Consider the following 288,358-nt stretch of genomic DNA (forward strand, 5'->3'; position numbering starts at 1 on the left):
CAGGTTGGACATCAGCAGGAATTTCTTCACAGAAAGGGTGATTAGACTGTGGAACGGGCTGCCCAGGGACGTGATGGAATCCCTTTCCCTGCAGGTGTTCAAGAAAGAGCTGGACATGGCACTTGGTGCTATGGCCAAGTGGACATGGTGTGTTCAAAGGCTGGAATGGACAATCTCAGAGGTATTTTCCAACCTCAGTGCTTCTGTGACTCATGGTTGTTAGTTATGTGAATGCCATTGCACGTCTCTGTGCTCAACACTAATTCACTCTCCTTGGGAGACTGCAGTGGCCATGTGCAGCTGAGGTTTGCTGCAGTTGGTGCTTTGATGAGCAGTCTTTGCAAAGCAATGAAAAATGAGGAGTCCTGTGTGACCTAAATGAACTGGTGATTACTAAAAATGTTATAAAGGGCGATGTTTAACAGAACTAGTGTAAATGTAGATGTGGTGACTTTTAAATGAGGAATGGAAAAGGTGACAGGGAATAATAGCAAAGGGACAGAGCAGATATGGACCCAAAGAAGGCAAGAGAGAGACAAAGAAAAAATGCCAGAGGAATAAGGATGGTGAAAATGTGTTGTTATGTTCCAGCATAACAAGGAAAAGTAGTTTTTGTTTTTCTCTTTTCTTCCTCCATCCTACTTTTCTTTCATTCAGTTTTTTTCTGATTTTTTTCCTTTCTTTTTTTTTTTTTCATTCAGTTCCTATTCATTATATTACAACATCCACTTACCAAATCCCTTACTCCAAAACCCAGCTCCAGAAAATGCAAATGCATCTTTGCAATTCCTGCATATGTCTTTTTATGGTTTAATAGAAGTTTAAGATCGGTTTAAAATTAGTGTTAGTGATGACTAGGGACAATAGATTCCAAAGATCATCAGATCACTTCCTGGGAACTGAACACCTGGCCTTTATCTTCAAAATAGAGAAAGCTGCCTTTTTTGAGGAGCTAAAACCCCAGTTTTATATTTTGAATTGTTGGGAAGATCTCATCTGCAGAAGGGGTAATCTCTGCTTCAGATGTACAGGTCTTGATTTGTGTGTGCAGGCTCAGACATCAGAGCTTCTAAAAAAATTACCTTCTCAGAGTAATTCAGACTTTCCTAAATTTATTTAGTCATCTCTCTCCACAATGAAAAATACTGTGTTGCTTAGTGAGTGTCTTTGGAATTTTTTATCACCTTTCTAAACAAAAGATGTGATAATCATGGGTGAGAGGGAAGAAATAATAGAAGAAAATCTCCTGAGACCAGATAATAATGAAGATTATATCTCCACAAACTAATAGGATTTCAGCTAAGAATATGAATAGAATGTGATAAAAATAAAGTTTAAAAGTTAAGCTTTTCCAGTGATTTCTAACGAGGTGTAAGAAACTTGTTCTTATAAAATGGGGTAAGTATTTTTGGTTCTGATGTTTCAAGCACCATCTTACACGTAAAAATGTTTTATCTTGCATCAAAATGTTGCAATAAAAATACAGTTCTTAAACATTTCACTTCCATGAACTGTAATGATAAGTAAGAAATGCTAACTGAATTGCTTAGGTCATTTTACAGCTGCCACTTATCTTGCATTATTTACTAGATTGTGAGGTTAATATTTCCTCAGCACCGTTTGAAATGGTGCACTATTACAGCAGTGTTGTTGGGGGAAATCTGCATTAAAGCCTGTAATACATACCTGTTTTAAGAAATGTGAAATAATTATGTGAAATAATTTGCATGGCATGACATAGCACAGTAGTATCAGGACAAGGATAAAATCAAGACACATATTTTAATAACCTGCACAGTAGATTGTACTGCCTCAAGCTTAAATACCTGAAGCAGAAAACACCACTTTCATTTAAGCGAAAATATTTCATAGACTTTGTATTCTCCTATAATTTAAATGTTCAAAAAAGAAACATTTCAAGGTTTTACCACCTAATTTTCTCCCTGACTATAACGTGAGGCTGGCAGCACTTCTATTCTCCTATTGTTCCTTTTCCTGTTTTTATTCCCATTAAATTATTAAAGTGGACTGCTTATGTATTTATGTAATATGTCACACAAAAGGGTCTCATCTGGATTGTAATACTAAACAATAAATCAAAATTATAGAACCAACCAATTTCTAAATGGCATACACTTAGATACCTCCAACTTTGTACAAACCCATAAAAGAAGACTTTTAAAGAGACCTGACTAGAATATTATTACCAGAGGCATGAAAGCAAGTGCTTTTTTTTTTTTTTTTTTTTTTTTTTTTTTTTGTGTATCAAAGCATCTGGAGGTCTTGCTATGAAGTCAGTTTTAAGAGTAGCTTCAGTAAAATCAAGGCTCAAGTTAAGAGACAGGAGTGCAGCTTTGGCAGTAGAAGAATGTGGTTATAAATGAAAACATATTTAAAACCTGATCAGAGAGCTGATGGGAACAAAAGGCTAATGAACTATTAATAGCTACTGTAGGTTAATCAATTATCTGCTGTTACAAGCAACCTATTAAGCCTGTGAGACACATTATCCATCTTTTTCCAAATGCTTGTATCATTTATGGATGTGCTTACAGTCATTAGTAACAAGTACTGTTCATATTTGTTTATAAAAGCAGTTAGTGCTTAGTTTTTTATACATTTCCATGGTAATTATGACTTATTAATGCTTGTTACTCATCCATTACCTGGACTGATTTCTGATAAATTGTGCTTTAAATTGAGAAGTCCCAGGCTAAGTCCTGGATTCTGCCTAAATTGCTGAAGAATTTGTAGTTTGTGACGGCAGGCAGGGTTTACAAAGATTAAGGGAAGTCTAGGTAACACTATTATTAAAGGCTTCAGCCATAGCACTCAGTTGCTACTACAAGCAAAGCTGTAACACTGAAGTGTTACACAAAGATAGGAAATAGGAAAATAAATGTTGGTGTAGACAAACATTTATTGCAGACCAAGTGGATTAACTGACTTACAGGGTAGAACTGTTCTAATATATTCTGTCAGTGTTTTGTCTTTTACAAAGTTTGAACTTGTTCATTGACTGCTTTGTCCAGTACACTTCCCTGTATTATTGACAATATTTTTCCTTAAAATGTAAATATTGTTTTCTCATTCAAATATCTTATGTTATATATTCTAATTTCTAAGGGAGTTCTCTTAGGCTCATCTCTTCTAGTGTTACCACAGTGGAAGTACTTTTAAACTGGCCAAAATTTCAGCTAGTTTTCAGAGAGGCTCAGAAGACTGAGCGGGCAGTTTGTTTTTTCAGCTTTGTTGGCAGAGTCGACTGCAGCTTCTGTTGGTGCTGGTTTGTATGTGTCTGAGTACTTTTCATTTTTACTGTTTCTATGGAGTACCAACTGATGGAAAGGAAGAATTCATTCTGCCGTTTGGCAGGACAGCTCCTGCCTTCTCTCTTGAATACTGGCTCTTGCTTGCAATTTATTAAAAAATAACAACCCGAAGACCTAAGACAAATCATCTGCTTCTGCTTCTCTTAAGATGTTGCTATGTACATTGGAGCTGTTGGAGGGTTTGAACACTCACATGTTTATGCTTCAGAGCAGTAAGCACCAGGGCAAACCTGGTGGCACGATCAGTTCTGGAGCGTGACTACAGAGTGCAGTTAATCCACAACATTTGATACTCTTGCTTTCTTTGGATAAGTATTTAAAATAATTTTAGAATGTTAATTAACACATGCCTCATTGTTTCTAATACTGGATATGCCGGTTACATTTCTGTCTTGAAACTATCAAAAGAAAATGATCTCATACAGTACAAAAGTCCCTATTTAATAGGAATGGAAAAGATTCATCATGTGCCTTCTCTCAAATCCGTGAGATTTCATATTGAGAGGAATTTGCCTTTTTAATGTGTTTTCAAAAATAATGTAAAATGTGAGGTGAAGAGAGGAAAGCAGCGCGGGTATGCTGAGCTAAATTGTGAGTTACTGATCCTGCCCCTGATACTGAACTAATTCTGGATGTTCTCGGATAGAGCGCATCCCTACGGAGGTGGGGGAGGCGATGAACGGATGGATGCGGGGCTCGCCGCTGCGGATGCGAGCAACCATTCGGTATTCGCAGCCCAACCTCGGCGGGGAGCGGGCACGCCAAGAGGCTCAAAGCCAAACACATCGCAGCGGTGGGTGGTCGCCGGGAGCCGAGATCTCCGCTGAGCCCAAGGCACGTCTCCGGTTTCACCCCTCGGGCAAATGGACGCCTCTGGGTGCGAGCGGCGGCACCGCTGCTCTCGCAGCCCCGCCGCCCAGCGAACGGCACCGCCGGCTGCCGCCTCTGTTTTTCCATGCTGGAGATCGTTCGCAGCCAGCCCCGGGCACGGCAGGGAGGGAGGCGGGCAGGGAGGGAGGCGCCCGGCCGGCCCCCGGCGCCGCTCGGTGCGGAGCGAGGAGCAGGTGGGTCCCGCCGCATCCCCGCCCCGCGCCCCCGCGCAGCGCCGCTGCCATTGGAGCCGGGCGCTGTCAGTCCCGGGCGAGCCCCGCTCCCCGGCAGGCTGCTCCCAGCGCTGGGGCTCCGCCGAGGCCGGTCGCGATGGGAAGCGGCGTCGGAGGGAAGAAAGTTTGCCACGCTCGGGCGCTGGGCTGCCCGCGTCCGTGATGCCCGGGGCGGGGGGCGGTGCCTGAAGGCAGCGGGCAGCCGGGCGGCTAGCACGCCTCGCTGTCTGCTGTCGGCACTGCCAGCGCAAACTTTCAGCGATTTTCATGTGCTCAAAGCCAGGATTCTAATTCTCAGCCCTCCCCGCCCCCACTTCTCCTTCTAGGTAGGCGACAAGTATTTTTTATTCTGTGGATTAGAGAACTTTCTGCATGGAAATTTACTGACTTCGGAGTGGTCTCCGTTTCGGGGAAAGGGGGAAAAGGATTTATATTCATCGCAGCTTATTTTTGTTTTCTGGATCACAGGATTTCTGGAGCTATATGGAGGGATCTCAGGATGGTGTGCACCAGGAAAACCAAAACTTTAGTGTCCACTTGCGTGATTTTGAGTGGAATGACTAACATCGTCTGCCTGCTGTACGTGGGCTGGGTCACCAACTACATTGCCAGTGTTTATGTGAAAGTGCAGGAACCGATCTCAGAAAAAAAGTTAGAGGAAGACAAAGGGGACACTTTAAGGATTATAGAAAGGCTGGACCATTTGGAAAATGTCATCAAGCAGCACATCCAAGGTACCACCTCAGCCCCGCTTGCTCGCCCTCCTCTCCCCTCTCCGCCCGCCGCTCGCCGTGTGCTGCTCCATCCCCTCCCGCAGCGTGTGTGCTCTGTGTGTTTGTCGTGTCTGTCGTGTCTGTCGCGATCGCGGAGCCATCGGCAGCCCGGAAGAGCCGGGGCTGCGCGGAGCGTGCGGGATCGCCGGAGGAGCCCTCCCGGAGCCCTGCCGGGCAGCGGCGGAGCCGGGGGCCCTGCGGGAGCCGCCCCCGCCCGCGGGGCTGGGCCTGGGGCTGGAGCGAACCTCAGCTCCCTGCCTTGCATTCGCCAAATAGGGGTCCGCGGGGAGGGCTCGGACCTGTGGGTGTTTTTTTTGTTTTTTTTTTTTTTTTTTTTTTTTTTTTTTTTAATCCTATTTGTTGTTTTTCAAAATGGTTTGCTGCTAGTGGAATTCTTGTTCTCCTCCCCCTTTAAGCCTGACTCTGCTAATCCGTGCTGAGTCTCTGTGTTCCTTGGGATGATGAAGGTTTTCCCTTAGTGCCGCTGTAGTGCCGGGAGCCTCTTGGGATTATAACTGGGGCAATCTCTATGTAATGCCTTTTAATGGGTGCCCTGGGAGAAGGGTTGAAGTGGGGAGGCACTGGGAGAGAATATGATGATTTCCTGGGAGTTTGGGTTTTTACATGACTTATGCTTTACTGGGGGATCTTCAGTGTCTTCCTTTACACTTTCATCATCTCCACGGCATCATACCATCACTCTCTCAGCCTGCCAAGTGAATTGGATGGTAAGGAGGCTTCGGGGTAGGTGAGAACCTGTACAAAATCTAGAGGAACGATCTTTCTCTACTTCTGCATAACCTCCACCAAATACTCAAACCCCAGTTCTAGTCTCTCCTAAACCTGAAAAAGAAGAGTAGACATGTGATAAAGGATACCTATCACCAGTGCAAAAAATCTTGCTCACTTCCAAGCAGCTTGACCAACGGGTCTTCTGGGAATGTGAAGCAAATGGAGCGAGCAGGCTAGGTAGCCCCTAGGTAGCCCCATATTGACAAGCTTCCCTGCTTGTCAATACACATAACTTTGTAGTGCTACTAAAGCCCAGCTACTTTGTTTTGACTTGTGTTAATATCTTTCTAAATATGGCGTATCATCATTCATTTTGTATATGCACTCATTTCTCAGATAGTCTTGTCATCTTACTCAAAGGAGTAAAATGCTGCTTTTTATAATTTTTTGCCCCTTTCTTCTCTGGAGAATGGGTTACAGCAGCTTCTTCAAGTTTTAAGTTCTATCATACAGTCCTTAAGTTTTTCTTGATTCCTGAAATGGATTTTTAAAAGCAAATGTATTCTTGTCTGTGTGCCAGTGGAGTGCACTGTGGAAGCATATATGAAGGCAGGGATGTTCCAAAAGGCTCTGGCTAAGAGCGAGATACACAAAGATAGTCGACTTCCCTTATGAGGCTGGAGCATAGCTCCTTCAGGTTTGTTGGTGTGAAACTCAAATGGCCTTGTTTGTTTTCAAGGAAACAAACTGTTTTCAAGGAAACTAACTAGTGCCTTTGGTCACTAGTTCTTAGAGTAGTAGAGAAAAGGTTCACTTAAATCAGGGGAGAGTATAGCATGGATTAGAGCATAAGCTTTTTTTTGGTGACTATCCATAAGCCAAACCAGATGTTTTTTCCTCAAAATAATGCTTCTTTTAAAGTTGAAGAGGGTCTTTCAAAATTAACTAAGTGAACAGTTTGGTGATAAGTACTAAAATATTAGGGCATTAAAATAAAAGCCTTACAAGCTTCTCATGCCTTATTGAAACTACTTAAAGATAAATAAATGTATAAAATAAAAATCACAGATCCTTAACTCCAAGTGGATTTTCCATACTTTTATTTGCCAAATAGTTATAACTGGGGTTCTCACAGGAATTCCTGTGGCAGATACTGCAGAATAGGGTGTTACTTTAATCAGATTTTGTTTAGAACTGTGAGATACTGTGAATTCTAGGTGATGGTGCAAAACTCACTGAAGTTAGTGAAAGAAATATTCCAAGCTTGACTGGGTTTGATTTGAACTTGAAGGCCAGACTTTAAGAAATTATATGTTTGAGAGTTGTTGCCAAAAATTGTGTAAACCAGCTGCTGTAATGGTTCTGGACATGGTTATAAGGGTTATCAGTAGTTTGCTATTAAACTTTTCCTTGGACCATTTCTTTTTTGTGTTGGACAGAGGTCTCAATAGCTCAGATGTTCTGCAATGCTCAACAGGAATGAAGTTAGCGCAGGTAATAGAATTATATTCCATAGGATATCCTGCAAATGCCAGAGAGCTTTAGCTGCTGCATTTTATACACGGGGTTACGCTAATACTTCATTTTAATTTGCTTTCTGATTGTTTGATTAGATGCCATCTGGGAATTCCTTTAGTATATAAATTGCAATCTTGTAATACTTTATCAAGTGTCCTCGAAATGAGAAGAAATAAGATATGCCTTCAGATAAAACCCTTTTTAAGGTATGTATTTTAAAAAGACATTTTCATGACAAGAAAAGTATCAGACTGAAAAGAGATTTCCAGATAAGAGAGGTTCAGAGGGAATCAAAGGTGGTATGCCTTGTGTTTGGAAAGAACAGTATGGACAGGGAAATCCCAGGCCACAGAAAGAAGAAGCTTGTGGAGCTAAAACTCGATGCTGAAACTTGATCTGACTGAAACATGGGAATCCTGAGTTCCTGGCTTGTGGCCAGACAGGGCTCACAAGATGGTGTTGGTCAAGTGACTTCACCTTTTTGCAGTGATGGTGAGACCTGCAGGATTTTCTGTGGCAGTGTGTTGTGGGATTGTGGTGTTAATTACATCTGAATGCTCCACAACCAGTACCAAGGAGATTCTCTTCCCGCACCAGCCCAGATCTTCAGTAGGAGGCATATGCTCCATGCTAGCAGGCAGCCCACTGAGAGAAACTTTGAGTTCCCACCTCCTTTGGAGGTTGCAGACAGGATGGTGTCTTCGTGGAGATTAATTGTGTGTATGTGTTTATGTGTTTGAAAGAAACTGAGTGAAGGACCAGATGGGTAGCTTGATGCAAAATGCAGCCCTTTTAGTGCCTGACAGAGGTGTGTGGCACATGGACTGCGTAGTAGCACTAAGCTTTATTCCCAGAAAGTACACTTTAGAGGGCTGAGGTTAACAAGTGTTAAATGGGGTAGAAAACTGTGTTCTGTGAGTTCACAAACACCAAAGTGGTTAAAGAAACCCCAGACACTCTCAGGTTATTAAAATCAATACGAGAGTGCTTCAGACAGATCACAACATATCCTTCATTTTAATAATGCATCATGCATTGGCTCTGACACCAAAAACTCGCCCTAAGTCATATGTGCAGCTGGAAGATCAGGGGAGTGGGCAGGCTGCTCTTTATCTGATACTTAGTTTGTATCAGTGACAAAGTGAAAAACACCAGCCAAAAGGGAGAAATGTGTTGTTTTCTGCAGCCTCACTTTAGGCCATCATAGTTCATAGTTTAATTTTCCTTGGAAAAACTAAACTATTATTAAATCCATATCACTCAAAACACCACTGCACATCATCCTGCCTGTCTTATTACTCAATGTCATTTTAGTATTTTTCAGCCTTCCTAGTTTTAATCAGATGATGTTTTTGTTGCGGAATTATCTTAAAAGGTTATAGACTGTGAAGTCTATGACATGAACTTGCTTCCTTGCCCTCACCCATTCTTCTTCCCAACCCCTTGGACCTAAACAGATTTACTTAACAGTTACAGTTCATTTCTGGACTAGCTGAATTTTTAGTTAAGGTTGATGGATGGTTACTAAGATGTCTGTGTCCTAGTAGGACTTTGGTTCTCCGTCCTTGCAAGCTGCTGCATCTGTTCTTATCAGTGGAATATCAGGCACTGTGTGGACTTGGGAAAATTTGTGAGAGAAGAGCTGTTTACATTCTCTTTCATTCTGCTGCTTAGAATTATTTGCTGTGTAGATTTACTTGAGCTAATATTAGCTATCCCACAGTTGGATATATGATCGCTGTCTGTGGTCAGCTGGGCGAGGGAGAGGTCTCCAGTGTGTGATTCACTCTGTCCCTGTGTCAGGTGTTAGGGTGAAATGATTTGCTCTCAGAAACTGCATATTTTGAGCTTGGGAACTAGGTCAACCCACATTCTTAATTTTAGCCTGGGAAAAATTTGAGTAAGTAAGTGTCGTGTTTCTTATCTACCCTTTATTTCTTGACCTCAAACACAAAGAAGGATATCTTCTGTCTTTTGCAGCCTGGCTAACTGTAGCTGGGTTCCATAAAGTCAGCTCACCAGGATTCAAATGGCCACTCCACCATGTCTGTTACTCCTGAGGTACTTCCCTTTTGGGAATAATTAATGGCTAAATCCCCTCCGTTTATTTCCCTCAAGCTCAAAAGCAATTAAGCATGTTTATCACTCGTTGCAGCATATTTATTCTACTAAGAAACAAATGAGCACCAGGCAGCAACCCTGGGAACACTCAGCTCTTGCTCCACTGCAGAGGGCTCTGTATTCCCTGTCTCTGTACAAGCACAGAGATGTGCTGTCCCAATGCACTTAATTGCAATGGAAGCAACTGCTTGCATATGCAAGTGAGACAGGATTAATCCCATTATTTTTCCTCTTTAGACTCTGACTTCTCAAGTCATTCTAGATGGCTGCATGTCAGTGCAGATTAATTGGGATTTAACTTTCATGTTCTTCCATGCTTAGGGATGAGCACACTAAAGAAACCTTAATATAGTTATTTCAACTGGAAGACTTAATTTGCTGTAAATTTTCAAGCAACACTGGAGTTGTAGGTATTTCAAGGACAATCTACTGAAGACTTAATGTTGTTGATTCTGTTGACTACTTGATAGTATATCATTACTATTATTAAAATTAACTTTTTTGTGCTTTGAATATCTTTAGCTCCCTTCTAATTATATTCTTGCCAGTTCTTCCACTGAGGATTTATGTCACTGGATGCAGTGGGCAAAATTGAGGAGTGCTAGTAAAGTAACTGGATTTCATTGCTGGATATTGAATGATTGTTTTCTTCAGAATAAGGTTTCTTTTTTAAAATTTATTTTCCATTTTCCTGATTGTCATCTAGATTGCTCTGTTTCTTCAGGTTTATACAATGGGAATGGCATGGCAGATTTGAGATTGTTTCTTTTGACATAAACAAGGAAAATTTTATTTGGCCACGGAGTGAGAGTGAATGATAGTTTTGTAGTTGGGAAGGGAATTGACATGGATTCTGTTTCCTTCAATCATGACAATTTCTGTAGTTCACATGAATGAAGTCTTCAACAGAAGGTTAAAAAAATTAATCAGGAGCGGAACTGTGACTTCCATGCCCTCCAAAAATTCCCTCACTGCTTAGCTAGAAAAGTTTGCCTTTTTCTCTGAAAAAGATCATTTTTGTTGACATTTGTTATCTTTGCATGATGGCACAGCCTTTGTGGAAGGAGGGGGTTTTTAGTGCAGTGTTTTAGCAGAGGATGTATGGGCTGAGCAGGGATGGAGAGAGCTGTTCTGCTTCAGGTTCTGCACTCAGTGCTTCATTTGTGCCACTCTGGTGTCACTTTGGGCTGTGTTGCTCAGGTTGGTACGAGCAGCCTGCAGCTGTGCAGGGGTTCCAGCTGAGGTCTTTCCTGCCAGCTTGTTACGCCCACTTCAGTACTAACGAGTGATTTTTATCTGTATGGCCAGAATAGAGGCAAATACATCTGAAAAGAAACATAAAGCAAGACGTACACCCAGCTGCTGGGAATTGTGTGTAATGTGTGAGATCAGCCTGGTGCTGGACTCTCGCTCTCTCTGGCATCACATAAGGCAGTTCTTGCCTGTCTCCACCTAACATTGCTCTCCTGCCTGTGACAAGACACAGAAGCAGTTTACTTTAATTCTACCTTCAACAGAAAGGTCTTGTCATCAATGTTACACTGTGAAAGTGTACATAAGTCTGGGGAGTGGTGGGATAAACTGCTGTTACCTATCTGAATGTTAGACATGATGTGCAAAGAAAATCTATGGTGATTTAAAAAAGCAAATATTGGGCTCAAATCTTGAGACAGCGGTGGCGTTTTGAAGATGGCTTAGCTGCCTCTTGAGGGTCCTTTTCTGTCTTTGGAACAGCCCAGGAACTTGATTATCAGCTGTTAATACATTATGGAGTGTGAAAAGGGACACAAAGGGACATGAATCCTCTGTCGCTGGTTAATGGCTGTCCTCGTTACATGCAGCCATAAGATTATGTTGTCATCCACACTCGGCCTGGACATTGGAGACTGGGCTCTGTGGTGTCTTGGGATTGTCCCTGAGTCCAGAGCAGTGAGGTGATTTACTGGCCCACAATTAACAAAATTAATGAAATTTAATTTCTGACTAATGCAAAAGTGACAACTAACTTCATATTGTGAAAACTAACTTCATTCCTCTGAGGCAAATCCCTTTTCATTCAGCTGCTGTATTATTTTCCATTTAACTATCTCCAGAGGTATCTTTCTGTGCTGCCCTTGGCCTTGCAGTGCTAGCTCTACAGCCTCTTTAGAAGCTTCTGGGCTCCTTCCTTTTAGGAACTTGATAAACAGCTCACTAACAAGCTGTTGGATTAGTGTGGACAGATACTCTGCATAGACACTGAAATTCTCAGGTACATGAAGCTTAATGCTTTGACTTCATGGTGCTCTTATATATACCTAAATCTATTCTATGGTTGCGCAATGCAGATGTATTCTCTGTGAAACAACATTTTGTGTCTGTTTTCTACACAGTTTTTCTCTGCTCAACTGCTGTTTTGTACTTAAGGTTCTGTTTTTAACACGATATCCGCAGTTTTCTGAGGGAAAGGCAGAGATGTTCAGGAGCTGAAACCCTGATGGTTGTTATTACAGTTCTCCAGCGTCTCCTTTGCTTGGCTTTGAAAACTAACAAATGAGAATATTCTGATGTCTGTTTTAGAATATGAAGGTGGAAGATCCAAGCTCCTACCCTGAAGTGCTCTGTCTTTAAAATGCCAATGTCTCTTCTCAAGTTTGTGAGGGATTCTTGTTATATTTGCTACTTCAGTTGTGTTTTAAACACATGAGCTTTTAAAAATGTATTATTTCTATGACAACAACACTGTGGCAGCTGGCAGGATCCCAGCTGTCCTGTGATCAGTGCCATGTGAATGTGTAGTGGAAGCCTTGACTTGGAAGCCTTCATCCCTATGGATAAGGTCTGCAGGAGCAGGGTGGAGGAGGGGGATAGAGAGAACTGCTGTGGCCCCACCTTTACAGACTGTTGGTGGCAGATTTGACTGCTGGAGTTGCTCAGAAGAATCAGACACAAGGTCCCTTCTTCCCCCAGGAAGAGGCCAGGGAGTGTGTGAGTCCTGCAGTAGCCAGATGTTGAGGTGTGCTGCAGTAGCCACATCTGTTGGCCAGAGACATCAATTTGAGACTGACATCAACCCCGAAGTATGAGCTTAGATAGCTCTCCCAACATGCAGGTTTTAATTAGCCCATTTTAAATACCACACGACTGCCTAAATCTCTGCTTGTATGCTGAAAATTCAGGAGCTCAGTGACCTTGTGTTAGTAATGTCAGTAGGGGTATGGAAATCCTGTTGCAGTTTTGGTTTTGACATTTCCTATCTCCTAAATCAAGCCCCATATTTTAAATGTGAATGTTTGAATTTTCCTTCTATTAGAGCTGTCACAGGTGATCTCTCGGAAAATAGGATTTCTATAAGCAGCTTTCTGAAGAGTATAAGAAAAAGATAGTGTTTCTGTGGGTTTTCTTCTTCATAGATAAATGATTATTCCAGCCTTCATTTTAGGGAGATAATACAGATTTTTAGACTGTACTTGATCATATGTAATCTGAATCTAGCTAAAGATCTCTTTCATGAGTCATCCAGCTAATGCAGAGAATTACCTGTCCCTGCTTTCATGGTGGATTCCAATTGCTTTGAAGCTTTGAAGCTTTTCTTTCTGCATCAAGTCATGACTTGCCAGAGGCTTTGCAAGAAGATTTGGCATGCTGGAGGTAAAAGTAAAACTTGTCAGAAAAACTTTTCAAGCACTGCAGACTCAGTGAGTCTGTACTCATCCATTACAGGATTATCATTGCATTGAAATTATGATTGGAGAAAACATCTTCTGGGATTTCTCTGTGCACAGAATAAAAAGGGCTTGCAGAACTGAGCACAGAACCATTTTTAAAATAACTTTGTTCTGTGTATTTGTCTTTCTCTGAGGTATTTGTAATTTTACCAGCTGTACATGGAATGATCATCTTATGCCAGCCTTTCCCTCTTCTACTTGTGCTAACAGGAATATTTTAAGTTGCTCGAGTGAAGGGTGTGGGAGTTGTATGCTGTAATTTCTCTGGAATTTCTGATTAGAAGATCACATTTAACAGTTTGGAGGACAAGGAGGGCCAAGAAGGAGAAAAGTACAGCAAAAGCTACGGGCTGCACAAGAATACCTGAAGGTTTCATCATTTTTTAGTTGATATGAAATTGCAGTTATTGAGTGAAAACTCTGGATTCTCCACTGGTTTTATTGAAACTGCTGTACTGAGTTTCCATGGAGTGGAAAGAAGCAATGCACCATTTTTGATTCTCTTCTGAAAGCGTTTTGCTTTCCTGCTGCTCTCAAAACCAATTTCACATCTAGTAGATTGCTACAAATACTTGCTTGTTAATTAACCCCAAATCTTCAAAAATTGAAGACTTAAATCTATTTGCTTTAGTTTATATGGATCTTATAAAACATGTGTAGCACCGTGAATGAAGTAAGAATTTTTTTTTTTTTTTTTTGCATACAGCCAGACTATTATAAGCAAAATACTGGGCCTGGAACCAAAATTGTGATGTTATTGGTCTCCAATATTATAATTGTGTGTTGTTGTTTTGATCCTGCTTTTTCAGAGTTAGAACTCTGATTTTACAACATGATGTCAGCCATAAAGGATTATGACATCATTAAACTTAGATGTAACAGAATGAGGTATTTCAGGCTTCTGTTTAGCTAATGCTTTCACGTGGCTGTAAAGCTGTACAAATTTTAAATGAATGTAAAGCTGTTAGATGTAAACCAAACAAACCAGCAATAGAAGAACCCAAATAAAAGTTCCAAAGGGATGTGTAAACTTGTACACAATGCCAAGATCACTGGTGAATTTAGGCACTGAAAGCAGCAAGACCAGAAAAAGCTGTAACAAAATGACAACAGAAGACTTATGTTTGGATACATATCATTCCCACTTGCTCCCATTGTAACAGGAATGCTTTTGCTATAGAAATAATTAAATCTCATTGGTTCATTGTTATACTTCCTATAAGTGCAATTCTATCAACACACATGAGTTTTCAGCACAGCTGATGTCTTTCTTACGTAAAAATACATAAAATTTGTTTAAAGCACCTTCACAGTGCTGATTCTATTACTCTCATTTAAGTACTGAGACAAAATTTTGCATGCAAATGAATATGGAAACACTAAATATCTAAAATACTTTCTATATGATATTTCTCTCTAAGAATATGGCTGAGCTAAGGGTCCATATGTCTTGTCTGGAAGGTAGGAAGGGGCTTCACCATTGCCTGACAGGGGCTTACGTGGAAGAGTTTGTGGATGGTAGTGCAAGCACCAAAGCAAGAGCCTGGTTAGAGCACGTGGGGGTGTGTTTGCAAAATACCTGAGTGTGGCAGCAGCAGCAGCAGGCTCCTGCAGCCTGGCAGTGCAGAGCATGGAAGTATTGCCAGAAGAGTGTTGGAATCAGGTTTTCAGACAGTTGTCAGTGCTCTCTGCAGTAACTGAGTGATAGCTGATGGCTGGGCTGATCCCTGCCCATTTTGCGCTTTTTTCCTGGATGGCTGCAGATGCAGGTGGAATACTGAGCCCCAGAGGGAATGGGGAGCCTCACCACTGATTTCTTGTTCAAAGAAGTAAGTAGAGGTAAAGCTTTTTATGTGGGCATTGCCAGCTCTTCAGGGTAGGTTTTTAATTGCTGAGCCCTGGATTCTTTTTTTCTTAATTAAGCTGCTCTTGGAGAATTTCTAAATTTATGACAGGATAAAATTCCTTGTTATGAGGAAACCTGGAGATTTGAAAACATGTAAAAGGAAATTCAGTGTTGTAATGTGGGAAACATTCCTCAGCTCCTTGCAGTAACAACCTGTCAATATATTTTTGTCTGCTTGACAATATGTAGGAAATGCCTTTGATTTGTAAAATTGCTTGTAATTTCTCAACATTTCTTTTGATTCTATTGATTAAAGCTTTTCTGCCTGCCTAGAGACATTAAATAGCAAACCATCTGCTAAAAGTGAACTGGCAACATTCCTGAAAATTAACATTTAAAAAAAAATGTTTAGTCTAAATATATTTCAAAGACTGTTTCTATTTGTGTTCTGAGATGAAGAGGAAAACAAAAGCTTCTGTTATAATCTGGCAAAAGATTGCAATACCTGGTGAAATACCAGTGTTGTCTTCACACTATGGGGAGAGAGATGTTGTCTGGCAAAAAAGCAGAGAGGTAGGAGGAGATGTGATGCAAAAGTGTAATTACAAACACTGTCCCACGTGGCTCTGTGTTCACCACCTGTATCCCTTTTCTAGGGATTGATGGATAAGCAGCCACTCAGCCCAAAGCACCCTGTGTGTGCCTGCCAGGAGGGAAATAAATACCCTGACTGCAGTCATTAACTCCATGGGTTAAGTGTAGGTTACAGAGTAATCCCCATGCCCCAAGTTCTGCTAAAATAGTGAGGTGGTAAATACAGAGTTCTACTCACCAGTGATTTTCTGATTGCTGTTTTTTACAAAGATCCTTGTGTGAGCAGCTTTTGGCTGAGTGGCTGTCCTGAAGTTCAGAATAGAATGCTTACAGAAACAAGAGCTCTGAGTGTTTGAAGTGTTGGGTCAGCCACAGGGAATTCACAGGGTTTCTTGGCAGGTTAAGACAAAAACCTTGTGCATTTGACCTGGCTTTTGTGGCTGGTTTTGCCAGGCAAGAATGCCATGTAACTTACTTAAAGATTTTATCTGTTTAGGGATAGAAGGAACGGAGAGAAGGAATTATTCAATGTGCTCTTTGTGCCGGCACAGATTCAGTGGAAGATAATTCTGGGTATTTGCTTCTCCAGCAGTTGGATTATCATTTCTAACTGTCCAGTTAAGATCAATTTTAACTAGTAAAGTCATCTCTGAAGGCACTGTGTATTTACACCCTTTTGGTTACTAAAAAAATGATACAATGTTTTTATTTGAAAGTGACAACAAGGAAGTCCTGGGAATGACTGTTCTGTCATAAGATTTTTTTCCTTGGCTTCAAAACCTTAAGCTATTGATAGATATTAAATTATTTTTTAGACTGCATTCTTCCCACAGAAAGAATGTAACAAAGAGCCCCTGGACTGAGTTCTCAGTCAGCGTGACTGCACTCAGAGTCCTTGCTCTAAAATCTTATCTCTGTTGGGCTGCCATAAACTGCTGCTGTGGCCATGCTGCAGCAGTTCGTAGCTCTGGGGCACTGTGGGGCTGGCGAGGGAGCAGAATGATCTGTCAGAGCAGTGTGAGAAGCAGGGACTCGCTCTCCCTGTCCCCTCCGCCGCCCCAGAATTCCGCCCTGGGTTACCCACAGGCCACGCTGGGTTCATGGAGGGCGGCTCTTCCTTGCCACACATCTGTGGAGCTGCTTTTTTCTTATCACCATGTGAGCCCTGGGTCTGAAACATCAAAATGGTCAAGGGAAAGAAGAATCAAAGTATTCACTAGCAATAAAAGATAAAGTGATTATTACAGGAGTGACATAAATACTGTGTCAAATTCCAGGCAATGGCAAATATTAACCAATGTTCTCTGCTGCCTGTCTGTTTTTAAGACTTGTGCAGAGCTGGCAGCCAGGCTGTTCTTGTGTGTCAGTGAGGGCCATGGCACTGTCTGGCTGTTTATACTGTGGACGTGGTGCAGAGAATGGGAGGGGTTTAGCCACAATGGCAACTTGTGACAGTGAGAGGGATGACAGGAAAAAAAAGATTAAACAACAGCCTAGGATGCAGCAGTTTAGCTTTGCTACATCCAGCTAAGAAAAACGCGTAATTTTACTTTAAAAAATAGTTTTAATGCAGCTGTTTTGCTCTCTGTTCAATGTTTATGCTACACATTGAGTGACTTTGAATTTGCCTTTCTGCTATTTGATGAGAACAGATGTTATTTTCTCCCAACTTCTTGACACCTGTAACCATCAAAATTCCCTGTGCTCATTTAATTATCATCCAACAAGAAGGATTTATTTAAGCAAATTACCTAGAAGGGCCAATTCAAAACAAGATACCCTTTTCACTGCTATTGAAATAAACTCAAGAAGTCCTGTGTATTTCACTCACTGGAATGATTAGCTCTGTCTTTTAGATTAAAAAAAAAAAAAAAAGCAATAAAAGCAATTTTATGAAGTTGCCTAAGACAGCAGGAATAACACTGGGAGTAGAAAGCCCAACCTGAAGGAATTTACACATTTACATTTCCCATCATTCAGTTCCAGTATTTTAAGGGGAAGTCTTGCACCCCCCCTTAACTGGACAAACATAATTTTCCTACAGGTAACTATTGTTATTGATACTTGAGACCTGAGCACGGTGTTTTAGCCACATTCCTGTTCCCAGCACTGAGCAGGATGTGTTTTCAAGTCATCTCATGTCTAGCAATGTTTTTGTTTTAGCTTGCCTTTGCAGCTCCAAACCCAAAATGTGAACTAAAATGGGTTGACTAGCGATACAAAGGAGGTTGCAGTCAAGTAATTAGAATTTGGTTGAAAATTTAAATAGTTTAAAGCACTGCAGCAATGCCACGTGGCAGAATGTGCTTGAGGCCCAGTGGTGACCTTTCCCCCTTTACCAGCTTTCCCCTTTCCTTTCCTTTTTTTTTTCCTGTTAGTTAACTTAATTAATATCTTGTGTTTTCTAGGAGTTTTTCCTGCCCCTCCCATCATTACCCTGATTATTTAAAACTTGTGCACCTGTGCTGTAATAAGTTAGGAGTTTTCAGTTGGTGGACTTTGGGAACTTGCAGATAAAAGTAGTTGAGAAAAGATAATTTGGGTCACGGGATGTCTGTTACAAAATGTGCAGGGGCTCCCATGCTGCCTATCTCTTTGAAAGAGATTTTTGAGAACTAAGTGACTGCCGAAAAGGTCTTTGCTAAACTCTGTAAGCAGCCAAATTTCAGGGAGTACTTACAGTGCAAAATAGCATAAGGGGGAATGAAAGTTAATTTTTCTCTAGCAACTTGATCTGCTTTACTAAAAAGCCACAGAAGGTAGGGTTAGTCTCCTTCTGTTCTTGTTATAACTTGTCTTCCAGAAATGTGGAAGCAGCCAGTTGGCCAGCACGCTTCCTTTCTACTTTCTCAAGAATGCCATTCTTTGACTGCCTCAGCCTTGGATCCCCATAGAGAATTGTAAGAAGGGCTCCAGGGTCTGAATGCAAGTTATTTCCAGTTGTTCAGTGTGGGCAACTTCTTGAATGACTTTGTTTGTTGATATATGCATTTTAAATTGGCTCTTGATTGCCATGATGTGTTTTAGGCACCGCCTCTTACCTAACACAAAAAGTGCAGTCAAATCATTAGTGTAAAAACCTTAAAATTAGAAATGATGACAAAACACCCAGCTGTCAGAGGAGCAGAATTTCAGTAAAATGTTTTTGAAAAACTTGTAAGTTCCATTTCTATAGGTCTCTTAGATATCTTTTGAAATTTTTTTTCTGTAAGTTACTTTGAAGCCCTCCAGTGCTTAATCTCCTTCAGTGTGTATTCCCTTTCCAAGAAAAAAAATTAAATTTCTTGAGGCATACCTCAGGATTTTCCCACAGGGAACTGGAGATAAAACACCAGCTAATAGAAATTCTGAGGAATTCACACAATACATTTTAGTTATTATGTAATTGCTTAAAATATTACCAGTAATTTTGGCATTAAAAAGAGGAATCAGATACCTACTGGGTTATCTCATAAGCTTTCTGGTTTTTATTTCTGAATCTGAATTATTAAGAAAGCAATCTGTCCACCTTTCTAGTAGCTTTGGAACCTAGCAGTAAAATAATCAGAGGTTAAAAATTTTGGAAACAACTACATCCATGTAAGTCTCCTCCAGCTAATAGAGGGAGACACTGTAGGTACTCTCTTGTGCCAGTTGAAAAGCTGCATTTATTAATACTCATTGTCAGATAATGTGCATGGAAAAGAACACTCACCTGTTCCTGGTAATTTCCTGAACATTGTAAAATTTTCAAAAGTGCTTGCATTAACCCCAGAACTAAGTCCAAAGGAAAAGTGTCATTTTCTGCTCTTGTTCTCAGTGATCTGATTTATTTAATCATGTCCTTCCTAAGCTTTTGGGAAGAATTTCCAAGCAGAAATGGGACTATTCGTTCTACTAAGATGACTGCCAGGTCCTGGTCTGTACTGCAGCGTGCTTCCTTTTCCATCATCTAAACTGAATTCTGATTGCAGATGGATGAGAAACTGGGACACAGCAAAATTAGCAGCAGTATTAGTGAATGAGACAGAAAGTGTACTTTGCTATTTCCAGCTATTGTGCGGAAGATCATCTGAGCTGGCTGTCCATTTGCTCAGCTTGGTGGGATCACGTGCGCTTTCAGAGGCTGTGAGTAGGAAATAGAGCGGCTCTTGGAATTCAGCATCTCTGGGAATGGGACAGTGAAACATGAAGATGGCTCTTCACCACTCCAGTCTTAATTTCAGGAGCCAGCTGTCCCATTTGCAAGGACCAGAGAATGTAAAACTGAGTGAAAACTGGATGGAAACTTGCCAGGTTGCATGTGTGCACTTGCAGAGCTTGGGAGCCTGTCAGTGGGAAGGGCTGAGCTTTTGACACATTTTTTATTGCAAGCTTGGCAATGTCAAAACATACACCATCCCGCTGGGACAGATAAAGTTTTCAATATTTGAGGAGGATAATTTCTGTCAGTATCTGAAGATTTTTCCTGTTTGCTCAGCATCTGTGGTATCCTCCTATAAGAAATTAGCATTTTACTGCAGAGGGTGATAGTTTTGCATCCTTCAGAGCACTGACTTCACCACTTCAGTTAGCCAGTTGATTTTTACATAATCATTTGCCCTTCTGGAGGAACCTGAACTTGAAAACAAATTGTCAGTGAAGTTCTTTGCCATTGAGAAGCAGGAGGTAAGAATGTCAGTAAGATCTACTGATGGCCAAGCTGCAGTTAAGAATTTTGGTGAACTATTCCCTGACAACTGTTTTCTAGTTATTCTTAAACTAAAGGCAGATTTCCAAGACGTAAGATATTCTCAGTGTAGTGAGCACTGTCTTCACTCTGTATTAAGGTGCAGATGGGCCCCTGAGCCTGTCTGTAGGGAATTGCAGAAAGCTCTCCCAGATTTCCATTTGGGCCTCCACAGGATCATTATTGCTAATGGGATATCAGGAAAGGTGAGTGTCTGCTGGACACCTGCCTGTTGGAATAGCTGGGATCCAGAGAATTCCTTCAGTGAATGGTCCTGCCTCCTTTGGATATTGCTGGTGGCTGTTCTGCGTGGAGGTGGGGATAATTTTTCTTCCATTCTGGCACAGGTGACACATTGAACTTGCTGAGCTCATTAATATCCCTAAACAAAAGCTTCAGTGTTTACTGCTCTAGGAGGAGGCTTGTCAAATTCAATCAGTCATTATATTTACATGGCAAATTGGTTTTGGGATATATCATAATCAGCCTCTGTATTAATGTTTTTCTGAAGCAAAGCACAGAAACTTACACTGTTTGGGACCCTTTGCAATAAACAGAATGGCTAAAAGAATGTTTGCAGCAGGAAGATAAATGTTGTTACATTTTTAATAAATGTGTTTTTTTCCTTCCATAATGGAAATTCTTTTGCTGTTTTTGTTGGGAATCTTCTTTGTCAGAGGACATATTTATCTCCTCTTGTTAAGGCTCAATTTATATGCTAACTGCTTTGGTAAAATGCCAGCTGACCTTGTGACAATTTTGTACACATTGGGACTGGGGCCCTTGTGGTGTTTGTTTCTGTCACTAGTTTGGATGGAATTCCTTTTCTTGCTTTGCACTGCACAGGAAATGCTACCTTATAATTTACATTTGTAAAGAAGAAATCAAGATGTGCAAGGAGGGCACTGTGTTTGTTTTTGGGAATAGATTTTTATGGTGCAGATGTAGTTTCAACCCCCCCTTTTTAAAATTATGTGCTATTTCAAGGTGGCAGAGCAGGCACATTTGCGGGGTTACCATGTCCAGTTCAGGAAGGAAAAAAGAAAAAAAAAAGTGCAGTTTGACCTAACAAGGGAAATCCTGATAGTCCATCACTTGTTGGTGCTGTCAGCTCTGTACTTTATATTACCTTGGGAAAATTTCAGCTAGCAGGCTTTTGTAGAGTTATGGACTGTCTTGACTATGACTGAAATTTGTAAAAAAAATCTTATTTGATGACTACATCATGGTTTCTTTGTAAAGCATGTATTTTCTGTGGTTTTCTGTAATGTAGTTTAATGCTGTAACAAATGTTGTATTCCTTGTTCGGAGAACTTTCCCCAAATGAAGTATGAAAATTTACTGTAGAGGCAGCAAAGCCATTAGGAACTGTAGCAGTGCTATACAAAAACAAGAATTCCTGTCCACTGTGGTGAACTGATACTTTCACAGTAAAACCCATTTCAATTCATTGTCTTAGTAAGAACTGCCTAGCAGCTTACTGACAGAAGCCAATTGTTTTTCTTTTAAAATTTCACTTTCATGAAATGCTTTACACATGGATTACAAAAACCGCTCAAACAACAAAACCAAACCACAACCCTCAAACCAATGTAATCACTTAAATCTTTCTGTAGAAGAACAGTAAAGACAATTCTGCTAGGTAACCAGGGATATTTTGTGAATTATTACAAGCTTTAAACACAACACTGTAAGGAACTACAGTTTAGAAATTCTCAAGTTTAGCATTAATTTGATAGAGTAATGACAGATATGAGGGATATAAATAGAAATTCTTGTGTGTGAATACAAAACCTCTGAAACCCCACATTTGCCAATTTTCTAAGGAATATCTGATCTTAATGTATGTTATTGATTGGTTTTTCAACCCAGAAGCTCTGTTTAATTATTAATACATCTCTCTCCAGGAATCTCCAGTTTCTAATGTGTGTTTAACAGCAAAACCTCTTCCCTTCCGCCCCCGGCCTCTGAAACCCTGGCCCTTGTGCCTTTGCCTGGATAAGCTGGTGTGTACCCAGATCTGCAGTACAGCCTATAGAAGAGCTGAGTTGCCATTTACTCTGTTAATATCTTAATTCCATTCAGCTTGTGCAAATGGCTTCAGTGCCATGAACACTCTCCTTCTAATGGAATGTTTCGAGCTATTGATTCTTGGGCTGACTTTATTGCATGCCTTAAGGTACAAACCAAGTTGGGGGCCAGCTCTTTGTTCTGCAGGTTTCCTCCAGAAGTGCTTCTGTACAGCTCAGAAAAAGGATTCCAAGGCAAGTTGCCTACCCCTAAGTTTCACTGAGTTTTAGGTGCTCAGCAATTTTAATAAAGAGGCTTTACTGAGACAGGAGTTTAATTAATGGAAATGCATATTTTGTACCTCCATTTCCTCTTCCACACATAGGTTTTCCCATAATGACTCTTCAGAATAGAAGCATCCAAGATTTGCATGCTTGATTTTTCTGATTTTGAGAATATATGCTGCTTTAGATTAACCTCCCAATTGCCTTCTAAAAGTTACTTAATTTTTTTTTTCCCTTATCTTGGAGCTGGAAATTTTCCAGACAAAATATTATATTTTCTGAATTGCATAGTAGTTGACTCTTTTCTTAATCCTAACGACTCCTGCAATCCTACTGGCTTGGTCTGTAAAGCCACAGTCAGTGTGAGTGACACTGGGATAATCTGCTTCACTATGCATTTTGATAGAAATTAATTCCACCATGACCCTGTTGTTTTTCCAGACCAATCTGTAGCCTGTTCCTTGACCAATTTTTGAAAACTATGGCTGGAGCAGTTACTGTTGAGTTTTCACGAGTACAGAAACACCCAGGTGGTTTATTCTGTATATTCCAGACTGATGTGAACGTTGTAGTATTTTCTTCTTGCAAGCTTTTTTTTTTGTTTTGTTTGTGGGTTTGTTTTTTTCTCAGTCATATAAGAGTAAGAAAATGTGTGCAGAACATGAAAATTTATTATGGCAGTCCAATTGATGAGTTCAGCTTATCCCTGTGTGCCAGTTAAGATGGAGAGGGCAAATGTTAGTTATTCACCTTGGGAAAAATACATTTATTCCCTTGCAAAAAAAGTCCAAGGTAAACTTTGAAAAACATTTTTATGAAATAACCATCTTGAGAGAGAATTTCAGTGCAGCTTTTCTGTATCTTTATTTACTCGTGCAGCTGAGAGGAAGAAGGGGAAACAAAGCCCCCCCCACAAATGTATTTGTACAACAAAACAGAGAAAAACATACTAGAAGCTTGCTTTCTTCCTGGTACATTTACTGATTCAGTAGCTTTACTGTGGTAACTTTTAGAATTTTGCGTGAGGTTTTTCAGTTGATTACAACTTGAGGGAAAAAATAAACCCACACCAAATACACAAACATGGCCAAGACTCTGCTCTCTGTGACTTGTCGAAGGGCAGGATTTATTTTAAAAGGCATGCTTAGCCTGGAGTTGACTTCTGAATGGAACTTCTGCCTCCAATGCGTGTGGCAGGGTCGGTGTGTGTAGCTGGGGAGCAGTGCTTAGAGCAGTGTTCTGGGCATGACATGCATTTCACATTTCCCCCTTTATTACATCTGCCTGCGGTTCACAGGGATGTGCTGTTGCAGGCAAATGTTGAATTAAGGTCATCAGCAATTAAACGGAGTAATTATCTCAATTTCTACATCTTAAGGTGTGTCCAGAAAGAGGGAGGACAAGGAAGTGTCCGTGTTGCAGAGGGTCTCCTGTTTCTCTGTTGTCTCTTGCATTTCTTTCTGGAAGTTTCTGTGAGACTGAAAACTGTCTTAGAGCCAAGTTTTGTAATAATACTCCAGTGACAATTAAATGTACTTGGGTCTCTTGCTAATTCCTTGTGCAAGTCTGCTGAATGCAGTCCTAAGTGGTTTGATTTTGCATGAAAGCATAGAAAATGAGGCAAAGTCAGAGAAATTATTAAAAAATCATTTATTGTTTTCAAAGAAAAAAGAAAAACCAAGAGACCAAGAGCTTAATTTTTCAAGGAAGTGTATTCTTAAACTTAACTGTTTAAATCTGATATCATTTGGTTGGCAGTTTGGGTGACTTTGTGCCTCACTAACATTTGAATTTTTTGCTTCACTTGGGTAGCTATCTTGCGTGATAATTTTAAATTGCTTATTTTAAATCAGTGCTTTACAGGAACTCTTCTGAAACAGCAGCAGTCTTTTTTTCTGCAGAATGACAAAGAGCAGGAGCATGAACAAAGTGCATACTTTCAATAAAGATATTCATAGGTCTAGTGTGAGCTCTGCTTATCGTTCTTCCTGCTCAGAGATGCCTGTGCTCATAATGAAAAAGGACTCTGCACTTCATTTAATTGTTTTGCCTTAAATCTTGAGCAACACTCTGGTTTTCACTTCCTTTCCCTATTGTGACCATTATAGAGAATGGGAGAGGGATTTGGCTGATGGAAAGTTTGTGTCAAGGCTCCCTGTAAAGGAAGAGGCTCTACTCTGCCCAGTCTAGATAATTTCTTTTTATTTCTCCATGGAAGCACCTGCTTCTCTCCACAAACAGTAGAGGGACTGAAGCTTAATAACCCACATGCAGGTCCCTGCTGTAAAAGGAGCTTAAGCTGACTCACCCACTTGCAGATATCCACCCTGTGAGTATTTACAGTCAGATGAGATCAGCCCCACTTTAAAGGTTTGTCAGTCTGAATCTCTTGAAATCAGTAGAGTTAATTATGTGAGTGAGGTTGGCCAGTTTTAAGCTATGTCTTTTAGCAAGCAAAAAAGCCTGTTTTTTCTTCTCTGCTAAACCAATATTTTGTTGTGTCTCATCTTAGACATTAGTTCATCTTATGAGGTGCTGTGGCCCTTTTAGGTTGGCTGTGTCAGCCATATATGGGGTTAAAATATACTGTTAAAATAAATGCAGTCCCAAGACGTTCATCAGTATTTTAGCATGAATAGCATTGTCTGTTGTATTTGTGAATGTATACATAAATACATTGACATCCTGGCTCTTTGTTCTGGTTGCATCTGTAATAATCCCTTATTTCACTGGTGGTTAAATCTTCATTGTATTGCGCTTTTTACTTAGGCTGCTCAGGCTCATTTAAATTAAACAGTAGACTTGGGATGTATTGTGCACAGTTGCAGCAATACTGCAGAATCTCAGTCAGAAACTAATAGATAAGGCAGGAGGCTAGTAAGCAAACAAGGTATTTCTGTGCAGACTGAAGATATTAATTTATATATACAAATTCAGGAAATTATTTCTGCTGCCATTTGGGAATTTTGAGTGACAAGCCATTATGAGTGCTAAAAACCAATTTATAGCAGTCCTTCATTTCTAGCTTTTCCTTTAGGCTGCTGCTTCCACTGGGGACTGGGAATATGAGACTGGGTTCTTTTGTGCAGATTTCAGTGCAGCATCACAGAGATAACACATCATGTGTAAGGCACAAGTTCTGACTTTTTTTTCTGTCTTCTTCTTTATCCTGAAGTGTTACAGTAGTGCCAGGGTCACCTCAGTATACCCTGTTACAAGCTTGCAGTTGGGTTACAGCTTATCTTAAAAAAAAAAAAAAAACAACCTAGTATTATAAAGAATCAGTCATGGACAGGAAGGATTTGTTGTGTTTTGTTTTTTCTTGTGGAAGTTATGAGAACAGGAAGGGTTTAGCCTGTGGTGCAGCAGGACCTCCTGTGCTCTGTGCTTGGAGCTGAAGGGCATTTCCCAAACCAAGGGGGTTATTTCTCCTGGTCAGGAAATTACCTTCTCTGATAGTGCTGGAAAAGTGAAAATGGAAAGCCCAAGGGATTAAGACCCTTGGCTTCAGTGGGAAGTGGATGTTGGCTTTTAGGGTACCCTCGGTGCAACTTGGGTGGTTGCCAGCCTTTGTTTGTGTAACGGGAAAAGGAAGCCACACACTCTGAAAACAATTTAATTAGACTTGGTTCTCCAGGGCTACTGGTCTGATGGCTTTCACAAACACTTAAGGATTTTTTCATTTAATTAAAAAGTGAAGGCAGGGAAATAATAAAAATGGGAGCAAAAAGAATCCTTTCAAATGCTGCCAGTTAGAAGGAATTTGTAATGTAAAGATTATGGAATGTTTTGATTTTTAAAGACTTTATCTTAAATCCAAGATTTGCAAAAAAAAAAAAAAAAAGTTGAAGTATGAACTGTTTCACACGTAACCTGAACCTCTCTTGAGGTAATTTTAATATTTTGTGTGTCATCCTTTACCCACTGGAGATCCAAAAGGGCATCTGTTCTTAAAGCCAGTGTCATGTGCCAGCATTTGGATGTGCATTTTGGTTTTTAGGGAGGATAAACCCCCACAAAACAAAGATGAACTAGAAGCAGCTGTGATAGCATAGTTTAAAATTCTTTAAATAGTCTCCAGCTCTCTTGAGATCAAGCGAGAAATAAATTTGAGTCTCCGTAGCTGAGGACACACTGTGCTCAGTGCATTCAGTACCAGGGGCTGTGCTGCTCTGTGCCTGGACTAACCAGACCCACCCTGATGGGGCTGCCAGGGCGGGGGACAATGGCTAATCACCAACCATTAACAGGCAATTGAAGAAGAACTCTTAACAATGAAGCTAACTTAACAGCAACTGGTCCAACCGGTTTTAACTCTGCAACCTTAAAAAAAATAGAGAACTTTTTATTCATAACAATCCCTGCCCCTGCTCATCCAGCCTTGCCCTGTGCTGTGCCAGCCCCTCCACAGCCAGTGCAGGCTTCTCTCTGCCGGCTTTAGATGCTCGTGGAAATCAGCGCAGTCCAGGAGGGGCGGTTCTGGTGGTTACTGTGCTAGGTCACTGCCATTTAGGGAGCCTGGGTTTAGTGCGAGTCCCTGGGTATCTGTGTGTTCCTCATCCGCACACAAAACAACCTAATGAGCTGGACTGGGTAATGACAAGATGAATATAAATAGCCCTGTGCTTTAGAATAGCATAATGTTATGCGTGGTTGTCACAACTTGTTTACCTGCCTTGGCAATGTCACATTACAGGTTTTGATGTGTTCATGACAGGAGAGAGTCTGAAGGTCATGCAGGTCTCACCTCAGTGCTTTTTTATTAAGTATTTACCTTTCATATTTTTCTTCTTATTTCTTTGAGGATACCTTTTAAAGTTTGTTTTTTTTTTCTGTGTCAAATTCATTTTATTCAGCATATTTATTTACTTCTAGAATGGCATGGCATAAAAAGGGAAGATTCAAGGCAAAGGAAAAAAAAAGGCAAACAAGCAGAAGACTCCTGCACATTGTGCATGTTGAAGTTAAAATGGATGCATAATTTGAGGCATCAGGCAAATTAAAACTGGTTGGTTCTGTCCACTTAACCATGGTTGTATACAAAGAGTAAAACAGTTGCTGCTCATTATATGTAAGATACTAATTAGGGTGCTTAAACTGTGTGTGAAACAGCATATGGTATGTTATCTCATAAAGGAGTTTTTTCTGGTTATAGGATTCATTCATTATCTGATAAGAATATTTAATTTATGAACATCACAAAATGATGTAATTCAAATTAATTTTTAGACTCTTCTACAAGCTTTTTGTATGTGGCTGAAGGGCAGGTGGTTGTCTAGTGATTGCCATCAAAAGTTCAGTCTAAAATTTTTGTGAGTTTGCAGCCTTTGACTTTTTTTTTTCTTCAGTACAGAATTAGTTCAGTTCATGGTATTCCAAACTCTTAATACCATTGGATCAGTCATGATGGTTAGGAGTGAACTACATTGTTTAAATTCTACTTCTGATAAAGAGCATTAGTTGAATTTCTTGGTTTGGTGGGGCTGGAGCAGCACAGGCTCTTCCTGAGCTCTGGGTGGAGGAAAGTGGTAGTAAAAGGTGTTTGTCCAGAAATATATTCTGCCCTTTGCCTGTGGAATTAAGGAAGAATAACTACTCTTCACCTATGTGGCCATACGTGACAGAACAAAATTGTCCAAAATGTGACAGGGACTCCTGAGAGTATTGTGATACAAGTAAACAGCTTGTGTTAAGTTAATCTGCACAGTTGGGGTTTTTCTAGGAAAATCTTGTTGAATTGCCAAATTTTGGTAGACATTTCAAGGCAACAGCTGTTTCTTGGGTTTTTTTGAGGCTGGCAACTGCAGTTGTCTGGGACTTTCCAAAAGCTGCTTATCACAAAGTGTTTTACCTTCTGCCAGCCATAAAAGTTGTTATTGAAATGAAAGATGTTACCAAGATTCATCAGGAGATTTACAGGGCTCTGACTTTATTGAATTTCTCACCTCAGGCAGACAGTGACCGATGTACTGACCTTGTCTCACGGGATTTTCTGTAGATTAATGTCTTCTGCACTTCTCCTCCTGCTTTTGTTCTTCACCCTTCCGGTAAGTCCTGCTGGCTGACTGTCAGTGCCTGGAGATATTCATGGATGATAAGCCCTTGAAATTTTTATCCCAGCAACACCTGAGAAACAAGTACAAATTCTGAGTTTTCAACTGATGTTCAAATCTAATGAATGCCCCTATGGACAAAGTAAAAGCAGTGCTAGCTTGAAACCCCTGCCCTTTCCAGACCCCTCACTTAATTAAACAAGCAGCCTGCTTGCACCTGCAAGAAGGTATGAGCTGAAAAAATCAGGTTTATTTTGATGCCACAGTTTTGGCAAACTGTAAAATCAAATCCTTCCCATTTGCAGAATGGGTTTGGGAATGGTGTGGCTTCTCTAAGGAAATAATTCAAAGGCTGAGAGGGTGAATATTTTTATGGTGTTGATTATTAATGAAGCCAAGGGGAGGAAAGGTATGACTACATATATTTTTTAAAGGAAATTTGATTGCAAAATGTCACCTCTGTTCTTAGTAACTGAATTGGCATTTTTCTTCTGGCAGCTAAGACTGTCTGCACAAAAATAAAACCTGGGTCCTAATCATGCTTGTAATAAAACAAATGTCCCCAGTTAGTGTCTGCCAAAATCTGGTATTGCTGAAGTGCAAATCAGTTAAATCTCAACATGCTGCAATATATAGATTATATCCAAGGCTCCAGGCTCTTACTTTAGTAACAGCCAGGACTTAGCAATGACAGTTTTCTTTAAACCCTGCATTTTCCTGTTCTTGTGCATGGTCTTCTTAGAGTCTGGTCTTGCAAGTCTTGTAATTAAAGTACTGCTGTCATCCCCAAAGACTGATCTTTTAATGTGTAGTTTTAAAGCAGTCTCTTTTCATGAAGCAATAGGAAATTGCATATAAATATGACTACCAACTGGGATGTTGTACAGCACTAAACCTAACAAATGCTTCCCTTTGTATAGACTACATGAATATTTTATTTAGGAACATTCAAAAAGAATGATCTTGAATTTATTAAGCAGTGAACAATTAAATGAAATACTTGCAGATTAAAGGTAGGTTAAGTGATTTGAATTGTAAAGTAGAAGAAGGAAATTCAAGGTAGTATGGAGTTTGAGTTGAGGATCCCTTCCTGTCATATGCATACATTGAATTTGGGAGCATAAGTTCATGTTAAGTCACATGTAAATTAGGGCTGACATTATATTGTCCGGTCTGGCATCTCTGAAAAATTAATGGGGGAAAAGGAGAATTGTACAGTAGATCTTTGGTTTGAAGTTCACTAAATTTAAATGTCCACTTCTGGATATATCACTGAACATTCCACTTCCTCTCAGTCTCCATACAAACCCTCTTACCTCTGCTCACCATCACATAAAATTTGTATTTTCACATAACCCTACTCGACAAGCAATAGAGTGAAACTCTCTTAAATTTAAATGCTTAGCAAATAATTTTGTTTCAGCTGGGAACCACAGAGTAAATTGCAGGGGGCGAAATTAAAAAATTAAGTTGTCTGTATTGTATAACATTAGTCCACGGAATCATTCTAAATTTTACTGTGAGTGCTGAAAGTAGTTATTCAAAATATGTTAAAGTATTTAACATATAGGTGTATAGATATATTTTCCATTGTGGTGTCATCAGGTGGGACCTTTCTGGAAGCAGCCCAGCCTGGTGGGGAAATGTACCTGGGATGTGAGAGTCTGTCCCTGGTGCAGCTGGAGTGGAGCGAAGGCTCCTCTTCCTGCTTTGGAAGTCATGACTCAAAGCTCCAGGACTAATCCACCTCTCAGTGGGAGATCTTTCTCAGCTGCAGTACAGCTTCAAATCTTACTGCAGCAAAAGTAAACTCTGAATCTCAGCAAAAGAGGCTGGAAAGTGGAGAATCCTTCTGATCTTAGGGGAGTGGAGACTTGTGAAAAAGCTACAGTGAACAGAAGCAGAGCGCATCACTCTTACTGCATCTGCTCTCCAGAATTCTTATATGAAACATGATTTTGTTTTAACATGTCCCTTAATTTGGCCAGAATAATCTGTTTAAAATAAGGACAGTTAAAGAATTAGGACTAGACAAACTTTGTTCTGCATTGCCAGTAGCTGCTGAGTTTTGTACTGCAGCCAGGAGCTGCTGACAGCTGTAGTGTCAAACATTTTAGTCATTCTTCATTCCAATTTATTAGAATTTTTTATTCAGTGAAAAATACTATTTCAGCCTAACAGTCAGTCTGGGGTGAAAACAAATTATATTTGTGAGTATAAACAGTGTTTACAGAATAAACAATTATTCTGTGAACCACGTTTAGTTATTAGTACCAACCCCATTATATGAAAGGTAGAAAGAGACAGCTTAGATGAGAAAGCTGCTCAGTATCTGAAAGAAATTTAACTTGCAAGACTCTTCGTTTTGGGATGTGTTTTCTTTTTGTTGGTCATAAAAAGCCTGCAGGCTTTACCTCTGAGAGATATGAAAGTTTTATGACAAAAATCTTCTGTAGGAATTAGCACAGAGGCCTTGAAGAAAATTTTAAGGCAGTGATGTCTTCAGTTACAAGTGATCCCTTTGTCTGGTCCTGGTTTGCTGCAAGAGAGTGTGCAGTGGAGTTTGCCAGTGCTAGGAAGATGTATTTAGTTTGTATTCAACCAGCAATCAATTTCAAGATACAGAGGGCTAAAGGACATGCTAATGCAGTGTTATTTGTCAAAAATGTGTACTGTACCATTTTTTTTAGGCCTGTCTTTGAATTTACTGAGATATTAGATCTTGAGGGAAAATGACAAAGTTGAGAAGACCTAGTGGTTTATTTCATGCAATGGGAATCTATTTAAGGCTCTTCATTTTTTCAGCCAGCTCTGGTAGAGGTGTACCTTCTTTGGACTGCATAATGCCTGTTAAATCACCAAGATTTCTGCTCCTTACAAGTGAATACATTGGAGCTTTGAAAAGAGAACTGCTCTTTGAAAATGCTGCATAGTCTCGTGCATGGGTTTTTCTGCTGCACGATCTCTGTACTCCACTTAAATTACCTTTTAAAAGTTTCTAACTTATATTGAAGTTCAATCATCAAGAATTTTTATTCAGGAATGAAAAGAATTCTGTGTCGTTCAACAAGAGCTGGATCAGATCGTAGACATGCCAATTCTGCCACTGACTTCTGGGTTGGCTACTTATTAGCAAGAAAAGCTTTTAAGTACCTGTAGGAAAGTGATAATTAGGAAAAAAAAAAAAAAAAGGTGTGGAACAATACTGTTTATAAATCAGACCCGTAGCACCTTTTGCAGTTGTTCCTGTGGTGAAGCAGATGTTTCAGCAGATGTTTTGTCATGGTTTAGTTGTGGGGTTCTTTGAGGCGAGTTGAGTCTTGAGTTCTGCCTTTTGGGGATGTTTGATTGCAGCAGTTGCATTCATACTGATGGGCAGCTCCTCTGGCAGTCACATTGACACGTTTGCAAGCACTGGCCTGAGCTGAAAGCTCAGAGGAGGGCAGGAGCTGGGGCAGAGCAGAGTTCCAAGAACTGCCTGATCTCCCTTCTGCCCTCCTGCACCTACTTGCATTTTCATTTGCCTTTGGTTTCAGGGATTACTGGGGTGACTGCTCTGTGTAATTAGGACATCACATACATGTTTTTCCAGTGTTTTGATTTGAAATGTGCTAGCTGTTAGGGAATCATCAATATATTGCCTGTGATACCTCTTCACATGCAAATTTAAATCTCGCACGTGTCTGCAGTAATTTGAAAAAGAAAAGTCAATATTTGACTTCCAAAAGTATTACCTCCTTTTCTTAATCTGTGTTGGAATTTGATGCAGTTGTTCTCTTAGTGCAGGTTTTCAATCTCTAATGAGAAAAGGTAGGTGAAAAAGGTGTTTAATGTAGTAGGCTTCATAGTAGCTATATTATCAGATATCTGTGAGTGGCTTTGAAAAAAAAGTCCTTATGTTCTATAAGTATATGAGTGGGATGTTTTTCTGGGTTGGTTTTTTGTTTCCCATTGAAATGTTGGTATTTTTCCATTGTATTTATTCCATTGTTCTACACCAGTGAAGGGTGGGAAGGAGTCATCAAAGGAAGATATCTTTCACTAGTAGGTAAGACAGGATCCTTGAAAAGGATTTTGACCTTTTTGTTCCTGTTGGGTAACTCCTAAAAAGCCTTTAACAGATATTCAGTGTGCACTCCCATAGGCTTGCAGGCTGACTGAAGGGACAATGCAGGAAGATGCGTGTCACTTCTGGGTGACAAGCTTTCCTGGCATCTGTCAGCAGCAAGTGCAGGTTAGCTGAAAGGAGGCAGGGCTGTGTTCTGGAAGGGCAGATTTGGAGGCAGTAGCTGAAGCAGTAAGGGTCCCTGACTGCTGTGGAAGTCACTCTGCCTTCGGCAGGGATGGAGGAGGGAGAGGATGAACCAGAGCTGAGAAAGGCGGGTAGCAAGTGCTGCCAGAGGAGCGTGGCAGACAGCTGGTGCTCCCGGGAGTACGCTCTGAGACTTGGTTCCAGTTCCTTGGAACTGCCCAGGTGAACTCAGGTGATGCTGGAAACTTGGACACTGTGCAGCTGTGCCCTGATTTCTAAGGCAGAGTGTTGCTCAGCTGTTAGACGTGTAGGAGGGAAAGGAGCTGTGTGTGCTCAAGCTCGGCGCTGGCTCTCCTGCCAGCGCTGGGGATGTGCTCGCTCCCGCTGCTGCGATGTCTGGCTGCCTCCCGTGTTTGCAGCGTGTTGATCCTCACAGCCTTCCCTTGGAACGGGAAGGTGCTGCTCACTGCACTCTGTGCTGGGGAGCAGAGCTGGATGGGGGCAGGCACCTGAGGGTGTCTGTAAAAGTGCTGCAAATTCAATCTGAGCCTCTGCACTCTGGGGCTGGTACATGTAATTGCTATCGCATCCCTCCGCCTTTGAGCTATCCTTGTTGTGAAACCACAGCTGTACTGAAGTGGGCTTGTTTTGCCATTGCTTTCTAAATCTTCTGCATGTATCTGAGCATTGCTGAAGTACTCTCAGTCAAAGAAATGATTAATGCCAAGGTGAGTTATCTGATTTTCCATTTTTTTCTTGAGAACCTAACCTTGAAATGCACAGTTTGCACTGAGCTGAGAAATTTTTTACTGTGAACTTCATAGATTCCTACCAAACTGCAGAACTTCTGACTGATGAAATTCCATTTTTTTTCCTAGGATGTGACTTATGTCTTCACCTGCTTTATTTTCCCAGTTGTCAATTTAGACGTGTATTTGTTTATATCAATTTATAAGAGATTTTGGGGAGATTTTTTAAAATTAGGATTTTAGCCTATCAGTGTCCTGTAAATGGAGGAAGCTTCTCAAACGAATGTCTGGGCAACCAATCTTCTGCTTGGATGTGTGAAGCTGCTTCGATATTAAACAAGAAAAAAACCCCATTTCCATAGCAACCTATTAGAAGCACAGAATGTTTTTGCTGTGTAGGGTTTTTGTAGTTGATGTTCTTACGCCCTTACAGTGGATATTTTTGATTCCTGTAACCAAGCCATAAGAAAGTAGCCAGTAATAGCACAGCAACATTTGTTTTTCTATTTAGGACTTTGTTCTGCGTATATACTTTTATAAATGAATGTAAGCTGTTATTAATGAAATTATCTCAGGTTTCTAAAACAGCTGCATATTTTGCCCACATTATCCAGCATTTCTTTTGAGTCCTGATATACCAGAATCAACAGACCTGCAGAGCAGAAGATGAGAAAGTAAAAAAAGGGGGTTACCCATCATGTACCATAGGTATGTTTAAACAGTTGGATGAGCTACTTTCTATCTCCCCAGAGAACAACCATGCTTTGGCATTTATTTTCATTCAGGGCTGGATGTGTGCCCCACTGTACCTGTGCTAGAGTACCTCAGGATAATGGAGTGAGCCTAAATATTCAGCTTCTGCTTTGGTTACGTAAGGACACATTCCCTCCCAGGGCAGCCCTGTTCAGTCCTTTTTTGGGTGGTGTTCCAGGCCATTTCCTGTCATTATGGGTGGGCAGCAACAACAAGGAAGGCTTCTGACTTTTCCAGTCATGCTTTTTTATGTTGCCAGATTAAATAAAGTCAACAACAATATTGCCCTTGCCTTCATAAGCAGAGTGACAAAACACTGCTGCCCCTTGTTTCATGGCCGTGTTGGTTAGGATTTCTGATGCATGATGAGGAATTTCTTCTGCCACCTGGTGGGCTGAAGGCTAGGAGGGAGGGAGGGTTTCAGGCTACTCAGTTGTTGGTTTTGGTTGTTGTTGTTGTTATCATCATTATTATTATTATTATTATTATTATTATTATTATTATTATTATTGACTTTTCTGCATTTAAATGTCTGTGTCATAAAGGAACCCAAGAAAACTGTTTTGGGTTTTTAAAACATCTTTCCTGAGAAATTCCGTATCTGCCCTGCCTTGTCTCTTGCTTGTTTCCACATTAAGAAATCCTTTGTTTCCTGTCTTGCACCTCTTTACAGTGTCCCAGGTCCAGTATCACTGCACTGACTGGATTTACATCTCTTTGCATCCATAGAGACATGGTTTAGTTGTGGATTTGGCAGTGTTAGGTTGGGCTCAATCTAATGGTTTTTTACAATCTAAATGATATGGGGGAATAATGAAGAAACAGAAGAGGCAGTATGTCATTTAGAAGCTTGATTTGTTTCAAGAGATACACAAAATGGCATTTATTTGGCTTAAAGACATTATTTCTTTGTACATTCATCTTACTTGGGTAGTAATTTCTGGAATACTTGAATTTTGCCCCAGGACCTTGCAGCTGACCTTTCTGCTGCCCTCTAACCCTTTTACCTTTGTAAAACTTAATAGCTTTGACTAAATATTTAAGTAGATAGTGAGTGGTGTCTCAGAAAAGAGTTGATTGAAGCAGTGAGGCCTCATTTTACCTCTAGTGAAGGAACCGATTAACAAAGAGGATTGGAGGGTCGGGACTGCTGCCCTAATCCTGTCGCTTCCACATTATGATTTTATAGAAGACTTGCTCATTTAGTTCAAACTGATTTTTCTTTTTTTTTTTTAATTTGATGTCATGATTTATTTAGTTAAAAATGCTAAGGGGAAGTTCAGAACAGTTGGATTGACTGCATGGGAGTGTGACTGTTTTGCACCAATTTACTCAGTACCACTGAAAGGTCGTTAATTTGGGCTATGCACTTCTCTGTGGATTCACAGGCTGGTATATTTTGAGACTGATACAGGAAATCCATAGCTGTCACTGCTTAGCTTGGCTGTAATGTCACAGCACTGGGATCAACCAAGTGACACCACTTCCATCTGTGTCTCTGCTTGGGAAAGCCATGGTGATTGTGGGGGTGCTGATGTAGCAGTAGTATTGTGGTGCCTGTAGCCTGACTGCTGTTTGCATACTGGTATGGCTGACAAGATGCGTGCATTCATTAAATTTAGGATGTGATTTGGAGGTTCTCGCTGAGTTTACATAAAAAATTACTTGCAAACTGCAGGAATGTGATCATAAATAATTTGCTTTCCCGAACCTTGTTGACAGTGAGCCTTCAGGCTGAGAGAGGTAGCTCTTCACTTGGTCAATTTGTGAACCTCCAGCTTAACTCAGCTGCTGTTGGCTCCTGTGGGATTGGTGTCCAGAGGCCTCTTTGAAGAGCTGTCAGTTTAGCTGGCAGGTGTTTATTCTGCAGTGGCGTTATCTCTGGGCACTGCTGATCCCTGTTTCAAAATAGCTGTGACACCAGTAAGCACTGAGGCTAACATTTCTGAGAGTAAATTCAAATAGCTTGATCCCAAAGGCTGCACTGCTTGAAGGGAAAACCTGAATGGCTGCCATGCCCCAGAACTCCATCATCCACAGTTCAGTCATCATCTCCCACTTACTTGTAAGGCTTCTTCCACCAGAAATCCTGGTATCCTAAAACTTCCATTAACATTGTGGAGTTCTGAGAAACATATTTTCTTATTTCTGAAAGAGGAGTTTACTTTCTCAACTTTTTAATCTGAAGATTTGTGGTTTTTTCTTACCAACACTTCTCTCATTGTTACTTACTACTAACATATTTCATTTATTATGCTTTTTAGTAGTAGTTTGCTACTAATAAGCTGCATCTTATAGCTGGAATATGTCCATGTGCCTGAAACCATGGGTCATAGAGGAATATTGAAATTAAAATGCAGTCAAAGCTTTGTTACTCTCTGAAGATATTTTACTCATGTTTTGAGCACATTAGTTTTTTCAAGGTGTTACTCTCCTTTTGTGCTACCTTTCAAGGCAGTGAAAATGTGTTAAAATTGAGTGGACAGTGTACAGATACAATTTCAAAAAATGGCATTGCTTTGTAGATTAAGCACCTGAACTTCATCCCATGGTGAAATGCACATTTAGTGTGATTTGATGTGAACAGAAACCAATTTTCATGGCTTTGCAGTTCAGTTAGTGTAGCATTTCATTACAGTGACTAGGAGCCCTCTCCCTTCTTTCCTCTGAGTTAAATCCTGACTCTTCTAAGGCTCAAAGTAATGTGTACTTTTTCTTGTTTTAGCTTTATTCTCAGGATTTGCTAATACTCCCACAGCTACCTTACATGTCATTCTGTTTTTCTCAGAGGTATCCAGGCAATTCCTGTTTTCTTCCCCCTTCCTCTGAAGAATTTCAAAGATCCAAAAACAGAACCCCAAAGATTGGTTCAAGAGATGATAGAGACACTGTGTTCAGGTTTGCATGTGTATTCTGCCACAAATTGAAGTCCTTGATCTTTCTGCCTGAAATCCCCACTTGTGCAACTTTGGCTTGTTTCATGAGAGAATGCTGAATTCTTATGTGATGCCCTGAAGGGACTCACTGGTGTGCCACTACTCTGTTTAGCTGCTGCCTCTTCTCTCAGTTCTGTGTTTTCACACTGCCACTCAGACCCCTCAAGTCTTGTGGCTGCTCAGAAGTCTGTTAAATCTGGCTTTGGTTTGAAAAGAGCAAGAAAGATGTAATGACTAATCAGGATTTTGCTGCATGCTGTAGGCAAATCTCTTTGTGGTTATCAGGAGCTGTGTTATGACCAGTACTGGAGAGTGAGAGAGTTTATTTATAATTACAAAGTCTACTATGTGAATACTGATTCACCTACAGTTAAAAAAAAAAAAAAAAAAAAAAGTGTCTTTTACATTTCGAGGAAGTATCCTCAAGAGCCCTGCTGTGAATGTGTTAATGGATTTTGTAAGAGTGAGTGTGTTCCTGCAGCATATCCCACCCCAAATGAGAGACATGCCAGGTTGTTTTTCATGCCTGTCAGTTATTGGAATGTAACAGATGTGAAACTCGAAGGCAAACTGCTGTGAGCAGCTCCTGTCCTGCCCAGCACTGTGTTAGTTAATGATTCCTGTGTGTTCCACAGGTGTGTGAAAATGTCTAGAGGCACCAGCAGCACTTGGAAGTACCTAGAAATAGCAATGCTGTGTGTTTCAGATGTGCCAAAGGTTGGAGGTATTTGAATCCTGATTCAGCCCCTGTAGTTTGAATGGATATAAATGATATTTTCAGGTATATTTTTTTTTTACTTTTAACCAAACCCACTTAACAAACTTCTGCTCCAGATGTCTCTTCCATCAGGCAAACCCTGTGAGTATGAGTCAATTGTACATTTCCATAAAACAGTACAATTACTCCTCTCCTAGTTCAAATAGCTTTTAAACAACCTGTGTGAGACAGAACAGAATTATGGATTTGAATATTTATATCTATTGAGTATCAAAGGTATTTGGCTTGACACTATATCTTGCCTAATTCTGAAAGGTTTATCCAAAGCTCTTGTCTGTTTTCTTGTCTGTGTAACTCAGGCAGAATCCAACTTGTGGAATAATCAGGATCTTGAACAAGTGAGAGATGGAGAACTTGACATGCTGAGTTTTGTCATACAAAGTCCAGGAACACATGCTAAAGTTGAGATCAATCCTTCTCCCATTCAGTGGTGATGAGACAGCTTTTCTGTGGGCTAGTAGACACGTGGATGTTAAAGAAGGTGAGCTGGCCAGCAGATCATAATGTCAGAGCCCAGAGCTTTTCCTCAGATGCTTTTTGCTTAGCTGCACACTCCTGAGACAGGCATACCAAGGCAAGCTGAGGATATCTCAGGGGTTCTTTGTTCTGCATGCTTTTTTAATCAATCAGTTGCTTGAAATGCTTCTGTGGTTTAAGGTGACTGGCCAGTTATTGCAGAGTTTTACAGCAGTTTTAACAAAAAAATTTACAGAGTTATGTTGCATAACCCCTTAATTTCAGTCAACAGAACAATTGTTGACATCTCCTGGGGAAGCAGCATGTGTTTTTTCTTTTCCTCATTGTGAGTTTGGGAGGATTCACTTCTTCACCATCTGTGATGTGTCAGCACCAACCCAAACTCCTCCCCATTGCTTGTCTCCTTTGGAAGCTTTGCCTGCACAGTGGGCATCGTTTGTCTCTCTCCTAATTCCTGTCTGACTGTAAATGAAACAGGAGCATTTGCAAAGAATAAATCTTTTCAGTGTATGGACAAAGCTGCTTCTGTAATTGTGTTAGCTGAAGCAGACGATGAGCTGAAATCCTTTCTGAATTAGGGTTTATGTAACTCTAACCCAATTCCTGGCTAAGCCTTGCAGCTCGATCCAGAGCAGTGAGCGCTGACAGCTCGTGGGTTTTGCTGCAGTCTGAACTGTGTGCCTAACACACTAAGGCCGGAATTGTTCAGTCTGCTTTTTCAGTCTGGGTCTGCCCTGCTTTACTGTCACGTCCCTGTGGCAGTGTGGCTGGAAAAGAAGGAGAAAAGGCTCAGCTGCAGCCAGCGGTGTAGTCGTTTCCAAGCGGAACAGGTTGGGATGCGGAGAGGAAGCCAAAGGAATGTGGTTGACTCTTGGAGCAACTTGGTTGCAGAAGCTCCATGTGGACAGGGCCAAGCTGGCCTGGAAAGGCACAGTTCACTCCAGTGTGCTTTAGTCTGGAAGCATTTCTTGTGGGCACAGGGTGGCTGCCAAAAAGGATGGAGGTGTCTCAGCTATCACAGGGTCTCTTACAGGCTTAGGAGTGAGGGAAGGCCTCCCATCCCTGGCTTTCTTTAGCTCCCCACTGCTGCATTCTTTCACCATTGTGTTGTTTGGAAAACAGTGAAAAGCAATAGAGCAGTGGCATAGGTAAAGAGCTGGAAAGTCTGTGTGTTCGTCTATAACTATTTAAGGTGTATTATGGAGTGAAGGCACGACCAAGTTCATTGGAAGCCATAATTACACCGTTTTTCAGAACAAAACTATGATCAAAAGAAATCCTCCCAGACCTGCACTGGATATTAGAAAAGAGGAATTGGTTGATGACACCAAAATCTGAATGGGAGTGAAAACCAGTAACACATATTATACAAATTATTTGAGTTTTGTGCTAGATAAAGATATGTAATAAGAGGCAAAAACAAACAAAAAAAAATTACAAAGACAATCCTGACAATGTGTTCTTTTGCATTTTATAGACTTTGACATGTGCAGGTTTTTTTTAAAGAATAGTTTTAAATTATCATACCATTTTTTAGTGTTCAACGCCTGTAAAGGAGTAGTAGTTAGGATGTTGGATTCTTCTTACTGTATTTATTTGGAAATATTACATGGTAGATTTTGAAGTTAGAGCAAAAAAGGAACTTTGTGCTAAACAGGTGATGTTTTTCTTGCCAGACATTACTGTTTAACTTTTTTCAGTGCTATATCATGAAAATTTCAGTACAAAGCAAAAAAACCACCAAAACTATTTAGCTTCTATAAAAATTTTAGTGCACATCCAGTAGCATTAGGTTTTGGACAAAATTTCTGCTAAGTAAATAGTAACATGAAAATCAGCTTATTTTTTCACTCAAATAATATTTGACTCTCAAGTAAAGATTAGAGAGCTCCCAAAAGCTGCCATAGTCTGCATTTGAAGACTAGTAGTAAACTCCCTGTTGGATTATGACTGGTGGTTTTTCAGCTTCTGAGGAAAGAGGGGATTAATTGAAAATGTCAAGATGGGTTTTTGAGGGGGTGGTGGGAAGAGTGACAGGGTCTTTTTATTTCCTTCCACAGTTCCAGAGATGAGAGTCTTCCCAGATATGATGAGCGTAAATTTGGAGCAGTGTTCAGATTGATCCTTGAGATTTACATGCATAAAAGATTTTCTCAGAAGTCATTCAGAAGTCTTTGGAGTTGAATGAGATCCTAAGGGGAATTAAACTGGCCATGCTAGGCAGCACCTACTGTCAAGATACTGCTCAGGGAGAAAATGGAATGGAAAACTCCATCTGGACTCCTGAACAGTTTTATCATGTGGTGACTGAATCTGTACTTTGAGCTTGAGGCTGATGATGTTTTGTGAAAAGTATTAGGAAAAATATTTGTAAATTCACATTGGAGGCTCAAAGAAGAGATGTGCAGTTTATTTTTTTAAATATTTTTTTATTTATTAGATATTCTGATTAATTACTCTGTAATCCTTTTCACTTGCTGAAAAGCTGACTAGCTCAGGCTTTAAGTTGCAAGAAGAGGTGCTGTGAGCATGTTTCCCAAAGGTTTACAGTGGGATTAGGTAAAATACAGCCAGTCTTTGCCAGGGCTGAGGAAGACAAGTCAATCCTTGTTTTCTGTCTCTGCTGACAGCAGAATGTCTGAGTTAATACAAGGAGCTGCAGCTCTGTTCCATAAGCCTGACACTCTGGCCTTATTGTTTTGACAAAAGGTACTGATTTCCATATTCAACCTTTTCTCTATTTGCAGTTTTTCACACTGCTAATCTAATGTGATGGTGTGAAAAGACGTACTGGTTCTTTTTTTAAGACTTCTTGGAGCTTGGTACCTTTTACCTGCTGGGCTTTTGCCTAGAAAACAACTGTTTGTAACACTGCAATTTCACATCAATTTTCATCATGTTACCTGCAGATTTTATTTATATTTAATGTATAATGCACCTATATATGGTGTATCTCTAAATATTTACATATAATTTTAATACATATATTGCATGATTGTACTATACAGATATTTGATTATATTTGTATAAACATATAATTTTTTTCCATAATATGCACATTTTGTAATGTATTTCCTTGTGTTTCTTTTCATCTGTGGAGATGTATACATAATTTCTATGAATAATGACAACTTTTATGCATCTCTACTCTTGAGTTGTTCTGTAGAGAGTATCCAGAAAAATTATAATCTAATGTAGTATTTCCCAAGAGTAATTTACTCTGTAGTATGTAGCCTGCTGGGACTTATTATGCAAATGCTATATTTGTTGGCTCAACCCCATATTTTTCTGAAAGAATGGCTTTTTCATTGCTTTGGGGGGAAAAAAAAGAAATTTTGACAAGGTCCCTATTCACTTCTTTCCTCACCTGTTATCCCTTTCAAAAAATTAAAGCAGATTACCTCCTGTTGCTTGTATAACTATGTCCTAATTGCTGCATGTCAGTACAAGCACAGAATGCCCACGTGCAGACAGAAGAAGACACTTGCTGTGGGGATGACAAAAACCCTGCAAAGGTAGCCCTGAGTTTGAAAACAACTCTGGGGTTCTCATTACAAGGTCTGATGTTTCATCCCTTAGCAGCAGTCAGCTGGAGACAGAAACATGGGAAGCTGAGGCATGCTTGGATCCCCATCCTTTGGTCATGTGCATTGTTTTGCTTTGGAGCAGCTGCAGCACAAATGTCTGAAATGCAGAAGGAGATGCTGCTGATGAAATAGGAGGCTGAGGAAAGGTGCTACCTTCCAATATTTTCAAATTACAAAATATGTGGAATAATACTGCTCAAGAATATATTGTAGGCAACAAATTAGTCTTAAAATTAGCCTAAACCATGAGAATTTTTCCTTCTGAGTTTCATAATAATTTCTTATTATCAGTTTTTAATTTCAAGCTGAGGAGCTTGACAGCAGCAGCTTCAAGGAAATGCAGTTACTGTGATCTTGGAAGTTTTTTGTGGCTTCATTATGCTCTGAATTCATTCTTGACTGCTGTATTGTCATAAGGATTTTGTATCTTGCGTATCTCATCACTCTTTTCCCAGGGTATCCACACATAGGGCTAATAGATTCTGTTTGTAAATCCACAACTCCGTAGCAGGGGCACAATTCCTGTTTGTAAAAGTGCTTTGTGCTGCCGGAGAGACGTGCAAATGCCCAGAGGATTTTTATCTCTCTGCATGGATGTGAGCGTGGCCAGCCGCCGGCAGTGGTGTCGGGGCGGCCGTGGGGTTTGACGTGCAGGTGTGGGATCTGTCACAGTGCCTGCAGAGCCCCTGCCCGGGGCACTGCAGGAGCAGGGCTGGCACAGAGCCTGGGGCCACGCTCAGTGCCAGAGGAGGTGAATCCTGCTGGCTGCAGCTCCCTGCTCAGGCGTGGCTGGGCCCTGCAGTGCCCACCGGGCGGGACACAGGGGTCCCTGGCTCCCAGCCTGGCTGCAGTGGCAGCTCAGCTTCTGCAGGGGCACAGCCAGAGGTGCCAGCTCCAGGGCTGGCACTGCTCACCCAGGGCATCCTTCCCAAGGAACAAATTCATCCTTCCCAAAAACAAAAGGGCTGTTTGCCTCTGGCTCAGTAACCAGTTACCGCTTCGGCTCCCCTGTGGCTTTTTTTTGAAGCCACAAAAAACTTCCAAGATCACAGTAACTGCATTTCCTTGAAGCTGCTGCTGTCAAGCTCCTCAGCTTGAAATTAAAAACTGATAATAAGAAATTATTATGAAACTCAGAAGGAAAAATTCTCATGGTTTAGGCTAATTTTAAGACTAATTTGTTGCCTACAATATATTCTTGAGCAGTATTATTCCACATATTTTGTAATTTGAAAATATTGGAAGGTAGCACCTTTCCTCAGCCTCCTATTTCATCAGCAGCATCTCCTTCTGCATTTCAGACATTTGTGCTGCAGCTGCTCCAAAGCAAAACAATGCACATGACCAAAGGATGGGGATCCAAGCATGCCTCAGCTTCCCATGTTTCTGTCTCCAGCTGACTGCTGCTAAGGGATGAAACATCAGACCTTGTAATGAGAACCCCAGAGTTGTTTTCAAACTCAGGGCTACCTCTGCAGGGTTTTTGTCATCCCCACAGCAAGTGTCTTATTCTGAACCCTGCCTTTGTAAAAAGGAAAGTGTAGGGATGTGCCCCCTGTTGACGGAGTGACCAAATTATCCTTTGTCTCCTTAGAAAGGAAAAAAGCCCAGAAGTTTCTCTCGTCAATTAGGTAAAAAGACACCTCGTAGGACCTTGGGACTTCACCTCAAACTTAAGGACAGCCAATTGGACAGAAGCCAAGAAGTCCCGCCTGAGCAATTCATTAGAAAAATAAGAGAATGAAGGAACTAATGGCTTTCGTAGGTGTTTTACCAGGAGCAAGAGCCTCTTGCCTCTGGCTCGGGTTTTCTCTGTAAAGAGCTTTGTTATTTTGCCTTTTAATAAAACTTTTCTGTTTCCAGCACTACCACAGAAGCCATCCTGCTGATTTGATGCCATCTGAGGCGGCTGAGCTATCTCGGGTGTGATATAAATCTCCAAGAGCTCGTAAGACCTGGCTGGAGGAGAGCCCTGTATGGGGAAGGGGAGAGGGAGGCTGAAAGCTTACTGCAAAGTCAGGTGTATTTCTTACTGCCTTTGCTCATGGGTGGCACTAGGGGAAGTGAGAGGAGGAATTCTCATTTGGAAATGCTGATGACCTTCAAGCTGTCAGTGTTACCTAGAATCCACTCACCTTTTTCTGGTTTTTAGCCTTTTGCAGTCCTTTTCCCTCTGATTGTCTGAGGCGTTCTCAGGCTTTAATAAGACAGCTTCCAAAGATTTGTGTCTGTCATTTTCTTCATGTGGCAAACAAATCTTCTCATTGTATTAGCCAGCTTTTCATAAATGAATATTACTTAGTTTGACCACGTGGGTGTTTCTTGCTTTCCAAGAACAGACATCTTTTACTTTTAAAATACTTTTTTTTTTCCTTTTGAGTGTTAAAAAATGACAGTATAGCCAGAGATCTGAAAAGGTACTAATTTTTTCCTTCTGTAGGTTCTTGCACTTACTTCAGGCAGGTGCATGGAGGATATTCAGAAAAGGAAGAACAAGTTAAAAACTGGCAATAATGGACAGGCCATGTAATATTCCCCTTTCTAATCACTTAATTATTTAAAAGTATGCTAAAAATTCCATGTATGACAGAAAAAGATGTACTCACTTTTATGCTGCTGGAAACAAAAAGTTTTGTGTGGAACTGGAGTGGGAGTAAAGAAAAACAAGAGCACATTGTGTTTTGGAGGCAAATCAGACAAGTTCTCTTTAGCCATGTTATTTTTCAGACCTTGTGTGCTGGAGGATAGGAGAATGGTTTTCTGGGGGATCTGCACCAGAGATTACTTGTACACACACCTCAGAGTTACAAAGACAAAGGGAATGTGATTTTTTTGCTGTTGTTGCACTCAGACTGCGAGCCTAATTCCCCTCTGCTATGCAACTCTCATTTGATTTTACCTGGAGAATAGGGTCAGTAACACCAGTTCTGGGAACATTTTGTGATGATACATTAATGTAAAGCTCTTGGAATCTAATTCTGCTTGATAGTATCCTAGTGATACAGCACAGATGAGATGTGAAGAAAAATAAGGTCCAGAAACTTAATGAAATGTTGAAAATATTCATAAGAAAATCTGTTCAGAAAACTGAGAGCCATATGAGAGAGCAGTAGTGAGTTGTAAGTCAAATTTAGTCAGTGTGAATTGATGTAGTTTCTCAAAGACAGACGAGGTTAAAGGAGTCCTTAATTTTTGCCCTGGTATATAAGAAATAAGGCAAATTGGCAACATCTCTAACTTTCTAAGAATATCACCAAAGCAAGCAGAGATGTGGCATCAACAGTGTTGTCAAAGTAGCTAAGTTTTGAACGGTGTTACTTTGGGTCTTTGGTATATTATGCCAAAAACCAAGACATGTAGCAGTAAGAGTTTCTTTTTCCTTAGCCCACAGCTTTGCTGTGATGTGCTTTAAGGCATACCACCATAGTGTTTCTACTGTAAATTGTCTTTTAACATTCTGATCAGAGACAAAACAACGATGTTCCCTAGCTAATATTTGTACCTATTTCTCGGGTTATAAAAATGCCAAACCAGAGTGAGATCTGAGGGAACACGAAACCTGGACTTTCCTGTGAGCAGTAAAGCAAACTGGAGAATACTGAAGTTAGAAGTGCTGTGAACACAAGGCTACCAAAAAGAAAAGAATCCTCATTTGAAGCCAGTGGCAGCAAAACTCCCCATGTGTTAGAGTGATGCCCCGTTCCTGTGCCAGTTTCACTGACTTCTGTACATTAACATGAATTAAAATGAATTAACACTGCCTCAGGTCTTCAGTTTCCTTTACAGTTGGAAATAGGAGAGCCCTTTTTGGTGGATCTCCTGTATTCAGGCTGAAGCCAAAGTGGTTCAACAAGAGACATGGAAGAGAGAAGCAAACAGGAGGAAAATGGGGATGTTGCTGGAGATGATGAGCATTCAGTTTAAAATAAAAGCCAAACTTGGGCTTTATTATGCAGCTGATATTTGTTAATATAGAATAAGTGAAGCTGTAGAGCATGAACAAATTGCCTTTAGGAGAAAGTGAATTTTAAGAAAGGACTAAAATGTGAGTGATGTAGCCACGTGTCAAAAGTAAGATGTCTCCTGCTTTGCTGGTCCTTCTGCCACTCACTGCAGGTCTAGTGCTGCTCTCAGAGAATTGACATTACTGTCATGCCACTACCCTCAGCTGCTCTCCTGTCTTACTTCCCACCGTTTCTGTTTTGGTAGAGGCAGGGGCTTGCAGGGAATGCTCCCTGCTGTGTGCACACATCAGTCAGGGCTCCCACCCTGAACGATTTGCACTGCCACAGTAGTGGTGTGCAAATGAAACAAGCAAAGGGATGGGCAGGAGGACATGAAAGAATGTAGACAAAATTAGAGACTGCTTTATTATTGGTCTGATTTATGTGCACAATTCCTTTCAGCAGTCCCTTTAGCCCACAGATCACTGTCTTATCTGTCACTTCTGTGTCACATATGTGACAGACTGAGGCCAGTTGAGGTTTGTCATGTTGCCAACCAAGTTTCATTAGATGTGAAAGTGAATTTTAATCAAATGTTGTTTTCCACATGGATTGTACTTTTAGTAGGCAGTGGTATGGTGGTCTTTGTAGCATCTCTCCAATCTGTTTTCCTGTTACACCGCTTTTTATTACCTAACAGTGCTGGATCAAATAAAAGATGTCCTGTCTTGAGCTGCAGCCATAAACAACAAGAGCAGGGCAAGCATGCATGATAATGTTTTCCATTCCCTTCTGATACTTCAAGCATTTTCACACCATGGATTTACTGAGACAGGTGAGGTCTCAGTGTTTAATGTCACCTGTGGTTTCCCATGCCCATTTCCCTCCATTTCCCCTTCCATCAGCATGATCTGCTCCTTACCATGCTGATGAACACTTCCAAAGCTAAGCATTCCTTCTGCCAGGTCTTTTTCTTGGAATCAGTGATGTATTGTACAGATTTGATAGCCTGGCTAACAGACAGTAAAAATGCACATCACTGATCTAGTTCACATCAACTTGTGAAAACAGCTGAGGTAGAAACAACTTTATCTGGGCTTTTCTGGTCACTGTTCCATCCCATGTGTCAGATGTGTGCATCTGACCTGTACCTATCCACATTTTGCTAGTTTAAATGAATTTCTTAACACTATGTCTTTCTTTATATAACCAGTGGTAGCATTGATAGCTAAGGATGGCATGCAAAATAGGGTGACTCACTCGTCAGTGTGACTTTTTTGATGATGCTTTATTTTACATTAAAATGATATTCTTGTTTCAGTGGCTCTTGAATACACACTAGGTACTCTGAATTTCTCTGTCAGAATCGTATGTCTCAAATGTCTTCAAAGCTTAGGACTGAAGAGTAAATGAAGTTAAGATGCAGACTCTCCTAGGTGTTGTTAGACTGTTTTTTAAAATGACTTTTTTATGGATTTGGTTTTTAGTGTTTTTTATTTCTCAAAGTTTCATTTCTTCACATACCGTTTTCATATAACCTGCACTGTAATACAAAGGTTGAAAATATATTTGCTAAAAAGATCAGCCAGAAAACTATTTTTTTTTTTTTTTTTTTTTTTTGTGGGTTGTTGTTTTTGTTGGGCTTTTTTTTTTGGTGAGATTTCACTACAGAGGGGAAGATAAAGCTCCATGCACCTGAAAGGTTTCCTGTAGGGAAGATGAATGCCTGTGCAAGAGGCACAGCCTGCTTGAGATTTTGCTGTGTGGTGCCTTTACACATATTTCATCTAAATGTACATTACATTTTACAAATAACAGCAAAACAAATAACAAGTAGGGTGATTGAGAAGCCAGGCAGGTCTGCAGGAGAATGCTGGTGATGTCATTCCATTTGCCTTGGGCTGATATTAATAACGTGCTGCCCCTCATCATGGAAACAACGTGGAAGCCTGGAAGCGCTGGATGTGTCATTCTGGGCGTCACAGGTGCGGTGCAGGCTCTGCATTCAGAGGTGTTTCTCACTGCTCCTGCTGCAGTGCCAGCTTTGCTCTCCTCCTGCACACTGGGGATCTGTTTTCACTCCTGTGAAGGAAGACACCGCTGGCTTTTCATGAGAGAGAGAGTAGGGCTAAGGGGGGAAGAGGAAGAGGAAGAGGAGCCTCCAGAGTCAAGGATCGCGTCTTCATAGAAGTATGACCAATGCTCTTTTAGTGTTGGGTTCAGGGTACATTTATATGGTTCCAGGGTTCAAGCACACGTGAAAGTATCTGAGTGGTTAACAAAGCACTTGTACATAAAACAAAGACTACTTCTTAAACATCTCTTGGTCACGTAGCTCGGCTTGTCAGTAATATCAGCAGAACATCTTCTCATCCTCTGTTAGAATCTTCAGACCATGTTCTTTCACATCCTCTTCCCTGGGATGCAGTTGGCAAACTTTCTCATGCTGGCTGTCCAAGGGCAGCGTGCTTCTGCTATCAGGCACCTACACAGAGTGTTGGCAAGTATGCTTCTAAATCCACAGAATGTCCATTGTTTTTTGTCTGCAGGGTTGTGCACATGGGCCACAGCGTCTGCCCAAAATGCTCTCTAACAGCTCTTGGTCTGTAGACTTGTTAGCCTGAGAGGAAGGGATGTCACAGTTCTTTGAAAAACCCCCAAACATTATTGTGTCTCTCCAGTGACTGTCATCTGATATCCCAGGTGAGATAAGTGAGATGTTGGAAAACTTTAGAAAACCTTCATACCCATATACTGGAACACCTTCAGATGAGCCTTCCAGCAAAACCTATGGCTCTTCTCCCAGAAGGGTCTGGGTAACCTGTGGTAGCAGCACTGCAGAAAGTAACTTGTTATAGAAGATTGAAATGTTTAATAATTGTTTGAATAATTAGCTTTGATCTAGGCCTGCCTTGATCTAGTAAAATATTTAATGATTTTCATTATGTGATAGAGCTGAGCGCGTGACTTTACCTGTGTGAGTAGCTTATGAAATGAGGCTTTATTGAAGAGCTTTTTGGACAGGCCTAGATGACAATGAATAAATAGCATTTATTAATTTATTGTGTAACTGCTACTCTCTGGTCTCACTGGTTACCCTTGTGCCCTACATGGTTTGCTTTGTGGCTTCCCCCCCATTATAATGAGGTTAAGAACAAATTTTCTCAACAATGCTAATTGCAGCAATGTGCACAACACTCATCCATGTCTGTCAGTGTCTGCAGGGAGGTGTCAGAGCATGGCCCAGGCTCTGTTTGGTGGTGCTGAGCAACAGCACACAGGCAGACACTGATGGCCAGGAAGTTCCACCTGACCGTGAGGAAGAGGAAGAACTTCTGACTGTGCAGTGATCACGCACTGGAAGAGGCTGCCCAGAGAGGGTGTGGAGGTTCCCTCACTGGAGCTACTCCAGAACCTCGTGTTCCCAGTGCTGTGCTCTGGGATGGCTCTGCTTGAGCAGGGAGGTTGGAGCAGATGATCCTCCCACGGTCCCTTCCAGCCTGCCCCGTTCTGTGATTCTGTGTATACCATGTGTTACTAAAAACTGGCTTCTTTTAGCAATGTAGAACAATTATTAAAGCAATTATGTGTTACTGAAGTCTTTCCTTAGTCTGGGAAGTCACAAGAAATAACATAAGATCTGGTATAACCTCAGCATATGCCTTGTTTTTTCTGTCTGTTTTGTTATCCTTTCCTGCAGGTCCTTGCCAGTGATTTGGCAGCAATGTTAGAAGTGGAAAAATCATCTAAGAGTAACTGTCACTGAGAAAAAGCAGCTTGTAACATGAAGTGCCTACTCAAAATACATGTTTTTATTATTTTTTTAATGCATTCCACATTTTTGTTGCCTTTCTGGATTAACATGTTACGTGGAATGCAGACATGAGAAACCGTGTGGGCATAACCCTAGCAAGTGATGTGAGCTGTGTGAGAAGGACACCCTGGGGACAATGACCTCTCTGAAATGCTCATGAACTGCAGAAGATGAAGTACTCAAGTGTTGTTATTCACAGCACAGGCTGATAGACCAGATTGTTTCTGCATCGGGTCCTTACTCAGCTCCTACAAAATGTACTTGAATGGGGGCTTAAGAGGGTCTTCAGGATTTATTTATGGAGCCTCTCACAATGAAACTTATTTCTAGTTTACAAAAGAGCACATTGCATTTTTCAACAATATAATTTCTCTCTTGTTAACTGTTTCTAACCAGATTAGATTAAAACAAGGATTACACTAACCTCGAGGACCAAGGAAAATTTAGCCAAAGTGCTGTGAGGAAGAGTGAACTCCTTGTAGCTTGAATATACCCTTTTTCTGCTTGTTGTTCTGAAGTTTCTACGCTTTCAGCATAAATATAGAAACTGCGTTTGTTCCTGAGGATGGAACCCAGGTAACCTCAGGTGACCAATTAGTGGTAATTGCGATGCTGGGAGCAGATTGCAGCCACCTGTGTCCAAGGCAGCCCCGCTGATTGCAGGGGGTGACTCCAGCAAGCTGAAGGGAGCAGTGCAGGAGCTGCTCTTCACCCAGCAGCACTGGGAGCTGTTAGCCTTGAAAGCTTTCCTGTTTAAATACCCACTAATCAGAATTCCCTTGCAGTTCCCTGGATATAATGCAGGCTGGGGGGTGCTTTGCTGTGATTACCAGGATGTACCCCTGCATGGAGATACCTTTCATATCAAAACTGGTTAGACCTAAAACATTGTAATAGTATTTCATGGTGATCTGTGGTAAATGGTTCAAATTCAGAGTCAAATGATGATCTAGCAGTGGCATGGCAAGTTGGAATACTTTTAATTTATTCTCTTTCCTAATAAAATATAAACAGTTTTGGATTTGGGTTGGGCTCAGTAGGTACAGGAGTTACCACTGTACAAGCAGGGATATCAAATTTAGTGTGCATATGTAGACTTGCTCATTTAATTTTGAATCCTCAATTGCCCTTCTGTAAATGCTCTTGAAAATAGAACAGTGATCACATCTCACAGGTCAGGCTATCTGCATTTATTCCCCTATTTCACACAGTCTCACAGAAATGCACACTCGCTCTTTTATTTTCTGTGTATTACAGAATTAATGCACACAGGGGCTGCAGTGGAAGCTTTGGATTTAAGCTGTTGCCAAATGGCCTTTTTAAATGGATAGAGATTCCTGTCACTGGTGGCTCTGCAACTCTCCTGTTTCCCTTTAGCACATCTATTTGCTTCCTTGTGTACTTTGTGGAGGGGAAGAAGCTGACTTTCTGCTTTTGTTATTTTGTTCTGTGTTCTCAGCACACTGTAGGCAGCTCAGGGGCTGAGCTGTGCACTTTGGTGGGGGGTCACGGGTGTGGGACCCCCATCGCTGCAGCAGAAGCCCCTCTATGTTAGAGACAGCCGGGAGCCGTCTGGAGCCGCTGGTTTTGTGGCACCTAACAGGTGTAGTGAGCCTTAAAGTTACCCTCCTGTTTATTTCAGAAGTGATTCAAAACATCTGAGCTTTTCTGTAAGTTTTATCCCTCTTTTCCTCTTGCTTTCCAGGAGTGTTGCTAATGAGTGCTCCTTCCGGCAGTTTAGTTTTGTGCTCCTCTTGGAGGTTTCTGATGCTGGGGGGTTGCTCACATGGTGAGTGTTATGTCCATGTTCTCAAGCAGCCTGCAGGAAAGATGTCTGGCAAAGCTGGAATGCAAAATGCAATAGCAAAGTATAAAATTGTAATCATTATTCCCATTAAATCATGTTATCAAAAATATCAGTTCTTTACAATTAGTTTCCCTTGACAGCTCTTCACAGGGAAAAAAAAAACCCTCAAGAATTCCTATCCACTGAACCAAATCCCAGTGTAATTATTCCCATGTGATAGTAGTGAAAGGAATATGACTGCAGAGATAAAACCTAAAAGCAAAATTTGTCTCCATGGTTTTGTTCCAGAACTGAGGAAAGTGAGGGCAATTAGTTGACCTAGAGTGGGTTTACACACAGTCCTAATCTGGTTTTTGATATCTGCTGCAAAGCAGTCCTGAAACCTGATTCATTTACAACCACAGGTAAGGAGCAGGCTGGAATTCTAAAGGTGTGCTCGTGAGAGCTCCCTGTACCAGCCTGGGTTCCTGCCCACAGGCAGGCAGTCTGGAATTAAAATGTCCTTCTACTTTCTTATTATTTATTTTTGTTTGTACTTTGAACATGGGAGAGAAATGCCACTTCTCACTTAATCTGTGTGCTAGCTGCTCTCGTATATAGCTGCTACAAAGAATCTCACTCTGTTTTTAAGATGCACAAATTGGCAAAAAGTTGTGGCTCTTACCACATCTGATGGATCTTTATAGAGGTCCCCCAGACACTTCCTATAAAAAGAAATGCTGCAGAGAGGGAAATATTTATGATGCAGTTTCAGGAGGCTCATTAACTTCCACAACATGGATGAACTTCAGGTAAAATAAACATTTAAAGGGCAGCCTAACATTTTAAGGGACAGGTGGCAAGAATAATTTGTATCTGCGGTAATGTTTATAAACATGGCATTTAAGAAACCTCTGATGCTGTACGAAAGCTTGTCACTATTTGGTTGCTTACTAAACAGGAGGAAAAATTGTTGGTAATGAAAGCATGTGAAAATAAGAGATACCTAATGTCCTACCTAAGGAGCAGGAGTGGATTGTTTGTTTCCCAGGTCAGGGTCAAACCAACAATAACAGCAAATGGGCATTTTTTTACTCTCCTTCCTTAGGTTTTGACTTTAATTTTCTCACACTTAGAATGAGAAATGCTACAAGCAAAGTGGGATATTTTAGAATTGCTAGGAAGAGATTTGGGTGGGTTTCACTGCCAGTGCTGACTGTGCAGTGGGAATATCCACATTCCTGTGTACTTAACGTGATGTTGATACTGGGTTACTTTTTAGTTTAATTTTTGCTCGAGCTAGTTCTGCATCATTACATCTGCCACTTTAAAGCAGGTACTGGGTTAATACCTTTGCAGGTGCTGCCAGTTGTTCCTTTTAGGAAGAGAAATCATCAGCTGTTAACACTGATGAGCTTGATTAAAATTAACAAGCGGCTGTTGACAAAGGCAGCAGTCTGAGTTGTTTCAGGTGAGGTGGTTCTTTATTTCTGGTTTGTGTGTCCCCCCAGTGTTAATGCTCAGTGATAAAAATCTAGTTATCAGTTTTGCTGAAGAAATATTGGTCAGTAGAGAAATTCAGTTTGTTTTATCTTTCCAACACTGGCATTGGCTTTGGAATGCTAGCAGGGAAAAATAAATCCAAGTCAGGCTTTTCATTTAATCTTGTTTTCTCCTAATCCATGCTGTCAGGCCAGTGGCACGTGAACAGCCCATGGACTTGCTGTGCAAGGTATTGTTTGTGAAGCTTTTTCTGCAGGGTGAACCTGTGATATCAAGGTTGATTTTTGTCAAATGTTTTTGTTTGCTGTGTTGATGTCCCAGGTTACCAAGGGGTTAGACACCGTGACTGGCAATGTCTCTTTGAGTCAGAAACTTGAAGCCTATTTTTTATTTAAAAAAAAAATACAAACAGCTGAAAAGATGGTCTTTCTGTCCTTTGTCTGTGTTTAAATAAGTGAGAAGTAATTGTATGTTCATTAGCTAGAAGCATAGCAAGATGCAAAGGTTTTAACCTTAGAGTAAGTAAATTCAGATTGAAAACTAATTTTTAATGATCAAAGTAAATGACAGTTAAAAGTTTTTAAAATTCAGATGTAGTCTTTAATGCTTTCTGTTCTAAAGTAGAGTCTGACATAGCTGATTCATTGAGTTTGATGCAGAATTTGCGAACCTAATCTGGATTAAATTTTGGAAAGACTTGTGAAAACTGTGAGTTACTGGTGTAAAACTGGGTGAGGTTAGAGAGCTCCTGTGTGGGAGGTGCAATGTCAAGAGCAGTGGGGTTTTCTGCCCTTAGCCTGAGATACAAAGAACTCCTAAAAAATTCCTTTGGGCATGAAATTGAAGTATAATGTATTGCAGGTATAGGAGGGGTTTGAGACAGTGTAAGGTCATCAGCTATATTGTACCAAGTATGTTAAATGTTGGAATAATATCATAAATTAAAGTTAGTGCTTTGTTGTCCTTCCATGAAGAAGATGAATGAGTAAATTAATTTGTGGTGATTTTAATGTCTGGCTAGCCATTACAATGGCTCCAGTGCAATTACTTTCATAGATCGTAATAGTCTTGAAAAGTAAATAGTTTAAAAAAGCAAAAACCTTGAAGGAAATTACAGAAGGCATAATGGCTTTTTGGGAGGCATGCCTTTGCATCCATATTTACTTTTTTTTTAAACCAACAAAATTAAATTGGTCTGTTAGTTATTTCTGCAATATTTTTTTGTCTCCTGCAATCCAGAAAATCATTAATGAGTGTTTTTCCAGTTGGAGCAGCGAGTGTCTTGATTGTCAGAATGTTAGAGGGCAGGAGGGTGTCCTCAAAGACTTTTTTTCTCTTCTTTTTTAATCTAATAAGAATTTTTAAAAGAAAAAAAAAAGATTAAACAAAAGTCATTCTCTGCTTGCAGTTGCTATGGCTGAAGGGCCCCCTCTTTTGTCATTTTTGGAAGCATCAGAACTGTCACTGGCTTGGTCCCCACTGCAGGCAGTGACAAGGGGTAAAAAGGTATCACATCCTATTTCATAGACTTGGGTGCACCGAGCTGTAGCTGCAAAAGATGCACCTCAGGTCAGTGCCTGAGATCTCCACAAGCTTTTTTTTTTTCTGTGTGCCCTCACTTTTCCTTTTTGCAGTATGATTTATGTCTCATTCACTTAAGCACCTTGTGTCTTCCCCCCGTTCTTCCGCGACTTTTTCTCTTCCCATGTTCTCCGTTCTCCCTGTGCTGTTCTGGCACACTGAATCTCACGTGCTGGGGTAGAATCATGAGTTTCCTCTCTCTTTGGGAGAAGATGATCCAGACAACTGACATGTGAAGTGTCTCTGGAAGGTGGGGTGCCCAGAACATTCACCAGCTGTGGTACTCAGAAGTTAGCCTGTCACCACCTCAGCTGACACTGAAAATCTTGTTTGATCCTGGATCCTGATTCCTCTGAGCCAGGTGTGTCTGGGTGCTGCTTCTGCACTTACCTGTCAGTCTCAAACAGCTCATGATGTCCAGAGTCACAGCTGCCCTCAAGTTTTCCCAATGCTACTGTTTTATCTGAGAAGCTGAGAGGGGCAGTGGGGGAAGGCAAATCAATTGGAGGTGCTTAAGTGTCTCTAAGAAAACTGACATGTTGCTGTCACAAAACTTTTGGGATACAATTTTTAGGCTTTGACTAATCCCAGCTGTGATATAAGATACTTCAGGGGGATTGGATGATGTGGATAGCAACATATCATACACTGTACTCTCAAAATGGCTGATTGTGGAGCATAAGACCAAAAAGAGTTTGTACATTCTGATCTTTTCCCCAGGCTTTACTTTCTTGTGACCTTCTCATGACCTGCATCTAACATTGCTCTGTGTGCCATTAGCACATGCTTTATATTCCTTGTAACAGCATATTCAGCTTGCTATGGGGAGCCTTGCATATTATAATAACAAACAGGAGTGGGTAATGGACTGCAGAAATTATTGTAGAGAATTGGCCTCACTCCACAAATCACCCACCCATTTGTGTGCTGGCTGTTGTAATATTTATGTGAAGGTGCTATATGAATGTATTTGAGCATTTTTATGTCTATTCATCTCCCTATCATCCATTCTTCAGTCCACATGGGAAAGAAGTCTTCAAACTTGGAGGTGAACTCCAAGGAAAGAGTCAGTGTATTAATTAGTTTGTTGGAGTATAAAGATTGTTAAAAACCTATCTGATTATTTTAAACTTGTAATTTGAAGACGTTTCTGTGATAAATAGGTGTGATTCGTGCTGATAAAATTAAAACAGTAATCAATATGGATATGGACGGCCTTTTATTTGTGATTGGATAATTGGGCAAACATAACATTTCCATTCGCTGTGAAGCTGGAGAGCTAAACATGGGAAGATGTTTGTAAAAGCACTGTTGAAATAATGTTGCTACAGGACAGCCAGAGGAGTGCCCTGTGAGACACCAGGTTCCTGTGAGAGGCACAGGGACACTCAGATGGTCACCAGCAGCAATATGTGTGCTGAAGCTCTTCAGTAAAATCTGTATTTCTAGACCTGTTCTGTAACTGATTTTCAGTGGGGCTTCTTGCTTGGGCCACTGGTATTGGGAAACAAAATGAAAGCAATTTTCTTTAGCACCTTGATGTAGCTTGATGTTTTGGTTCTTGATTGTATTTTTTAGATTACATCATGATTCCTCTAAGCTGTGACCTACACCAGACCTGTTAATTTCTTGAAAAGTTGCTTAACAGTATATTCAGCATTTCACTTCTGTGAGGCACATAGTATCACACTTAGGAAGAATATATGCACTAGAGTTTAGCTTTGGAGAAAGTGTGCTATTCCCAGAGTTGAGAGGGTAATTAATCTCTGAATGAGTCAATTTATCAAGTTGAAATCTTTGCAAGTTCATAATGGAGATGTTTTAGCATCCAGTATCCCCAAGGCATGCCAACAATAATGCCTTCTCAAGATTTTGGCCAATTAAATGTTTAAAATTATTGTGACTTTGGGGAAATTGTATTTTTTTTCTTACCTCTGCAAATACAAAAGATGGAACAATTCTATTTTCTTAGATGCACACAAGTTATATTTCTGTTATGTTTTTCATACTGAACAAACTGATAGTATTTCCTTGAATAACTGCAATATTTCCAGGTAGTGAGTTGGATGAATGAACAGATATTAAAAAAAAAAAAAAAGGCAAAAAATAGGCAGTCTGTTTTTCATCACTTTGGTAGGTCACAATGTTATACAAGGTCATTAACTATCACTGCAGCCAGTTTTCAGATGGCAGTTAGAGCTGTGTACAGGCATCAAATTTAAAGTTCTACTTACTCTTACAAAGGACAACTTGTATTCTTTCCCATGCAAGAAATAGATTTTATGTAAACCAATAAAAATCTGTATTCATAAAGCCTGTGAACCTCTTACTGTCGTGTTTGCTGTCCAGTCAGGAGTCACATTTAAAACCACACTACTTAAAAAGTTAGGACAGTCCTTTTTCCTGATAAGGATGTAAACAAAGCAAATGCTTATTTATTTGGTGTGCAGATAATACGGAGATGTGGTGCAATTTTTGGAAGAGAAGATGCATTTCTTCAGTGTTTTTAACTCCAACAAAATAGTGGAATAATTGATTTGTGTGTGGTTAGGGAATTCTGTGATCTGTTTGTAAATTTGAAAATAATAAAGTATTTTGGGATTGAAAACCCACAGTAAGACATGTTTAGGCAATAGAAGTAAATAGGGAGAGATACAGGACTGCCTCCATTGCAATGCATGGAATCTTTCTATAGTTTTTTATTATTTTTTTACAGTAGAAGGTGCAGCAAAAACCTCTGGAAAGCTCTTGCTTTTTTCTCTTGTGCTTTGCTGGTCTGTGTTTTGGTTGGCTTAATGCTGAGGTTGTGTGGCTGGACTTGCCTGTGTACCTGTCCCTGGCCTCTCACAGTGACTGACTTCCTTTGAAAAACAGTGTAAGTCAGTCAGAACCCTCTGGAAAAGGTGATCACACCCCCAGTTATCAGTAATGCTTCGGCAGTCTTTTCTTCCCCTTCCAAACTGTTCTGTGTGCAGGCTTCTTCAGCTGAGCACACGCTTGGAGTTCAGTGGTTCTGTTTGTTTTGTAGTCCAGCTGGTCTCTTGGTGGACAGAATAAAATTTGCCTACTGGCTTCAAGGCTGATATTCTTTGGAAATAATGCACTGTGTTCAGCCTTGATATAGGACAAGACGTCCCTTAAGAAAGGCTGGGCTTTTCTTTCTTTCCTTGTGTTTTGCCTATTTTCATTTTGAAATGCTGATATTTGCATTGTAATTTAACCATTATTAAATAATACTTAGTTATCATGAAAAGAGCAGACCTAATAATTTCTGAAAGTGTATTGATACAGCCTTGCTTCTCTTAGGTACTGACATAGATTTTGTGGTGTGAAATAAAAGCTTGCATTACTTTCTATTATACTGGTAAATTGCTTTTAGCCTCTTCATGTGTAGCTGTATTTTAATGGTTTTATCCAGGTGTAGCTCAAATACCTAACAACATCACTGTTTTACAGGCAAAAGTCTGTGGAGATCCCCCATGTGTCCCTGGGGAATGTTCTCTGTGCAAATGGGCTGCCTGGCTTGTTCCTGCAGGATGGCATTGCAGGTGTACCTGCGGAACACGCAGACCGCATTTTGGGGCTGGCGTGCAGGAGGCTCTCTGTGAGGTGTTGGAAAGATGAAAGAGGTTGTGTGAGTCCTCTCAGCCCAGGGACAGCCAGCACTTGGTGGATTTACCAGGAATGTGTGACAGTGCAGTCCTGCCACTGCTGCCTTTCCCCGTCTTTGGGCTCTGCTGTTTTCGTTGCCGATGCAGTGGCTGCCATTAGCAGAGGCAGTAATTCATTTAGTGCAGGAGTTACTTACAGTGCAGCTGTGCTGCTCTGTTGGTGCCATCTGCCATCCATGGGTGGGAGCCAGCTTCCTGCAGGCTGCACATTCCAAGAGAAACTTTCCTTAGGACGCCCAGACACCCGTGCACGGAGCCTGCATGCCCCATAAAACGTGAGCAAAGGAACCCAGGGAGCTGTCAGGAGTCACTTAGCTGAGATCTGCATCTTCAGACTGTGGTGCTAGGATCTAAAATAATTCTGTCTAATTGAGGTGGAGTCATCAGAAGCAACCCTGCTGGCCAATTTTCATTTTCTCTCCTTTTAGATGAACTGCGTAATTCAGCTTTGTAAGGTGCAGCCAGCCATGTCTGTCAGGGCACAGCTAGAAGAGTGAAATTACAAATTGCCATCTAAAAAGATCACCCTCCTAATTGTAGCAGGCCTTAATGCACATGCCATGGGTGTGTTTTTGCATTATTGCTTAATGAAAAAGCTACTGGAGCCAAATATTGTTGTGGCTGTGCCTGTGTCCCAGATCTCTCCTGGTGTTTGCTGTTGAGTTGCCTGTGAGGCTTTTCAGCTCTGCTAAACGGAGATGCTGCTGCCAGGGCCCTGTCCCTGGGGCTCAGGAGCTCCCTGTGTGCAGGGCAGGCAAAGCTGGAGAGGAATTTGCCTTTTGCTGGGCCACTGGAAGGTGATGAAGTGAAAGCATCTACTTGGTTTAGGGTGCCCTGTGCACTGGGGAGTGAAAATCTTACTGGAACCAGAGGGCAGTGCTGGTCAGAATCACACATCACGTCGGCACAGGGGGAAGCTGTGGGTTGTTACATGCTTATTTTGCAGCAGAATAGGGGATTGTGTTCCAGAGGGTAGATCTTAAAAGACCTCTTGAGCTATACAAATCAAGGGAGATGTTTAGACACAATCTAATGTATAAAACAAGTGAAAACTTGGCTGGTCTAATAAATGGGAAAATAATGGGAAAGTAAGTTTTGCTCAAGTTGATGTTTCAGATAAAGCTAATGAATGTTTTTAATAAAACTGTGCCAAGCATTACTTTAATTTATTCCTTATTTAAAAAGAAAAGATATTATTTTAAGAAAGTTATGTCTCCTTTTCCACACTTAGGGTACTGAGAGTTTTCCTCATAATTTGGCAATGCTCTCCTGGCTTTTTCTGTCAGCTGAGCAGGATTGAACTAGATATGAAAGTTTTCTCTGAAAAGAGCTGATTGATGAGTTTTGCTCCAGGTACGGTTTACTTTTTTTTTTTTTAATTTTTTAAATTAATTTTTAATGCATTTTAGCCTCTTAGCAATAACACTGCCCACTTTGCTCTTATTTTGGACGTAGTCCACCCCTGGCAGAGTGTGCAGAAGGACCACAGTGCCTGGTCTCAGGAATGATGGTATATCCTTGCACAGTAACCTACCTTCTCCAAATCACTGCCATTGCAGACTTTTCCCAGTGGAAGGAGAGTCTGTCTGTGCAGAGAAATCAGCACAGGGAGTAGTGACTGTTCAACTGGCATTTCAGATGAGCACTTCAGAAAACTTCAGATGTTTTCTTCCTAAGAGTGTCTTTGCTGTGGCTGGAGCTGTACTGAGCATGGCAACTCCTTCAGACTTTTTTTGTAATATTGAATAATAATCTTGACACTTGTGTGAGAGCCATGTCAGTTTATAGTGACAATTTAAGTCATTAACAAATGGCAGCTATTTGCCATCTGCCCCTTATATCAGAAACCATATGCAACTTAGTGTTGGTTGAGTGGATTAACTTTCTCTTAATATTTTTGCAATAGCAAGCAATTCCCTGTTACAGTTTAGTTTCATGATTCTTTTTTCTCCAGATGTGGTTCTTTCGTGAGGAAAAAAAGAAAAAGAAAAGCCTTACAAAAAAGGTAAACACTGAGCATGTGAGCTGTGTTGATGACTTCTGGGGGACTGTTCATTTTCCAAAGCAAAGGGCTGTGGTTGTCCAAGAGGATGAGGAAGGGGACAAATGAGACTCCTGTTTCCAGTCAGTTGCAGAGCCTTGCTGTCCTGTTTGACAGTAAGATGCAAATTCCCACAAAATTTGTGTGGGATGGGGGCTACTGAGGTTGCTTGCCACTGAGTGCTTCCAGAATGGCAATTCAGCTGTTACGGAACAGCTGTTGGAAATCTGAAAATAGCTCAGTGGCGTCAGACTTCTGATTTCCATAGGAAGTTTTGATTTCCTTAGGTCAGTGAGTTGCATACCTATTTTGGATGGGTGTCACCTGCCAGACTGCTCTTCCTGGAGCTCTGTACCACTTCCAGAACTGATTAGGCACTGCTGCCTCAGTAGTGTGATTACAGTGGCTCAGGATTAAGGAAAGAAGTGCAGCTGAATCCCTGCCAGAAACCCTGACACACATACCCTGGGATATCTGGGAGGTGGGCACAGCTGGCTTTGAAGTTGTGGCTGATGCCTCACCCCAGTGATCTCTCCAAAAGGAGACCAGTCCCACCTGGGCACCCAGGAACTCTCTTCAAACACGAGCAGCTTGGAGCAGAGCTCAATGTCACTGTGGGCACTTCAGGGCTGTGGGGACTCCAGCAGGCAGAAATGGATGTAAGAAGCAGTTATGATAACAGATGGAGTTCTGTTTAAACAGAGGGGAGATCATTAAGGTGTGGCTGTATTTATGCACACAGGGATATTAGAAAGCAATGTTCTGTTCAGTCTTCAGGGGCTCCAGCCTGCACTGCTGGTGTTAGCTGTTCTTCACTTGCCCAAAGCTTGGCATTGCTTAGCCTGGTGGTCTCTGAGTAGCATCAGCTAAAATAGAATTGCTGTGCTGGGTAAGTTTTAGAATAGATTTCTGTGAGAAATAAGAAGGAACAAAAATTCTGCTTTTAAAAAAGCCCCTAAACTTGCTTAGTTGCATAAATGCAAGGGACAAAGTAGTGTTTTTCATGCAAAAAATATTGTGGTATATCAGCATGTTGGCACTGATGGTGAATCAGCTGTTTTCAATATACATCCCAGAAAGAGGAAATATGCTGTGATATATGAGTCTGGGAACCTATCTTAAATGGAGGAAAAAGGACACAAAATGATAGCATGTAGCTGGAATTCTGGACTTTATTGAGAAGTAAATAAAAAGTGAACTCTCTCTATAGGCAGCTGTTAAGCAAGTAAGTTTTTAAATATTTCTAAAAAATTTTTGACTAGAAAAGCAGCACACTGTGGTAATAAGAGTTTCAATGTTAACCTTTACGCATGAATAAATGTATAGCTATATTTTAATGGCATTTCTGAGGTTGATGTAATAGTTGCCTTCATTAATGGTCTTTCAAAGGCGAGGGAAGGCACTGAGATTAACAGAGATTAAATAATTCTCTTCACAGTACAGAGGTAATACATTGCTGGTGGATTCAGAAGGCCGTTTTGGAGAGGGAGCACCAAACAGTGCAAGTTCTTGGACATGGTTGTAAAAATTTTGTAGACTTGGAAGATGATTTCCACTGCATCTGACTGCTTTCCAAGCAAGCATAAATGTCTTGTCAGAATCAACCTTGCTGGAAGCAGGAGGCTGAAAGTTAGGGGAGGAATTAATTCTGTAATATTTGTTCCTGAGAATGAAAATAGAAACAGAGAAAGTGGCCCTATCTCCTGTGAAAAACTTCCGTTTTCCAAAGTAGAAGCTGTGAACATTTGGAGGTTTTCTCCTTCTTTCTTTGTTTTTTTGTTCCTGATGCCATTCTCTTTTCCCCAATAGCACTCAGAGACTCTGAAATATGAATCATGCTATTTGTCCATAATAGCTGTGATGCCACTAACAGCATCAAGCTATTAAACAGGGAGAGAGAAGGCCTCTTCTGCTTGGCTCTTAGCTCTTGTATTTAATTCTGATTAAGAGGATGGACCAGAGTGGTGTCCAACACAACATAAATGGATGCACATTAATTTAGTCAGGGAACAGGCTTCTTGGGAAATCAAATTAATTGCCCACTAGATATTAACATCTATGATTTTGCAAAGTAATTTAGCACTTCTCTATAACTGAGATTTATCAATGGGATGTAACTCATAAACTGCACATTCCTGCCTCTTCAACAAGCACATTCTCCAGGCTGTGTTTGAGAAATATTAAAAGGAATTAAATTAGAAAGTATGATAACATAGGTCACTCTTTAAACCATTTCAAAGTTTTTATTGTAATGAATAAAAGCAAAGTCATTGTTTTTAAAGCATATTTCATTTTTGTGAGAATAGGTACTCCCATTACTCTTGTTTTAGATGGTGTAGAAATGTATTGATGTTTAATAGGAAGGGCAAAACTGTTTGAATATTTATGTTATGACTCAAATCTCCTGTCTTATGAGGAGTGAAACCTGGGCAAATTTCCTGAACAACTTCAAGAGGCACATTAAACTTTATTGAAAGAAATAATGTTCGTAAACATTGAAATTGTGAAATGCCCTAGGAGTGGTTCTCTACAACTAGTGTTGTTTTCTTTCATGTAAAAACTGCCATTGAAATACAACAATTGCATATTTTGAAATATAGAGCTTTTCCTAGTGTTGTGCCTAATACTGTCAATACTTGTGAGTTCCAGAGCAAAGAAATACAGGACGAGAGGCTGCAGTATGAACTGGATTGTCAGGCCTACTGTTTGTAGTGGGTTTTGGATAGATTTGTTTTTCTTTTCTGAAGCAAAGTTATTTCAAGCTCTGTAATTTATGCTGATTCTCATTCCTGGTGGCTCTCATCAAGCCAGTCTTTGATTGGGAAAGGATTCTACCTGTCTGATGCATCCAAGAATAAATATAAATGTGTTTTACCTTCCCACTCCCCCCTGCCAGCTATGATTTCAGTGGGAATGTAATTGATAAATTCAAGAGTAGCAGGAATGAAAATTATTTTGCAATGAAAGACAGAAGTTTTCACAGTAGTGCATTCAGAGGTGCAGTGTTTTTACAAGCATGGCTGTAAAATGGCTATGAACAAATAAACTGATTTTTTCCTCTATCATAGCAACACACATTCTCAGTAAATACCAGGAAGGAGAGCATTACCAGACAAAACTACCATGCTGAAGTTCACCCTAAGGATTTACTTATGTTGTGCTTTAATTATGGAGATTTTCAGTTTTGAAGTTGATGTTCAGTTCTCACTAGATGCATTTCTATAGATGGAATAATCCTTCCTTCATGAAATAGAATTATTAAAAAATATGTTAATAATGCAAATTTAAGTATCTTGACATGCAAATGTTCCTAATAAAAAGAACTCTGCAGAGTTTAGTTTGCAAAGAATTCAGCATCAGAGTTTAGTATTGCTCTGGAGTGCAGTTATCTGAAAGTAAAATGTATGAAAACAATCAAATATAAATATGATGTTTTAGGGTTTTTGGAGGAGTTTTTGTGAAGTCAGGCAACCTAAGTGGAAATATTTTAATTAATGTTTTGCAAAACCACTCATTAAAACTTGTAAGTGCTTAACTAAACAAAACCTTAATTGAAAGTGTCAGAAGTGATCCATGGCTGCATTACAATTTTCTTCTTTATGCATCATTTCCTTTGCCATTTGTTGGATACCAACCACTACTCTGACCTGTCAGTTCAGACACAAAATGTTCACCCTGGTTTCTTTTTCCTCTGTAAAAAGAGTTAAAATAGGCTTAGATTGAAAAAGGTAGGAACTTTATTGGTTGGGTTTTTTCCTAGAGCAACATCAGTTTTCTGAACAAGTGGCCACAGGACAGTTCCATGGGTGCAAAAGGCTGTATTCCATGTGTACTCTTTGTATCCTTGAGTCTGATTTATTATTAAAACCTCCTTTTTTGAAAGGTGAAAAGTATTTTAATGCTTCTAACAACGGCTTTGTTAAATCCAGATGTCTGTAGTAAAATGGATGGCACAGAATCCTTAACTGGCATAAAATAAAGATAGTTAACTAATCAACTGGTATTGCTTTTAATTAATTTCAACCAGTGTATCTTAACTACTGTCACATAGATTTTTGTGTCAGGATAAATATTTCTCAAAACAATAGTTAATGGGGACGTATTTTTGATGAATTTTTGAAATGCTACTTACTTTGTGAATTTATGTAGCAAGAGTCAGTTTATAAACGTTTAAAACCTTTTACTCCACAGTTATTTGCTACTCACTTGGAACAGGCTCTCACCATGCTCTGTGTAGTTTTCCAGAGTTAGGTTCTGCTCTGTGATCTTCACTCACAGAAGCAGAGCAGCCACACAGTCAAAGAGAAGGTTTTTTCCCAGAAATCCAGGCCTCTCAGAGCGCTGATGGAAGCTGACCTTCTCTCCCATTATGCTTGTGGAGAAATGGTATGTAGGAATTTAAGAAGCTGTTGAGTAATCCAGTTTATTGAATACATTCTTGGGGCTTTCCAGGCCTTGATGGCTTCCTCAGAATCATGGGTATATCTTGTGATTGTCTTGCAGCCCTCATGGCAACACCAGGGCAAAGTTGATTTTAGCAGCTCCAAAAGGAATACAAGTTCTTGTGTGCCTTAGAGGAAGTCAGGCAAGCTTGCCCTGTGTTCACCTGAGCTACTTTGCTCTGTAATGGATAAAATCAGGTTTGAAAAGTTTCTTTCTTTGAGATAATAGCAGGCAAGACAAGTCCTCATAACCCAGGAGAGGAAATTTATCTGTTGTATCCTCACCCTGCTCTGCTTATCAAAATGTTTTCAGAGACACATTCAGATATAAGGGTATTTTAAAGGGAAATCACCTGAGTCTTGGCCCCAGGTAGTCTTTCTCAGGTCAATATGGGTTCATCTGTCCTTTGAAGTTCACAGTTCTATCAGTTTACATCTTCTGTTTTAAAGTTCCTCTATGTTTTGAAGAGAAAAGTTCATTATCATCTTTCACAGAAAAAAAAAACAAAACAATCTTTCTGGTTGTCTCTGCAGTGAGAGGTAAAGAATAAGTTTTGAAAAAATATAATAATGGGAACCTAGGCTAGCAGGGAAGATGCCACTATGGTATTTTACAGGGAAGTGTGGAAATCAAAGGTTTGAACCTGAACAGAATGTGAATGAATTTCAGCCCTTTTAACCCCAGTGCTTTATCAGGTGTCTGTTCTCATCAATTAATACAATCCTCCATTGTCCTCAGAAATGGTCCTGTACCACACAAAATTCTGGACTGTCAGCTGCACTGAGAAATTAATGCCAGCCACAGTAAACACTAGATCCAGGTCTCTCTGCAAATTGTGACTCTTACAACAAATGTCATCTGGACTGAAAATAAGCCCCAGCTGGAATATGGAATCCAACAAACTTGGATCCTGGAGAAAACTGAATATAGACAAGCACTGTGTAGTTGGATTTCTTTCAGATGGAGGTTGGTGAGTGCAGGAGAAAAAAAAAAAAAGAAAGCTCAGATCAGTAATTTCACATTCTGGCAGGAAGATGTGTGTAATAAAGTCCCTGGGCTGTAAAGTGTTTGGCATGTGGAGTCCCATGAAAAAACTGATAGTCATCTCTGTTTGCCTGAGAGAAAACAACCTTTAATGTATAAACCAAGTCTAAACTGGGAAATGAAGCATATTGCAGGAATACAAACTGGGTTTTATGACTGTTTTTAATGGCACTGAATGGAAAGCTATTTATACAACTCAAGCAGCACATTTGTGTGTGTGACTGCCCTTCCTTGAGGTTTTTGGCTCTGTGTGTTTCTCAGCTCATGGCGGCACAGAAGGGTTCACTGACACGCCACCTCTGAAAGGTGCTGCTGTTCGTTCAGCAGCAGCCCTGGGATCTCACAATGAGATTTATTCATGAGAGTCCTCCAGTCGGCTCATGTTCAAGTAGGAGGTGAGAGTTCCCTTGGAAAACAAGAGGTATCTCACATTTGCATCCTTCAGAGGTTGTTACCAAACTTAGCTTTGGAACCATGGAATGTTGTGTGCAGCAAGGCACAAAAGTGAGTGGCTCCTGGGTCATGCTGAATGCGAGCACACCAAAGTGACACAGAAATTCAGTAAGATGTACTTGGCTTGGGAATCTATCTTATTTATGCTATCACTGGCACTCCTTGTGAGGTGATGAGCTGTGCTGAGTGCCTCTCCCCTGCCTCCTGTGGAAAGATTGATCTGCAGGAGCCCCACGATGACTGTTCTGGGTGTCATGTGGCCGGAGTCACTGCAGGCAGGTCACTGAGATTAACGTAATCCGTGTTGATCTCAAACACCACAGCTCATGCTGCAGATTAGTTCCTCGCTCCCAGATTACAGCTGACCTCTTTTTCTGACATGCCCTTACATTTTACCTTACAAAGAATGTAAGGTGCAAACAAGTGTTGTGTTAATTACCCTCTTTAATACCTGTCATGCTTTCACTTTTTGGCAGAGGCTCACCAAGAAAGAGATCCAAAGGAATATCTTGTGTAAAACTGGAAAGAGATCTGCTTGTTCCACTTTGTTACTAAGTCTCCCATCAATAAATATCTCACTGTTATGAATAGTTAATCCTTTCCCTCTCACTAAAATTCAGAATAACAGAGGTACTACTACATTTAATTCAATGTAGTAACTAATTTCTTCAACATTTCCCACCAATAGCTCTCCCATTTCAGATAAAATGATGAAAGCATGTGCATTTTTATTTAGCCTCTTTCAGGCCATTATGCAAAACTAGAAGGTTACTTTTCTGAATTAAGTCCTGCAAATACATACAAGTGATGTTTTCAGTTTCTGCATGACCAGCATTACATGAGAAACAAAGGGGCTTGTGTTTCTCTGGCCAGACCTTCTCTTGATGAAAATATTGTTCTGGGACTTCAGCTACAGCTTTTGCATATCTGACCCCTGGAGTCAAAAAAGTGTTGATTACCAAGCAGAAGCAGATCAAGTTTCTCGTCACAATTTTCTTTTTACTCTCTTACTTTTTCAAAACGCCTAATCACACATATTTCATAGGATCAGTTTGCTGCATGGATTTTGGTTAATAAGTTACATTGCATAATAACCTGCTTCAGGAAATGTCAGTGTGTTATATAATACACATGTTGTGTAATGAGCACTGTACTGTATAGTGCATAATTCATGGTATAATGTATTATATTATGAATATAGAGCTGCTCCTAGGAAGGTTTTTCTGCTATGTTGTCCTGTCTCTGGCAGCAGCCTGTATATGGAGGAAAGAAAAAAAAAAAAAAATGTGTTGAACATCAGGTTCCCTGAAATATGATCCTGGCTTTCAGCAATTCGTGCTTCAGGGAATTGTGGAGGTGGTTACCACATCAGAGTGAAAACAAACCGTCAGTGAACCTGGAAGTAAGTATCTTCTGCTGCTGAATCCACGTCTACTGTGTGTCTAAAACAGTCTGTGAAATGAGCTGTAGGACACAGGTTACACTGCCCTGGCACTGATGCAGTTCACTGGGCAGGAAAATAGCAATAAATAGGTAAAGCAGGGGCACCTGTTCCTTCACTGAATGATCCCACAGGACAGTGTTACCATGGAACACTTTCACCATGTGCTTTGTGTCACATGGAGTAATTTGGTCGGCATTGTCATGAATCTTGAACTTGTGCAAATTAATTTCTTCAAAATTATAGAGGGAGAAGGAAATTAAGTTTGGAAGTTTTCTCATAAAGTCTTGAGTTGCAGTTTTGAAATGGAAATAAATAAGCTGTCCAGTAGACTGGTCATGCTGCACCACGTACTGGTAAGTGTATTTCATGTGGCAGGCATGCCACTCATTGTTAGAGTCCCTTAGGATCTTCCTCACGTGGATTTAGATGTTGGGCAGAAATATAGTTGTGTGAAAGTTATGGAGTCCTCAGGCTATTGTAATAGATATCCCCAGTTCCTTGCAGAAAAACAAACAAACAAAAAAAAAAAACAAACCAAGGCAAGACTTTGTATGTTTTATTCAAAAATAGGCAGCCTCCTTCAAATGGATTACTGCAGTAATAAACAGAGGAAAATGTAAAATTTTAAGCTTTTAAATTGGTAATATTAATTATCTGCTGATGTTCTGGGAAAAGAAAATGAAGTAATAGTGTTTTCACTTTGTTTTAGTTCTAGTGTTTTCCCTTCCTTTTCAGGTCACAGATACTTTTCTTATGCTTTTAATATTTTATCTAGAAATATGTTAAAGAAAGCCTATGAGTATAATTCATGTTGTCAGCTATTCCAGTATTGTCTCTTTCTCAAGTGGTAGAGAAATCTCCCTTTTTGTTTAGACATTTGGGAAAGAGGAAGAAGAAAGAAAAAAGATTCAAAATGGGAGAAGGAAAAACACTAATGAAAGAAATATGTGATTATGCAGAAAAACAAAAGCTGTAGAAAATAAATTAATTTGTGAAAGTACCTGTCTCTCCAGGTATCATTTTATAAATATCTACTTTATCATAGAAGCAGTGTTTTGAAAATCTGTTCCCCTTTTCTTGTTTTGTCAATACTTTAAGGTTAATCCATACTAATGTATCTGTGCTGTTCATGCTGACTCAAAATGAGATTTTTTTTTTTGTCTGAAAGGTTTGGAGAACACCTTATATTCTGATTTCTTGAGATTACAGATTCCTTTAAAGCAAAATAGTTAAATTTTAGAAGAATGGAATGCAGACATTTGATTCACTTGAATGTTCACTACAAGTATCTTCCTTTTTTCCATCTTTCTAGCTGGGATTTAAGGTACGACTAGTTCCTGTGGTACAGCAGAGTCTGCATAAGTTTCTGGAATGACAGTGAAATTTCATTAGTTCTCTCCCACCTGCTGTTCCCCTGAAGTTTAATTTTGGATCTGTGTGGGGATGTTCTCTCAGACTGCAGGCAATGGGTTTGGTGTCTAACCCAGTGCAACTGGGATTTGCTTTGGCAAATCAACTGAGAGGGGCTGACTTGTGATCGTGGTCAGAGCTGTGAGATTGAAATGTTGCCCTGCTGGTAAAAAGGCTGTGTGAGTTGTGGCTGTGAATAATGGCAGTGTGGTCTGGATTAATTTATTTGATCATGCAACTGTGAAGCTGCTGGCAGAACAAACTATGTGCGTTCAGAATGCGGAAGAAGAGCTGTTGTTGTTGTTGTATTAAGCTGCAAAGGCAGCAGCCAGGCTTCCTGAATAGAAACGCATTTTTCAGATGGAAGTAAAGCCTACATTGAATGGAATCTTAAGTTCAGGGTGCTGGTTCACAGCTGGGCTGCAAGGTGCAACTCAGAATTTGCCTGAGGAGCTGAGCTTCGTAGGGCATGGCTGTGGTGCCAAATCCTGCCCTGAAGTGCCACAGGGGGTCAGCTGGTAATTCAGAGCATCCAGAGACGGCACCTGGTGGGGTTTCCCTGAAGAGAGCTCATGCCTTCACACCTTGCCTTGCTCTTAGGACTCAACACCTCCTAAGAAATTTCCTAATACTTTCAGTGGGGTTTGGATCTAGTCATCCTCTATGATTCAACACTATGATGTTCAGACCAGGGACTTTTTAACCTCTACAAATTCTTAGTGAGACAAAGGCAGTACATATCCATTACAAATTGAAAACAGTCATCCATAGATAACACATTAGAGCTATATTACAGACAAAGAATTAACCTGTCCTGGTGTGCTTAGATGAATATTTGTGTACCTTTCAAGGAGAGCCTTGCTGCTTCTCCTGGGTAATTGGAAAGGTGCTGGTGTTTAACAGACTGCCTAAATTGATTTATGCTACTCATGAGCACCCTGTAGCAGCATTTCCAATGCTTTGGAAAGTAGATAATAATTGCTAAGTAATTCTATCAAATCTGACCTGGAGGGATCAGGTTTTATGTGTTGCCTGAAAATTTACAGAAATTCTGCTTTGGGTCCTTAGAAAATTTGAGATTAGAAGAAAAGCAGGCTCTGAGCAAGAGTTCTGTGCAACTACTGTGATTTCCCTTTTGTAACTATTTCATAAAGTTAGATAGTTCCCTCTCCTCAAGCAATTAAACTTAATTTCTTTATATTAATTTTGATTCTTATTCAGAGAATTTTATCTCTTCATTACATACTCTAGCTCTAATTTAGCTTTTAAAGCATTGCTGATTAAAAAGAGATTTATTTCACTGAGTTAAACATTATTTTAAAATGGATATAGAGGTATCTGCTAACACACCTCCCTTTGAATACTGTTAATTGTATGAGCAGAGCTATCTAGAAGTCAATTTTGTCATTATCAGACGCTTTCAGGGATTTTAAAGTTTTTCATTTAATGACTTCCAAAGAGTTTTTTGCCATTTATCATTAAAAAGGGACTTGAGAATAGGATGATTCTTCCAGTGGTAACGAATCAGTAGTCAAAGTGCTCATGTGGGATGAGACTTTGAATATCTGATCATTCTTTTTCAATTCTTCCAGTTGAAGGTTTAAATATCTTTTTGGCACTGTGAAAAATTTAACTTCCTAGAGCTCAGGACTCACCCCTGACAGAGTGACATGACTGAATGTATTTCAGCAAGAGATTTAGCTCTTTCTGGTGACTCATTGTTGTCTTATAATAATTTAAAATTTTCTGATAGGCCAGAGTTACAGGTAGAATAGCAGCTTTTTCATTTGCTAGACTGCTTTAAATATTGCATGAAAAAAGAAACTCCACAGATGAACCTTTCACTTCAGGAGTATTAGTGGCTTACATTTATTTTTTATTTAAACTTTTTTTGTGTGTGTATGGTAGATTAAACAGTCTTTGTGTTTCATGTTCACATTTTGGATAGAATCAAATTAATCAGAGACTTGGCATTTGGAAAAGGGAAATGGATGCAATGTAGATGTATCCTGAAGGTTTGTTTCATTTATGTAGTCCTTGGGGAGGGTAGTCAAATCAGGAAAACCAATCCAAGATGCGTAGTCCGTTACAATTCATAAAATTAAAAAATTGAGGAATGCTGGATTTCTTTATGAATTCTGCCTCAAAAAACTGGTTGTGCAATATGAAATTTAGCACTTGGCTGTGATCCTGTGGAGAGCATCAAAACTGAGTTAAAATGAAATCTGAACTGCCAGGTATGTAGTTGAAGTTCTAGACTCTTATAGGAAAACTTTTTGATTACTTGAATATACCCAGTTTCTTACTCTTTTGATAAAATGTTGAATTTTAGCATTAAGAAATCCCCTTGCATGATAGCAAAATGAATCAGTAAAATGAGTAATGCTATTATCCATGAGAAGTGTCAATAAATATCTATTTGTATTCTTCATATCTATGATTACCATGCTTCAAATATAAATCTACCACAATGCCTTGTTATATATGCTGGAAAACTATCCGTGGAAGATTTTTTAATGAAGAATTATTTTGTCTTGTTGAAAGATATGTCTGCTGATAATTTGTTTTATAAGGGAAAATGAAAGGTAATTAAAATGAGCACTTTGACAGTATGTTATCACAGTGGTTTGGTACTTCTCTTGTGTTTTAGGGCCAGTTCTCTCTCTGAAAATGAACAAACTAAAGCATTTTATCATATCTTGAGCTAAGCTGTGTACAGGCAGGTGATTCTGGATGAATTATGCAATGACCACCTTTTTTTCCCCCCAGTTTATCTAGTCCAGAGAGAAAAAAAAAAAAAAAAAAAAAAAAAAAGGCATATTGTGTAGAACCCTGGAGAAAAGTCATGAGCTGTTGAGCGAGCTCATGGATATAAATCAGAAGTGCAAGGTGAAATACTGCCTTGTTTACAGACTGCCTTGTGTCTCTGCTGGAATGCTTGTATGACTGTCACCAAAAAGATATTACTGAAGGCTTAGGTAGCCTTTAGTGCTGCTCTCTACATCCTGGGCCAGGCGTTAGTTGCTCCCATTGCTCAGATTGGGATGCTGTGAAACATCCTGTTTTGTTGCAATGTTTGAGTTTGGGAATCACAGAACCATTAATTTCGGAAAAGAGCATTGGGTACAACCTTTGACAGAATAGCACTGTGCCCGCTCAACCACATTGTGAAGGGCCATGTCCACTCATTTTTTACACACTTCCAGGGATGGTGACTCCCCCACTTCCCTGGGGAGCTTGTTCCAATGCTCAGCCATTCTTTTAGTGAAGTACTTTGTCCTAATATCCAACCTGAATCTCCTGTGGCCCAACTTGAGACCATTTCTTCTTGCCAGTCCTGGCCGCTGGTGACTCTGTATCACGCCACATTACACAAGTGCAAGGAACTCTTTAAACCAGAAAGCTGTGCAGAATCTGGTGCAAAGCTGAAAGCCAGTGGGATACCTTTGGTTTACTTGCCAAGATGGTGTATGAGTCACTAGTAGAATGTTATCTCCTCAAAGACAGTCTGTCCTGTGTGTCTAGAAATGTTTGTCCTACTGCGCAGTGAATGACAAAGAACCAGGTGGAAAATCGTTGTGTTCTTGTCAGATGTGTTGTGAGCACACAGGTATTGACTAAAATGAAATGGAGACTGGCAGAGAGAAGAAAAAGATTATTGCAGTCTTGATCTTGCCACAGGATGCCCTCTGTGCTTACCCTGAGGTAGGAGATACGGCTAAAGAGAGGGCTGGCACTGCTGGGGAAGAGCAGGAGAGAATGAGGCAATTATGGAGACATATTGAAGTTTGGGAACATTTCTTTGAAGCAAACCTGTCCTGGACAAATGAGTAAATAGTCAAAATGACAACATGTAATGTTTGCAGTATATAGTTGGCAAAACTTGTTTGTTACATTCATGCTGTTGTTTAAAAAAAAATTAATTACAGTCTCTCAAAGGAAGAAAAGGACTGCTTCACATCCCAGTAATGGCATATCAATGCTGAGTACTGTGCTACAAGCTAGAAGTGGCTTCTGGAAGGAGTATAGTTAAATTTTATTTATTTACAACTTAGAATAAAATTTGATATTAAAGTGTAAGCACATTGTATGCCAAAATTAAATACTGTAATTAAGAAATATGGCGTTATCAAGTCTAAGCATTTTAAACTCAAATACCTGAATCACAAAATTGGCCAAGAAAGGTATAATTTTAAAATATTCAGTTTCCATGATGCATTTCAATTTTTTTAACCTCATTTTAGGACTTGCAGATTTGTTCTGCAGTCAGAGTGGTCGAAATTTTATTTTCTTAAGTAAAGCTGGAGTTGTCAATTTAAGAGTTTAAATTGCTAAAAGAAACATTGGTAAGAAACAGAAAGCTAAAACCAACAAGAATGGGTTTTGCCATGTATCATACATTGCATGCGTGTGAAGCACTCCATATGCTCCATTTCCAAGCTGGAGTGGAAGCTAACCCCAAGGAATATGTCGGCTGTCACATTTCACTCTTCATTCACTGTCATCTGCGATGTGAAAGGGTCACGTTGTCTGTAGAACTGTTGGGAATTAGGCTGTTTCTAGTGCTGGAGAAGTGGTAGTTTCCAGCAGATGAGAACCCACAAGTGTGGTTTTCCAGTTTGTAACTTTTGTATGCCTGTATTAACAAAGGGTTACCTGTAAAGATGGGGTTGTTTGACAGCCCTTGGAAGGGGTCAGATCCAGGTATCTGTGCTCTGTGGCTTCTCTGTAAATCTGCTGTAGATCAAATTACTTGGTTGTAATTAATTTGTGACACTTAGAAAATAAAACAGTTGAAGGGAATTGCTTCTGGAACATAATTCTATCAGCTGTTACCAGTAACATAAATAAAAAAGTCTTCTGGAATGAGTTGTGTGCTCCCAGTTCATGTGAGTCAACCAAATTCTCTTTTTTTTTTTCATAGTTCAGTGAATTCAAAGTGCTTTGCACTTGAGCCCTGCTGCAAATCCCTGTGAAGTCCTCTACTTGAGGGAGTTCTGCTGCCAGTTGAAAAACATCTGAACAGTTTCCCTGGGGTAAAAGGTTTCTGAGCTGGAGTGTAGAAGTCTTTTCTCTTGGAACCCTCCTAGCCATTATGCACTGGTGCTTTGCCTTTCCTACCTCACTGGGTTGATTCTGTGCAGGAATTTTAAACTGAGGAGTTCTCATAGCACCCCATTTTGAGAGAGACACTGTCAGTCAGCAGCATCCCCTGACCCTTTCCCATCAACTCTCATGATGAGCTTGTGCCAGAAGATTTAGCTGGGAGAGCTGTCGCTGCTCACTTTTCTGTGATTGTTCTTGGGGAAGTTACAAACTGCAGCTCAGTGTGATGCCACAGTTTGATTTTGTGTGTCAAGAGAAAAACAGCTGTGAAATTTTGTGGAAGACCCTTAGGAATTTTTTCCCCCTGCCCTTTCTTCTTACTTCATCTTGCCAGTGGGAAGGAGTATAAGCAAGTGGCTTGCATGATAATTAAGTGCCAGATCTAGAACTAACTCCTGGTCCCTGGAAAACCTCAAGTATCAAAGGAAAAGAAGTCTGAGTTTAGCTGTCAGGCAGAGGTCCAATGAAGGGCTGCAGATTTATTGAGTGTTAAATGTCAGTACCAATGTAATAAAGATGGTACACAGTTGGTGATGAGAACTTTTCTGAAGAAAAATCCTTTTCAATAAGTTGTCAACATGTCTGGAGTTGTGAATGGTTATTAAAAACCAGAAAGACAGGTAGGGAGACAGTGGAAGTACCTTCTGAGCTGCTCAGATTTCAGAGGCATTTCTTCAAGCTTAGTCCTACATTTGTTATTTTAGAGTGTTAATCTGTTACTAATGAACTGCTTTGGGAAGGGGCATATCTTAAATCTGTCATGCTTCACAGGTGTTTCTCTTCTTGACCACAGAGGCCTGGGTGAAGCACAGTTGGAGCAGGATGCCAGGCTGTGTGTATAATGGGGTCTTTATTAAGCAAAACTGTCTTGTTAGAGGAGTGCTCGAAGCACTATTTCTATGGTATGGTCTAAAAAAAAATCACGGCAGAAAATTCTGTGTGTTCTCCTGGGGATGGAAAGTTATTTAAATGTTACGCTTTGGATACTGAGAAGTTAAAAAAGATGTGTGTGTCATAACTGGGAAGGTATTTTAAGATGTGAGGGTGGGGTGTGCACAGTTATGCCATGAGTGGGACTGGAATCCCACTTTAGTGTAACAAGCAGCACTGTGCTGTCTCTGAGGCTGGCTGAGTATGGATTTTCAGTGGTCTAGGAGCAAGCTCAGCATTTGCTGGTCAAGGCCAGGGAATCTGGGACAGGATGCAGCTCGTAGGTGCAGTGGCTGGGTCAATATTGCAGGAATCCATTTGTAGGAAGGCTTGCTGGGCTGAGGCTGCCCATTACCATCTGTGGCTGTCAAGAAGCAGAGCCAGAGTTTCTGTTCCTTGCAGGCAAGGAATCTGATTGAGTTTATTCTTCAGTGTGTAAAATCAAAAAACACTGTAAAATTTATAACCTCCTCTACTCACAGCCCATTTTCCATTTTGTAAACTCTCTGCGATGATGTTAATCTTTCTTGAGTTTTTTTTTTTTTTTTTTATTATTATTCTATTTGATCTTCTGGAAACTACAGCTGACAACATTTAAACAAATCCAGCATTTACAAGCAATGTATAAATACACATTGTCTCAACTAAAAAATTGATTATCAAGTATGGTGGGTGCTCCTGGATTTTTCTTAAAGGTGTTAAATTTTGCTTTGACAGCCTTGCAGAGTCCAGCGGGTTGAGAAGAGAGCTTTTGGCTTGGTACTGCTGCATTATGCTTGAGGCTCTTTCATTTCAGTTGCTGTATCTCATTTACTCTTTCAGCATTTTTTCTCTATTTCTGGTCCCGGGCTAGTGTTTCATCATAAATAATAGGAACAAGAAAAAAATTAATTCAAAAAATCCCTCTTCTAGACCCTATTAAAGGCGTTATTTATTTAAAGGATTTAAATTTATTGCCTTAATGCCAATGCCACGTGCTAATTATGAGCCAGTTCAGCAGCAGCTGCAGACTTCATTTTTTGGAAGACTTTTTCTACTGCTTGAGGCTGATGACACTTCTGTGTTTTGATCATTTAGAGTGTGGGACTCACATGTCAAATGTACCTGTAGTTTAAAACAATAAATCTTGAAAAGAATAAAGAGCTCTTTTTCTTTATCTGAGCACCTGATAGATGATGCTTTAACCACTAAAAAAACCATAAGCAAAATATTACAGACATAGAGAGTTTTCTGTTGCATAAAGTGGTATTTTATACCATGGAGTGATGAGGTTAATAACTGTAAAGATGTAAATGTCTTGCTGAAGATGAAACTGGGCAAGAAGCTGAGGCAACCTACTGCTATTGCCTGAACTGGAAAATCAATGTCTTTGTTTTGCTGTAGGGAATACTGGCTGAGGCTGTGCATTCCCAGCTCCCAGTGGGTGTCATTAGGAGCACAAGTGCAGCTCAGCTGTACAGAGGTAGCAGGTGTGTACATCTGATGAAGAGAAACTAAGAACATCTGTCCTTATGCTTGAGACTATAAGAGAGCTTTGGAATCTGCTGCTCCTTAGAGCACTTGCCAAAATGCATTCCTGACAAGTCACTGAACAGTGAGGATTTAATAATGCTACAGCTAATGAGTGATTTCAGCTTTGTGTGTGAAAGTGGAAACGTTTTGGTAAAGCACTAAACTTGCATAATTATTATGGATGGATTATGGTTGAAAGGATTACAAACTGAATGCAACCCAGCAAATCTGACTTACACAGGTCGCACTCATGTCAATTAGTGATCTCCTCTGAAAACAAGGCTGCTTGTTAAATGCTTGTGCCAGGACCTCCTGCTGCTGTGCTCGCTGCTGTTGGTCCCTGTAGGAGGATTACCCAGCTATCAAAACACCTCAAAATCACTGTGGGTATTTGGTTGACCTTCAAGATTGTTTGGAAGAGGTAATAGGTTATCTGTCTGCATCGGCTGCTTCTTCCACACATCTGCCAAATTGATGTGATCAGCTTCGCGAGCCAGGTGTATCTCATGGAAAATAACTTCATCCTGCTGTCACTTTTTCTCAGCTTGTTGGTCTTTTTTTGGTTGGATAGTACCTTCTTGAAAGCTTTTGTTTGCTAGCCAGAATGATGGCTGTGCAAAAATGTAAACAGATAATAAAATATGGATAATTTCCCATCTTCTGAATCAGTAAAAGTAGTAAATTTTAAAACCTTTTGCAAGTAAGCACAATTGATAGCTGGTCTCATAAAATGCAACCAAGTGCTCTTAACACTGCATTTTATTCAATACTGGGTCTTGTTTGGCATGTCCTGCAGGATTTGGCAGAGAATTTTAACAAGCTGCACTATTTTCAGAATGGTACCCTGAAAGCTCTGTCCACGTGTGAAAACAAAATGTTCTGGTAAGCTGGGCAGAACTGGGACCCTGGCATCATATTGGCACACCTGTCCTGGTACTCATGGTACACTGCAAGGTAAGGCACTCCAGTTCCTGGAAGGAGGAGGTGCAGATGGCAGGAATCTGCAAAAAAACTGAACCCCCCCCCACCAGTGTTGTTTTCTCTGGTGGTTCCTTTGGGGAACGCAGCACTTGCAGGAGACAGAGCCTGAAGGGAAAAAGAGGCCAATGTGTCTCTCTGCCTTGATTTACACACTGAGTCTTGGCTTCTCTTTGACCTAAAATGATCTCTAAGCTGGATTAGTCTGAGAGTCCCTTTGTCCTGGGAACAAAGGATTTATCATCTCCCTGTATTGTTTTTGTGAAATCTCCTCTGACTGACTATTTCCAGATAAATTACATCTGCTGTTTTTGAGTGATGTACAAAGCAAGTACAGGTACCAAATTGAGATCCTGATCTCTTCAGGGGAGAGCAGGCATCATTCCAAAGGAGACTGGAAACCTGATGGGAGAATCAAGGAAAAGAACCCTGAGAAAGCCAGTCTAAATAGTGATATGTGCCCCAGAGAGGACTGTTGGCAGAACACTCTTTGTAAAGAGATGAGCTTCAGATGGAGGACAGAAGTTCAAATGGGAGGAGAAGGAAATTTAAAACCAAATATTGTGACTGTAAAGCATATCTGCAAACTGAAGAGTAGCTGAGGGATCAGTAGGATGAGGTTTCTGTAGCACATGTGGGAGAACAGGCTTCTTACTAACATATTCAGAGCTGGGGAGAAAATGGGGAAACTTTTCACTGAAATGTCAGGACAGCAAACGGAAACATATTTGTTTGAAACTATAGGAAAGTAACAACATTCCTTGTGTAGTGGAGCTTTGCTTGCTTACTACCATGTCAAAGCTTTAAAACAATATGAAATTTTTTTTTTCCATGTCGATCAAGTAAAATTTTCTAGTCAGAGTTGGGCTTGAGCAATATCAATTAACATTAATACTCCTTGAAAAGCCTGTTGTCATGAATTGCCCTTCAGGATAGGTAATAAATATGGTAAAGGTTTTAACTGTGCATCAAGAACATCACAGAGCTATAGAAAGATTTCTATTGGCAAAGACTTTTAAAAAGAAGCAAAGCATAGCTGCAATTGGAGAGTATGTGCTAATTAGTAAGCTGGTGTGTCAGCACCATCACCAAGTTGCTCAGTATGGGGGACCCTAGTTTCACAAGTTGCTTTATGGGCTCTTAAAAAGAAGCATAAATAGAATAGTCAAACCCAGGGAAAATGCTTTTAATACTTTTTTTTTCTCTAGATCATTTTAATTTTTATAAGGTAGAGGATAGATAATTGCACTCAGTGACTACTAAAATCAAGTAATGTTTCCCTCTGTATTCTGGGGAGTGCCGTGCGCATCTGACAGTCCAACCTTGCAGATGAAATCTCTGGCTTTGGCATGTTTTCCATCTCTCCTGGCCGTTGACATAAAACCCATTATCAGCAGTGTGTCACCAGAGAACATTCTGACTTAAAAGCTTCTTCTGAGTTACCAGTTGGTTTTCCAGGCTGGATTGCCCTCGTTAAGTACTGAGCTCGATAGTGCTGGTGGCCATTAGGAATGCAAACAGCTTCCCTAACTTGAAGACAGAATTCTCAAGGCTAATCTAAATTCTCATTCAATAGTTTCTCATTGGCTTTTCATGAAGACTTCCATTTATTAAGAGAACAGTTTGGTATTTAATTTCACAGAAAGAGTAATGATCTTTCTAAAAGTTTTAGAATTTTCATCCAAGTAATTAATCTCATCTACGCATAAGCTAAAAGCTTGCATGAATATATTTGCTTCAATGAATTTTAACTGATTAGAAAAATGTTTTCATTGTAGAAATTGTGAGAAGGCACTGCTGTAGCTACTCTTTACTATTCCAAATAACATTTTTAAAATGTAGCTAGCAAACTTTTCTGAAGTATTAGAATACCATGATAGATTATGATATACCTAATCAGTAAGGCATAAATAAATGTGTTTAAATTGGTATATAATAGACCTCCAATACATGTACCCTTAAAAATGGAGATTTTTTTTCTTCTGTAATAAGCCCCAGTATTTCTTGTGACTCTCATCTGTATCTTTTTCTGTCAGTGTCTTGGTTACAATAGTTTCTTTGCTCAGAACCAGCTCCCTGATACCTTCCTAGTGGATGACTCTTTTTTTTTACACATGCAGAACTAGCTGATGTTCAGTGTTGACGGAAACATGAATTGCCCAGAAGCTGACATTCAGTAGGTCAGGGCAGCCTGGAGGATGTAGGAAAGGCAGCCTGATTGCCTCATTTCTCCGCACATCACAGACTGGCACATGTGTAGGATGCAGTGCCACTCTCTATTGGCTCCGTACAGGTGTGGCTGGGCACTGGGACAGGCTTCCCAGGGAGGAGGCCGTGGCACCAAGCGTGCCACAGCTCGCCTGGACAACGCTCTCAGTCAGGTTTAGTTTTAATAGCCCTCCCAGGAGCAGGGAGTTGGACTTGGTGGTCCTTATGGATCTTTTCCGACGTGAGATGAAGTGTTCTATGATTCTGAGAAACAGTTTTTATCTAAAAAACCGCAATATTCTATGACTGCTATTGGAAAACATATGAGTCAATTTTTCGTTAAGCACTGAATACAAGATAAGCTGCGCAAATCATAAGTTTGCATATCAAAGACTATTTAAATGGAGATTCACGTGGCCCTCGTGATTTTGTTTTTGTTGCTAAGATGAAGACTGAGGGTCAGGTTCTTCTTTGTGAAAATAGAGAAATTGCAGACATTTTTTTGGGTTTTTTTATCATCTACAGAGTAATTTGCTTTCTTGATCTGAGGGAATAAATTATCAGGTAAGACTTTGTGTAAATAGGCATTAATCTTAATAATAATGTACAGTGGCTTCCCTGACCTTGGAAAGAGTCATGACTTTGCATAGATTTATCATGGAGAATCAACAGCAATTACAAGGAAATTGCAAATGTCCTTGTGGGGTCTTCAGTCCTCCAAAGCTAGTTTTTCACAGTCTTATAGGATAAATATTTCAGCTTCTAAAATTGACTTGTTTGGAAGCTACTCTGAGGAGGAAGAGGGGGAAAAATGAAGGGGGTGGGGGGGTGCGGGCTGAAAATGCAGCTTGATTTCTTGGCTGAGGTATCCATATGTGTTTTCATGCTCAGTTAACTGTGCTTATACTCTTGACTCTAATGTAAATACTGTTTGTATTTAATACTTGGAGTATGACCTGGGCAGTATCTGAGATAAAAGAAATACTAATGATTTTAGATGCACAGAGCTATTTCCCTTACAGGAGAAGACACTCTTTTAATATTTGAAAACATGAGAAGGAAAAAGCCCCAACAACTTAACCTGTATGGTTGTTTTTAAATAATGCACATGGAAAGTATTACTAAAAGCTGAAAACAGAAACCTATTTATGTTGGTTGGAAACATCCTCCTGAAAATTTGGGGTGTTGCTTTTTACAGTGCAGCTCTTCTGCCCTGCTGTTTTAATTTTAATATCACTTCCCCCCCCCCAATCTGCTGGAAGTGGTTAAGATGGAAGATGGGAAGAACGAGATCTTAGCAAGTGGGTGCTAACAGATGCTGAAATATAATCATTACCAGCTGTTTGAGATTCAGTGGCTGTAATATGTTAATGAACTATTAAATTATGCAGATAGAAATCACTGAAAGAGGAATGACATCAAATGGAATTATGTGACAAATATAACAAAAATCTCATTCCTCACTCTCCTTTTCTAATGGGGAATATTCAATTTAAAAATAGAATTGTATGTTTATACATTGAAATTCTGTGAAGAAGCTTGCATAAATCCAAATGATTTAATTTTCTTTGTCAACTATGGCTAAAAGACAGATGATGATGGTAAAGGTAGACCTTAGAAATCCAGTTAAGCATTGGGAAGACACGATCATCCATCAGCCAGTCACAAGTGAAACAAAGTTTTGCGTTATCCCTCCTTAGTTTGCAGTGCTGTTTTCTTCTGTCAGTATGTCTTGTTACGTCTTGAAAAGATATATTATCGTTTTGTAAGTCCTGTAGTTTTAATATCTTGTATATAAAGCTGTTCATTTAACTGATACTCGTGAAAGAATAACTCAGTTTCCTTAAATGTTAAAACAACATTGGAATTACTGTTTCAGTGTTCTTTTATGCTCTATCTTCTCCTTTAAGGACTGTTTTCTTCAAAAGTGTGGTGTAGAAATTAGTATCTAAATTAAACATTAGCAAGGGCTGAGTTAGTCCCCAGTAGGAAGATTTGAGTAGTCATTGCAGAAAACACACAAAGGAGCAACACTGTGGTATGTAAAGTGTCCTTTTATTCCAAGAGAAAAGAGATTTACATTGACTTTCCCCCCTGCATAATTTACTGCTTTCCACACAGTAGCTCTGGATTGCTGGTTGGAGGGAATGTAATGAAAGTGTTTCCTCTTTTTGCTCTTACCTGTCCTCTGTTTCTACTATTCCCTACAGTGGCAAAAATATATTGCAAGAAATATATTAAGAGATATCCTAATACTCAGAGTTATGCTGAGATTAATGTTAATAATCAGAAATTGAAGTTTTAAAGACGTTTGAAGATTTATATAGCATGGCTTATTTAAGTGTTGGAAGCTGTGAGCATCAGCATGTGAGAGGTACCAGAAGAAAATACCTTCAGTTAGAAACTCCTATGAGGCTGTTGAGTGTATTTAAATTTGGTTTCTTTTTCCTCCCAAAACACGGAAAAGGGGGCTCTTTTTGGTCAAAAGTGTGTATTTGCTCCAGTTGCAACATTTGTTTGTGGTGGAAAAGCTGCACTTGTTCTTTACATCAGTGGTAGTCCAAGTCAGATTATGTCAGTGTTTCTACTGGAGTATCACAGTGCTGTTTACTAAAGTTCTGGCTGGCGGTATGACTGTGTAAGTAGCATGTCACTTAGGTATACCCTTGTACATTTACTAATTTTATTTTAAAAGTAAGAAGAATTTAATGTAAATCTCTAAACCAGATTCCCAAAATACAAGACATCTAAGACAAAACAGTGTGAAAATTTGAAGACAGACACTTTCAGAGACTCTATAAACATGCTCTGGTGTTTTGTGGGCCAAGGATGTGGAATATTCCTCTACCTGTAAATGGAGCATGTAAATTCCCTGGAGTTTCTTTAATTATCCCCAACACTTAAATTTTACCAAAAAAAAAAAAAAAGTGATAAAATAAGCATATGTTTCTACACTGTGCAAGTGTTATGAGAATGAAATTTAAGTAGCTTTTCAGGAACACTTCAGAGAAGTCTTGAATGCTCCAGGATCCTAAGAATAAATCATAACACTTAGTAGCTGGTACTGTTTACTGTTTGGTCTCCCAGCTTTGGTAGAGTCACTTTCAGGGAACAGATTTGCAGATAGTTATTAGACCATGTTAACTGCACAGATGGTTTGCATACCTCTGAGCAAGAAAAAACAAAAATGGGAATGGGAAAAGAGAGGGGTAAAGCAGGCTGTGTAATTAAGCAAAAAAGTGCACATGTTGTTAGGGCTAAAAGGTACAATTTAAAGAAGGGATTTTGCCTGAACAAAATTATTTGCTTGCAGTATATTCTTACCTGCTGTATGATTAGGTCAGTTGGGAATGGAAATCCTCTTGGCAACAATTGTTGTTCACAGAACCAAACTTTTACCAGGCTGTAAGACAATGAATATCTGAGTCCACATGAATCTTTGCGGGGAAAATGGTACTACTGAAATGCCTAATATTCCTCACAAGCCACACTCTAAAGAGGTTGGAAACATCTAGTAAATCTCCTTACACACAAAACAAATCCTCTGGTACTAGTTAAGGAAATGGAATTGTAACGTAAACATCTGCTCCTTGTAATGCAGGCAGTTGGAGCCTGGTGGCTTGGAAACAGTGAAACCAACATTGTCAGGATTAACTTCCTTGGGACAGTGAGCAATTGAACATTGGGCTGGTGCAGCCTGTCTGCTGATGTAGAGGAATTTGTGAAAAGTGGCTGATCTTAATGTCTTTGCTGATGAGAAGAAAGAAGATTTTTATTGGTTTTGTAAGCATTTCAGTGATGGCTGGTACTGAGCAGCTCTGAAGTGTAGCTTTGTTTTAACACTCCTGCAAGGCAGGGGATGTGTTGCTATTCCTGTTTTACAATGGCAAAATGAGATCCATGGGGAAAACATTCTGGGTTTTCTGCGAGAGCTCAGCTGTGCAGATATAATCAAGGAATTATTTTAGGAAGAAAACTAAATCCTCTTTTTTCCTTTACCACTGTTGAAGGGTACTACGAGCAGCAAGAGGAGAAAAGTAGCCTAAGTCTTAGTCTAAGTTCCCAATTCAACCATCATCCTCCACAGGAGGCCAAAGGATGTGCTACTGCCTGTGGACAGTTTGGCTTATGAAGATTGTGTAAAATTAGACTGGACAGTATACAGGAAAATACCAATGACAAATCTTCCACTGGCTCTACGTGACACTGAGGACCTAAATAAGTGGAAATCTGGTATCTGTGGTTCCGCTTGGAGTATTGGAGAACTGGAGAACCTGGTGGTAAATGAAGCCAAAAAAGTGGTGATGGAAAAACAGACACCCCTTCCTTCACAGCTTGCTAGGTCTTCGGCAGGAAAGTGCATTAACAAAGAACCGTTATCAATGCAAATGTCTGAAGGGACAGAACCTTCTGTAACAACATTTATTGGAGAAGAAACCATAGAAGATTTTGCTCAATTCTCTGATTCTGATCAACCTGCTCTCATGTAAATCATGATGGATGAGCAAGATCTCATCAGTGTTTCCTTGCGTGTGATTTTTTTAGACTCGTAGATTGGCAGAGATGCAGCTGCAGAGAGATGCTAATAACAGTCAAAAACATGGCTCTGCTGAACCTTTTAGCAGGCTGCGCTTCCAAAACTAGGATGGAGCCAAACTAGTGTAGGAGTTCCCTTGGTATCAGTGTCTGTTTCTTTCAGGGGTGTTTCAATAAGCATTGGCAAGTTTTCTGGCCCTGGGTAGCCCAGCCAAAACTTGCTGGGAGCATTAAGCTCTTAATATGCAGATTATGTATTTTTCTGATGAGTGAACTTAAGATGCAAAAGCAACTTGGGAGTTAAATCTCCAACTCTTGTGCACCTGCTGACCTCTTTCACACAATGGCCATTGGCTAAACAGGGAAAGAGATTGCATGGGTGCATTTTAGTCAGGTAGACAGGGAAGCAGAGGCATTACAAAATTCCAGCCAAATTGTGGCTCTGCTCATGGAAGAAGCTGTGCCTCCTCAGAAGGCTTACCAAATCCTCTTCACTAGGGACATGAAGTAACGAAATTTCTTCTGGCTAAGGTTTGGAGTTGTTAGGACTAAGGCAATGAGCCTTAGTTCTCCTACCAGAGAAATCCCTGCCTGCTTTCTAATTTGCTTCAATTAATCTCAAAATTATTTCTTTTTATTGGATGAAAATACTCCATATTCAATTTTCCAGGTAAAACATTTAATTCTCTGACATTGCCTCAAGCTAGGATTTGTTTACAAAATTTCTGGAGCCTTTACTGCCATTACCTTTACTTGACTGCCAACTGTGTTCAAGTGTCAAAGTATTAAAGGGCAGCTTTTCTCCAGGAGCAAAGATTAATTGGAAACAAACTGTTAAGAAACTTCATTTGCTGTTAGAGAAAATTACTTGCTCTTTGAATATAGAAAATCACTGGTTTTATTGATGAACACTTATTTCAAAGGGACATCAACTTCTCCCTAGTCTTCTGTTCAGAGCTGGCTGCTTCTGGAACTTCTTTCTTCACTACTACTGTGCACTTAATATTCTGACTCTTATGGTAAAATTAATTTTTCTTTATTTTCTTTTTCAAATACAGTTTGATTAGCCCATCCTACCCCAATGACAGATCAGTAATTAATTCACAAGCCCTGCGGATTTCAAACACCTGCAGGGCAGGTGGAGCAAATGAAAAAACCGCTGCTCATTTTGGACATAACCTTGGGATTAATGAAATCTGTTATCGTGCTTAATAATTCCTAAAAGCACTATATAAATTCAAAATTTAATATCTCACAATTCTCAGCTGTTTTATCAGAATATTCTGGTATCTGTCCTAAATAGTCTCTACTACAGGTAATGATGATAAATAATAAAGCCCCTGACTGTCTAGTACTAAAGATATTCTGCAAAACTGGTGAAAGTCTGTTTTAATTACCCTTTTTTTAGGCGTTTTGCTGATGTTTGCCAACACTCCTGGATAATTCTGGTTCAGTTTAGAGCAGCTAGGGTTAGTAAGCACCTCTTTGGGATTATGTGTATATGAGCTATCTCCTAAGTGTTCTCCTGTATTTAATGCATTTTAATATACCTACAGTACAATATTTTAAATGCTCTTCTAAATCTTTACCTGGTAGAAATCAGTAGGAACTCCTTTGTTCCCACTCACTTAAGCAGCTTTGCCATGGATGCCAGTGCAGCTGTACCTCTTAGCACTGCACACAGTGACTCAGTGGTAACTCAGTGAGATGTGGATGTCTCTGTAGGTGCAGTGCAAGAGGCAGAGTGCTCCTTTGACCTGGATTAAATTGGATTGCTGTGCTGGTGAGGGCCGGAACCATTCTTAAAAAACAGTCTTGATTTTTATTTTAGACAAAATGAGCAAGTTGATTTTCTCTTCAGGATGCATGATGCACAGGGTTATTATAAAAAAATAGAAGAAATTTTTTGCACAACTCCAAAATATGTGCCAGTAAGGGACTGAGCTTTTTTTCCTCTTATCCTTTCTGATTTGTGGGTTTACCAGAAGCTCATCATCAGGTGTGGGGTGAGGACAGGAAGAAGGAAGATGTGTCTGAATTTTACCAAAGTATAACTGTGGTTTATGTTGCAGGAGAGGTAATAAATTTAAAACCATAGAAGATGTTTCTATTTTTCTTCTGTGTTGATTTAGCACATTTGCAAGAGGTTGATTTGTGAATCTCAGACCTTTTCAATAATGCCTCTCACACTAAAGTTACAGAGATCTGCAGGGAAATCTGTACTCTTTTGATGAGAAATTACTTACTAAATTGCCTATTGTATCTTGCATAATAAATTAAATTTTCCATTATTTTCATTTAGTTTCCTATTTTGGCAGTAAGTCCAGTGTTTCTTGGCTTCCTCATTTTTCCTCTTGCTTCTTATTTCTGTTTAAAATTGTATTTCTAGCTTGAAATTTGTTTCATTCACTAACTAGCTGTATTTTGGGTTTGAGGTATTTTTTGTCTTGTTTTGTTGGGGTTTTCTTGTTTCTTTCTTTTTTTTTTTTTTTAATTGTAATTCTGACTGGACTATGATGACTTAAAAAAAAATCAGACAAGAAAACCCAGAAAACCAAAACAGAAAAAACCAGCCAGCCAGATGTTCCCATTCTTCACATCACTGAAGCAGAGGAACAGTCTACCTAATGCAATTTCAAAAAGATTTTTTTTAAAGTTAATCTGCCTTTTAAATTTGTAAAGGAAATGCAGAATGCTGTAAGTTTGAAGCCATTTTTTTTCTGCAGTTCTTAAATTAAGACAAGAGAGGAAAATTCTCAGGTAATAGATATTTCTCCAAGTTCCTCATTGTAGGATAGAGAGCGAGCTGAGAATAATAGCAACAAAAGTATTTGCTGGGTGCCATCTAGAAGTTCCTCTTTGCCTTCTGTTGATTCAGACTGCTCCTTGTCCACATGATTCATTGTCTCCTTTCAGCATGTTTTTGACTCACTGTCCTATTTCCAAAATTAAGCTAAAGTATCATCTCACATAATTCACCCAAATACCTGTGAAATCAGGGGACTTAATTTGATTGCATTTTCTTTAATTTTTCCTACTATGTCAAGGAGAATTCTTGACATCTTGGTAGGCTCAGTGTATTATTGATGTTAACATTAGCACAAATCATCTACTTGATATCAAGGAAGGGAGAATGGTTTTAATTTGTCATTCATGTTTTTCTGCCAAGAGGAGAAGCTATGTTATGCTTAGTTGAGTTTTTTTTTTTTTTATTTTTAATTGAAGTGTAGTTTATAAACCTTTAAAATATACCTGCTCCCTGCTGCTGCATTTGTCTACATCCAGCATGACAAGGGCAGTGGCACCTGAGAATGGAAGATGCTTTTACAGAAGAGCACGCTTGCTCTTCAGAGCAGCCCTGTTCTTCATAATTCTTCAGGTTCCTTTTAAAACTAAAACTCTCTCTCTTGGGGAAGCTTAGGAAAATTCCTGGGAGTGGGAAGTAGCTCCACTGTGCAATAATGCCTGCAAGTGCTTGAGAAGTACTTTTTAAGTAGGAGCCCTGTCAAGCAGAGGCCCATGTAGCTAAGTGTTTGTGTATGAGGTGCTGGTGAGAACACGGTGGTAGAAGGGGTGTCTAATGTTGGAAGCACTTAGGAAAAAATAAAAGGACATCTTGAGTGAGGGAGCTGTTGCTCTCTAAAAGTTCTGTGTTTGCTAAGAAGTGGCCAAACAAAATTCCTCAGAGGACTGAAAGAACTGAATGAAAGTTTTTGAAGTAGAACTACTCTGAGGGGGTAGTTGGGTGACTGTAGAAGTTTGAGCTGGGTGACTGTAGAAGAGAGTTAGTTCTGTTTTGTTGTGTGAACTTTACTTTTGGTGTGACTACTCAGCTCTGTATGAATAGAAAAGCTATATGTATATGACTAATTAGCTGTGTCACAACCTGACAGCTCCTGGCAAAATAGTTTTCAAAATAGTTAAATGCCTTTCATGTTTATTTTACGTGACATAGATTTGGGTTCATGATATAAAACACACGGGGAGCTTTTAAAGCCCCTCAGCTGCACTGATGTAAAAGCCACAAATCCTGAATTAAAATGTGGTCTGCTATTCATTAAATGCAGATGAGTTTCCTTTTTTAGTAAGCCCATTAGCAGATGCCTAAATTTAGAAACACGTGCAGTTACAATCAGTGGAATATTCTGAACCTTCTTATCTTCTGTCTTGCAGAAGACTCTCTGTGCTGTGTCTTTGAGAGGTCTCAGAGCTCAAGCCCTAATGTGGAACCTGGTTTATTCTGTTGCCTCTGCAAACTGTGCTTTATATGTAGATCTCCTCTGTTTCTACTTATTTCTTTCATGGTGATAAGGCAGTGGGGAAAGTTGTCATTAGAAATTCAGTTTTGTGCCTGAGCATCAAGTAGTAGCAATCTCAGTTGCTGGCACAGCTCTTTTTCCAGGATGCAAACTGGTCGCTCATCTGTGAAATTCTGTTGTCTTCCAATCTTACACGGAAAAAATACGCAGTGTAATCAATGAACCTCACAAAAAACTGTTGGTTTTGCAAAATTGGCATTTAATTTTTACCTTCTTTTCACTTGTACAGGGTTCACTATCATAAATTTCCTGGGCATTTTGAAAATATCATCACAAATAATTAAAAGAATGGTGGTTATGTGTGATAACATGATGTCTTTTTCATCCAACATGTTAGGCCAGTGCAGTAATTCTCACAAAATTGCACAGATCAGAGATGATTGGCTTGAACTGGTTTAGCATTTTCCTTTGACAATCTGATCTAATCAACATTGCAGGGGGTTTATTTCTCCTAACTAGAACCATGTCCTGAAACAAGGCTGTCACTCTGCTTGTCTGAAAAATTAGGGAGGTAATTGTGCCCATCTCATTCTTGTCTTTCCTTTATGGGTACCACTGCTGGTTCAGGGCACTTACACTGCAGTCTGTGATACTGAGATTTGTGTATCACAACTGAATAAATTCACCGAATCAATTTTCAGGCAGTTTTTTTCAGATTGTATTTTTAGACTGTTATTCCAAAAATTGTGTTATGTTTACCTACAGATTAAAGTTAATGCCTTAAGTACAGAATTACTTGAAATGAGAAAAATAACTTTGCCATTAAAAACCTACTTCTTTTAATGACACTAAGTTATAGTCAATAAACAATTATTCTGACCACCTTTTATCTTGGATGTCTGTAGTTAAGAAACTGTATGTTGCTTTAAATGAATTGATACTGTCTTAAAATCTGGTTTCCAAGTAGAAGGCATGCAGAGAGGTATTGCTTAGGACAAGCTGAAAATTCTGTTTCAGAAAGTCTGAAGACTTGGAACTTGGTACTCCATAGTTTTTAATATCCTCATAGTGTGTTTTTTGAAAATCTGCCTTTTACGCATTAGAGAAAACAAAATTGCTTCCTGACAAAATATTGATGTCAATGGATACAGAAAGCCTTAAAAGTGCAGTATTGGTACCTGTCAGAGAGTTCTATGTCTCCATCTGAGGGGAAATGGGTTGTACTTACAAATTTGTATTTCCTTAGATAATCCCATTCCAGTAAATTAGAAGCCTTTACTCTGTTTTCAAGTTACCCAGCTTGTAGAAACTTTATGTTAACTTTGCCAGAATGATGCATGAACTTGCCTGGCCTGAATCATATCCATGGCTAAAGGGGAATTTAATAGGCTGGTTGTGAGAACATATCTAGTAGGAACAACAGTGCCCAGGATTTATAGTGTTTTCAGATCAGAATAGGGCAGATGGAGTGCATACAGCAGAAATATAGAGCCCTTACAAAGACCTTGTTCCTATAAAGTGTTGTTTGTGTGCACCCACATGAAATAGTTTAGCATTGACTCAATAACATAATAAACATTTCATTTTTGTCACCTGTAGGAAATAACCACTATAATGGAATTTGCTGGTTAAGTAGTAGTTTATCGGTTTGTAGTTCTGAGAGCTCTTCAACAAGTTTTTCAAAAGTCTCAAAACCCTCAGATTTCTCTTAAGACCCAAATTTTCCTGTTTCTTACACTGCCCTCTATCACTGAGCACATTTGGAAGTCATCTCCAGACATCTTTCTTTGGTGTAAAGTAACTTTTGTGCCACGACTTTTTAGGAGCTTTCACGTTATCAAAGTCTGCCAGAGCAGGAAGCATCCACCTCCTCTACACGAAGGCCTGTCCTTGTTGGGTGCCAAGTGTTGCAGCAGACTTCTCGTTAGCGGTAGAAATGAGCCAAGACACAGACTCATTTTACAGCGTGGAAAGGGTCCCAGGTGATTCATCTTTACAGCTTAGCCATCCTGACTTTGACTACAGCAAGCTCCTACTGTTGGTTTCTCTGACAAACTCTGAGTGCTGGCTATTCCTGCTGGAATATGACTGCAAGTATTTCCTTGCTGCCTCTGACCACAGGCTTTTACCCAGCTCGACTGTGACTGCAGGCTCCAACAGCAGGCCCTGACTCCATCAGACCCAGCCTGACCTCACAGCAGAGCTTCTGAAGCAGCAGAAACTTTCTTTCATGTTTTGATCTTCTTGTGTGTCTCTCTGGATCATTCCTTCTTCCTCCAGGCTCTCCCTGACCAGCCAACCCACCCCTTTTATCACACTTACCTTTATTAGTCACAGCTGTGATTCATTAAGGGCAAGGCTGTTCTTCTTCTTTAGTAATTAGTACAACTGTGGTTTATCAGGTGAGGTCACTTGTAATGCCTTCTTCTGCACCTACACTAAGCAGCAAAACTAGATTGAATTTCCACCCTAGTATGCACAATAAGCATTGGGAGTATTTATCAGAAAAAAACCAAACAGGAACCCCCAAACAGAAACAAATGAAAATACAGTTAGTAACATGCTTATGCCATTATGTATGTGTATTGGCTGCTTAAAATGCAAAAGGTAGCATATAAATTAATAGCATATAAATTGTTTTTCAAGTTCTAAAAAAATTTAAAATTGAGAGACTTTTAGCATTTCCTTCTGTGTGTGCTGTCATACACAGTTTAATTTTTAAAGTTTTATCTGATTGTATACTATTCACAGTGTTACCATGATTTCTTGACAGCTGTTGAGGAGAGGATCACCTTTTTTTTGTTGGGGTTTTTTCCCATTCCCTGTCTGCCTGATCTGTCTGGTGTTTACACTAAGAGTGTGTTGGGCTATGCAAAGACTGGATATGGAGCTGAATCCTCTCAGGATGGTTGTGTGTTTTGTATGGAGTTCACATCAGGTTTATTTTTTCTTAAGATTAGGGCTCTGCTGCTCTGTCATCTGTGCAGACAGAGTCTGACAGGCTCTGTCAGTCTCTCTGAGGAGCCCTGGAAACTTCAGTATGATTTACTAAGCTGTAAGTAAGCAGTAGTAGCAGGATTTAACCCACTTAGATACTTCATTTTTTCTTAGGAGCACTTCTGCTGAAGTCATTTCTTTGGGAACAAGACTAGAATGTCAAGAGGAATTAACTTAACTTGAATATTCAAAACAGTGAAGTTCACTTTTTAGCAGAAAGCTATATTGATGTTGACACCTTGCCAGAAGTATTGTGATTTTTTGGGGAGGTGAGAGAATAGGTAAAATAACTTCTTTGAGGGAAGATCTGTTACTGTAACTTTCAATTTTGTCTTCTGTGTATACTTTTCTCCATGGTTGATGCAGTGGTGCAGCTTGGTGAGCTCCTTCTGCTGTTGCTTGTCAGTGTTTCACCACACCATGCAGACAAGGATGTTTCATTTAGGGGTTCACTCATCTGACACAGGATTTATAGCAAGGTCCTGCATGGGAGCAGCCTTGCAAGACAGGAATTGCCAAATTGAGAATGCTGATAAAGTGTTTTAATGAATTACAATAGATTTTAAAAGTGGGATTTTCTTCTGTGTATCTTGCTGTGTGACAAAGTTTAGGTGAAGTTTTCCCACTTCTAAACACTATGATGGCTCTGTGATCCAGTGCCAGTCTGGGATTTTTACCTGTCACACCGAATGGCCTCTGGCAAGAGGGTATGGATTGCCTAACAGATGAAAGGCGCCTGTAGAGGAAAAGGATGAAAAGATCCTTCCTTCCATAGAAAGCTGAAAGGCTACTGCCTGCAGGAAATAGAATATAGATCTTTTGTGTGCTGGGAGCCAGAGCCAGAGTTTGGGGCCATTAGGCCTCATGAGAGAGCTGAGCTTTGTTTTGTCTCTAATGATAGTCTGCTTAGATGCACATCATGAGTCCACCTTGCTCGGTGAGGCAAAGCACAGCTGTGGCATCACCTCTGTAATCATGGCCTGTTCCTTCCTCTCTGGGCTGGGAAATCAGAGGGTCAGGCACTGGAGAACATGATCAAAGCCTTTCCTCCTACTCTCTGGCATCATTTCCAGCTCATTCTTCTTTTTGTGAGCAGCCTGTTCCACCTGAGCATGTATCATTTAGTGCAGGTATTGATGCCTTTTTTCAGACAGGGTGGTTGTGCTGACTTACTGTATCTACTTTCTTGTTATTGCCGCATAATGAAATCATCAGATAAGGCTACACTGTTGGTTTTGTAAAGCAGTTTTGTTTCCTTGGAAGGGGTTTTCACAATGGCAAAGCTTTGATGTGAAACACTGCTGCTTTTTTGAATAGACATGCAGTCAAATAAGGGATAGAACCAAAATTAAACTTAGGTACTCCTTTAGGTACAAACAGCCTGTCTGAATCTGTCTCTGCAAGTATTTTTGCAACCCTTTCTGACCTGATCCTTTCTCTTAATTGTGAGCCTGTTCATGGTAACTTTTCTTAGGAAGAAATGTTGAAATCTGAATGAAGCTGAACTCTCTTAATGAGTTTCAAGGGCTTTAATGGAGATTAAATCAAAGTTATTAATTGATTGTGTTAATTGGTAATAAATGAAAGATTTGCTTTCTTCAGAGGTTGTAGAACAAAGCAGCAACAAGACAACAAAATGTCTATCCCTCATTATCTTAGTGGTGTATTTTGATTTGGTGTCTCTGACTTATACAATGAGCAATAGAAAGAGGAGAGGGAATTTCTGTCTTGGCAGCTGGTCACAGAGCTCAGATGAAGCAATGGATTTATATAAACATTAATTGCATAACTAGAAAATGTGAGTATGAGCTGAAGAGACACAGAATGATTTTGGAAAACTAACTGTGGAGTTTTTGGCTCAGGTGAGCAATGTGTGACCAACTCCAGGCTGATGCTATGATCAGCCAGTCTTCTGGAAGGAGACTTCTTTGGCCCAGGTGTGCAGCCAGCTGACATCTCTGTAATAAATCTCTGCTACTAATTGATTTAACTGCAGGGAGTCAGTCTTCCAGGAGTTAATACCAGGCTCGTGTCTGGGTACAGCTTTGCATGGTATGTAAAGTTAATACAGGGAGGACCTCCAGATAACATTTACAGTGATGTGGTGCAGTTAGCAGGCTTCCTTCCCACGGGAGAAATGGACCTGATCTTTCCTTTTTGGTACTAACTGAGCAGATGAATGTGCCTACCTGGTGTTGCTTCAGGCAGTACTTCTCATGGGTCACCTTTGGGCCTTTGCTCCCTGCCATCATTCTGCAGCTGCAGGAGCAAGTGGGAAGGAGCCCTGGCTGTGAGACCTCAGGCCATGACCTGTTTACAGAGGACAAGGCATCGAATGCACTTGTTGACTAGTCAAAAGACAACTGATGGTCTGTAATAATTTTTATTTCTTGTGAGAGACTGGCTGAAGAAATTTGCTTCCCCCAAGAGTTTTCAGCCAAATAAAGGAAAGAAAGTCCTTGTCATCAGAGATGTGTGCTTAATTCCATTGATTGGAATTGTAATTGAATTTCCCTCTAGTGCAGTGTATTGAAATAACATGTTTGCTTAGCATACAAAAAATTACTGCACTTGGTAAGTGGTTTAGTAGAGCTTGTAAACTAAATTCATAGATATCCATTTCTGGAAAATCTTAAACTGAGATACAACCTGGACTACTGAGCACTTTTTCAATCAGAAAACAGCAAGAGATTCACAGATCACTTTAGGAAATACTCTTGCTCACAAAATCATTAGATATAATTCAATATATTCAATATATGTGTGAGTCTGTGAAGGTAGTTGTTTCTGGGATGGCTCTTCATCCCTGAAAAGATACAGACATCTGCGACTTCCCATGCTGCTGTGATTTTTGAAGTGGTATTCAAATGCTATTCTGCCTTTTTTAAGTTAGGACCCTCTAAAATGATCTGAGTTTATGCAACTTGCATAGTTGCCAAGCTCCTCTCTCAGACATTTATCTGTGTGGTAGCAGGGCCTGTCAGAGTAGTTTCCTTCTTTGACTGAGGGTTTAGTTTGTCTTTAATCTTTGAAGAGTTGGAGCTGATTCCTGAATTCAGGCTCAGAGAATCAAATCAAAATCAAACTTTACTTGTACTTCGACAAGTAAAGAAACATTTAATGTTTACAGAGGTTGGAACATGGTGTAGGAAGCAAGCACCATTAGTTTCCTGTCAGTGTTGTCAGGAAAAAAAAAAACCAGAACATTTTGAACACATCAAATAACCCAGTCTTCTCAATTTATGTTTCTGCATTTTGGGTTCTTTTTAGTAGGAGATCAAAGGATGCTTCCTGGCATTCTTTGGGAGTCAGGATTTTGGTGGCACATTGTGCTAGTACATAAACTGTTGTCTTTAGGTTTTTCCATGAAGGTAAAGTCAGCTCTCAGGCCTTTAGATGGCTCTGGGTGCTGAGGAGGACTTTGGGGACAGTTGACAGATTTTCAGAAGATTCACTTTAATTTTTGTAAGTCTCTGTGTTTGTAAGTACAGCCCTTTAGAAAGGAGAGTTCTTCATTTGGTTGGCTCACTGTTAATGTGATTGCTGATAAATAATAATAAATTCCAGAAAAAGATTTTTGTGTGTGTGTGCGCGGCTCTAGTTTATGTTGACAAATCTGAGTCAATTAAGGCATTTGATCTTGCTTTACTGGTGTGCTGTGGATTGTAAAGTGTTTACAGAAACAAGGGCTTCTCTTGGTTAGATTTTGTGGTCAGCTGTGATGTGTCTGTCACAGAGAGCTCACAAGACACCTTGAACAGACTTTCTGTGCAGCTAAGCACTGAGAATGAATGCTGTGATTTCATTGTACTGGAGCTCTTCTTAAATTGAGTTCTAGGTATATCTTTCCCCCTTCTCTCTGTTTGGCATAACTTCCAGAGATGTGGCCTTGTGAAATGAAAACCTTTTCTAATCAAGCAAATACTATAAAGTGACAATCCCAGTAGCATCATCTCATGCACCTAAATATGGACTAAAAACTCAAATAGGCTGGATTGGTAAACTGGAGCATAAAGTTATTGCATGACTGAAATTGGTTTGCTATTTAAACATGGATGCCTACTACAGTGAATTTTCTCTATGTTGAATATACAGTTTTAAAGAACTTATTTTATACACAAACTTTGGCAGCCATTTTGTGCACTATGTACAGATGCTTTTTATCCCCTTCAAAATTTCAGTCATTTCCTAGCAAGATAATCCAGGCTGAAATTAAATATTTCATCTTGGTATATAAAAGCAAAATAACATTCTTTTCTGATAAAGCTCCTTCTAAAATTCAATCCATTTAGATTTATCAGTCCTGGCCTTTAGTCAGATTGTGATAAAAAAGAATTGTTTCTACCTAACTTTATCTGACTATTAAATTTTGAGCCTTACGTGCTAATAGTTACACCAACACAAGAGTATGTAAGGGCATGTCATGGGAAGCCTTAGAGGCAGCAAGTGGAGCTAAAGTTATACTTTTTAAAATGGCAGATCCTTACTGTTTCCTTTTGTCTTTTTGTCTTGTAGAAGCTCCACCAAAATTGGAAGACAACCCTGCAGATGCGTTCACGGATTCGTCTCTCTTTGCTCACTGGGGGCAGGAGCTGAGCCCTGAGAACAGGCGGCTGGCCCTGAAGCAGTTCCAGTACTACGGCTACAATGCCTACCTGAGCGACCGCCTGCCACTGGACAGGGCCCTGCCGGACCTGCGGCCCAGCGCGTGAGTCCTGGGGTGCCCTCCTTGCAGGCCCGCACTGTAGCCTTCCAGCTCTTCTCCACCTGTTGGCCCACACTATGGCCTTCCAGCTCTTGTCCACCTGTTGGCCCACACTGTGGCCTTCCAGCTCTTCTCCACCTGCAGGCCCACACTGCTGCCTTCCAGCTCTTGTCCACCTGTTGGCCTGCACTGCGGCCTTCCAGCTCTTCTCCACCTGCAGGCCCACACTGTGGCTTTCCAGCTCTTTTCCACCTGCAGGTCCACACTGTGGCCTTCCAGCTCTTGTCCACCTGCAGGTCCACACTGTGGCTTTCCAGCTCTTTTCCATCTGTGGGGCACCCTGGGCTGCCTTCCAGCTCTTTGCCACCTACAGGGCCCCACTGGGCAGCCTTCCATCTCTTTTCCACCTGTGGGCTTGCCTTGTAGGTCTGGGTACAGGTAACAGCCAGAACGAGTAATTTCTGTCAAATAGATGAAGGCTGTACATTTCAGTTGTCTTCTGAAGCACTGCTGAGCCCAAAGTCAGTCCTGTTAAAATCCCACTAAGTATTCATTAATATTTCATCAGCATCTTTTGGAAGCTTCATCTCACCTACAATTTACATTAGATCGCGGATGTTTTTTTTCTGCTAAAAGAAGAACCTTTTAGTGCCAGTTTTCAGTTTTATTAGATAATCTGGCTAAATAAGAGCTACTTTATTTGAAAGCACAGAACTGACTGATTAAGGTCAGTCGGCAGGTGAAGCTGTTGAGTTTTAGTGGCGAAATACACCTTTGAGCCAAGCATTGAAAACGCAGGGATCCTCCTTCCCTGGGCAGGTCTCTGCTCGCAATCACGCATCCCAGGCAGGGTGAACGCATCCAGGGTTATTCCACAATGGCTTGCGGAGGTGGATGGGACTGGGGGAGGGAGCAGCCTTCCTGTCAGTGCATCTGAGGCCTGTTTGGGCAGCACTGTTCACAGAGGCAGTTAATGCTCAATCTTTTTGAAGCGTTGGTGATATATCTGATGCTTTGAACAAACAGCAGCTCTGGAGATGGAGAAACAGGTGGAGGGAAAACTGCTTTTTTTGCAGCTCATTAAAAAAAGAAATCATTAAAATAAATATGCTGGGTACTTGGTGAATCAAATGTGATCATATTCACTTATTCTAACCAAATATTTAATAACTAAAGCAGTAGGGCATTTTACTGCACATTAAGTTGATGATAGTAAATATATATGAACACCATCCCAGGCAGCACTTTCGCAGTATCTATGCTATATATTATTATATATTGCGTTGTAGAAATATTTCTGTTGCAGATTGGCTGTAATACTGACTTTAAAGAAATCAAAGGCCATGCAATTGTATTTGTGTTTTAGTTGAATCAGTTTAGCAATGCCTGTAGAGACAGTCTCTTTTTTGTTTTTAACTGTAAACTGATCTGGAGGAAAAAGAAATCTTTTTAACTAGACATCAGTGATAGAAATGTTTCTGTTCTTATAGCTCTTTTTGAAATTACTCTTCTGAATGATTTAAATACAATTTTTTTATAGCTCTGTGTTTCAGGAATTAAAAATATGGAGAAAATGATATTACTGTAGCTGAAAATAAATTAAGATCAGGATTTTAAAATAAACTCTAGTTAGAAATTAATCATGATCCTAATTCCTGTGCAAGTTTTGATCCTTTGCTGACTGTCTTCCAGAAACATGACAGACTTCACAGTATGTTCAGGGACACATACATATAAAATAATGGCTTAGTAATGGTAGCTCAGGCAGATTCCCTGCACCCTTTAGGCTGGGGAGCAGGCAGGGACTCTGACACTGGGATGTAGTAAGTTCTGACCCTGGGGAAAATGAACTGTGTTGTCAGGCAGTATGCAAACTGTTTGCTGTATCTACAGCACCCTGCAGAGTGCAGAGCTACAGGTGTTCTGAAAGTCCTGTTGTTGAAAAAAGAATTCCTGCTCCTGACAAGCGAATTCTCATTTGTGTGAGAGCATAAGCATGAATGATGTGGGGGGAAAAAAGTCTACCCTGTGAAAGTGTTTCCACTGTAATAATCAATTTTTGGGATTTCTAGCATCTGTTTTTTAAGCCAAGTGCAGAAGACACTTCCCAAGTCTGTATAGCTGTATTTAAATTATCCTTGGGCAGGTACTGGGCTCAAGCAGCACAGCCTAAAAAGCCAAGGACAACGTGGTGTGAAGAGAGCCTGCAGCAAGTGACATGGAGACCAAGTTAGTCACCTTTGCTGGAACTCAGTCAGTTGTGGTATTTCTGTTCTGACTAGAAATGCACGAGAGCACAGATATAAGAGGTACTGCAGTACCTGGACAGAGTTAGCCAAGGTCTAACCAAGCTCATAAGCCTGGATTTAAGCAGTGATTCTGCAAGAGTCAGCATGACAGTGGCATTCCAGCAAAGGCTTGTGACAGGTAGATAAAGGAGTAGAGCTCACATAGTTCTGTCTGGGCTCAGTGGTGGTCTGTCATCTGTTTTCAGAACCTATTGTATGAAGTACAGGAATTTGGGAAGACAACAATATTTGCAACTGAAACCTAAGGAAACATTGTTAGCCCGAGTTGAGAGCAGGAGAATTAAGTGATCTGCCAAAATTGTGATATTACTCCTTTAATATCATACTGGTATGACTCAGCTTTGACCTTTCTGCCTGCAGTGCTCTGAGAATTCACATCAACATATCTCAGCGAGGGAGCTCAGCGTGTCTTTACAAGGTTCTGCAGAGAGAAAGGCCGTTTCACATGTGTAATAACACCAAATTATAACATGCAGCATTTTCTAGGGTTGAGATTGTCAACATTAAATGCCATGACAAAAGAAGAGAACAAATGGAGATTGCTGAGCCACAGCACAGATGGAAGAGAGGGCAAAAATTCAGCCTTGCCCAGTTCTTCAGTGTGGGTGGCGTGTGAGGTAGTACAACACATTTAGCAGTTAGGGCAGTGAACTCTGCCCAAGCCTCTGAACTCTGGCCTCTCTAGAAAAAGATTATCACATTGGACGGAAACATCCAGCACAGCACAGTTGGGTCAAGCTGTGTCAGTTGTCACACCTTTCAGAAGGACATTCTCATGCTTTAGGTACTGCAGGGTGGTTTCTGACCCTCTGTGCAGGCATGAACCTCCTGTCCCATTCTGAATTTGGTTCCTTTTTACTGTGAGTATTTGTGCTAGCACAGGGTGTCCCCAGCACAGTCCAAAATAGTCTCTCTGGATACTTCAGCCTCCTGAAGTAATCATCACACTGTGAAGTAGGCTCAGTCTTTGCAATAATCCGTAGACAGTGCAGGGTTTGTTGTGGAGTACTGTCTCTGCCAGGGCCTGATTTTGTGCTGCTGAAGTTGGGTGCTGTGCTGTTCCCCACCCTTTTGTGCATCTGTTAGCCCATCACCGATCTACATCACAGACTGACAAACAGCTCTAATGAGCCTGGAAGCCCTGAGGAAGGTAGTTGCCCTTGCTGCATGCAGGAACAGAGGATAATAGTTCTGTGTTAGTTATAATTCTGTTGTGCTCATTACTTTTAGTAGGGCAGGCAGTACCCAAAAAGCTTGTTGTGAGTGAAATGTGAATGAAACAAACTCATGCAGAAATTCATTATAACAATTTAGGTTGTTTAAGGGTCCTGAAACTGTCTCCCAAACTCCTTTCGAGTGGATGCACTTAAGATTCTACTTTGTTGGCTTGTAAATTTTTGTTGCCTGGTCCATTGTGCTGAAGCACACATGGGAGAGGGAGGTAATATTCTTCTTTGATTATGTGATGAGCAAGAGAGACGTGGCAGGAAAGAAGATTTGCAGCATGATCCCAGCAGAGGAGCTTTTTCAAAAGGTCTGGCCTCCTGCATTTACTGTCTGATATGAAGAAACCTGGCCAGTGAATGCAAACCAGCCTTTTCAGTCAGTGTAACTGACTGGAAGAAAGCAAAGAAGCAAAAGAAAGAAGCAAAGGCAGGAAGGGTGGAAGGTAAAAGAAGCATTTGAAGCTCAGATGTTTTAATTCTTTGGAGATTGTGAAATAGCATGGTATAGCATGTGGCTTGCAGCAGGTTTGCCCTTTTCCTAGATGAAAGTTTGTCATCTGGAAAAGTACAGAGTAGAGGTCCTGTTTCCTGTGCAGAGAAGGGCTTTGGCTATTTTGTAAGCACTTCCTTCAAACAATTCACTGCTCCTGAACTGGTTATTTAGAGGCTCAGTTTGGCAAGGGACAGTGGTAGAAGCCTTGAAGACAGCAAAATTAGGTTTGTGATAAAGTGGGCACAAACAGAGCAGGCAGGAGGCCCCCTGAATGCAGATGGGACTACAAGGAAGAAAAATCAAGCTTTGGCTGGTTGAGGAGAGTGATGTGGTTTGGGACAAAAATTGTTTATGTGTGTACACCTGTCTAAAATGTCCATCAGTCTTACAGTGGCAAACACAATCTTGAATGTAGCATGCATCTGACTTCTATAAAATTTTTCCTTTATTAAAATTGATATAAGAAAAAACAATTATTTCAAATAGTGAGGTTCAGGCTGGGCATTTGTATGTAATCCCTATTTCTCCCCCAAAAGCCAGCTCCTCCAGAGTTGCATTCCATAAACCTTTGCCCCCCACATGTCCCTGTGAAACAGTTCTGTTCTGCTGGGTTTATGTTAGTGATGGATATGGCTCCTTGTTAATTTCTGACCAAATTCTTCTGTTGCTAGTGGTAAAAGAGAACATAATTATTGCTTGTTGGTTTTGATGTTTCAAAGGAGTCATTTAGAAACAGCACAAAAGCCTGTAATGTATTGTTTTGGACAGAAGGCCTAAAACTTCCAAAGTATTCAGTGTTCTTGTTATATGCCTAATGTTTAATGCTGTCACACTTCGTGCTCTCTTTTGCTTATCTCTCTAACTGTGATTCTTCTTTTTCTCATCTCACCTTTGCTGCCAGAGTGGTTCCCAGCAGCAGCGTGTACTGCCTGAGCAGCCATCCCATGGGGTTCTGAGCTCAGCTTCGGTTTTCCTGTTGAGATGTACCTCCTCAAATGGCTGCTCTAGAAGTGTTTGATATCACTGGCAGTGATACCAAAAGTGCTGCAGTTTTCAGGCTGCTCTAATAACCCAAGTTAATGATGATGTACACTTGCACAGGAAAAAAAGACCTTTTTCTATGCTGTTCAATGCCAGCCTGGTTAGCATAGCTCAGTTAGCACTTAAAATACTGATGATAGCAAAAGGAAAAATGAAGTATGATCACACAATGAAATTATAAACATAAATACAAAAATAATTGTGCAGAAGTTCTTACAATGTTGGGATGTTGGGGGACACAAGACAGATTATGGACTTTGGACCTGGTTAACATAAGAGATTTGATAACAGGATGCCTTAGCAATAGCAAACAGAACTTTGAGGATTGCAAGAAGATTCAATCAGACAGGTTTACTGGAAAAAGAAAATGACATCAGATTTGTGCAAGCAAGAGATGTTTAAAATGCGTAAGTTTGTTTATGTGATTATTAACACAATCACTGTAGTAAAACATTACTAGCCTCACTAAAATAGTATATAAATGTTTGTATCCTACAATAAATCCGATTCTGATCACCGAATCAGTCTTCCCCATCTCTCTTCATTGCCGACATTACAGTACTCTGTTCTTTTGCCAGAGTTTTACTGCTACTTATTTAATTTATGCCAGAATTTTTTGTTTACTCCTGTGTATTTTGAACTTCTGTTGGCCATTTTGGCTGTGGACAAAATGTTACCAGTGCTTGAAGAAAGTACAATTCTGTTTCTGCTTGTGCTTCTGAGAAATTCTTACCTTGTTGGAACTAAAACTTGCTCCCATGTATGTTGCTAAAACAACACTTGAACCCCAAAAATTTTTAGTAACGTTGCTTCTTGTAGTAAACAAAAAATAACCAAAAAAGCCACAAAAAAAAAAAAAATCAAAACCAAGTGGAATATATGCTACAATTTTTTTCTAAGCAAAACCATGGGGTTTTGCTATTGTTTGATGTGATGCTCTTGGTAAAAGTTTTTCAAAGCTTGCAGAAAATAATTTGAGTTCATAATTATGTACATATTTGTAGATAGTCTCAGAGATAAGTTCTTAATACAGGAAATAATTTTTAGTTTGCTGCTTTAATGCATAGTTATGCTAAACTAATTTTAATGGCTAATGACTGGCTAAATTGAATTATCACAATGCATAGAGGAATAGAGTTGTCTTGTGGACAAATATTTGAAAGAAGCTTCATGATTTATGCTGCCCTCCATTTACGAGAGCTGTGCTTGAAATAGAACACCAGGAGTTTCTCTAAATTTCTGGTAACCATGACAACCGCTACTTTAGTGCTATTAGCCCAATGTAATTGAATGGAGTGGGTTGCTCGCGGTAATTTTTAGCTTTGCTGAAGTGATACTCACTATTGCAGCTCTGACTGCCATTTGGAATCTATATTTGAAATTCAGTGTCACGCTGGAACACGCCGTGTGGATTGTGAGTTTGGGAGGAGCAAAGCGTGTGAGAGGCAGGGCCGAGCCGGGCCGGGATGTGCCCTTGGCGGGGCTGCCATTGGCACCTCACCTTGTGGTTGCCGCGCAACCGCTCCCTTCTCTGAGCTTTATGGAGCTGAGATTTCCATCCATACAGTTTCCTCTCCTCTTCCCCCCTTCAGCATATTTTAGGCACTTATACACACCTCCTCTCTCTCTCTCTCTCTGTAGGTATTTTTTATTCTTTCCTATCACTATGGAATTTTATTCCTCCTAAAACTTAGCATAAAGATGATGACAGACATACTTGTGAAACTGCACAAGTGCTTTACATTCTGTGCAGGATCTGGGGATGAGTTGGTTCTGATTTGTTTAAATTAAAGAAAAAGAGTAAGTCATTTTTAGCATCATCAGCTGATATGAAAAATTATGTAGAGAGGAAAAAATGTTTTCATAAAAACTACAGACACACTGAAACAAAAAGTGAATTTGAGCTGGAAGTAAAGACAATGAATGAGTCTGAATGGGAAAAAAAGAAAAAGAAAACATGAACTCCATTCAGGAATATACCCTCCTTGAAAATTAGTGTTCTTGAAAAGACTAAAGAAATTGGACAAAACAGGTGTCTAATTCTATTCTCTCGTGTCATCTGTAGTTATCTTTTAAGGCATGGTGGTGCAAAAAGGGACTCAAATTACATCCACGCGATTAAAAGCTTTGCTCTTGTCTGTACAAGTTGCCAGCAATGAAGAATTATGTCCAGAGTGATAAAATTGCAAATATGTAAGATGTAAATGAATGCAGGTAGGAAAACCAATACAAGCAGTTTCTTTTAAATGGATGGAAGACTCATCAGAAGCAGAAATTTTGTTTGAGCATGTCAGTTTATGCATGGATTTATGGCAGGGAAGCAGTGTATTTGGGGCTGTTTTGTCATCTAAGAACCTTTTTGGAATATAATTTGTCACTAGTTTATTGCAACAGAATATTTTACATTTATCTCAAGCTCAGCTTAATTGACAGAGGAGGAAAAACCACCAGTATATAAGGAAGCAACTTCTTTGAACTGTTTTCAGTATACTTTTATTGCCATTCAAAGTATTTTCAAAAATCCCTCAGTTTTTCTTAATTATTTAATAGGTGCCATATCTTACCAGATAGAGTTTCATTTTTTTGCAAGAGTATCATTTTATCATCTTTGTGCATTGTTATGGCTGGAGATAACAAATATTACTGTGCCTAAGGTAGACAGCTGAAAGATACATTGGCTGTAGATGTGTTTGCTGGACCATTTTATATCTGTGCATTTTGGCTGCAAGCACATCACTACAATAACAAGCATTGTAAGTTCTTTAAAGGATAATACTGAAGGTTATTTTAGCAGGTTTAAACCTGTTAACTAGTTCACAGTCTATTTGAAGACAAATTTTCAAAATTTGGATGCATACCCACCATTTGGCATGAAGAGGTCTATTCTTCAAGGACCTGGATCTCTAGTGGTTTTAGCATCTTTTGGAAAAATTTGAGCGTTTGTATTTAAGAATTATAAAATGATTTTAAGTACAGAGGCCTCCCAGCCACTTTGAGCCTGAAATATGCGCATTGTCAAATTCCACTTAAACCTGATGGTCCCTAAAACACACATTTGTCAAAGATTCACCTCAGGTTTGACAGTGCTCAGCCCAAGTAAATTTATGGCTATTTCAGCTACTCGGTCATCTGGGCAGGGCTTTTAGATTGTTTTAAGCAGGACTTTGAGGGACTGTTCATCACTGAAGGTGATCTTTCTTTAAGGAACAATTTCAGAGATTAAAATACTCTAGGGTACAGGAGGCAGGTGTGGAAACTATATTTTCTCCTTAAGAAGATGTGAAACCAGTGTGTGTCTATAGAGTCAGGACTGTTTAGCCTAGACAAGAGGAAGCTTAGAGGAGATGTCATCAAGGTAAATATCTGAAGGCAGGCTGCAAAGAGGGCAGAGCCAGGCTCTTCTCAGTGCTGCCCAGAGGCAGGACCAGAGGCAAAGGGCACAAACTGAAGCACAGGTTGTAGAGTCTCCATCATTGGAGGCATCCCAACCCTGTTTGAATATGCTTTTGAAGGAAAATGCTGTTCTGGGCAGCTGGCTCTAGGGGACTCTGCTTAAGGAAGGGGTAGGACAGGATGCCTTCCCGGAGCCAATTCCAACCTCATCCATCCTGTGATTGTATGACATCATGGGAAATTGCCCTGACACCTGACTTGCAGACTCTGCTAAAATGACTTTGTTTCTTCAGTCAAATTGTCACTAGTAAAAAGGAAATAATAAATATTAGCTTGCAAAAGAAAGAAAAAAGTGATCACAAGAATTTTTGTGGCATTATAATTTAGATTTGACGTAGCCATGAAGAGTGGAGTTTAGGGTTTAAAAGCACAAACATCCATTTGAACATGTGCTGCAGGTCCTTCCTCCAAGGGATTTACCCTAAACATGAGGTTAGAGAGACTTGGTATCACTCCAACTTAGTTTAATTGCTCCACAGAAAGTGGAATGACCCTGAAAAGGGGGACTGAAAATAATCATACCAAGCTGGCTAGCTGGCTAGCTGGCTCTCTGGGGAGGTCAGGGAAGATTGAACTCATGCGCCCTCTGTCCTGGCGGAAGGTTTTAACTCCTGCAATACTGGCTAAAAGAGAAAAACGGTGCTGCCTTGCACTTCTTCTGGAAGAAAAGTCAGCGCCCCTTGTCTCTTATGGTAGTGCTTTATTTTGCATAAAATCAGCTCCTGGATGCTTTAAAGAAAACTTTTCATTCTGATGCTGAAAGCTGTCTTACCAATGAATAGAAGATTAAAACACCAGTCGAAAAACAAACTGATTTGGGAAAGAAAGTTTTGGTTTGTTGTGCCGCAGAAGATCAAGCCACAAGTGGGAATCAGTAAATCCAAACACCATTTTAATTATTTCCTCTGGTGTTGATGCCATGGAACAAAAAGCTGTGAATCTCTGCGACAATGAGGTTTCACATTTGTTTCTAAATGGTGTATGAACCAGGTTATTGAAAAATACACTGTACATTTCTTATGACTTGAACTGTTGCTACTTTTTCTAGACTCTGTTTTCTGTTTTATATGTCCTTATAACTCTTTTGTATGGTAACAGAGAGAAAAGTACCTAAAATATTAAATAGCTTCTTTAATGTGATTTCCGTCACTTTCAAACCAATGACTGAATTAAGAAAATTGGTTGACCAGCTAAATTTTGAATATTTTGCTATCTCAGTCGGCTTGGGTGTCATGTGTCCTGTGCACTGACTTTTTTCAGAACCTGTAAAAGCATAGAAGTAAATTGATCATCTTGATTGAACTTAATTTTTGTACAACATCTGGTACGTGAAGAGGTATGCTTTTGTGATACTTCTTTGTATTTATTTGCTACACAAATTAAAATACAAAATCCTAAAATAATTTTTCTCTTTGAACTGAAGAACAGATTTAGTTAAGGAGTCTTATTCATGCATGATATAAAAATACTGAAATCCATGCTTTCTGTATGCAAAACATTGTCTGTTAGTTATGCTTTCCACAGTTTTCAGGGATTCCTGCATGTAGTGAACCCTGGCATCTGGTGAGGATAGCCACTCAGTGTTTTCAAGAGGTAGAGAAAAGCATTATCATCAATCATTTCCATCTACAAAGTCTATCTAAAAATTCTGCTTGAGTCAGCTTGTTCCTAATTTCATCCTAGTAAGTAGTTTCAAATCTGAGAAAAAGGTAGAATTAATTGTTGTTCAGAAACATTGCATTAAAATACTCAAAGTTTCACAGAAAAAATAGTCAATTCCTTTTACTCAGTAAGTTCTGGCTTTATTAAAAAGCAAATATTTTGCTCACAGTTTAAAAAGGTAAAGTGGTAAAATAGCTTTCTACTCAGATAACTGAAAGATTTGATTCCTTTTTGGAAAGAAGGAGGTAAAAAAAGAAACCAATAAAACACTAAGGGGCTTTGAAGTTGTGGGCAGCACTTCCATACTGCTGTTTCCATAAGCAAGTTGGAACGTGCCTGAAATATCTCTTTTTGAAAAAGGAAAGAAAAATGCACCAGGTTCTGAGAGTATTCCTCTTTCTGATTAAACTGTGCTTACAGATAAGTTTTCCACTATTTTTTGTGTTTTTTCTGGCTGCACCATCTGTCTTAGCTTTAGTAGCAGGATATTCTTCCTGTATCTTTTAATGTGCTCTTACAACTGGGGGTAGATTTCTCTGAGATAGCTTTTGTTTGCATTGTGACTGCCAAAAACTGCCAAAAACTTACATATTTTCTTTTCTTCAACCTTTCCCTTCAGGTGCAGAAACCTCACGTTTCCTGAGAGTCTTCCCGAGGTCAGCATTGTGTTCATATTCGTGAACGAGGCACTCTCGGTGATCCTGCGCTCCATCCACTCAGCCATCGACCGCACTCCTGCTCACCTGCTCAAGGAGATCATCCTAGTTGATGATAACAGTAACAATGGTAAGAGGTTCTGGTTCTTACCCCTCCCTGCCCTGAGGCTGGATCATACAAGAGAAACCTTGAATTCTGGCTCTTGCTCATCCTTTTGGCCTTTCGAATGTTATCGGTGGGTTTTCTCCCTTCTTCATCCCACACTCTTGCTGGGATGTCTTGAACTCTGCTCAAGTGGGGCAGAGTTTAAAAGTACATGTACAACAGAAAAAATGTTTGAGGTGTCTGATAGGCAGTTTTGAATGTAGCAATAGATTAGACCTAGCAAGTTTTACTCTTAGTGCTTCAGAGTGTTTTCAAGCTCATGTGGTATCTGCACTTCTGTTTCCACTGTATGATTCCACATGTGTACTCTCTGTTTTGTATAAAATGTCTTTTTGTGTTTCTTAGACTCCTCCTTTAGATTTCCAGTTCTCTCCTCATTAGCAGCACTTACCTTGCTGCTTCTCTGGCACTGCCCATCTCTGATGGTTCAGTGCTTGCCAGGGTGTTTGTCAATGAGGCCATGCCGGGCACTATTTACAAGTCTTATTTTCTAGGAACTTTAGTGATGAAATTTTAGTAAGCACAGAATGCTGAACTTAAAGAAAAATTCTGCTGTGCTGGGGGGGGTTAATTCTGAACTGCTAAAATACAAGGAGAATCTGAATTTATCTTGCTGAAGGAAAAAGCTGAACAAAGGGCTTCTCTTATCCTTGCCATCACAACTGCTGTTATCTGGCTGTATCCCTGTAGCTAAATCTGCTGATCACAAATGTGTCTCAGATTTGTACAGAGAAGAAACTTATTGGGAAGCAAGTAAATAAGTTCCCCACCCTAGGCTGTGCATGTCATCATATCCTCTTCTGCTGACTATGAATGAAGGAAAAACTGCAATCCTGACTCTTCAAAGTACACACAAAACTCAGCAACTTGGTGTAGGCCTATGCCCTAAGTTTTGTCTTTTCCCTTTATGCAACACCTAGCAATTTGATAGGAAAGAATGCAACGTTGAAATACAGCTTCGACTGGTGGTCTTGGCTGCAATTTTGTGAATCCACTCCTGCACCTTTCAAATGGGAACTCAAAGAATCTGAGTAGCTGCTGGTGCTGCAGGGCCTGAGGTCTCTGGACATTGATAAACTGGCCACAAAGCAGACATAAAAGGAGAGAAATGGTCTGGTGGAGAAAAAGTGGCTTCTAGAGTTTGAGTCTAATATGGTATGGTTTACAGGCAGTTATTGCAGTGGGCACATTGCAGAGCAATGTCAGAAATACCAGTGTTTCTGAGAGCCTGTCATCACTGTGATGAGCTCACTAACAAACACTCTTTGCACTGTGCTCTACAGACTTGTCAAAATTATTATTTTTCATCATTTCATACCTGAAATACAACAGAAATCACAGGGACTACTTTACCTTCAGGAAAGCCTGTCCAGCCACATTTTTTTGTTAGTACCAGTATTGGTACTGGACTGTATAATATTTTTACGATTTGCTGCGCTTTTTATTTAGGCTTGCCTTTCTTACCCTCCAGTGCCGTAAATCCTTGGATTCCTGGCCCCAAGCAGGGAGACAGAAATTGAAAGGAAGGTAACCTTTGGTTTGGCTGCCTTGGCTTGGTGTTACATGTCATTTTATACAAAATCACACTGTGCAGAGCTATAGTTAGTCTCACAGAAAAATTCAACCTCTACAGGATTTTATGCTACTCCTCTAACCCTTTCTCTGACATCTCTTCCCTGCAGTATTAAATTAGATTTCTACAGTCCTCTTTATCCCATAATGTATGCTGAAGACCTGGTAATAGGCATATATTTGGAGCTGATGGATGTTTGGAACGGGAGAGATTATAAAGATGATTTATGGGCTTTCCTGCTATTAGTTTAACTCTTGAAATATTTATTTTAAAACTTACTTCTCCTTTTACAATATTCTATTTTCCATTTTTCTCCCTTCTAGCATTACTGAGATGAATCCTTTATATTTAGTGTCATTCTGTGTTTTTGTTAGTAGCTCTTTAGCTTGCAAGTGTTGCTGCTTGTAAGATAAGTGGGTTACTCCGGGTTTCCCTGTAATGTTACCTGAGGGGGCAAACACTTGGTTTGTGCTTGCAGTGGGCTCTAGCTCTGCTTCTCACAGGGATCTGTCAGAATCCTAATTATGAGTGGTATTTTTACTCTCCAGCATTCACCAGGGATGGCAGCTTCTCTTAACTTGATGCAAGATTTCTTTCTGTGGTGCCACAGCCATGGGCTTCACAGGCAGGAAACATCACACTGTGGGAAGTGACTAGAAAGAAAAAGTGAGACCAGAGATCTGACAGAGTCCAAATGGGCACGTTTTAATGAATCCCAAATTTCTGTAGACCTGTATTTTGGAAAAGAGCAGTGCAATAACTAGATGGGTGTCACAGACATATTTTATGAAAAATCCTTTCGCCAGGATCTTTTCTCCTGAGAAGCTAGGAAGCTTCAGCTTCTCCATGTTTTGCTGCTTTGGAATGTGATTTGGAGAATTGTTTACCCAGCATGTGAAATTGTTTTTACTCGATGACCAATGACAGCCACCTGTGTTGAGGCTGTGAGCAGTCACAAGATTTTATTAATTCCTTCCTTTCCTTTCTAGCTTTCTGATGGATCCTTTCTTTCTATTCTTTTTTAGTATTGTTTTAGTATAGCATATATTATTTTAATATAATATAATATCATAATGTAATAAATCAGTCTTCTGAAGCCACCTGTGTTGAGGCTGTGAGCAGTCACAAGATTTTATTAATTCCTTCCTTTCCTTTCTAGCTTTCTGATGGATCCTTTCTTTCTATTCTTTTTTAGTATTGTTTTAGTATAGCATATATTATTTTAATATAATATAATATCATAATGTAATAAATCAGTCTTCTGAAATGTGGAGTCAAGATTCTCATCTCTTCCTTCATCCTGGGACCCTCGAACACAACCACAGATGGGTTTTTTTAAAAATTCCAGAAGGCTGATTTCAGAAACCATTTATTCAAGTATAGGGCCCAAGTCTGTACATTTGTCTTGAACAATATGTGCTGTAGCATTTTATTTCATGTACTTCAAGGGATGTAAAGCAAATTATCTATGACTTTTCCTAAACCTCGGTGCAGTTTTTCAAGTTCCCAATTACGTTTCAGGAGACCTCAATTAATCTCTTTGTGAAGTTTCCCTTTTTTTAAAATAAGTGTTTACGGTTAGAAAACTATGAAAAGGCCAGTGTGTGCCATTTAAAAGTAGAAAATAGATTTTGCAGGTCCTAAAATTCTGGTCCTTTATTAAATAAAGCCATTTGCATGGCTTAATGTGTGTATTTCACCATACCATCTTTTCTGGTGGAATTCTGATGAAGATTGCTCTGAATTGATTCATATATGCTGATAGGTACATTAGTAGTAGAATTTAATTTAATTGAAGGATAAAAAAGTCACATTACAGTGACTACCTGTGTATTGTATAATGAGAACAGAAGTTTTATGAAAACAAGCAAAGTATCAGTGTTGTTTATTTATGTCTCATTTGGGTCTTAGTCATGTTGGTGACTAAGCAACTGCACAGATTTCAGATGTTTTACTGTATTTTTAAGTGTCAGGTCAGAATCTTTCTCGTTCTCCTTGGTAGTGCTATTTGCTTTGCAGAGATAATGTACATATAAGTTTAAAATTTGGCAATATTTTTTTTTTTTTTTTACTTCAAAAGCAACAGAATTTTATTTTTATTTTCAGAGAAGAGGCTTAAAAAAATTTAAGTGACCACATACATGACTGCTGGTGGTTAATTAGACCTCAGAAACATATTTAGAAGCATTGCCTGAGCTGTAGACTACTGGCATTGTGATTTATTTCCCCTGGTTTGTGGCATCCTGCCCGCTGGGGACGGGATGGTGACCTTCTGTGCCACTGGAGCCCTGGTTTGGCTTTTGAGTCTTTTTGCTGGCATTGAGCACCACTGCATTACAAAGTACCTCTTGCAGGTATTTTCAGATGATTTGAAATCTCTCTAAAAAAGCTCCTTGTTAGCCATGATGAGTTCAGCTTCATGGGGAGGTGGTGGGCATTAGTGTGTCCAGAGTATGCCTTGCAAAATTTAATACTATAGCAGTAATTAGCATGCTCCAGGACATTTTTATTTCATATTACAGTTAATAATATTGCAGTAGAGGCTCAGATTTTGCAAGGTTCCTTCCTTTTACTTGAAGCATTACTTATGAATTAAATATTCCTACATGTTCAGTGTAATAATTCTCATTTTGTCCTGAGATTTCCATGAATACAGCTATTGATAATAGTAATAATGCTGGATATCACAGGATGTGAATTTTATGTCTTGCAGTGTTGAGAATTAGCACAGACTGGTAAAAAGTAGGTCAGGTGCAGCCATATCACCTGTGAGAGACTGTCCTGACACTGACTGAAAAGAAACTTTTCAAAAAGCATCCAGAGCTTTTCATTAAAAAGTTATATTTCTGTGGTAATTCTTAAGAGATATTTGGGAATAGAAGATTGCCTGATTTTTTTTTCTTTACAAAAGCAGTGATGAACTCAAGACTACTGTTCAAATGCATGCTAGATTTCATAGCACAGCCTAGTTTGAAGATGGCTTACTTGCAGATCATACAACTATTAAAAACCTATTGATAGCAATCTCCTGGGGAAAACCTATGGTCTTGCTTTCTCTCTGTTTGGATTCTTGTTCTTCCCTTACCTGAATGTCAGGAAAGTTCCAAAACAAACAGAAACATTTGAAAACAAGGAAATAGGCCAAGTTCTTCCAAACCTGCATTCATTTTTGGGCTGTGGTTTATACGTCGGGAAGGCTTTACTTTGTCTGCCTAGATTGATTCTCTGCCTTAGTTAATGGTCTTGATGCTGAAATCATTATTGCACAGTCTTGACAGAAGCAAGCTCTCAGAAGGGTTGGCAGGGATTGACATGCACAGAGGGCTGTGCAGTGCTGCTTAGGAATCAAACGCTAAAAAGCATATATTTATGTACAGAGCAGGAAATCTGTTCCCGTTGTGGATTTGAGAAAACCATTGGCTATTGTTACAAACTCTGCATTTTACTTTAGTAACGTTTAGGGCTGCAGCTTGAATTGATGAAGGCAATTCTTTGAGCATATGTCTGTTGCTACATGTTGCGTGATGCTGCTGGGACTGCAGTGAGGTGTGCCAGCTACTCTGGATGCGTCTGAAAAGACAGAAGAAGGAAATAACCCGAGGCAAACCCTTGTCCTCTGGCCATCTGTTCCAGTTGCCACCAGAAGTTAGAGCATAATGTTCTTCTTATTCATGTCCTGGCCATGCAGTTCAGAATTCTGTTGGGAAAAAATATGAACCACTAATGTAAATAGACTGGTGAGATTTTTATGAGGACACTGGGTCCTGAAGATGATGTCCTAGACTGGCTGTGGACTGTTGTCTCCTTTTACTTGTCAGTCCTTGTGACAATGAATTTTATTCCTGCTTTAAAGGGGAGAGGTTGTGGAGTAAGATATCAAAATGAAGTGTGAAACAGAGCAGAGAAGAGGAGCACACTGCTTATGAATAAGGCCATTTGTCCCAATTATTCTGCCCCCTGTTATTTTTTTGTTTGTTTGTTTGTTTTGTGGATTGGTTGGTTTGAGGTGGTGGGGTTGTTTTTTTTTGTGTTGGTTTTTGTTTTGGGTTTTTTTTTTTTTTTTTGGGGGGTTTTTTTTTTTTTTGGTTTTTTTTTTTTTTTTGGTGGGTTTTTTTTTTTTTTTTTGGGGTTTTTTTTTTTTTTTTTTTTTTTTTTTTTTGGGTGGGGGGTGTTTTAATTTTTTTTTGGTGACTCTTCACACCTTTTCTACTCCTGTGTTCATTCGTTCTTCTTTTCATCCAGGGGTGGTCTTGTTAGTTGGTCTTTATTGTCTCAGCCACTTTCCTTGGAACCTTCTACCCGGGCAGTCTGCTCTTTCTGAATGCTCACTTCCACTCTCCCAGTCCCTACAACTCATCCTTCTGAGCTTGTGTCCTTCACGTGGGGTCTCCATTTTGCATGTTCTCAAATTCCAGGGTATCTGTGCCTCTTATAATTTCCTCCATCCCAATATTTACTGTTCTTTCTCACAAAATGCATCCAGATCTCACCATTCAGCTTTCTCTTACTTTTAGCTGCAGTAATTAAACTCCTGCCTGAATCATCCCTCCATGCCTTCCTCCACCCCCAGTAACAGTCTGTTCCTTCATTTTTTGCGTATATTTTTATCATTTCCTGCTTTCTTCCTTTCTCTCTCCATTGCCTCCTTTTCATACATGTTTTTCCATTTTCTTTCATTTTCATTTAAGAACAATTATGAACTATACTTTTCATGCAGCTTTCCTAACTCCCCCATGCCTGAACTCCATAGTCCCTCAGATTCAAGGACTCACATTCCATGAGGGGGCAGGGATAGCTTCCCTTTCTGGAGGCAAGGCTCTGCGTTTTGTGTCCTTGTCATTATAGTTGTGTGAAAGCTGTTTGATAACCAGCATGGAGTTTTATGTTGGGAACCATCACAGTCTCTTTATAACTCCAGTGGAAGGTCCTTAGCCTTCCTTTTCTGGGCAATTAGGAGAGTTCCAGTGCTGCGAGACCATTTGCCCCTGTGGAAGCTCCAAAGGTGTTGGCAGTGACAAAGTGAACTGTTGTTTTATCATCTGCAATACACCATAGTTCAGTCTGTTTGTATGGCTAGAAAAGCAACATTTCAATGGTTGGGCCAGCTGATAGCAGAACCACTGTCCACATCAGGGGGCAGCTGTGCAGGGCAGAGCTTTTATTGCAGTCTCCTGACATCAGGCTTTATGACTCAAGCATTCAGATAGTGCTATGAACTGAATCTTCCCTAGCCAACAGGGGCCAAAAGTTAATGTATGGTCACCTTATATTTTATTCCATCTGTGAGGTAATTTATCTTGTTCAGTCCTGATCCACTTGCAGTGTAGCAGTCTGATGAATACCTTTTCCTGTGTCAGATTCAGCACACAAAGTCTAAGAGGACTGGCCATGTTTCATGGTGTCTCTGTTTTACCTTGAATCCCAGTGTGCCAGTTCATATTGCACTTCTATTCCACATCTGCTGTGTGCCCTGAATGACAAGTGGTGCAATGCACACTCAGGGTGTTCTTACCCTTCATCCCCACACCTGTCCTCCCATCCTCTCATGACACAGCCCTCAGTGTGGGCATACTCATGTGTGCCCTCGTGTTCCTGGTCATAGCAAAGCCTGAAACAGATGCATAAATTACAGTTCCAGTTTCTGGGTGATGATAAATAGCTGCACACTGGCACTTCGGGGTATTCTGGAAGAATGATTTGGGTCAACTTACAGAAAATAGCATCACCTGTGTCAGGTGTGATTTGATTCAGAAATCAAATGTGACCACACTTAAAGGCTGCAGTCACATTCACTGAGAACAGGCTTGGTTTAAGCTCTTCTGGTAGTAATAAGGAATTCACCCTGTGTGCCTTGGAGGTGCTCTGGGCTGCTGGCATCTTGAACTCTGAGGATGCCAGCACATAAATACTGCCTTGGTTCACTTCTGAGTACCATCACTGTGATTTTAGCCTTAAAATTAATCTCTAGAGAGCTCTGAGAAATTGCTTGGTTGAAAAACCTTTTTCTTTCCCCATTTTCCCCTCCTCCCACATTTGTCAGATTATTTTCCCTTCAAAAATGCTTGAATGGTTTCTGTTGATAATGTTCTCAAGCACATGCCACTAAATTCAAGTAGCAGCCACAGGTATAGATCCGGTGCAGTGAAAAACATTAATGAGAAAAGTGCCAATATCTGTTGATGTCAGTAAGATACTGTGCTTTGATCAGATTATTTCCTTTTGACCTCTTTTCCCATGGAGTCTTCAACAGAAATTGTATTTGAAATATTCTAGTAATGTAAGCTCTTATGAACCTGAATGACTTCTTAAAGGATTTCTTTCTCTTTCCTTATCAAAAGAATGGCACTTATAATTGAAAGAGTTTGACAGGGTGTGGGGAAAACACTCTAATGCCAGACAAAGGAGTTAAAGGATTTTGTCCTACAGAAAGTTAAGAAATGAAAATTGCCTTTTAAATGAACTTCATTAAAATTTACCTTTTCTTCTCAACCCAAGCATACTTTTCTTAAAAAGATAAATGAATAAAAATGTAACTTTAATAGAATCAATGCTGAGTTCTTAACTTTAAGTAGTAGTAACACTTCCTGCCAGAGCTGAGAATTTCAAACACTTCAATTTCTTTGTGACAGAACCTCAAAATCTTGATGTGCTGAAGGATCCAAGACATGATAAGAGATTTGCCTAAAGAAGTATTGAAGAGTGTTCAAGCATATCACTAAATGATAAAAATCAGTTAGAAAAACATACAAATAAATTCCAGATTACTCTTTGGTCACCACACAAAGGCATACTTACAGGCATACTAGATATTTTAAAGGCGTTGTGGAACCTACTGTAAGTCTGAAGTTCAAGTACAGAACATTTTAACATAGGATATGTGAATTCTAAAAGAACTAAAACAATTGATGTTGGCTTTTCTTTTGGCCAGCTTTTCTGTAGATGTGTTTGGCATTGAGTTCTTTGAAAGTGTTCTCAAAATATATTCTATGGCCAAATTTTAAATTACTGGACTTCACTTCTCCACTGTTAGTGATTTCTGGTCATGTTACTAAAATGGTGTTCCTTCCTTTCACCCTGGAAAAGCAACCTATTTAAAGTAGTGTGCTTCAACTAGCAGCCTGGGAAAACTTCGGGGAAGCTCAGTTTAAAACTTCATGGAAAATGTGATGAATGTGAATAAAAGCTAAAACTTTCATTTATGATGATGCAATTAACAAGGGAAACAGGAGGACTTAGGGGTCAGGCTGTGAAAGAGTTAGAATTTCCACTTGTTCCTCACCTGGTTTATTTGTAAAAAAAATTTTTGTTTTCATTGGACCTCCACAACCAAGTGGAACTCTGTTGTGAGAGTCTGGGGGTGCATGAGTTTGTATGGATGGAGATACAGGTTATATACTGAAAATATAAATATCCTTCATGTTCTTTTTGATTTTCACAAGTGTCTAGAGTCTGTTAGATTTTGGGTAGATTCTACAGCCAGTTTCCTGCACGACTGGGCAAGTCTTACTCTCCTGGCTGTCTGATAAGTGAGAACTTCTGACTGGGGACCTGTGTGGAGCTGAATTCTCCTGCCACATCCCTATGGCATTTTGCAATGGAGTTTGTGAATAAAATGATGGTCTTATTTTTTTTTTTTTCCATATTAGTTTCCTTTCAAACGTAATCTGAGAGCAATGGTAGATACTTTTTGGTACCAACTCAGAGGACAATTTGTCTTACATTAAATTTAAAGGAGTTTGTCTGCACTGCAGTGTGAACTTTCAACTGAGTAATTCAGAATCATGATGAATGCTAAATAACATGGCAGCATGAATAATTGTTTTTGTTTGGCAGCAGGGAAAACCTTGATGGAATTGCTGAGTGCTTTCAGTTTTCTCCAGATAGCTCAGTGTCGGCTGCTGCATTGTTCCTTTGCTCCTCACTGACACACTCCTTTGGCCCAGTGCCTGTCTAATCATTGTTTAATGTTTCAAAAGCTGCCACCTTCTATTTGAAGCAATCTTTTCAAGCAGTACAAATACCAGCAGATTTGCATACAGTAGAAATAGAAATAATTGGAAAAATAGAGCAAAAAAATAAATAAGAAATGAGATGTTAAGAGCATTAATGTTTTATGAAGGTGGAAAAAAAATCTGCATAGCCAATCAAATTATGGTGACATTTAAGGAAGCCTAAAGATATTTCTGTGGCTAAATAGATGATCTATCAGTCTTACAGGCTATGAAATAATTATTTCTCCCGACCTATTGCTCCTAATCTCAAGCTTTGCTCATGTACACGAAGTGGAAGGAGAACAACAAGATCTTCTAAAATGAGAATCAAGTTGCAACTCATTTGCCAACAAATATACAAGTTGACAACTTCTCTGCCAGCAAATAAACAATGATTTCTGGTTTTTATTACCATGAATGACTGCAGTGTCAGTACTTGAAAAATGTATTTACATTCCCATGTCAAATAAGTGACTGTGATTCCCTGCCTTCTAGTGTTATTGTTACTGTACAGGCAACAAGTCTGAAACATCTCCCCGTGCTCTGCTTCTTATATAAAATGTCTAGGATTACATTTCAGTGATATTTGTGCACTTGAAACTTCTTTGTTGGTAGTTCATAGACTTTGAGAACCAGTTTGGGACATGCAAGTGAAACTGAGTAGCACTGGGTCTGGTTTTGTGTGTTCTCTCATCAAGTATCTCTGTTTCCAAAGAAATAGGATTTTTTCTCTTTACCAATTTCCCCCCCACACAAATAGATAAAATGCAAGGGATATCAAGGCAAAAGTTGTGTGACTGTGTGTATGGTTAATATCTCACAGGCAAAGACAAAATGTATTCCACAATTAGCTTTTAATTTTTATTAATTTTTAATTTGTGCTGCACAGTGTTCTGTAAAAGGGCAAGAACTGAATGAAGCTGTGCCATGACAGCCTCTGGAATGCCTTGTGCCCAAGAGGGAGATCTGCTAGACTCTGAAGGTTCCTGTTCTTCTAGGAATAAATCTTACGGCATCTGAGCACTTAGAGCATTAGTCCAATATGTGAAAATAGACTTTAGGAAAACTTTTTCACCAGAAAAGTTCAGCTATAGCATAGCCAAGGGGAAAAAAAAAAAAAAAAGGTAGGTTGGTTAAAAGAAAGGGAGATTTTTTGACTGAGAAGCAAAGACTTTGCACAGAATTCCCTTCTCCTGGGGAGTCCAGTGACTGACTAAGAGCAAGAGATATAGTCAAGGTTATTTTGCTGCCTTTTTTTTTTTTTTTTTTTTTTTTTTTTTTTTTTTGTGGTTTTTTTTTTTTGGTCTAGATCTGCACACTGCTAGCACTATCTGAAGTAAGCAGCATCTGACATCTGACTTAGGAAATTTTCATTTAGTGTGTCTCTGTGCTTCAGCAATTACATCGGCCAGAGGAAAAGAACATCACAAAATAATGAGGTTAGAGGAAACCTCAATGGCTTGCTAAAAGGAGTGTCATCACACGTAGGTACAAAATGATCATATAGACCATAGGAAGAGAAATTTCAGATTAAATAAGAGAATTTGTACTTCAGTTTTACCCACAAGCCTGAAAAGATCAGTTGTTACACAGTGATACAGAAGTACTTGATACTCAGTTGACCCTGAGCAGTATTTTATGTAACTCCAACTAAACTTTCACTGATCTGCTCTTCTCCTGAAATCTGAGTAAATGCCTCTGTAACTGTATACCCCAGCAGGAGCTCTGGGAAGAGTTTAATAGCAGGGAATGCTGGTAGTTCATATCCTTGAAAACACATTGAGCATGGGAACTGCTCGGTGTTTCTCTCTCAGATGGAAATACAACAGCCTGGAATACTCTGCAAAGCTTCAGACGTCATGTGGGCAGAAGCACTTCTGCAGGAGCCAGATCAGTAAATCCAGTGCAAAGCAGTCAAAACTACTGTTTTACTGCATGCTGTAGAATGGGATTTTCAGTTGGTTTTGCAGATCTGCAGTCATAGTCCCTGAGGTGAGAATGGTACAATAATTTTAGTGTTCAAGCTTCCATCACGGACAGCTCTTGGTGCTGGTGTGCTGCCTTTCTCAAATGATGCTGAGATTAAACTAGGCATGATATTAAATTTAAAGAAGACTAGATACACAAAAGCTTTCAGTTGAAAATTATTTTCAAAAACAAAAGGGGGAAAAAGGGTTTTTTTCAACTATTTAAAAAGTTTTAGGGTTTGTTTTACTTTTATTTTTTCTATAGCTTTTTTTATCCTTATGTCAGTACTCCATCTTTACCAAATGTCTAAAGCTTTTAAGATTTGTTTCTAATTTGTGGACCAGTCTTGAAAGGTCCTGACTTCTAGGGCTTATTTTTTCATTAATAGGCTGTGTTCTACAGTGTGACATAGGTTCTTTCTTGCGACATAGAAAAATATTACCCATAAAGTTGTATGATTAGTCCAGAGAGGGTCACCACCAAATGAAGGAAATCCAGTCTTTCAGTGGTGTTAGGTCAGCTCACATAGCCCATCTCCTCAAATTAGGGACAGTTCATCACTTTGCAAATGGAGGTAACTGGAACCTCTGTGATCCTGTCAGCTCTCACCAGAAGTTTCAGCTCCTTGGAGCACCCATCTGAGAGCCAATGGAATCTGCCAGGAAGAGGATTGCAAAACTGAGCCTGAGTCACTTCCAGAGATCTGTAATTCATGCTGCAAGCTCTGCACAGGTTGTACATGTCCAATATTTGTTCTTTTTACCACTCTTTCAATAACACACAAAAATTAGGAAGTCAGGGGTCTTTTAAAATATCTAAAAAGAAAAACCTTAGGGAAGGTGAATTATAAAAGTCTGTTAAATTAGCCATCATTTTATGATCCTGAACTTGGAACACTGAGAGTAATTACGTAGGCACAGTAAAATGGGAAAAAAAAAAAAAAAAAGAGGGGTGTAATCAGCTTTCCTTATAATGGAAAGTACCCTAGAAAAATATGCCTGTTGCTTCAGAGTATATAAAACTGGGTTTAATCAACTGTGCATTACTGCTTAATAGCTCAATCAACTTCAGGTCAGCAAGAAAGAAAGTAGAGGAATTTTTAGTAGATCTATAAAAGAAGATGCATGTTCAATAGATTGCTTGACTTCCTTGGTTTGGATTATCAAAGTTATCAAAGTAACATGAAAAACAGCAATGGATGATTTATCTAGCTCAGGATCTTATGCATCAAGACTTGGCTCTGATGTATGACAAAGCATATTTCAAAACTTGCATGAATTTTTATGGTGTGACACCGTGTTGTGTGCACCCTGTGGCTTAGATTTCATATAGAATATTTTCTAGAAAATTCTAAATTCTCTGGATGGACTCTGCTCCACTGCTTTTGTGGCTGGTTTCCCCATCCTAATACAGCAGTAGTGGCGTGATTCATTTAATACAGAACAATGATCACTTATACCAGATACAACCTGAGTTAGCAAATCTGTGTGCTGGAGAGGGATTTTATTCCAGTTAAGTTTCCACACAGAAACTTTTAATCACAGCAGGTTTGTCTGGTTGTCAGATCCAGGCTTTCTGCAGGTTTAACTTCCCCTACCTGCCCATCTCCAGTTGAACTAAGTGGATTTCTGATTCTGGTCATTTTTAAAGGTTCATATCAGTGTGAAACTGCATTTCTGTCTGTGCCATACATACCCATTATAGAAGGAATTCCTCTGATTTATATAAATGGCTGTGGAAAGTGTTTCCTCTGCCTTTATACTATATTTTTAAAATGTGATGCCACGTGCAGTTACCTGTGTAATCAGTTATTTGTTCAGTGGTTTCCTGACCTATAAAAGCACCAGTAAGTATAAAATAAATATGTTTCTATTTTTTAATGGGTCCTTTTAGAAATGGAAGGTAATTCTCTGTGAGTTTTGGATAATTTGATTAAAGATACTGTTGAAATTGAAGAGTAAACTGCCTGCATTATCCTATTACCAGCAGAACCTGTGTTGACTAAGCTTCAGCCCAGAAACTCAGTAGCATCCCAAAAGGGGATTAACTAGTGACAGCTGAGAAAAACATGAATTGTAGAGAATAAATAGCCAGTTTTGAAGGGAGCAGTGAACAGATCTTTGACCTATCACTGTAGGTACTGTACAGTAATCCTGAGAGTACCTGCATAGCTGCCTGACAGTTCCACATCTGTTTGGTAGGATGAAGCACCACTGATGCCCTGTCTGGCATTCTTCTGGAAAAAATCAGTCAGATTTCTCTGTAACTGTTCTGCAAGACATACTTTAACACAATTTGATTCCCGCTGTTTCATCTCCCCCAGGAGACAAAACTTTGTTTCTGTAAGTGAAGTGCACAGAAGTGCCTGCCGAACGGGACCAGGAGTGCTAGGGCTGGATCTGCTTGGAATGGGTGAGCCTTCCCAGGACAGGCAGGAGTGGCAGCAGGTTGGTGGTGTGGCCATGCAGGATGTTTCTGCCTTACTCTGTAGGAAATAAATGCCTCTCCAATGTATGCCAAGACACAGCTCCACTGGGGAAGACTTGAGGAATTATACTGCTTGCTCAGGTCCGTCCCTGGCATCTGATTCCACATTCCTCAATGTGTTTACTTGGCATTTCTTTCAGTAGACTCTTTTGCTAATGTGCTGTTACTGGCACAAATGCTAAAATGGGAACAAGTCTGCTCTAGAAAATCTCACTTAAAATTTAGCCCCTTTTTGAAAAGTATCTAACCCTCGGAACTGTCCTGTTTTGTGCATTATGGGCTGAACACCTAATCATGCAGCCAGTTGTGTATTTTTAAGCCTGATTACTTGTGTGATTTATGTTACTTTGTAAGCCCCCACGTGGAAACAGGGAGGTGTTCCTTGGTTTCGGTGCTATTCAGCAATTAGATGCATAATGGATCCCATCCTCCTTGATGCCATTACATTCAGTGAAATTATTTGTATCATATGGTATCAGATTCATGAACAATGACTTCAATCTCTTGGCTTCCATAGACAAAGTAATAATTCATCACAGATTGGATATACACATGGAAAAAAAGTTTGAAATCCAGGGAACTGTATGTACTGTGACAACTGTCTGGAAAATTTATTAGACAAGTTACAAATTCCTGTCATCTTATTATTCCTTATAACATCAAGAATACGTTAAATAACCAAATTAATTTCTTTCTGGAGTGAGTTCAGTGCAAATCACAAGACAGTTGTAGACTTTTTGTCTGAGATGGTAGATGAATTAACCAGCTTAATCTGCTGATCTGATCTTAATCAACTGACTTCAGTAAATTTTGATTTTAATTTTTTTAAGTGCTGTAAAATACTTTTCCTTGAATCGCTTGTGTCCTTCGTGGGATTTGATATATTTGATGTTTTCCTGGTTTAGCTTTTAAGGCTTCAATTACTTATTTTTCCTTCTTTTATTGAAATCCATAGCTTTATATCCTAACACCTTCCCTGTATTCCTCCTGCAATTTAGTATTTGAAGTGTTTTTTTCTCAAACTAGTTCTTTGCTCTTTTTTTGATTGTCTTCAAGTGATTTGGCAGTGAGCAAATTTGGATGGTTTTTCCATGTTCTGTATAAAAGCTGGTTTTTAAATGTTACTGATGACTGTGGAGGGCTTAGAGCCAGCTGTGTCTTGCCAAATCCTTAAAGCTATCATCCCCCTACAGGCTGCTGGTGTGACTGTGCAGCATTGCTCGTGGGAGGATTCTCTTGCAGCTTGGTGATGGGAGATAGTGTTATCTGTCATTCCATTTCCCCTGTCCCAGGGGCATCCTGAAATACCAGCTTGAAAAGCAAAGTTGCTACAATGAATTTGCCATCAGAAATATGTTAATATTTATGAATGTTCAAAGGGGCTTGTTACTCAAGAGTAGCTCTTGGTCTTCAGATTTATGAGGAAAAGGTATTCTTGCCAGTGGAGAGTTGCAGAAAGAATTTTAGGTCTTTTATGCCAGTGTTTTGGTTTTATGGCTTATGGCTCTTGTAAGTGGTTAGCCTGAAGAAAGTTATTTTTATTGTCTCAAATGCAAGTATCTAGACTTAATCACTGCAGGTTTGGGGTTTGTGCTTTTTACCTGTGCCAGACAACAGACTTAGGTATACCGTTAATGTATTTGTCTTTATAGGGTGCTTAATTTAATCCATCTGTAAGGAGTGTGGGGCAATATTTGCTGAGTAAAATTAAAAGGAGATGAGACAAACTTCTGTCATGATTAATTGGAACAAATTTCTTACTGTGTTGGGGCAAGAAGAAAGACCAGATGATCTCTCAAAATCCGTTTAGTGCTGCAGTCTCGTGGTATATTTGTCAAGCTATATTTGGTCTTTTAACAGAAGATCACTAAGGTGGAGTTCAAAAACATTCATTGTTTAGTGAGCATGTGGATTTTCAGGCAGGGATTTCATATTCAAAGAAACCTCTTATAGTTTCTGACCCACCTTAAAAATATTTCAGAAGCTGTTGTTCCTGTTACAGGGAAGGTGGCAGAGTTGCAACCAGCAGTAGAAACTTCTCTCTGCATTTGGCAGGTTTATTTTCAATCTACTGTAAATAATTTTTGACCTCAACATTTTATGAGGCCTGGACAAATATGAAAAAATTAGATTCTCTGATAGCCTTTAACAGTCCTGTGAATGTTCTTCTGCCAGCAGGCAGAGCTAGAGATACCTTTAGTATCTCTCGTGTTGTAATATTCAGAGTATTCGGTCACCGTTGACTGTGTCCACATGAAAAAAATGTTTTTGAGATGTACTCTTAAACAGAGATCCCTATTTATGAAAGAAAAACCATCAGGCTCTGCAATCTGTTTGAGTTATGTATGGAGAATTCACATAAAAAGGCTCACAGCTTGTTCTTTGCACAACAACCTGTGGTGCGTAAGATCACCAGATTCCTCCTTCACATTAATGCTTCCTCATTTACCATCTGCAGACAAGTCTCAGTTTCTTTATCAAACTGTTGCTGTTGGAAGACTAGTGACACTGAATAGCTACAGCTTGATTGGTATTTATTAACTGCTGTTACATAGATTTAAAGTGGAAGTGTTTTATAACTTAGTCACTGGTAGGCAGAGTTTCACAAACCATTACAGAAGGAATTCCTCTGATCTACATAAATGGCTGTGGCAGGGGAAAAGTGTTTCCTCTGCCTTTGTACTATATTTTTAAAATGTGATGCCATGTGCAGTTACCTGTGTAATCAGTTACAGACTCCGTTCCATTATTTGACAACTGGTGAGCCCGTTTGTTCAACTGGCTGCTGTCGTGTTTAGTCTCTGCAGGTCTGTGAAAATCAGGAAACTTCTACTCAATGACCTAAGCAAGGGCTAAGGAGTCAAGCTTTAGACATCTGTTGCAAAAACCTTGACCTTACAGTGTCAGAAGCATGCTCTTAGTTTCTTGGCAGAGTTTCATTTTATCTAGGAAATTGAAAAAATATTGTTATTAAAATCAGATTCTGTAAAATTATGACTGGATGTTGCAAGCTCACAGAAGGGCCAAATCAGCCACATCCCAGTTCCTTTTTTGCTCTCAAACCATCTACTCTGTGTTGTAATTTGTTCTGTGTCTGCCTGTTTATTTTATCAGAAGATAGGTGTACATCACAAGAAATGAATGCGTCCTCTCCAAGGCAGATGTGAACTCTGTCACAGAGTCACAGCATGTCTGAGGTGAGAAGTGATCCTGAAGACCTTCTAGTCCCACCCACCTACTCAAAGCTGGGTCAGCTAGAACAAGTTGCCCAAGACCATGTCCAGTTAGGTTTCAAAATCTCCAACCTCAGTAATATCTTTCTTACACTAGTTAAAAAGGTTTAAGGTGACTGAAAAATTGAAGCCAGAAATACAAATTTAAAACTTAAAAAAGTGTTGACTGCATTTTGGCATGTAAACATAATCACTTTTGATTTATGAGCCCAGCTGAGCCTCACTGACTGTATTTATTTAATTCAGATGCTGAATAGCTCTCTCCAAAGCTGCTCTTGTCATCTTAATTCATAGAATTATTTCTGATGGCCAGATGTTGAGTTGTAGAAGTGCCTTCTCTTCAACAATTAAAAGGATTGAGCTCCAGAGCAACCTCTAATATGACTAAAAGACTGTGGTTATTAAAATGCGGATTCAAAGAGAATAGTTAGTAGTATTTTAAGAATTCCATATTGGCACTGAACTGCAGTTGCAGGACAGCAGACTTGAGGTAACTGTGCATGAACTGGCTCAGGGGGTTTGGTACCATGCCCCAAGATGCTCAGCCAAGCTGCTCCCAGAAGTGACACATCTGCACAGTGCTCCACGTGCTGGGAGCTGCCGTGGCTCTGTCCTGGGAGGTCGTGGTGCCCTGTCCTCACAGGATGTCTTTGCTTGCTGAGTGGCAAATCCCAATCATGTGTGCCTGATAACACTGAGATCATGGATATTTTAGGCTTTCAGACAGAGAGGTTTTAATGGTGGTGGGTCATGCAGTAGTGAAACACAAAGTGTTTATGAAGAGGCTGAAATGACTGGATTTTAGTGAAGAGAATGACAGGATTTCAGTGAAAAACCTTCCCTGCTTCTCCTGCTGGTTTTGTTCATTACAGTGCAAGTCAAACCAATGGGATCAACGGGTTCCAAAACTGAAGTAGCAGATGGGTGGAGAAAAATAAGGCATCGTTTGATAAGGATAGGTGTTACGTGTGGAGGAGGAGGAAATGGAGCCAAGAGGAAATGAAGACATAGCTCATCCAACTACTCATGAATTTTACATACATTTGATCCAAGCTGGTTTCAGAGGGATTTGTGAGTGCTGGTGCATATCAAATACCTGGCGCATTTCACATCATTAAGGAAGGATAGTCTTGATGAGAGCAAAAGGATGGGGGAGATGAATTCATTAGGGAATGGTCACATGGAAACGGTGGTGGTGTGGTTTAGTATTGCATGCTTTTGAGTTCTATCCAGGGATAACTAGTACCATGCTCCCTAATTAATGTCTTTGGATTGACTCCCTCTCTGCTAAGATACGACTGATAGGTTCTTTGTTTATCCACCTGAAGGGATTAAATAAGGCATGTACAAGATGAACAAATCTTTATTAGGATTTGATACAAAAAACCTTTTCTGAAGCACGATTGCAGCACAGCAATTTTAATTAGTTTTCACAAATGCTTCCAATTAACACATACAGTGTTAGCTTTTCAGCTACCAAGAAGATTCACTCACATAGCAAATAAAAAAAAGGAATTCTTGACATAAGCTTTCATGTGCAGCTTAGCAAAAAGACTGAGAATAATTTCTTGTTAGAAGCTGGTAGTCTTTTTGCTTTTCAGAAAGTTATTTGCTTTTGCTGTAGGTTTGAACTTTTTGTTCTTCTGGATGGTAATAAAAAAAATAGGAAAAAGCAAAAAACCTCACATGCCATGTTTTTCAAAGAGGTATTAGGAAACCTACTGCTTCTCCTGATTTGTCTGTGGTGAAAGAGAGGAACATTGACTAGTCTCCAATTTGTAGTATTTGAATTGTGACCACTTTTCATTTGCCTCTTCAGGCATTTTGTCGTCTTATGTTTATGGCATTTACCGGAGTTACTTACTTTCCTGATTTGAGTTCCCTGATTGGAATTGCAGCATGTGGTTCAGGTTCTTCACATCTGCTTATCTGCTATTGTAGCTCAGGTAGCAAACCCTGCCAGTTCCTTTGACAACAGCTTTAGAAGCAGCTCTTCTGAGGAATCTTTAAACCTCTCAGGTAGAAATACTGTGCAGAATGCAAGTGGCTGCATTTGATTTTTTATTTATGTCAAGCTCCTCTGTGGAAAATGCTGGATTATCTACGTGCTACTGCTATGAAACAAAAAAGTTAGTGCTTAACATGATTTATTCAAATAATATTAATTTGTCTTGTTTCCATAAGCAGAACCTTGCTTTAAGCATCCTGGATTGTATATACAGAAGATATAAGGAAGAAATTAATTACACTTTGTTTAGGCCACTTAACACTCTCAGTGTCTGTAGGATCGCTGTCTTTGCTGTATGGGGTTCAATTTACACATTTTTAACTTAACATACAACAGGTTCAGGAAGTGGGGGTGATGTGAGAGCCTTGGAGCTGGAGGAGCCACACGCCTCAAGAAGCTTCTTGCTATTGCTTTATGGAATAAAAGCTGCCCAGGATTTTTGAGGTCTGGATATTAATTATGACTGAGTTTAGTACCCATGGAAGCAACCTCCTCCTGTGATGTAAGAATATAGCTGTATAAACCCTCGGAGGTTAACTGAGATGAATGCTATGTAGGAAAATGAGATCATTACCCTGTCCAAAGCTGTCTTCAATGCAACATATTGTGGTATGCAGACAAGGTAGAAATTTAATGCTCATAGATGGAGGGAATTGAATCATGGAATTCCATTACAAATTTAGCTGTTCAGGAAGCGTTCTTTTGAAGATGCTAAAGGGTTTAAATCTGAGAAGTCAGGCAGTAACTATTCTGAAAAATGTGGATATACTGCAAATCAAACTGCAAATCATTGCAAATAAAATCCTGTGCAAGGAAATTAGCCATTATCTGTGCAAAATCATTATTCACAGTGAAAGGTCAAACAGGATACTGGAAGAATTGAATAGGAGTTAGTTTCAAGCCTCTGGATATCTATAATAAATGGAGTCTGGTAGGTTTTCTGCAAAGATACAGACTACAGCACAGCTGGCTGAATAAGATACAGGTAGTACTTAATGCCAACAGTCCTTCATAGAAAGATGTCCTGGAAAAAAACCCTTTAAATTTCCCAAGTAATATTTTATGTCTGTGTCAGGATTCAGAATTTTAATGTGTAAAAAAATAATAATGTCAGTAAAATTTAAGCTGGGAGCTCTTATGGAAATAATTTAAATTTGCTGCAATTTACTGAGAAGATGAAGCTATTTGAAAACTGTGGTGGGGGAGGGCCTGGATACATGTGCCCATGTGCATAGTTTTCCACATGAACAATCAGTTTCACACATCCTGAGTTGTCCTTAAAGGGCAGTGACTGATGGGCCCCAAGAGTATCTCTGCTTTGACCACAGGTGTTCAAGCCTTGCTTCAGAAGGTAGATTTTGAAGTAAAGGGCTAAAATTAAATGACAAAAAAGAGAAAGGAATCAAACTGAAATTATTGTGAATTCTACCAGAAAGGCTGAACAAACCTGGTGTAATATATCTCAATATTAGCAGGAGGCACTGTAATTCAAGAATATTTTCCTCAGCTCTTGTTTTCCTAATACTTAATGAAAAATGGAGACGCTTTTAAAATTGTTTTGTTAAACTGAGGCACTGTCTTCACCTGTGGAACTTTTCTTTCGTGAGATCTCCCAGGATGTGAGGCATTTCGGTGCCCAGGTGTTGTTTTTGATGTCAGTCCATTTTCCGTGTCCTTCACCCCCAGCATGCCAGGAGTGCTGCCCTCGGCAGTGCCGGGTGTCAGTGTGTGACCGACCCAGAATGCCAGGCAGCAGGTCAAGAACTGCTGTGTGTTTCCTCCTGCTGTCTCAGCCAGCCCAACCAGCTCTGCTTTTGCTGACAAAAACAGAACTTGGAACTAGTAGAGCAGCCTGCTTCCCACTGTCCACAGCAGGAGCTGTCCTTCCCTGAAGTTCCAGCAACCTGGAGCAGCCCAGTCACCTGAGCCTCCAGCTGCTCACTTGGGTGGAAATCCAGGAATGAGTGCTGGAGCAAGTGAGATTCTGTCTTACTTCAATGCAGTGAAAACACACTTCAGCTGCTTATAATGTAAAAAAAAAAAAAATTGGCTCCACTGCCAATTGCTTCTAGGGAGCAGGAAAGGCAAGGGTGGTGTGTGCTCTTGTGTGTGCGTGTTTTATGCAGGCAAGGTTTCCACCCTGCTGGGAGGCATACTAACAGCAAGATTAACATACTTTAGTTTTAAAATAATATACTCCCACTTAAGCAGTGGACATATAACTTAAGCAGGATTTAACCAAATCTTTCCCAGACCACAATATGATGCTAACATCAATGCTGTTCCTGTGTTGAGTTGAAAAGGTATGTTGAATTTTAGTTCAAGTTACTACCTGGGTTATTTTTAATGCCTAGCCTTTTTATTTTTACTGAAACCATAAGGATTGCTGCTGCTGTCCTTCACATGTTTCTGATGCAAAAAGGCAGGCCAGAAAAAGCAGTTGTAATATAACAATTAACTCCCAAATGTGTCCTTAGAAATAATGGAATGATTGTGATTAGGTGCCCACAAAGAAATTTTCTTTAATTGATGAAAGGCTGGGAATAATTTGATACGTGGTGATATTTTTAAAGATACAAATTCTATGATACTGTGTTGTTTTAAGACTTGGAGTTCAGGATTTTTAGGAAGCAGTGGATGATACAGTAGTGTAATAAGCAGTTCTCTTGGAGATCATATGTGCTGGATTTAGAGATTTTCCACAGGTACCAAATAGTACCATCCCATTATTGTGTTACTCCTAAGGAGTAAGCATATATGCTAGGAAAGAAGCAAGACAGAATTTGTTGCTTTAATTTGAAAATGTTCATAGTTATTTCTTCCAAAAAAACGTTTCTATCTGTAGATTGAAACAAACCCTGTGATTCTTATAACATTCAAATCAAATAATTTCTGATTTGTATGGAGGATTTACAGGCATAAAAACTACTTGAATTTTATCCATACTTCAAAAATGAGCAGTTGTAACTTCCAAGTTCTTCAGAATGATGTGAATTAAAAGCCATGACATATATAACACAGTAGCTGCCTCTCAAGTTGTCCCAAATGAACTTGGCAGTGTTGCTGGGGTGACATTCCTCAAAAGGTTGTAGTGGAAGTGCACTCTGAAGGCAGCTCTGCTTGCTTAGAAGGTGATGGGGTAGGTCCTGCTCCTTCCCTTTATGCCAGGTGAGCCAGATTTGGTGGCTGTGCAGGTAATAAATAGTGCTTGGCAGAATTTTTCAAGACAGTACGATAAAATAAGAGGATATGTGAGAACTGACTCTTAAGAGGTGTGATTTGAACTTGCACTTCCAGTGACATCATGTGTGATTGCATTTGGGGCCCCATGATAGGCCCTGGACATATAACAGTGTTTTCTGAGAAGTTTTCATTGACTACAGTGACTCCAGTATTTCCCATTTAAAATTTTTACCTGCAAGGGGTATTACCTGATCTACTCTGGCTGTATTGCCAGAGATGTATTAGCTATTAGAATAACAACCAAATTTGCTCATATTGGGATAATTTCCTTTCATTTTTATTCTCAGAATCATCTTGTGCTACAAACATCTTGTATCTGCAGCTCTGCTGATGTAAAACAAGTCCTTTTGTGAACCAGTCCCATCTGCTGAAAAGAGCCCTCCTGCCCAGGCAGGCTGTATTTCTCCCTGGTGGGTTGGGTGCTGTATTGCTATTGCTGAGTGAATTGCATTATTCTGCAAGTGACTGTTGAAAGGAGAAGATAATGGCAGGTCACACACAACATGATCACTGGTAGCCAAGAAATTAATCTTTCTGGCTTGGAATATGGACAGAACAGTTTGCATCTGATGTGCAGGAATTGTCTGGTACAGTAAGAGTCATTCAGTCAAAATAAAAAGCTACCAAATGTATCTCTACATTTGGGCAAGGTTAAAGAAAAAGAAAAAGACACTGTGAAATAGTGTTATTGCTGTCCTGACCCTCGAGAATGCTTTCATAGCATCATCAGGTTTTGTGCATGTTGGTTTGCACCCAGGGAAGGGATTCTGTGCAACAAATATACAGTTAGATTATAATACCTGATATCAAGTAAGATTTTAATAAAAATTGACATGGTATGCAAAGAAAAGTCCTATTTATTCAAATCAAAACCTTTTAGTGCTCTGTGTCATTCTTTTAAATAACTATTTAACAGTGACTATTACTTCATATTGTTTACTTGGACCTGTTTTGAGTAAAGGATTGGATTGCACAGGTCCCCTTCCAGCAAGTATTCGGTGATTGCTTTCTGTTTCCTCTTCCTTTTATAGTCCTGTTCTCAGAGAGAGGTTTGATCCAGCGAGGAATATTAGCAGCTCTGTTTCATCCAGTTCTAACTGAGTATTTGCATATTCCATTTTTAACGCAACTTTTGTGACTAATTTCCTCAGAATCTGCTCCTGAAATAAAGTAGTTTCACTTGGACTAGTGTGTTTTAATTGGCAGGGTTTTTTTCCTTGTGAATCTGTAACCACAACATGAGGTGCCACGCTGTTTCTTGGAGTCAGGATTATTTATCAAGTTTACAGTAGAGTGAGCAGCTTGTTGCATCTTATGGTTATGAAAGTACAGTCGTTTCTAATGTGCTCTTTAGATTGTTTTTTTCATGATTTATACAATCTGATCTGGCTGTGTTCAGGCATTTAGTTTCTTTTCTGAATAGTGATTTTCCATACACATCCAAGAAATAGTTTAGAATTAAATGCTGTATATATATTAAAAAAAAAAAAAAAAAAAAAAGAAAGAAAAAAGAGTGCCATTTGGATTACTAGAAACTGCTGGGACTAGAATGCATTTCTCAAGCACTTCTTTAACATTTAAAGGTCATTTTACAGATGAATCCAGGAACACCAAGGAATGAAATTATGAACTCAGAATTTTGGCTGATGCTATTCCAGCAGTGTGTTATATCAATGTGTCAGCTCTAATGCATGGTCTTGGTGCTTATTGTGCCTCTCACTCTACAGCCCCCTTCTGAAACTATTGTATCCAAATAAACATCAGAAGTGATTCTTGCATCAGATGTGATATAAGTATCTGACTTCAGCAACAGTGCTTATTCCTGCCCTCATTATTGTGGTCACTTTATTGTAGCCATGATCCATGCAATAACAGCCCCTAAACAGGAAGCAGTCATGCACTGAAAGCTGGAGTGGGACAGTGTTCCTGCTGAGATTAATTCAAGCATCCAGCAATCTGTACATCGAGTGGAACCATCAAGTTTATATAATTAGCTCTGTATTTAAAGATCTGTTGTATTTTCTGGGACCCTGACGAAGGCAAGGAAATGATAGATCTGACCTCCACGTTCTTAGAAGGCTAATTTATAATTTTATTATCTATATAATATTAAAAAGAATACAGAAAGGATACAGACAGAAGGGTGAAAGATGCTAATGAAAAACTCATGACTCTTTCCAGAGCCTCGACACAGACTGGCTGTGATTGGCCAATAAGTAAAAACAATTTATATGAAACCACCTGTTGGATAAACAATCTCCAAACCACATTCCAAAGCAACAAAACACAGGAGAAGCAAATGAGTTCATATTGTTTTCCTTTTACTCTGAGGCTTATTAGCTTCCCAGGAGAGAAATCCTGGTGAAGGGATTTTTCCAGAAAATGTGATGGGGACAAAGATCCTTTGAAATTCAAGCACCTTTCTAGGATTCTAGGTATGGCCCTGAAGGGATAGATGGCAGCCTCTGTCCCTCTGGTGTCTGTGTGTGGCTGGTGGCAGCACTTGGCAAGTCCCTGTTCTGTGTTTTGCCGTGTTTGCATGTTCCACACGTGCACACCTGACTGGCAATCTAAGAAGAGACATTTTGTGCCTTTTTATTAGTCCTGCCTTGCCTCCTAAAGAGCTGGAATGTTCACCTGAGAGGAAACTTGGTTTTTTTTCCTCTCTAAATGCTAGCACTTCTCTTTAGTAAGACTTGCTCTGTACTCAGAGGTAAGCATGTGAGTCTCCCATTGTTGGTGGGATGGAAGGGCAGTGTTCAGTTCCTTTGGTGCAATGCATTTCTGTTGACATAGCAAGATCCCAGATATCAGCTGCCTCTTAATTCTGGCACAGGGATGTGGAAGAGCCCTTGAATCTGCTCTGAATCAGAATTCTCAGGGCGCCATATGGGCCACAGCTCAAAATGCAGAATTACAGCCTTAGGGAAATTGTGGGGTGATAATGTACAGCCCTGGGATTTGGGAGATACAGGTTCTATTCCTCCCCTTCTGCAACTTCTGGTGTCACCTTGGAGATTCACCTGGCATCTTAATTTATGTCTCTGTTTTGCAAAGTGTTGGGAGACTGCTGCTATAATGTGGGCTTGGTGATCCTTGAGATGGGATGCACCTTACATGAATCGAGTGCTGTGAACACAGATACACAGATGTGTACTCAAACAATACTCAATAAACAATAGAAGGGAAATAAAAGGGACTTACAACCCTTGTAATAAAGACATTACCCCAGAAGATTAGTAGCAACAAAAATAACAGCTGTAATATTTATTTCTTCTGTATCCCCCTCCTCCATAACAGAGTGTTGATCTGTCAGAGTTTCCAAAAGATAATTGTCTTAGTTCTTTCCATACTTTTTTGGGATTTATTAAGACACAGCAATATTTCTATGTAGGACTTAATGATCTGAAGTGTGGTATCCCATTTTCATGGCTGGGATTGGAAATAGGCATCATTTAGAAAAAAGCCAAAATGTACCTAAGTAGTGAACATGTCTGCTAGATGGCTCAAGGAAGAGTTGCTGGCACAGATTTCTTCTGTAAAGCCTGTTTTTTGTTGGAAGCTGTTCAATTGCTGTTTTGAGGTGGATTTATTTGCTGTGTGTTGTCCTTTTGCTGTAGGATTCCCAAGACCTTACACAAAGATTCAGTGAAATGCAGAGGGATGTTTGTGAAGGAGCTGAGAATGGATCAAAGCAGCCCCTGTTGAACCCCTTGAAAACTTCCCATTCCTCTGTATAGATTCTCCTGGGCAATCAAAGAATGGGGGGCGGGGAGTTGGTAAGAGGGGAAATGCATTTCTTTTCCCTGCCTTTACTGTGGGAGAAGGGTGCTGTTCACGTGCTAAAGAAACCCTTGGCTTGTAATCCAAGATGTGAGCTGTAACAGATTGTTGTAGGCAATTTATCTTAGTAGACCTGAGGAGGTCTGACAGCAGCTGGGACTTGGGCTTGCTGAATGCAAAGGTTGTGACTGTAAAAGTTCATTACACTCTCTATCTTTACATGTGGATAGCCTGAACTTCTGAGATTAGACTATGCATCTCTGTCAATAGTGCAAGTTAGGTATGGGAGTGGAGGAGAAGGACTCCACTGCTGTTTTGTTTCTAATGTCTGTCCAGATCAGTTCCTTGCATCATGTTGGTAATTTCCCCTGGGTGGTTTATCTATTACCAGATAACACAGGGCTATTAAATACGTGTGCACAGCAGGCCCTCCTTATCTGCTTGAGCCTTGTTACCCTCTGCTGCAGACATTCTCTGTACACATGTGCATTACAAATGACATGCCTCTGTCTGGTTATAAATATTTTCCATTTGGAATTATCTGCTTCTGCTACAGAGATGAGAGGTGATCACTTAAGCATGAAAGATAAGGGACCAGAGGTAAGAAAAATAAAAATGATGAAGCACTGAGCTGCATATGAAATAAAGTGATGTAATCCGCATGTCCTACTAGATAAAGTGTAACAAAACAGGTTCTCTTATATGCCTAGCTGCTGCCACGAATTCAAGTTATTACATGAATTCAGGCTGGTTGCCTACAGAGGGACTTAGGAGGAAGAGAGGAGGGGTTTTGCAGCAAACCTGTTATAACAGGCTTTCTTTATTTGCCAGAAAGTAAATTAGCTATGTTAATACATGTTAAAGTTGGAAAAGCAGCACTTCCTGTTCCTGAGAGCCAAAAATAATTGGGTAAAGAAGATGGAAGAACCTTGGTTTATAATTAATTGGCTTGTGTGAATTCTGCCTTTTTGCCAGTTTGCTGGTCTTTCATGCAGAAGTGAGATGTACATGATGAGACAGACGTTTCCAGTGTGGCAGCAGCCCTTGTGGTGAAACCACTTCTTGAGCTGTGCCAGGTGGCTGTTCCACCTTCCTGCAGGGCAGTGGATCCTGTTCTGACCTGCTGCATAGGGAATTCAGGAAGGCTCTGGGATCCTTGCCAGAAGCAAGCTGACCAGTAGTCTCTTGGCTCCAAATGCAGGCATAATTATTGCAGGTGCTGTAATGATTTGCCTTTAGAAGTGTCCTTTATGATCCCAGGAAATATCCAACACTCTTCTTTACCTGGGGACCAGAGTGTGCCTTCTAGGCAGCTCAGCGAGACACGGAGATTAAAAAACAAATTGGCAGGATTTTACCCCTTTCATATAATATGTCAATCCACTGTTTTTTGGCACAAGGAGGCAAATTGCGAATTTAAACCTAGTTTTGTATTGAAAAGTAATTCCTTCCCTTCAGAGTAAAAGAAGCCATGTTTGTGCCAAGGGCCCAGGTAAAGAGGGACATGGTAATTCCCAGGCCTTTGACATGAATATAAATATTTCCCTAAAGAAAAAGCACAAGGTTTGCAGAGATGGCAGTAGCATGCAGCATGCAAAGTCAGCAGGGACTCTTAGGCTTTAGAAAGTGCAGAATGTTATGAGTGTTGTTTTATTCATGTATTTGTTATTTTAGCTCTTTTGTCAAAGTTACAGCTGAGAAGGAGGTCAGTAAAATGCATGTCTCAGCCAAACAGTGTGGGGTTTCATAAACGTGGTTTTTCTGAGAGATGCAAGCTCATTCAAGCACTCAGAGTGGGAGTGTGGTAAAGGATGAAAGTTACTGAAAGTTGGCCTTAATTAGCTGTTCTTCAAGCTCCTTCTCCATTGCTGTGAGGCAGTAATTTGTTATTTATGGCAAGGCTGTTTGTATTAATTACTTTGAAATGTGAAGTCTGGGGCCAGACCCACAGCTGCTGTAGGACACTAAGGGGCTGAGGCACCTGACAGCACTGAGCATTGAGCCTGCTGACTTCTCAATTTAGCAGGGACAGAGGCTTACAAAAGGTAGCCCACTTCATGCAGCTGGATGAAAAGCATGATCTGTAGATGGTTTTCCATTCTAGAAAATGGGGTGGCTGATGCCTTCCTTGCTCCATCCTGTCCAGTTTCTGCCATTTCCTAAAAAGGTAAAATTCTGTGAATCCTTTAGCACTTGTTTGTCATACTGAGTAGGGGAACTTGACAAACAAAATCATTGTCAATTTGTTAAAAATAAACAAACAACCTCTTAGAAGAGTTTGAACTTAATTATGTTAATATTAAACATAATTATGGCACACTAATTATGTTTTTTACGTTTGTGAGGAGAGTTGTGCTGTGCTCTCCAGACATCTGTACCATATAGAGACAGGTGGTAGAGTGCAACATTTCCAAGTGCCATTTTCCCATTCCATTTATGGTTGCTCTTTCATTCCAATTGCAGAGCCTCATTCAGCTTAGTCAAATTGAGTCCTTATTTGAGAGATTCTGTGCTGAAAGGCAAATGTATCTATCTTTATAAGCCTGTTTGTTTCCATAATCAGACACTGAATCAACAGTGTATTGAAGATGACACATTTGCTATTCCCTGTCTCCTCCCTATGGTGACATAAAGCTGTGAAGCACAATAATTAATGAAAAAGCCTGTTTATTTTTCAGGCAACATATCTTGAAGTGGAAAAAACCCCCAAACTTGGATTAAAGTGATACTGCTGAAGACCATCAGAGCCACAGCAAAGTGTATGAATAGTTCTGGGGGGAGAGTCCCATCATTCAGGCCAGTTGGACTGGGTGCTCTAAAACTGTCAAATACAATTGAACTCAGATTTCTCATGTAAAACTCAGGAAGACATGGAATGCATGGGGAAAAAACTGACTCAACTCTTTTGCTAGGGCATCTTTAAAGTGTTTTCCAAAAATGTGACTTTCTAAACTTCATCAGCATGTTGTCTCTGTTGTGTGGCTGAGTGAAAATAATCCATTTTTTTTACAGCCTTATCTTTTCTTCTGGGAGAATCTGCCCAATAGGTCTTGTAAGACAAAGGGTGCACATAATGCTCTGCTCAGCACTCTGCCTTTGCAGAGCAAAGCTGATCTGTTTTAAATAACAAAGGCCAGAAAGTGCCTGACTGCAAACTACTGCTCTGTCTCCTGAGGTGATCCTGAAGCCCAGGGGATGGTTCCTCCATGCTGACTGACCACGGGAAAGCCTCCAGGGTTCCCCTGAGATGCTCTCAGGCCATCCACTTCATTTGCAAAGAGCTGCACTTCCTAGTAAGTTTCACAGCTCTAATGTGCAGCTGAAGTCATGCTGGTGGCAAGCCAAGGTTTGGGTTCTGTTCCATTTCCATCTCTTTCCATTCTACACCTAGCTGTGAAATAGATTTTGTGTTTACTCAAGCTTCTAAAGTCAGTCCACATTAGGAAATGTGTAAGGCAGCAGTAAGAATAGCCCACTTACTGAAATGGAGTGACTGAGAGAGCAATGACTCTGTCAAGGCTACTGATTTTCGAGTCCTGATTAGAGCCTGCTTTCCTTTCACATCTTTTATCCTCAGTGGATGCTGCATTGTTGTGGCAAATAAAGCCTCCTGGTATTGCAAAACTGTGAGCAGCCACTTACACAAAGAACAAAGCTTTAATCCTCATGTTTTGACATTCACCCTCTGCAGTGTTGCATTTTGGGAATAGAGAATGGGTTTGTACTATTTTTAGGTGCATAGAACTACAGTACCATAAATGTCTTTTTTTCAATTTAATGTGCTGTTAGCTAGTGGTTGGTTTGATAGTTCTGTGCTTGCTACAAATCTCTGTGTGTTAGGGGGTAAGCAGTAAGAACATGTGATTTGGCACAAGCATGAAAGAAATTAATGTGGGTGTTTTTTTACTTCATAAAGGAGAAAAAACATATTGATCAATAAGCAGCAAGTCTAATAGAAAAGAGAAGAGTGCTTTATGCTATGTGTTTCATATTGTTTTTTCCAGGTGATGCAGTCACAGACAAACAAATAGATATTGGCAATGTAATGTTGAAAATTTTTGGAATATATCCAATCAATTCCTAAAATATTGTGCAGTATAAATATTGTGATGGACATGATCAGCAGACTATTTCTTTTTAGTTCTTGTTTTTATGAAACCTGTAAGTATCAGGACTTTTCTGTGGTATTCTCATTTCATGTGGAGTTCATTGACACAAAGGTACATGGCATGCACAGTCCTGAGAACCCAGCTGCATCACACATGGTGGATGTGCAAGAGTCTTTACAAAAAGGGATGAACTTTAGGAGTCTTTGTACTTGATGAGCTCTGTTCTGTCAGGTCAGGAGAGGACACACCTGCCTTTCCAAGGATGAATGTTTAATATGGCTCGCAAAGTGTGCTTGCTTTTAATTTTCTGTGCCATTACCCATTCTAGCATGCCAGTTGTCCAGATCTGTTTGAGGTGACCAGCTCCCAGAATGGAAGGCTGATGGTTTGAGAAGCTGTCTAGGCTCGATGGCAGGACACTCCAAAATTCATATGAGAATGTATCTGAGAGGGTTGTCCAAATGCTTCCTGCACTCAGGCAGGTTTGGTGCTGTGACCACTTCCCTGGGGAACCTGTTCCTCGGGAGAAGTTAAGTGGATTGCTCAAGTTTTCACAGTCAGCATTGAGCTTTAATGCAGATTTGATAATGCCCAGAATAGCATTATAGCCACAGGAGCATTATTCTGCATCAGAGCAAAGACATTCCTGGATTTGTGAGAGATTCAGAATAAAGGGAATTTATTGTCATAAAGGGAATTCTGAGTGATACCATAATGTAGATAGAACATAGGAGAGCTAATAAAGAATAAACTGAACAGTGTTTTCAGTTAATAACAATTGTGAACACAATATTTATACTCCACATATTGTATTTTCTCATGCAGTGGTCTTTAAACCAGAGATATAATAGCTGTTGATCTAAGAGTTACTATATTTTAATTAGCAATGATTCTTCTCTAGAGCTTTTACTGGTCTGTTCTAAGAGCAAAAGTTGTTGAATTTTTTAGTCGGGACAGAAACCAGTTGTCAAAGTTGAGAAAGAAAAATGGAAAGAGGAAGAAAAATGCATTTTATTCTTCTCTTTTTTTCTTGAAATATTGGTAGAGAAGGTTCATGGAAAATACTTAGGCTTTTTATTTTTTTTTTTCCTGGAAATATAAGACAGGTGCCTTGTTTATTGTTACAGTAATATAATATTCTCTTACGTAGCCATGACACTTCATTTTCTGGCATGTCACTGTTAAACAGTGCCAGGATTCTGATGGCAGTCATGTAGGCTAAATAGTTATATCTGATTTTTTTTTTTTTTTATTGCTATATAATTCATGGTCCTTCTCCTTTTTGTTTGCCTCCTTTTAGTTTGCCTCCTTCTAGACTGACTATTTGAGAATTCTGAGCAGCTGTGTAAAGGCTACTCCTGTTTTACTGAAAGTGTGGTATTCAGATTCTCTGAACAGAGAGAGATATAATTTTCTCTGCCAGGATTTTTCCTGGGGAAGGCAGTGAAAAACCTCAAAGAAGAAAGAGAAAACAATTCTCATCTCTACTTGCTGTGCCTGTAGTTTGGCACATGTGGAATTTGTTATGGAGATTGTTTACCAGGCGTGATTTGTTAACTGGACACCGGTGAGGGTTGTTTGGATTGATCGGCCACTTGGGTCAAAGCTGTGTTGTGACTGTCTGAGACCGTCATGGGTTTTTCTTTAGTAGTAGTATTATCTCTTTACTATAGTTTTAATATAGTATTAGTGTAATATAATATAGCTTAATAAAGCATTTGTTCAGCCTTCTGGAATCATGGAGTCAGAGCACATTATTCCCTGGATGGGGGTTGCTCATCTACGACAGAAAGAACAGATTTTTACATCTTGTCAAGCTGGCATTTCTTGCTAACACCTAATTCTTCCCCTTCTACAGAGGAGCTGAAGGAGAAGCTGCAGAAGTACGTTGATGAGGTGAATGCCCACAAGCCTGGTTTCATCAAGGTTGTCCGGCACAGCAAGCAGGAGGGGCTGATCCGCTCCCGGGTCAGCGGCTGGAGAGCAGCCACAGCGCCGGTCGTCGCTCTCTTCGATGCCCACGTGGAATTCAATGTGGGTTGGTATGTGCCTCCTTCAATTTCTCTGAGCCAGGGACCTTTTCCAAGCACTGGTGTTAAGTTACTGACTGGCATTCCTCTTGCATTTAGAGGGTGAGTTAGAATTCTGAGCTTTTTCATGAAAATTCAGACATAATCATGGACGCAAGCAGGAAAAACGTGGTTGTATTGTGTAATATGATCTAGATCCGTTTTTATGGTTTGAGTAATGTGCTGATCTAATTACAATGTAGTTAAATCGTATTAGAAAACTGCACATTAATAATCTCCTCCAGTAATGTAGCCCTTTGTCCATGAGGGTGAATGTATCTTCTTTTCATTAAAAAAATACTATGTTCCTTTTATGTTCTGCAGTGTAAAAAAAGTGTTATTTTGGCCAGTCTGCAAATGTAAACATAACTAAAATAATGTATTTTAACTTTTTCAGGCTGGATTGAATATCTTCCTTGCTCCTCAAGTAAAAATGATGTCAAGAAGGCAGGAGCTTCTGTCTCTAGGATAGATCTATTATTAACTCTGATCCTGATGTCCTTGATAATGTTGAGAGCCTGAAGTTATCGTTACTTGGTAGCAAGGGTATAAATGCTCTATGATATGCAGATATTCATTTCTTCCATCCACCAGCTCAAATCAAGGTTAACAACAGGGTATCCTAGAGAATATGTTGCAGTGTGTTATTTTGGGGCAAATCCTGCATTGTCAAAACTCCATCTCGAAGCAGAGAGGGCTCTGAATGGGTGACAGCTTTAGAATTTTCTTTCTGAAAAATATGGCATTAGCTGTTCTATTGTTTGTTTGGTGGTGGACTCAATAATCTTTAAGGGCTCCTTCCAAACCAAACTACTCTATGATTTCCATCAGTGCTGTGCTTGTATTGGTGTGATTTTAACATTGTATTTATTTATTTATTTATTTATTTATTTTTAGGGCTGAACCAGTGCTCACCAGGATAAAAGAAAACAGAAAAAGAGTAATTTCTCCATCATTCGATAACATTAAGTATGATAATTTTGAAATAGAGGAGTATCCCCTCTCAGCACAAGGGTTTGACTGGGAGCTGTGGTGCCGGTATCTGAACCCTCCTAAGTCCTGGTGGAAACTCGAGAACACAACTGCTCCAATAAGGTAACGTGGCCTAAATTCCAGTGTCACTGGCAAAGCTCTCCTGGGTGTGACAGGGGGTGAGTGGGCTCAGCTATGTAATAGCTTTTACTGACTGTAAACTTCAAATACTTAAATGTCCTTGATGCTTACACAGTCATCAAGAAAACTCTTGGTTTTGGCTGACATTTTTAAAGGTTTTTAAAGGAAACTTTAGTTTTCAGTAGATATTTTTAAATAGGTTTCCTGCCCAAGTGGAATGTAGGCAGGGCTGCTCAGCAGCACTGCTTTCTCCAAATGTCTTGCCTGCTAATTTAATGCTTATAGGCCAGAAATGGAATTTTCTTTGCAGTTACATTATATAAGCAGAGCTGATCTGACAACTGTATTCTTTATAATGTTGTCACATAGGTGTACAGCCGTGCTGTGTCCTAGGAGTTAATGTTTGGTCACTGACACTGTGAGCAAAGGCTCTATCGGGTCCTTGCTTTGGGACAATCTGGGTCTGTACTTTCTTATCATGTCCAGAGTGTTGTTAGGCTGGTACAGAGCCATACCTTTGTCTCAGGAAGGGGAGTAGTAGCCTCTGAACCCACTGAGCAGCCCTGCTGAGATTACAGGCTTTTCTTGTAGATACACATTCATTCCAAGGTCACTGGTACCTGTGCTCTAGCTCCCTGCAGAAAGAAAGTGTGAACGCTGTTTTCACCACCTGAGAAGCAGAACCTCAAATAGCACTTGCAGCTATTTTTCATCCAGTATCTCTGTCTTTACAGGCAGACACTTGTCTCAGGCTCTGTCAGTTAACACTCTCTGAACTGCACTGGCCCATGAACAGGACTTAGAATTGCAAAGCAGGAGATAAAAATGAACAGGTTTGCTACAGACAAATGTAAAAAGGGGTGATAATTTCCACATCATTAGAAATAGTTATTGCTGTTAATGAACTCTGTTACTGCTATAAAAACATTCCTGTGAAGACAGGTTGAGAGAGTTTGTGTTCTTCAGCCTGGAGAAGAAAAGGCTCTCGGCAGGTTTACAGCACCTTCCAGTGCCTAAATGGTGGTTCCAAGAAAGCTGGTAAGGGACAAAAGTAGGTAATGACAGAACAAGAGGGAACAGCTTTAAATTGAAAGAGAGCAGGGTTATGTTACGTATTAGGATGAAATTCTTTACTGTGAGGGTGGTGAGGCACTGGAACAGGTTGCCCAGGGAAGTTGTGGATGTCCCGTCCATGGAAGTGTTCAAGGCCAGGCTGAATGGGGCTCTGAGCAACCTCATCTATTTGAAGATGTACCTGCTCGTGGCTGGGGTTTGGAATGAGATGATCTTTAAAGTCCCTTCCAGCCCAAGCCATTCTATGGTCCTGCGATTAATTATGTAGAGTAATTATTATGATTTTTAAAATTAAAAGTATTGAAACACAAAGTAATCAGTGAATATATTTTTCCACTTTACCCCCAAACTCTGTTCCATATGAGGACTGGGGAGTGAGTGTCCTTTATGAATTTCAGGTTTGTTCCCTAGCTCTTTCCCTGGCACATTTTTTTTAATTTAGTGCAATATGCTGCGTGTGTGTGTTGGATAATTAAAACAAACACACCAACAAACAAAGCCATGTGTATTGATGGATGGTTTCTATCATTCCTCCATTATCCTTTTAGAATTATAGCAAAGGGAAGCAGGTTCACTGAGAAATACTTAAAAACAACAATAAAAGCAAAAGCATCTTATCATAAAAGAAGCATAAGTTTTGTATTGACGTTAACTGCTATTTTCTTCATTAATAAATACATCAAAAATGGTCATTCATTGTTATAAAGCAGGTACTATAGCACTTGGAGGCATTAATATATAGATTTCTGTAGAACTGTACAATTTGTGATTAAGACAGCCTATGATCTGTTTGAAAGCAGATGTGTCCACTAGCTGTAGCTTGAGTGTTCTCAATAAAAGCAAGGTGATTTCCCCTGTACTACTAATTAATATCCTGTCATTACCAGAGTGCCTGATAGCAGCATAATAATCTGAAAAGACATATTTATTTCTTGCAATTGTGGATTATAAGGTAGGAGAAAAATGAAAAGGCTAAATGACTCTGTATCCTTCTCCACTCATAAGGTAAAATTGTACCCTCTGTGGCCGAACTCTTACCTCATTACAATTGGTCCTGTATAGTAAAAATTGGTTGGTTCACACCTTGACATAAATAGAGCTTACTGATCCAGTGAAGCCAGGTGATGTGCCTAGATTTGGCTCAGGACAAGGGACTAATGTTACACTATGCTGGTAAAGGCAGACTTTTATTGATTCTGTATTAAAAAAAAACTTATCTGGATGATCCTATTCAAGAAATAATCTCTTTTTTTAGGTAAGCTTACAGACACAATTTTTTTAGCTCTAGCTGAACCTGGCTTCTGGATAAACACAAAGAACTGCACATCTATGGGTATCATTTGCAATTGTCACAGACAAGAGACTTGAGGACTTAGCAGGGACAGAGACTACACTGGCTGGTGCCTCAGAAACAAAATTGGGGCTCCAGGATCTCACACTACTAGCACTGAAATCCCTACTGCTCTGGTGAATATTTATGTCCAATAATTCGACTCTAATTTCCTTCAATAGTGTTCATTTCACTTTAGAATTAGGAATATTAGAAGGCAAGGCTCAATAAAACTCTTTGAGAAATCCTTTTTTAAGAATCTGTTTTGCTGCATCATTTTACCTAGCAATGATAAATACAACCAGTGTCTGAATAATAAAATTCTCCATAATTTATCTGCTAATTTTGGTTGCTGATGATTTATTCTTCCAGAAGTCCTGCATTGATTGGATGCTTCATAGTAGATAGAGAATACTTCCAAGAGATTGGATTACTGGATGAAGGCATGGAAGTGTATGGAGGAGAGAACGTGGAGCTCGGAATCAGGGTAAGGAAAAGAATTAGCCAATACTGGTGGCTTACATTTAAAATATAGCTTGCTTCTTATTGCAGGGAGGGGAAAGCAGTCCAAAACATGGATGATGGCATGAAAAGGAGATCCACAGCTCTGCAGACATGTAAATTTATTTGAGGAGAGAGGAGGAGAAAAAGAGCAATAGCTCTCTTTACAGAACTTAATCTGGGACAAGGGTAGAAGTACAGAATTTAGGATTGTTCTTTTAACAGTGCTAGAATTTTGCAGAGTTGATAGCTAAATCTCCCTGCTTACCTGTGATCCCAGACTCAGTAAGGAGAATAGTTTCTCACAGGTGTGATGGGAAAAACCTTTCTAGATTGCTTGGTTTATTTAAATTAGGAAAATCACTGTGGAGCAAAGTAGACTATAGAGGCAATTATGCTGCCTTCCAGGTGGAAGGGAATTAAGGTATTCATAATGTGCATAAGTGCATGTATTTTCTTTTTCCACTGTACACTCTTCACCTGTTTACTATAATGCAGTATTGTGTGTGATTTGTGTACTTCTTTCTAGATCTCTTCACAGCTAAATACCTTTCTGTTCTCTTTGAGAAAATCTCAGGTTTTTGATAAGAGTGGAATTCTTAGGTAGATAATGGTAATGAAAAATGGTGTGGTGTGGTGTGTTATAAAACTAAGTTCTGAACCCTGCTAGGAATGTAAGGGAAAGGTAACATTGTGTTTTGAGCCTTTTAGTTGCCAGAATAAAAACATACTGTTGTACAATAGCAAAAAAAAAAAAAAGGAACTTACTGAAAGAATATAGAATTATCTCTGGAGACAGCAAGATATAACAAAAAATACTCATTTTTATTTCTGGTTTCATGAAATTCTTTTTCTTCTGGCTGTTAAGGAGTTTTTTCAGCTGGACTGAAGCACAGACCCCCTTTCAGCTACAGAAGAGCACTTTTTTAAGGAAAGGGAGAGAGAAATGCAAGACTGCTTCTTTTAATAACACTGTTCTTCTCACTGTAAGGGCAGAGAGCTGCCTTCTGCTCCCAAAAACTTACTTTGCAGCTCAGTGTTGCAATGAGTTGAAAATTAGCGTCGCTTTGATTTCCCTGTTCTTTTTACAACTGACAAAAAATTATTGTTTCCTCGTGAATGCAAGGAGTTTTTTCTCTTGGTTTGCATCATGAGATGTACCCTGGCTGGCCTGCAGTACCTAGCCTTGGAGGAGTTGATTGTTGATACGTTGATAGACAAGACCAGAGAGACACAATCTCTGCATAATTGAAATTTTGTACATGATATGTAATTGAAATTTTGTACATAATACATAATTGAAATTTTGGAGTAGGCTGGATCACTGGAATAAGGCCCGACACTGCTCTGATTTCCTTGTGGCTTTTTCTCTGTCTCCAGGGAAGCAGTGCCTGACCTACATAAAATACTCTCATCTGTAACAGATTGTAGTGTGCAAGGTACCAGAACATATGCTGCCTTATTTGCCTTTATGCTGGCTTGGATCTGGCAGTATGAAAACAAATTACAGAGCTGTAATAAACAGATTGTTTAATAGTTTATTAACGCTCTTCTCACAATCCTTATGTGTGTCTGAGATCATACGAGGATGAGACTCCATGAGGGGAAACCTCATTGTGGTCTTCAATATCCTCACGAGGGGAGGGAAAGGTGCAGGCACTGATCTCTTCACTCTGGTGACCAGTGACAGGACCCGAGGGAATGGCCTGAAGTTGTGTCACAGAAAGTTTAGGTTGGATATCAGGGAAAGGTTTTTCACTCAGAAGGTGGTTGGGCACTGGAACATCTCTAGATTACTTGTGTCACTTTCAACTGTGGGGTTGATGACGAATGCCTTAATGAAAATAGTCATTGTTCTACAAAAACTACATTATAATTGCAATAAATAATGTTTCCATTTTAAAATGCTGCTCTCCAATGTGTGACTATATGTTATTCACTGTACCTCCTCTTTCATTGTCATTTTCCTTTTTTTTAAGGAGTATCTAGATTTTTTCTAGTATTCTGCTGGAAAAATGAATGTCCGTTATCCTGAATGAAAAGCATTATCATTCAGGATAATGGACAGGGAGACACTGTCTGTTCACAGTTACCTGCTAGGGAAATTTTATGCATAAGCTTGTAAGAGCAAACATCTAGAGGAACTGGGGAGTTTATTTTTTACTTCAGAAATAGCATGTGTTAGGATAATTTGAGCTACTTGTTTATCTTAAACACAGTAAGTAGAACATGGTCCTGTGTCCTTATATTACTGATTTTGTTCCAGAAGTGTAAAACTACTGTGAGGAACTAAACCCTGACAAATGGAGACTTTCCCCACTATCCTCACCCAGGAGTTATGTTTTTCACCTCATCATCTGCACAAATATCTAGTTATTTGTATTACATGAGTGCAAGAAAACCATCAACTATTGGAAACTGTATTTGAAGTATCCATTGTTGGTAAACCATAACAAGCCATAGAAAACAGGACTTTGGAGGATTATTCTCTTGATTCTGAATTTGTTCAGAGCTGCTACTCAGCTCTGTCAGTCTCTGATTTGGAATAGTGTTTTAACTTCTGAGATTTTTACCCTTGTCTGTGGATTTGTAACAGCATTTGTAAAATACTAAACACATATTACTAAATAAATATTAATAGAGATCTTTTGCCTTGAGCTAGAAGCTGGCAGATGAGTTCAAAACATGAATGCATTTGATTCTTAGAAGAAACTCTTTATTTACTCTTCGACCAAACGTATTCTTGTAAACCTATTTATATGCCCCATGAGACAAAAAAATGCAGGCTGGTTGATGCAAGACTTGACAGAATCCACTTTGAGCAGTTCAATCACTTTAAGTGGGATTTTAAAATATTCATTTACTGTGAAGAAGCATCATATTTGTAAATTCAGGTTAGGATGAGTGGTGCTTCTTTTTCATTCAATCATTCCCAATTGAATGGACTTAAGTGTGCTTTTAAATTACCAGATTGCATTTAGAGGTCAAATTGGAATCACATTCTTATCCATGTGACCAAGCAGGAAGTGTGTTGGTAACTGCCTTAAAGTGGAAAAAGAATGTGAGTGTGAGGCTGGTGTTTCTCAGTGTCATTTGAGCTCCGCTTCTGGGTTGTGCCTGCACAAGCAGTTCTTGTGGCTGTGGAAGCCCCTAGACAGAATCCTCTGCAATTGGATGCATTCAGTCAGATTCTGCTTTGGATGGTTCAAGTCTAGTTTGCCGTAGGCTTCTTAAAGGCCTCTTCCAATTCCTACTGAAGTCAGAAGAAGATTTTCTATCAAAAGCAGCCCTGTAGCAATTCTTTTGTCTTTTAAAGCAACCTACATGCTTGATAAAGCTCCCAGATATCTATTACAAGTTATTTGTGACACTTTTAGGAATGCCCTAGCAAATACTCAGTGATTTCCCTCAGGTCCCAGACTAAGTCATCATCAGACTCATGGGAATGCAAGCCCGGGCTTTGACTTAGAGTAATTCTGTGTGTCACAAAGACTTTGTGCTTGCAGATGAATTTGTGTTCACAAGGATATAATGACCCTGTTAAGTGGGTAAGAGGAAAATCTATTAGAAGGTAAAAGCTCTTTAAGGGAAAAGGATTGGGTCTTGTTCCAACTAAATAGTATATCAGGACTTTACATCAGCTGACCCAGGAGGAAAATTGCATTTATAGTTAGACTGAGTGTGACACTACTCTTGTACAGTGTATTGCTGTAGTGAAATTAATTGCTTCATTTCTTGCTGGTCTGGTGATTTCTCTAGACTTTTTGTGAAGCTGATGCTGTTTCTGATGGTGGAGAACTAGAGGAATGCAGTTAATGAATAGAGATGGAGAAATGAGTCATTTGAGCAGAAAATAGTCCCAGTGTTCTTTGGGGTATTTTCCATACATTAGGGTCCCTCTGTGGCAAAGCAAGCAGATGTGAAGTCTCTCATGCCTCTCTCTCTCTGATCTATTGTTTTTAAATTCCAGAAGTTATTACTTGTTTGTTAGTTTTGGGGTGGGTCTTGGTTTGTTGTTTGTTTGGGGTTTTTTAATGTGTTTTTGGGTATTACTTATCTTTAACCTCCCCCCCACAACATACTTCTGGGATCATGATTTTTCATTACCTGTTAGTTAAGTGAGTCTCTGCCATTTGGTGCATAGAAACTGATGGCTGCTTACATGTTCCAGCCACAGTGTGTGTGTATCCTGATTGTTTCTCACCTGAGATATTTCTTACAATATTGTCCTTGGGATAGTGTTCTTTTTGTTAATCACAAGCAAGTGAAGATACTTCCACTTGGCCTCAAATCTCCACATTTATATGGAAACATTTTATCCTTTTTACCTAGAAGTTTCCAGCAATTTTACCTGTCAGTGTTCCTTACACAGGCCATAAATTACATGAAACGATGACTATATTGCACGTAAATAGATGTCTGATTTTGTTAATGAAAGCCTTTGCACAGTTGTTCTGGGCGTATCTGGGAGATAATTTTGTTCCTAGTAGCTGGTACAGTGCTGTGTTTTGGGTTTAGGATGAGGATAATGTTAAACTGCACCAACAGTGTTCAAGCTCGAGTGAAGTTTCACAGCACATAGGCTACACTAGGTTACATTTTCTCCTTCTCCTTGCCATGCTCTTGTTCTAATTCCTGCAGCAGCTCACCAGTGCTTTGGCCCTGCCAGCACAGTGGTCTGCTCCACACCTGCTGCCTTCTGAACACCTCTGCTTCAGTAAACTTTTATCTTTCAAATGCAGGGTTAATTTTATCAGTTAGCGATTTACCATGCTGCCTCACAAACTGTTTCGTTAGGCAGATTGACAGGCTGCTGTGGCAAGAGGTAGAAATGTCAGGAAAGGAACAAAGAAGATGAAGGGATTTTTCACCAAGCTGCTGTGTTGTGGAACTGTTTGCATGGAGAGGGAGTAGTGGGATGTGCCATGTGTGCCTGGTGTCCCTTTCTGTTCTTGCTGCTGGGCCTCCCTTCCTGGCACTCCACTGAGCAATGCAGATCTTCCCCGGGTATGCCTCAGGAAAATTAATCAAGACGTTCCCCGTTCCTGCACTTGCAGCTATCACCATTTGTTGTAGTCTTAAAGCCATGTTTTTAGCTTGTTTTCAGTAAGAAGGCCAATATCCTTTGCCACTAGGGAACGATTTGCTCTACAGAAAATATCCTTAGTATGTGATCACAAGTGCTGCTCAACAGTACAAGGTTGGTGATGTGTAAAGGCAAAGAGCTGAGAAGTCCAAAAATAGAAATATCCTTAGTTGTTACTCTGAGATGACTTTTAAATACTGCTTTTTCATATAATGATTTCTCTTTCAATTTGTACAGCTTTAAATAGAGAGAAGTTTATTTTGCTTTTTATCCATTTTGTGAATTAAGAGGAGACTATTTCTAGATTGAAGTCTGAAAGAAAAAATTTGTAAAGATTGACCAAAAGTTACTTCTTACAAGATGCAGCCAATGCTTTTCATAGCTCACACTTTCACCAAGACAAAAATAATTAATTAGCAGTGGAAGTATGGCATTAGTACTTGCCTAGCACCCTGTGTAACAGCTTATCAGTGTGCACAGGATTATTCCTGAGGTTAATTTTGTTTTGCAAAGTACCTCACTGTGTCAACAATTTGAATCCCAAGATGACACAGACTAAAATTCTCTATTTACAGGATTGTAATTCCAACAGGTTAAAAAAGAAAGGCTCTATTGAGAATAAAATAAGTAATTGTCATGCCTCCAAATTCTGCCAGTCATGACATTACTGTCTTTTTTTGGCTTGTTCTGATTTCAGTCACTCCTACATTGGAAAAATTGTTTTTTCCCTCTGTTCTTCTCATGAATGCCTCAGCAGGTAATCTGCAGCTACAGCATGTGTAATTATACTTACCAGTGAATCAGTTTTGTGGTTTTGCTATTTCTGGGGAGAGAACATTTTATTAGCTGCTCCCACAGGAAAGAAAAGTATTACAGCAGCAGCTAACACAGGACATCACTACACCCTGCAAGGAAGGATGAGGAGGCACTTGGAGATTTCTCACAAATGTTTTTTCACCAACTGTGCATGTGTAGTTGCACATTACCAACTGGGAAGTAATACAGATATATTGATGTTTTATGAGAGGAAATTGTTATTTATAGTGGTATGGGAAATAGTAAAACAGTTTAACTCAATGTACGCTTACAAATCAATGGACTCAGGTGAGATGCAAGTTAATTAGTGCATTATTAGCCTCATGTTTAACGCCCTTCTGCACTTTCAAGTCATGGCATAGTGTCATTGCCATTGTACCTTCTGATATTCCAAGTCTTCATGGTCTAAGCTGGGAAGATTCCATATTTGTGGCTTTCCTCTAGAATTCAATTTCATTGAGTGATTTTAATATTGCAAGACTGATTTAGTAATCTAACAAAGATTAGCAGAAGATGAGTGAGGGAGAGCAAGGGGTTGTTGTGGTGGTGCAGAAGTGAGTAGATGACTGAGATGGGTCCACCAGGATGGATCCAGCGTGTTCAGGTCACAGGTGTGAAGGCCAGATACTTTATGTGTGTGACACCACCTTATGTTGAAGTCAATCAAGTGAGGCAAAAGACCTGGCTGAACAGGGAATTCTTCAGGAGCTCTTGCCTCAGGCTTTAATAATGCTGATAGAATTTGGGCTACAGTGCTGTGGAAAGGGACCTGGGGGTGCTGGTGGATGGCAAGCTGAATACGGGTCAGCAGTGCCCTGCAGCCAGGGGGGCCAGCCCTGCCCTGGGGCATCAGGCACGGCATTGCCAGCCGGCCAAGGGAGGGATTGTCCCAGGGGGGCCAGCCCTGCCCTGGGGCATCAGGCACGGCATTGCCAGCCGGCCAAGGGAGGGATTGTCCCAGGGGGAATACGGGTCAGCAGTGCCCTGCAGCCAGGGGGGCCAGCCCTGCCCTGGGGCATCAGGCACGGCATTGCCAGCCGGCCAAGGGAGGGATTGTCCCACTCTGCTCTGAGCTGGAGCGGCCTCACCTCAAGCGCTGGGGCAGTTTTGGGTGTTACTACTACTGAAAGAGAAATTAAACTGTCAGACAGTGTCCAAAGAAGGGCAGTGAAGATGACGAAGGGTCTGGAGAGGAAGCTGTGTGAGGAGGGACTGAGGACACTTGTTCTGTTCAGCCGGGGAGGAGAGACTGAGGCTCACTGCAGTTGCAGCTTCCTCGTGAGGGGAAGAGGAAGAGCAGACCTGACCTCTTCTCTGTGATGACCAGCACCAGAGCCCAAGGGAATGGCCTGAAGCTGAGTCAGGGGAGGTTTAGCTTGGATATTAGGAAAAGATTCTTCACAGAGGGTGGCTGGGCACTGGAACAGGCTCCCCAGGGAAGTAAGTGGTCACCGCACCAAGCCTGACAGAGTTGAGGAAGTGTTTGGACAATGCTCTCTCTCAGACACATGGTGTGATTCTTGTGGTGTCCTGTGCAGGGCCAGGAACTGAACTTTGATGATCTTTGTGGGTCCCTCCTGAAATAAATGGGCAGGAGATCTTTCTCCTTTTTAATGCCTTTATTAAAGAGATTCAGCTCAGGTGGGGAGAAATCGACGGGTCGCGCCCACGCCGCCGCTGTCCCCAAGAGTGGCACGGAGGAGGAGGGTGATGCAGCTCTGTCCGCTGGTCTGCAGGCAGAGCTGGGGACTGCGTCCTCACGGGAGATTCGCAGATTCCTACTTTTCAGTCCAACACTTCGGGTCCCCTCCTTAGTGAACATCCTTTCAGGTCAGGGTGAGAAGCAAAAAGGATCCAAGCAGGTACTGGACTGCGCGCCCGTCCTTAGACATCACCTAGGGTCCCCTAATTCTATATTGGCTCGTTCTTTTTAGGGGTTTTTCTGGGAAACTTTTGGAGCAGTGCATTCCTCATCTGCATACGTGGTCTCAGGCCACTCCTATTCTCCTGGGCTGCCTGTCCAGGTGTAGCTCCAGGGCAAGCCCTGGGAGGACAGTGGCTAAATCACCAACCATTGACGGGCAATTAAATAAGAACTCTTAACAATGAAGCTAATTTGACAGCAATTGGTCCAACCGGTTTTAGCTCTGTAACCTTAAACAAAAATAGGTAACTTTTTATTCATAACACCTCCCAACACAGAATGTTGTATTTTATGATCAGGTCTTTAGGCACAGTGCAAGATTAACAAGACTGATCAAGCTAAGTGTAGCTGTGGTAATGGAGAGAAAGGTAAAGCCATAAAAGATGGCCAGCACAGTACATTGCTCCATGAATACTAAACCAGTGGTGGTCCTGTTTTTCAGTCTCCTACTTTTGTGCTTTGTAAGACAAAAAAGTGATTTCTTTTGCTTCCAGTTCATAACTTAAATTTGGCAATGTAGTGATTGATGTGTGGGTTATTTATTGTGCCTGGCAATGAGATAGACAGGCTTGGAAGAGAACTGAATGGAGCCATAAGCCTTCAGTGACCCTTGACACGTGCTACCTCCAAGTGACACAGGTGGAGAGTGGTTCCTGCAGTTCAGCAGCACACCATGCATAGTTTAACAGCACACTGTGAAAGTTTCATAGCTCATGAAGATACATGCAAAATTAATCCCTGCAGAACAAAACAATTTAAAAAGTACATAATGAAGCAATTAGCTAAAAGAGGAAGAAAAGTAATGACAATTTAATTTGGGAAGAATCTTTGCATGTATTAGGTTTTCAATGAGAGTGTTTTATGAAGGCACAATTAATGTAAAATGAGGCCTGTGAGGCAATTAATGATGACTTCAAAAGTTAGATTTAAGGGATAATTTACATTTTAAAAATGAAGAGCAGCTCTAGTTATGTTAAAGTCTTTTATTTTCCTCTAAAAAGCCTTTTAGATTGGGGGGGTGTGTTTTTGGAGGTTACTTACAGTTTCACATTAAAATATCAACTTGGTTATGAAAAAAAGCTGTTCTTCCATACAAATAAGTAAGTTTACCTGAAAGTATGACAGGATTACCTTAGTGAAGGTAATTTGAATTCAGTGAAGATAGTACCTAAATAAATATTAACATATTTCATCCAATGGGTATAGTTTCTTGCTCTGCAGAGACAGATACCCAACAAATGTGCACAACAATCCAAAATCTTCCAGGGTGTGACTGAAAACCCACTGATAGCAACTAGAAATATGAACACTGATTTCAGTGATCTTAGTGTCTGACAACTCTCTCTGTCCTTTCTTCAGTCACCTGTCAAGATACCAAAATAAAAATGGAGATTCAAAATTACTACGGTATTGAATGAAAATAGCTTATTCATACTTGTCTGTAAAACATCAACCTCATTACTGATTATCAGTAAACAATTAATGGTAATGACAAAGGCTGACAAGATTCACAAGCAGTTTTTACAATAAATTGTTCCCAAAAATATATTTCAAAGATACTGGTAACTAATTAGTTTGTATCCACAGTAGTAATTAATTTACTCTGACTGTTTTTTTAACTTCAGGGCATCTTTAATGAGTACTTCTAATTTTGTAATTTGCAACCCTCGCAGAAGCTAGAAATTACTTCAGCTTTTTGAGAAATCACTTAATTATTAAAAGGTTTTTGTTTGCAGTCCAAATGAGGTGATGGTATCAAACAAGGTCACATCAGCTCTTGGAGAAACTGCACGCTCTGTGTAAATTTAATGAATGCAGTACATGCTAATAAACTGCTCTATGACTTGTAGGGTTTATTTTTTTATTAGATTAAGGTTCGATAACATAAAAAGAACACTCAGTGATTAAAGAGATAAAAAGAAACTTCTAATGAAGAAGTGTTATATCATTTTATAATGATAAAATTAATATTAATTAAATATTTGAGAAAGGGATCGGCTTCAGAGTTGTGATTGTTTTGATTAAACATGCAAATTCAAATACATTTAAATGAAATTGGAGAGGATTTACTAAATAATGTAGTGAAAGAGGTTTTCCAGATGTGAATGGAATTTGCTTAAAAACACTTGTAACCAGATTGATTTGGGTATTGGTAAGGAAGTGTGTGACACATGGCTCAGTGAGTGCTGTGGGATGCCTGGTGGGAGTGAGTGAGGGGTGACAGGGCTTTCAGGACTGCACAAATTGCTCTAAGAAGCCACTTGGTGTGTTCCTGCTCCTGTAGCTGCCTCTTGTGCCGCCCCCCTGGGCTGCCCCATGCCCAGGTCCTGTACCCCTCCAGCAGAGGGGAGGCACAGCTGAGCTGTTGTGCCACCACCTGTGTCCTCTCCGTGGTTTTAAGTTGCTCTCCTGGCTCTCCCCGTGTGGAGCGCCTGGTTTCTGTTTACTCTGAGATGCTACTTTAACCTTGGTAAACATAAATTCTCACAGATTTAGGGCCGTAATTATAACGATGTGCCAATAAACATTCAGTAAATTAACAGCGTGAAGTGCTTAGAGCTTGGACAAATTGTCCACAAGCCACAACAACTGAAGATTTACAAGGGAGTTTCCCCTCCATTCCCCCTCACCCCCCCTCCAACACATTCTCAGTACTCATTTAATGTCCCTGTCATCTCTCCATTGATTTGCTTAGTTTAGGTCATGGGGTATGCTGATTTTTGTCTTTCAGCTCTGTAAGTTTTTGCCTCGGCACTGCTACTGTCTCTTTGGACCTAGAATTTTTTATGGAATTTTACTACCTTTGGGTAGTGATGAAGGAACAAGGAGCTCTTTCAAGAAGAAGGATCTCTCTAAGCCCTTCTTGGGGCTGTACCAAATATATGAACCTCCTCAGGAAATTCAAGAATAAAGAGCCCTTTCTCAGGCTGCCTTGGAAGGGAACATTGAAAACGCACTGAAGTGGTCTCAGAGCTCATTGGAAGGGAAGCTCCAGTTGCTGTGTTTTTTTCCTGAAAGACTGTTTTTGCAATGTAAACCAGCAGGACCAGAATCTCAGGAAATTCCTCCAGAGTAAAGCAAACCTTTTGCCTATCTGAGACTCCAGCAATCATGGACAGTACTCCCAAAGATACACTGACCACATTGATCACATTTCAGAACTTTCTAAGGCAAAGTCTGAGGCCTGTTGGTACAGTTTTGCAATTGATGCTTTTATGGCATGACATGTGAATTACTATTTATTGTGTCACAGTGATGAAAGCATATGTTATCTTTTACAACTGCATGTGTATATTTCAAGATTTGGCAGGATATTGAGATTATTGCTGGTGATTTCCACTGCTTGCCTATTATAGGTAAATTTTCTTCATGGGCAAGAGGAGAAGTTGCTGAATTTCCTTTTAACCATGGTTTAGGAAATTAATCAAGTATTTTCCTTGCAATTTGTACAAGTAGGTTAGTCATTAAGTATTACTGATTGCAGCCACAGTATGCTCAGAAATACAACATTTTACTTCAAACCATTCCATGTGGTTTGAAAAAGTCTTTGAAGCTTTTATCTTTAGACTTCTTCCTAAAGCCATGGGTGATAATTTGAAAAAGCTCTTCTGATTTTTAACTTTTGTATATGTTTATAGCTATCAAATAAAATAGCAGTTCAGGAAAACTAGGAGGGTGCTATTCAGTGTGGATAAAGCCTGAAAAAAGATTGCTAATGACAGCAAAAATAGCTGCAAAATCCACAGGGGAAATGTGTGAAGCTGTGAGGAACTAACCCTTCAACTGCTATTCCTTCTTGTCTACAGGAATTTTGTTAGATGAAGAACAGGCCGCTCTAAAAGGCTTCTCAGCTTCCCTCTGAGTAGAGTCTTTGAGAAAATGTATTTCTTAGTATTAAAATATTAATTTTAAAAAAACATAAAAATTGTATCTGACTGAAAGGTATTTGGTCAGAGTAGTCTTTCCTGTGCAGTTCTGATGTGAGATTTGTACCATATGAAGGTTTTTCTCTTGAACAACCATCCAGCTGTCCACAATAGCTCCAATACAATGGTTAGAGCACCAGGGATTAATGTAAATGAGCGAAAGAGACGGGGGGAGGTAGGAGTGGTCAGATTCAAGTGAACATTTGGTCTAGAAGGGGAAGAAACTGCAAGAAATTCCATTATTTAAAATATTATCAGGGAACAATTTTTTAAAAAACCTGATGCTTTTTGTAGCAATTAATTATGATTATTGCTTAGTATTCATGCATGCAGTTCAGTGTAGTGTTTGGTGTATGAATAGCAAAGACCTTCATTCCTTGACTGGAGATTTTGCATATTTTAGGGAGCTCGGGTTCCTGACTTCCATGAGATTCCAGGAGAGCATCATGTCATTTGAAGGTCCTACTTTAATGCCTGCTTCCTACATTTCTATTTGTTTTTTTCAACAACTTACCACCCCCTAAATGCAATGAAACATTTGGATAAAAAAGAGATTTCTTGCTGGACTTCAATCCCACTGGCAAAGAACACTGGGAGAGAGAAGGGACATTGGCTTGTCCCAGATGTGACCAGCTGAGCATGTCAGGATTGTACTTTCTGCCTTTTTAAAGCATTGCCTCTGCTTCCACTCAGCAAGGTTTCATACTCTGTATCTAAGGTCATGCTCCTTGTTGAGTGCTATAGCTAAATTTGTGCATTATAGAAAAATTTTGCTTGGAAATAATATGGTTTTGAAACTGTTTAATGCAACTTAGCAGTTCTGTATTGATATCTAATTAATTGATATAAATTAATTAGTCTTTGAAAATAGAACAAAGACTGACAGCGTCTGGGAGAAAGTAACGGCCGCTGGAATTGATTAGCTGGTGTTTATTCAGGTAGTGGGTAATTTTTATTTGCAAATTCTGTTAAGGACTTGGTCATCTCAGGTTGTTTTTGGAAAACATCTCACTTCATTATTAAGTCAAATCATAGTTTCCTGATAACTGAATCAGTGTTGAAATTATACATGACTCTGCTCTTCAAAATTTCAGTTCCTAGAAATTTGCTTGGAAATTCAGCTTATTGTAGACTATGAATTTTTTGGCTCAACTTGTTTTCAAGACAACATTGAGACCTAGCTCTGAAAACCCCACAAAAGATTTGGTGTTCAATTGCTGGCCTTGGCTCCAGGCCATCCCTGGTTGGAATGAGCAGAGGCTGGGCAGAGCACACAGTGCATGTGTATTGTGAATTGCCCTGTCCTGGGCTAAGTTATGACCATCTCTACATCTTCCTTGTCTTTTATGATACTAATTTAGGCAGTGTACAGTGAGTAACTCTGAAACAATTTATAGCTGGATGTCCATGCAGTACTGAGAAATTATTTGGACTGAAGGCAGGCGTTGTGTGAGCACAGCCTGGTGGTACTTCACATTTAATCTCTATTACGAGATGTAGCTGGACCATTTATAATTAAATGTCTGACAAACTATTATTTTGTTAGATCATTAAACTGGATTGCCCACTTAATATGATATTTAGAAAGACAGGACACACATTTTGTTTCTGGATTATTTATTTTTGTGCCACATCAGTTGCACATTTATTTTTAAATATTTATGATCGTCTCAGTTTTGCCCTGATTTTGATAATGATGATGTTTATTTACTCTAATGGTCTTCCAGGTTCTGGACACAGAGATGTGCTGATGTCTTTTCAGCTCCCTTTTTGATGGTATAGCAGGTTCATGGGTTAGCTCCCTTCCCACAGATCTCTGCAAACCACGGCTCTATCTCTTCTCCCAGCATATGCTGAATGCAATTAGGCACCAGTTCAGAAAAAAGCTTTGTAAACATTCTGAATTTGTGCCACATTTTCTGCTCTCAGGAGCTGCCAAATGTCTAAATGCTGTATTCAAGCCAGATGTCTAAATATATAAAATGAATGACTGAACAAAGTGCCTCCTTAGTAGAGCGTATGCCTACAGGGTGGAGAGATCTGAGGGGCCTGAGGTCAGCTCCAGAACAGGATGGTTTTCCAGCCTACATCCCTGGCCACCAGGAGGGAGACCAGAATATGATCCTCTGGATGAGTGTACAAGAAAGAAGCACCCTTGTTTTTGCTCTCTTAGTATGAGGTACCAAGCCTCAGGAGTCTCTGCTGGCAGTATCATAAGGCAAACTCTGTCACTTCTCAGTGAGTACACCTGCCTCTGGGATACCCAGCTACTTGTTCAGCAGAATCAGTTTGGGTACATCTGGTCTTTCACCTGAGCAGCATCCACTCAACCATTATGAATGGGCTGCCTTGATCTTGTTAGGACGCTTACATGGTACAAGATACACAGAAAAAGAGCTGCTATGTAAAATAACTCGAGTACTTCACTGACTCTTAAGTTTGCCAAAGTGGTTTTCTCTTTTGTTGAAAGCAGAAGGAGTAAATCAGAAATGAAAGCAGTAATTATGATTAATACTGTGTACTTTAGCTCAGTTGTGGTAGTGGGCAGAACTGAAATCCAATTGAGCAGGTAGAGTAACCTACATAAAGAAGCTATTATAAGAGTAGTTTCTGATGAAATTGTTCACACAACATTTTTATTAGGCAGTCTCAGTCTTCATCTCTCCTTCTCAAAAGGAATAGACCTGGTCCTTTCTCAACCATGTTTAAAGTAAAGCATAAGGTGCATTTGTATTCCTCATCTTCATGGAACCTGAAACTTCAGCAGTCTTAAAAAGCTGCTTGGCTTAGTTTCCCTATTATGACAAGCTGTCTAGTTTGAGATTCTGAGTAGTGCATGTATGGTCTGGTATAGACTGTGCAGAACCTCAGAGAAAAGTTTTGCAAGGCTTAAAACTTGAACCAGGTGTTACAGTTTTGAATGCCCTATAAATAATTTTATTAATAATCTTGGAAACAACTGAATTGATCCAGGTAGAGTGCAGTGAGAGGCTACTGGTAATGTAGAAACTCTGCAGTAAGGTGAAGTAGCAATAATGGTTTATGGTAAGGCAAGGTAATAACCTGTTGTGGCAGGCCCCCAGTCGGGTAATAATTAGCATTGACTCCATGATTCCAGAAGGCTGATCAATCACTTTATTATACTATATTATACTACACTTATTAAGAAGCCGATCACCCTTACAGACAGTCTGATACAGACGGATCCCATTGGTCCATCAATCCAAACACCATCACTAGTGCCCAATCAAGAAATCACCCTTTGGTAAATAAATCTCCGTAACACGTTCCACATGTGCACAACAACAAGTGCAGCAAGTGAAGATAAGAATTTTTCTCATTCTTTTCTCTGATCTTCTCACATGGAAAATGCCTGGGAAAGCTGTGCCTGCTGCTCTCTATGGAGAGAGATGCGGCTACAATAACCCTCCCCTCACAACCTCTTTATAGCCCAAGAAGTCTTGAGTGGTTATTCTCCTTTCTAACAATGAAATAAAACAATTCCAGTGTGTTTGCTGGAGGCCAGCAGTGGTGCAGGGAGCTGCCACTAGCAGAATGTCCTTTTATTTTTCCCCTGTAGGTGTGGCAGTGTGGAGGAAGTGTTGAGGTTCTGCCTTGCTCCAGGATTGCCCACATTGAAAGAGCTCATAAACCATACACGGAGGATCTGACTGCTCACGTCCGGAGGAACGCTCTGAGGGTGGCTGAGGTCTGGATGGATGAGTTTAAGAGCCATGTCTATATGGCCTGGAACATTCCCCAGGAGGTGAGTCACAGAGACCAGTGCTTCCAAGCTTGGGCTTTAGATCCTTTTCATTTTGGTTACTGCCCTGAATTTTGATTTTTTTCTGGTAGGATTTTATTTGTATGTGTGTATGCATTTATGTCTCACAAGCACACATAAGGTATATGTCCATACATACACAAATGCATATAAATATATATATGTAGCTGTGTCTTATTCTAGAATAATTTTTTTGTGTTTCCTTAAAAATTAATTTCTTGTCAAGTTCATTCCCTTCACTGACGACTCTTCATGGATATTTTAAAATAGTAGCTGCAGAAATACTGGGGGAGAAAAACATCAAATCTACATTGCACATCTTAATTTGAATTTTAGTCTCCTGTTTACCATCATCGAGAGCCACAATTCCATCAGATTTGTGGAGAGATTTGCCAGGGGGTGTTGACATCTATTGATGCAAGTGTGGGGTGTCTGATAAGCATTTCACATTACAGTGAGGGTAGCTTGGTGGGTGTCATGACATGTTGCAGATTCTTGTTGCAACTCCGCACTGGACTGTTTGTCCTGATTTCTTTTCCATGGATGAGTACTGCTTGATCCATTGTATTGAATAGATAATGTCAGATGGCCAATGCCAGAGTTCAGTTTGATTTTAGCTGTTGTTCATTTCTGTAGTCAATGGTATTTAATCTGTGAACAGCTATGAGCTAAAGGGCTCAGAGCAAGGGGACTGTACTCACTCAGAATTTGTGTGATTGTTTCCACCTAGAAGCTGGGAAGCATGGCTCTATTGAGTTTGGAGTTTAACTCAGACTACAGCTCTCATCATTATGGCAAAAGCATAGTCTAGACTTAAATTAAAGGGCAGATTAGTTTTTCTTTAATAAAATCTCACTAATTTGACAATTGTTCAGAGAAACTGGTTTTGCTGCAATTTCTGTGTCAAGAAATAAAATGCTGTACTTCTCCTTTAGTTTAATTAGAAGAAGATGTTAGAAACAAAAAACCAGCTAAATACATGAAAGCTGATGCTGATTCAGCTGCTCTCAGTAGCTTCTTCCATCTCTCGTGATTAAAACTAGATAATTTTGGCAAAGTTGGGAAGTCATTGTCCCATTTTAGGTTGCAGCATTAGCCACACAATTTGCTATGACCATGAAAAAAATCCTCTCTAATCTGATAAGGAAAGGACTTTTCTGAAAGTCCCATGTTCACGGAATCCAGACTGTCCTCTACATGTCCCTGTTTTGAGTAGTTGCATAGAAGCCCATACAAGAATAAAGACATTTTTGCACAGGAAAAGGTTCCTTATTTTAAGTCAAAGCAATTCCAAATGAATTTTATTTGTGATTAGCCTGGTAGATTTAAATTTCTATTTAGTATTGTTAATTATTTTCTTGAAGACTGCTTTATCTTCATTGATTGATCCAAGTTTTAGGTTTTTGACTTGCAAACAGAACATTAACACAAAACTTAGAAATTCCTTTTGCTAATGGGTATGTACAGCACTACACACTGATTTGCATCATATTCATCCAGAGGTGATGGTGGTGTTGCTTAATTTTGTGCAAATTTGAGATCTGAATGCAATTAGAGATCAAATTCATAAAGAATGCAAGATAAGTTGCAGCTGGACAATTACAGGAGTAATTCTCTATCTGGAAGCTAATGAATACTGGCAATGGACTGTATAGGTAATAGAAATGTATTTAGTTACAGTGGTCAGGACTTTCCATGAAATAGGTTATTCCAAAGTGTTAAACATGGGATCTGATTTTTTCCATGGAAGAATTCCTAGATCTCTGAAAAGTCAGATGTTTCCAGATGTTTTAGTCTTTGGGCACTAATAATAATAATAACAATGTTAATAATAATAATAATGATAATAATAATAATCCAGAGGAGTCAGGTGCACTTTGCAATGTGCTGTGACTGCCCTCTTGGGATCTCTGTGAGCTTCTCTCTGGAGTACTGAGGGTTTCAAATGGAGACCTCTGCTGCCATGGTGACTTCTGCATCATTGACACTTGGATAAACAGATTCAGAAAAGCACTTGAAACACAGAGGAAATATTCTTCAAGTCCCAGAATCAGGAACTGCGCTTTCCGTGTGTTGTGCCTGTGCTTCTGGCTTTGTTTGTTGGGGTTTTTTCCCCATGATATTCTCAGCTTTGGGGAACACACTCTCTTGTTGGTGGTGATAAAGCCAGTGTGCTAGTGTGAGCTATTTTTCTTCTCCAGCTGCATGAAAGGATGTGATTACTGAGGCCCTTAATGCTCTTTCTTATACTGTGAACTCTGAGGAAACAGGCGCTGGTGCCTTCAGGGTTGCAAGAGAAAGGATTTGGGAGGCAGTGGACCAATTTAGCACTTGATTCCAGGAAGCCTTGTTAATGCCTGAAGTGGAATGCTTGTGTGCTGGCACCCTCCTTTCCTTCACACAAGTGTCAGATACACTGGCAAGTGCAGCCAGAGTGGTGCATGAGTGGGATTTGTTCACGAGATCCATCGATTGTCTTTCAGCACACTACAGCCTCTTGATTTAGTCATTTGCTGCAAAATTCAGAAAAAAATTGCCACTTAAGGAGTATTTCCACATAAAGTTTTACGGATGATGTAGGGCTTGAGAAGGGGAGTCACCATTTAAAAAATTGCTATGTCTAATCTGTGAATGCCAGATCACTGTTTCCTACTTTTCAGCATACTTTGCCAATGTGGAATTCAATTTTATCTTAGTTAAAAAATGCTTCCATAAGAAAATATACTTGTTCCAGATTAACATTAATTCAGTGCTTTGGGATGCAGTGGTTATTTCAGCACCTCAGAAATATAGATACTTACACAGATACCTTTTTTTTTTGTGTAACTAAGGAAATGCAGTGCTTTCAGTGTTTTTTTAAAATCTTGTCAAAATCTTTGGGGTGTTCATGGCCCAGTAAAGGCTGTTGTTTAAGGAGATAGATTATAAGATTTCCCTATGAAAATGTATTTATCCTGTGTTTTGCTCTGAGGCAGAAGTCGTTGAGCACAGCGTGGAGCAAAATGTTTCATTTTACTTCCTGTCAAGAGCAGGCACAGATTTTCACTTAGATTCGTCTCTAAAAATTTCTGCTGTGTGATTTTGATGTGATAAATTATTGAATTGTATATACAGGGCCTTTATGAAAGTCATGCTTTGTGATCTGCTCCTATGAAAAGTAGAAACTAGGTTAGCCAGAAATGTAAAGGAGAATAAAAATTACGGGAGAGAATATTCAGCAATTGCTTTTAACAAAAATAACAACTTCTCTTTTTACATTTCAAAAGAACTTTAATAAGTACTATTTCAGAGAGGTGAGCAGAGCTTCTGCTCTTTGCAGTCAAGCAGTAACCCAGGCTTCAGAAATGACCAGAAAGTGTCATACACTATTGATTTGGCCACAGTGGGACACCAGCAATGCCCTGTTTCTAGGGCAACTTGCTACTTCCTGCCAATTCATTTTGGTTTTGGTAAGTGCCAGGAAATTAGAGAACAGCGGTGATATTCATTGGAAACTGGATCTGAACCCCACTGGAGTCAGGAGGAGTAGTCCCATTCACCAAAGCAGACTGCGAAAGAGACCCTGCCATGGTGAACTGTGCCATAATTAACTGGGGCACTTCTGGGGTATGTCTGGGTAACAGACTCACAACCAAAATGTGCTTATTGTCATAGGTCAAAATGATGTTTGGCTCTTGGGGATGGTGCTGTGCAGGGCCAGGAGTTGGGCTTGATGATCCTGATGGGTCCCTAACAACTCAGTTTATTCTATGGTTCTGCAATGAGGGAGACTCTGGGTGTGTAGTTTACACAGAAGTGTATCACTGATGTCTCTGTGGCTTTTTCTGCCCTTTGTTTCATGTGCAGGACTCCGGAATTGATATTGGTGATATTTCAGAGAGGAAGGCCCTAAGGAAAAAGCTCCAGTGCAAGACCTTTAGGTGGTATCTTGTCAGCGTGTATCCAGAAATGAGAATGTACTCAGATACCGTCGCCTATGGGGTGGTAAGGATCTTGTTTACATTTTCCATTGTCCAAACATGGGGGAAAAAGGTGTAAGAGTGGAAGTAATTAATGAAGACAATGCCTGACTCAAAGTAAAAGAATCAGATCAATTTAGAGTCACTAGTTAAATAATATGGTTAGTTGACAGAGACAGCTGGTCTGCTGTCATTTGTGCTGAGATGTCCTGAACATTACCTTCCTCCCTGATTTTTTGTTGTTTGTTTGCTTCATGGCTTGCATTCCACACAAAAATACTCAAGGTGTGATTTTGGAGACACATTGGAGCTGGCAGGTTTGTGGCAGCAGGGGAATTCACAAAATAGACTCAGTATTTCAACTACAACTTTCTTAAGATTGTAGCGAGATCTTAATTTAGAATCATGGAGTCATTTAGGATGGAAAGACCTTTAATATAATCAAATCCAACTGTTAAAGGCTGATGCTTTCCCTTATTAGACTTTTAGCCATTTAAGGGAAATCCTGATCCACCCCAGAACAGGCATCACAATCAAAGACTAACATTCCAAGTTAACCAAATCTCACATAGTTAACCCATGTAGAAAGCACCGCTAGAGAGGTTCGAGAATTATGCTGCATCCAACAGAAAGTGCAGCTAAATCCATGCATTTTGAGCTCATCATTACTTATGGGACAGCAGTGCCCTTATCTGTGTTGCAATCATGCTTGAGTTTCATGGGGCTAATTAAGGCAGAAGCAATTCTTGCCCCTCGGACACTGGCAGGGCCCCAGACAGAGAGGGCAGGTGTGCATGGCAGGAAGCTGAGCAGCGTAAATTAAAACAGGCCCATAATAAGGTAGTAGACCTAGGATGTCCTTTTCACTGTCATTTTCACAAAAACTGATTCCTTTGAATTAATTTTTTTCTTTTTGTAAGACAATCCTAATTAGAAAACGTGAGAGCAGATCATACAAGTGAAAGGTTTGTCTTCAGAAAACTGAGCTGTGCAGTTGGTCAGTATGGCTCTGGAAGAGCCCTGAGGGTGCCACAGAGCAGCTGCTGTGTTTTGGCAAGTGAAGGGATAGTACATCTTGTGAAGCTCCATGGCCCCTGTGATGATGGGTTAAGATAACCATGCTGGCTTTTCATACAATCATACAAGAAAAGCACTTCCAGCAAAGGTTTAGGTCATTGCTAAATGCATGACTTAATGGTTACCTCCCAGATTAGTTCAGAACATATGCCTAAATCACACCTGTGTGCAAGGAGCCTCTGACACACACCATGGAATTGCCCTCCGTGATGCTGTGATCCAGTCAAGTGTGGAGTTTCCTGAGGAGAAGGAGGCATAGCAGCTAACTACTGCATGGTTCTGCTTGTAGGTGGCTCTGGACAAAAAAATCTTTTCAGGTAGAAGTGATACAGTATAAATAAAGGAAGGGCTGTGTAAGAACTAAACTGCTCATCTTAGGATCGACTCCACATTGTGCAAGTCAAAAGGAAAATCAGCAACAGTGATTTTATACTCTGCTGAGAGATTTTCATCAGCCAGAAAGAGTAAGAAGTTTTTTACAGAAATACTGAGCAGTGGTCAGCCTGGAGAACAGAAGTCTTCAGGGAGACCTTAGAGCAACCTTCCAGTACCTAAAGAGGGCTCAAGGGAGATGGAGAGGGACTTCTCACAAGGATGTATAGTGATAGGACAAGAGGGAATGGCATTAAACTGAACAAGGGCAGAATTAAATTAGATATTTGGAAGAAATTCTTCACTGTAAGGGTGGTGAAGCACTGGAAAAGGCTGCCCAGAGAGATCATGGACTCTTTGTTCCTAGAGGTGTTTGAGACCAGGGTGGATGGGTCTTTGAGTAACCTGGTCTAGTGGAAGGTGTCCTAGCCCATGGCAGGGGGGTTGGAATGAGATAATCTTTAATGTGGCTTCCAACCTGTCTTGGTTGTGTCTGCTAGGGAAGGCAGAAAGCCTACCCTGGAATGGAGAATGCAAACCCCCTCCCTCCTTCTGAATTATTGTAATTTTAAAATTAAGGGGGCTCTCAGGCAAAGATATGGGAATAGAATAACAGTTCTTTACCAGTGTCTATATCAAGGCAAAACAAAACAGCAATAACTATGGCATTAACAACAAACAGAACCAAGGAGCTGGTAACAGTCTCCTTGACTGCAGGCACTCCCTCCTTTGGTATTTAAGCCATCAGTGCTTCTTAGCAACTCAGTGGGAAGAAATTCCACAGGTAACAAGGAAAGAACAGAAGAAACCCAACCCCAAACACAACCCAAGCCATTCTATGATCCTGTGATTTAGGTACTGCCCAATAATGCACATGATTATCCCAGCTGAGAGAGATGTGTGGGGCAGGCCCTGTTTGTACCATCACAAAGGGAGTAGTGGACAACTATGACAACAGATAAAGAAGGCACATTTCCTGAAATATACAGCTCACTGTTTCACGAAATACTGTTGTATGACACAAGATTAAGTGCCTCTATCCTTCTAGTAAAAGAATCACTTGGATGTCTGATCTTCTTTTGTGTCTGCTTTGATGTTTGCTTGCACATCTTACAGCAGAGAAAGGTGTGATATTTCAAAGCAAGTCAGTTGCTTTCTTATTCTCTAAATGCTTCTATTAATCAATTGGCTTCATTTTTTTTTTCTTTTTAGAAAATAGAGGTACTGCTACTATAGCATTATCATCAATTTTAAAAAATGCTGAGTAATTGAAAAAGCTGTCAGAATGGGGGTAAAGGCTAGGATATAGGCACCTACAGAGACACCCCATATATTTATTTCCTGAATCCTACATTTCCTCGTGTTCTGTGAGAGTTAGGGAAATAGTTGCAGCATTCAGATCTAGCGTATACTGTGAAATATAGCTAGGGTTGGGATTGGTGGCAGAGTAAATATTTGGGAAGCAAACTTCTTTCTGAATTGTGCAGTACCCTCCTATTTAGAAGAAAGCAGTGTCACTGGGCCAAAAGCTGTTGTATTTAGTGTAACAATAATTATTTCTGGGTTTCAGCACAGAGATTGTCTGTTATATTTTGGATTGTTTTTAAGATTAAGTCTTGGTAGGCTAAAATTGCATTTCTCAGACTAATTGTTCGTTGCCACAAAGCCACTAGATTTTGTAAAGTGATTGCTCCTGAGAATCTGGGCCTCCGATTTTGAAACAGCGTTATTAATTAACAGGTCAGTGCCTGTTTTGTTTCTAGTTTTTTGCTTCCTTTATTATGGTGATTGTTGTGGAAAAGTTTATAACATTTGTACTAGGACAAACATTAGGATTGCAGTTTATGGAAGGGGTTTTGAAAACACAGAGGTAGTGTTATAGATGGGTAATGCAATGGCTGGCTCTTGCAATTAAGGGATGAATATTATGTGCATGTTACGAGAAGTTTTACTGGTGTATAGTTATTGTGTATATTGTATATTGTGATATGTCCTCCCCACAGCCCTCTTTCCCCTCCTGCTTGTATTGTCACTGGATGTTCTTGGTAGTCAGGGCATTGAGAGGGGAGGCAGGCTAGGTACCAGGAGGTGTGGCATGGCAACACCTGACCTCCAGTCAAGTTGCAGGGAAGCAGTCTCCACCAATGGAGATGAAGAAGAATTGGTGACAGGCTTTGGGAGGGGCCAGGGTTAGCCCATATGACAGGTGGAGCAGCCACCTTGTGGGGGAGCATGTGGTGGTTTAATTCCAGGTGCCCAGTGATGCTCTTCCTCCTTATTCAGTCATTTGTTGTGTTTGTTAAGGTTTAATAAACCTTTGAAATTTTAAAGAGAGAGGTCGTTTCTCACAGGTAATGATAGACCCAGGCATGACTTAAGAAGGCTGATATTTATCATTGGTTTGGATAGAGAGGGGTGCTTAGACATCTGTTTGTGATTAGAGTCATGGCTATGGTTACACTATGAATAAGAAATAGAAAGCTTCAAGGAAGATTTTATGTAATTCTCAAGGCTTTAATTCTTGAGAGTAGTGACAGTATTGATACCTAATGCATATTTTCTCTCTAGTGTTGAGACGTATCTTGTCTATTACTGGATTTAGAGTTTGGTTTAGAGCTGGAAGTCTTGTAGAGATGAGTTGATGGTTTTGATTTTATTCACTGCCTGGCTTCAGCCTCTGGCTTGTCCACTCTTCTTACATGCAGTTCTAGGCTTCCTTTCTAAAGATACGAATTTGGTTTCCTCAAGAGAGGCCCCTGTGCACAGCTGACAGAACTGCCCAGTTAATCACAGGTGGTTGCACATCTCCACTCCATCAGGCAGTTGTGTCCTGTTCTCTGAGCCAGCCTTTCACCACTGAACACCTTTATACACATCCATGGGTATGCAGTCCACATCTTTGTCCTCACACTCTCCCAGCTATCTGTGCTCATTAATTTAGCACTTCATTTTCAGAAAACTCTTGTCTCAGCAGAGCCCACGTTTTTCACAGGGCTTTGTGCTGACCAGGGCCAAGTACTTTGCAGTCTGTTTGTTGCTCTGCATGGGTTAGCCCAGAATAATCAGGGGAGCTGGTGCATAAAAACTGCCCTGAAGTCTCCAGGTGTCAGCTGAAAGCAGTTTTTTGAATTATTTCTGGAAATTAGAAGACTCTCATGAGTGATCCTTAAAAGCTGTTTAATACCTCATCTGTCTTTCTCAGCAGGATAAATTCAGGTTCTGTATATAGTGTGTACCAGAGACTAAATATTTTTAAAACATATATTAAAAAATTATTGCTATCTTTCAGGGCTTTTTTGAAATACACCCTGCCTGAAACTTTGTGCAACATTATTGAAATCAGTGGTGCTAGATTATCTGCAAGGAATAATTTAGTCCAGATGCTTTCTCTTCAAGATTTTCACTGCAACGAATTTCAATTTTGCATATTTCCTTCCTCAACTACGTACAATTTATTTTCTCAAAGAAAAGAAAGTAATCACACCATCTTTTTCTCATGTAAAACTTGCTTGATTTCTTTTTCTTTCTGTTTATTTTAGCTGCAGAATTCCCTGAAAAGTGATTTGTGCCTTGATCAAGGGCCAGACACAGAGAATATCCCAATCATGTATATCTGCCACGGGATGACACCACAGGTTAGTTTGTCTAATGATCTCTGATTTTGCTGCTGCTGTTAGCAGATTGTGTGGGAGGAACCATCTTGTACCTGTCATTATTTTCCTGCAACAATCCCTGGGTAAGATGTTTAGTAGCTCTTTTATAGAGAGGCAGCATTATTTCTGCTGTAAATTGAGAAGCAGTGGTATAATAATGCTTTGACAAGGAAGTTGATTTATTAATTTCAAAAGAATTTAAGGAATATGAGATCAGCACTTACCCAGATTTGCTGATAAAAGCTTTCATTTCTGATCCTTAACTGTGCATGTCATATGAATGAAGCAATGCATTTTAAAACATTTTGCACACATGCATAGGTATATTCACAGTTTATTTATGCATTATCTGAAGACATATGCTTTTTTACTTTATTTACTGTGTCAGTTCCATAAATGTGAAATGCACAGCCACCTTCTTCGCACCATACAGCTGTGTCAACTTCCAAACCCTGTTCTTGTGAAAACCCTTCCTATAAACCTCCTTTATTCTTTCTCTGCTCTTGTCCTGTTACTGTACTGTGTGCCAAAGACTCAAATTACCCAAACCTTTCAATTTGCCTACAAAACAGCTGGATTTACTAACTTGGCAGACAAGAGGGTTAAGACCCGCGTCTCCCCAGCTAAGTACGTGGGCTTAAGTGAAAGGATTTCAAGGCAAATCTTGACAGGGAAAATAATGTTGCATGGCCTCAAATGTGCTTGTCAAAGACAGATGTGCAGATTACTTAATCTTAAAAGTAACATATGCAAAAATGATGTAAAGGAAATGTGGGAGTGACCAGAGAAAGTGAAAAATCCTTCCAGTTTGAATGATTTTTCTACCTGACTAGGTTTTATATTTGCTTTCTTGAAGGGACCCCATGACACTCTACACTGTGGGGTTATGGAATGTGGTTTTACCCAGGAGTTGTCAGTTACCTGATTTGACTGTACAGCAAATGAATCCTCACAGTATCTCAGAAATAAACACAGAGCATCAGGGTGGTCTTGTCCCCTGTGCCTGGACCTCATAGTGAACTGGAAACATGAGTTGGGCGAGCTGCAGATATGATTCTCTACTTCCCTGCCAAGTTGCACATGCTGCAGCTCTCTTCTGCACTGGCTTCCTTCACCAAGAACCTTTAATACTGATCACTAGTGGCATCGTGCTTGAGTAGATTATGGATGATGAAGCCAGAAATATCTGAAAATCCCATCCATCAGGCTCACTCAGTGGGTGGGCTGTGCCTTATCTGTCACATAACGGTGTGGGAACCACGGTTTGCCTGCAGGAGCTTTGCAAGATAGTCCCCAGTGTTTGCAAAGGAACTGTGCAATTCACCTCTGAGCCAGAGCCACTATTCCTCATCCCCTGGCAGGGCACCATAACTCTCATGGCACCTCATCTGTGAGAGCAGCACACTGCAGGCATGCCTGTAAATTCCAGTTAGAAACTTAATTATAGTTGAGAGACAAAGAACAATAAGGAAAGTCACTTCAATTAGCACAGTTCAGTATTCACCAGATAAAGAACTACCTTTGAATGTCAGCTCGAGTTCTGTACCAATGAGACAGCAGCAAACAAATGACAGAGGAGAAGGAGACAAGGGAAACTTTTCTAGACAAGAGTCTGCTCCTTCATAATTAAAATGTTGTGTCTCCTCCACATTACTATGTATTTAATTTTGTAACTAATGTTAAAAACAACATCCAAAAGGGCCTATATTTGGGTAAGATCCCAGTAATGACTGAGAATTTTCAAAAGAGAATGAGACTTTTTCTGTGTTAGGGATTATGGTATTAAGAGGGAAGGAACTAACATCACTCAGCATACTTCTATGAGATTTCCACTGCAATGGTGCATCTCTTGCTTAAGCAGAGCTGCAGTCCAGCCATGTACTTTTTCTCTTACATATTGGAAATATTTGTATAAATATTCCTTTTAATCTTAGTGATCTTTCCAATAGCCACAAAAGATACTGGTAAGATGTTAATTTTATTCTAGTAGTGGTGAAATGCTGTATAAAGGAGGCTGGTTTTCCTACCTTACAGTCCTACCTGGCAGTCCTTACAAAAACAGATTAGTGCCCTGATTCAGGACTGCCTGGTTGAGTGTTTGGGTGATGCTGTTCTTAGCTTGGATGCAAAGTTTTTCTGTTGTAGCTATTCCATTTACAGTTTTATTGCTGCCACCACTTGGCACACTTGCATCTAGATGTGCAATAATATATCTTACTGCCAGGAACCACTCCCTCACATGCAGTTAAGTTACTATTATTAGTTACTACTACAGCCCCTCTTCTAAATTGAATAGCTTCCTTTTTTCCTCCACTAACTGCTTTCAGATGTTTCTAAATTCTCATCTTTTTGCATGAGAATTGGCTTAGATAAGGTGTTTGACATCAAGGAATTGTTTCACAGTCATAGGTACAGCTATTGTTTCCTTTTAATATGCTTTATATAGGAAAGAAATTATCAAAGTCAATAAAAAGGGAACTGCAGACCTGATATTAAAATTCCATGCTCCTTTTTTTTTTTTAGACAGTATCAAAAACATCATGTGTAGCTTCATAATTAAAAGGAGTAGAAAATGTCAAGGAAATATCCCAAAATATTGCAATGAAATGACCAGCAGTACATTTTCCCGTGGTTTTTCTGTTTCATTTAAAATACAATCAGGACTAGTGATGCTAAGACTTCTGTGATTCAGATTTCCAAACCTTTCTACAGTCTACTCTGTGTCTACTGTAAGGAACATTGGCATATTCACAGTTCATTCCTGCAAGTACCTTGGAGTGCTTTATAACTGTGTTTATTTCATACTTCCATTCTGCAGATAAACTGATGCAAATCTCATGTGTGGTTAAATACTAAGATGGAATAGAAAATCAAAATATAATCTGTCCATTTCTGTAGTCCTCTGATACTACCAGTGTGAAAGAATTCCTCACAGCAGGGTGTTTGGCTTGGCCTGAAAAGACAGAAGGCACTTGAAAAACTACAATCTGTGATTAGGTGTGTTTCCTGCCATCCCTTCATGTTCAAAGGGGACCTTCCATGGCAGCTGTGTTTTGTCAGGAGTTATGGTACCATTCACTTGGTGGAGCACCTTGAATGTTTGACTGGTGGAAAAACAAAAAAGGGTGATGATCTTGCAATGCACTCACATGAATTTAAGGGAATAATTGCTATTCCTTTACCTTTGGTAAGAAGGAATTAATTACAAAATGCTGCCCAGATAATTAGAGTTTCTGTTGAGAGGATCCTTGTCTAAGTGGTAGCATCTGAACAGCATGTCTAAGTAGCTGGTCCTCCCCTGATTCTGTTGCTGAAGAGTGTTTCTCCCTAAGCATCACACCTTTCCATTCCTGTGTTTTGACAGTCTCTGCCCAAACCAGCACTGTCATTTCTGCTCCATCTGTACAGCTGCACAGAGTGTTGGCGTAACTCCCCAGCTCATCTGCAGGAACATCCCCATCACACCTGATCATCTGCTGCTGCTCCTGCAGCCACCACAGTACCAGGCAGCTGTTAGATGTGCACAGAGCAAGGCCATCAGGTGCTTTTGGTACCTCTGTTGTGCTGCTGGCCACTGTTTGTAAAGGGCTTTCAGTGTCTGCCACATCAAGCCTCTCCTGCTGTGCAGCTGCTTAGCACAGCTGGACAAAACCCGGCCTCTGCAACTGTTGAAACAGCCAAAAAAGTAAATGCAACATGGTAAAATAGTTAACAGGAGTTAAACCAGGCTCCTAATACACTGTTCAGTGATGGTAGAAATCATGTTGCTTTAATCACATAAAATCAGCTCAGAGGGAAAACATAACAGCTCCCCATCAGAGTGATGATTAAGGGACTCAGGAGGCAGTGAGAGGAGATAAATGTGAAGGCAGAAGAACAGTTCTGGCAAAGCAGTAACTAAAACATAAACTTTATGTGAGGCTCTGGGGTTTTATGTGGTTCATATAGAAGTGGATAAAGGTATTGTTTTAATTCCTGAACTTGTTAAAGTAAAGCAACAATTCAGTCCTACATTTAGGTCTTAGAAGATCTATTTCCTGCTGTGCACCTGTTCTGCATGGAAAAGATGGTTGTTGTAGTTGCAGTAAATACATGCCCCAGGCCTGACTGCATTCTGTTCCTGGTTCTGGGATCTACCTGAGACTGGTTTCTTGTTTAGACTGCTGCTTAACCAGGTTTGTAATCTTGAAGGCAGACTGATGACAACATGTCACTTGGATTAAAACGGCTCCTGAGTGATAGTTTAAAAGATTCTTATATGAGAATGAAATACCACATTATTAGAGACTTTATTATATAATAAATAAGTAGCATCAATCAATGAAGTGGTATTTTAAGTAGAGCTTTATTTTGAAAATTGCTTGTGACTGAGGGGATAATGGGCAGTTCTTTTCCCTTGTTCAATAGCTTCTGGCTCATATAATTCTCAATTTATAAGCAGTTAAACCCCAAAGCTCATCCAGTGATGTGAAAATCAATAGAAACCAGTTAGATTCTGAGGAATTCAAGTTGAGGACCAGGGTCAGAAGACTAAATAGGGAGTATCACTAGAAAAGAAATGCAGGTGAGAAGGGACACCCAATTATATAATTTCATATTCTTGCAAGAGATTGCACAACTGACAGCAGTGACTGCAGCCCTGCCTGGTATGAGTTATTGCATCTCCACTCAAGGCAGTGGAAGAGAGTCCTGCCAACACAAAAAGCTGTGCCAGTTCACACTGCACAAGACTCTGACCTGAAAGCATAATGTATTCTAAGCACAGTGTCTGAAGTACTGGGAGCAGTTGCAAAAATCTCCCAGAAACTTCTAAATACTCTTTGTATGGTTCATGAATGCTTCTTTTAAAGTGTTTATAATATATATTTTTATAAAAGCTATGTTTTCTTCTATCAAATCTCTTAGCATGGTGACTGTTCATACACAGATATTTTTCATACATTTCAGAAAATATCTTCTGTTATTTAGAAGTTTGTTAAATGTGTGTGTAAAACACATAATCATTGCAAACTGAGACTCGGTGCAAGAAAATAGTTTAACAGAAGGCCCCACATGCAACAGATGCAGACTGTCGGGGAATAAGGGAGAAAGCAACAAAACCTGCAGATGGATCAATGACTGGCCCTTCAGAGTTGAAAAATCACTGCCTTGAAGATGAAGTGTCTACAATAAAAACATTTCAGGCAGCCTTTTATGGACAGTAAGAGGGAGCACAGCAGCTGTTTAACAGCTCTCGGTTACACGAAAACTCAGGGTTGGTGTTCATGAACACATGAACACCCTTGGAGGCAAACGTTTGACACCTTCAGCAGCTGTGTACAGGGCAGCCTGAGCTGACAGCACATGGTAGGCTGAGCTGGGCCATCACCTCCTTGAGGACGATCCTTTCATGTGTGCAGACCCTCAGAGGGCTGTACAGACCTGAACTGTACGAAGCATCCAGTTCTATCCTGGTCCAGGTACTTTTTCAGTGAGCAGTCAGATGGTGAACAGAGCAAGTCCTTGCTGTGGCAGTGTTAGGTTTGCAGCTGGACTGGATGATCTTAACTGTCTTTTCCAGCCTAAATTAGAGAGTTTTTCATTGCAGGTGAAGATCAATGGTGTTGAATTTTTAGCTTCTGTGTGTGGATCTGAGGGATTTGCACACTCCTTTGCCCAGCCAAAGTGAGTCTGTCATTATTCCCATCCAGAGAGGCAGCCTGACTCCCAGGGTATGTGCTCCTCTCCTTCCAGGGGCTGCATCTGACAGCACTGCCAGCTCATGTTGTCCTACAGGTTGTCCTTTTCCTTTTTATGAACTCTTGTGGAATGATCTAAACACTGGGCCTAACTCAAACTTTTATGTACATGCTTGATTTCTGGGAGCAAGGATGCTTTTCCAGAATAAACCCCCCAGTCTAGATTGCTCAGTTTGGTAGATGCCCAAGTAATAGAAGATAATGTAGAGAGTCAGTGAAACTGCATGGCAAGCATGGTTATCAGCATTATTAAATCATATTTTTTTTTATTTTAACCATATTCTGTAAATTGTTGTAGCAATTAATGTCTTATATAAGATATTCCTGCTGAGTAGTTTATTAAGTCTATTTCTATTTCTGCTGATTTCTTTTAGTGCATAAATCCTGGTTTTGATCATAGTAAAGTTAATAGGAATTGTGACCTTGTTTGCAAGGGAAGCAAAATCTGGTACTAGTTTTTTGCAATCCTTTTCGAAGTTGAGTTTTCCTATGTATACCTGAGAAGATGAATTCAAAGCTGCAGCCTCTTTAGAATATATGACAGGTACATCAGAGAGCTACAGAGATGTTTCAAAGGCTTCCAAAAGCACCCAGTCCCTCTTGGCCTAGCACAGGCAGTGCAATGCTTTCTTCTTGCGGATGTGTTGTGGATGAAGATACTTCACATTATATAATACTTCCTTTTTTAAATCTTTTTTTTTCTTCAGTTTGATTCTGGCCAATTCTCATTCTTTTCCTCAGTGCAAAGTTTCAGAGGGAGAATCTGCTAATCTGATTTCTGGGTTTGGAGTAGTTTTATACTGAGCCATTTACCATGAGTAATTTTTTTCTGTACTTGCTGTGGCAGCATTAAGTTTGCAGTTGGACTTAATCTTAAAGGTCTTTTCCAACCTAAATAAGAGAGTTTTTAATTGCACGTGAAGATCCATGGTGTTGAATTTGTAGCTTGAGTGTGGACCTGATGGGTGAGGGATTTGTACACTCTATTTTGCAACTGAATAAGAGTCTTTATAATACTAGGACAGAGACCAAGCTGCCTCTTCATTTTATGAAAGTATCAGACATAATGAATGTCATTCTCTCTTCAGAGGGTAAAAGGCACTGGAATTCAAAAGAATCAGCACAAGAGGGCCTTCTTCAGGTTTCAGACCTGGGATAGGTCTTTTGTACATTACACTTCATTGGTTGTAAACAAAAGCAGAGAGAAAAAGCTGTAGAACTGCATTATTCTGTATCAGAGGGAATACCTTTTACATCCCTCAATTTGGAAATAATGGAATGGATATTTCTGCTTATTTATTTTTGTGTTCAAAACCATAGTGTGAAAACATTGCATGTACCTGTGAGAATTGAGAGAACTGATCACTTGGAATTGAAACTCCAACCATGGTGAAATGAAAGAGTTGAAAAATAATCTTTTTTTTCCTAAGAGTAACATTGATTTTCTCATTTGGAAGCATATAGAATTTTTGTAGTCTTGGAGAAAGGGTTTTGTTTTGAAGAAATTTTATCTTTGTTTCAATAGAATCATCTACAATGAAAAAGAACTTTAAAATGTTTTATATCCTTCTGAAATCTGTATTCTTCCCTAGTGTACAGACTCACTGCTGAAGGTGAGCATGAATAATGAAAAAGGAAAATACCACAGTAAGGTGAAATTACTGATCTGGCTAAAGCCAGACATTGAGGTTTCAGGACCTGAGCTGAAGTGTAAAAGCAAGAATTGAAAAAGTAGTTCAGTTATTTTAAGTGCAGTGAGAAAGAGTATTAAGAATTACTTCAAAATTTAGAGACAAGAAGGCTCAAAGAAAACAAAATGGCCAAGTATTTTTCTGATTGAGAAATGACTGCTCTTTTAAGCAGACAGATGCAGCAGGAGAGTCAAAGATAACTTGACCAGTGCCACGGAAGACATGTGTTTGAAAAAGCAAATAAAATCCCTAACCACAAAATGTAACAGGAATAAGAGCAGTTGTCTGTAATATGCTGTATCTGTTCATTCATCCATTTTTTCTAAATAAGAGGGAAATGCTCATCTTAGAGAATGGGTAAGAGCTCTTTTATGATAGCAGAACTATTTAATATTTTACAGTAGAGGCACTGGTGCAATTTTCCATATATTAGAAGATGTGCTGAAAAGATAGAGAAGCATAAGTTAACCTTTAATGGGAAGAAAAATTGCAAATGCTGATCAGAAGCAATGTCAGACGGGTACTCAGAAAATGCTATCAAAGACATTCAGTTCCTCAGCTTTTGCCAAGTAAAGCAGGATTTCCATAGAGACAATAGAAGCTTCAACTGGCAAAAAATCTGATGTAATTTACCTAGACTTGATAAACTCAGCTTTCATCACATTACTGCAGAAAAGAATAATGCATTGTGTCAGCAAAAAATAGTAGTGAGGGAGCTTGTGGAGGGCTCAGAGCACCACCCTGAGACCACAGAGGATGCTCCTGTGGAGAGACAGTGGGATTAACCAATTAATCAATTAACACATCTCTTCCCCTCTGTTAGACCACATGGCTTAGGCTGGGGATTTTATCACTGTGTGACGTCTTTGGGAGGGTTTTTATTTATTGCTTTTAAGAAAAGCTGGTTAGTTGATGATGCGGCACTGTCACGAGCCGCTATCCCGTTGGCAGTGGAGCGAGAGGCAGCGGTGCTGCGACCTTCCAGAAGCGACTCCACTAACGAAGGTGCTCCGTGGCACAGACACACACACTCACACACAGACAGACACACAGACACGGACAAGACAGACACACACAGGCACACACAGTCACTCCAGCACACGCTTCTCTTGCAGAATCACCAACGACAAAGTAGTGGGAAGGGTCTTTGTGCGGAGTTCCGGGGAGGAGGAGGTTTACTCCAGCCACTCACAAAGGCTGGAATAAAGCCCTTTGTCCCTGGGGTCCAGGGCCAAAGCCAAAAGAACAGGGCAGGGCCCAGGTTTAAATATGGGGGACAGGGGGAGCAGCACAGCATCGGGGCCAATGGGCTGAGGGCTCAGGGCGGTACAGAGGCGGGACAAGGGGCGCCAGCCAATAAGGTAAAGGGGGTGGGACACTGCAGCAAAATGGGGCCAATGGGTAAGCAGGGAAGGGAGAACATTCTAGGGCATATACATATAAGGAAAAAGGGGTGGAGAGGCCAGTGGGCCAACCAGGGAGGTAGAACTGGGGCACATTTGCATACACAACAGAGCATTCTGGGAGAGGCTCTGCTCAGTCACCTTGAACAGGGGAGATTTTTCCAACTTAGGGTCTGTCCTTCCAAGGAACCATAATGGACCCTTTTGTGTAGGGCCAGTGGCCTCCACAACATACGTCACATAGAGTTCCTCACAGATTTTATTTTAATAATTTATGAAGTATTTTCACTTTGTGTTTTGTGTGTCATGTTATCATTACCTTGCCTGTTTTCTGTATTGCTTAGGTGTTGCATTTGCCTTTGGGTTATTCTCTTCATCTTGAATTCTGTTGTCTTTCTGTATGACTAAATCTGTCTTTATCATCATTTCTGGATATCTTGTCCACAGTTGCTATGTCTGTTATTGATATGGAAGGAGAGGGGCATATATCTGCTGTCTTTATAGTTTGACCAGAAACAATTTATTCAGCATTTTGTTAAGTAGGTGAGGCTGGTGCTGGAAGAAGGCAAATTGAATATAAAACTAATTGATTTCCAGGCTATGTAATGCCCTCTTTTGATAGTTTTTTTTTTTAAATTTTATATTATTCAAATAATTATTATTGAGCTTCTCATGGTTACTGTAAGAGCTTTCTTCCCTAGTTTATATTTTTAAGGCAATTTGCCCAGAATATCTGTAATAAAAAAACCCGTGCATTGAAAATGTAGTTGAAACAAACTGTTGAGAGCAACTCTAGTGCCTAGGAATTTAAAATTATTACAGCATTTCAAGATCTCATGTACTTTTTTAATTTAAAAGAGATTAGAGATGTTGTCCTGAATATTATAAAACAGTTCAGACCTGTTCTCATCTAGGAAATTAAAATGCACATACATTTCCAAGCTTTTTTTTTTTTTCCCTTGAGCTATGCTATAATAAGTGATTTTTTTTTTTTTTTCTTTTTGTAAGGCTGGTTTTGGTCAAATTGATTTCAACAGGTCAAAATATCAGAAATATTTGAAAATGTGGAGGTGAAATATTGTTGGGCTGCTAGATGATAAGCCTGACACTAGATTTTGGATTTAGATTCAGAGCTGTGGGCTGGTGCTGAAGGGCTTTGGAGCCCACACCCCCAAAATACTCAGGGTGTCGTGGTTTTGGGGCTGCTGCCACTTTCTGCAGTGCTTGGTTGCTGCCCTGATCTTGGGGCTCAAAGCTGCTCTCTGCGAGCTCTCCCTCAGCCACTTTGCAAATAAGCACTTCTTGGATGAGATGATGTAGTGCAATCACAAAAGTAGGGAAGGGCTTTCCTTTGCTAATTTGGAAATGGTTTTATTTCACACTCTTGGAGACACAGAGCAGCTGTTTTGGGTACCTGCAGTCTAGTCTCAATCTAATACTATGGGAGCATTTCCCATTTTGTAAATGCGTTAATTTGAAATAGATCAGAGTTGGATATTATGTAGCTGTTACTAGAGTTATCTGTATTTTAAAGATATCTTTTCTCATTGCAAATTGGCAGTTCAATCAGCAGTTTTTAAAACAAATTGTCGCTTACAATCTAAATTCAGCATAAAATTAATAGTTATTGGAGTGCATGTAGAGCACTTGGAGATGGATGATGTAGTAATTGTGGGGTGGTTGTCAATTTAAACATTCTTTTGATTAATATTACACTGTCTCTTGTTGCTTAATCAGACACAGAAGTTCTGAAGGTCAGATTTTTGTTTCTCAAATTCTTAACAGTATGTTATTAACTATTAGAGAAGGTAGTTAATACAATAGATGGAAAATTCACTTTATAGTTACTTTAATTTTATTGACAATTTTATTATGTCAGTCCATTTATTGAAGTCATCCACTGGCTCATTTAAAATTCATGGACCAAGTTCAGTTCCCATGAAAGCATATTTAACTCCCTCTGTAATTACATGAGCCATATTACTTCCATAGCCTTCATTCAGATTCTGCTCAGCAATTCAGCTTCAGCTTAGGTTCTCCCTGATATTGTTCTGCACTTGCAGAGTGTGGTTATTTGCAGAAATGTTTATGGAATTATTGTATCCACAGTGTGTTTCTGTGAATAGGGAATTTTTTTTGTCCTGCTGCTTAACCATCATTTGTCCAATTGGGGAGCATAGAGAATGTCAGAAATTATTTGTTCACATAAAATGTTGATTGAATATTTATGAGTAACTCTGAAAAAAGAAAACCTGCATTGATTTGGAAGCCAAGGAAAGAGCTATGTTTGTCAGATAATTTATTTGAAATCAGCAATCAAACTAGCTCTTAGCAAGAGCTGAGTTCAGTTTAAACCTGAATGTATTTACAAAGTGGATGTATTTTTCCCAAAGAAAAGATGGAATACTAGAGATTTTAATCTAGGGTGGTTTCAAGAGCCAGCGGCTAGAAATTAAAGCCAGCTGGATGCCCATTAGGAATAAGGTGTGTATTCCTGTCAGAGCAGGTCAGCGGCCATCACAGAAAGTAATTGTTGACATCATCAAAGCTGCCAGAACTCTGGAAACTTTAATTTAATACAATCCAAATCATCATACTTAGAGGTAAGCACGTGGAGGTATGGAGTTTGTGGCATATGGCGGAGCAGAGTGAAGAACTGGTGATCCTCTTTGGCTCATGAATCTGCCAACATGTCAGCCAAGTGGCAGTCACAGCTAGGACTTCTTGGAACTCCAGTTCAGTTGAGAGGGTTCAGAAATAACACTTGATTGTTGCAGTGGATAAATCATGGTATGCCTTTAAAGAAATTGGGGGGCGGGGATTTAATGTGTTTTTGTTGGCTTTAAAAATAGTTGTTGGATTTCTTGAATTAATTTTCCTTTTTTTATTTTTTATTTCTCCTAAAGTATGATTGCACAGATTTTACAGCAATAGCTGTGTTATGCCAAGCCTGTCTGCTCAGCTGGCTGTCCATAAAGGCTCCAAGCAATCAAGTGGAAAAGCTGAGGAATGCATTTAAGTAATTCTGATGTTACTACAGAATTAACTCTGGGGTTTTTTGGCATGGAACTGCCCTGATTGTGGACAGGAGCTTTGTTGCTCTTGCTGTGTTAAAGACGTAGTGATTTGTTCAGCATGCATATTCCATTTCAGCAATTTTGGTGCTTTCAAGCTCTCAAATTAGCCTTAAAACTGTAAAATCTGCATTGACTGACTCACAAATGGCAGTTTGGGAAGTTAAAAATAGCAACACAGCTCATGAACTCACTAGTTTTGGTGAAAATAGCATGAGGTTTAAATAAAAATTAAAAAAAGGATAAAACTGAGGTTACTGCATTAAACCTGGAATTTTTTAGATAATGCTGCTTTGCCTTTGGGATGGAGGTCTGTAACCACAGAACTCAGTATGGAAGAAGTAGATCATGGTAAATCAGAGCTGTAAATTTCATGTTGCTTTGGCGGTTTAATTTGATCCTCTGTTTTATATTAACACAAAACCGAATCCTTAAATTTTTTACTTGTCCTTAAATGTGTTTGTGTGAGGAAATCTTCAGCTGTTCAAATAGAAATTTTCAAATACCATTGCATTAGAGAGACACAGTGTGCTAACAAGTTTTCTTTTGTTAAATTGTGCCTGCGTGTGTTTTCATGATATGGGGCATATTTTGGGTACCAGCTGACCTCAGGGTTTTGTGCTGTCAGCACTGCTGGATCAAATTATCAAATTATTGTCAATCATAATTAAATTTATTTGTGTCCAATGCAGTCACAACACTAAGTCCTTTTACCTACTGCATTGATTTAAACGTCTCATCAAGTTTAACCTCATTCTTGTTAGCAATTATGAATTGGGGGCAGGACATGTAAGCATTTCTGGAGCAGGTTGTTTTTTTCCCCAGATGGCATTTTTAAATTCAATATGATAGTCACGGGAGTAACTGTGAGTGTTTGTGAAAGATAGACTGAGACTCTTGGGGCCTTCTTGAGCACTCAAGGCACATTTAAATCTGAGCTGTCAAGTGAGCTGCATGTCATTCTGCCAGATGTGTGACATACATGGTTAGCACTCTGAGGGACCTGATTTCCTCACTTTCAGCAGGAGCCACACCTCATGATTATGGAGTAACTGTATCCTGCAGAGTGCCCATTTCTGACTGCCAGATATCTTCTAATATCATGTGTCACATGTTTTCAAGTAAGTTAAATCTGCCCCCTGCAGACTCAACTTGCTGCACATAAGTTTGAAGGAATTTGACCAATATTCCCTGAGATAACACTGTAGTTAAGGTCACTAAGAAGAAATAACACCACCTACAAATACTGTGTCAGGTTTGATGTTTACTTCAGCTTCTCTGGCACTGAAGTAGGACTTCTCAACTTTGGCACTGAAGTTTAGACTTCTAAACATCAATACTGATTAACTTTTTTGTTAATTAAACGTTTACCTCTTAGCATTGTTCCTGTCCATCTGACTCTGTTGTTCTTCAGCAGTTTTCAGCCTTGTTCCTATGGGAAACTATTTCCCACAGTCAGAGAATGTTTGAGGTGGGAAGGGACCTCTGGAGTTCATCTGGTCCAACCCCCCTGCTTAAGCAGGGTTAGCTAGAGCAAGGAAAATATCTCATGATACTTTATTTTTCAATTCTATCCATAAATGCAGATGAAGCCCAGTTCATCTTGAGCAAGGGAAGAGTCCCTTGTGTGGGAAAACAATTCAGTCTCTTCCCAAATTTGCCAACTCCAAGACAAATATGTTGTCTGGACAGGGGTGAAAAAAGGTTCCACGATCTCAGGGCCCACCACTTCCCCAAAAAGCTAAAAGCTGTCCAAAACTTGAGATAGATATAAAAGAAACTGGTATTTCTGACGCCTTTTCTTTAAAGGAGCAAACCAAGCATTAGAGATATAAGGTTACTATAACCAAATAGAGTAACCCATGAAAATGTTTCATCTTCAGTAGGAAACAGTGGCAGCAGTGAGTCAATAGAGAAAATAACAGTGGGGGTGGAGCCCCCCCAGCTGATTGTGAAGGATTAACTCCGGGTGCTTTGGGATAGCAGGACAGTGACTAAAGCTCTAATTTCAGCAAGGCTGGCCTGAGGATTTCAGTCAGTGCCTAATGAAATGCCTTCTGGGTAACAGCCATGAAATGGGTATAATTAAATAATAATTAAATCAGGCTTTGAATGCAAAGTAGCTGCAAACAAGTCTGAGAGATACTTTGTGCAACAGGAGAGTGAATCTGGTGCTCCGTGTGCCGTAGAGAATATGAAGTTAGTTTTATTTAGAGAGTGCTCAGCACTGTACCAGGATCAGGTACATCAGTGTTATTCAGCATCTCAGATGAGGATGTAGCTTCCCATTCATCTCCCAAATTGTTCTATGACTGTTGAAAGAACAAAATTTTCTGGCACCTCTTTGTAGGGCTGATGCAGTTTAGTTCATGGAGAAAGGGCTTTGTCAGCATGAAGCATGCAAAGAGATTTTATATTGAATGATCAAGACTGTGGGTAGTGTGATTTTAACTGTCCCACTGCCTTCCTGCAGTGAATCTGATAGGTGCAAGTCACAGAGTGGGTTGTATGGAGAGTGACAAATTTCTGCCCCGAGATTGTGCTTAAGAGGCTGACAACAGTGGGCTTGGAAAGGAGCGTGCTGAAGGAATGACTTGTAGCTGACTCTAGTTGAGTCCTCCAGGTGTGTACCAAGGGCAGATCTGGACCAACAGTTTGTTGGCTGAAAATCTGATGCTTCACTTCAGTCTGGTTTAGTCTGGGGGGAAAGCTAAATAGAATTAGTGTGGTTGTAGATCAAACCTAGCTCTGCTCTTTTGGGGTTTTGCCACACTCAATTCATGTCACAAGTGATGACAGCCCAGCTGGGGCAAGGACAGGCTGTGAACTGCCTCTTTCCTGAGCTCCTGCACAGGCTCTCTGGGCCTTGGAGCTGTCTCCAGGAACTGAGAGGGTCACTGTCCTCCCTCTGTACAGTTTGGGTGGGACTGCAGTGGTGTTGACTCCCCTTGGCAGTGTCCTAGCACAGCATTCCCTCTGTTGTGGATATGGTCCAGTGTCCCCTGGGAAGGAGGAGAGAATTCCATTCCACTAATTATTCATTAATTCCCAAACCACTATTTCTCCAGTGCATGCCTCTGCCACCCCTGCCCTCTGAAGGAACATCTAGCCCTAGAGGGCCTGTGTAGGGCCATAGATTTGTGCTTCAGGGACAATCTGCACAAAACAATACAAATCACTAAATAGTTTATTGTACACTAGACAATTGTAATAATCCTTACTAGTGTTTCCATTCATATGCAAATTAAGAAGCTAACAGTAGTCGTTGTTGGTTTAGAACAATCAAAAGGATATTGTGAAATTAATTTACTTAAAAGAGTCTTGAAAGAACTATTATTTATATTGTGAATATTCAGTGACTTTTAATTATGAGTGACTGATGTGCCTAGTTTTTGTATTAATTCCAAACAGCAAGACAGCAGGCTTTTTGTTTTCTTTAAGTCTGTGTCCTGTTGATACTGGTATGGGATAATCTACTGCAGATATTAAAATAAAGCCTCTTAAGACGTGCAGAAAATGCAGGGAAAAACCTGACATAATCTGTCTTTGGTGCTGAAGGTGGCTCAGTGTCACAGCCCAGTGGTATCTCGGCAGCCTGGAGCTTAGCAGAGCTATTTTAGCTATTCAGTGTTGTACTTGAAGGTCATTTAAACAGCCTGGGTTTAGAGTTGTTGGTTTTATTTTGCTGCCTCATCCATCTGATAAGCTGCTACTCAGAAATCTGAGCCTCTTCTGCTTAGCCTCTGAAGGCCTGAGTTTATATCTAGCCTTTGCTGTATGACTGAATGGCCTAGAAATGAAATTAAATTAAGTGAATGAAAATGGGGGGAGATACCATACCATTTGCATGATTAAGCAACATGCCTTTGCATATCACAGTATTTGCAGTTTCATTTCTTGCCAAGGTTTGCAGCCTGATTTGTGCAAGGGGCACAACACAGGTTGGCAACATTTGAAGTTGTAGAAGAACTGAAGCTTACTCAGCCAAGCACAGTAAGGCTTCCCTCACAGCTCAGGCAGTTGAATTAATGTCCTCCTTGACATCAAAGCAATTTTCTGCTTTTGGAACTGTTTTATTTGTTTATTTGTTCCTAGTTTAGAAAATCTTTTAAGACTGAAATACTCATGGTAAGAAATCTTGGTGTACAGTTGCTTCTAATAGCATTCTTCTTTTCCGTCTTTCCATTAAAAATGCCATTAGCACAAAAAGTACATTTAGTGATAGAAATGTATTAGGTGATGCTTTTCTTTGCCCTTCTTTTGGGGGCCAGAAGAGCAGAAGAAAAGAGGAATCTCTGGGACATGAGCACAGTATTCCAGCCTGAGACACATCTCATTACTTGCAGAGCCTTGTGAACTTCGCAATTCATTCATGAACACAGGCAGGATCGAAGTTCCAGCTTCTGCATGAGGTCATAGTGTGCAGGATCCTCATTTAAATTCTAGATGTGACTTCTTTCTCTGAGTGTCATTTGCTGTCACCCTGAAAACAGTGGAGTCACTCCTTCAAGACATTTGGCAGGCAGCAAAAGTGCCTATTCTAGTAAGGCACATATATTTGTCCACTTGCCTTGGAGAGCTTAAAAGTATTTCAGGGAAGATATTTTCTTTTAGGATGCAGTTGGGATGGATAAAACTTCATGAGCTCCTGTCAGTCTACAGAGAGAGACCAACAGTAAAGAGTGAAACAAATCAGTTGGAAGTGATAGGCTTTATTACTTGAAATACATTATCTACAGCTAAGGCATAATGTTTTTACTTTTTGTAGGCTGCTGTGATAAAGGATTTGCTTGGATTTGGATGTTGTCCATTTAAAACAGGAGAAATTATTTTCTTCAGCTTAATGGGCTTAATATGGTTTAAGAGGAAAAATACTCCTGAGTGTGCCCAGGTGGGAACAGAGTAACTTTCCTCTGTTCTCCATGAAAGAGTGGCTGCACCAAGCTGCACCTCTCACCCCTGCCCACTGAACAGCCACACCACAGGCCCCCATCAGCACAAACCCAAAGGGAAAGAAAGACTGTTCTTTTATAAAAAGAGAAAAGCTTAACTGCTGATGACCGAGGTAATCAACAAAAAATGGTAAATGGGCTCTTTGCTTTGGTGGTTATCAGTCATGTCTGCACCATCAGAATTCAAGCTGTCTCATCCATTAATACTCTGTTGTGAAGTTGGCTATTAAGTCATATAAGTCATTTGAAGAAAAGCACATCACAGCACAGACATCAGATGTCTGAAATTTTATTCATATTATGACAAAGCAGAGAGCTAAATCTGACAGAGATCTCATTTGTTATAGTTTATTAAAAATAATGTCACTGAGCATGAAACTAGGCTACATATATATTTTCCTTTTCTGTCAATGTAGGCATGTATGACATGATAACCTGAGGCAAATAGTGTCAGGTTTTACTCTGAAAAGTGACTAATTCTAACCTGGGAAAAGACTATACAGAAGTACCCACTGAGCAGCTCAAGTGGTGGAGCTTGATACAAAAACTGCTGTTTGTCACTGAAACTGCAGCACTGAGTGTTCCGTGCATGGAAATGCACGTGTACCTGCAAGTAATAAGCCTTTAAGATGGTGTTTCCAGATGGCAATATCTCAGCTGTAAGACAATTCCTGAAACCAGGTGAGAGACAAAACACTGAAGAAGATTGTCTGTGTGATTGTTGTGCATCTGTGCTGAGTTTCTCTCACATTCATGCGTTTGAACAAAGTGAAATTCTTTTTGTTTTGGTGTCTGAGGCCCTCTGCTGCACTGCAGAGGCTTTTGTCCCTCCTCACTGTGTTGGAACCCTGGCAGTGTTCCAGACCACTGGTGCTTCTCATCCTGTGGGTCTCCAGGTGGGTTGTGTTCCTAACTAATTCACAACTTTTATAATATCCATAATAAGACTTTCAGAGTGTAATTATTTCAGGGAGGTTAGGAGGTCAAGTGGGAGGTTAAAACTGCTGCTGAAGGAAATTCTGCTAACAGGACTACGTGAAAACTTCAGAGCTTCACTTTTGTCAAAGTGCTCTGACACGCTGGGATGTTGTAAGTTATTATTTTAGTTTTGTATATTAATTTTGGCATTGCCATTGTAACTGAAGTCTCTAAGCAGATTCTTTGGTTGCAGGTGGTTTGACGTTTCAATTTGTTTTCTCAAAGGTGCTTGCATGAAGGTCACTTTATAAACTTGACTCTGGCTGATGAACTCTTGTGGTTGTATTGTTCTTTGGGGTTTCTCTGTGGGGGAAGAATAATAAAAGCATCATATAGTCAACCCAGGACATATGTCCTTGCTAGCAGTCAAAAAAAAAAAAAAAACCAAAAGAGAGATTGTCACTAACCAACTTTAAATTTAGTTAAACTTTAAATTTCACTAACCAACTTTAAATTTAATTTTAAATTAAATTTAATTTAGGTTAAAATGTGTTGGTTCACTTCCTTGTAGAAGTTTTAATGTCTTTATTTTGTTGTCTTTAGCACAAAAAGTAACTACATTTTAGATAATTTTTTTCTTGAATTTGCATGCGTTGGTGTCAATGTGGTACCCCTGGAAAACTGACATCAAATGCAAACATGATTCTAAGAATGGGTGAGACTGGCTCATCTTGTCTTAGAAACAGATTTGTGATTCCTTTCAGTGAAGCCAGGAGAAAGAGCAGGCTTATGTGTTAAGAAATACCTGTAGGGAGCTGGGGATTCTTCCAGAGGTGTACAGTAACTACCTTCCTTTGTTCCTGTCACAAAATGATGACAAATTGCAGCACTTGTGGAACACAAGAGAAATGAAAGGACCTCTGTATCCACAGTCATTGCTCACTGCCATACGAAATTAAATGTGACAGGGCTGGATTACAAAGCAAAACGAAATGAATCTACAAACTGAAAACCTAAACAAACAAGCAACAACGTCAAAACCCTTGAGATCAAGGTGTTTACTGTAGAACATCTTAAGAGGGTGTGGCATTTGGTTGTAATTTGCCTTAACCCTTGGAGACAAAAAAATTCATCACATTTAGTTTATAAAACATAATAGTAGTAGAAATAACAAATTTTTTTAGAAAACTCTCAGAAGGTTATACCACTAGAACCACTTTCTGAGGAGTGGTACATGATACATCCCTGGCACTGCATCTTTTTTATTGTTATGGTTATTATTGCAGTTCTAGGCACTCCAATAATTACCCAGATGTCTTTTATATCAAGTGCTCTACAACCTCAGAATAAAAGCTACACTCTTGACTTGAAGAGCTAAAGCCTACAAATAGAGTATTAGAAACAGGAGATTCTGGGAGAGAGGAGAAGGGAATGCTGGGAAGTACTGACTGAGCATTCTTGAGTAATGCTTTGGATTAATCAGAAAAATTAAAATGGCTTTTTATTTTTTTCTTTTTGAACATTTGGGAAATTGTGTGGAATGGGCAGAGAACAGTGAAGGCTGGCAATTAGGAGCTGGATGATATGCTAGTGATACTGGCTTGGCTGATAAGTAACATGAGAACGGTTCAGGAAGAGCTCTGAAAATGAAGACAAGCAAGTTTAAGCAGTGTGGAAAACAGAGCAAGAGGAACGATGTTGCCTTCCGGAAAGGTAGCCTGAAAAATGAAATTCAGAAGCATTCAGGAGGGATTTGAAGTGGGTATGAATCTTGACATCAGTGAGGAAACCACCAAGGGTCAACTTTAAGTGGAAAAGTTGTATTTTATTGCAGGAAAAATAGGCTGTATGGCAAGATTTGATGATTGGGAAGAGGTTCAAGGTGAAGATATGCATTATATAAACACACAATTATCTGAACATGACTGTGCCCATTCTAATCTGGAGGTCTAGCTATGAAAAGGTAAAAAATCTGCTTTTAAAGTTATTGATGCTGAGCTACCAAATGCTTATACACAGATGGCAGTGTACTAGCTCGGATTTTAATTTGCCTAGAAGTCAGCTCTGCTTTAAAGGATGGACCAGTGCATCAGCATATGGAAATAAAGGCTGTTTGTTTGAAGGGAAGTATGTGTTGAAGGAAAAGAAAACAGGATAAGAAAGACATGGGATTCTTTAGGAATCCACAAAGAAAACGGTGGAGGTTAAAGAGAGATTAGTGGGAAAGGGTGAAGGAAACTGCAGGTAGGTGCAAGTCGCAGGAGCCATAAGACAACATGCTTTTAAAAAAGCAGCACACAGATGCCAGAATGGTTCTGAATTTTTTGCTGCCTTTTTTTGTTCTTATGGAAGAGATGTAGAGATCTTGTGCAGAGAAAAGAGCAAAACCCAGAGAAACATTAGGAACCAAATCAAGTACAATTTTAATTTATCCAGGTCCTGTTAATTCTGTACTTACCAGAATTAGGAGAACTATGGCAGTAAATACTGAGAGCATATATAAAACCCATGATTGACAGCTTTATTCAATTTAAAAAGTGGAGCTTAAGTAATAGGATTTTTGTTTGCTTGTTTAAAATAAAACCAAAGCAGAATACCAAAGAAGGCAACACCAGAATTAGGTATTCCACTGCAATATGAGTTCATGAATTTAAATTAAAAAGAAAAGGTCTGACTTTTAGTACCTGTCTATTTTCTATCAAAATGTTAACATGTTTGTGCCTTTAAGCATGTATTTCTAGCACCACACTGTATTATTTAAAGTTTCTGAGCACCTTGGTTTTATTACTATCAAATATTGTTGCTCGGAGTTCAGGTCTTAATTAGTGCACGGACATGAAGAAGAGCAAGTAGGTCACATAATCAGTATGCTGATGCCTTAATTCAGTAGATAAAAATCTGAACATTAAAGTGAAATAGTGAATATCCCTTTAATACAATTAAAATGTAAGTTAAGGTGTTGCTACACTTGGTATACCAGAGCTGTTTGTCAGCTCTTCACTAAGGCAAGATTCATAGTTAATTGATCCTCAACTTGGATAAAGTATCATCACAATCGTTTTAAAGTTGAATCATCAGGCTGAAAACCTGGCTCCAAAACCAGCGTGAATCTTCTGAGGGTTGACCTGTGGCTTAGGGGTAACTTTCTATAATTCTCAGCCCATTTCTCATGTACTTCCTTCCTCATCAGTGTTTTAGGGCAGCCCAAGACACAGAGATGCTGTTGCTATAGGACAGCACAGCCTCTCTCCTCTGCCACTTCCTACATTAATAGATGGGAAAACACTTGATTTTTATCTTACTGATGTGTATGTTTGCGGTGCTCAGAATGAACTTGGATTCTGTTGGGCATTTTCTTATCAGGGTTGGAAAGCTCTTTCTTTCTGATGTATTTATGTAGGAAGAAGTGCCAGAATAGGAATCAGGAACAAAACAAACAGCCAAGTAAAGGCAATGGAGCTAGGTCTGGATTTACTGGAATCCACCAGACTGCTCCTTAGCTGGAGTTACAGTCAAATATGAATCTGCTGTGAGACTTTGGACCTAGTATGTTAATATATTAATCCTGACAATAAATGACTTCATGGATTCGTTTGGAAAAAAATATGGTTCAAAGATGGAATAAAGCAGTGGTGAATCAGACTTCTTATCCCTCAGTTATTATGCCAAAGGCAGAGTAGCAAATAAATACTGCTGGTGGTGAGCATTAAGTTTGCTCATTATAAATGCAGAGACATGTACCAGTCTCCAGCGTGATTTCATCTGGGAACATTGCCATAAGGATTACAAATGGCTTTCAGCCTGAAAATTGGTATGTATTGCTCTAAACTTACAGTGGGGAGTTGGCAATTTATCCTTCAGATAATCATCTTGTGTTAAGTTGAACATCTAAGTGTAATTTTTTGCTACATGATAAACCAGCTCCTATGAATAATTTACTGCAACTGGCAACCCACTTCAGCTCTGAAGTCTTTATGAAGTCTGGTGGCTTTTCAAACTTTAATAACAAACTTGGAGCCAAAAATCCCATTGCACTTAAAGTCAGTGGAATTTCAGTGTTAATTGCAATGGGAATCACAATTTGACCTTTTAGGACAAACTTCTCAAGGACAGAAGTTCTTCATGACATCATTGAAAAGGCCAAAGTTGTGCATTTGTGTCCAAGTAAGCAGAGCTCATTTACCCTCCCGTGTACTCTACATCATCATGGGGGGTTGTGCAGATTTTATCTTGTGTAGGTGTTTTCACTGGGCAAAAATATGTTGGTTGAATTACCTTGGGTTTCATTTCTCCCATGGCAGATTTAGGTGTGTTCTGCACCGTGCCACCGCAACGCAGCACGCGATATCTGAGTGTGTTGCTCCAAAATTATCCTTCCAGCCCTACAGGAAACCTGCCAAGGCAGTCAAGTTGGTGATTTTCAGAAAGAGCAGCAGCACCTTTCAGTTTGGCAGGCCCTGAGTGGCTGATCTGTACCAGTGAGGTCTGTCCCAGCCTTTTGGTCTGGCTCTGTCTGGCCAGGCTGGGCCAGAGCTGAAGTACCGGAGGAAATTCTGTGGCTCATGCTGAGCATCATCCCCCTGTGTGAAACAGAAGCAACCAAAACTTGTAATAGATCTTTCATATCAGCAAAGGAGTATTCCACATGCACGTGCTAGGTTCCATATACATTATCTCAGCTCTAACCCTTTATAAATCACTAACTCGTATTTTCTGATTTCGAGCCTTCTTGCTCAGCTCTGCGTTGTGCTGTGCTCCCTCCTTGCCCCCTGGCACCTGTGTGTGCTGTGCAGGACTTTTCAGGGAGCACTGGCTGAGCAGAGGATGAACTCTCCAGCAGTGAGAGGGCTGTGCAAGTGATTTCAAGATTACAGGTGAAAGCAGAATTTGTCTCAGAGGAGATGGGTGGAATAGAAGGGCCAAAAGACCCTTTGTTCTGAGTGTAACCACTGAGATTTAGGGGAGATTGTGACTGCAAGCATAAACTCTCAATTTTCTCTTCCCTGCTAATTTGCTACATGAGATTGCATCAGGAGAGAGGGGAGTCCTGGCCTTCCCCAAAACTGAGCAAGAGTGTGGCTTGGTGCAATGACAAATAATAGGTGAGGCTGCTTCTCCTTACTTCTTGAGTTGGTCTGAGTAGCAGTACTGAATACAGCTTTTGTTTTCATTGCAATATTGCAAGCTTTCTTGATAGCCAAGCAAACTTTTAGAAAATGTTAAGCTTAGAATATTAAATAGAAAAAAATAACATTGAGCAAACTAGTTCACCTGAAATGCACATGTGGAGAACATTTAAAACACCTAATTTTCTCTAATAGTTCCTAGTCATTATGATGATTTCCTGAGAATCCTATGCAGTTCTCAACTACCACTCATTCAGGTTCTCATCCTTTGGATATCTTTTTTCAGGACAAATAAATGTTTTTCTTAAGAAAAAAAGATAAATGGTTTAAGAAAAATAAGTATGCCTTGACTAAACCTCACACTTTCACCTCATATGAGGATTTGGGGAACCATTTTATTAGTTTCAGTTGTGTGATATCAGTCTCAGTTTGCTTGTCTTAATGTGAATAGACAGAGAGATTATTGGGTAGAGCAAACAGAAATGAAGCGATGGCTTTAGATAGGACACTTCTAGTTAAAATAAATTCAAGAAAGCTACAGACTAATTCAAGAAAGCTACAGTCCTTCAGTTGAAGCTGCTAGTTTAGAGATAGAAGGGTATTTGCAAGCCAGGTTTTCAGCAGATATTAAAAATACTGGAAACAATTTACAAGAAATCCCCGCATTTTGCAGTCTGGAGGATGATTAATTATGAAGAGTTTAGTTATGAGGCTGGTCTTTGAGAACACAACAGAGACCAGGACAGAAGCCTTGTGGCAGACAGCCCTGTCATGCTTTGAAGGCAATGTGCTTCTCTTCAGACCCAGGTAGGAAACCTCTGTTACTTTATTCATTTGCTTGCTGCAAATCTTTAGATTGATAACCCAGGGTTTTGTTTTGAAGAATTTCTTTCCCATCACTGTAGTCCGCTGCGAGCCCCAGGCTTCCAGGGGGTGTTTCCTGAGGTCCCTGGATGCAGCTGGACCTGCAAGGAAAGCAGGCAGCCCGTGGCAGCCTCCAGAGACAGCCTGTCCCTGTGAGCACGGCACTCACCCACCTGGTGGCAGTGCCAAAGGCTCAGAGCTCACACTGACTCTGAGAGTTTGGGGATCACAAATCCTGCCCAGGTTTTTACGGAGTTTCTCACTGACAGTAATGCTGAATCCTTGCAGCTTCACTTTTTGAGAAGGTAAGGGCCTTTTGTCAAACCTAAGTGATTCCCTGCACAGAAGTGCTCCCTGCCAGGTGCCCAGGAGACACAGCTGTACATCAGTGCTGCTGTAGTGAAGAAACAAGATGGTAAAATGCTGTGGGCTAGAACAGACTAATGAAATGTAAGGAGGCTTATTTTGTTACAGACAAAGGGAGTTGGTTACCTGGTGCTTTGGTACCAATATTGAAGCAGGATTCTTCCTGTGGAAATTCAGTAGCTCCTCCAGGAGTATGTGTTTGATGGTGATGTGAAAATGTGTGCTTGTTTTGCTGAGGAACTTGGAATGAATGCTGTAAATCAGCATACAGCAAGTGTCTTGACTTCAGTGGAATGAAATAAATTTTTGTCTAAGGTCTAGTCCCTTGAACAAGCACTGCTGTGACATTTGCTGTTGTAGCTCAAGTGGAAAGTCCAAGTTCCAAATAAAATTTTCAAAGTTACCCCAACAATTGAGCAGTTCATATTTAGTGTTCAGTCATTTGGACTTCTAAGACAGTACTGGAGTGGTTGGTCAACAAATCACTGCCCTGAATTACTGCAGAATTTCTGTCCTGTTGTGTTGGTTGATGGTGATGTTTGCAATACTGTAGAGCAAATGGGCTAGTGAAATGCATTTCACCTGTATCTTTTCAAGTGTTTTAAACAAGAGTGCCTCAATTGTCCATTTTGTGCTAAAGTGCACTGCAAAACAGCTTGTGTGCTTGTTGATGCTTCTTAGAAGCATCCTCCTTAAGAAGGAGGGTGTATTTAACAGCTTGTTTAAATCACAAGTGCAAGCTGTGTGTTTATATGGCTACAGGATGTTAAAGCATGGTTTTAATCTGTAAGGCCATACTTTACCTGAAGGTCAATTTAAAATATGTTCAATAAAAATGCATAGTGTGCATAGCTAACATGTACATTTTGAGAGGGTAATTCAGTTCATGTAACTCAGGTAATCTCCTACAGCCTGCTGCAGGCAACTAATTTGTGTACCATCCTTAAGTAAAAAAAACCCAAACAAAACAATACAAAACAAAACCCCCAAAAAAAACCAAACAAAACCCCAAAACAAAACAAAAAACTTTAAAAAGTATTTTGGAAAATGCAAGTAAGCAAATAGAAACAGGAAGGTCTTATATGAAAGCTGTTAAAGTATTTTTAATATATGAAATTGTTTAAAGGGAGGCTTTACGATGGTTTCTTGTTTAGTAGCTTTAGGTTTCAGACTAGAACAGTAATCTATAATAGTTCATTCTCTTTTACCAAGTGGATCTCCTCCCTTCATCCCAACAGAGTTATTATTGTGTTCTCTCAGTACAGGGCCTGTTTAATTCTCAGGGCGTGGGAGAGGAACCAGGGGCTGTTGGTAGGTTTTAAGAAAAGTTTTCTGGCCAAGTGCAACACAAACCAGTACCTCCCTGTTGGCTAACATGCTGCTCATATTGAATTTTTAGAGGTTGTGTGGTTTTGATTTGATTCCTTCAGTAGAAAAACACAGCAGTCAAGCTGCAAAGTTGTGCAACGTTTTCATTTCTGAAGTGAAATAAGAAATGGATTTATTGTTTGAGAGGCTAAAATGTTTGTAATGATACATAGACCAGTTAAACAGTGTCCACATTACTGGATAAGCAAAGCAACATCTTGGAAGAGCCTTGCTGGACAGGCTGCCACCCTACCACATTCTGTTTCAGTTTGAGCTTATTTTTACATGCCACTTACCAAGCTGAAAGGTGCCTTTCCCAACGCTAGGTGAGAATTCAGGATTTCTCACCTCTTTTTCTAACTAGCCCACCATGAAAAACGAAGTTATATTAGCAGGTAGGCTCTCTTAATTAGCAACCTGCTAATTAAATCTGTGTTTAATTGTTCTGCTTCTGGCCAGAAAGAGGCTCAGGCTGAATCATTGCTGCACTGACACCAGGAGAAGCTGGTAGAGCTGTAGTGTGAACTCAGTTTGCTCTGTCCCTCCAGAAGGTGAAATGATTACCTGCAGCCTTCGGGCCATGCTGCAAAAGGCTGAGGTGTGTGAGCTGATAAAAACAGCTCAGCCACGAGGGTTTGCAGGCACACTTCTTTCTTTGTGCAGACCTCAGTCATAATGCATAGAATGTCTCAGTTACAGCCAAGCCTGCTCATTTGTTTCCAGTGACTGATACGTATCATTAAGGAAAAAAAATGCAACCCTCCCCTTTATTTTCTTGTATCGTGTTTTCTGTAGTGACAACATGCTGAAATGAGATATTCCTTCCTATTAGTTAAAAATTTAAATAACTGACAAGTTCCCTTTATGTTTTCTAGTAGTAATTTCAGGTAAGAGGTAAACGAGCTGCAGCAAAAAGTTCATCTGTAGGGTGTCCTAACAATCCCCTTTTATAATCATCTTGATCTTATAGCCTTGCTTTGTCACTACCTCAGTCTCTCCAAAAAAAAATCATCTAAATAGATCATATGCATGTCTAAAATAGTTGCTCTTGGCCTGTCTAGAAAGTGCATTCTAAATGTTTATTGGTTTTCTAAGGCATCAGTTTTGTTTGCAGGAATGTTAATGACCTGAGTTGTGGATGCAGAGTGATCTTGTTATAATTCTTACAGTTACTTCAATCCTTACTTCAGTCATAACCACCCATTCTGGAAATGTGCTCTGCCAGTTCCTTTTGTTACCCTGTTCTCCTTCTGCAGGGCATGACTGAACTATTCAACTTTTCTCTGTTCAACCTCTTAAAACTTTCACTCACCTCACTTCAGCCAGCTCAGGCTTGTTACTGTTTCTTTGGGGAGAAAACAATGAAACTTCATTAAGGGGGCAAAACGTTGGATTAGTCTAAACCATTAATGGTAACTTAATTAACTTTAGTGCAGCTCTTGCAGGTTACATCTGCCCTGGCAGCGTTACAGGAGGGTAAACAGGGGATGCAGTCTTGCCCAAAACACCACCATTTGTTGTGATTGTATTCAATCCCTGCATTGACTGCTTCCAGCATTCCAGTTATTTATTTATTTATTTATTTATTTATTTATTTATTACATGAAGCTCCAAAATCTTTCATCAGATGTGGCTTGTTCTGCTTTCTCTCCTATTTCCAGAGTTTTCACAAATGAGAACACTCACACATAAAATTTGCAACACCAACAATAAACAAATATCAGGAAAATCTGGGCACCAAAAGGATTCCCAAATACACCCAGCACAATTTCCAGTTTCTGTGTTGTTACAGACAAATAGAATACCTACAGCAAATGACAGGGACATTAATTTGGTGCTTCTGTCCGCTCTTGTCTGTTGTGACTCTGCCACCACCGAGTGAGTTATCAAAGACTTAACAGCTACAGTGTGATGTTTCCATTTCATCTTTCTCATGGTCCTTCCAAGAAAAAGGTCTGATTTTAGCAAAATAAATTCTATTTGTGATTAGGCAATCCTGGCATACCTTCCTGTGTTACCTGTGTTCCTGTCCTGTGTTACCTTCCTGGGCTTACATGTAACCTGCCACTCTGAAAGAGGACATATCCCCTCCATCCCTCCCCTTCTTTTTCTTTCTTCTGGAGAAACCTTCCACGTATCTTTGTAGTCAAACAGAGTAGAAAGAATTTGTGTAACAGTAAACCCATGTCTTTGGTCCCAGGTGTAATCCCTGAGGCCTTTGAGGGCCCTTCTTTTCTAGAAATATGGAGCAGCCAGTGTCTGTCTCTTTTCCTTGTCTCTTGTATCTGTGTGTGTTGACATATAAAAAGTAAAATGAGAATAAATGCCTGGAAACATGGCCATTCTGTTCTCTCTCATGCCTGTATCTGTCACCAGTTGCTAACAACTTTTTTTTTTCTATATAGTAGCTGCTTCAAGTGTGGGTTTGTTTGCAGAAAACCTTAATTTATCTTTCTATCTATCTTATAAAAGACTGAGATGCTCTGAACTCCTGTGCTGCTGTTCTCTTTTTTACCTCTCCAGTGAGGTGTTATCCTCAGATGAAATAGTCTAATCAGAGTTGATGACCATATTCAAGCCAATCCCAGGGTGTGTATCTTCTTCTTTGAAGACCCTCAGTATGACCATAGAAAACAGAAGTAAAAAGTCACGTGATGAGACAGTAATCAGTTGTATTTGCGTATTTGCTCTTAAATACTTAGCCATTATTTAAGCAATTATTTGTTAATTTAGACCAACTTTTAAAATATTGTGTTGCTTTCTGCATGAAAAGAAACAATTTAAAAGCCGCTATGGGGTCAGCCTACTGCTATTCAGCATATTTATCTTTGCCATTAGCTTTTGGGTGAAAGTGCTGCTTCTGTGTAGAGGCCACAAATCCTGTTTGTGCTTCCTGTTGCAGAATGTTTATTACACAAGCAGTCAGCAGCTCCACGTGGGTGTTCTGAGCCCCACGATCGACGATGATGACAACAGATGCCTGGTGGATGTGAACAGCAGGCCCAGGCTCATTGAATGCAATTATGCCAAAGCCAAGAGAATGAAGCTTTACTGGCAATTTACTCAGGTAATTCTTACCCAGCAGCCATTTCAGAAAGTTTTAAAGCTCTGTTTCTGTGTTGAAGTGTGAGTAATCTGTTTTTTAGCAGAACAGAACCAGGTTTATCCTGGCTTTCTTTGCACAGAGCCAGGAAGCTGGTGCTTAGTTTTGTCAGCTACCTCAGTAGGGTACAAGACTTGTATTCTATTTTCTGAGTTCACCATGAATAACTTGTTTCTAAGGCAGAGTACTGTTATGGAGGGAGAAAAAAGGTTATTTCAGTGGAGTCAAATGCAAAGTAACCTATTTAGGAATGAGGAACAGAAATCTGGTTTTGGGTTTTTGTTTTTTTTTTTAGAAGTAGCTACTCAGAAATGGTGGTAGTGGATCATTGGTAATAACAGCCTCATAATGAGCTAGTTCTGCAGTTTCTTTTTTAACAAGGCTCATGCTTTTACACATGAGTGTGAGAGATGCAGAAAGAGGCTCAAGGAAAGGCTGAGGTGCTTTCATGGTGATGAGAATGCTCACAGGACACTAAGGCCAGGCCTGGTGTCCACATTCATAACTGCTTTAGAAACATAAGGGAGAGTAAAGAAGCCACAAAAGTTCTGGGGCTAGAAAAGATGCTCTGCTGCATGCCACTTAGGAAGATCACTCTGGTTTAGCTAAGAGGAAATGGCAGGGTAACTCAAGGCACCTCAGTGTTTCCACAGAGGGGTATAGGTTACCCTGAAGACAAAACAGGTTCCAATGGCTGGAAGCCAAAGACAGTCAAATTCTGTTTTTCCAAGAAAGATGAGTTTTTGCTAAGGTAAGTTTAACACAGTGGAACTTTGCCATGTCAGGTGCTGGCATGCTGGTGAACCAATGAAATGAAATTACATTACTTTCTAAAACACATGCATGATGTAGTTTCTGGGGCAGATGTCATACCTAGTGTGAGTTTGCCTGGTATCACAGTTGCTCCTCTGCAGTTTTGAGTCAACAAATCTAGTTGGGTACTCCAGCCCACAGGCTGAGGCTCACCATTAAAAGCAATTTCTTTTCCTGCATTTAATTTTTCTGTAACATCCACGTGGATTTACAAATATCTTTTCTGTCAACTCATTAATTTCTTTAGTAGCCATTATCCGTATACTTTAGGACATTTGTAATACAGTTAGTATCAGTCTTGGTGCAGAAAGTATCTGGGCATTAATCAGTAAAGCATAGTATTAGCTTATTTTATATTTATTCTTGAAAGTTGTCTAGGTCTTTAGGAGGTAACTCTCAAGCAACAGATCTTAAACCCCTAAATTGGCCACTCAAGGGCAAAGTTTTAATTAAATCTTCTCACAAATTTTAGCACTAGTCTTTTCATGAGGGGAGCCTCGCTGTATCCATCTCTGCATTTGATTTTTTTATACTATATCTAAAAAGTATAATTAAAATAGAAAAGTATTTCAGTAACATTTTAGCATGGCCCACCTGTCCAGTGATTGCACTGCATACCCCAAAGTTTTGGTGACAATTAATGGTTTCTACTCCAGGATACTGCTGCTATTTCATAATACTGATTATGTCAGATCTTGCTTTGGGGGTGGGGAGCAGCAGTAGAAGACCTTGATAATTTAGCTATTAAAATCTTTAAAAATGGGATTTAGCAGTATTAGGATTGTTGCAATTCCATGTTCCAGCTGCAATCTCTCAAGAAAGGTGCAGCACTGGTAAACTTGACTCTTCCTTCTGCAAAGGAACGCCTCCCTGAGAGAAGTGAAAGCTAATTAGTTGTTTCTTCATGATAAATTAAGAGACAAAATAATTAAAAGTTTTCTGTTCAAAAAGGCTTTTTCTAATACCCAATACAATTAAAATGTCATTATTGCTCAATGGGGTACATTCTGTAAGTTAGAAGAAAGTTAATGAATGTAATCAGGGCTTGCCAAGATCAACTGATGAACTCCACTTGAAGTGCACCCATTTAGTCTGGTGAAAAGATGTATTTGTGTGACTGTCTTGGAAGTTCTCTCTAAAAAGACTCTTTTTATTACTTTTTTAAAGCTCTGATATTTCTTTTCCATATGTGCAGTGAGCAAGACTACTGTGAATATCCTGCTGATGCTTATATTGTCTTGAAATTTGTCAACTATTAATTAAAACGTAGATGCCAGTTGTAGCCTTTTGTAGCACTTGCCTTTAGCTGCAGCTATGCTTTGACTTCTCTGGGTTCTTGAGCCATTCCATGGGAATGTCTGATTGTACAGGTAAGTAAAAATACAGCAGGGCAAGTGGGGAATTGTCTCAGAAAGGAACAGGAAACAGACTGACCACACAAAGTAGGATAAACCAATTGCACTATATTTCCCTGACCAGCACAAAAATCTGTATTTTCCCTGCTTTACAGACATTTATGGTAAATTAGTTTGAATGAGGAAACATTATAATCTGAGAGGCCCCACAATAGTCTGTGGTGGGAGATGGACAGCAGTCTGGTTGATAGAAAACTGTACAGCTTCTTAAAAAAAATATCCTTCAGGTAACACTCTCCTCCTCCTTTGTACTGTGTAATGATGAGTGAATTCCACATGACAAAAGTAGAAGATGGGGTTATTGTCAGTTAGGGGGCTCCTTGCTTCTGTAGATCTATTAAAGAACTATTTAATTAATTATTAAGTCACATCTTTTGGATCAGAAGTGTGTGTATACACACACACATATTATATATATATATATATATATGCTTGTGCATATATATCAAACTTGATTTCTCTTTTTATCTTTTACTTTGGTTTTAAAATTTTAAATTCCCTGGCTATCTTCAGTTGCAGGCACTTGGAGTCAGGCAGCCAGATGTCCACTGCTACTTTGTGGACAAAATTCTGGTTTAATGGGCAGGCACATGGAGGGAATCACTACCTCTGGTATCTTTGTCCTGTACAGAAACTTGCATTGAGCATTCAAAGCTTGTAGTATGTGTATAATCAGGATCTATCTGAGCACATTTCCATGCTCCAGAGTTTTGTACAGCTGCCAAATGCAATGAGACCCAATAAAATGTAGGCTTTGGTGGCATTCTTGCTTGCAAAGCTTCTTCAAGTGTTTATAACAGTAATTATGTCAAATTATGTAAATTAGCCCAGAAAATACTCCCATCAACTGGGTGGTGTTCAAGAATTGTATTGTTCAGGCTGTTTGTGAAGTCTTCTCTTAGGGAAATGTTTGTTTTGGAAATATTTTTATGCTGGAATGTTTTCTAGGTGTTTGACAGCTCACCTAGTTCAGTCTGTCTCACCACTTTTTCATTTAATCAGAACAAAGTTAGAGCTTCTAGCAAAAAAACCCAGTAAGTGATCAGAAATTAGACAAGGCAGAGAAGATAGAGGCAAGAATTACATGGTTGAAAAAGGTCAGAATTTTAGTAAAATATGATTTGAACCATGGTCTCAAGGAAGCTGCTTTGGCATCATGAAGCACGAGGAAAGCAAAACCTCAGGCTGTGAGCTGGTTTTGGCGAGGAGCAGGTGCAGACACCGCTGGAAGCAGCAGCAGCTCCCAGAGAACCAAGTGCTGGCACAAAGCACCAGCTCAGCAGCATTTGTCCCTGTCCCCAGTGCAGAGTGTCACTGTCCCTGTGCTCAGGGAAGCTGATGGGGCTGCTGCAGGCTCTGGTAGGTGGCAGAGAAGGGGCTGCAAGCTGTGGGAAATGAAGGCCAGAGCAGCTGGGCATCAACACCTCAGGACAGTGTTGGTGGACACTGCTCGTGGCCATCACATCCGTTCTCTGATATGGTTGGGTTTGTTGATGTTCTGGAGAAGCAGTACATTCTCAGTGCTGCAGTCAGTTTTTTCAGAGGACAAATCTCAAATTTGTGGGATTTTAAGAAGCCCCTCAGTCTCCAGTCTGATTTCCCAGGTTTATTGCTGATGCAGAGTCAGTTGCCTGCCCTACACGTGAAATTTGTCTCTGTGTACTTCACCTGGGTGGCAGCAGATCAGTCAGAAAGTTCACTTACCTTGTTAGGGCTCCTCCAGAGGCATAGCAAAGGCAAAAGGGGGAAGTTTTTCTGTAATTACTCTGTATCTTGAGCTATCCTGTTTCTGTTTAGCTGGACAGGGATGGGACTATTCCATTCTAACCAGACCCGCCACGCTCTCACTTTTTGCTATTGTGAGAAATGCAACAGGGGAATGCGTAAAAAGAGGCAAAAGAAAGGGACACCAGGCCGAGCTGAAAACTTGGGATTAATCATTTACAGCTGTTTCATACTTAGTTAATTTAAGTAATTCAGCTTCCAGTGTGTTTGCCATAGAAAGGTAGGAAGAATCTGCATTTGTAGGGATGGACACTCATCACATCCTTCATGGGAGGAGATGTGCAGGGCCTGCTCTCAGCTCCCTGCTCTTCCCATATCTTCTGATAACATTGCTTGTGCATGGTGTGGAGAATTATGATTCTAGTCACTGCTGAAGGTTTCCACAGGATGTCTTCCCATGCATAAATGCTTGGAGGGAGTGCTTGGAGGTTTATGCTATGGCCAGAAACTGTAAATAAAATTTGTTGCTGACAGCTCCAGTTACAATATGTATTTCCTAAATATCATAGTAGGAATTGCTTGGGAAGAAAAAGGGAAGAGAGACAAGCATATTAATTACTGAGTTGTAACAGGTATTCCTCAGATAAATATGATGATTTAGATCTTATTTAAATAGGTATTATGTAATAGATAAGGAAATCTTCTGTTTAGCTGTATAAAGAAAGAATAGACCTTAAAATTACTGAATTTACCTCTTGTTCCTCCTGAAGGCTTTTGCCTTTAAATTACTCTTCCCCCCCTTTATCTAATGAAAATAAGGTTGTGCAGTACATTACCCACTGCCACAGCCCAGAGAAGTGCAGGAATGCAGCTGCATAGCAAGATTAAACTGGTGGGCTGGGAAGCAAGCAGAGAATCTCTGTACCAATTTCAGATGCTCCCTTGCTGAGCACACAGCATGCAGAAGCAGAGCCCAACACCACTATACAGCAGCCTAGTTCTAATGTCCACTCCTGTTTTCATCCCATCCATTAGCCAAGGACACCAGGCTACAAGAGGGATACATCTCTGTGGAGCTCTGTGTATCCAAGGGAACAGTGGCCCCCATCCACTTCATCAGATCCTTCCATTATGAGAGCCACAGGCTGGCAAAGCAGCATCATTGATTTAGCAAGAGTTTGGATTTATGTGGTATTTCTAACCACAAGGGATGCAAATTCTCTCAGTATGTCTCTGTAGTTTAAGACATGTTGTACTGCTACAGAACTGTGTAATTAGGCAGTGCTGTTTGCCTAGCAGCTCAGAACAGAAAGGGATGGTGATCCCATTAAAAGAGATAGAGACTTTGATCCTGCAGGAGAAGTATAAAGAAAAACAGAACCTAATTATTCAATTAAATGAGCCAATAGACTAGGTTAGCCCTGTATTTTTAGTGAGGCAGTCTGATTTTTAAGTAACCAGTGTTGCCAAGTGTGGAGTTTTGAACCTCAGACATAAAAGAGCACTTCCACGAATCCCACATGACTCAGTGTGGGTGTAGAGGTCCAGTACACCAGCAGCATTTCTATATTTAGGTATTCTTTGCCGATTTTTTTATCAAATATTACCCCAGCTTGCTTGTACTTCATATTTGAACTAACTGGATAACAGCACAAGGTATTATAGCTGGAGGATGAGGAAGCTGAACCATTGTTCTGCTTAGACATGAGAAAACTATAGTTAATGTTTCAATTTGCATTTTTCTCTAGTAAATTGGTCGCTAACATGTGTAACTTAATATTCTTGTCATATAAATTTTGTCAATATGAATTTTAGAAAAGGTGTATTAAAATATTTCTTTTTTATTCATTAGCTTAGACATGAGAAAACTATAGTTAATGTTTCAATTTGCATTAAAATATTTCTTTTTTATTCATTTTGAACTATGTCTTACTACAAGCTTATAAACATTTTAGTATCATTTATGCAGAATGGAATGGAGAAGTACAAAAATCTAAATGTATACAGACTTTCTCCATTTTGAATACTTGACTGCAACTTAAATACGAAAATGTATATGCAAAAAACATGCACAAAAATATGGAATAGAAATCTTACTGTACAGTATTGTGTTTTAACAACTGATGTTAGATTTGCTTGGCAATTATTGCTAACTGATGCTAAATTTACATGTTAATTATTGCCGTAGCTAGTGGCAACCAAAATTTCATTGTATCAGTTTAGTTTGCTGTTTGGATTAATTTTCTAGCAGAAAGTTTTAATCTTTGCAAATTGGTGTAGAATTTGCCAGCTAAAAAGTTGGTGTGAAATACAGCAGTAAAACGAGCTTTTTAGTGGGTGCATTTCAAATTTTTTCTAGCATATCACATTATGCAGTATTTACTCTCCTGAGAACTACATTTAAGCTCCAAAGACACTTGTGCTGAATTAATTTAGAAGAAAGTTAGCACATACCCATGTTTTTCGTTCAAAGCAGATACCCTATTTGCATATTTTAGCATCTAATTTTAAATGCCACATTTATTTACGAAGAAATTATTTGTTCGAGTTGCACATGATTCTTCCTAATTTCAGCTGTCCAGATAGGCTGCATCCAACAACTGCAGATGACAGCTGCTGCAAGGCACTGCTTGGCATTGTCATGTCAGGCATGCCAAATCCAGAATGGCTCCTACAACTTGAGTGGTGACCAGCACATACCAGGTAAACAGCCTGAGTTTCAGGAGAGCTGAGCTCTGCTCTTGGCTCCTCCTTTGCAGTACCACACCAGTCTCTGCTTGGCTTCTGCATTCCCCAGCTGTGTGAGAAGCATGGGAGGAGTTTTGCTGTTATTATTTCTAAATTCCCAGCTGAAAACAAAACTCTGTCCCTATCAAGCCAGTAGAAGTTGCATCTTTACTCCTAATGGAGACAAAAGCAGTATGTATAAGCAAGATCTGGCTACCAAGTCATCGTCTACAATCTGAGATAAGAAGATGAGAAAAATGTTCCTTTGGAAATCAGATAAATCAGGAAATTGAAAAAATTGACAAGAAAAGACTGTTATTTATTGAAAATGATCAGGCCATAAAGTCTGGTGTCCTGAAACCAAGAGTGGTGACACTCAGTATATTAGACAAAAAAGCAAATTATTTTCATTACTGTCTGTGTAAACTGAACAAGGTTTGTGCTGCAGAAGCAAGGACATTACTTTCCCAATATCACTTGTAATCAGATTTGTGTGGTTAGTGGGGAAGACGCCATTTTCAATAACTAGACACTATGATCAGAGTCCCAAGGAGCTCAGCCTAAATTCCCGTGTTAGAATATGCAGATCAGTTGAAATACTGGTGCAAATTCATTTCCTAATTTTCTTCACTTTGCACTCAATTTATTTCTTAGGCCCTAGAGACTGGTTCAATCATAAGCATATAATGATAATGCAGTTTCTGGGTTAAAATGCATTAAGCCTCTTTCTTATGAAGCATTCAGATTAGAAAACTTAGATTAATTAAATACAACACACACACAAAAGAAATAAAATTGTCATTCAGTATTTTTGTTTTCCAAGGGAGTTATTCTAACAAATAATCCCATCTAAACCCCATAAACCCCCCATAAACCTTTGGAAATCTGTTAACATGTCTGGGAAAAATACAAAAATCTTGGGTTTTCTAGGTGTGCTGAAAGGAGTTCTCATTTATCTGGCTGAAGAAGAGTAACTAGGTATAACCTCTGCTAAGGCTGGTAAATAGCAATGTGAAGTTGTGTTCTCCACATCAGTCATTCATCTGTGCTATGTCAGAGCAATATTTTCATCCGTAGAGAGAAAAAGAGAAAGAGGAAGGCAGTGAGGTGCTCCTAGGCGTGAGCTGCAGCTGCAGGATGTGCATGTGTACAGGTGCGGACCCCTCACTGCCAGCCAGACACTGAGATGCTGGAACGTGTCCGGAGAAGGGCAGCAGAGCTGCTGACAGGTCTGGAGCACGAGGCTGAGGGAGATGGGGGTGTTTAGTCCGGAGAAAAGGAGGCTCTTGGGGGCCTCCTTGCTCTGTGTGAAGGGAGGGTGTAGCCAGGTGGGTGCTGGTCTCTTTTCTCAGTGATAGGACGAGAGGAAATGGCCTCAGGTTGTGCCAGGGGAGGTTTAGATTGGATATCAGGAAAGGGTGGTCAAGCATGGGAGTAGGCTGCCCAGGGAAGTGATGCAGTCCCCATTCCTGGATATTTAAAGGACATGTAGATGTGGCACTTAGGGACGTGGTTTGCTTTGGTTATGAAACTGATAGAGTTGAACTCAATGATCTAAAAGATCTCTTGCCACTGAAACATTTCTGTAATTCTATGTACCACAGTGATATTGCTTTTATTAAAACCAAACAGGAAGGCAAAACCTAGGAATATAATATTTTCTGCATCACGGATCACAAAATTAATTAACTAGATTAATTACCTCATCCAGAAGACTGCCCCTGGCAATGGTCAGTGCTTGCTGTTTCACAAAAATGAGCTCTGTTGTGAGGCAGCAGTTCATTTTAAGTCCAAGAGGATTCCCTTCCTGACCCCTGATTTGCTCTCTTGGAGAAGATTGAGGCTTGATTTGTCTGAAGGATCATCTCAGCATGCCTAGAAAGAGTTATCAGCACTCTTAAAATTAACTCAGCCCATCAAAAACATCTAGTCAGTCGCTGAACATTGATGTCTGAGACAATGGATTCAACAGGTTTCCTACACTCTTAAAAATCACCAATAGTTGTAGCAAATTTTAAATCTAACACTCCTTTTTTCCTTAGAAACTTTGTTTACCAGTTCCTCACTGCTATTCACAGGTATGCATTTTTTTTAAAGGTAGGTCCCACTAATTTTCATTCCCCTACTAAGCAAAATCCTGTTTTCATTTCATGTTGCTATATTTTGTAATTATCCACCATCTGAATAGTCCATCACACTTCAAAACATCTTTGTTGCCTTTCTCTGTCTTACACTTTAAACATCTTGAAGCAAGCCTAGATCACAGCAGATGAATCAAGCCTGAGGTGTTTGCAGAAATAATTTATGTACTCTCAGAATGAAAAAGGTAACTTTTCTGCGCTTTTCACAAAATGCAGTATTAGAACAAATAAAGCAAATGTCTCCAGCACTCTTGTCTTTTTCTTGGTTGTATCAAGATATTGTTTCACTACACAAGCAGCTGTTGCATGGCACAATAAATGAAAATAAAGTAAAGAATTCTGGGTTTTAGTTAGAGAAAACTTACCCTGCAGAAAACATTGGGCAAAGCATTAACTTTGGATATTTTCTGTAAGTCAAGTCACCACGACTCCAGAGGTGTTTAAAATGCAGGATTTGCCTATATCCAACTCTTCTACTAGAGGGAGTATAAAATGCAGCAGTTGTAGCTGTTGCTGTGAACTGACATAGTTTAGAAACACATCTTAAGTTCTAATTTAGTACTTGAGTATCAAAGTTGGAGCGCTGAGTAGCCAGTGAGCATGGAATGTGGTGGCTTCTGCATATGGGGTTTTCTGAATGCTACCAAGTAGGACAAGCAGGCAGATGAGGGCAAAGGAAGACACAAAAGACAAGTGTGGACATCATCCCCTTTAGTGGTGAGGAAAATAAAATCAGAAATATCAGTCTGTGAATCATCTCTCACCAACATGCGTCTCTGCAGCTTACTCCTTTAAGTTCCTGAGAAGGCAATTTTATTTCTGAGTCCTGTTACTGGTTACTCAGGACAGCTGTGGTCAGAAAAACCACACACATCATCCTCAGCTGCAGAGCTTCAAGCCAGTTCTTCCTTTTCCACCAACGACTTGCTAGGTAATCCTGGCTCTCAGAAGACCAACATAACACATCTTCATCTGGATTTGCTGCCAAATAAAGACCAAACAATGCATTCAACTGTAAATTCTGCATTTAGCCATAGTTATCAGGGCTATGTATGGAGAAAGGATTGCCTTTGTAATCTGCTTTCCACTCTACCACAGCCACCCCCACCCCCGAGACTGTTCAATAATTAATTATAAAAATCACATCATACACCTAGATGAGTTGTTTCTGCATGTTTTTCTAGCATGTCAGGAAGATTTCCTGGCCACTGCTGATAGCGTAATAATTCATGTTCACTTTCTGAAAAATATCTTAGTCTGGCTAATGTATTCTTCTCCAAAACTTCTGGTTTTGTATCCCAATTTTCTGTAGTAAAACACATTTCCAGCTATCATAACCTGAAGAGCTTCTTGATATCTCAGTAAAGGCTTGAATTTAATTATTTTCAAGTTATTATTTTCTTAATCTTGCTATTAACAGGACTGCAACCTGTTTTAAATCTGTGGTAATTTTTTTATATATGTGGAGAAATGTTAGTGATAGGTATAGATCCATGTGTTCCATTTCTGATTTTTATGCTGTATCTCTGTAATTTCTATTCCAGTTACATTCTCTGAATGAACCTGCATTTCCTTGTACCAGGTTTAATTGCTTTTATTTTAATACCTGAATTAACAGTATAGTGTATTTCTACATCCTGGAGGGAGTAAGCAAATCAGACAATCCAATCTAGGGTAAACAAAACAGAAAATGATTGCACAGATGTCTCGTTACTAAAACCTGCTCTGGACATACAGATGAGGCTCTTCATTTGGTTTGTCACAGCTGCAGTATTAAAAATTTAGTGCAGCATTATGAAAATTTAGCATTTATGATCAGGTAAAACCTGAACATTCAGATGTCTTGGGAGAGGAATGAGACAAAATTTTGATGTAGACATTGAAATGGCTTAACTGTTGAATGATGTGTCTAATCCCACTGTCAGAGGATGTTTCACAGTATTGACACACTGAGTACCAGCAAGTGGATGTAAGTGCTTGGGTGGCTACCTGACAACAGAACTTGAGTGCAGGAAGAGGGAAAAAAATCTGCTTTATCCTTAAGAAGTGGTTTGGCTGATCCCTATTATAATACCACTTAAGTTTACATTGTACATAGTAAATAGTTTTGTTTAGTATTGGAAAAATAAATTCACATTCTAAGTGAGTCTTGTAAAAATTCTCATTTGTTTATCTGCCCTCTAAATAAAGATCCAAATAGCTGAACAGATAACAATATATTTTTAATATATAAACCTGCTGTATATGATATTTCATATACATAAAAGCAGTTAAATGCACCTTATTTTCACAGTACTCATATAAAATATATTAGGAAGCATGTCTTTGAGTAAGGGCAGCTATATACTTCAGGGAGAAATATTCAATTAAAATAGTTCAAGTTAATTGATGAAAGATTTGAATAGCAAAAGATATGTTATAGAGCCTGCTTTACTTACAGCACATCTGTTAGACAAAGAGTTGGGAAATTTGTCATACTTCTCTGGATTCAAGAAGTTTATAAATTACCTCTATATTATATATATATCTATATCCTTTATACAGCTAAAAAGCAGAAAATTTAAACTGAATAACATAATCCAGTATTTCCAAGAAACAGGTAATACTGAAAATGCATAAATTACTGGATGGGATAAATTATTCCCTTCTTCCTATGAACATTTTCTTACTGCTTCAACATCCATACAGAAGTGAATCACACAGAGGGAAAAACTGCCTTGTATAATTTGAGTAATTTTCTTTAGGATTAAATTTGGTGTTCTAACAGACACTGAAAATTTACCCCAGTATTCTGGGGAAATGCATGAGGAGATCAAGTGTTCTGTTTGAAGTGCAGATTGTCTCATATACCTCACCATAATTCTTTGATTGAAATGTATCAAAGCAACAGCAAAGATTAGAGTTTCTGCCTCAAAGGCAGAGTGAACATGTAAATATTTGAGGCCACTGATTGAGGTCCAAATAGAAAATTAATAGACCAGAGAATACAAGGATCTATACAGTGTATGTGATAGGAGGCTGGATATACTCATTAACCTTTTAAGACCTTTTTCTGAAATATCCATGTTTAGGCAAGCATGTTTTTTCTCTTTCAGGTAGAATAACATGAGCTTTAATACGATGAGCAAAAAGCAGGTTTAAACTCTGAAAGGAAAAGTGTTTATGTTAGAGTAACTCTTTCAAAATAGCCGTCAGTCTGATTTTCAGTAATGCTGACAACCTCCAGTGCCCATTTAACATCCCTCTTCTCTACAAGTGACCAGGTCTTACAGGGTGATCAGGTTTGGTAACTGTGGATCTACCACTCCCAGTAAACCAAAAAAGATCCCGTAGAACATTCAGCAAAAACTGTCTGATTACTTTGCACATCTCAGTACTGCAAGATTTTGCAGGCACGTAAAATGGTGTCCTTAAGTGCCATATTACTGGATAAATTCTGCTTTAGTGAAAGACTGGGAAGGAAACCCCTTACATACAGTAGAAATGCAGAAAGTGCAATAACTCTGAAGGAAGTCAAAAGCATTGCTTTCCACTCTCTGTACCAGGATGTTGACTTGAGACAGTGTTAACATTAAAAGTACACCTAGGAAGCACTCGATCAGTTTTCTGTGTGTCCAAGTACCAGCAGGAGCTGAGAACATTTGTGCCTCTCACAGGAATTTCTTCAATTTGCTTTGCAAAAACCATGCAGTTTTCAGTCAAACCTGTTAGTGCTCACACATTCAGTCTATTTTTTACAGAATAGTTGACCTCGATGCTTATTTATCCTCTTGAGACTTCTACCATTGAGCTGTCTCTCATCATCAGTGATCTTAATCCTAATTCTGTTCAATTGTGCAGAATTCCTCTTGTTTCAGCCTGCAGAATTATGTTTAACATTTTGTGATTGAAGACATTACTCTAGGCTATCAATTTTTGCCTTTAAATTGGAAAGTAGAGATCTTGCCTAGAATGGGGAAAGGAACCCAGATGGGCGGCTTGGCTTTCACTGAGCCTGATGTGTAGTAACACAATAAACCCTTTTGCCAAGCATGCAGTAAATCCAATTATGAGAGTTTTATACAAGTTTGGATAACTGCTTACTATTAAAAAAAGGCAAAAAATAATTAACTTAAAGGGTACCTTTGCCTGCATTTGGCTTTAGGGTTCCAAGTGTTAATGATGACAGCAGACTTCAGAAACCATTCAGGAATGCTGTAATTTGGAGGCCAAGCCAGTTAGAGGAGCAAAATACAGTGTTAGCTTCTGATGCCTGCCTACTCATTTTTTTCCTGGAGTTACTCAGTTTGTGTGCTTCAATCCTTACGCAGCTCACTGGTTCAGGCTTTGTGACCTGTATTAGGTGCACTGTCAGCAACCCAGAGCTGACAGGGCAATACCACTGTCCCAGGCTTGGACTGGGTATATGAAAAGGTAAAAACAAAACACAGCTAATTAGAAAAATAACAGGAAATTTTAAGTAAGTCCCATGCAAACCTTCCTCCCTGTACTTCAGAGCAGTTTTTTAATTTCTATGCCTGCTGAAAGCATCTAATGCACCCACTCTGAGGGCTGAAGCAGTGGCTCTGCACAGGTCTCTCCTCTCCTAGAAGCAGAGCAGCTTAGCTCCTAACAGGGCTTGAGCCTTGACGTTTCTCTTTTGTGGTTAAAAAAAGCACGTCCTGCTAGAAGCATCTGTGCTCTCTGCAATACTCAATTCACACATATTAGCCACTTCTTAATTTTGGTGTCTCTTTTATATTCCATGCAGCAGCTCCAATGCACTCAGCAGGGTGGTTTTCAGTAGCCAGTGCAGAGCACTTTCCTCACGTCAAAAAGAGCTTCCTTGGCTTTTTATCTCCCAATTCACTTGTTTCTGTTAAATAAAAGCCAGATTTCACATAAGGTCACATCAGAAATTGAAGGAGTGTGAGGGGGCTCTTTATATGTATTTTTTGGTTGCTTGCTTGTTCTGTTTTTCCTTAGGAATGGTTTACACTTTGTTTGTGTAGCTGCCTGTATTAAAGTGTTTCTCATGATTACATTTAGTATAACACCTAGGTCTGCTCTACAAAATTTAGAAAAAAGAAAAAAATGTTGTCTCCACTGTGAACATCCTCCTTCCTCTACCCCCAAAGCCACATGGCATTTGTGCCCATTCAGGTGAAAGAAACCCTTAGCCACTGAAACAAATGGGAATTAAACAGAAAATTCCAGCTCTGCATGGCAGTCTTTAAGTCTTACCACTCATTCCTCTACCTAACAGAGCTCCAAGTGCTGCATTTCACAAGCAAATGGAGAGAGGGAATTCTGTTCCTCTCCTTATGCCAGGAAGTTAGAAATGACAGGAGAAGCCTAAGAGTACCATGCACAGAATCATATCCCAAGTCCAGAAATCAGGCAAGTAATGGAGCCAACTGAGTTAGTTTTCTAACAAGACAAAGTGGGAAAACTTTCCTCAGCTCCCAGTGCAGGTTCTGAGCCGGGAAAGTCTCAAGCACCAAAAGTCAGAGGAGAGACAACCAATAAATGAAGGATACAAAACTAGTTTACATAACTAACAGCAACACAAGCACCTCCAGCATTAGTTGAAAACACAAGGAAGTTCATCTTAATTTTGGCTTTAGGCAGAAACACTTGCAAGGTGTAATTCCCAATTCCCACTTTAAGCCAAGAGAGCTGACCCTGAGTGCCATGCAACACTGAGTGTACCCAGTGGAAAACCACACCACAGCTTTCATCAAGAATAGAAAGGTCATGTTATTCTAGAAGAAAAAAGAGAACTGTTCCTTTCACAATAAGAAAATACCCATTACCTCAGAGTTTTACATGTGAATAAACTAGTTCAGAGCTCATTAAATTAACTTGGAGGAAAAAAAAAAAAAAATCAACCTCACTACAATGATCTCTAGAAGGCCAAAGTAACCAAGGGAATGAGACTGGGGGGGGGTGGGGGTGGGAGGCAGGGAGCAGGGGGATGTACTGTGGGTGTCTAGGATAAGAGAAAAAATGGCATATAATAAAGGATTGACAAAGTTTTCATCCTAGTTTCTTCAAATTTCTTGTATGTCATGCAGTGTTATTGCTTTTGGATAGTTTGGAGTTTATGCTCCCACCAGACAGCCAAATTTAACTACTGTTATTAATACAAATGTCAATAACAGTTATACAGCAGTGGGAAAATGCAGTTCACTCAGCATTTCATTATGGAGGTGTATTAAAATGCCTCTGCAATCCTGTCTGTCTAGTAAAGTAATCAGTGGAAATTTTATCAAGGCTGCACATAGACCTACCAGGGGGATTTATGGGAGCCACAGGTTTTGAATTTTTGTGGATTATTCTAGAAATGGTCCCTCTTATCCAAAGCTATATTTAAAATGTGGAGCTTTCAAACCTAATTTCAATGACCAGGCCCAAAATGCTATTTTAGAAGTCCCATCTTAGAGAAAGTTCTTGCTAAGCAGTAGTGGTGGGATGGGAGGGAACCTCAGCTGCCTGTCTGAATGAAGCAGAACCTGTGCTGAATGGCACAAGCTGCCCTTGTCTGGGGAGCAGCCTGCTCTGAAACAGCACACAGCCTTTCTGTGGGCTTATGCCAACATCCTTCCCAGTCCTGCCCAGTTTATGCCAATGTCCTTCCCAGTTTTGACTTTATACTGCAAGGTATAAGGTATAACGCAGACTTGAACAAAAGCATGAGGTGGTGGGTTTTTGTATGGAATCGGGTGTTTGGTTTGGGTTTTTTTCAGCAATTATATTTTCCCATCGTGCATATAAGCAATTTCAATGCTTCTGCTCTTTCCGTACTTCAGGTGTACTAATCTACACCAACTCCATTCTTTGATTTACAGATTAAGCCAGTAATTCTCTACACAACTCCAGGGTCCTTTAGAGAAAGCCACTTTCAGACTTCTGTGCAATTGCTCTACTCTGTGCATCTCCATGTATCTTGGAAGAAACCTCCCAGACACTGATGTGTACAAGTTATCTGTTGCCTTCCTTATACAGGAGAGAGGAGGAAAGAACCAACTGAAAACAGATTTAAAGAGGGGGAATGTAATTTATGTCACCTGCATGACAATTTAATTGTAATTGAGGTCTATTATTGAGTTATTTGTGTGATAGCAGTGATTTAAAGCTTGATGCAAAATGAAGGCAGGGCTTTAATAAGGCAGCATTAAGCTGGGAATTGAATAGAATCAATACTGAGAATTAACAAGAAAATATTATAAAAGGCATTTCAGTATTCAAGGAATAAACAGTTTTTGCATTTTATCATTTAAGGCAGCATACCATGGCTGTCTTTTGCCTTATTTTGGTGTTCAGAAGTGCAGCAGAACCACAAAATCAGGGAACTCAAGCGAGCAGGAAAGCTTTTGGCTTTATTATGGTTAAAATGCATGGGTAGAAACACAGCTCAGTTCCAGAAATCCCCTTTGCTGAAATAGAAACCAGGCAATTGAGACTACTGCAAACTGCATCAGAGATTAAACCAGCCTGTGGCAAAGGAACCTTCATTCCAAATCCAGCACTTACCTTGTCTCTAACTGGAAAGTTTTTCACAGTAGATGGACACTGGAATGTTCTATAATTTATATTACCCCACAGCAGCAATGCAACAAAGCCAGGGTTTAACACAAACACTTTTCTTTTTTCCCCAATCTTTACAGGGAGGTCCTATCCAGAACCGAAAATCCAAGCGCTGCCTGGAATTGCAGGAAAACAATGAAAATGAATTTGGATTTCAAGTGGTCCTTCAGAAGTGCACTGGACAACGCTGGTCCATAACAAATGTCCTGAGAAGCTTGTCATTATAGCAGACTAAATTTTGTACCCATTTCTTTTGCTACTGTGTAGCAAGTACTGCATTGTCGCCTGCTGTACTGTATTCCTACCCCTCCCTGTCCCCCAAGTTCCTTCTCTCCCCTTTTTTGTCTCTGATTTGATTTTGTGAGTGTGTGGAAATAGGGTTTGTGGGCTGGAAATAAGAAGTTTTTATTTCACAATGATGTTTTCATGACATTTATAAGAGATGCTGAATGACAGGTGACGGGTAGGCTATCCTAAAATATTTTACAACTGTAAATATTAAGCAAATGGAGAATATTTATATCTCAAACTTTTATTGAATAAAAAAGTCCAAACACTTTTACTGCGTAGGTGTCTCCATGGAAATCCATTTGGAAGTTAAGTGCTGGTTTCATTGCTTTCATTAACCCAGGCCTGATCTCGGCATGTTGCTGCAGATCATCAGAATTCTCCAGACTTTTGATAAAAAGTTCTACCTGCACACCAGTAGCTACAGCAAGGGAGGATTTTCTCCATTCTCCCTCTCCAGAGATCTCTCTAGGCCACTGTTGCTACTGGTGTGCAAATACAGGGGAAAGGTCTGGGGTGTGGAGGTGTTATGTCCCCAAGTATATTTCCTCTCCAATACCACTTAATGAAACCCCAGAGATAACCCCAGGGCTCAATGAGGTAGGGAAGAGAATTTGTTGAAAAGAAGGGGAAAAAGATCCAAGAGAAAAGCAGCAGCTGCTGGAAGAAAACTAAAATATAAACCCTGACATTTCGCAGTGGGTTGGCCTCCATTTCAGTGGCTGAACTTTTCTTCCAATTCTTCATTGTTCTTACAACTCCTTTTTTTAAATGCAGTTATTCCCTGGGTACTGCAGACTTGGGTAAAAATGGCTCCATCCAAGAGAAAAAGGTACGAATTCACTCTGCTTTTCTCCCTGCCTTGAAGGAGGTGTGAATGCAATTCCATATCACTTCATCTCTTCTCAGACACGCGAGGAGAGAAAATTTGATGAGGTAAACCAGAGCACTGGGATTACTAGAGTCTATTTCCAGCTGCTTTTATTTGTATGTAAATTCCTTCTCTTTTCTCTCCTTTCTCTTCTCTATTTGTTCTTTTTATTCTGTTTGCTACCTTGAGCAACTGTCCTAACCTGTTTTGAAGCTGGTTATGTGTCAGACTCTTTACCAGGCTGGCTTCATGTTGAGGATCAGCTCGCAGCATTGCTACCTGGGGCTGTTCAGTAAGCCTTGGTGCACGTCAATTTAAGGTATTCTAATTTATGCTATATACATATCTATCATATAGATAGATGTATAGTTACCATACATCTGCTTCTCAAAGAGGAAAACCCTGATCCAACAACAGGAGAGAAGTCATAGAGATGGAGATGCACTGAACACCTGACCTTTGACTAACTTTGGAGGCCCCTCAGCCTTTTTGAGTAAAAAAATGCACATTAAAATTAGAATTAGAATGCAGAGTTGTTTTGAGCACTCCCTAATTCAGCCATTCCAGATGAATGGGGAAGAAACTACATGTTCAGATAGAAAAATCATGGAATTCATGCAGAGTAGCAGGAGACAAACTGAGCTTCCTTCCAGCAAAGATATTGAGGCTTTGGTGCATGGAAATGCAGCCATAAGGAAAACACAAATGCTGTGGATCAAATCAGGCTCCTCTTGATTTCTCCAGGCTTACTGATGTGGGGCTTCTCCTTTTGGTCTGGGGATGTTTTTATTTATGAACACTAGAAGGAGATACCTAGTAAAGACTTGAAAGAAAGGTGCTAAGTTCTGAATTGCTGTATTCATACCATAATTAATATCCTGTGTCTAGAATCTGCCCAGAGAAGACTGGAGTTACTCCTGATCACATTGCAGCAGTGTGCTGATGCCCATTGCCAAGTGAAAAACAAAACAAAACAAACTACAAAAAACCACACCCCACTTGAGTGAACCATATCACAGTGCCAAACCACAGTCATAGAATGGTTTGGGTTGGAAGAGGCCATGAAGATCTCCAGAACAACCCCCCTGCCATGGGCAGGGACACCTTCCACTTGACCAGGTCACTCAAGCCCCATCCAGCCTGGCCTTGATCCCCTCAGGGATGGGACATGCACATCTCTGGACAGCCTGTGCCTCAGCCCCCACGCAGAAAGAAAATTCCTCCATCTATCCAACCTAAATTTCCCCTCTTTCAGTCTGACCCCATTGCTCCTTGTCCTAGCACCCGTGTTCTGTGCCAGCTGCACACCAGCTCCAAGGCTGCTGCTTCCCTTGATTCCCATGGGGTCTGCACTCAGGAACACTTTTCTTCAACAATTTTACAGGGAATCCCTCGGTGGTGACTGTGGATTTAAATTTGAGCGCACTGCAATTCTGGTACCTACAGCAGAATTACCAGAATAAAAATTCTTGATGGGAAACCCTATAAATCTGGACTTAAAACATTACTTTATACTGCAGCAATTTGGCTACAGGTAAAATGCATGATTTAGAATATACTTTTCCATTTGTTTTTTATCATGGAGCAAACATTTTTATGTGATAACATAATAAAAGGGAAAGGGGTTTAAATCTGTGGGTAAGCCTACAAAAAGGGTACAGTAAAAATTATGAGTGTACATAAGCATTACCATTATTGTGCTCTGAGACCTCAGGTCTCTGAACAGACTTTCTCTGACAAGCTTCTCAGAAAAACACAACAGCACAAGCAGAACTGAAGGATGTGGCCACATTTCACTGGACACTTAGCAATGAACTGCCTCATCACCACTTTTTCAGCTGCACAAAAATTACACAGATAGAGGAGCACTGCCTCACACTGTCAAAGGAAAAAAATAATCAAAAGTACCAAGTGGAAAATAAAACTCACCTTCACTTTCTGGAAAACTGTAGAACTTTATTAAACCTTATGATCAGTTGCCTCAAAAGGTAAAAAATAGTCCCTAACAATAGTTGTTTTTATTTGGGGGGTTTTGATTGTTTTAAAGAGGAAAAGCTAGCAAAGAATACCATTCCAGAAGTCATAAAACTCCTCAAAACTGAGTCTAGTCAGAGATGAAGATGACCAGAAAGATCCCAGTCAGCCTTCTTCCTCCTAGTGCTTGACAACTATTCCCATATATTTTGCTCAGTTTTTCTTGACAAATGACAGTTCACCTACCACCTCTAGCAGCTGACAAGGATATACTGACAATAACATTTCGAGAAACCCTAAGCCTTCTTCCTACAGTACTTGTTAAATATTTATGGACAGCAAATACCTTCTCAGGTGTCATTCCCTTGTAGCAGGATATCACCTGCAGTGGTTTCCCAAGGTTTCCCCGTGTGTTCTCTCACCACATTAGCACGTGGGGCAAGCTACCAGCACCAAGGAGGAAAGAAGCTCTGCTGATGATGTGAGGACAGCATGCAGAGCATTTCCACATCCTTAGGGAGAAGGTGTTAGGGTTTGGCTTGTATCAGAGATCCTTAGGCAATACTTTTGGAGATGGGCTGTACAGTCTTCAGAAGAGAGCCAGGTTCCAGGAATTTATTCATTTATATGTTTATATACTTATTTTTACAAAGCTGCAGGTATTCAGGGGCGTGGATTGCTGACACCATACCCATTCATTCCCAGCTGGAACTCTGACAGGAGAATTCATTATTATCCTTGCCTGCCTGATCTTTCCAGGCTTGCCAACATCTGTTGGCAGTGGCTGTGCAGAGCACAGTTTAGGACTGTCCTCTTTTGCTGTGGAAGAGGCAGGTTTTTTGGTTTCATCTTTCTGAAGGACCAAAATTTCATCCTCCAGCATCATGTGTCTTTTTCTGTGTCTTTTATAAACAGAAGTTAATCAGTAAAAACTAATCACTGAGCCTTTTTGTGTATGTTAATCAAGAGGTAGTTGCAAAAATTATAATTAAGCAAGTAGCTGCCATATGTCATTTTATACTGGGTAACACTGAATACTTAGCTGGAGATATAAAGGGAAACAGATTTTAGAAGGTCATACTTACATTTTATAATCAATGTAAAAATGTGTCTGTAAGCACAATTTTGCTTGCAGACCTAAATTATGTGTATTTGTGTGTATATATCTCTGCATCATCAAATACATGTAAATTTATGTATAAAACATAAGCATGCACGTACACAGACAGCTCACTGGCCAACCACAACAGAAGAAAAATTACATTAAAATGCACTTTATCCAACTACAGTTTTTTAAGACATGCAGATAAGACACCAAAATGTGAGGTTTGGTTCACAAATACCTCACTGCTACACAGAACACCTTCAGCACTACAGCTATTTTTAATGCTGACAAAAAAAGCAGAACACATGAACACTTTTTCAACATTTTTTCAAGTGAATGTTAGAAGTTTTCCACGATAACTTCTCCCACCAGAATACAAAATAGCTGTGTTAACACAGAAGCTCAGGAGGCAATTAGCAAGTCTTTTATCTAACAGTGCATTCTCTACTGCTTTTCTAAATTTTCCCCCTGCTACACACCTCGCTTTGAAAATACTTGAAAGTGCAAAAGTTGAGTCTCAGGTCTGTCATTCGTGGCTACATTCTTAAACAGCAAAGCAATGTATTGTTGTTTACTGACTAACATTAGCTTTGCATTGTCAGATGAAAGTGGGTATTTTACCTGAATTCAGTCTTGTTCTGAATAGTTTGAGGGGATTTTTGTGATAAAGCATCTGAAAACCTATTAGCACTATAAAAACATACTTTTCATGATAATACATTGTTTCCAGTGAAGTAGCCTCATTTGAGGCGCATATATGATAGGACAGAATTTTTCAATTAAAGAATATTGGCTTAGCATATGAAAACAACAAATATATATTAGTTGCAAAAGGCCAAAGGTGCATGAAATTTTCATTCAAATTTAAAAGGAAGGAAACTGAGTACTCTAAATAAACTAGACCACAGTTTAGAAGGTGGTGACTGCTCAGACCTAAAAGCTCAGCCTTTAAACTCTGCTAACATTCTTGATCAGAAGTCTGTGTGGGTGGTAGTTTTGGGGGTTATTAAATAAACAATAGCAGGCAAAAATTTTAAAATAAAGACTCTTTCTTACTCCTAGAGAACCAAAGCTCCTGCCAGCACACACAAAGAATGTTGTGAGCCTCAGCTTGTCATTTGGACTGATATTCCCTTACCTTTTCTCATTTCTAAAATCACTTGATTTCAGTGTTTTATTTTCCCATCTGCTCCAGAAGTGGTATACCAACAGCTAACCTCAGGATGATCTGCCCATTTTATGGAAATTGAGATAGGAAATAACAATATTTAAGTGCCCATAAGTGCCAGTTATTCTCATACCAGTTATGAATATTTTGCTGCAGATGACAAGTGCACTCATTCCAATTCAAAACAAACCACCAAAGGCTACATTCTTACTTTCAGCATCTGTTAATAAGGGCTTTCTGTGCATCATATTTTTGTGATTTACCATTATTTTATAGTTTTCTATATTCTCCTAGACATTGTTCAGCTGTTATAACAAGAAGTATCACTTGAGTTAAATGCTCTGGAAATGCTCTCAGTTAAAGAGGAGATTCTAAAAATATGTCCCAAACATGTCAACAGATCACCTTGAATAAGCACGGACAATCACAAAAAGGATCCTCTGCACAAAAAGGACCTTGCCAGCAAAATTGGATGCTAAGACCATTTTAAACAGGAGGAAAAGTACAACACAAGCAGTGCAAAGACGAGATTTAACAGTTATCATGTGGACAGCACTTTCCAAAACACGTCTTGTGCTTTAGGCATTTTTGTTGACCATATCTCATCAGATCTGGCAACCATTCAGAGAGAGCTTCTTTTATTAAGAGATGAAGAAGCATCATCACACTAGAGAGGTGAATAACCTCGATTTTTAGTGTTTCTCACATGCTTTGCTATTGAGCATTTTTCACCTGGGTACAGATTACACAAGGGAAAAAAAACAAACACCAAACCACAAAACCTGTATCAAAGATAACTTTACATTTCTGGCAGGTATCACTTCTCTAATCTGCCTTATTTTCCTATTCTTAGAAAACAGAGTCCAAACTTCAAATGAAGAACTTGGAAGCCACATTGGCTGACTATGTGTGAGATACCTAATCCTTCTGCCTGCAGCTGAATGCAGTGTGTACCACCTCCATTCTTCTAACTTCTGTGTATTGTGCCTAGGCACTTAAACCAACAAAGTTAAAGAAAAAGCCTCTCTTACACCCATATTTTAGCAGAGAGACAGAAGTATTCAAAGTGTCAGTTCAGACTTTAACTGGCTCACATTTAAATAATTTTATTGTTCCACAGCATGGCTTCCTCTACTTGGTCTCACAATAATAACTCCTGTCAAGGATGGCAAATTTAAATAATTCTTTTTGAAAGTAAAGCTTTCAGGTATTAAATCCTTGACCGAATTTTTCCTAGGAGAGATTGAATCACATGGAGATTTCATCATCTGGAAAGATCTGAAAAGAATACTGTGTATCATATCTAAGCTCCCACAAGTCAAGTTTTACTGGTGTGGTTTCAGAAGCCTGTCTGTTCACTTTGACTTCAGATTGTCTGCAGAAGTGGTCATTTACTTCATGGAAAACATTATTGAAAGATGAACATTACCTGAGTCAAATTAGGTTGAGACCCATAATTTTCTTTTGCATATCAATTTCTGTGGGGCAGCTTGCAGTGACACACTTTCCAGGGAGAGCATGGTTATGAAAACCTGCCTCTTGATTATTAATTCCATTGTGGCCTATTGATCCATGCTGTTCTTTTACCCCAGCATAATGCCTTGCACTGTAAAGGGCACAGTGGAATCGACAGATTATTAAAGATTATTACATGAGCCAGAGGTACAGGAAAATTGAGTTTTCCAGCAGATTTTGCTATGCCCTGTGTACTACCCAGAAATAGCACCTGTATTACTCTTGCTTTTTAAAAACTGAGCAGAAATTCCTCTGGCATGAATGACGCTGCCAACAGTTTCCTGTGGAACAACAATGGTTTTCTGCAACACCTTTCTGACCCCTCCTGGTGCTCCGCTCTTAGAGTAATAACAACCACCAAAACCAGCGTAAAACAAAGTCGACAACTATAAAAAGCAACAATGAACTGGTATGAACACATCTTGGAAAAAATGAGTTTGAGTCCAAGTTGGGCTTGAGGCCAAACAAACACTCCCAAGTTTGCAGGCAAGCTACAGACAAGCGTCCAAATGCAGCCCTAAATTTACCACTGGAAGATGGGAATGTGTTGGGCTTGGGAAACTACTCAAAGAGATAATGCAAACCTTGCTGTAGAGTGTTCTTATATTACCTATTAAGCACACAGACAACAGCTCCTTGTGCCTCCAGTCAGGTGTTTGGGTGGGACCACCAGACACTCTATAAATGACAGCCATCACCCTTCCCTGGAGCAGCACACAGAGGTTTGGCTGCCGCCAGTGATGTGTAAAGCAGCAGGCTGTACTTGTAGCCAGGCCTTCTGGGTACCCAGAGCTTTGGAAAAGTGTCCTGGTGCTTTGTCTGCCTGTGCAATCTGGCTGCATTTATGGGCACCTCTTGCTTCCCTCTCCCCTAAAGAAAGGTGATGTTAAGGTAAAATACATTACTGCAATCCTCATCCTACCCCTCAGCAGTGGCACATCCCAGTCTCCCATTCCTTCAGTCACATGCAGCTGAGCAAAAGAGATTTATGCTTCTCCCAAACAGTACAATAGAAATACCAATAAAGGTGTTGCAATAGTTGCCATAACAACTGCTTTTAACTGAAATAGGAGTAAGGAGGACAATTTCTTTTTGTCCACAAACTATCAGTGTGTTCATTATTGCTAAACAGACCCTTCTAAAGAGCTGAATTCTTTTAAAGCTGTTACACTTGTGGATGTATTTTAGATCTGCCTTTTACCTTCCAGAATAATAAGAACTCTAATTAATGCCCTAGGTTCTGGTCCATGCTTCTCCAACTTCCTGCCCACATATACAGCCCAAGATTTTTTTCAACAAAATTACTAAAATAGAGCTAACATCAGCGTGTCTGTAGAAATCATCACCTGTACTTCAGAGGTAGTTTGAGTCCATGTTTGTCTGAAAGATAAGTTGTAGTGATCAGTAACAGCACAAGGCAACAGTGACCACAGAGGTAAAAATATTTTTCTATGTCTCATTATTCACCAGTCTATAAAAAGGGGACAGGGGCTCAATTTTACATATGTTGTTATTTTTGAAGACTGCACTTTTCAGAGATTCACTTGTTTCCAATCCACTCTACACAAACAGGGAAAGCTATGACAGCAGCTGGTTTGGCCTGAAACACCTGCCAGGGACCAGGAAGGCAGAGCCATGTCCAGCTGTGGCTGCAGACACTTGTGAAGGGCCAGAGAGAGAACAGGGAAGGGAAGGGAAGGGAAGGGGAAGGGGAAGGGGAAGGGGAAGGGGAGATGACAGAGTGTGTAAGACACACAGGAGTGACAAAGCTGTGCTTCAAAGTGCAGCATCCTGCATAAAACCTGTGGAGTGACAGACTCCTAGATCAGAAAATAACTCACAATTCTTAAGGTAGGAGGGATTCACCAATTGTTGAGCCTTACCTCTTGCCTAGCAAGGCAGGGTGCTGAAAGTACAGAGAGCATAAGATAGGAAGTCCACTTTAAGGTTTAAAACTTCCAGCATATGGGAGTGTGTGGTGGAGAGAGGAACTGCACACAGATGTTCACAAAGTCTCGGAAGAACATAATAAATCTAATAGCTGGTCACAGAGAAATCAAGCTAGCACAGCATTCTGGTTATTTATTATGTTGTTTAAAGTCCCAAATGCAATTTTCTGTAATTATCTTGCAGATATTTTTAGTGCTGCACTCTCTCTATTCTTAGCATCTTAGGAGACAAGTAATTCCATGTCCCCTAGAAGCTGCAAGCACCGTAGCCACTGGCTATGCACAGTGTGGATCCAGCTGTTACTGGAAATAGTCAATGTCCCAGTTCTGCAAATATCCATTCTGACAGCTCGGTAATTTGGGGCCAGCCCTGCTCCCCACTCCCACAAATACTCAGCTAACTTTGCACTAGTGCTGCCGTTCCTCACACAATAGAACACCGTTTTCATTTTTTAATGTTTTCTGAAAACTGGTCATTTTACACAGCCTATGCATTCAAGTATAACTTCCTCTAGGAGAAATTCCCCAACAACTCACCCTAAGGAATTGTTTGATGGGATACATTATAACTTATCACTGTATGTATTTACATAGACAAATTGCTGTACCAGTTTGCAAATACAGGTGAAGAGACAGCACTACAGCCTGTGTGAGCCATCCTTTCCTACAAACCCTTGTTCCCAGCAGCCAATCTGATGGACACCCAGAGCTGATAGAAGGTTCCTCAGCTTGTCTGGATTTAGTCTGGCTGCTGTCCAAGGGGCAGTCACAGGCCAGACTGCTCGTGCTATTGCCTGCTACAGCAAGAGCACTGCATAAATGCACTTCTGTGAGCTCCAGCCCCTGAGCATCCAAAATTATCTGCTTCTAAATACTGCTCTGTAGCGAGGCATTCAGACCAGCAAAGTCCACAGAACTATTTCCAGCTCTTTCATCACATCCTTACGAATAAGCAATACACAAATTGTTGCTCTGAGTTTTCCTAAAGACAAACTGGGCAGGAAACCAGGTTCAATGTGAGAATTCCATCTCTGATGATATTACATAATTATGTTTCTAATGATGTTATAAAATTACAAGACAAAGCATCATAGCTATTTGAACTTGGCAATCATTTACATTTTCAGAACTAATACCTTGTAATTGCTGACCGTTTTGTCACAGCAGCAATTTCCCCAAAAGACCAGACTTTATTTATACTATCATAATAAAGTATTTACATTTACCATAAAAATAAATTACCATTTACCAAACAAAAAAAAAAGGCCACATGTCAATGTTTCAACCTTGAAATTAAGAGACTGGATATAATTAGACAAGAGAAAGAGAAAAAAAAAAAAAGAAAAAATAGCTTTTTAATATTTCCTTTCCAAAATTAAGACTGTTCATAAAACAGCAATTGTATATGACATTATATGATTTGAATTATTTCTGGAGAAGCACTAATTAGGTCTCACATTTTAAAAATAAATGTACAATACATGATCAAACTCATTGCTTTGAATACCTTCTCAGTCCTTGATAGGTGCTCAAGCTCCTGGACTTTTTAGACACTCTTTTCTACTGGCCAACATTGCTTTGCAGGTTTTCAGTGAAACAAACTTCTGACCCTTGCAGGTGTTCCTATGTGCAAATTGATAGTCTACAAGGAGTTTCAGGGAAATTGTAATGAAAACCTCAGTAAAAGTTATGATAGTACACTAGGAAAAGAAAAATTTGGACTATGTCAAAGGATCTGAAGTGTTTCATTTCAGTGATTAGTGGATTAAACACTGAATCCTGCCACGATTCAGGTTTTGCTTAGCACATGCTCTTCTTTGTAGAAAATGTCTCTGTGCACCTGGTTCCTTTTTTAAGCTTCAGCTTCACCAAAAATTATTAGGTACAGAAGTATGGGATGTAATTCCTGAAGATGTGTCTGGTTATGTTCTCTGAACCCTCATACAAGTTCAGTCACTACTCAAAACAGCAGGATGAGAAGGTGTGCCTGTTTTCCCTTTTTTCAGCAATTAACACCACTCACTCTGAAGTGGCAGTTACATTAAATAACCTTCTTTCCCCAGCAATAAAAGCCCATTTCCCCCCAACTTTCAGGGGAGTGCTTTTCCTAAACAACACCTTTTTGAAGTAGTCTGGTAAAGGTTTTTCCTCTCTTCAGTGTACTTTATCACAGTGTTTCTAATTTATTGCAGTGGAACCATACTCCATGAAGAAAAATTGGAGCTATTGCTGCCACCACGCCTGCTAACCCACAGGAGCTTGGTGCAGCACTTCATCACAAGTCAGAGGTTTCAGAGGACCCACTTTAAACACAGCAGCAGCATGTTCCCGTTGTTACCATGCCAAAACATCTGTTCATCAGCATTACTGCTGTCCTGCAACAACACAAGGTAACAGATACTGTGGCACAGGCAGGTGGAGCGCTGTGCTAGAGATGTGGAAACTTCTCAGATGGTCTTTTTACAAGGGCTAATTTTGCCCAGAGAAACAAAAATCCATGCTGAGGGAAATACCCCTCTCAGTTACACTATGGTTAATTTGCCCCCTTTCTGTTGATGCTGAGTGTTCTCAGTTCTGATCATGTGCACATCCTCTAAGGCCCTTTGAACAGCTGACCTCACCGTGCTTGTCAGTCACCATACCTGATCTCAGTCATGGCTGGAGTGGCTACTGTGCTGTGCATACCATGCCTTGTAAGTGAGCATTTCATAAGTTATTTCCCCCTCCCATTCCAGTTAGATGCTTGGCTTGGATTTCTGGCTGAAAATCTTGAAACAATAGTACTAAACCTGCTGACTTTGCAATTTCTTTACCATACAGTGGGTAGTTGCCACCTAAAAATAAAACTGTGAAGAATTTCACAGAATAAATGAGTATCACTTCTAAGGCAAGTGTGGATCACATCCTCAGCACACATTCAGTTCCTTGCCAAGTAACTTAAGCATAGCAAAGGATATAATAATTGATTAATAAAATTGATATTTGAAATAGAAAGCATCCTGCATCTTTTTCATGCAAGAAGAAGCACAGGCAGAAACATCTTCAAAAACCATCATATGACCTGCAACTTGAATAAGCTCACTGATAGGGCCCTTCCTGTCGGAGGATTTCAAAGCACTTTGCAGATTAAATGCCTTTGAGTTACATCATTATCTTGCCATTTGGCAGAGGAGTTAAGCAGCTTCCCCCAGGTGACATGCAACAGCAAATCTCTACCACCAGCAGCCAGTGAAACAGAGACTGAAATGGCTGCTGTGTCCAAATACCATTTGTGCACCTGAGTACTTTTACCAGGAATATCTGTCACCTACTTATACCAGTGCTTTAAAATCCTGCCTAAATATTTTATTAGTCTTTATAACATTCCCATGAAATAGGTAATTTATTTATACTGTACAACAAGTTAAAAAGAGGCATAAAGAAATACTTTGTTCAGCAATCTATGAACTAGTCCAGTATAAGAAATGACTGGACCATGATTTCTGAAGTGTAGGTTCATTTTAAATCACCATGAAGACCCTACTCTACTATTTTAATACTCTCTCCAAACATATAGGTGCTGAATTTCATCTACAAGCAGTGAAACAGGATTTTAAGGAAAAAAAAATTGTCAAGGTAATCCATCCACTACTAAAATACATGCCATACTGTATTATGCAGCTAGAAACATTAATAAAATTATATTTTGCTAGGGTAAGAGGCAGACAAGTTCATCCAAATCTGTTGCACAGAGAAAAAGTGAAGCAGCACAGGATGATACACTTCACTATTAATGGGAATTAGAACCAGACAGGAGTCTAGCACTAAAATTTGGCAAGTTTCTCCTGAAGAACATGGAAATATGTACCCTAAACAGTTTTTAATTTTTGGTTTTTTAGAGGGAGATGGGGTTGTGCCAAGCTTGGGAGTGAGGCAGCAGAAAGAACAGAGAAACAAAGTTGCATGCTTGTATGTTTTGGGGGATTTTTTTTTTTTTTAATATTGCCATTTTCATTTTTTCTTTCCTAGAGTTAACACAGCAGACAAAAGCTTTTAAATTATGTAAGAAGTGCATGAAAGCTGGATTTACACTGCAGAGAGCTCAAGTTCTGGGCAGCTCCCACTCATCCCTTGCTCTCCTGGCGCTGTGACTGCTTTGTCACAGGGAGACTGTGTAGAACTGTCAGAGGAGCCCTGCTGGGAAAGTGGGATTTATGTGTGAAACACAGATCTGGAGAGTTCTGGTAATTTCCAGAAGGGACAACAGTGTATTATTCATTGAATTTTGTCTTCTCAGGACATTCAGTCCAAGGAGAAACACTTCTAATAAATATTATTGCAATACCACTCGCAGAACACTCACTCTTCTGCAAGTACATAAGGAGTCATCATCTTTACTCTGAGGAATTCACAATTTGTAAGGCACATAAAAGCAGAGGGAGAGAATAGCACAGGCACAAATAATGAAGGGCACTGGCTGATCCCAGGAGTTCTCTGCATGCAGGCGGGCAAACACATGCACAGGCAAAAATCATCCCTGCACTTACACTTCTAAATAACTTTTATCACCTGGGAAATGGAATAAAAACAGAAGAATATATCCAGCCAAGATGGTAGCAAAAAAAAATGAACCTTTGGGAAGATGTTTCAGGCTCAAAAAGAAAGCAAATTATGATTGTAGCAGCCTGCCAAGAAAACAGTAGTAGTTCTGCTGAATGTGAGGAGGACAAGCAGAGATAAAGCTGGCAGCACCAGGCTGACAGAATCCAGAGGCACTTGTGCATTAACCAGTCTTTATCCTGAGAAAGCCAGGCAGGAATACAAAGACAGCACCAGCATTAAACCAGGATGAGCAATCCAGGTACTGGCATGATCAAAAGGATATTATTTTTCTTAGAGTCAGCCTGTGGAAGAAAAGGTTATTTGTGTCTGCTGCAATAGGGTGTCAGGCCAGAGGATGAAGTGAAAGAGAGCTTAGATTAAAGTTCTCTGGTTTCTAGGGATACAGGAGAAAGACAGGAGAATAAAAAGCTGAAAAGTGGAGGGAGGAAATTCTTTAGTTCCAGTCTGTTTTTATTGTTGTTTATTATAGGTTTTGTGGGGGTAGGTTTTTTTTTTTTAAAGATGAAAAACTGACAAGATGCCACTGGTTCTTAAAATAAAAGATTCCTTTTTCCCTCTGGTTAAAGACTGCATTCAAGTTCCTTTGTGTTTAAAAATTCCAAACTTGCCCCAAGACTACCCCAGTTCTGGGCTTCTGGCCCCAGTTGATGTATTTGCATTTGTACGGGCTCAATAATCAGCTGAAAAATAGAATAGCAAGGTGAAGAATGCTGGCCAAGAAAGCACAAAATTGAAAATGTAAAGAAAATGGAAAGGAGCTGGAGATGAGTAAAGGGAAGTAAAGCATGGAGCAACTACAGGAACACAGGAGCTGCTTGTCCCAAAGAACAAGTGAGGCAGGAGCTCGAGGTGAGGGATTGGGCACAGAAATCTCTGAGAGCTGATGGTGTTCTTCTATGAGAAAAGAACAAGGTTCTGAGGGAGAGGATGGCTGTCCAGTCTAAAGGAAACATAAACAAGATTTTTAGGTGTTCAAAATAAAATAAGTAATAAATAAATGTAGTTCAAAATCTAATTTATACCACCTAGTACAGTTCTAAGTGCTAGGAGGGAACTTTCTAAGAGATAACTTTGTGCTCCCCAGATAAAATGAAGTACCTGACTAGTTTTTTTTTTAATCTATACACAATTACTGACACACAAAGACATGATAGGACTGAAGGGGAGAAAACAAAACAAACCACAAAAAATAAATCAAGAGCGTAACCACAGTGCCATGGTCCACTCATCCCTCATTTTCCCATATGTACAAATCCCTAGTAAGTCACTATGAAAAAAATCAAGGATACAGAATTTGAAAACCTACTCATCTACAAGCTTAAATGTTGTGCTTTACTGTGTCTTGAAAGCAATTGCTTGTTATTATCCTGAATAATAAAAAATGCATGTATAACAGTATGTTCTGACACATAAATGTAGCATGGCATAATACAATGTTTTACAATAATACAGGCACCATCAAATGTCTGCTGACATAAAAATATGCAACTGCAGATTCTTAAATTATACAATAACAATAGGAGTCCAATGAGAATTACTACGAAGACATTGATTTTCTTCTGATGGATTTTTTCCCCTGGGGTGAGACAATAAACAGTGACTGGGGTACATAATCTGAACTCTGTTATAAAAACTAGTTTCATGCAGTTTAATTCCCATAAGGATTATGTTGAATCCCAGCACTAATAATTAAAAAATACAAAGCCAAAATGGGTTTCAATATTCTTTTTTCATGTTTTCTGTTGTTGCCTGCCCCAGAAAGCCAGGGAAGCAGAGTTTATAAGTACCACACATTCTCATTTGTTATGCTGGTCTGCACAGCTATGAAACAGCTACAAGGTAAGAATTCCACATTCAAATTATATTGTCAGCAAATGGCCTTTTTCTTTCCTTTTGGAAAGGTTTGCCAAGCCCTCTGGGATCAAAAGTGATACCATTAGAAGATGGATGGGAGAACATGGAGAAATAAACACAAAATGCAGTCATTTTCCAGCCTGGTCTACCATAGGGAACGTTAAGAGACTTCTGCCAAAATTATTGTATTGCTTATACCTGACCATAACCCCTCCAAACTGCAGTGGTGGTACAGGTGCCATCTAATGTCAGGAACAGGAGCAAATACATGGCCACAGTTTCTATCAAAGACTGTATGTGACCTCAAACATGGTACAAGGCTTATCTTACCCCACTCCCACATCTTAAAAGAGAGATTTAAAAGATCTCTCTCATGGTTTTGAAAATTAATCCATCACAATTCCCATAGGGGTAGTGGATGACTGATCACCACATTTTGCAACACCTCCAGGGATTAAACTGGTGACCTGCAGTGCGGACTGCAAGTTTACCAAGTGAACTCAGGAATAGTTTCTACTACTAGAATCTTTGATAGATCCATAATCCATGAACAAACCCCATATATAGTGCAAGCTGCAGTTCTTGTGCTCTATTCTGGCTAGTAGCTGCAGAGGAACATAAATAAGGCAAAGACAGAAAACCTGATAGCGAATGTGCACTGCCGGATTTTTTTTTAATTCATTGTTGTGGGACGATGACAATCTACCTGAAGAATGAATTCTGTCTTCTGCTGTGTTTACCATCTCCCAAATAGTCTGATCTTCTAGTTACCACTGATACTGGCTTCTTCAAAGTGTTCTTTTTATGTGTAGAAATACCCATTCCTCTCTATCTGAAAAATCTAAAGTCTTCAAAGAATCATCGTTATCAGCACTTGTCAGTCTGACTCAGTCCATTCAAACGTGACACAGTCTGTCTGGATTTACAAGGAACTTCTTGCAAAGAAATTATTTACTCTTGCTTCCCTCCACTCTTGAGGGAAATGGGATTCTCGTTCATAATTATTGATCTTTGAACTGCAGCTTTTCACAGCTCCCTGGACTCAGAAGATAAGCCAAATGCTTTTTTCTGCCCCAGAAGAACTCAAGTTTTGCAACTCAGTGCAATCCTAACTAGGACAAGCATCAGCAACAGAAATCTTTAAAGCATTACAAACCTCCAGGAAAACAGCATGTGTGACTTACAGGTGTGACACATGGGAATTGCCTTGTTTAGTCCATGACTGTCCATGAATTACTCCCTGGAGTTCTCTAGCAGGGATCCAGAGGTGGTGCCAGGACAGAAGCTCAGCCAGCTCATTGTGTTTGTCGGACTGTGCCCACTTTCCAGGATTGTCCCTTTAACACAACGTGCCCAACAGGAATTCTGGCTCCAGAAAACTCAGGTGGAAAAGCAACTTTCCCCTCCCAACTTTTGTACAGTGAATAATTTGGCATTAGACAGCTCTTGCTTTACTTAGGAAAGGTCATTGCAGGGATGAAGGGAGACAGAACAGAATCAAAAGATAGTGAAACTATAACTCTGAATTTATTATTTAGGCAAACCCACACTTGAAAACAGAATGCAAGTTTTACTTGAATAATATCTCCTGTCTATCTACTAGTTAGAGAGGTTATACTAGCCATCAAACTCCCTGACTGAAAGGGGCCAAAGACAAACCTCTCTGAACTACAGAGTATTATACAGGCAATGCATATGACTCTGGATACCATAAAGCTTGCTGTATCTGACAAATCACAGACTTTTCCAAAATAAAACGCCAGATCACACATGCAAACAAACGTCTTAAAAGCAAACATTATTTATTGTTACGTTAGAAGGAGTTTTTAATTTGTAGTCAGACCTTTACCACAGTCCCTTGATTTAATATTTCAACTGAGGGAAAAAAAAATTAGGTAGAATGAAGGTTTAAAAATGGAGCACTTAAACCCCAGAAATTTACTAGTCTTAAAATGCCTGCTAGATACATCAGCTGTGCCACAGCACAGAGATTTACACATTTTGAGAAAACACTTGAGTCAAAAAATTTTGGCAAAGGTAGACTTTGCTTACTTTACTTATTCCCAGGTAGAGAATACTCATGTAAATAAAGATTTTGCAGTTACCTACCTTAAAAACTTGATGTTCAAATATGGATCAAGAACACAGAACAGAAAATAAATATTGAAAACTCTTTAGAAAAACCTGGTGCTGTAGGTACCAGCTGTCATATTTGAATGAGGCACTGATAAAGCATCTCAAGACTCATCCAAGTGTCCCAAGTTAGATTTCTCAGCACATTGTTTTTTTTACCTGCACATTTTACCATGGCCCTTTTACTGCCAAGGAGTAGCTATGCTTTTGATATAATCTAAAACACATGCCAGAAAGGTAGGAGGACAAATACTGGTTTACAGCAGTTGTGGTCCATATTACACTCATCTAAAAGAAAACACATCTTAAAATTTGTTCTCCTTTTTTGTACCAACGAAACCCACTGAAATATGTAAAAATGCTCTGCTTTACACAAATTGCATGTTAATGAACTTTGTGTTTTACTTCAGTTCACTGAAATGGCCTGCCAAGGGTGCTAGCAAGGGATTTTCTCTGAGAACTTATTACATACAGGGAAATCTGACACACTGCAGCCAAGACACCTCTCTGGAATCTCAGATGCAGTCAGGACAGAAGGGGAGCAGAATGCATCTGACTGGTGTCTACGGGATTATTCATCTGCACACAGGAGCTCAGGATGAACTTGGTCTTTATTGGCTCCCTGTTAGCCTTGCTGACATTACCAGCTAGAGAGAAAAATCCTAAAAATTGCAGAGTTTAATTTCCTTTTTTCCCTAGGGTTCATCTTATTTACTTCCTCTTGAGAAAGCCTCTTTCTTCACACAACATATTTAAATGATACTGTGGACTGGAAGTGCTGTAGAACTCCCATCTGTGATTTCAGAGTTCACAAGCAGTCACTGGAATATTCCAGAGCTGAGCAAACAGAGGTATGGGACGAACTGCAGGTGCCAGTACTGGGCTTTCCATTGCAAGCAGCTCATAAAACACTTCTATTTGAAGTACAGAGCATCATTCTTCAAAGATGCTTTCTCCATTTACAGCTGTGCACTTGGAGTACAATCTCCAGCACCACTTTTATCTGCTTTTTAAACACAAACACCAGTGACAGATTTTCTTTCTTTTTTTTTTTTCATCTAAGTGAAGTTTCAAAAAGGAATTTTTTGGGCATGATAAATGCTTGATGAACTCATCAGCATTAAGAGTTCTTTAAAAGCTATGACTTTTACAGAGAGAAATAATCTAATTTCTTTTCCCTTTGAGATGCACTGATGGCAGTACAGCTCTGTAGCATGAAAGAATGAACTTCCCAATTCCAGAAATAGCTTTCATGTTAATATGTATTATTTGGGTAATTTTACTAACAAGAACATTTATAAAAAGTGGAACAATGCAAACCAAATCAACACAAATGCCAACTAAATGAAAAGCAAACCTCATTAAAAACCAATAGCAATTTGGTTAGGAGAGAAAATATTTTTGGTTGCCTTGTGTTAGGGAAATTGTTGGCAACATGACACATACTGATGAGCTACTCGTTGTCACCAAATTTTTAAGTACAAACAGGCTTTTGTGCCTGAGAAATTAGGTGACAATCAGAATCAGCTGTGTATTCTCATGAGTGTCACCAAAGAAAGGACCAGATTTCATTTGTCCAATTGGAAGCTCAGAAAAACAACCTGGAAATTGGTCTTGAGGACCCAACTTGGAATGATTAGTTAACCAGTAGAAAAGACAAACACAACTCAGAATTAATATAAATCAATTGAGTATAAACACAATTCAGAATTAATATTTAAAAATTAAGTATTTTTCTAATAACTTCCTCTTCTTTCCCTTGTAATAACCCATGGCAAAATGCACTAATGCAATGTTTACAGGAAAACTGGCTAAACAATTGCTGGAATGCTTTGATCTTAAAATTTTCAGATGTTTGTTTGAATAATTTATGCACATAAACTTTTCCTGCTAAATACACTCTTGTCCTCCTCAGTCTTCTTGAATGAAAATCCGAAAGGAGAAACTGGTTGGTTAATATGAAACTTCCTGTCATGAGACAGGATTTCCTTCAGCAGAAATAATAGCCATTACTAATAAAAAATTCAAAGGTTCCCCCAGAGTCTTAACTGTAGTAAGCTTGCTCTCACTATATATATATATATATGACATACATTACATATGTGATATATATTTTTTCCAATCTTTTTAATTGCCTTGTGTTCCATCCAGAAAACAGGAATGTGATAGGGAAGGTTTTAAAGTGAATTCCAACAATTTATTATTACGTGTCTAAGAGCTAATTCTCAAAACCAGAGTTCTTCAGTTTAGATTTACAGAACAGTGGTAAACCTAAGGATAAAATAAAAGCACACTCTCCTATTTTGGAGTCATTTGTCAAACACAATGTGCTGACAGGGAACCTGCAAAAGGAATTGTCAAAACTCCCTGGCCCTCATCCATGTGCTCTGAATATCTCAAATTTCCAGACCTACAAGCTGTTTTTTAAAAAAGAGAAGAAAAGAGAAAAAAGAAAAAAAGAGAAAACAAAAACAGTACTTTTCTACCATGCAAAATTTTATCCTTATTTAGTTTCTAATTTGAAGAACAGAACTCACTTTTCTAAGTAATAGAGTAAGGGATGGATACATGAAAAAACCCATGAAGATTTAACGATATAATATAATCTTTGGCCTGACCCAATTTTGCCAGCCTTGTCATAGCTGAACTGGAAAATCCTCTTACAAGCTCAGCTTGAGCAAAATTTATGTTGATTTCACATGTGTTTTACTTGAGGAGGCTGCATATTCCTCCTCTCCACAAGGTTGAAAATCTACTGCAAAGACTTCCAGAGCAGTCATCAAGCTTGGAAGATTTCATTGCAAGCAAAATTCACACTTACATTAAAAAAACAAATCTTCCTTGATAGTAGGACACTTAAAGTCCTAGTCATTGCTTGATGAGGGGCAATAGGTACTAGGAAATTTTGAAAACGGGCTTCTAATTTACCATTCTCAAGTGAAGGGTAAATTGCCCTGATTTCTTGGCTCCCATTTCCTGTCTGCTTTTCAGTTTGGATTTTTTTCTGAGTAAAGGATATAGAGACAAAACTGGCTCTAGTGTGAGTTTTATCTCAAGCAAGGTTAGTAAGGGAAGAGGCAGTGTTTCCTTGATTAAAGGTGCCATAGGCAGTAGTTTGTCTACTACTTTAAGACATGCACGTCCCTCACCAGGTGTGTTTGGTGTGTTTGAGAGAAGAGATAATAAGTGAAAAACATGAGAACAAAAATGAAAGGAGGACAGGAGTAAGGCAAACATATTATAGTCCTTCCAGATGTAAAAAAAAAAAAATCCATTAGCAGCTGATTTGCCCTATCACACCTTAAACTTGGTTCATTCAGGAGAAATGAAGAGAACAGAAAGAACAGAGAACTGAAGCTTGACATTCCAACTAGTGAAGAGTGTTCCCCACATCAGAAACAAACTTCTGGGCTCTAGTGGAAGAAGAGATAAAAAAGACACAACACAGAAATCAGCTCTTTGCTGGAGCTGCTTTCTGCAGCTGACGGGATAAACCCCAGTTCTTGCCCTTTTCCAGAAAAAGAAACTCAGTGTGTTGTAGAGGGTAATTCATGCCACATGCCTACTTCTGGCATTTCCCATCCTCCCTGAGGAAAAGAGTCTCAAGTGTGAACATATTTCCTTTGCCATTTAGCAGAGCTCTTCATCGCGGGCTCTATACCTTGTCTTCTGTATCACCCAGGAATTCTATCATCATCACTATTGTTTGCAAAATTCCCATATCTCTTATCTTCATCTAATGACACCATTCTCTCTCAATTTGCCTATGAATCTGATACTAAAATTTGCCTTTTAGCCTTTGGAAAAATGGCTCACCTGTGAAGTTCTTTGAAGCCTCAGCATACAAAAACCCTGATTGTCACCCTGATGTTCTGTGCCCTTCGTACAGAAGTGGGCCTTTCATCCATCAGCACCATTTTCCAATTGCTTTTTAACATGTCCAAAACTCTGCAGTTGGACTAATGACAAATCAAACCAATGGAATAATCATAGGAGCATCTCACATCTGTCTTCTGCTGTATTATATCACCTTCTTAGCTCCTCGGGCAGCATAAATGTGGCACCAGTTGGCCACTGTCATCTATGACTGGGCTCACTGTCTTGGTTTGAAAAGACAGATGTCCGCTAAGGAAGGCAGGAGCCTTCCTTGAAATGGAATAGTAAACCCCCTCCCTCTGAATTATTATAATTTTTGAAATTAAGAGGCTCTCAGGCAAAGATGTAGGAATAAGATTAACAGCTCTTTACTAGAAACATTAAAAAGAAATACAAATGTAATAGTACAAACAAAAAAACCCCTACTTACAGAGCCAGTTTAGGAGCTGAGCCCTGTGGGTCAGGGTGGTGGCACAGCCCCATCCCAGGGGGGCTCAGCCCTCCTGCAGTGCCAGCTGTGGTTCTGCTGGATCAGGGATCCTGCACAAGGCTGCAGTTTTCCTCTGGAGCTCCAGGGCTGCTGGAGATGGGCCTGCTCTTCCTCTGGGAATGCAGCGCAGGAGAAAGCTGCTCCTCTGGGAATGCAGGGGGCAAAGGCTGCTGGGGTGCTCCCATTCTCAGATTCTATCCAGGCAGGAATGCTTGGCTCCTCCTCCTGGGCAGAGCATCTCCCAGTGGGATGATGGAATTTTAATAATCATGCAGTGACACTCAATGGCCCATGAACAGAAGATAATTAATAATTAATGGCCCATGAACAGAAGAGATCTCCTGGAGGGAGGATTGGTTGTGGAAAAGATAAAGAAAACTGCCCAATGAACAGAAGATAACTGTCACCTCTAAGAGATGACCCTCAAACCATATTTTACAACACAGGACACTCACTAATTTCAAATACAGTGTAAATAATTATTCTAATACAGTGTAAAGAATTGTTCTGTACAAATATGCAGTAAAATCAAATTATCAATTTTTTTTCTCTTTAGTTTTCAGATAAAGAATAGCAGGTATAGTGTAATGAACTAATTTGGTGGGAATAATGAAAAACAACACTATCTCATATAGGGCATGAATAACTTTTTATGCATTTTTCCCCCTATGAATTCAATAGGAATATATCAAATAGGACAGACTCAAATTTAATTTTGATTTTCCTAGAGGAATCTTAAGGAACAGTGTTTTAGAGCAGAGTACAGGCACTGCTGCTCCATAAACACAAGACAACCGCTCTCTTCATCTTTTAATTCTCTGGACTTTATTTCAGGGAATCTCTATCAAAAAATAGCCAATTTAGTGCTTATTCCCAATCAAGTAAAAAGTTGTGAATTCATCAATATGTGCTTACTTAAGCACATGCTCTTGTGCACCTCACTAGAAGTTACTCAACGTATTTAAGTCTTCATCCATGGGGGGTCTAAGAATCATCAAGCCTTAAAACATTAGTTAATAATCTTTTATGCAGATAAAAATTTGAGTTGTGTCTTCACTCACAGCTTAAGAAGAATCAAATGATCATTTAACTGAGTTATCCCAGAATTTTTCAGAAATAATCATAATCCAATGAATGTCAAAATTGTAGGGTTTTAATCATGTGTATGTCCTGACAGATGACTGCACACGTGTGGTAATTTAGGAGAAGCACCCTTTTTTGTCTACACCTCAAGACAATACTTAGTTGTGGTGTGGCATTAGTGTTTCCAGAATATCTAAGTTAATGCAAAAGGTAAAACTTCTTCCATTGTGTACTGGAAAAATCTGTCCACCAAAAATCATACTGTGTCTAGGAGAACTAGGATATTATCCTGGCATTCACCAACCTGGATTTGTGCACATTAACATAGTGTGCATGCCTGCAGTCATCTTTTGAAAATAAATGCCACTGGATATAAAAGTACTGAGCTTACCCCCCAAAAAAGCAGCAAGCAAATGTAAGCCACCATGAGAAATACTTTAGCTAAGAATCTGTGGTGCTGCAGTTGTGGGGTTTTTGTTGCTCTGGAGACCAGATCAGAGAATAATACTGTGATGGATATTCAGGGGAGAAAACAAAGAAAGATGAGACCCAGCAACAAAGAGACAGATGACACTGCCATCCCCAGCCAAATGCCTTCCAAATTAAAAAAAATATTTTTTAAACATGATATGAAAAACTATTCATTGTATAACTTCTCTAGCTTCTGTATATTTAGATGAGATTTCCCCAAGTATTTGATATTTGTTATTTAATAATAAATTTTAAAAACAACACAACAAAATGAAAGTTTGCTATTTCAAAGCTGAGACTAAAGTAAAATCCTTCTTACCACAGGGAATTGTGACATCTGAAACATCAAGGGACCTTACAGAATGGAAGGATCCCAAGGTTTCTGTTTGGCCTTCTCCATGCTTTAGCAGTAACTACTTGCATTGACAGGTAGTAGAGGGTGGTTTGGGAAAGAAATGGTGGATGCGTGGAAAGCTAGCAAAGACAAAAGAACTCTTATCCAGAAAATTCTGAGGGAAATAAATTACCCTGAACTTTCATGCTACTGTGTGAATATGTATGTGTGTATATAGAAATACATGTATGTTTTCAGTGTGTAATTCTAAAAGAACTGGGGGAGGGAAGACACATGAAATGCATTTAATCCTAAATGTTTGCTTATATAAAGCAACAAGATGTCAAGGGTTTATTTACTGAAGTTTCTTTCACTGGCATTCTTAATGTTTGTTTTTTAAATTTTAAAATCATGTGCTTTGTTTCTGTTAATTCTTTTGCCTGACCTTCCTAAAATGATCAAGCTCATATTATGATTAATGAGCCAATTATTTTCATCTGAGACATGGCATAAAACAAATAGCCTATTCCCCTCCAATTTACTTTTTTAATAAATCATGCCCCCGCCTCCTTTTTTTAACCACTGAAAGTTTATTATATATTTCCTATACAACTCATTCCCTAGAATAATAGGATCTGAACAGAGCAGGCTAGAAATGTGGGGGTTTAACTACCTTTGCTATTAAAGCAAGATGTAAATAGAACTTTACTGATCAGAAGTGAGAAAGGCTCAGAAGGGAGGCTGATAGCAGTGCAAAAAGGAAGAAAACATAGACTTGAAAACAGTCACCCTCCCTAGAAGACTAAGTGAAGGTACCAGCTTTCTTCCCTTGTCTTCCTGAGGCATGTTTTCACCTTTTATTAAAAAAAATACCCCTGAAGTATATAAGAAAGGTACAGTTGCAATATAAGATTATTATAATTATTTTTCATAAATACCTTCTAAGCCATGCGAGTGAACTGTACATTTGTAAAAGGCAGGAAGTAAGGGAAAGAAGAAAAAAACCTAAAAATCTGACAATCCTGTGGGAAAAAATTTCCCCATCCAAGGAGCACCACAGTTAAACAAATAAATACACTGGAACGGCATCAAGGGAAAGTCATTATATTATACTCAAGAGACAATTTAATAGCAATAAAGGAAACTGTTCAAGGGCCATGACTTCTAAACTACAGGTCCTGAGAATCTCCTTCCTCCTTGAACAGCTGCAAAACACCAGTTCTTAGTTCAGCTGTGGAGCCTCTGGCAATTTGGGGGTCTTCCAGTGCTCACGGCAAAAGAACATCAGTGCTGATGGCTGCAGACAGCTCTGAGCCTACCTGTGATAAGGAACAATTTGGTATGCAGAGTAAACACTTTGCTTTCCTTTAGCATTTCTGTCTTCAGGCTAGGACTTTCATTTTCTTTTTGACAGCTTATGAAAGACAGGAGAGAGAGGCACTTTCAAGGAAGTGGAGATAACAGTTTGCAACTCCCAGTGCAAAAAAATGGGACTTATTTTATTCTCTGTACTGCTCTGAGTACCAGGCCCTCAGCAAAGCACCCTCAAATAATGATGATTATAACCCTGTCCTTCAGCGTTTCATTTGAGGATCTGTTTCTGTGGTCCTGTGGGTGCCTTCCACTGGGAGATTTCCCTTTCCTCTGTGACCTAATAACCAATATACTTGACAAGGATCAGCTTGGCAAATACCCAAAAAAACACAAACCCAAAAAAACAACCCGCTCAAAAAAATGAACAAAAAACAAAACAAGACCAAAACAAGACCAAAACAAGACCAAAAGGAAGGATGATGAAAATACCTTGCCCAAGTTTGTCAGATATAGTAGCAGAGTCAGACTCAGCCTGAACTCTAGTCAGACACAAGAGTTTCTTTCCACATGCATCTAGCTCAGAGGCTCCATAATCTGTTTTAGAAGCCAGTGCTGCTCTTTGTACCATGTCACAGATGGGAGGCCAACACATTGAAGAATCCCAGGTCCCTCAGCACAGTGAATGCAAACCACACAGGGCACAAACTTCAAGGTTCAGATATTCAAAGGGGTCACTTCCCCCATCTGTTTCAGAATACAACAAATATTTTTTCCCTGTTTGGTGCTGCAGATTTCTTGGACAGCAAATGAAAACATCCAACACCTTTCTGTGAGTCCCAAATCAATTCCATACCTGTCTAGGGGGACACAGATGCTTGGCCAAACGGTCAATGTCTTCCTGGTCTGAATAAAACACAGATTTTAGAAAGTACTCAGAGTTTTAAGACTTTTGGTTGATAACTGCATTTGGACTGTGCATCAGCCTACAAAGGATGAAGAATGCAAAGTTGCTGAAATATGTTTTAGAAAACCTGAATCTTACAGGAATATTTTTGCTACTGACACATACAATTCATTTTTTATTCTGGATTTCTGATCTAATTAATTCCCTGAATTTCTATGAATATTTTAAAATACAGAACTTATGTTTGATGTGTCCTCTTTTATTCTTAGCACTTTATGAGAGTCCACTATCCTCACACCCTGCTCTCATACCAATGCCTATGTAAGCCCTAAGTAAAGCTTCAAAATGGCATTTAAGGAATTCTGTTGATTAATAGTTTTCCTTGTCAATTAATAATCAAGATCCTCTATATGCTACAGGCCAGCCTGTCTTATTAATGTTTACATTTTCAGTGTATAAACAGTCATACTTCCTCCTAATAGCTAAAGAAGCAGAAATATTTTACACTGAAAACCATAAAGATTCTAAAAAACACACACAGATAAGAGCAGTACCATGGCAGTCAAATGTCTCCAGTGCTGAATGTAGAAGAAAAGAACTTGCTACAGAATACTAAAATATAAAGAAAAATCCTCATAATCTTTGAAGCAGATTTTTTTTTTTTTGATCTTCAGCTGAAAGCAATTCAACTGTTCTTTCTGATGAGCTGCAAAATCCTATAGCTGAAATCAGTCATGCATAGTCTTTAGGAAATGAGAAAAGAATTGCTTGAACTTTGGAATTCTATACAGAAATTAGAAGAAAAGTCATCTTAATGGAAAGTTACTTTTCAGGATGACCCTGTGCTGTAAATTAATGCTGACTTTTGAAGAGCACTGGAGAAACCTGTGCCATTTCAGCAAGCATTAATTGATATTTACAGAGTGCCTCTGAGTGGGGTTATCACCATTTCAGACAGCTCCAAAAGTCAGACAGATTAAGTACAAATTGAGAAAACCTTCTCTTCTGTACTTTGTTGATGTGAATGAAGTTAAGACTCTGAAATTGCTTCATTTTAAGAACTACAAAAATAAGAAAAATACTAGTAACTGTCTACACCACCACCAATACTGAAAAGTATCCTGGATTTGAGAAAAACTTAAGGCAGTCTGCACCAGCCTGACACAGACCACCTTTAAAAAGTTCCTTCATTCTCAAACTTTCCATAAAACTAAGGCATTTATAACTGACCCCAAACATGGAAATCAAAGTAACCAAATTTTCAAAAGAAAATCTGAAGTCATTAGCAATTACTGAAAATTTGAACCACAGCCTTAAATAAATAAGTGACCCCTTTAGGGCACTCAATTACAGTTTGCTAAAATGCTAATAGATGTAGCCCTCTTCTTCACCCTTCTCTCTCACCTCCTGAACTCCTTGAAATGCAGTAGCTGAACAAGTATTATTTTAAATCTCTTATTTTCTCTGTTCAGTGTCTTCATATTTTAGCACTCTTCCAGTACTCAGAAAGAGCAAACATTTTGTTCTCAGGCACGGAGTCTCTAATAACACTGCTCGTGTTTCTTTTGGAAGAACAAAATACAAGTCAACAGTACCAAGAAAACAAAAACAGACCAAACAAAAGCCCCAGCAAAAGCCAAAAATTCAATCCAAATAAAACCCCTCCCAGTTCTGAATTTCCATGCTCAATGACAAATGTAAAACCTATGAACACAGTCTGGGACCAGGACAGAATTTTAACACAGAATATGGCTTAAGAAATAGGTAAGACAAAAGTGTACAGTGATTGATTCTGAGCTGCATGGAATGAAAAGAAAAATATTAGTAGCTGCCCAATAGACATAAGAGTTTGACATAACATCACTGCTCTTGTATTAACAAGAACAAAAATGCATAATAACTGAAGAACTACAGAATGTTCTTCAATATCTACCTTTCTGTGTTAGAAAAGGAGAAAACATTCAGAGCTTGAATGTATGGCAGAAGGTTGATAGGCAGAGAAAAATGACAGCTAATATATCTTTCAAAATTAAGTCCCAAAGTAGAGAACTTAATTCTGCTGTCAGGTAGTATAGAGTATTTAATTTGTTGTAAAACAGGGCCCTTGCCATGCCAGCTTTTTATCTGAGATGTGCCAGTCATGGTTGCCCAGTCTTCCCAGGGGCTTGAATTACAAGCTCAGATCTTCAAAACCTTTTACATTCCTTATTTATGAACTGATACACTTTGATCAGCCAAGCCAGGAATTCTCTCCTCCTCTCTATTTTCATCTTTCACCAAACTCTTGATAAAATTTTGGTTCAGAAGGGTTTATAGAGCCATGTTATACTTGGGGCAATTCACTAAAGATTATTTCCTATGTGAATTTCAGAAGCAGATAAAAATCAAATATACCCCATTATTGAATTTTGCTGACAGTCACTCTCTTCTTGCACAAAGGCACAACCACACTCTATAAAAATTAAATTAAATAACACATCCCCGCACCCACTGGGAGAAAATATTCCTCATCTTTCAACAAACTTAGAGTAGGTAGGAAATGGCATAAGCAAATTCAATACATACTATAAGCAGATAAATTTAGCTGCATATTCAGGTACATTTCTTGAGAAGAGTAGCAAAAGGCTTCTGTAAGCAGTTGGCAGATTTTCTATTTAATTTAGTGTGTCACAGGTGAGGGGGTTAACTAACAGCGTGACTGAGGCTTTAATCAGGTGGCAATCAATACTGCAATCACAACCAGAATCTATAGAACACAGAAAAAGTATGAAGTGTACAAGTGCAGTCATTGAAAAACCCTCTGCATCACACAAGGAGGAAACAGGGTGCCCTGTAAGGCTCCAGGGATTTTTAAATCATTTTATAATACTGCATGTTCCTTAGGGAAAATGAGAAACTGTGAAGTTAAATATATTTCAGAGGCAAGGGGCTGAGAAGAATTTCTCTTTTCCTAAAACTTGTCCCAGCTAGAGGCAGCAACTTTGGATACCCTTGTCTCAGAGACCAAAAACTGACAGTTTTTCGTGTTTGCCGATTTCTGAATAACAGCAGCACAAAAAGTCCAGTTTTAACTTAACAAGAAACTGCTCAATTATTCTACTCATATTCACAGATAAGGAAGACACATGAAATATAGCTACTTCTGTCTGTTGCTGCTGAGCTCTGTACAGCTCTTAGTGCCTGACAGAAATCATTAACAGAAAAGCCTTTCAATTTTGAAAATAAATACTGTGTATCTCAGCTGTGAATTTTAAGCTTCCAGTATTGTCAGTGTTTTTAGGAGGGAAGAAGGACAGAAGGTGGAAGAAAATAAGTTCCAGTTTTGTCTCCTGAAATGGAAAGACCATTTCTTTCCCAGCTATATGTGTGAGGGGATAAGTAGGTTAGAGACATTTTATGCTCTTTACCTCAGTGCAGCTTCTGGGAAAGCTAGAAAACATTTTCAAATTAGAGAACATGCTCATGTTGAGCTACATATAATTTTTTTTCTTGGGCACTGGCTCAAGAAAAATCAAGGTAAGTCCATTTCCACTTCTTACTTACTGAATTACCTTCTTATTGTCTTCATTGCCCTTTTAAGTGTCATAAAATTAAACAACAAAAATCCACAACTCCATAAGAAAACTGTATCTAAACTACCACAGCCACTGGTTTGACTACCAGAGTAAATGTTATTACAATATTGACAAGGCATAATCCTCTTCATTACTTAACTTGGCAGTTTTATTGTAGTGTCAGAATTTAAAATGTGTTTTCATGGAATAACTCCAGCTGGAAACCAAGCTCCACACAGCTGCTCACTCACTCCCTCACACTGGGATGGGAGAGAGAATCAAAAGTGAGTAAACTCATGGATTGAAGTAAAGAAGGTTTGATAAGCAAAGAAAAAGCAGCACACTTGAGCAAAGCAAAACAAGGAATTCATTCCTGGCTTCCCATGAGCAGCCATTTCCAGGAAAGCAGGGCTCCATCACGTAACAGTGATTTGGTAAATCAAACACCAGCACTCTGAAGGTCCCCTGCCCACCTTCCTCCTTGTTCCCCCAGCTTTATTCACTGAGCATGACCCCACCTGGTGTGGGACATCCCTTGGGTCAGCAGTTCCTGCTTTGCCTCCTGTGCACCTCACTCCCCTCACTGGTGGGGTGAGAGGCACAAAAGGCCTGGATACTGCTCAGCAGCAACCAAAATACCCCTGTGCTACCAATTCTGTTTTCAGTGAAAATCCAAGCCACAGTCCAGTGCCAGCTAGCTACAGTGAAGTAATTCTATCCCAGCCAAAACCAGCAAGTGTCCATTTGCCTCCTACGGATGATGGGCCTGTCAAAATCTTCAATTAAGGCTCAGTTGTTATAGTCCTATAAGCCTTAGTTGCTGGAGTTGTTCCAGCTCTAAAAATTGAAATTCATTGTTGATGTGCTACAGCAGAGTAAGTCGATACACCATTCACTTCAGCACCTCATTTCCTCGTTAGAGATGCTCCACAGAAAGTGAGCTTTCCTTCTGCCACATCCAAAGAAATACACACTACTTTGGACTGGAAGGATACACATTGCACAGGAATGTGGCCCTTAGGCTGAACAGATGTACTAATGGAGATCCAGTACCTACATTAAGACAGGAATTTTGGCTTATAGAGTGTGGCATTACAAGGAAAACGAACATTGGCAATCCCAAAGTTTCTATACTATTTGAGGTCAGACTGAAGAATCCACAGACCAATCTGAATACACCTGTGCCAAGTTTGCACCTAGCTCAAGTTTTTTGTTGATTAACCTAATTTTAAGTCTTGTTGGATATGAAATCTACTAATTCAATAAAATGAATAATTAATTTCTTTAATATAAATCAAACTGTTCACTTGATTAAAAATTTCAGTACTCAAACTCTAAGGTTTCTTAGAAAACTCAGTGCTTGAAATCCAGCCTTTTCCAAGATGTTTAAGTAGCCACCATCAGTATGGATATGGGAATGTAGAGGAATAGCTGGTTCAAAACAACCCAACATATATGGCTCATGTCTTATAAAACCAATTTCTCATCTTCTATTAAGTTATGAAGAGAAAGGAAATCACTTTTGCCACATAAAGAAGTAAACACTTCCTAAGTGGTTTTGTTGACATTGATCCTGTGCTTCAGGAAAACCAGCCCTTTGCCATGTATTTAGGCCATATTTTTCCCATGATAGTTTCCACCATAGCTTTCCCTGTCTTCTTTATTTCTTAAGTTTCTAGACAATGCCACAGTTCTATGTTATCATCACAGGATATTTAAACAGTGCTCTGTTGTATTAAAACTAGAGGTTACATTAATATAGGGAATAAAAAGCATATCCAGAATATTTTCTTATGTCACACCATAACTTTTGTTGATATTATTTTTTAAATAAAATGACAAACCAAAAAAAACCCTTAATCATACACTGCCACGCAAACCAAGGCAGAGTTTCAAAGCTGTAAAAATAGAGCAGGCACCGAGCTGTTTTCCCAGGGTGTAATTGAAAGCCAGCTTGGCAGGAGCTGTGTTCTACTGGAACATGACAACTCACACTACTTGTTTAATCTTTGCCATCACCAATAGAACTCTGCATCACACAGCTGAGGACTTGAGGAAGGACCTGTGCTGCTTCTGCCACTGAATGTCCCTTACACTGTCAACATCACAGAAGGAAACCTGCTGTTTCCTCCTGAAATAGCTTGGAATAATGATATCTCCAAATAAAAGTGTGTGGTTTTGGCTGGGGAGAGGGGTGGATTGGGGGATTTTTAATGCTTCAGGAACTGTTACTCACAGCTTACCGCAACAGTCAAATAAAACCCAGATGCCAACTCGGTAACCAGTCAGGTTAATAAATCAAACTGCTGCAATACTGTACAACAGCATAAACATGACAAGATCAAACACTATCGCTGGACATTACTGCATGTCTTTAAGGATCCTGAAAGATTTGCTACTCAGAGAGGATTGGAACCAAAATTCACTAAAAGCAGTTGAGATCTGGACACTTGTTTTCTGCTGTATTTTATAAGCACACCTTGAAGTGAAATTAATAATGCTTGGCAGTCAATAAAGTAGCTATAAGGAAGGGAGTTTGGCAAACAAGTTAAGTGCCTAGATGGGAACCAAGGAACACCATTAATTGCTACCATTGTGGTAGCCCATTCCTAAAACGTAGCTTTTCCTTTACTAACCCTGCACAGCACAAGAAAAGACCACATACAAAAGACTATAATCTATCAGAAGTTTCACTCTAAAACATAAGCTCCACTCTCTCAGTTCTACTGACAGTTTAATTTTCCTCTCACTCACTTTGAGGAAATTATAATTTCAACCTCTCACGTCACATCTGGGGCAGCTCTTTGACCCTCCAAGCACACTTGTCATCATTTTTAAATATAAAACAAAATTATTTTCAATCACATGAAACAGAGCTATTCTGATCAGTGTAGGTTTGATGTGTCCCAAATGAGTAATACCAGCAAAATCCTAATAGTGATCTCCACTACATAAACTGAGATTTCACAAACTGAGTTCGTTCCCAGGACATACTGAGCAGATGTACAGATGCATCTTGTCAGTGCCCTTGGTTCTGCAGTGCTGATGTACCATTAATTAAACCAATTTCTCGTGTAAACTGAAGAGATAAGGGTTCTGAGAAATCAGTTCCACATTCTGATCAATCACACTGACAGCTGGGCCTAACTTTGCAGTTCTGGGCTGGGGGACTCTGGGGCAAAAGACACCACTGTAGAAGAAAATGGACTCTAATTCTAGTCATGTGCCAGTGCAAAGAAAGGATAACTCAATTCTCAATGCAGACAGCATTAGAGCTAGACTAAAGTTTGCTGCCACAACTCAAAACCATATTTGAACTAACATGATATTTTAGGAGTGTTTTTGTTGGGGTTTTTTGTTGTTTTGTTTGGAGGTTTTCATTATATTTTGCTTGTACATTTTAATTCTATTTGTTCAGTACAAAAATGCTGAGATTCTCCAAACTCCAGAGGTTTTTAAGTGCCCTACAAACTCAGGGCACTTAAAAATGATAGGTTTTCTACACAGCAACAGCATTTTCTTAGCCCCCTTAGGATTCTGTGTGTCAAGCTGACCCTGCTTTCCTTCCCTGAACTGCAGCTCTGCACCCCAGAGTATGCTGACCTAAATGCAAACCCTTTTTCCTCAACTCTCTGTCCAGTCAGATACTTCCCTCTGGAGATAAAGGCCACCTCAACAAAAAGACCTCACTGCACTGTGCAGAGTGTGAAGGTCACCACTGAGCAAATCACCAGCTGAGCTTACATCATGCACATATCTAGGGGAACTATATTATTTCACAATCCTGACAACTTAAACAGAACTGAACTTCAATAAAAACATATGATGCATCCCACAAAGGGCTAATTCTAATAAAACATTTTCAAATTAGAGAACATGCTCATGTTGAGCTACATATAATTTTCAGCTGTTGCCTTCATTCATTTGAATTTCTACTATATTTCATTTTAAGTGCATATTACTTCAAATGCATCTTTTCACCTATGGATGTCAAATGCTCTTATAGAATGTTCCAAGGGCTGTACACCAGCAGTTTATTTCCCTCTATTTAAGAGCAGTAAAGTCATTGTAGTATTTTTGGTTGGTGTTAAAGATGTAGAATAGTAATCTGTTAAGAAATGTCATGCAAGGCAGTCAGAGAAAAGTTACTGATGAACTTGGAAAATACCAGTCTAGGCCCAGGGTATTAGAACAAACTCCTGTCCACTGACTATCAAATTAGTGAGCACATATTCCTCCTTGCCTCTAACTACTGTCTTCTCGTCCTAACTTTTACAGCTTATTGGACCACATCAACTCCATGGTTCAATTTTTTTCTTTTAAAACAAAAACTCTTCCCATAGTGTTTTCAATTCATTTTTCTTAGCTCTGATTGGTATTATAATGCATATTTAATTATGTTTTCCTGCTAGACTTCCAAAACATGAAGTTAGGAAAGAAGAGGTAGACCCCAGCTGTGCTTTTGGAATGCAAATAGCGACCATCTACCTCTGTACAGTTATCAATAATTAATACCCAGCTACATTCCACTACTGATGCTGTGACAGAGGGATCAGAAATATCTTCATACCTCATTCTGGTAGGGAGGGGAAAGACTGTAACAAGCTATTTAGTCCATGTGGTTTTGCCCCACATCTTTATACATTTCATGTCCTCATTCTGGCCTACTACCGTGCTATTTTTACAACAGGTGTTCCTGTTAGTAAGTATAGTAAGACAATATGGTAAAATCTTGACATTCTTTTAAAATTAGCATGGTCTCTGGAGTTGGTACTTAATTCACACTATTTTGCTTGCTTGCTCTCCCTAGGAATCCTTGCAGTGAGCTCCTTCCTGAAGCATGCTGAGCTCTAGAAATGTAAAGGCTTTTTCAAGCCAGAGGCAGTTGCTCTTAGTTGCACTTCTCACACACACTCTCTCGTGTTAAGAAAAAGCAAGTTAACAGAGAAACAATTTTAAAAACTCACAAAACAACCCTCTTTTTTTTTTTTTTCTTTAACCCACAGGCAGAGCACCTCTTTTCTCCAAGCTCATTCCACATTAGCTTCTACCATCTTTAACTACAGTCACTAAATTGGACCAAAACCTTCTATCTAATAATTAACAAAATTACCAAAATACCACTATAGCACTATTAAAGCAAGAATGATATTCCAATTCAAGAATTTAAAGTTTATGAATTCTCCAGCCATAAAAATGTTAATTTGGGCTGTGTGTAAAGAAACTACAAAATACTCTCCCCCTTATCAGGAGAGACCTTATGTTGTTAAAAAGCTTTAATCTGTTGTAAGTTCGTATCTTTAAGCTTTTTCATTCCTAGCTACAACTACATTTGTCAGCAAGTGAGTGGGACTGCCTGCAGAGTTTAGAAGTGCATGCAAATTTAACTCCTTCAAGTTAAACAGTAAACAGGAAGCCTTTGGCTAAAAGCCTTCATTTTTAGCAGAAAAGCAGGAGTTTGAGTTCTTGTTCTCAAAAATCCACCTCCTTCCCCTTTCTGCTAACTCTTCAAATGGGATCCAAAGCACCAGCCATATAAACAGCAGTGTTTGATGACTTCACGTCTCTTGCTGGCATCCCTGACAGATCATGACTGAAACGGATTTTATTTAAGTGTGTGTGACACTGCAAAGAGAAGAAATTAAGTGAGACTGTCTTTGCAAATGCTGACATACACTTAACTAAGCTCAGAAATAACCAAGAAAACAGATGCCTAGATTCTAAAAAATGAGCATTTTAGAGGTGCTGTATGGTATTCACAATTACTGTTTTCCTGTTTTCTTCTTGTAAAATAAGAGCGATTCCTGTAATATATTTCCTCTTTCTCTCTGTCAGGAGAGCTGTGTATTAGACAGACCCAACTCTTTCTAGTCAAGGTATTAGGACTCAGGGATAAGTAGTTTACTACTGCCCAAAGGCACTCCAAGAGATTTTCTCTAGTCTCCCACCCCACAAATAGACGTGCTAAAAAGAATTGCTTCAGGAGAACCTTAATGTTTCTAGAAGCTCTGACTAAAAGAAAATCCCTGCCTCTCGTGAGCCTTGCTTAGCAATTTAAATCTGCTAGGTAGGCTTAGAGGACTGCTGGAACAGGCTACAAGAAGGAAAACTCAAGTTTGACACTACCTTGAGCAGTTTTTGTTATTACTGACCTAACAGAACCTGTCTCTGATGACAGTGGGAGCATCATTTGCTCCACTGAATAAAACACCAAATTCAGAACAGCAACAGAGAGTTTCTAAAAATAGAACCCTTGTGGCAGCACTAAAATTTAAGGACTGAGTCAGTCATATCTTGAAGTAATGGGAAAAGAAATAAGTTGAAGCCTCGGACTCATTCACTTTCAGTGTAATTCAGGCTGCACCCTTAAGTAACTCAGAGACACTGCTATAAGCACTACTGAAAAAGAAGATGGGGAGTGATGAAGTTACTTTTCCCCCCCCTCCCCTCTTACTTTTTATGTCCTCATGTCTGACAAAACCCATCTCCTAGATGCTTGGAGCAAAAATTCTGCTGGTTTTTTTCTAAGGGTTTTCTGATGATCTTCCAATGGGAAACTGAGCAAAGTGAGGTCCCAGTACCTACAGTGTGAAGCAAACTGAAAAGAAAGATAAGTTCCTTCACATCCTCTTCTTTATGTTTAATTACTCTTTCTTCTGTTTAATTACACTTTTGCACAAGGGGTTAAACTAGGCTGGCTTATGCTAAAGGCCTCACAATCCTCTGGTCTTTGACACAGAATTTGAAAAACAGGTCTAGTAAAGCTCAGAAAAGCAGAGTATTCTTTTAAAAAATGAAGCTTGAAAAAGACATTCTGCTCCTTAAATCCAAGTCCCCAATGAAAGATGGAAAGCTGAAGGGACTGAGTGCATGTTCTTATTTAATTAAGGCAATCTCTACCTTTAGGAATAACAGGAGAGCATTGTTTTCATTACATGTCTTGTGCAAAACTAACCTTTAGACAGGGGCATCTAAAAACACCCTAATAACTTTTAAAGAACATTTAAGCATTTTTATCTGTTTAGAGATGTTTGTGATGTATAGAATTCTATGCATATACTGAACCATAATCTTAGAAGATTACAAGCCCATCCTTTTATCAGCAATAGGGCTCAATGTGGCATTCACATTCTCTGAACAGAGAGACATAATTCCCTCTCTCAGGGTTTTTTTTTCTTGAAGAAGTACAGAGAGAAGAAAGAGAAAAACAATTCTTATCTCTACTTGCTGCGCCTGTTGTTTTGCACATGTGGAATGTCTTAAGAAGATTGTTGACCTGTAGTGAGTTCTTAATTAGATTCTAGTGATAGTTGTTTATATTAATTGGTCTATTGGGTCAAAGCTGTGTCCTGGCTGTCTGGAGACAGTCACGAGATCTTCTTTAGTAGGTAATTTAGTACAGTGTAATATGTATCTCTTTAATATAGTATAGTATAATGTAATACAATATAGTTTAATAAAACAATTGTTCAACATTCTGAATCAATGAAATCAAATACCAATCATTCCCTGTGATGGGAATTTTACTGATTTTACTGTAGCTGAAGAGTTTATTTCCAGAGCGAGTAACAGTCACCAACTTCTCTTGTGCAACCTGTATATACTATTCCCATTTCATTTCCTATTGGCATCCCTTACTCCAAAGAATGCTTTTAGGGCCAAGAACATATTGCTTGTTTTCTGTGAATGGGAAGCAGGGAACACAGTTTTCTCTAGATGTTAACAAGACACTGATAGCCTCAGTCAGTGGTACTACTCACCCATCAGATAAAGGCATACAAAGTTGTGCTTTCTCTCAGTTGAATAAAAAAAAAAAAAAAACAAAACAAAACAAAAGAGAAAAAAAGCCAAAAAAATAAACTAATGCATTTACCTGACTGGAAAACTCATCATAAAATACTTGTCCAGTCTGATGCTGAAGAAAAGTCAGATATGAGGTATCTCCTGTTATTAAAAGCAGTGGCAAGCATAAAACAGAAACAAATGAATCTAAAGCACCTAAGCAACAAAATAATTGGATAAAAAATATAGTGTAATTGCTTCCAGGATTTTTTTAACTTCACTATGTTTGCAAATAAACACAAGCATTACTGTGGACTTTTGAAGAATCTATCAGACTGTCAACAGAAGCTTCAATAACAGGGTGTCAATTTGCCAACTCAATTACCTGAGAAAAAACTACTTGACCATTTAAATCATGAAATGTCATATTTACAAAGCAGCAAAGAGAAACTCAGCCTCTTGCCACCATTTCAGCTCTAAAACCTTCTAAGATCATATTAAGGAGAAAATAAAATCTCCTCAGTACTCTTTAAAACAAGAATATGAGTACAAAATTAAAGAAGTTTGGTCTGTATAAGGCTTTGTGTAGTATCTGCACACATTAACCAAAACATTTCAAGCTACATTCTGAACAGTTGCCTTTGCAAATGTTCTCTCAGAAATCATCTGAGCTGCTGCTCTGCAGGATGAAGAGTCTGACTCACTGAATTGAGAGATACCATTGAGTCATGGTACCTGACTCAATTACCTGAACTACATTCAGTAGTTATGTTTCTATCTAAAACAATTTTTTAATCACTTGAAGATACGCAAAATAGTAAGGATTTTGAAGGAAAAGGAAAAAATATTAATTCAGAAATGCAAGTCTTCCTTTTACGCTGGTCCCTTTGCAATAAAAAGCACGAGGACACACATAAGGGAAAAAAAGTTCCATAGATGTCAAATTTTGGAAGTAGGAAATGTATAGAAATGGAGTGCTTGCCAGATATTTCTACTAGACAACTGAAGTTTTAAGCATAGACCAACTGCTGTTCTGATACTGTTCACTAAATTTCATTTATTTGGCAGCCTGTACAGAGCTATGATTATTTTCATCATTACCATAACAATGTCACTGCTGATACTCAATTGAGTTTTTAAGGGGAATGCATGCCACTTTGTGGGTATAATTGACTTAGAGTCATTACTCTCTCAAAATAGGGAAAAAGATGAAGAGAGCTACCAGCCTGTTCTTCCTGACTCCACCTTTGTCAGTCTTATATTTGCCTACACTGCCCATTAACAACTACTCTTATTGTTAGACATTTTACATACTTTTACATTAATAACCTGCTACAGCTCTGAACAGAATGAGAAAAAAAGCAAATGGTCATCCATTGATTTTAGCACTGAAAATATTCCACCTAAGATTTAAGCTTCATCTTATAACCTCTCCAAACAGTAGAAATATTATACCCAAAATCAGTGCTCGACAGAGATGAACAACTAAAATGCATAGAAATCTGATTCACTTCTTTCATCCCTTTTTTAATAAAGAGGCCCATTCCGCTGATAAGCTGAAGTAGAGATTTATAGTTTAAATGATTTCTAGAGCATTTATAGTATTCCCTGTGGTAATCCAGCAACCTTCTTTTTTCTGATACTTCTCACTTTTTTTTCCTTCCCCAAAGGATCACAGCTTGACCTCTACCCCAACAACAACAATAAACCCCAAGCAAACACACAAATCCACAATCAGATAAAGAAAAAAGGCTGGGCTCATTCCAAATCACTGCTAAATTGATTAGTCCCGAGTATTTTTCCCACCATCTTTTTTACCTTCACTTTCCCCCCAGCTATATAAAAACAAAACACATAAACAAAACTAAAACAAATAAATCCCAATGCAACAAGCACACACACCTCCATCAACCACTTCTGTGCTCAGATCTTGACTGAAGATATTTATCCATGAGTTGTGTCAGTTTGAAATTGCCAGCTTTTAGAGGGAAGGATAATATGTAGTTCATAAGCTCCATATTCTTGTAATATTCGTTCTTCTTATATTATTACTTATAAAATTTTACAGCTGTATGACTAAAAGGAGAGAAATATCTAAATGTCTCTGAAGCTCAAGACACTTTGGTGCTGAATGCCCATTTCTCCATTGAAACAAGTAAGCCATTCTCCAAATTTAGATCCAGAACTTAATTCAGCTAAGAGGTACATTTTCTTCTTGGGTTACTCCTTCATTGCCACTTGCTGATACTAAACAGGTAAATTTTTTCCAGCTATTTCGTGGCCTCAGACTTTCATGTACAAAGAGATTTGCAGAGCTGTACAAAAATATAGGGGCCTCAGATATGTGACACAGAGGGCTCACAGGTTATGTTGAAATTACACTTCTTTTGAGAAGATTTTCCTCCAGGAGTACCGCACCAGGTGAAACACAGTACTTTTCCCATTGTGTTTTCATAGCTTTGAAGGGATCCATTTGTTTTTCCTTATTTCTCTAGGAGGACTAATCTTATTTCTTCACCCACAATAATGCCTGTTACTTCCCCATTACTGTGCTACTGCAAAAGTATTTCCATTTGCAGTTACATACCATTGCTAATGACATTCTTTAGCTCTGCAATATAGAACTTCTGGAGAAATATCTGGAAGTTATTTTAAGTTGATATATTAATATTTCTTCTTCAGAGATTTTGCTTTCCCCTTTGAAAGATTTAAACCTCTTCACAGCAACATAAATTTAGCCTTTGATGCCACAAAGGGTTTAAGTAGCTGTTCTGCTGAGCAGGATGTAGAGATTCTTCAAATGATTCTCATATCCAATCCATAACTTTTAGACAAACAAAATCTTGTCTTCCAGAAAACTGTGGTTTTGTAATCTTAAATAAAAAACACAATGCCAATTTGCAGTGACTTGCATGAGACATTTTCTGCCTTCCTAATTCACTTGAAAACGCAGCCAGGAACCCCACATCTCTCAAGGGAAGCAGAGTTTGCATCTGAATTATTTTTCCAGGCACTTAAAGAGATAAATCAAGAATTTAGAAGAAACTAAGTCAGTCAGTATTTCCCAGCAGCCTGCTTGAACTCTGCTCTGCAGGCTTATATAGCTCCTTGCTTTCAGACACAAGCATGATGAGAAATCCCCCAGAGGAAGTCCTTCATGAACCCAGAGAAAAATCACAGATGGCATTATCCAGGGAAAGAACTGAAGTCACATGAGAGGTAATTATTGCAGTTCTCACTATTATGTATATAACTGTAACTTATATTCAGTAAAATGAGTTTTTCAAACTCTTCTAAGTAGCGCATAAACAAGAATATTTCCAACAGTGGGAGCCATCCCAGAAGTAAGACAAATTCTTTGTTTTAGAAAATACATTCCAGGTTTAGTTCACAAGTAAAATTATTACATTTTCAGCCCAAAAATTAATCTAATTTTTTTTAAACTCAAAGTGAGCTTCTGTATGGTTTCTGTCTCAGGCAGCTTTTGAAAAACTTTACTGAGATCACAGTGAATTTAAAAAAATACATCAGTATCATTCTACATTGGAAGAGAGGGGATTTTTTAAAATTTAAACTAAAGGATTTGTGAATCTGGAAGAGCGCTCATGGGTTTTATGTTCATTTGTCAGAGTTTGTTTAAAGTTTTACCATGTAATATCAATTAATATTTATATTTTTAAAAAACTAAACACATTTACTGAGAGAACATAACAAAATCGCTGATTGAGAAAAAAGGAAAAAAACACATGAAGTGACCGAGTAGCTATCCAAATTGGAGCACATGAACCTTTCCTTGTTGCCCAGCCTTTAGAATGACAACAACTAGATTTAAACAATTTTACATGCAAAAATCTGAAACAAGATGCAATAGAAAAATTCAATATACTCATTAATAATTTTGCCCTTGAGGTTTACAAAATCTAAAAAGGCAGTGTAAGTCTGCTGAGTTTGGAATGCTACATCTGTTTTTTTTTTTTATTCTACACACTAATTTGGCAGAGGTTCTAGTCCAAATCCTGCATTACTTGGTCAGGCCAAATAGCTCCCCAGAGCAGATAAAGAACTGTGTCTCACAGCTGTTCAGCATTGTAAGAAATTATCCAAAAATGGATTTATGCCTTAAATAACACAAGGACACCTCTTACAGAATTTATGTGGAATACTCAGTGTGGAATACTGCTCTTGTCTCATGAGGAGGCCTAGCTGTGTAGAGAAATGTTTTTACATTCTTTAACTCTGATACAGAAAAAATTAAAGAGACCCTGACTCAGCATTCACAGTGTTTTACTGTAACTTCATCTTCTAATTATTAGAGCAATTAACCTTTTAGGGTCATGTGGAAAAGATACTCAAGAATGAAATTAAAATATTCATACATTTCAATATTATTCTTTTCATTACAGACCTGCATACTTTATATTGCCCAGAAAATACAGAAAAGCACAGATGGCCCAGCATAGAAAAGACAAGGGAAACTTTTGAAAGGAGAGAAGGAAGGAGATAGATGGGACCTGTTGAAACCACCAATAAGCAGTGATTCACACACCTCATAAAACCCCGACAGAGAGAGGCTGCCGAGTTCAGAGCCTCTGTCTCCAGAAAACAATGACTGCCTGATTAGATAAAAATTATTACTGAAAGCTGCACCTTCATCTGTGACCAGCCAAGGAGAAGCCAAGGAACAGCTCCATAAGCTGTGACAAGAGGAGACCAAAGCATGAGATGCTTGTCCAGATCACACCTGTTTTCATGGTCCCTCTGCATCAGACCCTTTTGAGCACACTGGAAAAACAAGGGCTACATTACAGAAGGCTAATGACAACTTTAACTCCTCTCTTCTACTTTTTGATTCAGCTGATTAAGGCATGTACAGGTCCATGAAAAACCCCCACAGGTTGAGATAGTCTCCACATCTTTTGGCACTGGAAAACCTGAAGCAGATACCCTAGAGCAAGCTAATAAATGGTTACTTTTACATGCAGGAGCAGCAGTAAGTCACTATCTCAAAAAAAATTCCTAACTTATTTATTTCACTAGAATAGTGGATCTGATTTCACAATTTATTATATCATAAAAGCAACAATACAGAAGCAGCAGTAGAGAATTGTAACATAGTTTTATACGTATTAGAAGTTTACACAGCTTAGAACTCTATGTTGCACTGCAGCAGTATTTCATTACTTCCAAATTAATTGTCCAAGCAGGAGGTCACAGATCCTAAACTAAGCTCTCATGAGTAGCACAAAATAACAGCATCAACCACTACAAGCACACTAACGACAAGCAGCTGTGCATCTGCAAAGATTAAAGAATCTCAACTCTCCTTAAGCCTTTTTCCCTGGAAGCAGCCATAATCACAAACTTTGAAGACAAATACAATGATTCCTGAGAGCTAAAAGAGAAAAATAAAGTCTTTGGGGGGGAAAAAGAGCCCACAGGAAAAGACAAGATTGTCTCTCACAATAGGATAGCAAATAGGATGTACATATTTATCTTCAAGTACTTAAAGACTTAGATTCATCTTGTGCATCTGTACTCATCAGAAATTCAGAAAAAAAATCTAAAGGGCTGTTGGCTAACATCTCCTATTTCCCTTTCATAGGCTAGGACAACTAGAAGCACAAGTAAGGGGGGCATCACCCTATTAAGATTAGCAGCACAGCTCTGTACAGCTTCCTGTCAGGGCAGTAGTTGAGTAAATTAGAGTTTCAGAAGTTATCCTGATGCAAAGGAATAAGAATTTAGAAATGTTTAAAAAAAAGATAAAAAAAAAAGTAGAGACATGTGCATTGGGGGTTTTTTGGGTACATATAATAGACAAGCCTTATAAAGTTTTATATAGTAGCTACTTTATAAACTAGTTTTCAAAGGTTTCTAAGCTTCTAAATTTTTCTAAGTTATCACATTTGTCACAATATGTGTTGTGACATTACTCAAGAAACAAACTCCAGTCATTGTGTGAAACCCCCAGGATTATATAAGTAATAACTGAAGAGCACAGTTAAACACGGACATAAAAACAGATACCGGTTAAAGTCACTAACATTATTATCTCTCTCCAATTCCCTCACACGTGACCTTTATTTTATTTTATTATTTATTTTATTTTATTTTATTTTATTTTATTTTATTTTTATTTTATTTTATTTTCATGTTTGCTCCAAAAAAGAGCTCACTGTTTTTAAGAATCTCACAACTTCTGATATTAAGTGGGTAGGTCAGTACAAGAAATCCACTGGTGATTTATGTTCAGTTTTCCCAGACTCTACAGAGGAGAAAAACTGTAAGTATGAAGGACAGACTCATTAGAGTCTAAAGCTACAGGGAGATGTAAAGCCAGATGTAAAGATAGAGTTGTTTAGACTCTCAAAGTAAATAACTATTGCTTTTCCTGAAACCCTTTTAAAAATCATATAACACTGAAAAGTATTAAGTTTTCAGTGTTATATGATTTTTGGAAATAATTTAATTTAGGTCTGCAGTCAAAACATAATGTTAAAATTGTCTATAAAACACAACAAAATGGAGCCTCTTTGATGATTTTAATGGAAATAATGGAAAAAATTTCTCAAGGTTATTTAATATTTTCTGATACCTGCAGTTAAAAAGAGAAGTGTGATGAACTGACTACAACATACATTCCTTATTCTTTGTCCTGTGGGTGGGGGAGGGACAGAAATAGGGGGGGAATCTGAATCGAGAAAAGGGGAAGGTTGAGGGAATGCTGAGTCCAGCTGAAGAAGGGAGTGGCAGAGTGGCTTGTTCAAGCACCTGCACTGGGTACCAGTGTTGGTTTTGTCAGGACTGCCACACAACTAAATTGATGTCAGTGTGGTTAAATGTATGAAGTTTTTGGTTTTGTTTTTTTGAATGGAAACTGCTGCTCCGCTTTTGCCTATGAATTTTTGCAAGGCTCAAACCCAAAAAATGTATCAGCACATTACAGTTGTGTGATTGGTTCTCAGGCTGACAAGGGAGGAAGAGGCAAAGCCCTATTCAGCTGACAAAATTACCAAGTTATGATCTTTTGGTGTGAATGGAGTGTGCAGGTCCACAAAAAAAAAAAAAAAAAAAACAAAAACAGTGAGATGTAAGATTAAGGCAAGAAGAATGTGTAACAGTATTTAGACAGACATTTGCTCTCATCTGTTTTTCATCAGGAATTCATAGGATGAATATTTTAATCTTAGTTGAAGAGAAACTTGGAAAGTAAATAGAAACAAGGGAATACAAAGATTAACTCTTAAGTCTATTTATACAATACATATGAGTAGATACATTCAGCATTAATGACATACTTCCTGAGTGAATATATATTTTCTCATTGTTCATTTTGTTGACATGACAATAAATTAATGTGGGGGGCTAAAGCTTCTGTGTGACCCCTTCAGTTGTGTTGGGCCTAACTTTATGTGCATATATTTCTGAGCTCAAAGGGTACATAAAAAACAATTCAAGGATGAAATGTGCATTCTAGGGTGCATAAGAAATCACCTGGAAAACCAATGTTAATAGAATACAAATGTTCCCTGAGAGGGTAGATAGTGGGTCAAACATAAGTATTAAAGTTCCCTGAGAAAGAGTCGTGGATAGTGCTGAAGAGCAAAAACTAAAACCCAGTTTATTGGTTTTTTTACTGTGCCATCTTTGTGATCTTCCAGTATTGTGGGAAAATGTTTGTCTGTTTGTATGAACAGAAGTGCTCATTTAATCTGTGTGAAATATGTTTCGCAGGAAGAATCCAGCGTCAGTCCCCCTGCTAGATTGCTTCTAATTGACCTAACTTTTGTTTGTAAATGCAGGGGAAAAAATAAATCTAAACCATCGCATTCAGTACTTCTTTGTGACTAACCTTTTTTAGAGAAATTAAGAGCATGCTGAACATGTTGATATAGCACAATTTATTTGTTGTAGAAGCTGAAAAGATTCACCATTCACTGTAAATTCTTTTGCTGAATGTAAACTCCTGAATCAGTTTTTTTGTGTGCAATGCAGAAGTAAGTTCTCCATTTGCAGTTAATCTGTGTATGTTACATACCAGAGGGCCAAAATAAACCAAATTATAAGCAAATAAAATTCTGTTGATGCCAGGGAGATTGCCCAATGCTAGGCTTGTTACCTAATATTCTTTACCACATTGGTTGGCAGAAAAGGGTACTTGCTTTCTAAGAATGGTTAACTGCGGGTCCTTTTTCTTTCTTTTTAGTTTGTCATGCTTTTAACACGCCTCAGAATGATCATATGAGATGATTGACAACACAGACTTGTTAAACACTGCTGCTGGCTTTGGGGATGTTGTTTAGATATTACATTTAGATCTTTATATTCTTCCTTTCATCTGGTAATAAGATGCTTACAATGAACCATTTTCTTCTTCAGGCCATTTTCTGTGAGATAAAGTTGTCCACAAGCAAGAAAGCACCACAGCATTGCCTCTGACTATAGAACTGCTAGTTTAGATAAGCTTTGCTCTGATAGAAAATCATCAAGCTTGTACCGTTTAATTTTTTTCCTTTCAAGACTGAGTGAATGACAAGGAATCATGGAAGCACTAAGAACTAGGGCTGGGGAATATTATGACAATTTTGGCAACAAATTCAGTATTGCTAGCATTTTGAGACTACAGTAAAGATTAAAAAATTCTTAGTGTTTCATGGCATTTTCACGTTTTGTTGCCATGATGTCTTTTTTTTGGTATGTTCTGACAAATTAAATCCTTGGCAATATTTATATGGGTTTTCAAGCTAACTGTCACTCAGAGTTCAAATGCTTAGTGTAAATGAACTACAAGTACAGAAAACATATTCAATCTAGAATTTACCTAGGTAAAATTTATCTAGACTCTAACAGCACTATTCTTCCTCAGGTGTGGAAAAACTTTAATTTGTATCGCCTTTTTTTCCCCTCACTTTTACTTACAAAGAGCAGAGTCAATATTAATAAGTAAGAATTTAGGTGTTAGTTCCTTTTGAAAACTCCTTCTGAAATAAAACCAAGCAAAAACCACAGCAGCCTGTGAAGATCCTGATGCTGGATTATGTTCTGAGATTTGTACTCCAGCAGAATTTCAGAGGGCTGAAACAAAAAAGCTTTGAGCATAGCTGCTGGATTACATTCAGGCATACATGGGACGTGCTGCTGGTTTGGTTTGTTGGGAATCAGACACAGGACTGGAAGCATAACCTAATGGGATGTGTGGCAAATACCAGTGTGTTTGTCCCTTGAATTTCATAATTAAGGTTATTTTTAAAAAAAATACATTCTATTCCATTACATGGACAATACAGAGCTGACACTGTATCAGTACTTCAACTTCTTTTACCTTTCAGTAATTTTGGGAAGTGTATGGCTGTATAGTACCATTAAAAACCTATGAAATTGCAAGGAACTTTAAGACTGTTCTATGTAATGAAAAACAGTATTTGGATAAGCAATTTGTGGCCCAGTACTAAAAATGGTATTATTTCATACCTGAGTGTTAATGGTTCCTGCCTGTGTAGTTAATTTTACTCTCAAATTAACTGGAATCCTCAGTATTGTATTATTGGTAGAGTAACAGCCACAGGCTTTTTTTTTCTATTTCCTTTTCTTCTTAGTGAGTTTTTAAAAATATTTTATCCAGTTTCAAATTAAAATCAGGATATTTTCTCCAGCAACCAAACTAGCTAGTTTTACACATTTACAGTCCTGCTTTTCTTTGGAAATTGTAATGCTGGTTAATGGGTCTCTTTCACTTTGAAGAAAGTACTGCTGTGGATACTACATCCAAATTACCATTTTGCTTGTTTATGTAAACCCTAATGATGATGATCATACTGCTCTGACTGCATCTTCAAAAGGAAATTATTGTACTTCTACATGAAACATAGGAAATGGTAGATAAGGTATGCATTGTTTGTTATCACCTTAACCTATGAACCCAAACTCTTGTGGGATTTTGTTCACTATGAAAATAATGTCTCTTTTACAAGGGATTTAACTCAGATTAACCTTCTATCTCTATAGCATGCAATTTTAAGTGTGAGTGGTAAAGAGGTAGTAAGCAAGCTGACTTATTTACTCATAAGGATATCCCACTAACACAGACAGAGGTTTTTCTAAAGCATTTGGTGTCATGGAGATATTTCCATGTGGCTGTGGGTTTAGGATTTTAAGTTAGAAGCATTTGGCTGAGGAAACATAGTGGGTTTAGGAGTTTAATGACTATTTACAATTGACTCTGAACATGAGAGGAGATTGTAGCCTGATGTGGCTGGTCTCCCAAGTAGCAAGCGATAGGATGAGAGGAAATGGCCTTAGGTTACACCAAGGGAAGTTTGAATTGGATATCAGGAAAAAAATATTCACTGAAAGTCTTGTCAAGCACTGGAACAGAATGCCCAGGGAAGTGTTTGAGTCACCATTCCTGGAGGAATTTTAAAGCCATGTAGATGTGGCACTTAGGGACATGGTTTAATGGTGGACTTGGCAGGCCGGGGCTGACAGTTGGACTCAATGATCTTGGAGATCTTTTTCAATAGAAATGATTCCCACTGTTCTATGATTCTATAACCTTACACACAGAACTTCCCTATAAAGTTAATCCAGTACCAGTTCGGCAAAGTGAAGTTGATGCTAACTGGTTGATTCCTTTGATTTCCACTGACAGAAGCTTAGTTAGTGGTTGTAGAACAACACGCAGCAGTTGCAGCAATAAAATATCTGTAGCAGCTACACATAAACAACTTTATTCACAATGGGCTTATCTCCACTGGCAGGGTGGTATAAATAAGAATCTGCTACTACTGCTCCAGTACAGATTTACCTTCTCTGTGACTGTAATATTGATGTTCCCCCTTGAACTTCCTTCATGATTTTGATATTTAGGTATGATAAGTGATGTCAGGTATTAGGCCTTGCTTCAAGATAGCAGCAATGACAATCAGCTTGAAAGATAGACTTGACTTGACCTTCCAGACCTTGAAATAACCTGCTTAGCCACTTATCTCTATGTGTGGTGCTATGCATTGCTTTAAAATAAATACTAAATAGCATAATATCTCAGAATTTATATACTAAACTAAATTAAGTACATTATATGTCGTGATGCTTTGTATTTTTAGTTGTAGTTTGGTTGATCTTTTCCCTTAAGAACTAGAAGACAGTTTGCTACATCAGCAGTCAATCCCTGGAATGACAATAGGATACCAGAGTAAGAGACCAGAAATTCTAAACATCTGCTGAAATTTCTTACCTTAAAAACTAAAGCAAACAAAATCTTTCTATCAGACATCTGGAGAAGAGACAATGTCAGATCTCACACTGTTTTGCAGACAGCTGCACAGCAGTTCCAGAATGCATATCCCTATGGACATAAATCGTCCCTTTTCACTGATTTTTAGAAGGGGAACAGAATTTTGCTTCTTAGTTTGAAGATGTTGAGGGACACAGCAAGATGGTGTGACACTTGTCCACAGCACAATATTAAAAATGTCCTCTGTATGGGTCACTGGATTGAGGACACACAGTGAAATTTCTTCTGAAGCCTTTTATGCAGCTCTGGAAGGTCTTTGATCACAATCTATTCCCTAATTGCACTCCAGAGAATAAAACTGCTCTCTCTTTCTGCCTGTTGCCATTTGTACACAGCAAAAATCTAAACAGAGGTAGAGCTGTAAAGCAACCTCTCAATCAGCATGTGGTCACAAGAAGATGTGGCCATGAAGGAAGTGTGCCCTCAAGTTGTTATTTAAGGGACAGCCCTGGAAGATTATGTATATTACCTCCTCAGATTTTCTTTAGGTTGTGAGCTGTTCACTGTAAAGAGGTTGGAAAATTACATCAGGGAAAATCCTCTCAGAGAAAGGGAAGCACTGAAGAAAGATGGAGAAGAAGGTGAAAACTACAGACTAAAACCTATCCTGTGCTTCATCGTAAGCATGAGACTACGAAGTGTGTGATTGTAATCAAAGAGAAATTGAGTTCATCCACCTTCTGAATGCCTTGATGGACTAAAACTTCATCTGGGGACAGCCAACAGCACTCACAGTCCTTAAGAGTTCTGAGCAAGAAAACTGAGTGCCTGTAATAATACGTAAAACGTATGAATCTCTGAATTGAAGATTTCTTTGGTCTGAGTGAGGTACAGCACAGTTCCACTTGATTTCTTGCCACAGATCTGTGAGGCTTTACAGCCCAGGTCTAGAAACAGAGATGCCTTCCCCTCTGGGATTTGCTGTAGTTTAATCAGACACTTCACACAAACTCGTCTTTGGTGATGTGATCTCTGACTCCTCAGCTGAGTGCCTAGATCCTAGGTTCAAATTGCACAGTCATTCTGGTAAAGCAGATGAGAAATATCTTGTGACATAAGAATTCTTCTTTATTTTGTCTTCAAAAGTTTTCCTTTTGTGTAATTGAGCAACAGCTAAAAACACAACAAATGCAACATTGAAAAAAACAACAAATTATTCCTTTTAAAGTAGTCTAAAAGATTAATTTTTACTTTGTCAATTGGACAACCAGTAATAATCTCCAGTAACTATGGAATAAATGAAGAAATAAAAACAATTTAAATCTAAATTTTTCATTTACAAAATTTATTTATCCGATTCACAACAACTCAATGCATTTTACTTGAGTTTCTCTCACGCATACACTTTTTTTTTTTCCTTTTACCATTTTCCTGCCTTGCTGTACTCTTTAACAAGTTCCTCTAAGAAATGGCGGCTATTACTCTTAGGTGATGGAAAAACAGAAAAACAGGCAGTGAGTCTGAGTTGGCTTTTTTGCTTTTGAGCACAGACACTACTGCATCCAAGAATCACTTTTCCAGGCAGTGAATATGGATTTCATTTTATAATCCAAAAGAAAATGTTACAGCCAAATAATTCCATATTAGAAATACTGGGAGGATTCTCTTTCTCCTCTCTGCCTCTACACATAGGAGAAAGTGATATTACTTAAACGAGAGGTTTAATTACTGCCATATTTTTAGGGAAGCCTTGGAATTTACTTTTCACTTTTTTTGTGAACAAAATTCCAAACTGAAGCACTGAAGTTGCATCTAGACAGTATTTTTGTCTCTGTATGACAGGCATAATTAGTCTTATCCATGCAATTATAAAATCCAAGATGTATTCTAAAAGCTTAGACATATGTTCTCTATTTAGTACAGATTCCTGGAAAGGGTTTTCCCCTAAAAATATTTTTAAAACCTGTGTCTAACACTGTTTGACTCATAACACTAAAAAACCCACAGTGCCTAATCACCAAAAAAACCCTCAGCCTTTCCTGTAGGGGGTGTTTACTGTGCCTCTTTTTAGATTCAAATGATCTGACATTCAAAACTGTGGGTTATTAAGTGATTCCTTAATATCAGTAGGATTATCAGCACTTATATCTTTGAGAAATCCAGTCCAAAATTATGGATGTGAGTGTGTAAACTCTGCAATATGCCTGTAATCCTGGTACCAGTAACCAAATGCAATTCAAGACAGCAGTAAACCCACATTCACCTTTGAATTGTTACACCCTGACTTTTCCCATCTATGACCAATACAGCAAACATCTTGCTTCTTTATATCCTGTTTTTTTGCTACCTCAGTCACAGTATTTCTAGAATTAAGGACAGTTTTGTCATCAAATTTCTAGCATAGCTAAGACAAAGCAGTAATTATTTTTCTGAAATGTTGGCTTTTTTTCAGCCACAAAAGGAAATATCACTTTCTTGCTAGCATAGAGACAAAACAGAAATACTTGGCTAATGGGTAATTTATTTTAAAAATCCAATATATACAACCTTCAAATGCAAGAGCAATTTTTCACACATTCTAACCAAGATTTTTTTTCTCATTTTCAGTATTTAATCGGATGCGTTTTTCCCAAGCACAATTCCCCACCTTATCTTTAAGTGCACAGTGATGTCAGAAAGGGCAAAAGCAAGATAAATCCAAGTGTTTTTCTTTGATTTGAGTGTGTTGAGATTTCAGAGATTTTTTTATTATTATTCAGAATGTATATTTTGTGCTACAAAGTTTTAGAGGCTTTGAGGGGCTTTGTGCAAAATTTCTAAAAAGATGCTAATAGCTTGCAAGTTGATATGTAAAGGGGATTTAAAAGAACATAGAATTAATAATTGCCACACGTACACAGAGCTGTCAGACATGAATAGTGATCATTGTATTAATATCAGTAATTCCTCTTGGAAGCTTTTACATTTGGCATTGCTATCATTGCTAAATGTGTTTATGTCAGCTACTTTAATAATTTTTCTAATGCCATAACTTTCTTCAGTTAATGATGAACAAATTGGCACACTTAATTAATGGGTCCTTCTAATAACATATTATCCCAGATATGTGTGACTGATATCCTGTTACTAGCAGTGATGCAGCTCAATTAATGATGCCAAACAGTACAACCTTCTTAATAGCAAAAGACATACTAATATTTCTAGAAACAAAATTAGACATCTTTAAAATAGAAACAAATCAAGAATTCACTGAGGGCAAAGTGCTGGTGTCATGTTGGGTTTAAGCAACTCCGAATTTACACAGAATAACAGAGACAAACCCTGCCTGACACTTAACTTCTAACAGAATAAACAAAATATCTGCTGACTGAACCAAAGTGTTGTGTTGCTTGTCAGCTCAATAGGAAATGAGCAGCCATAGCTTTGTTACTGCATGGGACAAAGAAACACAGGGAAAACCAAGCCTATGCAAGTCCTTAATGCTACTTAGGACACCTCTGACAACCTTTGTCAGAGTTGATGAATGAGGCACTTCTCAAGATGTTCAGACACAGCTTCACAGGATAATTTAAACTTTCTGACTACAGAAGTTAGAATTTAAGGTTACACAGGTGGCTTCAGGGGAAGAAAGAGGCATCACAGGACCCTGTTCTTTGGTGTGGTTGGCAGCAGGGTAGGATTTGTAACACTCCTGTGTTTAATAGCATAAAATCATTAATTTTTATTAAGTTCAAGTCAATTCCTTAATGTAATGAGTAATAAACAGCAAATACGAAATGTCACAGTTTAGTAGAAAAAATCATTAATTTAAGCTATTTTCCCCAGAAGGAATAATCTGAACTTTACTAATTGCCCAAAATGAAACATTGCCAGATAAAATATTTTGGTTTTCTCCTTTTCTGTTAATCACAGGAACTGTTCCTGTGAACTTTGTGTGTATATAGTGTTGTTGTTTGTACCTGAGTGCTCCAGGTTACTTATGCTGCCATTTATTCATATAGGTATCTGTGAAGTATCAGGCACGTTTCTGAGTGCTATAAAAATTAACACTTGAAGGAGCATGATAAATTAGTGAGTTAGCAAAGTAAAATTATGCTTTCATCAGTGCAGCCATTTTATAATGATATGTGACTATTACAGGGTGGTGCAGCCTGGTACTTGGATGCTTGACAATTAAACTGGCTTGGTAACACAGTTCTGTTGTTTCCTTTCCTTCCTGGAGAGGGGAAGAGAGGTTGAATGAAAAAGGAGAAGGGATGAGAAAGATGGAGCTAAACCTGAGGTTTATTCTGGAAACACAAATCACAACCATTTGATACAACCTACCCACAAAACTCAGTTGTTTTGGTATTTTCGTCAAATTTCATTATTATTGCCAGCGAAAGGCCTGCTGATGATAAAGGCTTACTGGTGATAAAGCCTACTGGTGATTCATATCTGAATGAGTCTTTCATTCTAGAGAACATGCCAATCTACCGAAAACAAATGTCTCTAGAGAAAGAATGGTGCAGAGCTGCCTTTGGCTCCCTGAACATTTCAGTAAATTGTATTACCGCTGGTGTTTAAAATCATATTGCAGTGTCCTCTTGCAAGCAGGAGCCCCAGAAACAATGTAAACACTTTCCAGCTGCTTTGCATTGAGTATTCTACTGGCAGATCTTGTGCTGGCTAGTTCTGCTACAGAGTCAGAATAGTTTTACATCACTAAATGTCTGAAATGTCTGACCTGACTTGCAGGGACAAAGGTAATGTAGTTAGAGGCAGAAGAGCCATTGGGTAGCAGCCCAAATAATATTTTTTTAACATGGTTACCTCTGGCATTTTCTCCACTCACCACTGGTGCAACAATTTTGGCCTGTCTCACCATCCTCAAAAGAGTTTTAAGTTCATTATCAGGCTCAGAGAATTTCTATCAAAGGTGGACCTGTGCCACACACATTCATCCTCTTATTCTCACCTGTTTTAAGTTCAGATGATGCCAAGGCTTCTTGGTAGAAGGGATTCTCTCAAACTTTCTCTGTCCACCACTATAAATTTTCAATATAACAGTTCTCATCTCGAAATCTACACTCTAATTTTTGAGTGCTCAGGGCTGGTCCCAGTGCACTGATTTATTTCACTATTGTTACAGATCAGATACTGCTGTTGTTGTTTACTAATGAAGTCCAAATGAATAATGTCTGCTGTCCTTGCTCATTTTAAATTACAGACCTGACCGAGAACACCTCACTTTTATTCTAAGAATAAAGAACTTTTTTCCCTAAAAAAGTTCTGAAAAAGACAAGGTGTTGGCCACAATGTATCCATAACCAACATTTTCTTTTATTACCATATTTAAATCTAAATTAAGCTCTAGGTCTAGGAACATCAAATAGGTCTCTAATATAAAATCTTGCTTTATTTTGAAACAGACATTGTTCTCCAGTCTCCTTTTACTTTGCACCAATTTCACCTTGCTCTTGCCTGACCTACTTCACAGCGAGGCTTACTCTGCTTCTCATAGACTGCACTTTCCTGTCTCTCATGGGATTCACCTGAACCACAGCAACTGTGACATCAACAGAATTATGAATAAATAAAGGATCTTTTACATCAAAGGAAATCTAAAGCATCTCAGTAATGCTGAGCCCAGTCTGTTCATACATCCAGGGCTGCCCCATCTGAGGGCATTCTGAGAAGTACAAGAGAAGTGTGATCTTAATGAGATAGTCACATGTTATTTGCTCAAATACAGAGAGTAATTTGGACTGAATGAGAATTGCCCTGAGGTTATGAATAGCTAAATCTCACACTTCCTACCAGCAAAAATTAGGCAACATTTGACAATTTTTAGAAAAAATTAGGCACTCTATCTAAGATAAAACACTATATCTTCAACAAAGTACATTAGCTAAAAGATATGGATAAACACTTCACTCTGTAATAGCCTGCTTTATCTACATAAAGTGTAATATGCTTACTGCCTTTTACCATCAGAACTGCCAGCAGAATGTATCTGTGAGCCACCCAGATACCTATTTTTTACCTATTGAGCCACTTTTTATCCTCCCTCTTCTTTTCTGCTTAACAATGCAAGAAACCTGCTAGTAAAAACATTACACAGCTTTAAATCACTTTTGTTTTCCACAGCAAATAATTAATGAAAAGGGTGACCTTCCTATAGCTCGTTTATGTATGTACTGAGGGGGAAATTCTTCATGGCATGAAAGTAGACAGCAAGAAAAGTGCTTGACATAAGGTATGGATTTGAACAAGAAACAACACTCAGTTAACTATCCATGCATATTTTAAAACTTAGAGATTTAAGAGTGCCATCAGATCTGGTTTATGAATACTGCAGATCATCTGATTACTCAGTTCCAGTGCATTGTACAGTACGACCTTAATCAGTGATGCCAAAAACTATTCAAGATACCATTTAAAATAGGTACTGAGGCTTCATCATAACCCTTTATCTATTTTGACTGAAACTGAAAGAACATTCTGCAACAGTTCTTGCATAATATGAGTCTATAATATAACCTGTTTACTGAGAAGTTTTGTAAGTCATTAGGAAATTCCTCACTTAGAATAATAATTTTTGGCTGCATCTACTTCTAAAGAAAAGCACTGGATGATTATATCTACAAGCTTGCACAGAGCAGTTCAGTTAAAATTCAGGCAGCAGAAAATATAATTTTTTAAATGAACAACCAACAAGCAGATTCTACAAGTGGAAAATATTCCGGAGTGTGGTCATACAGCTGCCAAGTTTGCCTTCTGTGCAGCAACACTGACAGAGACTACAGTTGAGGGGGATGCATATTTCCATTTTTCACCACAGTAAACAAGAACAGACACTGTGAATTGCATGTGGAGCTGCAGTGCTACAGTGGGAGCTGGTTTTCCTTTCCTAAACCTAGGAGTAATGCCCTGAAAAGACCAGCCATATTCTGTTCATATGTGTATAATATGAGGACTGAGAATGCAAGCTGTGAACTTCTTAGGCAGCACAAGTCCCAAAAAGTTTCTGAACAAACAGGGGTGTGAAATACTGAGACACTAAACTGTAAATCCACTAGGTCACTTAAGATTTTTCAAGAAGGGCTATCATTTTAACTTCAGTGGCAATTCTGCCCCAAACTCCTTAATTTTTTATTGATCTAAACTTTTATCTCTATGTTAATACATTTGTTAAGTTATGCATAACATAAATAAATGGCTCTGGCATGAAATGGATCTTTAAGGTCAAGTAGTTTTTTGTGGTGGGTTGACCCTGGCTGGATTCCAGGCACCTACCAAAGGTGCTCTATCACTCTCCTCCACAACTGGACAGGTGAGAGAGAATATAATGAAAGCTTCATGAGCTGAACGACAGGGACACACACATCACTCACCAGTTACCATCCTGGGCCAAACAGACTCAGCTTGGGGAAATTAATTGAATTTATTACCAATGAAAATCAAAGCAGGATAATGAGAAGTAAAACAAATCTTAAAAACAGCTTCTTCCCACCCTTCCCTTCCTCCCACACTCTACTTCCTCCCACCCCGTGGGGCAGGGAGACAGGGAAGGGGCATTATGGTCAGTTCATCACACATTATTTTATGCAGTGGCTCACAGAGGGCTGGTTGATGCTGACAATGGCCATCAGCACCAGGTAAGTAGGGAAAATTCCTTCAACCATGGCTGATCCTTCCTTGAAAGAGAAAGAAAAGAGAAATTAGACAAGATTCAGACTATATTGCCTTGGGAAGAGACTCACCTCTGGAAGAAAAGCTCTGGCTAACCTTGCAGAAAGGCTGGAGGCCAGAGGTGCTCCTCAGGGCACACCTGGTGCTGTAAATTCCAAATCCAGCTGCCCAAAGAGGCTCCATGAGTATGTGGTGAAGAGGAAGATGCGTGGCACAGGGACACAAACCCTGAACAGCCAGGTTTGAAGAGAGAGAAGCTCAGCATTGCAGATAACAGAAGAAAGCAAGCCCAGTCCCCCAAGCAGGAGGAGGAGAGGAGGGGCCCTCCAAGCTGGCTGCAGACAATGGAGACCTTGCCAGATGTTCACAAATAAGCTGGGGAGAGGGAATACAAGGCCCTGCATTCCAGCTGCTCCCACTTCTTCTGACCCTCCCACTGTCTTGAGACAAAGCCTGATGAAATCCTGCTCAGCATGGGCAACTGGGTCCTTGAAGGGCTTAGTGTCAGATCAAGGCTTCCTTGCCCTCCCAAACCCCTTCCCTTGGCAGCCTTGGGCAGGGGATTCATCCTCCCTCCTCCTTCCCACCTGCTCTGAACCACTCCATGGGCACACTTTCTGTCCTCAAGTGCAGTGCCAAACTGTGTCAGTGGGCTCTGCCCTGAGCTCCCAGGAGCTCGCAGGCTGCAGATGGCAATGCTTAGCCACACCAGGACGCTGCCGCTGCCAGCAGCACTCCCACAAGCAGCAGCAGCATTGCCTTCTTGCCTTGGAGACAGTCCTCGAATCCATCCACGGGGTTGCAGAGCCATGGAATCCCAGAGTTCTAGGTTTGTGGAATGCTAGAGTCATTGAATCCTGGGAACCACGCTCATCTTTGACGTTGAGATGATTCTGGGACATCTGGGTTCCTGAGAATGTTCTCCACTTAATTGCTCTCCACTTAATTGTCTGGATATTTTCAGCCAATTGCTTGTCTCTTCTCAATTCTGATGTGAAGTGTTTCTCACATCAAACCAATTATTTCCTTTCCTTTACTATAGAGCCAGAAACCTTCCCTTTAGTTTTTTACCTAAGTTTTTCACTCAGATCACAAGAAATTAAATGTTATTACTTATTGCACCATCCATTTCCAAGAAGCAACTTCCACACATGATAATTAAAAGCTGTTTTTCACAGCATAAGATTTCTATGCAATAAGCATGGTAAAAAGGGCAAGAAGGAAGAAACAAAAGGGCAGATCTGTAGAGAAAATGCAAAATAATTCTACAGTTGCATTTTTCTCAAAATTTTCTAAACAAAGACTTTAGAAATAAGCCAGTGAAGAATCTTAGATTCCATACCAAAGCCATGTATATTTTACATGTGCCCATACAACATTCAAGTCTATTCCAATGATATCCTGGAACTTTTTACAATCTCAGAGCTTACTGAAGCAAAAAGTCATGTACCTCTCAGGACAATAACATGACAGGGTTAATTTGCCAGCCAACTGGCTACCAAAGACAAATCTGCAGTGATGTACAGAGCTCGCCAGCTCGTTCCATACTCCTCACCATTTGAATCCATTACAGTCAGCCAAGAAAATGACTCCTTCCAACTGTGCAGCCTTCTTTAAAAGAATGGGAAAGAGAGGTTTGCTTTGAAAATATTAACTTCCATTCTCTCTGCACATTACAGGTTTTGGGATAGCCTGTACCGTCCTAAGACTACACAAAAGGCATTTTAGGAGACCAAATTACAAAGGGAAGTGAGAGCAAACATAGGTTTCTACTTTTCTGCCTGGCAGGAGTATTTAAACAGAGACAGATCTAGAGATCCAAGGCTGCCATTCAGATTGTTAAATGGGCTAATTGATACAGGTTTCTTGTAGGGGGAGGGTGCCATATGAGAGGTCAGCACTAGCACTGGAGAGAACTTTTGCTTTAGCAGCAGCTACCACTGAACATCTCCTTTTCTACCCAGCACGTTCAGAATACACAGAGTTTGGGGGTTTTTCTCAGTTTGGCAGGGTATGGCCATTCTGATCCAAAGTTCCCATTTGCTGCAAGGGCAGCACACTCAGATTGATCCTGTGTGATTCAGAGAGGTTCATTTCTGTATCAAATGGCTGATACAATATCATACACAGAAGGCTGAACCTTTTCATCTGGGAGTGGATTACTGTGAAAAGCATCTATGCAATTATTCAAATTGCTTGAGTTACTGTTGGTAGAGAAGGTTAATTCAGCTTAAGCCCTTTTTGGAGTACAACCTGAGCCTAAATAATAATAATAATTAAAAACAAATTCAGTAACTGTTCTTCAAGACTTATTGTTTTATTCACAGCCTAGAATAGAAAAATTTTCTATTATTTACTACAGATAAACAACTGGACATCTGTGGATCTTTACAACAGAAACTTATACCAGGGTTGATATTTCAGCAAAGGGTAAGACTTTAGACACTGTTATATGAATGCAACAAAGATAATAGTTCCATAAACTTGTTCCACTGCAACAGCTTAAGGACTGAATGCATCAACATTACTAATGACCATTTCTGATCCAAGATCCTACAGTCCATTCCTGAAGAAAGACAATGGATATTTGGTTACACCAAAAGCATTGGACTATCTCACATCAGGATTGTGTGAACAGAAGGAAGAAAGATCCTCCAGAACATTCCCACTGGCACTCTGCAGTGGCCAAACTCTGTGGAAAACTTTCTGAAAACATCCAGGTAGAATTCACTGGGAACAATTCAAAGATAATAAATAACAGTTACACATGAGCAGACCTCAGAATGCTTTACAAGACAGGTATGCAGTGAGAGAAACAGAGACAGACACTACAGTCTATTAAAAACATATCCCAAATAATATGCTCTAGTGATTGAATTATAACAACATGCAAAAAGGAACTGGAGAAAATAATTCCAATTTCTTAGCTTGCTACCTTGCCCTGCAATGTTCCCTCCACATGCAGTCGAATAACCTACATATTTATCTAAAGCATAATCAGAGCAATGATTTGGAAACTGCTGGCATCAGTGACTTTAGATTATGAGGCGCAGCTCATGGCTTTTTTCCCCTTAAACAGCCTTGTTTAATAGAATGAAATTACAAAGGGACACAGAAGTTTTCTTTCTCCTTGTTTTCTACTAGAAAACAAGCAGCTTAATAGAGAAAATATCAGTACTAAATTATCTACATGACAAGAATGCCAGGAAGAACAGATGTGGTGCCATCTCTGAATGAGCCTTGACTTTCAGAACATGAGCTTCATTCCCTGACTGACCATCCATCCATGCCCTGTTATTCCACTGCTGATGACTTCCTGTGTAAGTCATTAGAATATGTACTACGCCGTGGAGCTGAATGACTGGGTCTGACTGTGGCTGCTGCACTGCTCAGCAGCACTTGCACAGCCTCAGGGCTTGCTTTTTTCCTAGCCCTTCCTCAATGAGTAGGCTGGAGGTGAGCAAGAATTTGAGTGGGGACACAACCTGGACAGCCATCCCAAACCGAGCAAAGGGATAGTCCATCTTGTACAACATCATGATCAGCAATAAAGGGGTTTTTGCAGAAAAAGACATTGCTCAGAGCTGGCTAGACCTATTAGTTTGCTTTTGGGAAGTGGGTAGTGATGGCCTTCACATCATTATCTAAGGATGTTTCTTCTCTCTCTTTCTTTATTAAACTGTTTATCTCAACAGAAGTTTTGTCACTGTGTGGGGAAATGTGGTGCTTAGCTGCTAGCTGAGGTAAATTGATTACAGTGAGAATAAAAAAAAAAATTACAAAAATTTAAATCTATAAAATGGCAGCTTCCACACCATATAAGACTCCTGTAACTACAGGAGAGCAGGACCCATTGCTGACAATGCTAAAGATCTCCTTTACAGTGTGTTAATGAGAGATTCATTGGAGGGCAGCAGATGGTTTAGTGGAAAAGGAACAAGACCACAGTTTGCAGGTCTGCCCGTGATTTTCACACTGTCATTCCTCATATGACCCTCTGCTCACTGGAACTGGTCATGCAGAACTTTCAGGAAGATGTCCAAGATGTGCTAAGTAGCAGCACAATTTTCAGTTTATATCTTTTCAGAATGTCTGTTATTTTCAAAGGTGTTAGTCCAAGACTTTGTCTTTCCACTAAGAAAACTGTACCATTTTACTGTGTAGATGTTAATAGCTCAAGTTAACATACTGCTTCATTTGCTGAACATAAAAACAATTTCAAAAGTAGCTTGTCCATGTTTTTAAATGTCCAAAAGGATTTCACTGTGTAGCCTGTCATTTGGATATAGGGACATCTGACTGTAGAGGCAGTAAGACAAACCCACCATCAGTGGAACCCACAGAAATCAGGAGGCCTCAGAACTGGTGAGTGCAAACCAGTAGAAAAGCTGCTGTTGTTCACCACCAGATAAGGCAATGCTCAAATTTTTAGAAGAGAAGATTTGTTTGTAGATATCTAAAATCAATTATTCATTTATTCAAATTCAAATTGCAGTATGTGACTATTGATGTCAGGCTGCAATAATCTTCTCAAAAGCCTGCAATGCAGATTGCAAATGTTCATTATGTGTGTACCAGCTCTAAGGAAACAGGTATTTATTAGCACTGGATCTTCTAACCTGCACTTCGGTTCTTTTGCCATTGCAATTACTTGAAATGTTTGCAAATATTTGTGATTTAGTGTTGATATTTTATTTGTTTATTGCAAAAAAAAGCTCTGAATGCTTTTTTAGATACACCTGTGAGCTTTTAACTTAAATGTGGAACAATGAATGAGAAGCTCAAATGATAGGTCACTGGAAATATCAGTTTTCCTATTGCACTGGCAACAAGTTCAAGATGATGTGCCACCTATTTAAGATGCTTTTCAGTAAGACAACGTATTTTGCAATAGCAGAGAGTGTACTGTGCAGCACAGAAAGTACCTAAGGGAGGTTGATGGTGAGCATGAGAAAAAGGAGCAAGAGTTTATCACACAGTTAGCTTGGTTAGTCAAATTAAAAATTTTGTTCCATGTAGCTTTTAGTTTAGTTCAGTTTATTGCTCCTTGGAAAATTGATTTAAAACATCAAATGCAAGAAATTCTCAAAAAAAGCTCCAAAGTATTTCCAAAGTACTTTCTCTCAAAAGTACATCTTTCATTACATTCTGCCTTTCATTTCCTCCAATTTAAACTCCAAATTTGAACATACCCGTGGGAAAGAATTCACATGGTCCGAGGTTTTTTTTCTCTTTCTGAAACAACAGACCTTGACATCCTTTTCACTTTGCTGTGAATACTTGATTGTAAAGTCACAGAAGCTGGACATCTCCCTGCTGGAGCTGCTCAGCTTTCCCCTCCCTCCCAGCAATTTTTTGCTGGGCTCTCATGGTGCTGGAGCCCTGAACTGCTCCCTGCAGTGGTTTCACAGTTCAGGGAAGCATTGGCGCAGGTAACAGATCTCAGTTACACCCCAGGCTCTCCAGGCGTTCAGAGTGACCCTGAAAAGTCTACTGGACAAATCAGTTAACCCTTGATATTCATCACAAGCAACTCACCTAGATGGTTCCCATGCCATTACTGAGCCCTAAGAATCTAAAGTGCTAATTATTTCCAATTTGCGTTTCTCTACTAAAAGAGAAATACTGATTCTCCTTTTTTCTCAGCTTCAGTTTGTCTTGTATATTGACATCATAACCTCTTCTGGGTAAAGACTTTGTGTGCAGCCACTGTTATAGACTGATTTTGATCCTACTGTTTTCTAGTATAAGTAAAGAAAATCCTTAGTAAAAAGGGAATTACCATTTTTATCATCCAAAAAAAATGAACAACTTTTAAACATTCCAGAGATTTGTTCCCAGATCTTGCAGAAAGATAATTTTAGTTAAATTAAATGCCTGCTCTTCAATTCTTTCAACGATAGAACTTGCTGTAGATTTAATAGTAAAGTGTTTAATTTGGCATGCTGTTAATTGGTTAAATACCATGACTTTTAGCCTTCCAGGATTTTGTGTGTGTTCTCCAGGGTCTAAACTAATCTTCATGTTCATCCTGTTTATCTCTCTACTTTTTTATTCCACTTGAGGTGAATCAATCAACATTTCAACTGCCAACTTCTCCAACAGAAACAATGGTTGTCAGTCCAAAAAAATAAGGGCAAAGAGAAGCAAAACCTTTTATCCAAGCAGTGAGATATTCAGAAGCATCTGAGGGAATAGGGCCCTCAAAAATTTAGGTTACTTGTGGGAGTTCCTGTTGCTGGTTTTTCTGGGTCTGGATTGAAGGTACTTGAGATGGCAGTTCATTTTGCGACTCAGGTGTTTATAATTTCTTATCAGTAAAACAGTCTCACAATCATGAGTTCAGCAGCTTTTCATTAGAAGGCACAAAATGGCCAACAATCTCTTGTTACAAAGTCTTTTAAGACTAAACTATCCAATTAGAATGGCACCTAGATTATTTCCCCTTTCAACCCAATAACTGACCCACAGAGCCTGCAATGTGGGCTTTTCTGCCCAGTTACAAAATGCCACCCAAACCCATGAAGAAGAAGGAAGAAAAAGCATGAAGAAGAAACCCAGGACAAACCCTGTGCCCTCCATCTTGCTTCCACCCACAACATACTAAAAATCCCAAAACCTAAAAAATCCCAAAACCAAGTGATACACCTACACTGCTCGCTATAATCTATTGCACACTTTTGTGGATTCTAGTCTATCTTGAAGTCCAGGAAACTTTCTCCATGAATGAGGGTCAAAGTCAGCACTCTCCTGGGGGTCAGGGCACCCCAGAGCAGACAGAGAAATATTCCCGGTGCCCTGGGTTTCCACAGTTACTGAAAAGTATGTTGCTTTTGTTCTCAGAAATGACTAGAGATTTACTTTTAAATTCTATCAAGATACTTATCAAGTCAAAATGCTCTGTCCTGACATCCAGCTTAAGGAAGCCACAACTACTTGTAAGAGTTGCAAAATTAATTATACAGCCATTCAGACCAAGGAGCAAAGGAAAAGTCTGAGCATTTTTTGGAACTCATTGTGTAAGCTGGCAATGCCAGTAAAGTTAAATACCCCTGCCATTCTGGGAGGTGGCAAGCCGCATCAGGACCTTTCAAATCTAGAATGTGTACTATTTCCAAGGATATTTCCAGCTGGCTGCCGTTTCTACTGAAAATTGTAATTAAAAGGGCATTTTGGGAATGGTTCAAAAGCAACTTGAAAGGATTTGTAGGCTTTTGGGTTTTGACACTTTTCAAGTGAAATAATCTGAAGAAAACAGTGTTCTTGGTAAATAAAAAAGGAGGCCCCTAATGATTTTTCTAGTGGTTTTCAGTTCAAGTAAGTAATGCTAGCATGAATTTTTTTCCAGAATATCTTCTGTTCTCAACACCTAGTCTCAAGAAAAAGCTCTTAAAATTAATTTTAAGGCTATTTCAGAGAAAATGTCTTCTAACAGCACCACAGATCTTTCCAATGCTGTAATTTATTCTGACACTAAAGAAAGTTGATATAAATCCTTAAAGTATAAAATAGTATTTTATGTAGTAAAATAAAATACAATAAAGTCAGATATGAAGATTTGCACCACTGTAGAATTAAATATAGTAACAGATAATGAATTATCAAAAGGAAACAGATGGTACAACCTGACTTGGAACACAGTGGAAGGTCCTCCTGTACCTGCTGTATGTAATACAAGAACATATTTATCATACAAGAATATCTTCAGAGAGCTTTTAAGTCACATTATTGAACTCTTGAGATTAAGACACTGTTATTGTGAAACTGCTTTCAGAGCCCTGTGTGTATCTGCTAATCATAGCACAATATTTCACTGACCTATCACGTATAAATTATGTACAATTTAAAACTGCCAGCCGCTGGTTTACAAAGAGGAAATAAAATAATATGCATAACTCTCCCAATTTACTTTTTCTATATGGTACTAACCATAACTTGATATAATAATAAAATTGGTCTCAACAGCTACTGTTGTTAGGAACCAAACAAAATGCAATTCTGTGATATTAAAAAAATGCAATTCTGTGATATTTTGGAGGATTCTCATGGTCAGCAAAATTGTACAGAAAGGAACAAGTACAGATTAAACAGCTTGGTAGTGTCACACTGCAGTCATAGATTCAATTTCTGTCACAGTCTGTATGGTATTTGTGAAGAGAAGCTGCATTGATCCCAGAAAAATATCTTCTCTCTAGGGCTTTCTAACAACCTGTAGGAGTTTCTGTGGGTCAGAGCTGAGACAGCTGACTTCTTCAATTCAGAGCAAGAAAGATCCACACAGATTTCCTTTGATATATTAAATAATCAGGTCATATCAAACCAAACCCCACTGAATCTAAAATGGAAAGTCATTTTCCTGCTTCACAATTATCTTTTAAAGCATATTGCCTTTCATTGTGAATCTTGTTTTTCTATTGCATTTCATATAGTCTTCATACTCTGAATAAAACACTGTAGAATACTAAATATTTAAAATGCTAAAACAATTTCAGAAGCATTGGAAATCTTCTACAAGTCTGTATGTATAGCTGAAGTTCTGCTCTGCATTCTGTATCTAACCAAAATACCAGCAAAATAAAACCTTGAATAGAAGCTACATATTTCCCAGGGTCTTTTATTAGACAAGAGGATGTCATTCTTAGAAAAGGGAGAGTTCCGCCACATACAGTGATATCAATATACCAGGGGTCTGGACAATGGGGGGATGGAAGGGAGGGGAAGAAAGGTCCTTAACAGATGGAGAGAATAAAGAAAAAAAAACCAAAAAAATGATTACATCTCCCTAGAAAAATCTAAATAGTGGAATTAGAGCATTTATGCCATCCAGAGCACAATATATTATTCAATAATTACTAGTGTTATTACTGCTACTTACAGTAGTAGCAATGTTCTTCAGTCAACAAAGTCCAATCCCAGATCACTACTTGTGCTTTAATTATGTATTTACTTCTTCATTAGAAAAGCATTTTTACTCATCAAAGTACCTAAGTGCAGGCTTCATTTTTGGTAAGCAAAATAAACCCAAGGGTTTAAGAATGAACTTAATGTTAAATTTTGCTTACCTTCCACTGAATAAATCTTTTAAAGCAAAAAATTATTGGCCCACTAGAAATAAAAATTTCCCTTTCTCTTGGGGAAATTCTAGGTACAGTAAAAAGTTAAGGAATCTTGAAAATCATAAAAGAAGAAAAAATTCCTCAGAATTTGATCTGGATGAAGCCTTACAGACATCCTGGATATTCAATTCTAGGTTTCATTTGGATTGTTTTGTAGAGATGAACACTTCTGACAGATACAAACTTAGATGTGGAACTGAACTTTACAAGAATTTGATTTGAGGGTCTGCAGCCATAGTTTGAGCTCCACTTAAAAAAAAAAAAATTAAATATTGGGACTTCTAGGGCACAGAACTTCTAGCCTTGCACTCTTCCATAAGGTTCCACTCTTTCCTGTCCCAGTTTGATCTGTTCTTGTGTGGAGAGCCGTGGTTTTGGGAGTATTTAGGGGGTTGTTTTGGAGGTTTTTGGAGGGGGGGATAGGTCGATGGAAGGTTTTGAGGTTGGGTTTTTGGTTTTGGGTGGGGGAAGTATTATGGTTGAGTGTTTTTGGAGAGGCAGGATATGAATCAGAAACAAAACGTTACTGCACCTTCAGTGGCCACCAAATTCCATAGCTTTCCCTGTAGTTTTGGTCTTTACTAATGTTTGAAATTTCATTTTATTTGCTATGGGTTTTTTTTTTTGTTTCTTTTATGTGGGGATAGAAGCAGTAGCAATCAAAAGTGTCTGAATATATTACCAGCTTCAGTGCAGTACTGTCTTTTCTCCCTGAGCATTAATACACTTAAAAAATAGGCATGTGAATAGAAAAGATATAAAAATTCTCATAGAATGGAACAGAAAATGTTTTAGTTTTATTTGTCTCTTTTTTCCTATATCTGGAATAAATTTCATTCCTTATTCCACTGGAACCTTGCTACCTCTTTCTGGTATACTCTGCAGATATAGGTGAAAGACTGCTGCAAATCAGAAAATTATTTTAGTTAATATCTGAGAAATTAATGAATGCTTCGCAATTAACATTGGGAAATACCATAATATTTTAACGCAAAATTTATCTCATATTGAAACCAAAATTTGCCTCCACTGGTAAAGACATGCATCCAAGGAAATAAACTCTTTAAAAACATGCTCACAATAAATGTTCTACTTTGCTGATGATTTTGTATCAAACCTCTTCATCCTCTCCTCACTAGAACCAGCTCCTAATTTACTTGGTACTGTATAGATACTCTGCATATTAACCACATATATTCCTTCTGCATATAAATGGCAACTGAGAAAGCAGAGATGGCATTTCAAAAGTTCAGATATTTTATTTTGAAATTCAAGCAAGGAAAAAAATTTTGGGCTTAATGCAAATTCAATGCAATATCCAAGAGAAAAACACCAGCAATGGAAGATGCACAAGACTACCTGCAGGATGTTCTCTAAAAGGGGACAGAAGTCCTGAGCTGGATATAGGGTGGATTCCATAAGGGACAGTGATATGCATGGCTCAGCATTAAATTGCTTTTCCTTATGCACACATTACTAAAATATACGTGGTGGATTTTATTTGCTTCCACTCATAATTTCCAGGCTGGCAGAAATGTTACAGTATTATTTCAGCCTCATAAGTGGGCACTAATAATCAAAGTCTAACCTCTTTTGAAAACAAAGTGGACCTCTGAATGTTAAAACACAGGAAGAGCTAAACCATGTTCTGTGGGAAGGAAATTTGACAGGAAATTATCTTTACAATCTGCTGCTGAATAAATATGTACTTTACTTAGAAATAGATTATTACTAGAAAATGTTAAACATTAGAAAAAAGTTAATGTTTTTCTATAAAGCAATAAAGCTCATACAGCCAAAGTAATCTGTATGAAGAAATACCATCCCACATAACACAAAACATCAGGCAGTGCAAATATCAAAAGACAGTTTGGAGAGTAACATCGCGTTTCTTTTTTAAAAGCATGTCCAGCAAATACAACAGAACACCTTTGTGAGTTCTATCTATCCAAAATGGGCCCCTGAACTCCACAGCCAGTAGAAGGTAAATGCTAAGAGCATGAAGTGAGAAATGAGGGTGTCATGGGGGAAAATAGACCACGGATGAAAAAGCCCTTCCCTCTTCATGTGAAGAATGAGCTGTTATTGGAACAGGTGTGGCTAACAGAAGGAATTCTACTGATGTCTTTGGTTACTCAGAAAGACCAGGTAAGCAAGAGCACAGGTAGCGCTCAGAGCAGCCCTTTGGGTCAGAAAGGGAAGATGTGACAGGCCCGTGAAACCAAAGGAAGAATGAACAACACATTTGCAACAAAGAGGGATCAGTAGGTTTTAGTGGGCCATAGCACAGATGCTTCTGTTGCTCCCCTGTATTTTTAGTAAGGAGCAGTTACAGATTTTACATCCTGGACTTTAAAAGCACTTTGTAAATCTCCCTTGAAGACTAAGAGTTACATTTAAGAACTAGGAGGTCTGATATGTGATACCTGTGAAAAATGTTCTCCCTGATAAAGAGCTGTCGATCTTTTCCTGGCCTTCTGTGTAACTACATTCAGGATTTCACCTATCTAATTTTATTTCCCGCTTATTTAGATAGATTCAAGACAGAAAACTAACACTTGAAAGTCACAAAGCACCTTTCAATACAATAGAATGACAATTTCCTCTCTTCAGCTGTAGCACCAACCACCACATTGAAGACAAGCAACTAATAGTTCTGTCTAATCTTTTATTTCTATGCAAATAAGATGTGCCAGAAATACGCATACACTATTATTTTCACAGGCTGGTTTGAAACAAACTCTATTTAATAATAATAAAAAAAAAAGGTTAAAGTCAAATTAACTTTTAAAGAGAATACTGTTATTAAACCAGTAACACAAGGTAAGATTACTGTGGTGTTCAGACCTCATGAATATGTTAAGAGAGTTTCATATAATGCTGGCCCAGAACTGTCTGAAGAAATCTTTCATGTAGTATACATTGCCTTTTGCTCTGCTCATAGATGTATTTAAAAGTTTAGATACTTTAAATAAGAAATGAGATTCTATTTGACATCATATTCCACTGAGGTTACTCTGAATTATGAAAAGTAAGCCTATCTCTATAGAGATATAACCCTATGAGCTAAGGTACTTCTCAGAGATTAAATATGGTTTCAAGAGTCATATTGATTTACAGAAAACCTAGCAATTAGAAAACATTAAGTATTAATCAAGATTCTAATTTTATTCAAGCCTTGTATCATTTAACCTATTTAAATACTTAAATGTGATCACTGAAATTTGGTAACATGAGGGAGAGAGAATTCTTGATGAATTTGATGTCCACTGTACTTCAAACACAGCAGTTTAATACAATTCTATACTTAGGAACACTAAGCCACAGTCTGAAATTCTTTAGCATGTGAAGATAATGATATGATACCAAAAGAAACGTGCCAAAATTTAAATTGCTGATAACTCAGAAGCTCTTAGAACTATGTGGCAAGTAACTGAATGCCTGCTCTGAAAAGCTAGAGTGCATTAAATTCTCCAATCTAGCAATCCCAATGTCATTTTTATTTATATTACTTTAGGGTATTTCTCATTGAAAAATAAACTCTGCCCTCTCTTTCTACAACTGTGTGGAAATAGAAAGCACTAGGAGCAGTCCCTGGGTACGTGGGGATAACTGGGATTTAATCTGGAAGTGCTGAATAACTGAAATGAAACATGGTAACAAAACATGTCCTTTTCACCAACAATTCATGATTTTGGATGGCTAATCTGAAATACCTTTAAGAGGCTTTGATTTCCTTCTCACCTGTCCTTCCAAGAGGAAATAAAGTCAAACAAAATAGATGCTTAATGGTTTCTAATAGCAATTACTGTCCTGTCTTTCTTTTTTTTTTTTTTTTTAATATAAATGATCACACACTAGAAAATCAGTCATTTCTGAAAAAAAAAAATTTCTCCAAAGTGTACTGTTTAAAATTTGTTCTGCCTAGCAAATGACCACTGTGGAGAGGCTTGATTTATGTAACACTTCTGGGGGATTCCTATCTTCCAAGTTTAGGGTCACAGATTCAGACTTTTCATTGGCCAGGACTGATTGTTCTCTCTAGGCACCTCTCAGCTAAGTGAACTAAACAAATAACTTTAATGAGGAGTGAATGATGGAGAAAACCAGAGTGTCTTCCATTAAGTCAACTAATGCAGTTGGAAAAAATATTTTAGGCTCACAAATCCTTCACATTAAGTAAATAATCAATTTCATAATAATTATGTAAAAACACTGTAGATTAAAGGAGACTGACGTTTAGTAATTAACATCTAATACATTTATTTGGGGGTAAGATCTTACTTAAATTTCATTCAAGCAATGTTTCTTTAGTGGAATATCAGTGATTAAGGAGTATTAGGGAAAAGGTGGGTGTTTGGGCCTTTGTTATCCTTTCGGGGATTTGAGGTTTTTTGCTGGTTTGGGCTTTTTATTTGCTTTTTTTTAATATCTATATAAAAGCTGTGAAAAATCATAAATCACTTCATAGAAGCACAATCTATTTCAGTCACTTAGTTTCCAAAAGGTACATTAGCTTTCACTGCTCAAGATTCATTAAAAACTCCATTCCCCTGATGGTTAAAAGCTGCCTTGAACCCTTCAAGAAAGTGCCATCTGTGATTGTGTCACCCGATATATTCAAAATCAATTTATACTTGAAAAGACTTGCTTTGTAAGACAAAGCCTTTTCACAATTATCTCTCTGAATCTGGCATAGATGTGTGTAAAAAAATATATTAAAAAGGAAGATGACAGACAACCATCTGCTTTACTTTGTTAATGCAGAGATGAAAATAAACAGAAAAAAAACCCCTTAAAATAAAAGGCCTCCACAGCATTCATGACAAGAAGAAAAAGTCAGCACTGCAGTTCCTCTGCAAAACTTGTAATAGGAATTAGTGGGGTGCCTTTGCATGACTTCAAATCACTGCTGAGTTTATTGTTAACCCTGATAAGACCTTCCTAGGATTTTGCCTCCTCAGTAAGACAGCATGACTGCAGTCCTAAGATACACCAAGCTCAGGGATGTCGCTTAGCTCAGAAGAGAGAACAAAGGTGAAGAGAAACTTGACAAGCACCAGTGGGTGGGTGTGGTCTGTAAAAGTTTTGGAACTCTATGGCCAGGCTTGGGTGTGCACTGTGAAAGAAGGGCAAGTCCAAAAAGTCCTTTTTTGGTGATCAGACATTAACTGATGCTGTTACCTGATTCTGCTTTGCTACAAGACACTTCTCTTTTTTTCATACCTAAAAAATGAACACATGCTAAAACAATCAGTTTCATAAAGAAAATATGAAGAAAAACTGCTTTATGAGAGTGCAGGTTTATAAAAGGCTGCAAAACCTGTTACCATAAAGAGAGTTTGCTTTCATATATGAAAAGGGGTCTTAAAAGCAAAAGTGAAAACAAAGACCCTTATTTTTATAGCTGCACACACAGGAGCAAGACAAATGGACAGTGAAGGACACACAATTTCTCTTGCTTGGTGACTTCACTATTATGAAGACTGCAATAGTTACTAAGTGTTTACTATTTTCAGCTTTGCATATCTTAAGCCCTTATTTCCCCAGATGCATTTCTTTAAAGAAACTGCTGTCCCAGTGGATGTATTCTGAACAGAATTTAAACAAATGAAGTATTTTTATATAATGATACAGGATAATATAATGCGAGCTGTAAATATTTGTTTATGAAAATGTCCCACCCAGGTGTAGCTGCATATTAGCTATCAAGACACTTGACAAATCAAGATGTATATATTTACAGTGCAGGGTAACACATTAGAATAAACAATAAACAAATCACAGGAATAGAAGGCATGTGTGGAGAATGACTGAAGCTGAATGGTTCCCTGGAAGGTCTCCTGTCCTTCCTTTGATTCCTAAAGACTTTCTACATCCTGACACTATGCAGCACTATGCAGCTCCACGAGCTCTTCAGAGTTCTGCACATCTCAGTCCCCTTGTCTCCTGTTCCACATACTTAGGAAAATGTTAACTCTGAAGTGAAAGAATTTTCTTGTGTTAAGTGATAAGAACTGGAACAGTTGACTGCCATTTTCTCTACTGACACGGAGCAGCTCACTTGGCACTCTTGGCTATAAAATTCTTTTTTACATTGAGGGATGTATAGAGGGGGAAAAAGGAGTTAAACCTAAGAAAGAACATCACCTATTTCTCAAATCTGTATCCTTGACTTGCCTCCTTCTCTGCTTGATAAAACAAAAATCTAACTGGCACCAAGTTTTAAAGGTGGAAAACAGGTCATGTTCTAATAGTGCAAAATGATGCTCTTAAAAAGGGAAGAGGGGAGAAAGATGAGACCAAGACTGGCACTTCTAACTTCTGCTCATATTTTGTTATCACACACTGACAGATCACAGGTGCTCCTGACCAAAACTCTGATTCTTTTTCTACTTCAGTCACGTTGTTAAAATGCTCAAATTATTTATAAACTCACCCCACTTCTCAAACCCTGAGCAAAAGACTCAAGACTTAACAAAAAAAAATTTTCTACACTCCTTTTTATAACAGAATTTTTACACTTCCATTCAAGTTTCCGTCCTCCATAACACATACTTAGAATGGCTTCAAATTCCAGGCCCAAGAGCAGGAATCTTTCTGAAGGCAGGAATCTCAGGGTTTAGTTATATTCACAATCACAGTAAGGTGGGCAGACATTACAGCCACTCTTAGGACCCTGAGAAGGTCATCTGTAGGACATGAAGTGTGCAGTAGCAGGAATCTGCCTAAAGTCTCCTTGAAAATCTAAATCTTCTGTCTGTATTTCGCTGTATTTGGGAAAATTACCCAGCCAAGTTCATCAATACCCATGGTGCAGTCAAAAAGCATGACATGTGCTGCATGCATTTCTCATCCTGACAAGATGCAAAGCTCCAGGTCCTTTTGTCTGTTCTGTCACATCTGCCTCGCCCACATCAAAATGGAGAGGAGTTACTCATTGCACATAGCAAGTTTCAGTTGGCCATAAATATATACACATTACTTTACTAAACGTGCTTATATCAGAGCACTTACATGGAGTGTCCAGGATGCCAGACAAGTATTTAGTAACAAACCAAACCAAGCAAAACATAAGGCATATAGGTGAATAATTATAGTTTCCCCGAGGCTGGGTTTGTGTGGATTTTGTTGCTCTTGTTGGTTTGGTTTGGTTTGGTTTTACTGCACATAAGCTACAGGGATATTAAATGAATGCAAAGTCATTTTCCAAAATTACATTTTTCACTTAGAGATAAATTTATTTTCCCTGCACAGAGGTTTTGCTTGATGTATCAGTATCATTTTGGGCATTTGCCACTCTTTCTTTGCAGATGTCAAGCACATTACTCTCAACATATGTGACTTAAACACTTTTTTTCCTTTTTCTCAAAACATATTGAAAGCTTTGCAGACTTTCATCCTCTCAGTTCCTTGAGGAGGGACGTTGCATTTGAAAATCCTACTTTTTTTGTTTTGTTCTTAGATTCCATACGTTATTTTATAAAACTCACAGTATTTTTGTGAAGACTAAAGATGTAATCAGTTAAGGTCCCAAACAACATACCTGTGCAACTTTTCACTGACAATCCTCTAGGAAAACTCCCACTATAAACAAATCCAGTCAGAAATGGGTCTCTTCATTGATTTTAATAGAAGAACATTAATATAATTAATATTCATTAATATTAATGAATATTAATGAATTAATGAAATAATTAATTAATAAAATCCAGAAAAAAACTCCAGAGAGGATCACTGTTATCTCAATTCCACTTTGGATAGCAGAATCTTATGGATCATCTCAAGATCAGTGTTAGGATATTTTGGGAATAATAGCTGTTATCAACATGCTATTCTCTTCCCTCACAAGAGCCTTAGAGAGCAAAGGAGACTGGTTTAAACTGCAGGTTCAGAATTGGTAGAAGGATTTAATCTGTAAATTACAGTTACTAATGGCAGGGTACTTCAAAATTTAAAGCCAGATTAATACTTTGGTACCTTATTTATGGATGACACCTATTCCTTCACATATTACTTTGATTTACTTGACGAAATAATCAATTTAGGGGATTATTTGATTGAATTCATAAAATAGAGGACAAGAACAAGTGTAAGTTGGCAGTGTAAGGAAATAATCCTCTGCTTCAGCATTGAAAAATGCAAAGACTTATGATTCAAACAGATACAGAAATCAGATCTGGCTAAGTTCAATGAACTCAACTGTGGCTGCAGCAAGGCAAGGCTCACAGCTCTAACAGCACCTTCCAAATGGAAGCTTTGAAGAGCACTTCGCAGCTTCTTAAAATGTTGGATATAAGAAAGAAACAAATTATTGTATTTTTTTAAATTTCAATTTAAATATTATATTATGATTACTCATCAAATAGTTCTTTTTTAGGCTTAAAGACATATTTTTAATGATAATAATACATAACCAAAATTCTTTTCAGCAAACATACTATGCAGGTGTGGATTGAAATTTTGTTACTGGATATATACATATGAACATTTCCAAAGTTTAGAACTTGATTTTTGGTTGAGGGGGAAGAGAGTGTTGTTGCATTTCTTTGCTCCACAACACATTGATTTATTGTTTCCACAGAGGTAACAGAGGTGTCAGGATCTGCCACATATTTCAGAGAAATTTTTAAAAAATTCAGTTGAATGCTCATTAAAAAAAAAAAATAAATTGTATTTTCATAGGAAAATTTTTAATTCTTATGGAATTTTGCAATAATTTCCTTCAAACTGAAAGGATTTTTCCTGGCAATGCACAGCTTTCAGTACCCTGGGTTTTTGTACTGACTGTTTGCTGCCATTGCTGTTGAGACAGTCAAGCATCATTCTTTCAATTCTTGATTACTACAGTATTTCTCATACTCTCTTTTATTCACATGTTAATGTAAATTATTTAGAACAAAAAAGGAAAACTCATAATTTGCCTTCTCCTGTAAGCATAACATCCTTAGCTGGCATAAATCAGCTGATAGGTGCTGTCCCAGAGAGAGTTTGGGATTTAGCTGAGAGTGGTGGGGTTTTTATTAATATCTAAATAATATTTTTCCACCTATTACTTTTCATTAATATACTAGATGTCACCATGGTCATTTGACTTTCAAATTATTAATAAGACTACTAATTTTTGAGGAGCCCAGATACTCCACTAGGTGCTGGTTTAAAATCCAGCTGAAAGATCTTTGTAGAAATCAATTTAAAAGAAACAATTATAGATATGACTATGGCAACTGCCTAAAAAGAAAACTGACCGGTCATCATTAGAAAAATTTGGTTTAATATTGATTACTCCTTGGGCTGTTCAATTAGGTTTCT

General features: G+C 39.3%; 1 protein-coding gene across 2 annotated transcripts; it reads left to right on the forward strand.

The window, feature by feature from the left end:
- The first annotated feature begins 4,460 nt into the window (after positions 1-4,460).
- Positions 4,461-214,314, forward strand: GALNT18 (polypeptide N-acetylgalactosaminyltransferase 18). Of its 2 annotated transcripts, XM_041485540.1 has the most exons (12): positions 4,462-4,761; positions 4,904-5,169; positions 96,489-96,681; positions 107,482-107,648; positions 139,938-140,121; positions 141,046-141,243; positions 144,038-144,152; positions 159,499-159,684; positions 163,549-163,686; positions 168,650-168,745; positions 197,166-197,330; positions 213,837-214,314. In XM_041485540.1, exons 2-12 carry the CDS (start codon positions 4,935-4,937, stop codon positions 213,981-213,983), a joined length of 1,824 nt encoding a protein of 607 aa, XP_041341474.1. In that variant the 5' UTR covers positions 4,462-4,761; positions 4,904-4,934; the 3' UTR covers positions 213,984-214,314. The 2 variants fall into 2 exon arrangements, with proteins under 2 accessions (XP_041341484.1, XP_041341474.1); XM_041485550.1 differs by lacking the exon at positions 197,166-197,330 and having other exon boundaries at positions 4,461-4,761.
- Positions 214,315-288,358: the final 74,044 nt, after the last annotated feature.

The sequence above is a fragment of the Pyrgilauda ruficollis genome, unplaced genomic scaffold (genome assembly GCF_017590135.1).
Source record: "Pyrgilauda ruficollis isolate IOZ18807 unplaced genomic scaffold, ASM1759013v1 scaffold119, whole genome shotgun sequence".
NCBI lineage: Eukaryota > Metazoa > Chordata > Aves > Passeriformes > Passeridae > Pyrgilauda > Pyrgilauda ruficollis.

What these genes read in the sequence shown, in the direction of transcription:
- GALNT18 (XM_041485540.1), top strand. Translation starts at nt 4,935, where the DNA reads ATGGTGTGCACCAGGAAAACCAAAACTTTAGTGTCCACTTGCGTGATT. An exon ending in CATCAAGCAGCACATCCAAG is followed by an intron (nt 5,170 to 96,488) that starts GTACCACCTCAG and finishes TTTGTCTTGTAG; the next exon opens with AAGCTCCACCAAAATTGGAA. An exon ending in TTTACTGGCAATTTACTCAG is followed by an intron (nt 197,331 to 213,836) that starts GTAATTCTTACC and finishes CAATCTTTACAG; the next exon opens with GGAGGTCCTATCCAGAACCG.